Source organism: Carassius auratus, chromosome 16, assembly GCF_003368295.1.
Source record: "Carassius auratus strain Wakin chromosome 16, ASM336829v1, whole genome shotgun sequence".
Taxonomy (NCBI): Eukaryota; Metazoa; Chordata; class Actinopteri; order Cypriniformes; family Cyprinidae; genus Carassius; species Carassius auratus.
The window spans coordinates 18,796,844-19,044,259 of record NC_039258.1 but is presented as its reverse complement, the minus strand read 5'-3'; the positions used below and the strand labels follow the sequence as shown (position 1 = coordinate 19,044,259).

At 37.9% G+C, this 247,416-nt stretch overlaps 12 protein-coding genes and 2 long non-coding RNA genes across 20 annotated transcripts; 10 read left to right on the top strand and 4 right to left on the bottom strand.

Moving 5' to 3' along the window:
* Nucleotides 1-567: 567 nt before the first annotated feature.
* On the bottom strand, nucleotides 568-1,100 carry LOC113116848 (serine/threonine-protein kinase pim-3-like). The gene has a single exon (XM_026285172.1). It carries the CDS (start codon nucleotides 1,022-1,024, stop codon nucleotides 644-646), a length of 381 nt encoding a protein of 126 aa, XP_026140957.1. The 5' UTR covers nucleotides 1,025-1,100; the 3' UTR covers nucleotides 568-643.
* Nucleotides 1,101-20,716: 19,616 nt separating this feature from the next.
* Nucleotides 20,717-55,455, bottom strand: chrnb2 (cholinergic receptor, nicotinic, beta 2). Its single transcript, XM_026284647.1, has 6 exons — nucleotides 55,113-55,455; nucleotides 37,100-37,245; nucleotides 36,018-36,062; nucleotides 34,707-34,816; nucleotides 28,419-29,541; nucleotides 20,717-22,265 (listed from the first exon to the last, which is right to left on the bottom strand). The coding sequence occupies exons 1-6, from the start codon at nucleotides 55,156-55,158 to the stop codon at nucleotides 22,113-22,115; spliced, it is 1,623 nt and encodes a 540-aa protein (XP_026140432.1). The 5' UTR covers nucleotides 55,159-55,455; the 3' UTR covers nucleotides 20,717-22,112.
* A 10,130-nt stretch (nucleotides 55,456-65,585) lies between these two features.
* Nucleotides 65,586-74,744, bottom strand: LOC113116464 (SH2 domain-containing adapter protein E-like). Its single transcript, XM_026284646.1, has 6 exons — nucleotides 73,741-74,744; nucleotides 71,281-71,404; nucleotides 68,876-69,094; nucleotides 68,443-68,644; nucleotides 66,936-67,055; nucleotides 65,586-66,835 (listed from the first exon to the last, which is right to left on the bottom strand). The coding sequence occupies exons 1-6, from the start codon at nucleotides 74,200-74,202 to the stop codon at nucleotides 66,652-66,654; spliced, it is 1,311 nt and encodes a 436-aa protein (XP_026140431.1). The 5' UTR covers nucleotides 74,203-74,744; the 3' UTR covers nucleotides 65,586-66,651.
* A 1,738-nt stretch (nucleotides 74,745-76,482) lies between these two features.
* LOC113116460 (cingulin-like) lies at nucleotides 76,483-100,787 on the top strand. Of its 2 annotated transcripts, XM_026284642.1 has the most exons (22): nucleotides 76,483-76,652; nucleotides 76,733-76,793; nucleotides 85,057-85,335; nucleotides 85,725-86,382; nucleotides 87,783-87,883; nucleotides 87,963-88,032; nucleotides 90,276-90,391; nucleotides 90,511-90,643; nucleotides 91,219-91,431; nucleotides 91,571-91,719; nucleotides 93,561-93,681; nucleotides 93,762-93,974; nucleotides 94,052-94,273; nucleotides 95,138-95,386; nucleotides 95,488-95,658; nucleotides 95,741-95,902; nucleotides 95,984-96,073; nucleotides 97,014-97,097; nucleotides 97,266-97,384; nucleotides 97,894-98,002; nucleotides 98,084-98,247; nucleotides 99,607-100,787. In XM_026284642.1, exons 3-22 carry the CDS (start codon nucleotides 85,058-85,060, stop codon nucleotides 99,743-99,745), a joined length of 3,561 nt encoding a protein of 1,186 aa, XP_026140427.1. In that variant the 5' UTR covers nucleotides 76,483-76,652; nucleotides 76,733-76,793; nucleotide 85,057; the 3' UTR covers nucleotides 99,746-100,787. The 2 variants fall into 2 exon arrangements, with proteins under 2 accessions (XP_026140427.1, XP_026140426.1); XM_026284641.1 differs by lacking the exon at nucleotides 76,733-76,793.
* Nucleotides 100,788-109,163: 8,376 nt separating this feature from the next.
* Nucleotides 109,164-112,076, top strand: LOC113116462 (serine/threonine-protein kinase pim-2-like). 2 transcript variants are annotated; one of them, XM_026284643.1, is made up of 8 exons: nucleotides 109,164-109,514; nucleotides 109,876-109,935; nucleotides 110,217-110,311; nucleotides 110,422-110,472; nucleotides 110,614-110,992; nucleotides 111,097-111,273; nucleotides 111,400-111,488; nucleotides 111,631-112,076. In XM_026284643.1, exons 1-8 carry the CDS (start codon nucleotides 109,211-109,213, stop codon nucleotides 111,640-111,642), a joined length of 1,167 nt encoding a protein of 388 aa, XP_026140428.1. In that variant the 5' UTR covers nucleotides 109,164-109,210; the 3' UTR covers nucleotides 111,643-112,076. The 2 variants fall into 2 exon arrangements, with proteins under 2 accessions (XP_026140428.1, XP_026140429.1); XM_026284644.1 differs by lacking the exon at nucleotides 111,631-112,076 and having other exon boundaries at nucleotides 110,614-111,014; nucleotides 111,400-111,478.
* Nucleotides 112,077-117,724: 5,648 nt separating this feature from the next.
* LOC113116463 (uncharacterized) lies at nucleotides 117,725-120,386 on the top strand. Its single transcript, XR_003294022.1, has 3 exons — nucleotides 117,725-118,056; nucleotides 118,436-118,497; nucleotides 118,696-120,386. It is a non-coding gene; the product is annotated as an uncharacterized LOC113116463 (long non-coding RNA).
* Nucleotides 120,387-120,640: 254 nt separating this feature from the next.
* On the top strand, nucleotides 120,641-130,211 carry LOC113116779 (uncharacterized). Its single transcript, XM_026285107.1, has 8 exons — nucleotides 120,641-120,647; nucleotides 120,780-120,926; nucleotides 125,525-125,854; nucleotides 125,942-126,262; nucleotides 128,508-128,693; nucleotides 128,797-128,847; nucleotides 128,934-128,988; nucleotides 129,463-130,211. Exons 1-8 carry the CDS (start codon nucleotides 120,641-120,643, stop codon nucleotides 129,533-129,535), a joined length of 1,170 nt encoding a protein of 389 aa, XP_026140892.1. The 3' UTR covers nucleotides 129,536-130,211.
* A 14,121-nt stretch (nucleotides 130,212-144,332) lies between these two features.
* LOC113116459 (uncharacterized) lies at nucleotides 144,333-147,565 on the top strand. Its single transcript, XR_003294021.1, has 4 exons — nucleotides 144,333-144,486; nucleotides 145,193-145,261; nucleotides 145,615-145,698; nucleotides 146,713-147,565. It is a non-coding gene; the product is annotated as an uncharacterized LOC113116459 (long non-coding RNA).
* Nucleotides 147,566-155,457: 7,892 nt separating this feature from the next.
* Nucleotides 155,458-168,305, top strand: LOC113116458 (tuftelin-like). Of its 3 annotated transcripts, none has more exons than XM_026284640.1 (12): nucleotides 155,458-155,669; nucleotides 161,372-161,452; nucleotides 162,620-162,721; nucleotides 162,827-162,913; nucleotides 163,006-163,071; nucleotides 163,161-163,238; nucleotides 164,696-164,806; nucleotides 165,358-165,581; nucleotides 165,694-165,799; nucleotides 165,896-165,979; nucleotides 166,665-166,759; nucleotides 166,866-168,305. In XM_026284640.1, the coding sequence occupies exons 1-12, from the start codon at nucleotides 155,613-155,615 to the stop codon at nucleotides 166,936-166,938; spliced, it is 1,164 nt and encodes a 387-aa protein (XP_026140425.1). In that variant the 5' UTR covers nucleotides 155,458-155,612; the 3' UTR covers nucleotides 166,939-168,305. The 3 variants fall into 3 exon arrangements, with proteins under 3 accessions (XP_026140425.1, XP_026140424.1, XP_026140423.1); XM_026284639.1 differs by lacking the exon at nucleotides 155,458-155,669 and adding an exon at nucleotides 158,929-159,009; XM_026284638.1 differs by lacking the exon at nucleotides 155,458-155,669 and having other exon boundaries at nucleotides 161,189-161,452.
* A 772-nt stretch (nucleotides 168,306-169,077) lies between these two features.
* Nucleotides 169,078-172,752, bottom strand: LOC113116457 (uncharacterized protein C1orf43 homolog). Its single transcript, XM_026284637.1, has 7 exons — nucleotides 172,539-172,752; nucleotides 172,165-172,266; nucleotides 171,662-171,755; nucleotides 171,526-171,579; nucleotides 170,522-170,688; nucleotides 170,371-170,429; nucleotides 169,078-170,289 (listed from the first exon to the last, which is right to left on the bottom strand). The coding sequence occupies exons 1-7, from the start codon at nucleotides 172,599-172,601 to the stop codon at nucleotides 170,082-170,084; spliced, it is 747 nt and encodes a 248-aa protein (XP_026140422.1). The 5' UTR covers nucleotides 172,602-172,752; the 3' UTR covers nucleotides 169,078-170,081.
* Nucleotides 172,753-175,441: 2,689 nt separating this feature from the next.
* On the top strand, nucleotides 175,442-184,640 carry LOC113116454 (general transcriptional corepressor trfA-like). Of its 2 annotated transcripts, none has more exons than XM_026284634.1 (7): nucleotides 175,442-175,525; nucleotides 178,488-181,518; nucleotides 181,690-181,879; nucleotides 182,052-182,150; nucleotides 182,382-182,595; nucleotides 182,924-183,040; nucleotides 183,181-184,640. In XM_026284634.1, exons 2-7 carry the CDS (start codon nucleotides 178,766-178,768, stop codon nucleotides 183,336-183,338), a joined length of 3,531 nt encoding a protein of 1,176 aa, XP_026140419.1. In that variant the 5' UTR covers nucleotides 175,442-175,525; nucleotides 178,488-178,765; the 3' UTR covers nucleotides 183,339-184,640. The 2 variants fall into 2 exon arrangements, with proteins under 2 accessions (XP_026140419.1, XP_026140420.1); XM_026284635.1 differs by lacking the exon at nucleotides 175,442-175,525 and adding an exon at nucleotides 176,437-177,161.
* A 28-nt stretch (nucleotides 184,641-184,668) lies between these two features.
* Nucleotides 184,669-187,922, top strand: LOC113116456 (aquaporin-10-like). The gene is made up of 6 exons (XM_026284636.1): nucleotides 184,669-184,764; nucleotides 185,854-185,980; nucleotides 186,125-186,262; nucleotides 186,375-186,493; nucleotides 186,998-187,215; nucleotides 187,482-187,922. Exons 1-6 carry the CDS (start codon nucleotides 184,669-184,671, stop codon nucleotides 187,684-187,686), a joined length of 903 nt encoding a protein of 300 aa, XP_026140421.1. The 3' UTR covers nucleotides 187,687-187,922.
* A 3,344-nt stretch (nucleotides 187,923-191,266) lies between these two features.
* On the top strand, nucleotides 191,267-237,181 carry atp8b2 (ATPase phospholipid transporting 8B2). 2 transcript variants are annotated; one of them, XM_026284633.1, is made up of 29 exons: nucleotides 191,267-191,466; nucleotides 199,954-200,021; nucleotides 216,824-216,882; nucleotides 216,995-217,108; nucleotides 217,373-217,471; nucleotides 217,625-217,686; nucleotides 217,981-218,053; nucleotides 218,720-218,790; nucleotides 218,888-218,967; nucleotides 219,832-219,990; nucleotides 220,076-220,164; nucleotides 220,278-220,474; nucleotides 222,077-222,285; nucleotides 223,435-223,469; nucleotides 223,566-223,734; nucleotides 223,948-224,136; nucleotides 224,943-225,058; nucleotides 226,610-226,774; nucleotides 226,857-226,968; nucleotides 227,053-227,158; nucleotides 227,257-227,485; nucleotides 228,376-228,559; nucleotides 231,151-231,374; nucleotides 231,459-231,542; nucleotides 231,628-231,873; nucleotides 232,027-232,165; nucleotides 233,014-233,144; nucleotides 233,624-234,112; nucleotides 235,449-237,181. In XM_026284633.1, the coding sequence occupies exons 2-29, from the start codon at nucleotides 199,997-199,999 to the stop codon at nucleotides 235,545-235,547; spliced, it is 3,954 nt and encodes a 1,317-aa protein (XP_026140418.1). In that variant the 5' UTR covers nucleotides 191,267-191,466; nucleotides 199,954-199,996; the 3' UTR covers nucleotides 235,548-237,181. The 2 variants fall into 2 exon arrangements, with proteins under 2 accessions (XP_026140418.1, XP_026140417.1); XM_026284632.1 differs by lacking the exons at nucleotides 191,267-191,466; nucleotides 199,954-200,021 and adding an exon at nucleotides 206,578-207,765.
* A 695-nt stretch (nucleotides 237,182-237,876) lies between these two features.
* il6r (interleukin 6 receptor) lies at nucleotides 237,877-246,714 on the top strand. The gene is made up of 10 exons (XM_026284631.1): nucleotides 237,877-238,421; nucleotides 239,971-240,588; nucleotides 240,668-240,788; nucleotides 241,629-241,798; nucleotides 241,897-242,048; nucleotides 242,131-242,293; nucleotides 243,645-243,682; nucleotides 243,818-243,875; nucleotides 244,126-244,246; nucleotides 244,415-246,714. The coding sequence occupies exons 1-10, from the start codon at nucleotides 238,331-238,333 to the stop codon at nucleotides 244,659-244,661; spliced, it is 1,779 nt and encodes a 592-aa protein (XP_026140416.1). The 5' UTR covers nucleotides 237,877-238,330; the 3' UTR covers nucleotides 244,662-246,714.
* The last annotated feature ends 702 nt before the right edge of the window (nucleotides 246,715-247,416 follow it).

Here is a 247,416-nt window from a genome sequence, read left to right as displayed (position 1 = left end):
ATTTTAAAGAAAATAAAGAAAAATTTAAATAAGCAGTTAACTCAAACAAAAACAATCCATGTGTCAGTGTTGCCAGTTAAGATCTTCTAAAAAAGGCTATTTCAAAATATTACATTAACTTCATGGGCTTAACTTGCGATTTTTACCTCTATATTGGTTTTTTTTTTTTTTTCTCCTCTTCTTTGTGGTGATTATCCTATCTAAATGAAAGGGCAGAGAGTCAGAACTGCACTTTTACTGGTCACCGGGACATACAAACTGCATGTATAGAGACATCAGTAAAATATGATAAAAATCGCGCAAACTTTTTTATGGGCTCGCCCCAAAATAAGGTTTAAACCGCCTTTTTAGAAATTGTCAGATTGTTCTTCTTTGATGAAGATCTTACCTTGTGACAGGCCAGGTCTTGTCCAGCTCCTCTTACTGATCAGATCCAGGTCGTATTCTGTGGGATAATGTCCACACACCATCATGAACAGAAGGATCCCCAGCGACCACACTGTTGTCGGCTTTGCATGGTATTTGCCGTTCACTATGACCTCTGGTGGACAATACGCTTTTGTGCCTGGAGAAAAGACAGTTTGTCAGTTCAACACATTTCCACATCATGTTGACTATTATAGGATGCAGTTCTGTGAGATAATTAACAGAGCAGTTCATAACACATACCACTGAAGACTTCATAGCCAAATCTCTTTATTTGCACACCGCACCCGAAGTCAATGAGTTTCACCTCCATGGTGTCCTGGTTTAACAGCAGGTTCTCCATTTTTATGTCCCGATGAAAGACACCACGCTTGATGCAAACATTAGCGGCTTCGGTGACCTGCTGCATGACCTTTCGTGCTGTCTCCTCATCGAGACGCTCTCCGTGGAGCTTTAAGAAATTTCTTAAATCCATGCAGGGCATGGGACGCTCCATGACCATAATGAAGTGGTCTTCGTTGTCCTCCCAGTCCAGAATTCTTATGATCTCAGGAGCTCTGGGGCTTTTATTGGCCATTAGCGTCAGTCCAATTTCCATTGGGATGCATTGGGGATGACCAGGCTAGAGAAAAGTAAATATAATGTTTTGATGAAGATGGTTTCCCAAATAATGACTTGGCTCACAAACAGTTTGCATACTGAGAAATCATTTTAATCTGGGATTAATATTAATAAAATATCTTATAAATTGAAAACAGTGACTGAGAAACAGTAATGTAGAGAGTGCAACCTACTCACCACTCTGATATATGGCATGTTCGTGACTTCACTGAAAATTTCACAGCCACCTGATCAACAAAACAGAAAATAACAATTAGCATGTGCACAGAGGTCATATCAGTCTAGCCATTAATTCTGAAGAGATATACAAAGTTTTGTAAGTAAAACAAATTGAAACCTCAAGTTTATCCTTGCAGCGAGTCCCTTCGTAGACAAAACCAAATCCTCCTTGACCCAGTTTTGAGCCGATTTTATAAAGGCTGCGGATGTGACCTAATAAAAGATAAACAATTGCAGTTAATATGAAATACAACTTCATATATAAATTTTATTTATTGTAAAAAAAAAAAAAAAAAAAAAAAAAGTACAATGAACTTTAGGTGTTTGTCACTTAAACATTAAATTACATTAAAATGAGTTGAATCTTGTATTACATAAGAAGCTGAAAGTTGCTTATTTTCATGAGTTAATGTAAAAACAGTTTACAGTTGTTTACATTGTTTACAGTGTTTAGAATTCATAATAATAACATTTTATGATTCTTATGTGTTTATTATTCTCACCTTTGCCTGGGGCATTCTGCTCCAGCTGTTCCTCAACAGGGTGGACTTTAGGAGCTGGAGCTATAATATGAATCAAATCAAATAATTCAGTAAAATATCATACTCAAATTAGTGTTGTTCTTCATTTAGGGGCACATTCGACTTGATATATTAAAATTAAACTTCTCTCAACAATGATTTAATCAATGTTTAAGCTCTAAAGCTCTAACCTAATACAGCTATTCTCAGATCATAGGATACTTTAAACAAAAAACATTAATTTAATTTTTTTACTGTCACTGTAAATTTTGGTGTGATAATGACAGTAGTGCTTTGGGAAAGTGATTCTTAATTTAAAAAGTAAGAAGAACAGAAGAATGGTAATTGAATAATCAGCCAAAAATCAAACGATGACATGTTGATGTGATTGTACCATCGCTAAATGTCCGATATGATCCGGCATCAGCCTGGTGCTTATTCTCAGCTTTAGCCAGATCATATTTAGTGGCTCTCCTGTGAGGAAAGCGGAGCGCTGGCCACCTCCAGAAGCTCTTCTTTTTCTTTTTGTCCTCTCTTTCTACATCCTCTCCTCCATCAAAACCACCAGCAACAACAAGAGCCTCATCAGGCCAATGAGGAGGATGGTTCTCTGGGTTAGAGGTGTGTTTAAGAAGAACACATGGTTCTTGTACACACTCCTTCTCAATCATTTTTTTCAGTCTTGAAAATAATTTCATGATAACAATATCTGTCACTCGATAAAAGTCAGATAGCAATCAGTCGATCAATCTATACTTCGAAACTTCAACCCACAAAATGAGCAAGTTCTAAACCTAGGCGAGACGTTCTAAATGTGACGTCATAATAGCTTGCGTAGAGGAACTGAGATTATATGTTATTATATTATATATAGACGAGAAAAAAAATATATTATTTAAAAAATGCATCAAGTGGTCTGGTCTTTTGGGTGTAGCCCTACTAATCGGCCAGAATTCAAGTCCAAGTTCACACAGCAGCAGAATAAATATAGGTTGACAGTCCGAGTCCTTCATATGCTTACGTTCACACAGGACGGTTATTTACCGGTGTTTTTTCGGTGATTTTCGGTGAGATTTTCGGTGACGCTGGGCGGAGCATACGTGAATGAATATTCATGAGTTTCCTGTCTCGCGTTAAAGCGACTCTGAAAATATTAGTATTTTGTCACCGGATCACATAAACTGGTCAACACGGTAGTTTAATTACGTTTCAGCTTTGAATGAAGATAAGCAAACGTAGAATATAATTGTTCGTTTGTGCACTAAATGTTATTAATTGTTTGCTTATTTGCCAGAGGCATCTGCCCATCGTTAGAATACGCTAAGCAAATGGACCAGTAGCTGTTAAACATTTAATCATATTCCTCTGTTTTGCTTTTAAAAACATCTCATTTGATAAGTATGTCGTTTGAGGTTGTGTATCATATGGTGGCACAAACTTTTTTTTTCTCCTTAAAAAAGGTGTCAAATGGAAGTAGGCTACATGAAAAAGCCTGCAGTTTATGTGAAGAAGCTGTTTGTTTGCAATTAATATATCTGTTACAAATCAGCAGAGTTTGATACACTTCTGCCTGTTATTTTTTTTCCTATGTGTGTACTCCTCGAGTACTCCATCTCTTCCAACATGATTTCAATGGGTCATCTTGTTAATGCTATAAATTAATTAAAGCAATAAAATAAAATTTAATCATGAGCAAGAACATGAACAACAGCACATTACCACAGAAATTCCAAAATGACATTTCTTTACATTCAACTTCCGAAAAGTGCATTCATCTTTGCCATGTTACATTCATTTAGTTGTCTAGTGCTATGTGCTGTATTAACATAACATGGCATTAATAAAAACACTAACTGACAAGCTACACAATATTTCAATTATGGACGCGATTCATCTAATGAACGCAATATAAAGTAGCTTGTCAGTGATCTACGGCTCTGTGTATTAAATGTTGCTCCATCTGAAAGCACGTGATGTAGATTTACTGGTACTGTTATTCACAGAACCGGCTTTACTGACGAGATGCGGAATGCGGATGACAATCACATGCGATTTATCGTACAGCCCTTGTTTGTTAATCACAAAGTACAAAGTAGAGGAGTAAAACTAAGATGCGGAGTGTATTTAAAGTTGCACCATTACCGTCTAGAGCAGTGGTTACATTTACATTTATTCATTTATCAGACGCTTTTATCCAAAGCGACCCAACCTCGTTCCTGGAGGCCCCCCGACACTGCACATTTTGCATCTTTCCTTTGTTTGACACAACCATTTCAGGTCTTGGAGTCTCTACTAATGAGCTGATGATCTGAATCAGGTGTGTTTGATTAAGGAGACATGGGAAACCTGCCGTGTTGGGGGATCTCTAGGAATTTGGTTGTGAACCACTGGTCTAGAGTGCATGGAATGGTGTGCTGTGTTTTGTTGTTACAGTTTACAAGTTCATGGAATGGTGCGCTGTGATTGGTTGAATGGGTATATCGCATTCTGCAAAAAAGGGAGGCTGGCGCTTTTCACGGTTTGGAAAAAAAGGGAGAAAACATGACCTAATAACTCTGCGAATATCCAATTTTGCATAAAATTAAAAATTTACTTTTCAATATCAACTAGAAGCAATACTGATTTTTGCAGAAACTCAAAAAAAAAAAAAAGGTGTTTATCGCATTTTGGAACCAAACTCTGTTCTTGTGCCTGGCTGTCCTGGTGTTTGCGGCTCTGAAGCACCGGCCAGATGGTTCAAAAAGTTCAAAAAGGGGATAACTTGGATGTGAAGGATCCAGAGTGATTTTCTGAGCCCTTTTCTTCACTATGGATGTATACAGTTCTTGAAGGTTGGGCAGGGGAGCACCAATAATCCTTTCAGCAGTCCGAACCATTCTCTGTAGTCTTCTCGTGTCTGATTTTGTAGCTGAACCAAACCAGACAGTTATTAAAGTGCACAGGACAGACTCAATAATGGCAGAGTAGAACTGTTTTAGCAGCTCCTTTTTCAGCTGGCGAAGGAAGGACCTTTGTTGGGCCTTTTTAACAGTGGAGTCATTGTGATTGTCCCACTTCAGGTACTGAGAGATTGTTGTTTTCAGGAATCTGAATGGCTCCACTGCTGTCACAGTTATGTCAGTGATGGTGAGTGTGGGGAGTGCGGGGAGTTTCCCCTGAAGTCCACTATAATCTCCACTGTTTTGAGCGTGTTCAGCTCCAGGTTGTTAAGACTGCACCAGACAGCCAGCTGCTCAACCTCTTGTCTGTAAGCAAACTTGTCACCATCCTGGATGAGACTGATGACTGTGGTGTTGTAATAGTGAGTACAGGCAGTTTGTGTTTGTACATTTTTTTTAGTGTGATGCTAATTTTCAAATTGTTTTAAATATGGTTTAAATGTTTTATTGTACTTTATGTTTAAAAAGAAATAGTGTTTATGCATTTATAAATTGATTATTTTCGCTTGGCATAGCCTACCAGTGTGATGACGTCATCGCACGCATCTCATAGCAGCCTGCGCGCCAGTGATGCTCATTCGTAGTAAATGCAAAGACGAGAAGCCATCACAAATGCGTTCTTCTCTTCATTGTCTTGTTACTTACAGGTAACTGCAAAGTATAATGCAAAACACATTTTCGATTTAAGCATAAACATTGTTAATAATACGAACGAGTTGTGTGTGTGTTTAACGCAGCTGTTTAGTTATTTGTATAGTGAGTCATGAGTTCGTCATGTTGAGCACATGGTTAGCATAAGTGCCCCGCGATTAGCGCGAAAGTCCCTTATAACTGTAAAGTATACATAATATTTGAATATATAAGAGATAATATTGTTCCATGTTATAAATTATCTCTTAATTTACATACGTGGTCATTTATTCGGCAGTGATGTCTGTAAACTGTGTTAAGCATTACAGTTGAGTGAATGTAAATGAGCTAATTTCATATGTCTCGTCATTCAATTTAATGCATCAGATAACAAACAGAGTTTATGTTCTTTACTGAGAATATGGATTAGATTCTGAATGTTTTACATTATCATTCTCATGTTATTATTTTAGATAAATTGTAAAGTTTAGTGGAAGTGTAATATATATAAATGATCAATTAGAGTGTCACGTTGGCAATTGTAAATGCTGAATATGCAAAATGTTAAAGTTGTAATGTTAATATTCAGGCATTACTATGGAAACGTCAGATGTGTATTGACAATGAAGTGTCTTGAGCAGTTGTAATATGCATTGCTTTTATTGTCATTCGTAGTAAATGCAAAGACGAGAAGCCATCACAAATGCGTTCTTCTCTTCATTGTCTTGTTACTTACAGGAGTACTACAATTTTGGAGGCACCGCTGGGATGGTTGTTGGGTGGACTGACTCCTTCATCAGCGAGAACCACCCAGTCACATTCATCTCTTACCCAGACGTACAGCAGTGAGGCTGCAGAGTGAAGTGGAGAGACAAGGCTGATTTAGTGGTGCGTGCGCTTGAGACAGTGAGTTCAGAAGCGACGGCACCCAGGTCAGTGAGGTAACCACTACTTTCTAACAACATTAAATACTGTGGAGAAAACAAAACAAGAATGGATGCGCTTCAGACTCTTCAGGAGGAGATAGGAGAAAAGTTATGCACACTGTCAAGAGAGAAATTAATAGAACTCTGTTCCTTTTTACACATCACGTCAGTGAAAGATGTGACCCGCCTCTCACTCATAAAGTATATCAGCAGTCATTTATTGAGGAGTGAGCTGGAAGAACTAGAGGATAGTGGTATGGCGGAGTTATTGTGTATTCAAGAGAAAATAAGTGAACTCACAGCGGCCACTGCTGACAATACAGAAAAATGGGGGGAGCCAGGACAAGTGGGGAGAGACATAAACACGGCAAAGAGACCAGTGAAGGGAACTAGTACTGTAACTGAGTCATTTCAGGCCATGCACATTAATACTGCTGTGGCAAACAGCACATCAGGGGCGCAGGCAACATCAGATGGGAGGCATACAGACCGTTCACAACTGCTCCAGAGACACAGCGCGCCAGTCATTTGGCATAAAGAGTTTAAAATCTCAGGCTTGATCGGTGAACCAGGCCAAAAGGACCGATTATCATTCTCTAGTCTTGCTCGTCAAATTGAGAGTGGGCTGGACAAGGGGTATCCTGAACAGGAAATCATAGATGCAGTAATCAGATCCATTACACCTGGGCTTCAGCTGCGTAGCTATCTTGAAGGTAAAACTGGCTTAACTCTTCCCACTCTGAGACGCATTCTCCGTTCTCATTATCAAGAAAAAAATGCAACTGAATTATACAAACAATTGACCACCGAGGGCCAGCGCAGCAAAGAGACCCCCCAAAACTTCCTGATACGTGCTCTTGACCTGAGACAAAAAATTCTGTTTGCCTCACAAGAAGATGAATCTGGGCTGAAGTATGACCCTGTTTTAGTGCAGAACATGTTTCTGCACTCAGTTTTAACAGGCTTGCAAAACGACCGTGTTCAGAGCGACTTACAGCCGTATCTTTCTGATGCTGCGATTTCTGACGAAGTATTGCTGGAAAAATTAAATGTTGCATGCTCTCATGAGTCAGAGAGGCAGAACAAGCGGAAAACAGAACGTCAGGCTGTTTTTCATGCCACCCAGCTGGAGGAGCCTGTCCCTGAACAGAAATGCCAGCCTAAACAGTCAAAACTTGATTTAATGTCTCAGCTAAAAAAACTAAGCGATGACATCATGCTGATCAAAGAGCAAATTCAACAACCGCTAGTTGCATCACAGCAGTGTTTTGCAGTTAACAATGAAGAATTTGCAGTGACAGCGGCACGCCACCATCCGCAGAACATGACACAGATCAGCCAGTTGCCACCAGAGTGGAGCCCAGGGCCAGGTCATCAAGCCCAGAGGCCGGATTCAGAGCAACAACATTATCAATTTCAAGCACAACAGCCGCGGTTTGGTGCTATTTCACAGCAACAGTATACAACACCACAGCCCCCCAATGCTTTGACACGCTTCGCTCAACAACAGCAGCCCCAGCGCCATCACTTTCAAATACCCCCCCCAGCCAGTCAGTCACTATACCCAGTCTCACGACAATACCCAACTGAACGGATGTCGCAATCCCAACGCCAGTTTCAACAGCCCAAACGTCAGCAAGCTAGACAATGTTTTCACTGCCAACAGAGGGGAAGCACGGAGCTGTGCACCCATTGCTATTATTGCAGCAGCAGCGAACATTATGCAGCCGGGTGCAGAGTACGGGGTACGAGAAACTCAAGGGAGATCCAGTTAAACGGGGAAGGGTTGCTCCAAAGGGACAGGGAGTGACCCAAGAGACAAGCACGTCCCGACGACACACGACACGACAATTCATAACCAAACCGCAATACCCTGTGCCTCATGAGGTAGACAGCATAATAACAGCCAAATGCAGAGTTAATCAGCACTCCCCAGTAACCTCCCTAGTTGGCAGGCAATGCCTGGTGGCCTGCTATTTGCAAGGACATGAGACAGAAGCTTTATGGGACACAGGTTCCCAGGTGTGTATTATTGATGAGCAGTGGAAAGATAGCTACATACCGGAAATTAGACTTAGGGATATTTCTGAAGCCACAGAAACACCCGAACGCCTACATCTTGTGGCGGCCAATGGTACTGACATGCCGTACGGAGGATGGGTTGAAGTGACGTTCAGGTTGGCCTCCCCTGCTGAAAGAGTGAAAGAATTAGTCATTCCTATGCTTGTTCTAAAAGGTCAGCAACTCCCTAAACCTATAATTGGATTTAATGTAATCGAGCAAGTGATGAAACAAAAAGATACGGACAATTCGGACAAAGAGACTAACAGGCAGTTGTATCAAACTGTTGTAAGCGCCTTTCCCAACCTGAAAAGAGGCAAAGTGCATACCTTCATCAATCTGGTGACAGCTGATGATCTTGGCGAGTATACAGTGAGTACGGGCAAGGGATCTGTAAACATACCAAGGCACACAATCATGCAGATACAGTGCAAGATAAAAATGCCACATGTGAGACAAGACAGTGTGTTGCTGTTTGAGCCATGCGTCAACCCTCAACACCCTGAGGGCCTAGAACTGTTTGACACCTTGCTGGAGGTGAAAAAAGGTGGCCGCCCTTCAGTCACTCTGAGCGTGCAGAACGAGACCGATCACGATATTATCCTAGGAGGTAGAGTGGAGCTGGGCGTAGTGCAACCAGTTAGATCAGTTTTACCGGCGATGATGATATCTCCAAGGGGAACAGGATCTGTGACTCAGATTATGGTCGAGGAGACACCAAGGGAAACAGAGGAAGACAGCCTGTGGGACCCACCAGTTGACTTGAGCCATCTAACTGCACGGCAACAACAACAAGTAAAGCAGATGTTAAGGGAGGAGTGCCAGGTTTTCTCAAAATCCGACGACGACATTGGTTGTGCAAAGGGACTTCAAATGAGTCTCTCCTTGAGTGACAGTACACCAGTAGCTCGGACATACAATTCAGTGCCAAGGCCCTTGTACCAGGAGATGAAAGACTACCTACAGGACTTAATAGCTCAAGGGTGGGTAGAGAAGTCCAACTCCTCTTATTCTTCGCCAATTGTGTGTGTCCGGAAAAAGGATGGCAGCCTCAGACTGTGTATAGATTACAGGGACCTGAATCGGAAGACAGTACCAGACCGCCAGCCGATTCCTCGAGTGCAAGATGTCTTAGATGGCCTGGGAGGCAATTCTTGGTTCTCTCTGCTTGACCAAGGGAAAGCATATCACCAAGGCTTCATGACCCCAGAGAGCAGGCCACTAACAGCATTCACAACTCCCTGGGGTTTATATGAATGGATTCGCATTCCTTTTGGCCTTATGAATGCTCCAGCAGCGTTCCAGCGTTTCATGGAGAAATGTTTGGAGGGAATGAGAGACGAGATCTGTGTGCCATATCTGGACGATGTCTTGGTCTTCACAAAATCATTCGATGACCAAGTGGAGGCAGTGAGGAGAGTTCTGAGGCAATTATGTACCCATGGGATTAAATTAAAGCCACGGAAATGCGAAATGTTCAAGAACGAAGTGAGATACTTGGGCAGAATTGTGTCTGCAGAGGGTAGTCGCATGGACCCAGCCGACACCGCTGCTGTAACAGCTTTGAAGGATAAGCGACCAAGCAATGTAGGTGAGCTACGTAAGATCTTGGGCTTGCTCAGCTACTACCGTCGGTACATAAAGGATTTTTCAAGAACTGCCAGTCCGCTGTATAACCTTTTGAAGGGCAAAGTCAATGATGGGGAAAGTCCAGCAAAGGCAAAGAAAAGGCCAGAAAGGAGCAAGAAAGGTTCTGTGGTGCCATCACAGGGCTCCAGACTGCGACCAAATGGTCGCATTTTGCGACCAAATTTTGAGAGTGTGCGACTGAATTTTACATCCAGTCGCACATGTGCGACCAGTAGATTTGCACACGCACGCACGCACGCACGCACACACACTTGCACACATACTAATGAGACGCGAGCACACACTCGCGTCTCATTGAGTGATGCCTGTCTGTGAGGCGGCAAATGCGTGTGAGAAGAATAGGGAATGGCCACTGCAAGTGGCTAAAATCTGTGGAGGGGGAGGGGCCTAGAGATAATTGAGCGCGCGTAAACATCTGTGGGAAGGAAACAGAGACAAATATCATCACAACCTGATATGTGCGTGCGTCTGAGCTATGAGCAAGCGAACTATTGATTTGTTCTTCCGACCTGCGGCTAGTGTACCAGTGCCAGAGGCTACAGTGTCACCGTCAGATGATGATTCAGAGTCAGAGGTTGGTGTGGCGAAAAAAAGTCCGCACCAGGGCCGGCCCGCGGCATAGGCAAATGCTAAGGGCGCCAGAATGAGTGAACTTTTTTTTTTTTTTTTTACCTATATTTTTTTATAATAGGATACTATTTAAAAACCAATAATTCGAAACACTTCCAAATAAAGCAAAAAAAAAAAAAAGTCTGGCTCTTCAATCTTCCCCCACCCATCGAGTGCTTGAAGTGCGTCAGAAACAGAGCGCGCGCACGATTAGTTGTTGGTAATTTGTTGTGTAGCGTGCCCGACGCCACATCCAATGTAGACAGCACTGTTTTTGTTAACACACAGCTCGTAGAAACGGGCCTGGCGGCTCGCGCCCGTTCTAGACACGGTGAAAGTTTCCTGATTGTGACGCAAGGCCGAATTTACATGACACATTATAAATGATCATAGTCTGCGATAGATACACTGCCAAAAAGAAGAGAAGAGGATAAAGACAGAGGTAAAGAGATGTAGTGAAAGAACAATTTATTGAATAGGAGTAAGATACTATAATTTCATGGCAGTTATTTTTACCTTAAACTTAATGTTAGCAGTTGTTCTGAGTTCTGAGTCCCCAGACTGTGATTTTGTACAATCTTGTCAGTTTTAAGACGCATTTTTTATTATCACTTTTTTTTAAATAATGTTTTACTCTACAGTTGTGCAGTTTTGGGGGGATACAGTACAGGCCAAAAGTTTTGAAACATTACTATTTTTTTAAGTTTTTGAAAGAAGTTTCTTCTGCTCATCAAGCCTGCATTTATTTGATCAAAAATACAGAAAAAAATGTAATATTGTGATATATTATTACAATTTAAAATCATTTGTTTTCAATTTATTATACTTTAAATTATCATTTATTTCTGTGATGCAAAGCTGAATTTTCAGCATCATTACTCCATTCTTCAGTGTCACATGTGACATCCAGTCTATCACATGATCCTTTAGAAATCATTCTAATATGATGATTTATTATGAGTGTTGGAAACAGTTCTGCTGTAGTGTGTGTATGTGTGTGTGTATATATATATATATATATATATATATATATACATGTACATACATACATACACATGGGGCGCCAGGTAAAATCATGCCTAGGGCAGCAAATTGGTCAGGGCCGGCCCTGATCCACACTCACCATTTTCGAGAAGACTGGCTGTAAGAATTCAGATACTGAGGTACTATAAGCATTAGAACTACCTTTCACCAAATACAAAAGCCAGCTCGACCTTCAAAGGAAGAATGGCTTAAAACTTAACGAAACATACAACAACGATACAGCATGCACACAAACTTTTTTTACTATGCACATTTTTTATTCTGAGTGTATGGAATTTTGTTTACTATTTGTACTGTCTTGACAGCGATGGTGCTGTCAGTTTACCTTGTTGTTGCATCTTCAAAAGTGCAGAATAAAATGTGACACTGAATTTGAAACAGCACATTGTAATTTCTGCATCTATTATTAAAGTATTTATTAGTAATACAGTGGAAATTAGTAGATTTGGTTAGCATGTTGATTTACGGTGTGCGCCCCTAAATTTTCTGGTTGTGCCCCTAAAATTTTCAGTTGGGGGCCACTGTGCTCCTAGTGAAAAAAGTTAGTCTGGAGCCCTGCATCAAACCAGCAAATTGAATGGACAACGGACCACCAAGAAGTCTTGGAGAAATTGATTGAGTGTTTGGTTAAACCGCCTGTGTTAGGGTTTCCAGAGTTCTCTGAACCATTCATCCTGCATACGGATGCATCAAATCAAGGCCTGGGAGCTGTTCTATACCAACGCCAAGGTGGAAAGTTGAGGGTGATTGCTTACGGGTCCAGGACATTGACAGCAGCCGAGAAGAACTACCATCTTCACAGTGGGAAGTTGGAATTTCTCGCCCTAAAGTGGGCTGTAACTGAAAAATTCAGGGACTATTTGTATTACGCCCCAACTTTCACTGTGTACAGCGATAATAATCCCTTGACCTATGTACTCTCATCTGCAAAACTCAATGCAACTGGGTGCCGGTGGGTCGGTGAATTAGCGGATTTCCACTTCACAATTCGCTACCGGCCAGGAAGAGAGAATGTGGATGCAGACACGTTGTCTAGGATACCGTTGGATGTAGAGACTGTGATGGAAGAGTACACAGAGGAGCTTCCATCAAGTTGCATCGGAGCAATGATACAAGCTGTTGAAATCCAGGATGAGCTGGGCCCCAACATGACTGTCAAATGCGAGGACGTAATGGCAGGGAGAGACACAGATGAAGTATCACCAACTTTATTGTCAAAAGAGGAGATTCGACAGGCACAGAGTGACGACAAGGACATCAAGGTGATCGTCGAGCTCTTACAGTCTGGGTCGCGGCCAGGTTCAAAACAGTGGCGGGCAGTCGAACCAAAGCTTAGAGGTTTAATCCGAGAATGGGACAAGTTACAGTTAGATGAACATGGCATACTGTACCGTAAAACGTCACAGCGAACTCAGCTTGTGTTACCGGCCAAGTTCAAGCACATCGTCTTGCGGGAACTCCACGATAAGATGGGCCACCAAGGGTTGGATAGGACAACAAGTCTTATTAGAGACCGTTTTTTCTGGCCACAGATGCAAAAGGAAGTTGAGCATTATGTCCTAAGGGCGTGTCCGTGCATTAAGCAAAAAAAACCATCTAGGGAGATACGAGCACCGCTAAAGAGCATCAAGACAACTTACCCGTTTGAGCTGGTCTCAATTGATTTTCTCCATCTGGAAAAGTGCAAAGGAGGATATGAGTACATTCTCGTCGTCATCGATCACTTTACTCGATTTGTTCAAGCCTATGCTACCACATCAAAATCCGGCAAAACGGTGGCAGACCGATTGTTCAATGATTTTGCCCTCAAGTTCGGATTCCCTTCGAGGATACACCACGACCAAGGTGGAGAACTTGAGAACCAGTTGTTTGACCAACTAAGGAAGTACAGTGGTATAACAGCATCAAGAACAACCCCTTACCATCCTCAAGGAAATGGCCAGGTGGAAAGGTTTAATCGAACGATACTACAGATGCTCAAGACTCTGACGGAGAAAGGTAAATCCAATTGGAAGGAGGCACTTAACAAACTAGTCTTCGCATACAACTGCACTAAATGTGAGGTTACTGGTTTCTCGCCATTTTACCTGTTGTTTGGTCGGTCCCCAAGACTCCCCGTTGATGCTTTGTTCGGACTTGAACAGGGCCGCGGCACCACTAATCAGCGAGAGTATGTAGAACGATGGACGAAGGGAATGCAAGAGGCTTATGAGATCGCACGGGACCATGCAGAAAAGTCTGCTGAAAGGAACAAGCGGAACTATGACCACAAAGTAAGATGTGCTGACCTGTACCCTGGAAGCCGTGTCCTGGTGAAAAATCTTACCCCACGAGGAGGTCCTGGAAAGCTAAGGAACTACTGGGAGGACGAAGTACACGTTGTAATCCGTCAAGCCATGGAGGATGTCCCTATTTATGAGGTGAAACCTGAGCAGGGGAAAGGGAGGTCAAGAGTCTTACATAGAAATCTACTTCTACCATGTGATTATTTACAGCCAGCCATTGCAGAGGAAAAGCAAGCCGCACCTAACCAACAGAGGAAAAAGAGGGGTCAGTTTGGAAGAAACAGAGAGTATGTGCCAGAGGCCAACAGTGAAAGTGAGGAAGATGAGTACAGCTTCAGAGTGGAATGCCAACAAAGAGACAAAAGGACTGATGGACAACATGGGACAAATAGAGATGTGTTATCAAGGGAGTCAGACTTCCCTGAATCATCAGTAGGTAACCATGATATAGCTCGTGAACAACATCCACAGTTAACCCAAGATGAATTGGAAACTGAGCCTAGAGAACAGAGACAAGTCAGTGACACGAGAGACAGACAGGAGGCTCAAGAGGTCAGATCAACTATTGAGTCTGAAGAAATAGAGTTAGTTGAGAGAGGAGCACCTGCAATACAAGAACAGAGAAACATGGACTCAGGAGAACAAAACAGTTCCAAGTTAACAACGAGAATGCGACGGCCCCCAAAAACGTTCACTTACGACACCTTTGGGACACCAGTATGTCGCAATGTGCAGAGCATGAGTGGCGACTACTATCAGGATTTCAGAGTCCCAAACACTTGGTCAACAATACCCTTTTATTATCACCAAGCCCCACCTTTTTGCTACTAACTTTAATCTACCATATCTTTAAGTGATCTACTGTTTTGGTTACTACCAATTACCTTTGGGGTGAAACAATATGGACTGTTGATATGTGGTCACACATACTGGAACATTTGATCAGCTATGAACTGCCTCTCTAATATGCACACTGATGAGCTGGGAAACATAATATGAACAATGGACAATCAATAGTGAACTCTAGTGAACAGCAAAGCAGATATGAATATTTAGGGAACATGGACTGTTTTAGGACTCTGAACACAGCCACGTTAAGCTCTTCTAAGCTTTAGATTGGTGACCCCTGTTTAAATGGACTGTTTTTGTTTAGCGTAAGTGAGATATTCTTTTTTTTGTCAATTCCTAACAACAATCCCCCCCAAATGGACTATTGTTGCTGAACTTTGAGATTCTTGTCAATATATGACATTCACCAATTGATTTATATGGACTAAAAGAAAAAAAAGGAACTTTGTTTAACAGAAAGCATTATTGATTGAGCTCGATTGAGAAGGGCATTGGTAGATGTCGGGACGACATCTTATCCTGTAGGGGAGAGTGTAATAGTGAGTACAGGCAGTTTGTGTTTGTACATTTTTTTAGTGTGATGCTAATTTTCAAATTGTTTTAAATATGGTTTAAATGTTTTATTGTACTTTATGTTTAAAAAGAAAGAGTGTTTATGCATTTATAAATTGATTATTTTCGCTTGGCATAGCCTACCAGTGTGATGACGTCATCGCACGCATCTCATAGCAGCCTGCGCGCCAGTGATGCTCATTCGTAGTAAATGCAAAGACGAGAAGCCATCACAAATGCGTTCTTCTCTTCATTGTCTTGTTACTTACAGGTAACTGCAAAGTATAATGCAAAACACATTTTCGATTTAAGCATAAACATTGTTAATAATACGAACGAGTTGTGTGTGTGTTTAACGCAGCTGTTTAGTTATTTGTATAGTGAGTCATGAGTTCGTCATGTTGAGCACATGGTTAGCATAAGTGCCCCGCGATTAGCGCGAAAGTCCCTTATAACTGTAAAGTATACATAATATTTGAATATATAAGAGATAATATTGTTCCATGTTATAAATTATCTCTTAATTTACATACGTGGTCATTTATTCGGCAGTGATGTCTGTAAACTGTGTTAAGCATTACAGTTGAGTGAATGTAAATGAGCTAATTTCATATGTCTCGTCATTCAATTTAATGCATCAGATAACAAACAGAGTTTATGTTCTTTACTGAGAATATGGATTAGATTCTGAATGTTTTACATTATCATTCTCATGTTATTATTTTAGATAAATTGTAAAGTTTAGTGGAAGTGTAATATATATAAATGATCAATTAGAGTGTCACGTTGGCAATTGTAAATGCTGAATATGCAAAATGTTAAAGTTGTAATGTTAATATTCAGGCATTACTATGGAAACGTCAGATGTGTATTGACAATGAAGTGTCTTGAGCAGTTGTAATATGCATTGCTTTTATTGTCATTCGTAGTAAATGCAAAGACGAGAAGCCATCACAAATGCGTTCTTCTCTTCATTGTCTTGTTACTTACAGGAGTACTACAGTGTCATCTGCAAACTTTGGGAGCTTGACAGAGGGGAATTTAGAGGTGCAGTCATTGGTGTACAGGGAGAAGAGAAGTGGGGATAGAACACATCCTTGAGGGGCACCAGTGTTGGTGGAGCGGCTGTTTGACATGAATTTCCCCAGTCTCAGTAGCTGTTGCCTATCTGTCAGAAAGCTGGTGATTCATCGACAGATAAAGCTAGGAACAGAGAGCTGGGTCGGTTTGTTCTGGAGTGCTGTTGGGATGATGGTGTTGAAAGCCAAACTTAAATCCACAAACAGGATCCTCACATAAGTCCCTGTTTTGTCCAGATGTTGTGGGATGAAGTGTAGTCCTATGTTTACTGCATCATCCATGGACCTGTTTTAACGGTAAGCCAACTGCAGGGGGTCCAGTAAGGGTCCAGTGATGTCCTTCAGATAAGCCAGAACCAGTTTTTCAAATGACTTCATGATGACAGATGTTAGAGCCACAGGTCTGTAGTCGTTAATTCCTGTTATTTTGGGTTTATTTTGCCGCGTTTCCACCGATATTACCCGGAACATTTTCCCCCCATACCTGTTGCTTTCTGCGTTTCCACAGCGGTGTAAAGTACCGAGAAGATTAGACAAAAAGACTGGTGACGTAGATCTGCGCGCGTTTCTCAATACAAAGTACGCTGATTTTGGAAATCTCCGGATCTGACGGTAGCACTTTTAGCTTAGTTTAGCATAGATCATTGAATCTGAATAGACCAAAAATGACCAAAGTGTTTTTATATTTTTCCTATTTAAAATTGGTCTGTTCTGTAGCTACATTGTGTAGTAATGCTGTGTTCACACCAAACGCGAATAGAGCGTCTGGCGCGAATGATTTCAATGTTAAGTCAATGCAAAGGCGCGTTTACGCACGTCTGGAGGTCTCGCGGCGCGAATGGGGCGTTAAGCGCGGCGCGGAAGACGCGAATTCGCCTCATTCGCGCGTCTAGTTCGCGCGAATGACGCGAATTGACGCTTGAATAGAGTGCTTCGCGCGAAACGCGCGTTAAGTTGAAAAATTTGAACTTTGGCGTCAATTCGCGCCGCGTTAACCAAGCAGGAGCCTGCTAGGAGTCACTCATTCAACAGTATGTTCCTGCAGCCTCCGGTTGTGCAGGAATACCCTTCTCCACTCATTCAACAAGGAGGAACGACAGATGTTGCCAGTGAGCAGTCAACCGGAGCTATATGACAAAAGTTCATATTTCTATAGAGACAGGAATAAAAATGACCTATATATATATATATATATATATATATATATAACATATTAATAGATAAATTGAATATAGGCCAAGGATAAGAAACGTTTCATTTTACCCCAAACGAATTATATTTTATCTTGAACCACTAAAGACACATCAGAGCCAGCGGCAAATGTCAGAAGATCTAGCCGAGGTAAGGCTACTCTCGGCGGATACATGATGACGGAGCTCCCGCTGATCGCATGGAGCTCATCTCCGAGATCGGCGAAACACATTTTTTAAATAGACGCTGTTATTATAAATAAACCGCATATTTGAGTTTAAAACAACTACATTCTCGCCTGAAATACTTTTAAAACAACATTTCATGACACAATAACAGTAATATTTTGAAAATTATCCAAATAAAAATGGCGGTTGAAAATGCTGCGTGAACTCAGCTGGCAGAAGCCCCCCATGACGCGAATTCGCGTCTGTTGTGAAGTTAATTTCACGCGCGAATGAAGCAAATGAAGAAAATGAAAAGTCGCGATTTTCTAGGGCGATATGGCTAGGAACTATAGTCTCATTCCAGCGTAATAATCAAGGAACTTTGCTTCCGTATCATGGGTGCAGCCTGGAAATAGTCCCCAGCAACTCTGCTATTGCTGCAACTACACAAACTGGGGACTATGTTCAGGTGGTGAATAATATGATTAAACGGCAGATTAAAAGGCGAGTATAATTTAAGACTAAAATCTCTTCTTCTGACAGTAAGTTGTCGTTTAATGCCAAAAGCACGCTTTCTTTTGCCCATATAAATTACATTTTTTATTATGCTAATGTTCTTATAAATGATTGAATGTTTCACAATCCTCTGGGTTGTTGCTGTTGCTTAGTGATTTTTGCGCTCTTTGGCAATGGCAGTTAACAGTTTACGTCAGATCGCCGTTGTCTTTCCATCAGCTGGTATTGCTTTAAAGGGTTAATTAAGCCAAAAATGAAAATTAGGCCATGAATTACTCTATTTGAGTAATTACTCTATTCGCCACTCAGCGAATGTTGCATGCATCAGTCCAAAAGAAGTTAAATAAAAAGCACCCATCCATAAAAAAAAAAGTGTCTCACATGACTCTGGGGGGTGAAAGGCCTCCTGTATAGAATCGATGCGTTTTTGTAAGAAAAATATCCATATTCAAAACATAATAATCACTTTAATGTAGCTTGCGATGTAGGCCCCCCTCACCCCATTGCTACCTGATCAAATTACTACTGATCCTAACCCCACCCCTAATCCTAATCCCTCCCCCAAACCGACTCCTAAACCTACCAATACTATGGGGGTAATCATTTGGCAGGAGGTCAGAGGTTAGAATTGGGCAAAACACCAGAATTAAATGCCCCTTTTTGCTAAAGAACAAACCATGCAGTCATTAGGGGCAAGTTCAACCTCAAACCAGTGCGCAACTTTTACCACGGTTTATGGTTTGAACGACATGTTTCACGGAAATCTTTGTTTCTCTGTTTACAAGTCGAACGTTCAAAGTCAAACGCAGTTTACAAAAAATTTGAATATGTGTCATTGAACATAAAACAATTTTTTAATGGTCCAAAATACTGTGTAAAAATGAACACTGACAAGACTCTAGACCATTAGAGGGCAGTATTGAAACATAGCTGAGCTTAGACAGGAAAGGTCTCGGGTATTTGTCTAGAAGGGCAACTCGATTCTTTGTGTTTGCAGAAAGTCAATTGCTCATTTTAGGAAAGACTGCATGATAATGCTCGTTTATTATTCAATAAAATTATATCTTCTTGCATTCTACATGAAGCATTCACTATTTTTGTCAGCAGGGATGTAGGAACAAAAGCAAGGTCATGTTTTATGCAGAATAAACTGAAGGTCACGTTAATATAATATGTGGAAGTGCATTTCCTTTCTCTAAGATGCTTTCATGAAAAGTTGGTTTGAAGAGCTTTCATAAAGGAGGATGCGCAGCCAACTTGAAATAAGTCATGAATTGTTATGTTGTCAGGAGGTGGCAATGCCAATGAATATGAGACTGGTAAACAAGTCCATCTTGTTTGAGGATTTTAACAAAAATGAAAAAGACAATGTATTCAGTGCAAAACATTGAGTTTGACTTTCCCTAACAGAGCAATAACAAGTGTTATTTGTGCAAATAGGCCAAGAATTGTCAAACACAAAGAGATGATGAATTTCTAATCTTTATTTGACAGGATAAATGTGATCAGTCAGCCAAAGGAGGGAGGTGAGGATAGGAGACGGGCATTTAAGTGCCATAATTGTGAATAAGACGATGCACTCTTATTGGCCGACAGACATGTATTTTGACACAGAATCTTTGTGACGTCACACTCTGGATTATTGCAGTATTGAATAGGTTGAATTGATCGTGACATGGCATAACATATGTATATAGAGAGCTACACTCCTCCCTTTGTCTCTTCTCTTCATTCCATTTTTCCTTAGATGAATTAGAGAGACAAGCACTTATGGTTATGGAAGCTGATTTGCTTGCTCGCATGAACAGAATGCTTTAATTAATGAACAGGGGCACAACCCTGTGTGGCGAATACTGACTTGTGTCTCATCGTTGATGTCATGCAGTCACTTGGAGCCCAAACTAAGACAAAAGTAATGCATTCATAGTTTGGCTTTCACCCTAATACTGTTATATTTTTAAAAGCTAACGGTCAAGATATATTAATGTAATAGAGCAGCTGTACTATGCAGCTTTGTGGTTTGTAATAGGACTTTTTTTGCAGAGCACTGCTGGTGAAGGAAATATGAGAAGAGAAGAAAGACTGAAAAGGCAAAGCAAAGAGTGTGAGGTCATATGAAGCACTCAGGAAATATAGTTGAGAAACAAAAAAACAAAAAAAAAATGATCCATGGGTGAACGTTTGCATAATCTGTTTTCTTATAGATGAGTTTTGAAGATTCCCTGCTTAATAAAGAGTTTTCTTTTAAACTTTACATTTATCAGAGAATCTTAAAAACGTGTATTACGAATTCCACAAAAAAATAAAACTAAGAATCCATTTATAAGCAGAAAAATAAATATTTTTTGAGTACTGAATCAGCATATTAGAAAGATTTCTGAAAGATCATGTGACACTGAAGACTGGAGGAAAGCTGCGAAAAATTCAGCTTTGCCATTACAGCAATGAATAACATTTCAAAATTCAACAAATAATTATATTTAATAAATCTGTAATTCTACAAATAAATCTTAACCATATTTGTCAAAATTCTTAATGAACAAACAAGAAGCATAGACTTTGGAATGACAAGTGTTCAAATTATCCTGAGATCTGCTGATTTGCAAACACTGGTTCACTGACATTTATATCCAGTAAATAATGACTTAAAATCAACAAAGTCCATGAGTCACTGACTAAAGGTGCTTTTGAATATGAAAATGGTCATAACCAATGGTTTATATTTTCATGAGAAGCTATTATGTGTTTCTGAGGAGGCAGTAATGTGGTGTGTGAAGGACTGATGAGAACAGGGGAGATAGACGAGAAGCACAGAAAGACAGACAGAAAGGAGATGAAATGCAAGTCAAGGCTTAATAATAGTGCAGTACTGCTCAGAATTTCATCATGACAACTTTTCATATCAGTTTGGCCTCTCAGTGTCTTAATTTTGAATTCTCAGGTTTTTTAAGATTTGTCTATCAATGCCAGTCTGCCTGACCACTGCAGACCTCTGAGAAGTATTTAGGGGCTAAATGGACTCATTCAGCTCAAAGCTCATCTGTTCAGGGAAAAATCGCAAGGTTTGAGACAAGATTTATGGGTGGGAACCCTGTGCTACATCACAGTGGGCCCGCTTTTTGGCAAATTCAACTGACTTTACCATCACACCTTCGGTCTTTATAAACAGTCACTGTTTCATATCTCACCAGGCACCCTCCCTCTTCAAGTTGTGTGTTGTAGTAATACAATTCACACTTTTACTACACCAATAATAATACGATACTGCATCAAAGCTCATTCTGAAGGACCAGACACTCGTTTGTTCACACAGAAAAGAAAATGTTTTTGCAATACAATAGATTATGACAGGCTTCTAGTCCTTGAGAAATAAACAAGAATCTGAAAGAAACAATGTTATAACCGATATTTAAATTCATCCCTGTCTGACTAGCTTGCACGTACAGGTAACAAACAGAAGTCATGTGACTCTTGAGGAAGCAGACTGCTCGTTTCGGAGCTTGTTGGCGGTGGATGGCTTTCTATTTGCAGAGATGAGTGCTGATTGGCTGCTGAGCAAAGTAAACAGGTGTCTCCTTTCTCTCCGATTGGCTTATGTGGTTTTTCACCTAAAAGGAGGGGAAGGTGGACTGGACGAGAGGCCTGAACGAGAATCCTGGACTAAATCCCCACTCTGTGTGATTTTCCAAAAAAGGTTCGTGTAAACCTAATGTTAGTCCAGAGTGACATTTGCCCTCTCCTTCGGCAGACCCCACCTCCTCCCTTTGCCCTCCTGTCGCAACTGATGGTGGGTAGCGTCCATTGGTGTGGTGGTGGATGGTGGTTAGTCAGCCGGGTGTGTTGGTGATAGTTTTGACTGTGTAGTTTTGGAACAGAGGTTGAAGGAACATTCCGATTGTGCCAAAGACACACACAAACACAAAGATCCAGAGAAACAGACGATCGATGACCATGGCCACATACTTCCAGTCCTCACTCACCTGTAAGACAAAAAGAACAACCAATGAGTGATGGTTGGATTGAGACAGGGATGTTATAGACAGCTAGTGGTTAAAATGGGTTCTTCAGTCCATCAATACTGACAAGCCTCGTACACAGTTTAACCGTGTTTTAATCCCTCTGGTCATAAAGCTTTTTAGATAGATGCCGAGGCTTTTTACTGTAGGTCGTGTAGAAATGAACGGTCTCTGACCCAATTCATTTGCTGGATTGTATGGCTGCAAAATGTTCTGTTTTCTGCGAAGTGGCAACCCTTGTAGTCAAAATACTATTGGTTAAACTGGCTGTGGGCGGAATCACACAGACCAAAATGAAACAGACATTCCGACATGGAACACACATTTCAAAGTAGAATAACTGGCTGTAAAAGAGTAAACTTTACATGATTCCTAAATATCTGCAAACATATTATGGTACTTTTATGCTTAAGTACAGTCAGAAAATGACATGCATCACCTTTAAATAAAACTATTACAAATTGTTTTCATTAATTTAAATAAAACGGAAATAAAATATAAATGTTAGGTGATTTAAATGACAACTAGTTTCACGTAGACCAACCTTCAGACTGACAGCTGTCAGTCTGTCAGGTCTGGAATTCAAAGCAGCTTTCATTGGCCAAGTCCCACCCATGAGGCCGCTTGACCGACATGTCAAACAACCATTTCGATTTGTTCATCATCACGTTTTGGGGCGTGGGAATGTTGCCACAATAACAGACTGGTGTGTAAAACTCTTGGACGTATTTTAAAGATTCATTGCCACAAACTTTAAATATTTCACAGACTTTTGAAAATCCAGCGTTTAGTGGATCCTGATAAGTGCTCATCGTCACAGTTGTAAATATGGTAGCTTTCTTCTTTAGTGAGGGGATTTGGTGTCATGGCATTTTTGTTTCCAGGCGGAATGTTTAAATAACGCGACACACACGTCTCCTGTATAATTCAATCAATCTGACGACTTCGAAACTCATGAAGAGTTTTTAGACTTTTGTGTGCCATATGCATCAGACGTTTACCCAGCGGTGTGTGGGAAAGATGGCAACTAACAGAAAATTGTTTACACTGAAGTACCTAAAATTATTAAAAAATACATAAAAATGACAAACACAACAAAATTTATAAAATCTAAATTGAAATTAGAACTTAAAATATAAAAGTTAAAGATAAGTCAAAATTTTAATAAATTCTATAATAGTATATATATAAATAATTTAAAATAACAATGGTGTGCCATTATGTGTTTAAGTAGAACAGAGGACAAAGAGAAAGAGAACAAGGAACGGGGTGAAATACATTTTCCCCAAAATTCTGTAATTATTTTTATCTGTGATTATTCCAAACCTGTGTACTGATATTTCCATAACTATGGGAATGGGAAAGCAATTTAACCTAATTAACAGTGGGAAAAAAAAGTAGAATTGTCAAGACAAACTTAATGTTGGCTTGAAAGTTTTAGAGTCTAAAGTTCAAAGATTTTATAGGTGTTCAAAAAAAAAATTCTCAGTTTGCCAGAATTCCTGTTATAATGTTTGTCACATAACTTCATCCATAAATGGCAGTACAAATTGTGACTGACTCTTGTTCATGTCCAGTCCAGCTCTTCCTGTCTAAGTGCGCAGTTCTTGACTAAAATATACTGTAGTTTGGGCAGACCTTATGACGCTTAGTCTCTAATGACTATAAATGACCATATGTTGTAATGTTAGACCTGGGCCACAGATGCCATATTTGATTTGAGAACCTCAGTAGAGAGGAATGAATAACAATAAACGAATCAGCAAAGAAAAGTGTCCTTTTTTGTAACTTGACAGATGTGCTCACTATGAAGCCATTACAGCTGCATGACTCTTCAAAATTTTCCTTTTGTGTGAAAAGATAGCAACAAATGGGTTAAGAACCACTGAGAACGAGTATTTTCATTTTTGGGTGAACCATCCCTTTAAAAATTCGTAATGTCAAAAAGAGATGAAGATGTCAGATGTAAAAGGGAGACAGGACATAGATGAGTCACACATAAAATGTGGGGGTGGGGTAAAAAAGAAAGAATGAGAGGTAAACATAAAATGGGAAATTGGATGTGAATGTGTGGGAGTGAGTGAGAGAAGGGAAAAGGGTGAAGGAAAAGGTTAATGTGAACCGAGACTTCATTCCACCACAGTGCTCTGATGAGGTGAGACACAGGGGACCTGAACCGTAAGCACGGCAAAGGCTGCAAGGGAGTTGGCATGGAGATGCCTTGTTACCATGGGAATGAAACTGTGTGCAGGTCGAGATGATTGACAGAATTACTGAGTGCTGTTAATTTTACCCCATGTTGACTGTGTTCCTGCTCTTAAGAAGAAACCAACTGCTCAAGTTCACTTTAAAATATTGCCAAGCTTTAAAATATATTGCTGACTGTTCTAACTAAACAATATCATCCAAATAATGTGAAAAGATAAAGAAAATCTCACTATAAATCTATTATAGCACTTAAAACGGACCCCTTTTAAAGATAAAATAGCAATTTAAAGGATTGTATGATTCATAAAAAAATCTTTTTTATTTCTAAAATAAAATAATATATATATTAAAAAAAAATCATTAAGAATATATTACTGATTTAGAAATTTATTTGGTATTATTACAAATATTATGTGTGCCGTAATATTTTAATTTAATTGAACCTACGCAAAAACCCTTCGATTTAATTGAACCTACGCAAAAACCCTTCGTTACTGTAGCTATGTCGACTCTATGTCTACTGAAGTCATGCCACTCTTACGCCACACGTTCTCACGCAGTGAAAAATACATTGCGGAGCTAGAAAGTAATAATAACGAAAAATGGTATGAAACAAAGTCTCCGCTTTCAAATTTTGTTATTTTTGAGAAATTCAAACAAATACCATTTTGTGGTGACAGGTTGCTGTAGCGCCTCAGTTCAAGCAGCATGTGAACCAATCATCTTATCAATTTTACTTAAAGCACAAAATAAACACGAATGAACATCAACAGTATCTTGTTTCAACTGCAGAGAGACATCAATACACCCCATTTTTCAAGTTCAAGTCCACCAGCCTTAATCTCTGGGCTGGTTTGTTTGTCAAAAATGGCAGATTCTGCGATATGATTGGTCAGATCGGCTATCAATCAAACTCCCTGCAAGTGGTCAGTTGAATATATCTATATTAATATATCTGTTCATTACTTAATCACCTCAACTCTCTAGAAATAGATCAGTTGGCATCTATCACTTGGCTTGTAAAATCTCTGTGAATCACCTCCAGTATCTTTCAGCACGACTGCTACTCTCATACTGAGTAATGCTGAGACGCACACAGTGTTTGACAGAATGGGACTGTAAGCCATTCAAATGCCAACAGTGAGTGTAGTGCTGATGTGTAGCTGTGCTTTGGCTAAAGACCACATCTCTTTTTTAATGCTTCAGGGCTTGCCTGTCAAAGCCTCCACATCACATATTATTTAACCACGTGTGGAGCTGCATATTGATCTGTGTGTGTGTGGGTGTAAGCTTTCACTGAGCTCATAATGGATGTCAGGTATTGAGTCAGTCCTAGATGATCTAATAAACACTCTTAACAGTTTTAGTGTTATTTCTGACTTTTAGATGTAGCTGCCAAAAAAAAAAAAAAAAAAAATTAACATTATAATATAATTTAGCAATTAGTGAATAGAACTCTTTGGATTGCTTCAGTTCTGCTCATCTTATATCAGTGTAACACTAGTAAACCAACCCTTCTTTTCCAGTTACCGAGTAAGCATAAAAGAAGTTGAATTTGGACACTGGTGTTACAGCTACAGTATATGTCCAATTTAAAAGGGCTGTAGGTGATAGGCCTACATGTTGTCTGGGTAGAGTTGCCCCCTTCAGCAAGGCAAAATAAGGAATGCACACTCATGACAACCCCCCCCCCCAAAAAAAACCCAAGGAAACAAATAATCAGTGAGGAACTCATAGCTCAACAGTAAACCATGAAAAAACATGCACAAGTAGGCTATTTAAACTTGTAACAGAACACATTAATATTGTTATTTTACATTTGATTGTTTATAATTATTAAGTATTAGTCTTTTTTGACTGGTCTACAGCTGTTACCAGGATGGGGATTATTATTATTAATTTTTTTATTAATTTGCTTAAATTCGGACTAAATTATTATGTAATTATTTGTCCCATTTTTATCTAAATAATTTGATAAATTAATAAATAGGGTATAACATATCATAGGCCTATAATCTATTAATTAATCTGGCTAATAATACCTAAAAATATAAGTATGTCTACTAAGCTCTGATAATGTATGAAATATTATTACAGGTTTGTAACATCTTGTGGGTGTGTAAACGATGGCAAAATTTCATTTTTGGGTGAACTATTTCTTTAAGTCAGACAGTCCATCGTGAGCAAGCTTCTCTGTAAACTGCGCGTTCATCATTAGTTACTGAACAGATCCACTGATAACTTTCCCATACAGCACTATCTGGAGAGCCTTGAGTTCAAAGGGCGGATGTGAGCTCTAGATCTTTTAAACCGTGCAGGTTTACCACATGCTTTGGTCACATGAAAGGACTTTAACGGCATGTGTTTCCGGAGATACATTCGCTACGGAAACAAAGACAACAAAATGCAGTCATGTAAAAATTTACTTCTCTAATAATTCTTAAGAAATTAATTTCATTATAATTGCTATTAGGATTATAAACAGTGCACACATTTGTTGATTCAACTATGTGTTGGCCTTTCTAAAATATGGAACAAATTGCATCCCGTATTGATTTGATCCAGGATGCATCATTTTACCTTTAAAGGCCCCCTGAAGTGCCTTGAAACACACAGTGTTATGGTGACGTAATTTCAACTGAAAAAGGAAGACAGGGTGGGACATATCGAGCAGCCTGGACCCCTTTTTTAAAATAGCAATAGTGTTATGTTTATATCTTTTCGGGCCAGATCCCTTGAGATCAGTGAAGCCCATTCGACAGCCAGGCTAGATCAGGCTGGATCAGACTGTGTGCACTGCCGCGGTTCGCATGACACAACGTGAAACCAGACCTCAGTTGCCCCAGTCGAAAGCATATTCACACTGTATGAATCATTCAATATCGCCTGCATTGTGCACTACGTTCCATTTACCATACAGAAAATACTAACACTGAACAAGTGACGACCTTAGCCGCAGCTTGAGTATTAACTATTTATAGTGTAGGGGGCGGGTGCTTCAGAAAAGTATTCTCATTGCTTCATAATGTTATGGTTGAACCAGTGATGGCAGATGGACTATTCTGATGATGTCTTTCATACATTTCCAGACCTTGACAGAGTAACTTACTTGGAAGTCTATGTGACTCAAGTCTCCTGGTTATCATCCAAAATATCTTAAATTGTGCTCCGAAGACAAATGCAGCTTAAAGTACATACATTACAATGAAAAAAATATATAATTTCATACAGTATTGTCTCTTTTAATTTTCATTTTACCATATTAATAGATTAATAGAACAATAGAATTAATACCATAGATTACCAGTTAGATTTAACCAAAATTAATTATATCTTATGTTTAACCACCACAGAGACATCAGAGCCAGTGGCAAATGTCAGATGGACTAGCTGATTTGAGGCTGCTTTAGTCAGGATACATTAACACTGAGCGCCCGCTGATCATGTGGAGCTCACGTGCCCAAAATTGGTGAAGCACATTTTCAAAAAGGCGCTGTCCTTATAAATAAACCCCAAATTGGAGTTTTAAACAACTACATTCTCGCCTGAAATCATTTAAAAACTACATTTCATGACACAGTAACAGTACTATAAAAAATTTATGGTGGTTGAAACACATTGCTGCTTGAACTCAAGTCCCACCCCAAAAGTTCCGGACCTTTGGAAAAGTACTACCTCACGAAAAGGGACTTTTGGAGGGGTACATTTTTACCTGGAACTCTATTTAGATCCTGGTTTCTGCATTGGAAACAGACAGAGTACTGGCCCAAAGTCCCTAGTTCCCGGGGAAAGTTCCCGTGGTGTGAACGGGGCTTATGACTGCTATGAATGATAGCATGCTATTGTTCTTAATGTGAAAATAATTCATCTGCACATTCAGATATGTGATTATGAAACATAATGACTCACACTACGGTCGTCATCCTCACTCTTCATGTGGTTTGCAATGAAGCGGACTCCGCCTACAGCCTCCTCGAACCCTGGGCAGGCCTGGGCCAGCAGAGCCTGGGTGAGGATTGTAGGGGGCTGCTGCTTCCCCTGAGGTAGAGCAGAGCTTTGTAATGGATTTGAACCTCCTTCCCTGGACTCTCTCCCACCTTCCCTTATCCCGTTTAGTCCATCTGTTGCCCCCCCTCCGCCACCCAACTCTGCCCCAAACTGTTTAACTGAGGCCCGGTTCACATAGCACGTGCATGCCTCATTGTTCTCTTTGCTCCCTGATGAAGAGCTGCCCAGGCCCAAACCCGCCATGAGCCCATCAGCCAGACCTGCTCGCCCGCCTTCCTGCTGTTCGTTGGCACGCCGGCGTTGGCGCAAACGTTGACGCTCGCTGCTGTTGCGTGGCTGACGCATGAAAAGCAAAGCAGGTAACTTGTTGAGGAACACTAGCTTCACCCATGGAGGCATGGTGTGTGTGGTGGGTGACCGGTGATGCACGTTCAGCACGCACACACTTGTCACAATGGAGAACGTGACCAGCACCATGGTGAACATCAGATACTTCCCGACCAGAGGGACGTCGAGAGACGTGGGCGGCACAATTTTGGAGATCAGCAGCAGGAACACAGTGAGGGCCAGTAGCACTGAGATACAGAGTGTCATCTTCTCCCCGCAGTCTGATGGAAGGTAGAAGACCAAGATGGCCAGAGAGGTGATGAGGATGCAAGGAATGATGAGGTTGATGGTGTAGAAGAGGGGTTTGCGCCGGATGATGAAGTCATAGGTGATGTCTACGTAGGTTGGGTCAGAGGGGTTCTCATTGCGCCGGCCAGGCAGAGCAATGATGTCCCATTCGCCGCTGGGCGTAAAATCGTCCATGCTAGCCACGTCTGCACGCAGAACCAGGTCCACTTCTGTGCGGTCATAGGTCCACGAGCGGAAGCTCAACGTGCAGTTCTGCTGGTCGAAGGGAAAGTGCTTCACCTCAATTTTACAGGCACTCTTATAGATCGCTGGTGGAAGCCAGAAGACACTTCCATCGTGGGAGATGACAGCATTGGAGTAGAAAGACACCTCATACATGCCGTCAGCACTGATGGGGAAGGAGACAGAGAGGTTATGAGATAGTTTATACTTCAAAGTAAACTTTATCAATAGCATTTGTGGCTTAATGTCAACTATTTTATAAAATAATTTAGGATTTATTATCTGGACCAGAGTTGATTAATCCTCCACCCCCCTGCTGGACTAGGTTCGAACTGTGTTTTTGATTCAGAGCCACAGTACATCAGGGTTTTCTGCAGGTCCTTAAAATGGTAAAGTTTTAATCAGGCCATACATTGTCTTAAATGGTACAAGAAAGTCTTAATTATGATTTCAAGAGTTCTTAAATTTGTGTACGGAGAGACAAGAATTGTGATTTAGCTGAACGTGACAAACTTCAAAAGTCTATAATTTGATTAAAGTGGTCATATGATGCTTTTATAACTATAATTATTTTGTGTGTTTGGTGTAACAGAATATGTTGACATGTTGACATTTTTCAAATACTATACATTATTGTATGTCCTCTATGCCCCGCCTCTCTCAAACATGTCATTTTCTACAAAGTCCCTCCTTCTGACAAGGCGCAGTCTGCTCTGATTGGCCAACTCACTCTGTGCCTTTTGATTGGATGAACACCACAAGCACTCATCAGAAATGTAACGCCCTTTCCATAATTGCGAAAGGGGAACCATTGGCGTGACAAACACAGTGATTGAGGATTGTATGTTTTTGCAGTGCACAAGCCATGGACGGTTAAGACAGCTGACTACACTGTGATTTGAGTGCACATATATGCGATGTCTGAACAGTCGATAGCAAATTCTTAGTAGCTGATTCAGAAGAGCCAAATTGTTGTGGCAAAGTCAGAATTACCTCCTCTCCTAGGTTCATGGTTGTCCATAAAATGCATTGCTGTTCTGTTGTAAGTAATCTTAAAGATTACTAAATACATCTACTTTCGGAAGGCCAAAAAAGTATTTCTGCTTTCGCCTATAAGCACACAGCATCTCCCTGACATGGCTGAAACCACGCCTTTCTTTGCGTGAACATTTGGGCAGCATTACTCAAATATTTCCACATAGTGACGTAGACATGTGGGGGTGTGTTTGAATGAGTCATTTTAGGAGGGTGTGGGAGAGTCTTAACGTTGATAAAGAATATCTATTTGGTTTTAAGACTTTAGTCTTTGCAACTTTACAGATCTTCTTCATGCACCAAGAGCTTGTAACACTCCAAAGAGAAAGGAAAAATTGAAATCGCATCATATGACCCCTTTAAATAAAAATGAACACTTTTGTTTCAAAGTCAGGTGCTGCGCCGCTTTTTGAATTGGGAAAACTGCTACATTTCTGCCATTCAGAAAGCGCCACCTGCTGGCAGAGAATGAATGTGCATTTTCAATAAGTCCATCTGCTGAAAATCTATGGTATATAGATAGGTCAATAATAATAATGAACGAAACTTTATAAAACTGGACGTAACTTTTTCCAATATGCGCGCCACAGAGTGGCGACTGTACTTCCGGGTCAGAAAGCACCTGCCCATCAAAAGCTCACTATCCAATCAGAGTAGATCACTGTTAAGCCCGCCCCCAAAAGAAGTTTGTGTCAAAACACCAAACGAAAAACTGTGAAGCAAAAGCGAAATCTGTGGCAATGCATTCAGAATCCACAATTAGCGAAAACAAATCTTTGAAAAACATTAACAAAGAATTGAGCATATTTGAAGAGCCTGTTAAATTTGTGCGACTGAGTTCGTTTTTTTTTTTTTCGTTTTCATTGTGTTTTTCTTCTTTTTTAATGGCATATTTTTGATAGTTTCTGAAAAAGTTACGTTCAGTTTTATAGTTTCGTTCATTATTATTGAACCAAATGTAATTCCATAAAAATCAACCCAGTGCTGCAGTTATACATTTGAACTGGTGGATAGATAAATAGATATTGCATCATAAAAATCTAAACAATAAAGACAGTAAAATATAGGATAAGAATTCAATGGATTGATAACAATTGTTTAAATTAATTTAATAAATGGATCTTTTTTGCCCATCCATTTTCTTAATGGCTTAAAGGCTTGAATGTGAAGTTTATCATTATATAAAATAGTGCTGTCAATCGATTAAAAAAAAATAACTAATTAATCGCACAATTTTTTAAAATTAATCGCGATTAATCGCGATTAATCGCAATTAAAAGACTGAAACTTTTTGGATATGTAAATGTAAAATGTAAATAATTAATGTAAACTCAAGACAAAGAAACTATTTAAATTCAAAATATGATTGTTTATTGGAATTTTTGTTTAACTTGTAACACAGATTTTCTCATGTAAACAACATACCTGCAATAAACCATCAATATCCTCCAAATTAACTGTTGGCTTGAAAGCCATATTTATTACAGAAATAAAAACACAGGCATGTAAGTACCATTTGAATTTCAAAACAATCAATGCCAATAAAAAACAAAAATGATTTCCATGTTGAATTCTAAGTGGACTGCAAAAAAATTCCAAAGTATAGTCATTGCCAGTGCTTTAAGTGGGCCAGTATGCACCGGTACTCAGTACCGCCACTTCCAAATATAGCAGCGTACCGCCACCTCTCCGTGCGCCCAGAACGTGCCGGTACGCTCATTTGGACATCTGTTTTAATAGAGGTTTTAATCTTTTACCTGCACTGCCGATTTTCAGAGCGCCCTTCACAATGCAAGCTTCCTAATTCATCCCACCCAGAGCAGTAACTACATTACCCATTCACCCTTAAGTTATACAAGTGAATAGCGCATGTGTCGCTTTTCCCACTGTTAAGTGTCAACAACTCAACGTGGCCGGAGAAGGTGTGTGAAACTCGTTGTGAGTTATACTAAAGCAAAATCTTGAGTATTTATTGTCTGATAAACATTAAAAACTGTCTGCGGAGGTTGAGTCGTCCTGCAGCCCCCGCTGGCTGTTCATTGGCTGCAGCATCTTTTTTCTAAGTTCTAAAAAAATACCGTAGACGGCAAGGCACAAATTTAGATATTCATTTATCTAATTAATCTATAGCCTATGCACAAAGACAATATGATCTTTTCGTCCCCTTTTTGTTTTAAAGCTTGATGAAGAGAGAGAGCGCAAGTTGCTGCAGCTGAGGAGGACAGTGATGCACGCGCACAGGAGTGATTGACAGTTCGCGGCACTGTGTACAAAAAATACTCCGCTACACAATTATTTCGTTATTTTCATTTAAGCTTATTAACGTTAGCGTTACAGAAAGGTCTGATTTACGCACTGTTACAGTCATTGTTTTTTTTTTTTTTTTTTTTTTTTTTAAATGACATTTGAGTTCATGATTTTAATGTTGCTGTTTCTTGTGGCAGACTAAATGAAGAGTAATGTTTCTTGTGGCAGACTGAAGAGTAATCCGGCAGAGTTTTGTACTGAAACTTTCCGTCTAAAAGTCCTTCCTTGGTCTTATCCATATTTCTTTGCACGTTGAACACACATAGGCCACAACTGGAAAAAAAAAAAAAAAACTGCAACCGCGTTAATTGCGTTATTTTTTTTTAACGCGTTAAATATTTCAAATTAATCGAATGCGTTAACGCGCTAATTTTGACAGCACTAATATAAAACTTTTTGTTTTTATTAAAAACCTGTATCTGAACTGTAAATAATGCTTTTTATAGTCATTTTACAGTTTAACAGGTTACAATAGACATTGCCCTACCCTGCTCGCATTGGATTAATTTTATTTGTGCAGGTCTTAAAAGTAAATTTTAGTTTAAAAATCCTGGAGATACCCTGCCGTGTTTGTGTCACCATAGTAGCAGCTATTTACAGCTTCTGCTAAGAAATGACTAAGCAGAAGAAGATGGCAAAATTAATGGACAGCCTACAGTTGATTGCTCACTTCACTTTTGTGCTTTGGATTTTTAAAAATTGGTTTTGTTTCTAAAGCACAACACATAATGGCTCATCGCAAATGTAATGCAAAGGTTAAAAAAATGCGGAAGTCAATTTCTGCTGAAGGTGAGTGGTAATGAGATATAAATTCACTGTGCTTGGAACACTTCAGTTAAGTTTGTCAGGAAAGTGAGACAACACATAATACACAGTTTGACCAATTCAAACAGGTATTTCATCAATAGTGGTTCACTTCTGTTATTTAAAACAATTCACATCAGAAATTAACTGCACCAAAGTTTGCATGTACTGCACCCCAGACTGTCCCTTGGACAGACACGTGTATGGTTCAAAAGATCAAAAAACAGCAATCACATTATCCAAATGAACTGAACTCTGATGTCAAATGAAACCAGGTGCACACCAAAAGTGCTAGTGTGAAAGCCTGCTTAGACTCATCAGTCATTATTTTTTAATTGCACAAATTAATACATTAACATAAAAAGCAAGCACATTTATTTACTTATTTATTTTTCTTTATAATTTGTAGATGGAGATTGCTTCATGCAAGCAGTGCTTTACAACCCTACAGTTTTGTAACTTCAGTTTGTGGTATAATTGCACATGCAGTATTGTGTGAATGTTTGCAAGTTTACATAATCATGACGACAGACATTTAATCTTGTACATTTTGCAGATGGCAACTTTATCAGCTTGTTCATTTGCTACAGCATGAATCAAACCCATTACCTTGAAAGACTGGATATTGTAACTTTTAAGCAACGTTACCCAGACAAACGAAAGCACACAAGTCACATTCATTACTTCTTTTGGCTATAGTTTTAATACAGTGTATTTTAATATTGACTGCCTGGCCCTGTTTATTTCAAATGTAAGTGCCTTATGTAACTGTTTAGTTCAGGCATTTGGTGCAGACACATCACATTTGCTAGGTACATAATCCAAAAAATATCATAACAGTAGAAAATGGAACTTGAATACTGAAAGCATTTGGGGTTTGTTTGTGAGTTTATCAATGATACATAAAGACAAACAAAGGAGGGAAGCTGGTGTTAATTAGATTGAATCTAAAACCTCCTCCACTGACAGTGAGTGAGGAGGAACATGCTTTTTTTTATATAGTGAGGTCATGTAATGTGACACGAGAACACAGCTAATGAGACAAAGATTGAAAAGCAGGGGTGTTATCTACTCTCTAATGACAGACGAAAGTTAAGGGTAATGGAAAGAAAGGATCAGATATGATAAAGATAGTGATAAACTAACTAGATAAGTACTGTAAATACACAGTATCTTGAGACTTACTTGTTATAAAGAACAACATCAGGTAACCAAATATGTTTGGAGGGAAGACGGACCTTCTTCATGCCATCAAACTCATCTGGGTTCCATGTTAGCCGGTAGTCCTGCCACTCCTGAGGATAGAGTGAAAATAAATAACCATGCTGGACTCGAGGCTGTGATCCCTGGAGAAAGCAATCCATTAGGCTTTCCTTTCATCTCAATGGCGGAATAAACAGATTCTTTTGAATGGCTGTCAATGGAGAAAGATGTGTTTTGCAGCCAGATAATGTAGTTACAACACCTACTAGCACAAGTTTATGGCAAAACCATGACCCTTTGGATAAAAGTAAAATACGTTATTAATTTATGTTCTTTCCCCCCACATTTTCCTCCTCATGTTATGAAATTGTAACTTCTCTTTATCCTGTGAACAGGAGGTGTAACCAATTTCATATGCTGCTAAGATCATGTTCATCTGTCACACACACCACTGCTCTCAGTGTCAATTAGCAATATATTTGGTATACGTATAAATGATCTGTCGCTTTTCATTACTAAGAGAAATGTCCTAATAAACTAGATTAGAAGATTAGAAATAATTACTTGAGGCCATAAATGCTGACAGATTAAACAGACTGCAAATGAGAGTTGTCATAGCCTAGCTAATGGTAGTCATATTAATACACATAAAAGAGTGATAGATGTCTAATGATGGTCATTTAATACACTTCCTGTTGGGTTTGACCAGATAGTGACCACTAATGCAATTATACTACATTTTTTTACTCTGACACACCAATCATATACACATACACTCTGGCTAGGAAAGACACACACAGTGGTAAAGTTTTATGGGTAACCTGTAGTGACAGCGGCAATAACTCCTGCCAACTGACATCTATGGTCATAGTGACCATGAGCAGATGATTCAGAGAGGGAGTGACAGAAAGATGAAGAACGAGAGAGAAAAAGAGAGATGTGTAAGAGAGTACTGTATCTGTACAAACAGATTTTCATGGGTTGTTTTGTATGAGATAACAGTTTGTGAGATACTGATGATGTATTTCATTTCAAACTTGCATATTCACACTCTTATCCACATGTTTGTTTTTTAATTATGGCTGGAGATTTTGAATTATTGGTACCTGTTGATGTTAGGTATTTAATTGTGAATGCACACTTAAAGTTAATCTTAAAAATATATATACATTTAATAATAGTTGTGTAAGTTTTAATAGAAATCAGTGGAACAAAAACAGCAATGACAGAAAAACAAACATGTGTCTGTGAAAACAATAAAATGTGGCATAAATAATGCAAGTATTGACTGACCTGTGTAAGCCAGACATTGGTGGTCATGATCTGTTCTCTCTCATGCTGTGAAAAGAAAAAAACAGATAGAGAAATGTTAAAAAGTTGATACAATTTAATAACAATATTTTTTATTTATTTCAGCATTAATTAACATTTATTAATTATATGATTATTATTATAGTAAACATGATATAATATAATAATAATAATACCAAGCTGAAAGAGAAAAATAAAAATAAAGGTGAACTGCAAACTTTAACATAAATAATAAAAATAAATCTGTTTTTGAACGACACATTTAAGTGTTACAGAGTGTTATTAATTCATGCATTTATTAAAATGTATTAAATATATAATATAATATAATACCAAGTACAGTATTCCTCATGGTTCATCATTTCATGGTTTAATATCTCTTTTTATTAACTTTAAGGCTACATTCTTGAGCATATTGTTTTTTTTTTTATGGATCAAGGACGTTGAGAAGCCCTGCCTGCTCTCCAGTGATTAATAACACAAGAATGACAGTGCTTTCCTCCAGCTTTCAGCCCAGGTAAGTGAGCTGTTGATTTACAGTGCATTACAAGCATGAAGGAAGCATGTAATCGGCTGACAGCTGAGCGGTTAGCATAGAGCGATGAGTGGTCAGTAAGCATGGCTAATTTGCTGCACCTGCGGGAACAGAGATGGCCATTTCCTGTTGTCCATACTAGCTTCTTACAGCACACTGACATCATTTTACTTCAAAAATCATGCTAATACAGAAGCCTCTAAGCCTAACTGCATTATGTCACAGCTCCATTTTAGGCCTAAGTAGGCTTACTGAGCTAAGATACATAATACCACACTGAAAACCGACCAAATTTTAAAACAGAAGAGATGTTAAATAGACAAGAGGGTTTCATTTAATGCTCTGGCTCTGTCACGGATGACATATTTGGTCGAAACCTTCTGAAAGGAACTAGTTTTATGATTAAGTGAAGTACAATTCATGAGCAGGCACAGCATGCCCAAAAAACTAGATCAGTTTAGTGAAACATTTATTCATATGCACATTGTATGTAAATATGAGAGCACAATATGTAAACATGTTCACTGACCACACTGATGAGCTGAGCCAGCGAGACCATCAGCTGCACTGTCACCAGCTCTGAGCCATTAGTCGCTGGTCGGATCAGTTTGTTGTAGTGGGCTGGATTTAGAAGATGCTCCACCAGTCTCTCTTCTGTATCTGCCCCATCACTGCCTGTAAGAGATATACAGCACCATAGATCAATACACATCCCAAATTTAAAAAAGATTCCCATTTTTGGAAGTGGCATCTGCTGTTTAGATTTGTTTAAACCTGAGGCACAGCTGCAAAACAGAAAACCTCTTGAGAACAGATTGGATTTATGAAACAGAAATCTGTTATATTAAAAATTCATGCAACTTTTCATGGAAACCACATATTAAAGGGAAGAAAGTTATAAAAAAAATTATATGTATGTATGTATATATATATATATATATATATATATATATATATATATATATATATATATATAAAATTTCAATTAATGTTTATTTCAAGTAACAAAAATGTGTTTTTATGCCTTTAGTTTTAGTTAACTATGATAAAAGGTGCTGCACTTAAGTGAACAGAAGCTTTCAGCCTTTGGCAGGATAGCAGAAAAACATTGCTTCAAATCTCTTTTAATTTTGCGATTGACAGGCAAACACCCATCATTGCGTGCTTATAAAACCTTTGACGCATGCTTGCTTCATGCAATTGACTAATAGCACCTACAGCTCAATCCACTGGCTTTATTCATCAAATCAAGTAAAAGCTGTTTTCCCCTCTTGAGTCAATTAGTTACATAGGGCACATTCCTTTGTATGCTAATCTTCACTACCACCACAACACAGAATGTACAATTTGTAATCTTTACTAGGTACAATATAAAATGCCTTTGTATATTATCTTTCATATTTCACTGAGAGATGGTGTTTGGTCTCTACCCATCTTCCTGTTTTCTCCTTCCTCAGGGTCAGCATAATAAATGTCTGTCTCTGTCTCTCTCACTAACTACTCATCCATCCTGTCGTCCGTCTCTGTCTCCCTCTCTTATTGGCTTGTTGTTGCCGCTCTTGTTGTGTTCAGTGGACAGGAAAGATGTTTCTATGGCACAGATCAATGAAGACTCCAATCGCACACCATAAACTCTCTCTTTCACCTCCGTGATCTCCACCTGCACATACAGTCCTCTAAATCTCTCTGCCTGTTTAAATGCAGTATACCTTTTCTGCTCCGTTTCCCTTCTTTTATTGTTCCTGTCTTAAAGAGGTCATGATTTGAGCAATCAAATTTACCTTAATTTTTTTTTATAGGTGTAAGATCTTCTTTGTACTATTAAAGTATAAAAGTAAAAACTTCTGCCCTTAATTACTCACCCTCGTGTCGTTTCAAACACATAAGGCCTTTGTTTATTTTCGGAACACAAATCAACATGTTTTTGATGAAATCCAAGGACTTTCTGTCCCTGCATAGACAGAAATGGGCCTTGAACCAGTTAGTTCTGTTGCAGTTTATCGAGGGTCAGAAAGCTCTCTCTTGTGTTCCTTGTGTTCTGAGTAATGACAAAACTTTAATTTTTGTTAAAATAAGTTTAATAAAATCTCCTCATTATAACGGCATTTATTTAACCAAGCTCCAAAAATGGCTATTGTGGGATCTGTGACATCACATGCATTAATATATTTGCATATTAAAAATTTAAATCACTGATGCTTTCTTCACTAGATACAGTATACCGATGCAAGTTCACATTTTGACAGATTTCTCCTTGTTAAGTCTTGTCAACAACAGGATAAATGGAAGAGTAAAAGAATATTGAAAAAAATTGGGGGACCTTTAGTTTATCAAAGAATCCTGAAAACAAAATGCATTACAGTTTCCACAAAAATAAGAACCAAATCAGAATTATTTCTGATTCAATTCTGAAGGATCATGTGTCACTGAAGACTGGAGTAATGATGATGAAAATTCTGCGTTGCCATCGCATGAATAAATTTCATCAGATATATATATATATATATGTAGTGAATGTTACAGACATAATTCACCATTGTTAAGTGTAGTTCTGTACACTGTGTTCTGCATAACTGTTCAGGGATCGTGGTCCCTTTAAATGATCGGAATGCGTGATGACGACACACGCCGGTCAGCGCCATTATTCTTTTATTCTGTTTTTGCTCAGAAATAAACGAGACACGCATTCGTGTGCTCAAAGTGAGAAGTTGTCTCTTGCAAATTACTGCAATTTCCACATATATATATATATATATATATATATATATATATATATATATATATATATATATATATATATATATATATATATATATATACATACATACATACATACATATTTATATACATAAAAGCACTGAAAAATCCTACCTACCCCAAAATTAATTCAGCAGTAGTGTGCAAAAGAGTCAAATCTTACACAGATTCCCAAAAGTATGTGGACACCACCTTTCTGATTTTTTTTTTTCAGCTTCTCCTACTACTGAAGGGTACATAAAATCAATCCTACAGCCATTCAGTCTCCTAAAACAAACATTTTAGTAGAACTGGGCATATTTGTCCTGCTCCATAATCATAATACACAAAGCAAGACTCACACAGAAAAGGTTGACTGAGTCTGGTGTGGAAGATCTCGATTTGCCTTCACAAAGCCTGAACAGATCACAACTGCATTTAAATAGGAACATCAATGTTCCTTCATCAAATATGAAGCCTTCCCTTAGGACTAAGCCATATTAAAACAGCAAAAATAACACCAACCCCTTATTTATGTCCATGAAATGACTTAACATTCAGCAATTGCTGCAGTGACTATACTCTTTTCTTTCTCTCTCTCTCTTTCCTCTTGTCATCCTCCGTCCTCTTTCTCTCAGTCCATCCATCCTTTCCTCTTTCTCTCTCCTCTTTAAGACAATGTTGTGTGGGGATGTGTTGAGGCAGAAGGTATTTTAATAAATCAGCATGTTTTCTCTTCTTCTTTGATCCTCTCTCTGTGTGTTTGCTGTGCTATATAAAGCCAAGCAGTGGGATGCTGTCTTCTCCAGCTCTCTCTATAAGAGCTTATGTTTCCTTGCGCTTCGGCTTGCGTAGAGAAAAATATTGCAGGGGGAGACCAGGGGCAATTCTGACATGTTTTATATTTTCTTCATTAACTCACAGAATACAAATTTACATGTCATCTCTTGGTATGCGAAACGTGCCCAAAGCGACAATACCATATATATATTAGTGGTGGGCATTGATTAATTTTTTTTAAATCTAGAATAATCTCACTGTGATTTTGAAATTATCTAGATTAATCTAGATTAAAATGGCTCAATCGAATTCTGCCGAAGGCATTCAGAATATGTGTGTTAACCAAATAAAATTAACAAACAGTAAGTCTTTGAAAAGGGGTTTATCAAGCTAAGTGGTGCATTAGAAAAGGGGTTCATCTCCTGTTTCCAAAATGCATCAAAAAGTGCTTGAAAAAGTGGGCCCTGTTTGAAATTGTTTAATTTGTATGTTCGATTATTTTTATTTATTTGTGCAATTTACACAATGTTTAAGTTTTTTCAAGTTTGTAGGTGTCAAGGTACAGAAACCAAATAATTAAATGTAAAATAGCACTGGATAGTCTTCAATGTAAAAATGAAATATACAATCAAACCTACATTTATTCAGTCACCTTCAACATTTCACACATTATTACAGTTTTGCTATATATATAAAAAATTATATCTGGTGTCTGAATAATTTTTGGTTTGACAGTTAAAACTACAAAGTAATTCATTCAAGAGCAGTGAGTGATTTTCTTTCATTTTCTTGGATTAACATTACAGCAGCCAGTAGCTAAATTAGGCGCTGTCACTTTAAGAGACGATGAACACATCCAATATAATACACATCCCATTTATTTCCTCAACTGTTTACTTTCATTTAAGAAATAACTGACAGTTTTTTCGAACATAATTTCCAAGGTGGATATTTTGACACATTTTGTATGTATTTGTCGGCACAAGAGCAAAAATAAGTAAATTCGGTGTTCAAGTGTTTTGAGACGCCTTTCTCTGCGTGCACCCTGAACACCAGAACACCGCGCGAGTACTGAATTGGGCTCTTTCACATCTTTTTGTTTGTTCAAACTGCGATTTGTATTTGTTTGTTCAGGTGCAGGAGGGACTTCGAGTAGAACTTCGCAGAAGAGAGCTCAGTTCAGTGTCGCTGTCCGTGATACGCGGCTCTCTCTCTCTCTCTCTCCGCACCAAACATAGCACGCGAGTAACCAGCTGCTCTGTTCAGCTTTTCCATATAAAAAATATTACAGGTCTCAAACAGGACCTTTCTTTTAAATTCTTCACAAAATAAAAAGATAACTTTTCAGTTATGTTTTCTTTCAAGAAATAAGTCACAATGACACTAAATGGGAGCCAAAATGGTTTGGTTAACAGCTTTCTACCAGTTTATTTATTTTTTATTTTTTTTTTTTTGACAGGAAAAAAAAACATATCTAGGTTACGTATGTAACCCTAGTTCCTCGAGGGAACGAGACGCTGAGTCAGCTTTAGGGAACGCGCCCAGCGTGCGCGACTCTGAATATCGTGTGAAATCAGACCAATGGAAGAGCGTGACGTCACCGGCGGAGTGACGTAAGCGACCAGGAAGCTATAAAAGCAAGTGCCACGCAGCTGGCGTCAGCTTCGAGTACCAGCAAGCACCGGCAGGGGTGCCGGAGGTATGGCTCCGAGATGCAGCGTCTCGTTCCCTCGAGGAACTAGGGTTACATACGTAACCTAGAGACGTTCCTCTTCAGGAACTCGAGCTGCGTCAATGCGCTTTGGGGAACGAGTACCAACGCCGCCAGACTACCAAACCCCTGCCTAGTGTGTATTAGAAGAGCACAGCTTAGGTCAGGAGGACTGAAGCGCCTGGAGTGACTGGCATGTCTAGGCCATAGAATTTAACAAACGTGGAGGGCGTGGACCATCCCGCAGCATTGCAGATGTCCAGCATGGATACACCTGCTAAGAAGGCCTTGGAGGCCGCCATACCCCGAGTAGAGTGAGCCCTGGCTCCCGACAGCAGGGGACGACCAGAGGACTCATAGGAAGCGTTGATAGCCTCCACTATTCAGCGACTAATAGTCTGCTTAGAAGCAGGAGAACCCCTCTTGGGGGGACCGTAGCATACAAGCAATTGATCGGTCTTTCTCCACAGGGCAGCTCTGTGGACGTATGCGTCCAGCGCTCGAACTGGACACATACAATTTAGCTTCGCCTGGTCGGGCTCCCGAAAGGGAGGAGGACAGAAGGCCTGCAGCACTACAGGTTGTGGTGTAACAGAGGGAACCTTAGGAACATGTCCCGCTCGAGGGTATTTGAGCGCTTTAGTCATGCCTGGTGCAAACTCAAGATAAGTAGGGGCCACAGAGAGGGCCTGAAGGTCTCCTACTCTCCGCAGAGAGGTGATAGCCAACAGGAGGAGGTTTTAAGTGTGAGATGTCTGTCTGAGATATCTTGAATAGGTTCAAATGGGGGTTTGCACATTGCCTCTAACACCACAACCAAGTCCCACGGGGGAATATGGGACCGTACTGGAGGTTTCAGCCTCAGCGCACCGCGGAGGAAACGTGTAACTAGGGGGTGTCTTCCCAAAGACTGGCCATCGAGAAGGGCGTGGTAGGCCGCAATAGCCGCCACGTAGACCTTCAACGTTGAGTGGGTCAACCCTGCAGAGAGCCTAGCCTGTAGAAACTCCAGTCTAACTGGCAGTCTCTGCACCATGAGGTGAAGAGTTTCCACCTCAGGGCGTACAGTTTCCTCGTTGAGGGAGCTCTGGATTGGAGAAGGGTCTCAACAACCTTGGTTGAGAGACCGGCTGCTAACAGTTGTGCCCCCTCAGGGGCCACACCCACAGCTTCCACAACTCCGGGCGAGGGTGAATTATCGTACCCTGCGCCTGCGAGAGTAGGTCTGTCCTGATCGGTATCTCCCACGGAGAGCCGTCGAGGAGCGAGACTAGATCTGAGAACCACACTTGGCCCGGCCAGAACGGGGCTACTAACAACAGACGGACCCCGTGCCGGTGCACTCTCGCCAGAACTCCCGGGAGCAGATTAATAGGGGGAAATGCGTACAGATGAAGCCTCGGCCAGGTCTGTACCATAGCGTCCAGTCCCAGAGGAGCTGGATGAACTAGAGAGAACCAAAGGGGGCATTGTGACGTCTCTTGAGATGCAAATAGGTCTACTTGAGCCCTGCCAAATACTCTCCATATCTGCTTCACTACTTCTGGGTGAAGTCTCCATTCCCCGGGCCTCGGCCCCTGCCTCGACAGTATGTCTGCTCCCATATTTTGTTTCCCAGGAATATATACTGCTCTTAATGAGAGGAGTTTGCTCTGGGACTACACAAGGATCTGGTGCGCCAGCTTGTACAAAGGGCGCGAACGCAGACCTCCCTGGTGGTTGATATAAGAGACCACCGATGTGTTGTCAGTGCGCACCAACACATGGTGACCCCTTAGGTCTGGGAGGAAGTGCTTCAGTGCATGAAAAACTGCTAGCATTTCTAGACAATTGATATGCCATGTTAGATGGTGATCGCTCCACAGACCACAGGCAGGGTGGCCACTCATGACTGCACCCCAGCCGGTGAGGGATGCGTCCGTCGCTAGTGTTACACGGTGACAAGGAGCTCCCAGCACCGGGCCCTGTTTCTAGAACCAAGGTTTCTTCCACATGTCTAAGGAACGGAGGCAGCGCCACGTGACCTTGATAGTGCGACGCAGCTGCCATCAGACCTAACAATCTCTGAAATTGTTTGACAGTGAGTGACTGGCCTTCTTTGACTCTCTCGACTGAGATGCGGATTGACTAGATACGAGCAGGGGACAATTGTTCCTGCATCGCGTCGAATCCCATACTACGCCTAGATAGGTGGTTCTCTGAACCGGAGAAAGCACACTCTTCTTGGCATTCAGTCTCAAACCCAGCTCCCCCATATGTGCGAGGACGACATCTCGATGCCAAACCGCAACCTGCTCTGACTGAGCTAAGATCAACCAATCGTCGATATAGTTGAGAACGCGGATGCCCTGCATGCGCAGGGGGACCAGAGCCACGTCTACACATTTTGTGAACGTGCGGGGTGAGAGTGCAAGGCCAAAGGGAAGTACTCGATATTGGTAAGCTTCGCCCCCGAAAGCGAACCTCAGAAACTTCCTGTGTTGTGGAAGGATGGATATGTGAAAATATGCGTCTTTGAGATCTATTGTGACAAACCAGTCCTCGGACCTGATCTGCGCTACAACATGCTTGATTGTGAGCATTCTGAATTTTAGTCTCATAACTGAACAATTTAAGACCCTCAAGTCTATAATCGGACACAGCCCCCCATCTTTCTTTGGAACTATGAAATACCGGCTGTAAAATCCGGACTCCCTGTCCTGAGGAGGGACCACCTCGATGGCCTCCTTCTCTAATAGGGTTTTCACTTCCTGTTCCATAACCAGACCCTGCCTGAGGCCGACTATTGTCTGAACGACCCCGTTGAATACTGGCGGCAAGGAGCCAAACTGAATGCGGTAGCCTTTTTCTACTGTGTGCAGGACCCATCGAGATACATTTGGCAGTAGTTTCCACGCTGCTAAATAATCTACTAAGGAAATCAGTCTCTCGAGACTGATCTCTGGTGTAAGAGGCCCCCGCAGGGGCGGCGAGCGTCTCAGCCCCGCTACGCGCACGGGCGGAAGATACTGAGAGCGATGCTCGCTGGGACCTGCTGCGCCCTGGAACACTGGCAGGGTTGGCATACCGGCCCCCAGAGGGCGCTGAGGTGAGACGGGCACCGTGTACTGCGGTGTGTACCGCTCTGCCCCAGCAGAGGCTGCCCTCTGAAACCCTGGGCTCTTGGCATCAGGGTTTCTTGGCCGAGGACTTCTTAGCTTTGATAACTGCCCTAAGATCTTGTTTGGGCTGGCAAGTCCTCGGCCGAGAGCGTCGTCGAGACTCTCGTTCCCGACGCGGAGGAGCACGAGAGGCGAAGCTCTGCTTTTGGGCCTCGCGGTACGAGGAGCTAGGGTGCGGCTGGGGCATCTCCCGCCCAGATGCCCCAAGGGAGCGATGAGGGAGGAACTTATGGAACGCCGCCACTTGTTTGCGGGCCTCCTGAAACCTGTCGACGACAGAATTGACTGTGTCGCCGAACAGGCCAGTCGGCTGGATCGGGGCGTCCATGAGGCAGACCCTGTCCCGCTCTTTCATATCAGACAGGGTAAACCATAAGTGCCTCTCCGCGGCCACCATAGCTGCCATGGACCGCCCAATCACTCGAGCGGTCTCCTTGGTGGCGCGGAGGGAGAGATCAGCGGTCCTTCTTAGCTCTGATATATCGTGGGACTTGATCTAACACCGCCATGGTGTGCAGACACGCACCTGCCTGACCTGCAGCCGCATACCCTTTGCCCACCAAAGCCGATGTTGCTCTGAGTGCCTTTGAGGGCAATGCCGGGGCCTTTAGAGACGATGCCGCGCCAGGGGACAGATAGCTCGCGAGCGTCTGTTCCACCCGGGGCATCGCTCTATAACCGTGCTCTCCCATCCCCACTACATTCCCATAGTAGTCTGACGAGGGGATGTAGAGACGGGCCGAGAATGGACGCTTCCACGACCTGGCGATCTCTTCATGCAGGTCAGGAAATAATGGCAGGCCCCGGCTGGGAGGTGGCTGACTCGCGCGCAGGAAGCGTTCATCGAGCTTGCTTCTCTGCGGTTCAGCTGTTTTCTCAGCGGGCCAATCGATGTTTAATTTGGCCACCGCATGAGTAACCACCTCCAAGAGCTCCTCATACTGCGGCGAGTGGGGTGGCGAATCCCTGTCGATCGAATCCACGTCAGCCTCCTCGGAGGAAGACAGGCGGAGCGTCGACCCCTCTCCCTGAGTGGAAGGAACCGCTGAGCGTGCTTCCGACTCTAGGGATTGGGTGCCGGATCTGGCAGAAGTGGAAGGAGATAGGGACTGGCCCGTCTCCATTCCCTCCACCAGATCCACTTGCAAACCCCACAAATGCAGCCGCCGTTCTACCTCAGCAGAATCGGGACCAGCACCGTGGGGAACGCTGGCGAAGGCCCCCTCCTCGAAGAGGGCCCTCCGGGAAAGAAGCAGCCACACCGACATACGATCACAGTGCGAGCAGTGTGGGCCCCCTCGAGAGCCGACTCAGCGTGCTTCGAACCCAGGCAAACCACGCAAAGGCTGTGTGTATCCCCACCCGTTATATATCTCGGGCAGGGAGGAACACACAACCTATAGCACGATTTGGAATCGCCATCAGTGTGTTTGACTTTCGCCCTGCTCTTTGGCATGTCTAGGAGCTCTTAAACTGGACAGACAACAGTAAATAAGACTCACAGACAAACAGTTTGACATTCTCACACAGAGCGCTTGCTGAAAGACGCGAAGCCGACGCCAGCTGCGTGGCACGTGCTTTTATAGCTTCCTGGTCGCTTACGTCACTCCGCCGGTGACGTCACGCTCTTCCATTGGTCTGATTTCACACGATATTCAGAGTTGGGCACGCTGGGCGCGTTCCCTAAAGCGCATTGACGCAGCTCGAGTTCCTGAAGACGAACAAGAAATTCATGTCATGTGGATAAATAAATAATGATAAAATGTTAATTTTTGGGTGGACTATCACTCTACCCCTTTCTCCAGTCTTATCAAAACACATTTATGTAGGTTAGTTCACATACTGTACACACATATGTTCACTCATGCACATACTAGATAGTATTTTAATGAATGAATGACATAATACTGGTCAAAGATTTCAAAGAGGTAATATCCCAATGCCAACATACAAAAAATCTCAAATGCCTGTGGCACATTCATACAATACATTCAGCTGTGAACAGTTGATAGGCCTAAATATCCCCTGCACAAAATAAGTCTCTCCATTCTGACTATTATATACATATTGTGCTATATTTATTTGCTGCATTTATGCAGTAAATGCATTCAGAGAAGAAGAAATAGAGAAGTGGATTCAGGGGGAATAGGACGATGTGTTTTAGACAGATGCTTAGAGCTGATGGTATTGATCTGAGCATCTAAAGCACACTCATAACGGTGAAAGCTTCCAAAGACAAGCCAAACAAATTGCTGGCCACAGAAAGCTATTGTGTTACCGCACATCGCATTGCATCACACATACCGCATCCATTCCACAAGGACACGAGGGGAGTCGGCTGACATTGTCTCCTTTACAGGATAATCCTGCCTGACAATATGTCCCCAAATTCTAACTCTCAAAATATGGTTTTGATGCCACTTTTTCTGTTTACCAGCAGAATTAGAAATTGCTAAAATCATATTGTTATTTCAGAATTTCATTTTATGTCATAAGAATCGTTACACACGTTAACTTTTTATTTTTTCATTCTGTGCAATAAAACCACATCTGCATTGCTGTATGATGCATGAAACATTGTAATCACAGCATTTGTGCTCATCACTATATTCTAAAGGCTGAAGCATTTTAAGCCTTTAAGCAATTCAACAACACTCTTATTCAGCTTTGAATACAAAGTGTCCTCTTTAAATGTGATGTAAAAGGATCGATATGCACTCTGAAATAGTTTTTATTGTTATGCTTCCCTTTATACATTGTGTGCTGTTTCTGGATCTGACTTTGTTCTTTACCATCACTATATGCTCCATAGACACAAAAAATTCTGAAAATTGAGTGTTTACAATTGTTCCAGCTTGTGTTGGCAGGTTTATGTCTGGGTGATTTGTAATGGCTTGTCTGAGCTTGTTTGCTATCATCTGATATGAACATTGGCTTGGCAACACATGTGCACATGTGGATTAAACAAATCAGTAGCTCATCAGAAATGAATACACATGACCATTGAGTCCCTGTTGTCCTTGAGTGTTGTTGAAATATTTCAAGTAATGAATGCATTCATTATTAAAACGTGTTGATCACATAAAAAAAAATATATATTTATGTTTATTTGATTCTATTAACTTCTTTCAAAAATGTATTAATCTATAGCTGTTTTTAAGTTGTCCTTGTAAAATAAATGATAAAGCACCACTGTTAGTAAAAGCCTCCAAAGGTTATAAAACCTCTTTTTCTCTCCACATTACTTGCTTGTTTTGTCTTTCTGTTCCCCAGGAAAACTCATGACATCTCAAGAACATCATAGTCCATCTTTCTCTACAAATTATCTGGCCATGTGTTTCGCCTGATGACAGAATATAATGAACAAAAGGTCAACCCAGAATAAATAAGGTAACGAGTTATTAATATTCATAAGGTTTTTGCTGAATCATAGTTCTGTGCTTTTTACCTCACATAACACATATGGCAATTCATGTTTTCTTTCTTAATCATATAAAAGTGTTAAACAAAAATACTATATTGCATTAATGTCAACCGAAAACTAAAGAAGCTAAATGTAACATATAGTACTGTATAATATACAAGTATGATATATTTGCATGTCAATGGTTATTTTCATGGCTTTGCAATGAAAGTGTGTAATACTGTTTGTATGTAAATACATTAATATGTTACCATATTCATTGTCATGCAGCCATCTTAAAAATGCATCTCTCTGTCTTTCTCTGTGTTTAAGGGGACCTTGGCATGAAAAGGCATGAAAAGCTTTTTTGACAGATATTCCAACCACTGTAGAAGATTAGCATGTGAAACATGCTGGTCGGATATCTGTGTGAACTTGGAAAAGCTCAGTATCATTTGTTGGCTGTTGACATGGTCTGTGGATCAGAGATATGAGAGCAGACCAGAGTGTCACATCTGCCTTATCTAGATGGGTTAAAGTGTTGAGCCAGCACACATGACCTACAGATCAGATGACAAGAGTGCAATGTAAGCATGTTATATGCACATATAAGCCACAATCTACATGAAACAGCAAAGAGAGAGAGAGAGAGAGAGAAAGGAGAACATCAGGGGGGAAAAAAATAGGGTCTGTGTGTTGAATGTACACTACTGTTCTAATGTTTGAGGCCAGTAAGATTTTTGTATTGTTTCTGCAATCATTAGCTCAAAAATACAGTAGAAACAGTCAAATTGTGTAATATTTTTATAATAATAATAATAATAATAAAATGAACATAATTTTGATTGTATATTTTTGATTGTATATCATTTATTGCTGTGATGGCAAAAGCTGGATTTTCACCAGTCATTACTCCATTCTGTAGTGTTACATAGATAGATATTGATATTCAAGAAACATTTTATATTATTAATATATTATTTTATATTAGAAGACAGTTGTGCTAACCATGATGTGGCAACTACAATGCTTTTCTGAGCATTCTTATCTGAACATAAAGTTCATTGTCACTGTTAATCAGTTTTACGCAACCTTGCTGCATTCTTATCTGAACATAAAGTATGCAGCAAGTATACAATTCTTTAAATCAAAAAAAAGAAATAAACTGACACCAAATTTTTGAATGGTATTGTAGATTTATAAAAGACAAGTTATCATTAAGATATGTGATATACTTGATATGTGATACTTTTACATGCAATTACAATGAATAGGATATGCACAGCTTCAAAAATTATGCAAATTTCACAACAAAAGTAGCATAAAAGTAGTCCATGTAGCTTACAATGCATATATTCCAAGTCTTCTTCCTAGCACTCCTACTGGTCTTCATGAAAGAAGTGATGTTTGGTGAACGAATTGTTCTTCTGAGTAATATATTTTCAACTAATCGGTTGATTCAATTCTCAAACCCTCTCTGATCTATCTCTAGATGACTCTGTCAATTCTTGGGTTAACAGCTCTCAGAATATTATCATGAAAAGATTTTAATTTGATCTATTTCTGAACCACAGGTATTGTATGGATTCAAACAGAGCACAAGTGTATGGATCATCTTCACAAACCTTTGTGCTCATTTTTGTAGCTTTAAAGCTACATATTCATTGTGTGGTAATTGGATGGAAGATAATCTCCTTATTGTGTTCCACATAAGAAAATAAGCCATACAGGTTTGGAACGACATGAGGGTGAGTAAATGATGACAGAACCTTCATTTTTGAGTGAACAGTTCATTTAAACTAGATGGAGAAGTTTCATTTGTGTAAACACTCTGAGAGGCAAGGTGGGGTTTGTGACTGGTTTATGTACTGAAAGAAGATGCCAGAACGTCCTTCAAAGTCCTTTGAGAGTCAGTATGTTTCACCGAAAGTAAGGGAGAGAGACAGACTCTGTGAAGAGGAGTGTGTGTGCTGAGGTGTGAATAATAAATGCTAAAAATAGACCAGGAGGTGAACCTCCCATCCGCACCTACACTCACTGCTATTTATTGACCCCTCAAAATGCACATCTCTTTATGCGTGTGTACAAATGGGAAAGATGGTGATACACGCATGGGCAAGTTTGCATACATGTAATTTGATTAGTATGTAAGCCTGCAGCTTTGAGATATGTCTCGTTCTTGAAGAAACACACCGAACGCTGTCCACTGATTCTTGCCTGACTATTCCATGTCAAAGTCTGCCTCCTGTTCCACTGTCCGCTGCCAGTCAGTGTGCTCTGTTTGAAAACATCCATCCATCCATCTCATCTTTGGCTTATGTAGCGGTATGTTGTAAAGTCTGTTTCCTGGGTGTGAGTTTGTAGCAGAGCTATAATGCAGGAGGTGGAGAGGGCTTGACCTTCTGTTTCTCCACCATCGATCAGCCGGTAGATAAAGGTGGGCCATAAGTCACTCCACAACAGGTTTTGTCTGTGTTTACAGCTCCCTCAAGGCCGAAGCTGTATTTAGTCCAAATCACTGCCAAATCTGCTCCTCTTTGATAAAGAGAGGCAGAGCAGAAAGACGTTCAGCAAAGCAGAGCCAGGACTGACTTGCTGACATTAATTACAGTTAATGTGTGGGCAGAATGGACGAGGTGAGAGGAATTGAATATTGATTCTCCATATATTTTGGCTGGGTGGGTGCCTATGAATACTGTGCCTTCCTATACTACTATACGCCTGTACAGCACTATCTGTATCTATCTATCTATCTATCTATCTATCTATCTATCTATCTATCTATCTATCTATCTATCTATCTATCTATCTATCTATCTATCTATCTATCTATCTATCTATCTATCTATCTATCTATCTATCTACCTACCTACCTACCTACCTACCTACCTACCTTTTATTTAATATTCCTGACTCGAACGGATTACATTATTATGTCAAATGTGTTGGAAGTAGTGCTATTAAGGGATAGTTCACCAAAAAATGAAAATTCTGATGATGAATGAACATCTACTCACCCTGCTGTTGTTCCTAACACATAAAACGTCTATTCTTTTTTCCATTCATCGACACAAATGAAGATATTTTTAATTAAACCTGAGCCACTGCACTACGGGCATTCTGAGTTCAAATGCTGACTGGAGGACCTTTACCAAACTCTGCCCAATTATCTCTCTCCCACTGGCTTCTTGCCAGGTCTGATCTTAAAAAAAAAAAAAAAAAGACAGAGACATTTTTGTCCCTCAATTTAAAATCCACTGCACCAAACTTTGATGCATCAAAACATTTCTATATGCATTTAGAAAAGAAATCCATATGAATTGAGCAGTTTAATCCAAGTTTTCTGAAGAGTCACGGTCGCTTTATTTGGTCAATAGATTTACTTTAGGTTTTTATTCAAATTTAAACATTGTTTCTCTTTAGAAGACAATCTTGTAAGTAGGAATAAATGAGCCCGTGATTTACTCACCCTCAAGCCATTCAAGGTGTATATGACTATATATATGACACCCTAGGTGTACAGTACAGTACACTGCATGGTACGCCACGGTACGGTTCACTTTTGGGGGGTTTTCCACTGGGTACAGTGTCTGGTACCTGGTACTTTTTTTAGTACCACCTCTGTTGAGGTTCCAAGTGAGCCATACCGTTACCAAAACATGACGTGTAAACTGTGCTGATAATGGATTGGCCAGATAGAATCGTCACTACCTGCGTCACACAACACAGAACACAAACACAAAAGAACCGCTAGATTTAAATCAGCACAGCCAGCAAAGGATCGAACGCAGTTGTTTTGAACAAGCACACCATTTTTTCATTTTCAACTAAAAAGCTCTGATGTCTGCTGGGGAAGTTCAGACTTTCCTCTCGTTGATAGCAGAAGAGCGGAACCAGCGAGAGCTTGATGGAGCAACGCAGAATGAAAATGTTTTTTTTTTAGGAGTTGCGGAAGTAGAGGGGGTGCAACTATAATGACATATGAATAATCCCATCCACTCTAAAGTGATACTAAACTGCAGTGGAAATGCAAACCATGCCAAGCCGAGCCATGCCATACCGTACTGAGCCGTGCCGAGTTGTACCACGCAGTGGAAAAGTGCCAGAAGTGTGGAGCACTTTTATGATCGAAGGATGTGCATTTATGGGCTTTGAAATTTTTACCCCATTCACTGCCGTTATAAAGACATTTATCATATAAACGCTGATTGTATTCATCTGATGTCATTCAAATTCAAAGACTTTGTTCATCTTTTTTATCATCATCATAATTTAAATTTTTTTGGTTGAACTTTCCCTTTTAAATTCCATCTGCAATGTTTGACTTCAGTTGAACTAACATAATCTAAAATATTATTTCTCAAAACATGAACTCAAAAGTAAAGAGTGTTGGGTTTTAGCTGAATTAAAGCTAAACATGTAATACAGGTCAGTGCTTCTGACTTGATGTCCCTTAATGAGAGAACAGGCCACTGCTATACTCCTTATGTGTGTATTACATAACCCTCACAACACTGGATGCATGTCTGTTCATCACCATAACAACATTTTTAGTCCTCTTCAGTTAATGGTTGTCTAACATGATTGGGTGGGTAACTACATTAACGGTATAGTGAATCTAATACACTAATACTATATATATCCTTATGAAGAGAATCTGAAAATGCTTATACTGTACCAAGAAGAAAAGAGGGCTATGGGCTTGAAGGATGTGGGATGGTGTGTGAGTGAGGTCCCTCCTCTTTTTTGACCCTAACAAACCCTTTCACCACACATCTGACGGTCATTTGTTCTTTTACTCATTTGCTTGAAGTCAGAGTTAATTAACTGAATTAGCCTTCTGGGGTCTGACACTTAGAAAGGAGGACCTAAGCCGATTTCCACCAGCCTGCAATGTGTGTGTATGTGTGCAAGCATATTTATTTATTTATTTCTCTCATGCTAAGCTTGTTCAATTATAATTCTTGTTCAATCAGTGTGTTTCCAACAGGAAAATTGCAACGGTTACATCATACAGAGGATTCCACCTCATAAAAGAGATAAGAAGCTGTTGCAAAGGAAGGCTTTCTGGATCTTTGAACTTAAATCTTTATTTCCTGAGGGTATGAATGAGGACTAGAACTCTCTTGTTTTTTGTAAAAAAATGTATTGTTGTTACTGATTTATCTTATTTCTCTTCTGCTGTGTTTGTCGTATTTGTAATGTTTGGTCATTCTTTGAAGTTGTATACTTATAACATTCTGCTATATACAGTATATGTGAATGATCAAACTTAACTGGAATTCTGTTTGTGATAACTGAGGTTTACCTGAGATAATTGAATTCAGCTGACTGTTTTTAATTGCTGACTTACTTAAAAAGTGTGAATGTTGTTTAAGTGAGCACTGAAGATAGCAATGTGCTGAAATGTTTGCTTGCTTGCTTGTGTCCATCTGTTTTTAATTCACATGCACTTTGCAACTTTTGGACTATGCAATTTATACAATAAAAAAATATGTTTTTGTAGGATCAGTGTGAAGTTAGCCACCCTCTTGTTCATTTTCAAGTATCCTGGCTCTACACACCTGCAGTACAAGGACCGATTTTTTTCCTGTTTAGAGCGCTACAATTTTCTCAAGTTCTACATAAGTAACCATAACATCAACGAAATGTTTTAAACTGTAGTAAGATCTAATGATCTTGTTTTAAATGAAACATTAGACTATATTAGATTACACCAACAGAAGATCCTCAGGTAACTTTTTACAGCAAATTACAATAATTATTCTTACAACATATTCTAATGTTCTTACACAAATACATGTTTTCACTTTGCAAGACCTTGACTGATGGACTGGATTATTGTGATGTTTTTATCAGCTGTTTCGACTCATTTTGATGGCACCCATTCACTGTAGAGGATCCACTGTTGAGCAATTGATGTAATGCCAAATTTCTCATCTACAAGTGATCAACAAATGGTAATTTTCATAAATCACTTTAGAATACAACCCTTAATTCATGATGACAGATGAGTCACATCTGGGTTGGAAACATTGCATTCTTGTTTTGACGTGAAGAGAAAACATTCAACTTTCTTTTTCCGTGGTCATTTAATAATGCATGCAACAGGGGGTTAAAGACCCATGCCTTCTGCTTTCCACACGCACACTTCAAGCCAGTTCTGCAACCTCGCCTTGTGAACATGACAATTTAACACAAGCTTTGCAACCATCCAAACCATTTCTGCGAGGCAATGCTGAGTGATAAACACAAATTAAATGTTATCTCCGTAAAGAGGCGACCCCAGAGAGACTCTAAAAATCACATCTTAGCAGTTGTGGCGGTTGCGGCTCATTGCAATAATGATGTGTATTATCATTCAGGCTTATAGTGCCATAACCGCTGCTCAGCATTTCTGCGCACAATGAGAAAAAGCCAACATGCCGCCGCCGTGATTCTATATTAATGCGCTACAGCACGCGCTGTGCGCAATTTAGAGGAACATATGGATAAAATATATCCTTTAACAATCAGGTCACACATTAAATATTATTATATAACCAGGGTGATTGTATAGATTCATAGTCCACCGCCAAGCATCGCTCCATCTTCAAAAGAGCTACGGTTTGCTTCCATACATCTATGACAATATCATATACATAGCCTACATGACAGTGCTCGCGCAGCAACTTGCATTACGTAGTCTATGACTTTTTCGCGAATAAAAGCCTCAGCCTAACGTTTCCCCTGCTTTGACCAGATAACTTACTTTTCACAATGGTGAGGATGCAGAAGAGCGTCCACAGAGCCATCATCTCAGCGAGGACGTGGAAGCATCTGCCGCGCGTGAACTGCTCTCTCCCGTGCGCGCGTTTGGTCGTGCGTATCGTAGCGTGACTTTGTCGAGGTGGACGCGCGCGAGGGTTAAATATATATATGTTCTTTCTTCTCGACGTTATTCGGTACCTGGCATCGTTACGTCAGCGATTGTAGGTCGCTGAACGCGTGGTTTTCCCCAGCGATGGAAATGGAACAGTTTTATTAGCAGCCAGGTAGACGAAGGACAACTCGCGGTGCGCGAGAAGAGATGAGAGGAGATGCGACGAGATGACAGAAACAGCGAAGGGGAGGGGGGCGGGGGAGGCAGGCATACCTCAGATTCCCCTTCTCTACATCCGGTTACATAGAATGTGTTTTTTCACAGGACACTTTCCATTTCCTTTACAAGGTCATTTGGTCCACCTGAAGACTCGAGTGCCTCTCAGAATTAAGAGGCTTTTCAGTGACTGCACATTCTGTAAAAAAAAATTGAAAACAGTTTATCTGTCTAGGAACTATGACTTCAAAAGTAATTAGAATATTTGAGATAACTATTACAGTTTTCAGAAAGAAAAAAAAAACCTTGAAAGGTGTAACTCATTCAGCTGTAGATCTACTTCCATCAATTGCAAGCAATCACAGAATTCTGTTTCACAGACAGTTCTTTTCATTGCACAAATCGTCCTTACTGTGTACTATATAAGCACAGAAACAAACTTTTTGTCTAGATATAACAGGAACTTAATAGAAATCTGGACCTGCACTCCCAAAATACACTGCAAGCACTGTAGCGGTGATTATTTTAACTGACCTTGAATATTCAAGAATGTGTGATGAATCTGTTCAGTATTTGAATGAGAGTTTTGTTTTTTGTTTAGTAAACAGTTCTTAAAAAATACTTTTTCTTAGTGCAAAATATTAATAATAATAATACAAATCTACTGATTTATAAAACAGCCCTAAAGTTGTATTGGATATGTAGCCTACATAAAGTCTGTTATTACAGTGATAATCAACATTTAGCATGTGATTTTTTTGTCCCTCATAATCATGTAGAACTGCTCTTTACCTTCACACATCACATACACATTTTGCTGTCAACCATTCAGCTGTTTCTAGACAGCATCACACTACTCCAACAGCTGGAAGTGAAGTTCGCTCTGTATGGAGACTAATGCTTCATTTGTTTTGCCCCAGGGGAGCGGGTGACTGGATGTGAGTTTTTCAAGGAGATGAGTATCGTCTCTCCATCAGTCAGCATCGGTAACATCACCGTATGACTGAGTCCTGTCCCCACATCACAACCGCTCTTGTCTGCGTGTCAGTAACTTCTGGCCTTTCAACCAGTGGTTCAGTAGTTGTCATGTGTCAAAACTCAGTGATCAGCGTTCCAGAAATAACCGTCGCTTCCAGGGAGATGATGGGGTCTCCCAAGCTCTCCCCATCTCCAAGTTCACTCTCTCTGCATCTCATGGCACTCACAATGTTTATGGCTCTCTCTGTCTTCCATTACACATTCACTTACACCCTTTGGCCAAAATGTCTATTTTTGCATTTTCTCCTGGGGGATCCCTACAGATGACCTGGGCTTTAGATCCCTGAAGACACTAGTGGGAGGAGGAGGATGGACAGAAGGATGTGGAAACTTTACAAGAAAGGGGAAGAGAAGAGAGAATGGATTAATGGAGAGAAAGAGATGAAAGAGAGAGCAGGGAGGTGGAATTAATGTGCAGGAAAGCAAAAGCTTGGTCACTGGTGACTCACTGGTTGACTATTACGTAGGTATTCATGTCCTATTCACACCATAGTGTACATAGTGTACTTTATGAGCAGTGAGTCACATAGAGCTGAGGATATCTCAAGCTTCTTGGCATATGTCTTCCATATTCTGATTTACTACAAAGTATTGGGAAAATGTTGTAAATGGAGAGATGATAGGAAGCAACTGTGAAAAAGATCTTTATATAATAATATATTTGTCAACATCAACATCAGGGCAAAAAGCATCCTCCACCGTGTTTGACCTTACCATATGATGTTTTTGCATATTTATGTAATGTATATTTAAATGGGCTGTATGTCAGCAACTTATTGCTCATGTCCTCGCCCATGCATAATGTACAGTACAGGAGACTGAACATGATTTGGTACCCCAAAATGCTCATGGTGAATTTCTTTTTCATTCTTTGCTTAGAAGTAAAAAGAAGTTGGAAATACCTTTGTAGTGAAATACATATCAACGTCCACACAGCTGAGAGGGACGTAATTATGAATATGTTAATATGTGTTGTGCACATTCCTCTCAATAATGAAAAAAACACACCACACAAATGACAGCAGTGAGAAAGCAGCCCTTAAGAAAGACCTTAAAGCTCTGATCATAGCAATGTGGATACGTCTGTACCAACTCTGCCGTTCAGTTGTAATTATGTAATAAAAATGATGCTGGTATGATAATATGAATATAAAATAGCCTATATTTGAGACTATACTGATCTGGCTAGGAGAAACTATAGTTTGAATTAATACATTTTCATTGTATTACACAATGACATTACAGGACAGAGATACACACACTAGTAGATGCAACAAAATTTATATATGATAGATTTAGATAATATATTTAATAACATATGTAATACTATATATATATATATATATATATATATATATATATATATATATATATATATATATATATATATATATATATATATATATATATATATATATATATATATATGATGTGACGAGCACTCCCAGAGGAATCAGCGTCGCCCTGGAAACCAAACCAAAACACCTGCACGTCCTCGTCACCGGCTGATCGGTCACAGCTGCTCCCCATCAGCCAGCACATTGAAAAGCAGCACATGTTGCACTGAGAAGAGGTTCTCAAACAGAACGCAAAGCTGGACTAACCCCTCTCTCCTATCCCCACAGAAAGCAGCGAGTGACCGACAGCCCACACCCTTTGGAGCACGTCTGGACACCCACTTTCCCCTTGATTGGCACAGAGGAGCACGGAGAGCACACGGGGAGCACCAACCAGCGGAAAGCAGAGCAGGACACTTCACCAGGCACCCTTCACTTTTCAATAAACCCACCCTCCGGGGTTTTTGATTTCACGTACCTCTTGTCGAGTGGTTCTTCACCCCGTGACAGTGGTGGAGAATGCGGGCAGAACAGTGAGGAATCACCGACAAGGTCACCGCCCCAACTCCTAATTTTTTTTTTGCTTTCTGTCAGCAGCACCACGGAAGGCGGCACGCGCGGCCCCGCGATGGAGGACGTCTTACAACGCCTCGCTGAGGTTAGCATCCGCCAGCAGCAAATAGCGGAACACCTCGCCACTCGCCTGGGCAGGACGGAGGATGAACTCGCCGCCGTCCGGGCGGCCGCGGCCCAGCGCGTTCCGCTACCTGAGCCTCGGGCACAAGCCACCCGTCTGTTGCCCAAGATGACGGCCGATGACGATGTGGAAGCCTTCCTTCAGGTCTTCGAAAACACTGCCCACCGAGAGGGATGGCCAGAGGACGAGTGGGCACGTGCGCTGGCACCCCTACTCACCGGTGAAGCACAGAGGGCTTACTTCTCGCTCCCCCTGACGAGTGCCGACAGTTATGTCGAAGTGAAGCGAGAGATCCTGGCGAGGCTGGGCCTCTCCCCTGTAAGTGCCGCCCAGCAGTTCCACGAGTGGGAATACAAGCCCCGGGTGCCAGCCCGTGCCCAGGCAGCCGAACTCAGCCGCCTTGCCCAGCACTGGCTGTTGGCAGGAAACCCCACACCAACACAGGTAGCGGAACGAGTGGTGGTCGATCGCCTCCTGCGCGCACTACCTCGCGCCCACCGACAGGCCGTCGGCATGAGGGACCCACGTGACGTCCGGGAACTAGTGGAGGCGATCGAGCTGGCGGATGCCGTTCATCCCAGCGGGGCAGGGGACCGGCTGCCGCCATTCCCCCGGAGGGTGGTCCAGGAGCGACGCCCGCTCGAAGGCACCGCGCGACCCGTCAGCAGGCCGACGGTTCCCCCTCCGCGAGATGAGCCCATGCCAAGTGCCGAACCACCGTCGCCTCCGCGAGCCTGGCTGGCAGGCTGCATCCTTCACCAACGGGTGCCGGCGGGAGCCCCCGAAGCAGATGTGAAGGTGGATGGAAGACGGTTCCGGGCCCTGTTGGACTCAGGCAGTGCGGTCACCCTCATCCAGGCGCGGCTGTGCGCCCCGCGAAGCGGCCGGAAAAACTTCCTACCGATTACCTGTGTGCACGGAGACACTCGTCAAGTACCGGCCCGTGAGATGGTCATTTCGTCCCCCCAAGGCACCTGGCCAGTGGAGGTAGGCCTGGTGAAGGACCTGCCGGTGGCCATACTGCTTGGAAGGGATTGGCCCGGCTTCGAGAAGCTGCTGTCCGCCGCTACCCAGCCTGCCAGCCCCAAGGGGAACCGTCGAAGACCGAGGCGGCCGCCTGGACCCCGCCGCCGACCGGCCCTGCTCGTCTCCGACAGTGGGAGAGAAGGTGAGGCCCCCTCCCAATCTACTAATCTGTTTTATAATGTCTACCAACAGGCCGCTGGAGGGGGCTCTTTCGCCAAGGAACAGCGGGAGGACGACCGACTCAAGCACTGTTGGAGCCAGGTGCGAGTCGTGGATGGAGAGGACGTCCTCCCCCGGCCCCACCCTCTCCCACATTTTGTCGTAGAGAATGGCCTGCTGTATTGTGTCGCCCAGCGTAGGGGGGAGGAGAAAAAGTTACTAGTTGTGCCTCGTGCCAAGACCGAGACCATTCTGGAGCTGGCCCATTCCCACCCCATGGCAGGACACCTCGCGGCAGCCAATACTGCCCAACGCATCCGCGACCGTTTCCATTGGCCGGGCCTGGACGCCGAGGTAAAGCGGTTCTGCCAGGCCTGCCCGACCTGTCAGGCCACGTCGCCCCGGACTCCTCCCCCCAGCCCGCTCATCCCGCTGCCTATCATCGAGGTGCCCTTCGAGCGGATTGGAATGGACATAGTGGGGCCGTTGCCGAAGTCTGCCCGAGGGCATGAGCACATCCTGGTCATCGTCGACTATGCCACCCGGTACCCAGAAGCAGTCCCCCTGCGGAAGGCCACCGCAAAGTCCATCGCCCAGGAGCTGTTTCTGCTGGCCAGCCGAGTCGGCCTCCCCTCAGAGATCCTGACTGACCAGGGAACCCCCTTTATGTCCCGGCTAATGGCTGACCTCTGCCGGCTGCTGCGGGTGAAGCAGTTGAGGACCACTGTTTATCACCCCCAGACTGATGGCCTCGTAGAGAGATTTAACCAGACCCTCAAGCAAATGCTCAGACGTGTGGCGGCGGAGGACAAGCGGGATTGGGACCTCATGATCCCCTACGTGCTCTTCGGGATCCGCGAAGTTCCCCAGGCCTCAACTGGCTTCACCCCCTTCGAGCTCCTGTTTGGCCGTCAACCCCGGGGCCTCTTGGACGTGGCCCGGGAAGCGTGGGAGCAGCAGCCGGCCCCGCATCGTACCGTCATCGAACATGTCCGGCAAATGAGGGAACGGATCGACCGAGTGATGCCGTTAGTCCGGGAACACCTCACCAGGGCCCAACAAGCGCAGCAACGTCATTATGACCGGACAGCCCAGCCACGGGAGTTCCAACCGGGAGACCGCATCATGGTCCTGGTCCCCAGCTCCGCCTGCAAATTTCTGGCCTCCTGGAAGGGGCCCTACTCGGTCGTCGAGAGGGTTGGACCGGTCACTTACCGCCTGAGACAGCCGGGACGACGGCAGGCGGAGCAACTCTACCACGTCAACCTCCTAAAGAAATGGGTGGGGACCCGGGACCAAGTAGCTGCCCTAAGCCTCACCGAGCCCGTGGTTGTGGATATCAACCCCCACCTTTCGGCTGCCCAGAAGACGGAGCTGCAGCACCTGGTCAGTCAGTTCCAGGATGTGTTCTCCTCTCAGCCCGGGCAGACCAACGTGCTTCAACACCATATCCGGACGCCCCCAGGAGTCGTCGTTAGGCAACGGCCCTACCGAGTCCCGGAGGCTCGTCGGCAGGCTATTGAGGAAGAGGTCCAACAGATGCTAAAGTTGGGGGTAATAGAACCATCCCGGAGTCCGTGGTCCAGCCCCATTGTGATGGTCCCAAAGCCGGATGGCACCCTCCGCTTTTGTAACGACTTCCGCCGCCTGAACGAAGTCTCCGAATTCGACGGGTACCCCATGCCTCGGGTGGACGAACTGCTGGACCGGCTAGGAAGGGCCCGGTATATCAGCACCCTAGACCTAACCAAGGGCTATTGGCAGGTACCGCTCTCCGAGGCCGCCAAGCCGAAAACCGCCTTCTCCACCCCCAGTGGCCACTGGCAGTACCGGACCCTTCCCTTCGGCCTACATGGGGCCCCCGCGACGTTCCAGCGGATGATGGACATCCTCCTGCGGCCCCACCAAGCTTACGCGGCCGCCTACCTGGATGACGTCGTGGTCCACTCCGAGGCGTGGGACGAACATCTGGATCGTCTGCGGAGGGTGCTCTCGGAGCTCCGGCGGGCTGGACTTACCGCCAACCCCCGAAAATGCCACCTAGCCCTCTCTGAGGCCAAGTACCTGGGCTATCAAGTCGGCCGAGGACTCATCCGGCCGCAAGACAAGAAAGTTGAGGCCATCCACGCCGCACCAAGACCGGAGACAAAGACCCAGGTACGAGCCTTCTTGGGGTTGGCGGGTTATTATTGTTGTTTTATCCCCAACTTCTCCTCTTTAGCCGCCCCCCTGACAGACCTGACCAGGAAGGGGCAGCCGGAGAAAGTATGCTGGACCCCGTCGGCGGAAGAAGCCTTCTCCCAGGTGAAAGCAGCACTCACGTCCTCGCCGGTACTCCACGCCCCGGACTTTAGCTGCCCCTTCCTGCTGCAGACGGATGCTTCCGACACAGGACTAGGAGCGGTCCTCTCCCAAATTCAGGAAGGTGAGGAGCATCCGATCATCTACATCAGCAGGAAGCTGTCCCCCGCCGAGAAGAAACACGCCGCTGTGGAGAAGGAAGCCCTGGCCATCAGGTGGGCAGTCCTGGAGCTCCGGTACTACCTCCTGGGCCGCAAGTTCACCCTGGTAACCGACCACGCGCCCCTACAGTGGATGGCCCGCGCCAAGGACACCAACGCCAGGGTGACTCGCTGGTTCCTAGCGCTCCAGGACTTCCACTTTGAAGTCCGCCATCGAGCTGGGGCCGCCAAAGCGAACGCCGATGGCCTCTCCCGGATCTGGACAGCTTATGCAGGTCTGTCAGGGGTCATTCCCCACCCTCCCCTAATCTCACCCCTACTTTCTACATGTCTTCGCAGGACCAGAACGACGCTTAGGGGGGGGGGGGGGGGGGGATGTGACGAGCACTCCCAGAGGAATCAGCGTCGCCCTGGAAACCAAACCAAAACACCTGCACGTCCTCGTCACCGGCTGATCGGTCACAGCTGCTCCCCATCAGCCAGCACATTGAAAAGCAGCACATGTTGCACTGAGAAGAGGTTCTCAAACAGAACGCAAAGCTGGACTAACCCCTCTCTTCTATCCCCACAGAAAGCAGCGAGTGACCGACAGCCCACACCCTTTGGAGCACGTCTGGACACCCACTTTCCCCTTGATTGGCACAGAGGAGCACGGAGAGCACACGGGGAGCACCAACCAGCAGAAAGCAGAGCAGGACACTTCACCAGGCACCCTTCACTTTTCAATAAACCCACCCTCCGGGGTTTTTGATTTCACGTACCTCTTGTCGAGTGGTTCTTCACCCCGTGACAATATATATATATATATATATATATATATATATATATATATATATATATATATATATATATATATATATATATATATATATATATATAGCTATAGATAGATAGATAGATAGATAGATAGATATTTTGAGAGAACAAAAACATATTTTCATCTTTATTGAACCACATACATTTTTACCTGCTTACCATTCTCTTTTTTCACCATCATTCACCACCTCTAAATAGTCTTTCCTGCTGATATTTTTGTCATTCTCTTAAACTTCCGCACTCTCCTCCATATCTCCCTCTACTGTTTCCCTTACAGCCTTCCACTCTTTCCCTTTCCTTCTGATTTCATAATCTGTGTGCATCTTTGTACTCTCTCTCTCTCTCTCTCTCTCTCTCTCTCTCTCTCGTATACTACTTTCTGCCTCCCTCTCTCTATCTCTGCAGAGTTGAGCAGACAGGGAAACTTCAGTGCTCCAAGTGCTTGGAGTCTCTTGCTGAATTATTTACAGACTGGGACCCCTGAGTGCTTATGTCACCCCTCCCTCCCCTTTACCCCTCCCTCTCTCCTTCCCTCTCTGTCTCCTGCCATTTGCTGCTGGCAGCTTTCTCTAACTTACGTGATTTTGACACACTGACTGACTTCAGCTGTCACAAAGAACATTATTTAGCCCTGGATTTGACTGATTAGGTTTTTCCTGTTAGTTCTAAATGCAATGTGAAGGAATAGGGAATTCTATGGTCTCAGTCAACTATTAGGAAATACGAGAAACAGACATTTTCTTTGCGAAAAGATATTCATACATACACAAAGACAATATATTACCGTGCTCAATCTGATCAGATGAGTACATACATACATTTACAACTGTTCAAATGGGAGATGTTTTTCTCAGAGCTGACATACAGTGCATTCCAGGTTTATATTTTAGTATGGGGGATCGCTGGGAAATGGCATGGCTAGCACTATGCTCTGTCAGTTCAGCTCTTAAAACATATTCCATTTGCTATTTTACTTATGCATTAGTCCTATTATTTTATTTATTTAATATTATTATTTATTATTTATGTGTTTTTTTTCCCTTGAATTTGAGATGCCTTGGCAATGTTTAATAAATGTTTAGTGTGTAATATCATAAGATCCTTGCAACAATGATGCACACTACTGTTCAAAGTTTGAGGTTAGTAAGTCTCTTATGCTTACAAATATCACATTTATTTACCAAAAAAAAAAAAAAAGAAAGAAACAGTAAAACAGTAATTAAATCAATTTTAAATAACAGTTCTCTATTTTAATATTATAAAATGTAATTCAATCATATGATGTAATGCTGCCATTAATCCACTCTTCAGTGTCACATGATCTTTCAGAAATCATTCTAATATGTTGATTTGTTGAGTTGATTTCATCCATCCTGTTAAATATCATTATGAAACATTTGGAGGGACCAAAAACCCATATTAAACTTTTTTTTGTAGATTTTGTAGATCATCCCCAATGTTTTAATAAAGAAATTAATTTCAGAGTTTAAATTAGATTATAAGATAGTGGGGTGGTTATTAGATTTTCTAAGTGAAAGAAGGCAGAGGGTGTAAATAGCACATTTTCAGATGCCCTTATAACATCTACAGGTTCTCCACAGGGATGTGTTCTCTCACCCCTGCTTTACATTTCGTACACTAATGACTGTGTAAGTAAACTCACAGACAGGCTCATTTTAAAATTTGTGGATGACACTGTTATTGTCAGTCTCCTGAGGAAGGCTGAGAACTGTCATGGTCCAGTAGTGAATGATTTTATAACATGGTGTGATGAATGTCATTATAAAGAAGACAAGACATATGGCGACGTTAGATCTAGTCATTCATCATCAACTCAGGCAACTATAGTTAAAAGTCAAATGGTGGATTGGGCTAGTACTTATAAAGTATCTTGGGCTTATTATTGACAACAAACAGCGTTTTGATTTTCATGAAAAAAAAAAAAAAATGCAAAAAAGGCCAGCAACGGTTGTACTGTCTTCGGAGGCTTTCTACTTTTAATATTAGCAGGACTCTTATGACCATGTATTACAGATCTTATATTGAATCTGTACTTTGTTTTTCTATGTGTTGTTGGTATGCTAATCTAAATGTGAAGCATCAGAACTCATTGAATGGCATTGTTAACCAAGGAAGTAAGATTATTGGTTTTAAGCAGACTGGGTTATCAAATAAATTTTGAGCGGTTCGTCTTACAGAAAGCCAAAACTATTCTTGTAGATCATACTCATCCGCTGTTTCATGAGTTTAAAATGCTTCCTTCTGGGTCATGTTATAGTATGCCTAAACTTAAGAGTAACCGGTGGGGATTTTCTTTTATTCCTACTGCTGTTAGACTCTTAAACATGTGAAAGTGTTGTTAGTATTGTTTATGGATTGTTTTCAGTATGATGTTGTGTGTTGTTTACAGATTTTATGCTGCATCAAAAATTGCCCCTTGGGCTTACAATAAACTTGAACCTTGCTGATCGAGAGACATTTCTGCATAAAAATAAAGTGAGTAATATGTATATATATATATATATATATATATATATAGAGAGAGAGAGAGAGAGAGAGAGAGAGAGAGAGAGAGAAAGCATTATGTGTGAATGTGAAAGACACTGAGAAATGTAACAAATTTGCTTTATTTCAGGCTTTGCACAGTCTTACATTGTACAAAGGCAAAATCTTCAGTGAACATGCATTTTCCCCATCACATTTCTCTCATATAGATTAAACAAGAATCAAATTTAGCATCCTTTAAGATTAAAATGGAACATGTTACCTTTAAAAAAACAACAACATACATTTAAACATAACTTCCCATCACCAGTGATGCCACATTCGGTACGCCATGAATCCGAGTATGACTGCATGGTCAGTAAATCCATTCAACATCTAAACTCAAACCAATCAATAAAAAGTTTTATCACATACAGACAAGAACATTAGCCAATCAACGGCAATGACTCATTTATCTGATGAACGAGCTAGCTTCAATTTGCTGTATTGATCCAAACTAATGATCTAACTGAACTGTCAATGTGTGGCGAAGTGTTTTTTTTTTTTCTTTTCTCAGAAGTAAAAATAATATGAGAATTCAGCTACAATTCAAAACTAAAATCTACGCTAAGGATCCTAAAAATATCAACTGTGCAGATTCGGGCCACTTAAATGCAATGTTGAAGGGAGTAAACTGTTTCTCTTCAGGGAAAGTAACACAATGGAGTGATACTGCTGCAGTTTACCGCTGCTGCCAGCAGGAAGAGTCAAGATGTGAGTCACTCCTTCAGGCACAAAATTAGATCAGTAAAAAAATGATTGGGAATGAATTTATGAGGCCACAGTCCCAACCCACTCAAACAAGGGATGAGGAAATAACAAAACACAAGTGTGCAACAGATACGCATTGCGTAAACTGTTGCGCTTAAACTACAGTTTCTTTGAAATACATTTCCTCCTTTCTAGTGTCGTATTTGAGGAAAACCCTGTTTTCAAATGAGCTAAAACACAAGTTCCACTTGTTCACTTATTCCTTTCCATGCGCACATCTACATACATACAGTAAGACAAGGAGTTTTAAGCTGTGCTTTGCTGGCATTTGATTGGCAGGCTCCATGGTATTGTACATTCACATCTTTGCACCAGAGACCGCTGTGAATATGTATAAGTTCAGCATGTGTTTGTGTGTGTTTTTAGTGTGTGCGTGGCACGGGGTGCTGCAGGGTCATGTGTTCTGCCCCGGTGAAAGGAAGGCGCTGGGTGCAGTAGTGGTGCACCACTTCTGGGATGCTTGGGAACACACAGCTGCTCTTTTCCAGTGTGTAGCCACAGTCTTTAGTCTGCGCTACGATGATGTGCACACACCCTTGACTCGTCCTGTCGAGAGAGGGATCTTATATCATCTACGTCAGCTTTTCAGGACTGCTAACTCATTTCTTGTTCTCTTGATTTCAGAGATACACAAGCATGCACTTACTTGAGGGCGATGGAGTATTTGCTGGTAGCTGATTCGCTGTCTCGCACCAGGAAGCTGGCTTCCCTACAGTGCTGCAGCTGAGCCTCTGCCTCCTGACGACTCACACTGCCATGATACCAACTGAGGAGAGAGACAGAGAGGGCAGAAAGGGGCAGGAGATTCTTATATCTTCACAGTTTGATTATGTAATATGATAAGAGAAGGTACAGAATGTATAAAAAGAGAATTAAGAGGCACTGAGAAAGATGGGAAACTGTATAAATGGATACATTTGCCAAATAACACATTTTAACTGTTAAAGCAACATTTTTAAAATGAAACTCAAAATTCAAATGATAATGTATCACCTTCTTTCTTTCTTTTTTTTTTTTTGTGTGTTCCTGTAGCTCAACTGGTAGAGCACTGCGTTAGCAAGCAAGCAAGCGCAAGGTTGGGGGTTCGATTCCCCGGAAACACATGATGTGTAAAAATTGATAGCCTGAATGCACTGTAAGTCGCTTTGGATAAAAGCGTCTGCTAAATGCATAAATTTAATTTAATTTAATTTAAATTTAAATTTAATTCTTTCTTCTGTGGAACACAACAGAAGACATATGGGAAAAAAAATCTAAGTGTTTTTGTCAATAAAGTGTAGTCAGTGGGGTTCAGTGTTGTTGATGATCCCACTGACTTTCACTGAATGGACAAAAACATTTTTCAAAATATCTATATTTTATATTTTATCTGTGTTTCACAGAGAAGAAATAAAGTCATGTGTTTGAAATGACATGAGGATTAGAAAAGTATGATAAAATGTTCACTTTTTTGCAATATGCAGCCGTGCTATATTGTTAATATAGTGAAGTTACATTCACTTTTTGAGGCATGTAATAGCCTTACTAATAATAATAATTTATAATAAACTTAATAATACAATTTACAGCACCCATCATGTTTTTATTTTGTTTTATTTTGTGCACAAAAATTTGAATAATTGAAAAATGTTTTTGAAAGAAGTCTCTTATGATCACCAAGGCTGCTTTTATTTTATAAGAAATATAATAAAAAACTGTAATGTTGTAAATTATTATTACAAGTTGAATATATTTTGAAATTTATTTTTTTTCTGTAATGGACTGCAGTCTTCAGTGTCACATGTTTTTTCAGAAATATTTCAAAAACATAATTAATTATTTAAAATGTTATACATAAAGTAGCATTTTTAAATATACATTACAAAATAAATACATTAGGAGTGCAAACTTTCATTAGAACAATTAGAAGTGATGACATTAAGTGATAACATTCTTCTTGATATTGTCCCTGACATGTAAACTGTTAAGTTTGCCTCTATTGTAAGTGCTAATATAAACAGTAGCTAGGTGATCGTGTTTTTCATGTCATTGCAGTTAATATACTGTACATTTCTGTACACATATTCTCATTACAATTTTATTTTCATCATTTCATTCTTTGAGTTTCAGGTAATCCAGAAAAAATCACCACATTTTAATATACAAATACTCACCTCTGTTTCTCCAAAGGCAGGGTGGGATCAACAATTGGTGTCTCAGTGTCTGGGGTGGTGCTGGGAGATGAAGGGGAAGTCGGGGATGGGGGATTCGGTCGAAGGGTTTTAGGGGTCCAGCTCTTATGTCTCAGTGTCTGCTGTTTTACAGTAGGAGAACCTGATTCTTCCTTCGACATGCGGTCTATTCCATCAAACTGAGCTGTATAATGAAAGAAACATCAACCAACACAGTGTTTATTATGGCATCTGGTAATAATGACCCCCACCCTGCTATCCCAAATGTTTTGAGCAACTGCTACACTATAAGTACCTCAATAACATGAACTGACTTCTAAATGACTGTTTAATAATTTTCCTCATTAAACTGTGTCTATGCATCAGTAATGTTAAATAAAGAAGCTGCTTCTAATATGAATGTGAGGATTGTTACCTGACAGCGCTCTAATAATCTGCTCCTTCTTCCATTCCCAGGGCAGCTCATACTCTGCCGGTGGTCTGGGGTCAGACTCAGGTCGGGTCAAGGGGATTCCCTCCAGAACCTCCTCATATGGGACATCATAGATCTGAGGGGGTCCAGAGCCTTCGCTTTCTCCTCCATTCAACACCACACACACTTTCAGCAAGTCCTTCGAGCCTCGTCGGCGAATCTCTGTGTAAAGGCACAAATTAGCATGCAGGATCAGAACTCCTTCCAGAAGATTTCACTGGATAGGAACATTAATAAAAGGTTATTTGTGAAACATTGCCCAAGTAAACTATTTGTTCTTGGGCTGTAATTACAGTGTGGTCACATTAGCAAAATCAAATCTCAATTGCCAGTAGTGTAGAGACGTATGAAGGAAAAATCACATAGAAGTTATTTTCAAAATAAGCAGATTTCTTTTGGTCAGTACAAATTTGCATTTGCGTGGGGAGATATTTCAGCCTTGTGTAATTGCAAATCATGTAGATTCCTATTGCCTAGATTTTGTGAAAAATTGCAGAACAAAAGTAAATGTGACTGAACCTTTAGGCTCACATTTATCAAGCTTCCACATATTATCATACCTACAAACCATAATGATATAACACATTCTGTTATGGACCTTGCATGTGAGCAGCCAATCACTGCCCACTTTTCAAATTTTATCATTAAACATTATATTTACATTTATGCATTTGGCAGACGCTTTTATCTAAAGTGACTTACAGTGCATTCAGGGTATACATTTTTTTTTAAATCAGTATGTGTGTTCCCTGGGAACAGAACCCACAACCTTTTGCTCTGCCAACACAATGCTCTACCACTAAGGCACAGGAACACTGAGTAAAGTAAAACGGGACTGAATTAATTGCTCTGTTTCACTGAAAGTGGAAAAGGATGGCCTTATGTGTCCCTAGATATCACTACTTAATATGCATATCCATATGCTTCATTTAGTAAATAGCTTATGCGCTAAATATGCAGAACAAGGTGTCAACATTAGTGAGTTCCCCATCTTTCTCTCTCTGTATCTCACCTTTTCTATCCAATGTGTTACATATTGCAATAATTGTTAAAACTGAAATAGTAATGACACTGAACAGATTTTAAAGCGAATGACACTGTTGTCAGTCACATCACACACCAACTGATTTTTTCCCCTACATATACATCCCTAAAAAAACACTCTATAACTGTGAAAGAGCAGCTAGGTAGAAGTTTATTCTATGAAGCAACTTTTTTTGAGCTCATCTTACAAGTGTGAGAAACCACAGGAAATTATGATTAAGTCAAAGATAAATCTGTAGTATACTAACAAATACCAAGATAAATCATAAGTCTTTGTAAGCACACGCAACAAGCAGCAGAACAAAAAACAGGACTCATTTTCTACAACAAAACGAAATCAAGATGAAATCAAGGCTATTTTGAGGCACTTGCATTAGGGCTGTTTTTTTCTAGCAGCAATGTGAAGTTAACATTTTATCATTTAAACATTTACATCAACTTTTCGGTTAAAACTTAATCTCATGAGTTTCTGTAATCACTTGCCTTTGTGTGTTGGCTAACTATTTGGTTTAGTTTAGATTTTACATTTAGACTGAATATTTCAATGTCTTTAACCTATAAATAATTTAGGTACACATGAAAATATGAAAAAGGGATAAACTAAACCTTAATACATGATGCAAACCTATCTTATATATAGTACAGTATATAAAATACTTTTTCTGTAAGGAAAAGACACAAATATAGCATTTTATATTATTCTCAAACATTAGTGTATAACACTTTCAGATTAGCACATTTAACTTTCGTCTCAAACTACATGTACTCATGCACCTATTCATTCCTTAAGATTTAAAGTTCAGAGTCAACAAAGCATTGCCTGGAGCTCCATCGTTCTCCCTTCACTCACTGTTTCTTTGCTGTCACTTTGTGTCTGGCCCATTGTGTGAGAAAACAATGGTCATACCAGGGGAAAGTCAGGCCGAGTCTGTGATTGGCTGGCTTAGCTGGCCACTTCCTGAGTTCTGGGAAGTGATTGGGGGGAGTGAGGAGTGTTGGGGGGGTCTTTCTCACATAGCCAGGCATACTAGGGGGACGGCAGGGGTCAACTTCCTGTCCATAGAATGGGGCAAAGGAAACACAGACAGGAAACAGGAAGCAGAAAGAGGAAACTGCACCCATTGTCCCAGCACAACACTGTCACCGTGGAAACCACCAAAGAGGGGAGAGAGAGGGAGCCGTGATTTTTCATACCCTTCGAATCCCTGAAAATCTACTTGTTATACCTTCAAATACTGTGTCTAAGAAATATTTTAAACGAATAAACGATTATAAGAAAGAGTAGTAAAGAAGTGGTGATGTACCTGTAATAATGAGCTGGGCATCATATGGTTCCATGTAACCATCATTCTCTCCTTCTCTTTCAGCCTCTCTCTGTTCCCTCGTTTTCTCAGCATCAAATGGGTCAGCATAGTCCTCCAGGATGATCTATTACGAGTCCGAGGAAAAGAAGAATAGGAAGGGATATCTATGATTTTTGTTCATGTCTACAAAAAAAGATACACCTTCAAAAGTAAAGAAATATTCAGAGTTTAGATTAAGTTCAGCTCAGTCAAAAGCATTTGTGGCATAATGTTGATTGCAACAAAAAAATTATTTTGACTCATGCCTCATTTCTTAAAAAAAAAGCAAAACAGAAATCAAGATTACAGTGTGGCCCTTACAATTTAAGTAAGTTGTGCCCATTGCTGGAGAAATGTGAAGCTTAAAATATTTGTGAAAACACTTGTGTTAATTCTTCTGTTAAAACCTAGGTATTATTTGAGCTGTAAATTTGTTCTCTTCATTTGTATGGTTGTTTTAGGGTTTAAGCATTGCATTGTCATGGTAATGAACTTTAAAATGGGATATGACTACACAGAAAAGGTTAGTAAACGATGTTTCCCACTAAAATAATGTTAACTTGATTGAGACTATACTATTGAAACAGTGAGTATAAGTATTTATTAATATTTTAAAGTTTTGGATCTGCCCAATTCCATTTGTAAATGTCTCACAGTAACCCTGATTTTATTTATTTTATTTTTGTTTTAAAGAAAATAAGGAAAATGTGTAAATTAATTTGTTCTTTCTGTTCCTTATCTTTCTTTCAGTGTTGCCAAGTTTTTCTTGCGAAACTGGGTAAAGTTTATACAGTTGCCACGTTTGTTTGTTTGTTTTGTTTTTTCAGGTTAAAGTGATGTCCCTCAGGAAATTACTTTAATAGTCAATTTCTCCTGCAACCCAGTTGGTCTAGTTTTGAGTACCATTGGGTGGTTTTGTTATGCAGACCTGGCAACCCTACTTTCTTTACATATCAATGTAACATTTTGAATTACATAGCAAATGAATCAATATAATGCAAAAAGTGCTACTGATTGCACTTAAGTTTACAGGAACTTACAATATTCTGTAAATACTATGATACAACGTGTCACTAGTGGACGTGCTACAATCATCTACTTCAGAAATAATGCAAACCCAGCTAAAAAAAAAAAAAAAAGGCCATTTCGTCAAGACCTGGAGTTAAATTACATCTGATTGGGTGGAATTCTTTGTTACAACTCATAGATGAAGAATCAGTGCTTCTTTAGCTGAAGAGCTTATGCTTATTCTCCAGCCCATCTTTCCCCTTTCTTTCTCTGATTCTCCCTCTGGACCCTTATTTTTTGTGTGTGTGACCTCATGGGATTCTGATTTCTGTGCTATTATGTTCAAAGTGTAGCTGGAGGGGATGTCCGTAAATGGGAGAGGATACAGTCTATGTATCAAGTGACATAATTCTTCAAACACTGCCTTCACCAGGGACTGGAAGAATGGGATGGAGCTATTGTGCTATGTATGCATTGTATTCTTTGCGTATTTGTGAGCAAGGGTGTGTGTGTATACGAGCACAAAAGTGTGTTTCCCACAAAGACAGAGTGAAGAGTGTGTGCATGACTAGGAAAAGAGACAGGAAGAGAGGCAAGGAAAGGGTTTTCATTGTGTTTGTTGCTTTTCAGCTCCACTGTGTCTGCTTATAATACAGCAGTTCAATGAAAATAACATATAGGGAGAAAAAGAGAGAGCAAGGAGGGAGGAAAGAAAGATATGAATAAGAAAAGAGGGGGCTGAGGGAGGGGAGAAGATATTACTTAAACAAAGAACTGGAAGAGAGATACTGATCTCAATTTTCTAAACAAAGACATTTGTTTGGTTCTCACAGTCAACAGGGTGACTGGGAAAATTGGAGTATGTCATGGACTAAAAAGAACATCCTCTCTGAGGCCTGCTTTATCACTCAGATCAGGGCTATTCTTCCTTTATCCCTGCTAAAACACGTACTAAAACCAGCAAGGGATGCTGGTCCCAGTTGGTTTGAGCTGGTCTTATTTCAGTTCATCAGTAGCCTAGCATGAAAGTGCATAATACCCCCAAACTAGCTAAAGAACAGTGATGCCATACAATTTTTGGTTCCCCAAAGAACTTTTCAGTGAGCAGTTCTTAAAAGAGCCATTTTCAATCTAAAAGAGTGAAGAACATTTCAAAAAGTCTGTTTACCAGTATAAAGAATATTTTGTAAAACTGAAAGGTTCCATTAATGTTCAAGGTTCTTTGTGGAACCATAAATGGTTATAACACACATATAAACACTTATTTGTAAGAGTATATGAGGTTTGCTTTTTGTCCAGAGATGACTTTAAACGTGTTCTTAAAAATAAAAAAAAATAAAAAAATACATGATATAATTATGTTTATGATTATTCATTGCTTGTTTAGTGGTGTTGCCTCAGTCTTTAACTTACCGTTTCTGTTCTGATTGGTGACTTGGCCCTCTCGCTGTCTGGAGATGATCCTCCTGCACTGGATTTTGGATCATTAACCTTGATCATTCTGCTCATGTACGCGTCAGCGAGACTGGTGGTCCGCAGAGTGCGATGGTCTTCAAACCCCTCCATTTTGGTGTGTTTCTTACTTTTCCCAGGGATCAGAATTTCCCATATCTTCCCGTCTTTTATCGAGCCAGTGCTGGAGTGGTTCCGTCCCAGCTCGATGGCCGAATTTTTACGATTTCTCCCGTGAAGAAGCGAACCAACACCACCACCACCGTTTTCCGCTCCAGAATTTTTACGCAGACTCCCTTTCGAACCAGTACCGACAGTCAGAACCGGTTTGGGTCGGGACTGAGTTCCCGATTCCGAAGCAGAACGGATGCGGTCGGATCCAGTCTTCAAACTAGTTGGGAAATCTTTAAACCACTTCGCCATGGTGAATACGCACAGGTGTCCGCGCCTGTCTCCATACACAAGCGCAACCCCTTTTTAATAATAATCGGCTTCTACAATATCACTATGGCCCTATAATTATGTTTTGTCTAAATTAACAACACTTTAACGCACAGTTCAGGTTCGGCTGTTCAGTGCAAGGTTGTTTGTTTAGCTTTAAAAAAAAATATTTTGAATTTATTTAAGCTAATTTGGAAAATCTGTAAAATTGATTTAGGGAAAGGTTCCGAATATTAAAATTCCTTTTATGCTATGCAATCTTGTTTACAGAATTTATCCCATTCGTATTTCTTTTCAGGAAACTTCTTACACTCACACCTATAGCCTACTACGATTCTTCACATTGGAATACAATGTCTTGTTTTTGTTTGCTCCCAATTATTCCCGCAAGATAAAGAGGAGTCTCTGAAGGGCATAAACGCGGAAAAATTGAAAGTTTTTCTTAGCTCTCGGTGAAGATCCCATTCCCGGTATATCCACTCTAAGCGACAGTCTAAATGAAGTGAAGGGGGTGTACGTGTACGCGCGTTTGTGCTGCAGCTGTGGGTGGGGGTGGTTTCTGTGCCTCTGCTGGCAGCTACTCTTCCCCTAAATGGGAACTTTTCATTTGCTAGGCGCTACCCACCTGTAGATGCAAACCTACTTACTCTGGTGCTCAGTAACTACATTTTCAGTTTTTATCATGTGTTTCCATTTACATGACACAATCTTTACTCCAGTATAGGCTATTTTACTCAATTGAAGGTCAATTTCTGGTAAAGGCAAATAAATAAATAAATAAATAAATACATTCACATTTATATCGTTGTCTTCAATGCTAATCCAGAGGTCCATTTATAGTTAAGCAAGTAAATCTATAACTACTAAAATAAACAACTATTTAACATTTTCACCGTCGTTGGCCACGAAATAAAGATAATCGATCACATGTTGCCCTAATAGCAGGGCATCACATCTGTAAATAATAGGCCTCGAATTTATAGCTTAATTTAAACAGTAACTAAACGTGAAATAAAATTAGTAAAAAATATATATACAAAATATATATATACAAAAACAAAACAAAAACAAGTAAAATATAACAAATATTTAAATATGATCTGAGTAATAAATATTTTTTTATAAACATCTAAATGCTGCAAAATTAGGTCTATTGTGCAAGACACTACCACAGAGGGGCAGCAGTTTCCACCGGGTAACTGAAAAGGGCAATTTAAAGTTATACTGCCTCCATCTAGTGGCTGATATAAAAAAAAAACATCCATAATTCATTGATAAGACGTAAACAATAATTATTTAATTAATTATTTAATTTAATTCATTAGACTTAACACACCTGTCGGCTTGAAAACTATATATTTTTTGCAAAGTTTAAAAATTGATCTAATTGGGACCGACTTAACTTATTTTGGCTACCTGTATATGGTTATACACACATTTCTATTTTTTGCATTGTTTTGATAAGATAAGTGACTCCAAATACTGGAAGCTGAATAGGCCTTGATACTCTGCGCATGCGTGGTGGTTACCACGGTGAAGGGTAACAAGTATTTACAAGAGTTTGTGAACATTCAGTCATCTTAGTTCATCGAACGTCTCGTAACATATATTGAAAAGCATCTGAACCTGTTTTTCTAGTTATTGAAAAAAGATCAAAGGAAACTGAAATCCAGATGCTACATGATTACAAGACAGTACGTTACACACGGGACATTTACACTCATCGACGAACAACTACCTAGTAGAACCGGTTCCACTCAGAATCTGCACTATTTTTGATTGTAGGCTTCTTTGTATGATGCACATTTCTCCATTCTTATTATAAAGCATTTTATTTACAGAACCAGATTTTCTCATAATACATCCAAACCCTGTTTTGCAACGGAATTTCTCGATATATCAGATTTGATCCTATCTATAGTCTATCTTCAAGACCACGTCAGTATAAACAACATTCACTTTCCACTCTAAATGGATACACAGGGCCTATCGAATTGCGCAACAAGCAGTTACATGAACGTGCACGTAGAAGTTTAAGCCCACTGTATCAACTTAGCGACAAAAACGAAACTTTCCTGTCTTTAAATCATATCATTATATTTACGTTTCACTGATCCACAAACAAACTAGTTCCAGAGTTAATTGTGATTTGACACACAAGCTCACGAAACAGAAATGGTTTGACGCGTTCCACCCACGACGCCACTATCAGCCAATGAGATTATCCTCACGCGCAAAGTGGGCGGGGCATATGGTATCGGTCTGAAAGTGAACAGGTTGTCTTTAGCAAATGTTTTCCCTTGGGTGTTAGAGTTGTCAGATTTAAAAGTTACCTTCTTAACTTTACGCTATTAGTTCTCATGCAGGAGAAACACAGGAGGAAACAGAGGAACATTCAGCAGAGAGAAATATAAACTTTGCCTTAACATCAGGTATGTTAAATGTTATTTTTTGTCTTGCTAAACCTGTTAGCCTGTGACTAGAAATTGATTTTAATATGTTTGTCGAGCAGATGCTCCAGCTCATTCTCGAGCTCAGCTTTCTTCCTCTGGGAGTGACACTTGTTTCGTGAGGTATGCTATAGCCTAGTTGTATTTTGTGTTTTTCTTAAGTGGTCTTCTCTGAAGATGGATTAAAGTCTGCCCAGAGGATTATTGTGTAGCCCGCGTAATGACAGTATTTTTCATTAGTTTCCGCTGAAAATGAGCGCTTCGTCCCTAGAGACTTCAGAACCCATTGAGTTTCGCAAATAGCGCAGGTGCATCGCCAGGTGTACTCCTGCGCTTCTCGCTTTGGGAACAAACTCATGAGAGAAAAGCTTGGCGTGGCAAACAATCCCGCTTTAACAGTGTTGCGATTGTTTACCTCTTCACCACAGCCCCGAAAGTCCGCTAAACCTTTAAAGTCTTGTCTGAATAGCTCAATTTTCATTCAAATGGAGAACTAGTTTGTGTCAAACATGCCGTGAGCGATCAGGTTACTGTGTCAGGTAGGCTGTCAAACGTGTGTTTATGTTTAAAGGGGCTATTAAATTAAACAACAGTCAACTTTTAAGTAAATTAAAGTGTTATATTTGATACATAGCTCGTTTGGTAACTCCGTGGTCGTGTTATCCAGACGCCAGGATCTGTTGAGAATTGAAACCGGTGACTCAGTGCAGAAGAATTTTATAGGCCTGGGTTGAACAGTGGTACTTAAACTTTACAATATTACTCATTCTCAAACATTTAAGTAATTGCATCACGACCTGTTTTTGTTTTATGTACCCCAAGAACTCCATTGATAAGGCTCAATATGAAATGTGTTATTTTTATCTAATGTTGGATATAATTCAGTATAATGATAATTTATATTATTAAAGTGATCATAACCTTATAATGATTTAAGGTTAAGATGAAGTGAATATTCACCCTATTTTCTAAATGTATGTTATTGGACCCTTTACACAGACTTTGACAAGCTTCCACTATTATTAACTTCGGAAAAATCTAGCAAAGTTTATATATAAACTTTACAACTAGTTGACGCTGCTCCATGAGTGTTTCTAATACAGTAGCTGAGGGCAAATTTGACATCTTTCTAACATTTGATCAACGTTATACATTTCTGAAATTTTCCCCCTCTTTTTGAAAGTAATAGAAATGCTAAAATTTAAATGCTACAATAAAAATGTTTTTTGCTTTTTCTTCTTGGGAATGCAATGGGAATGCAAAATAAATAAATAAAAATAAATACAATAAAAATAATTGTTATAGTGTCTGTCCACCACTGTAGAAATGTTCCCGACTATGACTGCTTCCGCTTCTGAGAACCCTTGATAATGTAAGCAGTGTCTATTTAGAAGAGTACATTTGTGTTTTCGTCATCTTTTCTTTCTTTCTTTTTTTTGATGTCATATATAATTTTTTTTATTTTTATTTTTTTATTTGATCTCTAAACTTTGTGAAATTACAGATTTCTCTATAGTAACGTATACTGGACAGCTCCAATCATTGTAATGATTGACAAATACAAAGTTTGTTATAGTTTCTTTTCACCACTGTTAAAGTTTACCCAACTTTGACAAATTCCACTTCTGAGAACCTTGAAAATATTGAAGTGTCTATTAAAGGGATAGTTCACCCAAAAAGGAAAATTCTGTTATTAATTATTCACCCTCATTTAATTCCAAAACCGTAAGACCTCCGTTCATCTTCGGAGTACAAATTATGATATTTTTGATGCATCCCGTGAGCTCTCTGACCCTCTCAGACAGCAAGTGTCCTCACACAATCAGTGCCAAGAAACCTTTTCGTTTTTCTGTGAACTATCCCTTTAAGAGTACATTTGTTTTCATCATCTTTAAACCATATTTTTAGTGAATTTGATCTCTTAAACTTGAAATAGTTAAACTCACCTTTACTAACTAAAATTGACTGCCAGCTCGAATTCAGATCTGCCTCCCATCCAATCAGCTGCTGAACTGAACCAAGCCTGCCCTGCTTTTTTTTTTTTTCCTTTTCAATATTTCGTTTCACTCAGATGCACATCACATAGAGGTGAACACATCTGTCACTACTTTCACTGCCATTTCATTGCAACCATGAAAAACAGTTCTGTGTGCGAAAAATTTGCTAAGTAGCTTTTCCCTAATGATACACATGAGCTTTTGATTTGAACAATTCTGGTTAGAATTATGGAGATATTTTTATTTATTTATTTTTATTTTAATATTATAATGAAAAAATATACTCCTATTTTTCATACAATCTTGGTGAATTGGTAGATATCTCTTTCTAGGAATATATGCCGGACTCCAGTCATTTAATTAGCTTAAACCCTGGACTGGTACTGTAACTGGAAAAACAATCAGTACAGTGGGTGAAAAACCTACTTACCATAAGTAGCTTCCCTTAATGATACACATGAGCTTTTGAATTTCGTATGTTTTAATGATTCTGGCTGCAAATATGGAGTAATTTCCCAGAGAAATACCTAATAGACAATTTATTAATTTGAAATCCAATAAAGTAGTAATTTATGTTTTATAGGGTTTAAGCAAAATCTTTCCATCTACCCCCTTGAACCCACTAACGTATACTCCGTGGTGCACATATCCTGGTTTGGGAATCTTTGGAATTAATTAAAAGCTTACTTTTCATTTAAATCATTGTTTGCACATTTTAGATTATAAAACCAAAATGTATTGTTCTTGAATCTCCCGTATCACGCTGGCATCTTGGTTATTGACCTATGACTACTTTGTGCTGAGACACAGACAAACATAACTTATTACCTTTTTATGAGACGCTAATCCTCTAGTGTGATTAAAAGTTAAGAGTCATATCATGCTTCAGTTTTTCCAAGCTGAAAAACTTGGAGTCATGAACACATCACATGCAGGTTTTAGATAAGATTACTTTGTATATTATTGTGTGGGTTTCTGAAAGTACGATTTGTGTTTGGCAACAATGAAGCGTGTTTTAGTCATGCGGGTGAGATCCATTAGACACACAGAAGAAGAAATTCTTGTTTGTCTACGATTGAAACAAGAAGAGCGACTGAAGCTCAGAAAGGGAGGGGAGCAAGAAAGGAAAGAGAAGACTGAGAGGAAGTTTGGCAGGAGACAAAGAATGTAAAGGGGAGTCAAACACTATTGGATGGATACCAAGAAAGCTTACGATAGGCTACATTTTCTCAGATGCTTTCTCACAGCAACTTGAGTGCTTAATTTGTAGAGTAATCTAGATGAACTCTATATCTCGCCTCTGTCAGGTAAATCACCCCAGAGCGAATTTCAGTGATTGGTTTATCCTTCTCAAATTAATGGAAACTCTCAGAGATTCAGGTTGTGTTTCCCACCAGACTGTTTGTCATACTTGTAATATACACCGCCGATGATTTCAAAAGTGTTTCTGAAGTACGCTGAAAGATTGTGAAGGAATATGGGAATGCTAAGCATGCTTGTTTTTCTACTTCCTGTGTTAAGTGAATTTTGACCTGAAAAAAAGGTGTCAGAATTCATATTTTATATTGATATGAAGTCTGATTCAATGCATGTCTGAGCAAAATGAAACATCCTCTGATGCACTGATTGGAGTCGCATTGATTTGGTTTGTAATAGTCAGCAGACACAATACAAACTATACTGACCTCATAGACTTCTGCTGAATCCTACTGCCTCAGTTTCCTGCTAATTTATTTAGATGTTCCACATCTGAGAGCACAGCAGTCCTGATTCAATTTAAGATCAGAGAATTCAGTTTGATGGGAGAACAGGAGGTTGCAGACTCTGAGCTGTGGACAGGTGTACCTGGAGGGTCCGGTGTGAGGAGGTTTCATTTTTTTAAGAAACGTGGTTCATTAGGACTAGATAATTGGACTGTTTGTGGTTGCATCATCTCCCTGAGCTGGTGAAAAGAGACATGGAAAGTACAGTATGTGTCTGTCCTAATGTGTAAGTGGATAATATTCTGTTATTTAGAAACACTTCTAGATTTGAGTTAGATTTGATTTATATCTAGTTATATTTATTTATTTATTTTTGGATCGAGACAAATACTTGCTAATTATTTGAAGACAGACACTTTTGAGTTGGTAAGTGATCACATTATTCAAGGCTCCAGACTGCATCAAAATGCTCTCATTTTGTGACCTGTTTTTCTGCCAGTGAAACTAATATTGTGAGAGGTCGCACTGGCGCAACCATTGCATGTGCAATTTCTGTTACATACAGTATGAGAAACATCAAACCTCAAATTAAACAAAAGCTTAATAAAATCTCGCTACACATTTGAGATGCTAAGTGCAGACTGTTTATCAGTGTGCTGCTTGGTTCTGAGGTAAAGCTGTTCAGTGCTCGGACAAGTTTGTTTGCATCGCGGTCCGAGCACTGAACAGGAACCAAGCAGCACAGCGCTGAGAGCTCCAGTGAAAAGCATTTGAATTTGCAGAAGAGTGAATAAAGATTGTTGTGAGATCTGGGGATCATTTTATCCAACTGTTTCCAGCAATTGAAAGCTCCAAAATTATCCAATTTGCATGTAATTTTTAATGGGATGACCAAAATATTCTGTGGTGAACAAACACTTATGTAAAATGTGTTGTTAACGCTGTGGTTGTGTGTGGATTATTCTCAGAAATTATAACGATTACTAAAACTTTATATGTTATAATGTGTAGAGCACCTCTTTGATAGTACACAAAAAAAAGTTGTAGTGCGTATAAAATCTTTTATGTGGATATTGGAACACAAGTGAAGTGCAAATCTTAAATAATAGGCATGCAACCAAATGTAACTTTGCAAATATGAAACCATTTGTATTCACCCTTCACCTTTCTGTCTGTCTCTGCTTTTGTCCATCAGAGTGAAAGTAGTAAACCAGTACTGTACGGCTGCTTTTTTAAATACAGATTCTGCGGATCATCTGTTAATCTCCTGTTATTCAACACCGTTGGTAATTAAGTGGTGCAGATATACTGTAGATTAGCCTATGTATTTATTATTATAATAATTAATATTGTTTAGATCAGCTACAGCACATGAGAATGCAGTTGCTTGTCCATTTTTAAAAACAGAAGTAATATTATACTTTCAAATGTTTATACTTTCAAATGTTCAAATTGTTCAACATTTTCAGTGGATTTCCTAATGTGTGAAAGCTGAAAAGGACTGAAAAAAAGGTGAAAGTTTTTGCAACTTTACACAATCCATGAATGTTTAATGAGACAAGCATTGTTATGATTATCTCTCAGCTGCTACACAACTCGCTGTGACCTTTCACACCATTGTTTCACATTGTACCTTTTTGTCATTGCTTTTCACTGGCATTGCAGCAGGCGTAAAACATAGAATACGGCAAAATAATTAAATCAATTAAAATACAAAAATACAATAAGAGGAAAGACATGGGAAACATTCCTTCATTCATAGTTAAAAGTGGAATTAACTATGGTTAAATCTGGTGTTAAAATCATTTAAGATTGGCAGACATCATCATGAAATAATCATAAGAGCAAATGATATAGCAGATATAATTAACAGTGCTTTATTGTGAAGAGAGAAAAAGCAGTGGGTTGATTCATGTGGTTTTGCCCTTAAAGCCCAAATACTTGCTCCTAGAGGGGTTGAAATCAAGTGTTTGTTTGGGATAAGTAAACCCTTGCATACCGTAGGCTATTGCCTATGAAGGGAACAGTGACATCTCTGATTTGGATCTGTGTGTGAGCAGGAGTGAGCAAGTGTGATAGAGAAGCCAGTGTTCTCAGCATAGCTGCCCTTGTTTTCTGCCCCACTTCACTGTAATAATGGGAAGAGGGTCTTCATACACCCCCTCCATCCCACTCACGGCCTCCCTCCATTCAGCCTATCAGATGCCGTACTGAGCGGCTAAATGGTGCCTCTGTTAGTCTGCCTACTGACACACTGACACAGAGGAAATGGATCGCCATAGACCGTGACCGGATTTTGGCTGTTTGTTTGACCAGATCACTGTTAGAATAAATAATCTGACAGTCATCGTGTGGAAAATCATAAATGAGGAGAGTTAAAGGGATAGTTCACCCCAAAATGAGAATTCTGTCATTAATTACTCACCCCAATGTTGTTCCAAACCCATAAGAACTTTGCAAATTAAGATATAAAAAAAATAAAAAAAAATGCTGTTTGGTATTTGTGTGTGAATTTGAGCAACAAACAAACAAACAAACAAACAATAAAAGCACAATTGCTTTGTTGATTGCCAGATTTTATTCAGGAGATTTTGGTCTTTTCCTCTTTGAGCAGATTGGAGCATAACTGAAAGTAACTGCATAGACTTGGCTTGCCTCAAAGGAACTTTGATCAAAGTGCCAGCATTACTACAGTAGTTGGTTCAAAATGCAACATCTTTAAATTATGGAGAAAATTGAAAGATACTTTGAGATTTGTTGCCTTATTACAACTGGCTGCTGCACAAATTGTTGACAGCTTTGGTCTAGGCCCTCAGGATAAATGTTCATCATATTCAACATAACAATGTCCCCCTGCCATAAAGAAGCACGTCCAGATTTATAGTTCTTTTATGATGTCCAAAGTCTGTTGTCAGGACCAAAACTCCACCTATCTGGAATTTAATCATGGTCCAAGTGCATAAATACTGCTGCAGCTGCAATAAACCCAGATGAAGAATGATCAGTGAAGTGCTTCTTCTGCTTTCTCGCTACACCTGTATAGCCATCCACCTGTCTTTCCGTCTTTCTTCAGTCTCCTTTTAGTCATTGACAAGGACACGTCAGCCGCCTCAGACAGCTTTCTGGTGACAAAACACATAAAACGCCCTTTCATTGTGTTCACCTTGCAGTACTAGTCATGATGGCTCCTTTATATGTCACACAGTAATTCTGTTTCTCAACACGGTCTTGCTCATCTCAAGCTGAGTGTTTGTTTTAACCGGACATTTGGTCACTTTAACAAAATCTGCAGGTTTATTGTGAACAGGATTTGCTTCTTCATCAACTGTGCAATAGTAGCAAAACTGATTATACTGAATGTGTTTGTAGTTTCCAGTCTGTTTAGTGTATTGCAGAGCTGTTTTTTTACAGAAGACGACTAATGTGAGAGTGACTGACAGAAAGAGAAACGATAAAGATGTACCAATGTCTGAGAATGCACTTTGTTCCCCTGTCACACCCTTCATACTAATCTGTTCCTTATTGAGAGATTTCCATTCCATCTCACCAGACACACCTTCATTTTTTTTCTACTCCATTACATCACGAGTAATGAGCTTCCCTGGGTTTTGTTGAGAAATCTTCTCAGTGAAAAGGTTGTTTAGGATGGAAAGTCAATGGAATCTGTAAAAAAAAAAAAAAAAAAGTGTGAGTTTGTTCAGGTTAATGAATAATGAAGGTCTTCTGTGCCAGGAGTCAGAGGTGAAGGGCATCATGGAGTAGTGTGTGTAATTCAATCCTGCCTCGTTCGACTGTGTCTGTGTCTGTCTATATCTCAGTAGAGCACAACAGTAGGGTTCTGCTTGTAAAAATCCCATTCAAATTCTCCTACATTTCAACACAGACCAGCATTGTCTACAAGAATGTTGAAGTCAATAGGAAATCGAACCCAATGTGTGTTCCTTATCTTACGTATCTTGAAGGATTCATAAGTGTACATTTATAACAAAGAAAAAAATGTGTCTTTTATTAATATGTAATAACTTGCTCCACCTCTATTATGGCTGTTCCTTTTCATGGCTTCATTTTGGAGAGCAACACCAGGATTTTCATCGGATAGGTTATGACAAATTACATTTAAAAATGTTTTTTAAAAACGTATTCTAGTTTAGTAAAAAGTCATTTATATAAACATACAAAAAATACTTCTAGCATTTAAGTACAATTATTTAGGCCAGAAGGATTTAATATCATGAAGGTCATGGTAAATAAAAGCTTGTTTAATTGTCAAATAAGTCAAGTAGGACACTGCGCCCAAATCTGGCACAATATCCAACCATAAGAAAAAAGGAATTCACCATTGTGTCTTGTTGAAGTAAAGTGGTTTTTTTGGAGAAGAGAGCAGTGTCCGTAGAGGGAGAAGTGACAGATCAGGTTGTGCAGTGAAGTGTAATCTGAAAGGCATCGTATTGCTTCTGTCAGGGCCAGTTTGAAGGAAAGGACATTGAGGGCTGTGAAGAATAGAAAGAATAAAAAAACTGTTTCTCTGTGCTGTTGTGAACTTCTGAGCTGGTTGGTTTGGTTGAAGGGTTGGAACTTTTTATTGAAGATTTTTCTGAAACTGAAGAGATAAAATAGTTCTGGAACTATATATATATTAAATATATAAACTTTTTCTTTGTTTGTCTCTCTTTATCTACCCTCTAGGATGTCTGATCCTGTCTCAGGTAGGAAGACCCCCGTGGATTATGGCGTACAGATTCGCTTTATAAATGACCTGCAGGACACTGGAGGGGGAGTGAGTGGCCAGCCTCGGAAAGAGCCGTCAAAAAAGCCACCGAAAAAGCCACCTCCTCGCTATGGAGTGGCAGTGAGGGTGCAGGGCATCGGTGGACAGTCCTATGTTGTACTGAAAGAGGGAGAAAAAGGAGATTCATTTGGAGTACAGCTGAGAACCCAACCACCTGCTTACAGCAGCCTGCCTAGGTATGCTCCTATATATTTTTAAATACTGTAATATACTTTACTGTATATATATATAATCTGTATGTAATGGCATCTTTTTACCAAGTAATCAGTCATTAATGAAAGTCAGAATCATTGATACCAATATTGCTATCGATATCTTTGTCTTTATTAAATGCGTTTTCCTCAATTTTAGCAATAAATTATAGCCATTTGACATCTACAGTTTAACTGAAAGCCATTAATTTTAACATTTAAAAATAGTGAACTTAAAATCTTCATAAACCATAAATTGTATATGCAAAAACTATAAATTGAGTATAGGTTAGACTTAATTTAAGATGGAAAACAATACTTAATCTGTATCTTGAATTTTTTTAATTCTCTAATTGTATCTGTTTATTTGTTAGGAGGAGAGAGGATGGGGTAATCCAGGGGCCATATTTCTCGTCTGGAGAGAACACCCCCCTGCGTAGGGCTCAATCTCATGGCTCCCTGTTGGATAGAGAAAACGGCAACGAAGACTTCACAGATCAACTCCGACGTCCGCTTGGAGATGGACGCTCTGGTAGCTACGGAAACCTGGATGTAGGTATTGGTATGGGAGTAGACCGGGAACTGCCCAGAGAAAGGATGGAGAGAAATCAGTGGGGTGGATCCTACCAGACAGGGCTGAATGGCACTTTAGGAAGAGGGAGAGCTGGTGGCAGTCCCTACACCTCTTCAGAATCAGTCGAAGTATCTCCATACAACCAGCACACTCACAGCCAATCAGCTCCCAAGACCATCCATCAGACGCCTGCCCACAGACTCGCCGACAGGTTTGAAGGGAGCTCTGCAGCACAGGCGGGTAACACTGGGACCAACAAAAAGGGGCGCTTTCCCATCCCAAATTCAGACGACAGACCCACCTCAACCTCACCATTACCCACTCCATCTCTCATCCTAAACACATCCTCTTCACCGCGGTCTTCCTCACCTGCTTCTGCCTACAGCAGCCTGGGCCGTGGCTCAAGTTCTGTCGCCAAGGTCACGGCTATCTCTACATCTGCTTCAGTTGATGGACATGTGAGTGATGGTTAAATAAAGAGGTTTGCAGTATTACAAGTATGCACTACTCTTAGTGTTTAACATTCACTTAGAAATTAATAACAAGTACTGAACCTGGTGGGGAATAAATCATTTCTCTTCTTTTAGACCTCCATTCCATGTACAGTATTCTTTACAGTCTCTTAAATGCAGGTTTGTTTTCATAGAAATATTGTCTGGGGCAATTTTCTGTTTCTGGATAGTTCTGCATTCACATAAAATGTCCTTAGCTTTGCCTCATCTATCATGTGTTCACTGGCTTTGTTTACATGTAACCAGATAATCATTCGAAGAAAGACTGATTAATGGAACACCACAATCTTTCATCATCTAATCAATCCACTGTAGGTCTTACCAATGTTTATTTTTGTCTTTCATGGTCAGTGGAACAAAATGAATATTTACTAAATATTTACAAAAAAACTTTTCTGATAGACTTAGATTCTTTTGCGTTATGTTATTAGAGTAAAAACTACCATTGTGCTTGTGGTAGCATCAGTAACGTTATGTTTCTGGTCTCTTGACTGCAGCACTGGGCACTATGAGCTTAAATTTTGTACTGAATGCCTGTAGTGTACATGTAAATGAGTATGCCAATCCACAAAGTTGATAACTTTCAGAATCTGAAATCGGATTGGAATTATTCCAATTGATGTAAATTACTGCATTAGGGATACAAAGATCCCTTCTGAGGCATTGCTCTGAAATCTAGTGAACTGCTTTGCTGTCAGTAGGCTGCTGTCTTAAAAGACAGCATCCTAAATGATGAAGAACATCATTACGATATTATTTAGACTGCGTTCCTCTGATGAACAAGTTGAGGCTCAACTCCCAGTTGATTCCAATAGATTTTGGTGTTAGCAAATTAACATTATGTTTCTCTAAGGATAAAACAATATAATAAAGAAATGTTGTGTAAAATAGTATTTTTTTTAAAGTAAATAGAAAACCAATTTAATAAAATTTTTAAATTAAATCATTAAATTATGTTAATGTTATTCATGTAGCTCAAACAATAAACTGCATGTGTGCATGTATGTATTTATATTAGTGATGTCAAACGATTAATCGCGATTCATTTGAACATGGTAGTTGCATTGAAATCTAAATGCATTCCTTCAAAATGCTGTCAGAGTTTTGGAGGAGTTTAATTTGAGAAGGTTACAGTATTCATCAACCCGATACTCTATTCTCTCTGGCATTGAATGTCATTAAGCTTGATTTAGCTTGTTGGTGTCAGCTGACAGAGTACACACTTATATTACTACTCCGATGTATCAGTTGTAGCCCACTCTTCAGACTGAAATGTTACTTTGTTGTTTTGAACATACTCTATATGGGTTGTGTTTGATTCTTAATAAACTGTTATCTCCATTTAGGTAACTCCTGACCTTTTGATGGACCAAGGTCAAAGTTCAGGGTCAGAGTTCTCAACTGAAGATCAGTTACAGCAGATAATCTACGATGTTCTACGTCAGGGGTAAACCATTGATCTGATGCATAACAGCAATACATACAGAGTAACAGTTAGTAACCTTTTGTTTCTCCTAATTCTGCAGGAGTAAAGAGGGAGATGCTATCATTAAGCACAGAGTTCGAGTCATCTGTAATAAAGTTCAAGGACTGAAGGTACAGACTGTTACATTTCGAAGCATTGCTATTTCTTCATTTACATCTTTTAACATAAAACAAATGTCAACACCTGATCATGTAACAAAATCTTAAATAATTTCACCAGAAGGACAGAACCAGTTCCAAGCACAGTAGATGATTGTACAAGCAAAAAAGACATAGTGTTCTGTTCAGGCTTTGATATTAAATGATAAATAATTATGAAAGGTGTTTTAAGTGTACTAAATCAGAGACCGTTATTGTGTAATGTCTTGCCCTTCAGTAATAAATACAAGTGAGTGTTTTTGATAGAATTGCTTGTTTTTAGAATATTGCTTGTTTGTTTACTTTTAAAATGCCCTTTTAGTGTGCATTAAACTCAAAATATAACATAGAATTTCTGATTTCATAGGGGATTTGAGCTGTTATTGAGGCATAATCTTGACAGGTAGTTTAGAATATTGCCATCATTCCTTATTCAAGTACATAAAATATTTCCTTGTATTATCTGCTTAGAAAAGTACTGCCCGGGGTGTTACCAAGATAGCCACAGAGTGATCTGTCTTTGACTAAACCCAGCTGCAAATAAATCTGCCATTTTTAAAAAGCTGTTATAAACAAGTGTCCGCAGTGCGAGATGATTTACTCTAGTGATAAAATCACCCAGTCTAGCTCTGGAGGAAGCTCTGTTGGCACTATATTTAGTGCGCAGACAGGCCTTGCTAAAATGGGCATTATATTTGATGGCTTTTTAGGTGTTGGCATCTCTTGCTAAGCTATAATGAATTGGCAGTGGATCGCACCTCACTTACAACAGCTGAGCCCATTTTAGAGCGAAAGGAGGAAGGAGTGTTTACCTCCACCACTCAAAACCTCATTAATTATACAATATAAAAAAGATCCAGTATAGATCAATCTATAGTAATAAAATGATCTAAAATTATAAATGCTAATAAGTGACCATCAGAAAAATAAAATGTAAACAGGCAATGAAAAATTTAAATGTATACATTATCTGAAAGACGAATAAATAAGCTTTCTATTTATGTTTGGTTTGTTAGGATAGGACTATAGGAATAATTGACTGAGATACAACTATCTGAAAATCTGGTATCTAAATGAGGTGCAAAAAAAACTAAATACTGAGAAAATTGTCCTTTAAAATTGTCCAAATGAAGTTCTTAGCAATGCATATTATTAATCAAAAATTAGGTTTTTATATATTTATGGTAGGATATTTAATATCCTTTTTTTTTTTGGCATAAAAAATGATGCTTTTTACCCAAACAAAGGTTTTTATTTTTTTTTATTTTTTATTTATTTTTTACTATTGCTAGAAAATATACCCCAGCAACTTAAGACTGGTTTTGTGGTCCAGGGTCACAAATGTAAAGCTGAAGACTGGAGAAATGACTGATGAAAACAGCTTTGTCATCACAGGAATAACTTGCATTGTAATATATATATATATATATATATATATATATATATATATATATATATATATATATATAAACTTTATTTTAAAATCTGATTCACAATAATTTTTTTTTTTATTTTTTTTTTTATTATAACCATTCTTTGTCTTCAGGGCTGAGCTTTTGAGAATTATTTAAAACTCTCATAGGTGCTTTCTTGTTTGCTTTATAGGTAAGGACTGTATTGTCTCTTTCTGAGAACAATTACTTAGTAGACAGGATTAAATCCTCAAGCCTATTACAGTATGTCCCAGCATGGGCAGCAAACCACTAATTACTACTCTGTCTTCTAAATACTATCATAGAGGTGGACTTGGATTATAGTGTTTTGAGCTTATTGGAGCATGATCTGGTAATGCCTTGTTTACATGAAAACCTGTTTGATGTCATATACAGTGAAGCTCTTCTCATACGTTTACCGCAAGATGTTTCTATTTAGTACTGTCCTAATGAAGTAATAATTTGTATTGTATTTTAATTTTATATTTTATTCTAACTATTATAAAAAGCAACCATTTAGCAATTAAAGTAACAATTATAAAGTTATAATTTAGTACTGTCAATATAATTTACACAAACTTTCCTGTTAAAAAAATTACATCCATTTTTTTTAAATCCAGCGTGCCCTGCATATTTGAGTTCTTCCCCATAGTAACTTTCACAACTGACTGCAACAGTTGATGCTTGTGGGAACACATGATACAATGTGAAACACAAAAGCAACCACAATGGGTATGTATACTTAAGAGCATGGGTGAATAACCATTGTCCCTTGGATTTCAGGTGAACATAGCTGATGACTCCTTGAAGGAGGAACTTGAGAAGTGTTTGGATGAAAATGTACATCTGCAGGAACAGCTGGGACGGAAGAATACAGAGCTGCACCAAACCCACTCAGAGTAAGACAAACCCAAATACCAACATGGACATTAACACATCTGTGGTGAGAATTGTATAAAATCTACAAAGTAAAGTATAGTAAAACTAAGTTTTATCTGTTTGCTTATCTTTCTCCCAGGCTAACACAGTTACGAATGGACAGAGAGAATGCAGAATCTCATGTAAGAGAACTGGAGGATCAGCTGGTAGGACTACAGGAGGAACTGAGGAGAGAGACAGACAACAAAGCTCAGGCTGACACTATGCACATGGTGATCACACACAGACCCATATGCTTGAACACACACAAACACACACTTGTTTGTTTTTTTTTTAAATGTGGGGACATCCCATAGGCGTAATGGTTTTTATACTGTACAAACTGTGTATTCTATGGCCCTACACCAACCCTACACCTAACCCTAACCAACTTTGTGCAGTTTTACTTTCTCAAAAAAAAGAAAAATTAATTCTGTATGATATATAAGCGTTTTGAAAAATGGGGACATGGGTTATGTCCTCATAAGTCAACCTCTCCTTGTAATACCTGTGTCATACCCATGTCATTATACAAAGTTGTGTCCTGATATGTCCCAAAAACAAGAGCACACACACTAGACTGAGATGAAAAAGATCACAAATGCAACAAATGAATTTGTAATGAGAAATCAGCACCTTAGTTGAAAGTGGTTTTAAACCTGTGAAAACCCTTAAAATATTTCATTCATGCATACTGTACTGCACACATTAGACTGCAGGAAAAAAACTGCAAATTACTAGTGGTAGAAATATATTGCTGTTCTGGTATTGAGATTATTTAAAATAATTATGATTTGTTTGTGTACAGGAGTTGAGGGCAGTGAGAGGTGAGTTGGCCGAAGCTGCATCGCTGTGTCGGAAGCAGGAGGACATTCTAAGGCAGAGAGAGAGAGAGCTGACTGCTCTAAAGGGGGCACTGAAAGATGAGGTCTCAACACATGACAAGGAGGTAGAGGCTCTCAGAGAGCAATACAGCCAAGACATGGAGAGACTACGAGCAAGCATGGAGCAGGTTTCACAGGTACACACCCAATGTTGTACAGGAAATTAAATGGGACCCAAGACAGAACCCTGTTGAACACCTGTTATAATGCAGTTTAGAAAGAAGTAATTAAACTCACAGCACATATGCACAACATGATTATCTCTCTGTGCCTCAGTCTCAGTCAAGTATTGAAGCCGAGCGTCAGCGTATAAACTCTACGGTAAGGTCTCTTCAGCAGCAATTGGAGGAGAGCAGAGATGAGGGAAACCACTGGAGAGAGCAGTTTCAGTCCAGCAGAGAAGAGCTACGCAACACCAAACAAGAGTAAGTCACATTTGCACAAGTTAGTTTAGGTATATGGTTTAATTATTTTTGCATTGCACCTAGTATTGTGTTTTTGGTTATTGTGTATTTGTCTCTTCTTTTTTTGGTGTATGCATTTTATTGGGGCAGTGGACAACGGGTTCAACCAAAAGCAGAGTGAGAAATGCTCTCAGATTAGCTGAGAGAAAATAGATTTAAATATAGATGTGTGATTGAACCAATTGGTATTTGTAAGTCTGATTTGTCTATAATCCCACAACTATAACTTTAAAGAAATGATTTGATGATTTAATAATAAATTATTGAATGCTTTGTGTACTAAATCAAAATTTTTAAATACAATATCCTTACTGAATTTAAAGGAACTAGTTCTAACATTACTAAACATTACATAAAATCGTGATACTTTCTGTATGACAACTCTAATTACCACACAACTAGTTCATCATCACAAAATACAATTGTGCTGCTACATTTTTATTTATTTTTTCTAGAAAAAATTCTGCTAATTTACAAACTTAAAGGGGGGGTGAAATGCTATTTCATGCATACTGAGTTTTTTACACTGTTAAAGAGTTGGATTCCCTAGCTAAACATGGACAAAGTTTCAAAAATTAAGTTGTACGTTTGAAGGAGTATTTCTGTTCCAAAAATACTCCTTCCGGTTTGTCACAAGTTTCGGAAAGTTTTTTTCGAGTATGGTTCTGTGTGACGTTAGATGGAGCAGAATTTCCTTATATGGGTCCTGAGGGCACGTCTGCCGGAAGAGCGCGCGCTCCCGTATAGCAGAGCAATGAGAGGCTGAGCACAGGCATCAGAGCGAGAGCGTCGCGAAATGTCACAAAAGGAGTGTGTTTTTGGTTGCCAGGGCAAGACAACCCTGCACAGATTACCAAAGAAAAAACAGCATTAAGGGACCAGTGGATGGAGTTTATTTTTACAGAGCATCAACGGAGTTGTGCAAGTGTTTGTGTTTGTTCCCTGCATTTCGAAAATGCTTGTTTTACAAACAAGGCCCAGTTTGACAATGGATTTTCGTATCGTTTATTTCTTAAGGATGATGTAATCCCAACGAAAAAGTGTCAGGATTGTGTTTTGGAACCACAGGCGGTGAGTAAAACTGCTTAAAATATATCTGCCTCCTTGTTAGTGCGTCCGCCTCCCATCGGAGACCCGGGTTCGAGCCCCGCTCGGAGCGAGTCGTTGCTGTTGCTCTCGTTCAGTTTCATCCTCGGGATCTGATTCTGGATCATAAATAAACGGCTGAATCTGACTGTTAGCCATGGTTTGTTTTGGTTGGTTTTGTCCTCACGGTGCCACAGCTTCCAAAAGCTCTCAACGCAAAAGCTTACTGGCGCTCGTGATTCTTTAGCTCCGCGCACACGTCACGCCTCCAGTCGGTCGTGTTTTTCCGGGAAAAATCGGTACAGACTATCTTTCTCTTATGAATATAATAAAACTAAAGACTTTTTGGAGTTATGAAGGATGCAGTACTACTCTATAGGTACTCAAGATTAACAGGATATTGAGTGAAAACGAGCATTTCACCCCCCCCTTTAAATACACCAAACTAATTTTTCCATCTCTAAATGGCATCTTAATTGAGACAAAGTCCAATAAAAAAATACAGATAAGCAACATCATTTCACATTATGGATCTTGGATCTGGACTCTAAATCAATAGTTTGTCCTAACCCTAAATTAACATCATCAGGAAATATTAGGAGTTCAGTCTGATTACAATAAATACTCACATTTTAAAACACTTATGGTTTAGCTATTTTTTTGTTTTGCATATGGTGTTCTTCTTTGTATTATGTGTCTATATATGTGTGTGTTAGGTTACTCCAGGCTCGTATGGAGAAAGAGGAGTTTGAGGAGGAGCTGAAAGATCTGCAGGAGAAAATCAACACAATGAAACAGCAGATACCAGATCCCAAACAGACCCAGACAGTCGGCCAGGTATATACACACTCTTTTGCTTATGAATGTTAAATTAATAGAAGTTTTCAAGACTTAAAATACTCATTGTATTTTTATAGGAACTTGAGCGTTGTCGTGCTGACCTACAGAAGGCCCAGGCAGATATGGATAAATTAAGAACAGATCTTGACAAGAAGACAATGGAAATTGTGTTATTAAAGAAGAGCAAACAGGAGCTTGAAGCAGAGCAGAAATATGAGATTGACAGATTGAGGGACCAGTCACGCAGAGATAAAGAAGAGCTGACTAAAGTTCATGAGAGGGCCAAACAGGTACCATACAGTTTACAGCTTCAAAGCATGTAACATCCATTTGTGTTTTACTTACAATTTTTATTTGCCTCTGGCAGCTAGCAGAACCTTCGTTAGTGGAGGCATTGCGTAAGGAGTTGAGTGACATGCAAGAAGAGGTGGGACGACTGCGTAGTCAGCTGCTCTCAACTGAAGAAGAGCTGCAGGCGGAGAGAGACAAACTCAGCTCTGCTCAGACCCAAGTAAACAATCTGACACATGAGCACAAGGAATTCGAGGAAACCAATGCACGTATGAAGGAGAGAATCATACGCCTGGAGGTTAGGATGCAGATTTACATAGTTATATAATGATGCACCTTATTTTCCCTCTTATTAAACTACAATAAATGTGTGTGTAATTGCATTGGTTTGAGAGTGTGGGGTGGTTAAGTGCTTTTGGTCAGCTGCATTTTAAAAGATGTGATGGTCTGGAGTTTTGGGGGCTCAGGTGGAGATTGGCAGCACGTTACACAAGACGGGAACAGAGAGGGTGAAAGTTTTGGAAAGTGACTTATTGCCATCTTATGAAGGAAGAAAACGATGGCTCTCAGTGATCTTAAAAGATTATTTCACTTCCAGAAAAAAAAAACAATTCTGATAATTTACTCACACCCATGTCATCCAAGATTGTGTCTTTCTTTCTTCAGTTGAAAAGAAATCAAGGTTTTTGAGGAAAACATTGCAGAATATTTCTCCATATAATGGACTTCAATGGGACTATATATTTATAACCACAAATTCTTGTCTTGCACTAGCTCAATTCATGCAAAGTTGCCACTACCTTTTTGAACTGAAGTACACAGACAAGGAACTAATCATTAGAGACCTTTCCAACGTTATTTTGTAATGTGTGATGTCTAGCATCTGCATTGGAGAGCTAGTGTAAAACAAGCATTTGTGGTTAAACCGTATATAAATCTGTATTTTCTGACTGATAGTTTCACTAGATATGACCTTTATTCCTCGGGTGAGATCATGTAGAGCCCTTTGAAGCTGCATTGGAACTGCAATTTGGACCTTCAGCCCGGTGGCTCCCATTGAAGTCCACTATATGGAGAAAAATCCTGGAATGTTTTCTTCAAAAACAGACGGTTTTCTGTTTGTTCTCTCTTTTTCTCTGACGTGTTATCTGTGTGTCTGTAGTCTCAGCTGCAGGAGCGCATGTCTCAGAGTATTGAGGCTGAACAGGAGCAGCAGGAGGAGACCAGGAAACTGAGACAGCAGCTGGAGGAGTCCAGACGTGAGAACTCCAGACTGGGTGTAGAGCGGGACGAGCTGGCTCGTAATCTTGAAGAAAAGGAGAAGGACAGAGATGCTGTCCGCAAGGAGAACACCCAGCTCGAGGACCAGAAGAGGCAGCAGGAGAGAGCACTAGACAAACTCAATAAAGAGGTATGTGTTCATTGACACAAATTTGAATCATTTTACTTTCTGTCAGTCTTTTTCTCTCTCTTGCTTCCTCACACCCCTTTTTCTCTGTTTCTCCATGTCAGATGGAGCGCTTGTCTGCAGCATCCCGTGAGGAGGTGCGGCTCCTGCAGGCTCAGCTGGACGAACAGAAAGAGAAATGGAGGAAAGAGCAGCAGGATTCACATAAAAACACCAAAGAGAAGCTCAGTGAGCTGGAGAGAGCACAGAGCACCATCCAATCCCTACAGGAAGAGGTGCAACTCTGGCCTCATTAAAAATCCAAACCTTTTTAATCTTGTCTTCAATTTGTGGTCATACAGTTTTGCTTGTTTCTAGTTGGGCCGTCAAAAGAAGGAGCTGTTCTCAAGTTATGAGGATCGAGATAATGCTTTATTAGATAAAGAGATGCTCACCAACCGCCTCAAACATATGGAGAGTGAGATCGAGACACAGCGTACCGCACAAAACGACCGCTCGCGAGAGATCCGCAGCTTGGAGGTGTGTTTCACCTTCACATATGTTTTTTTTTAGTGAAATGGTGTGATGGAGCTAGTCTTCACTCTATGTCTCCACCTGCAGGACAAAATCAAGCACCTGGAGCTCGAGTTAGACGAGGAAAAGAACACTGCAGAGATGCTGACAGAAAGAATCACCAGGAGCCGAGATCAGGTGATTTTTTAAATTCTTAATTAAAATATGTCACTTATTCCTGTGATGGCAAAGCTGAATTTCAGCAGTCATTACTTTAGTCTTCAACATCACACGATCCTTCAATAATTATACTAATATGATGATTTAGTGCCCAAGAAACATTTCTTCTCATTATTATCATTATTATTATTATAAATGTTTTTATTTTTAATGTTTTACTATTTTCAAATTTTTGTTTTTTTTTGTCAATTAGTCAATATTATTTAAAATCAGTCAATATTAATCAATAAAGCTAGATTAGGGAACATTATTCACTTTTAACTATTAACATATTGGATGTTCATGAGTACTTATAAAGCACATATCAATGGCTTATTCTGAAAGACCACATTTTAGATCCCTTACCCCCAATACTTAAAGAAAACTGGTACAAGACTACCTTACTTACAGTCAATAAGCAGCAAATTAGGAGTTTATTGAGGAAAAACACTTAGTTAATAGTGAAAATGTGTTCCATGATGTAAAGTGTTACCAAAAAAAAAAATCTTACTTGCCTCAAACTTCTGAAAAGCAGTGTACACACAGCTGTAATGCTGCCTTTGTTTACTAAATGCAGTTAAATAAAATATTAATTAAAAAATAAGAATAAAGATACAGAAAGAAATATGAAAATATATGTACCATAATATGACTAGATAGTATGGTAGCAAAGAGCTTAAATTATACCTAATTCTATACATATTTATTAATAAATTATTGGCGAGATGTTAAATGTTGACAAGAATTATCATTTAGGAATTTACAAGTAATGTTATTAGAATTTTGTATTTTGTAGTGCCCATAATTAATAGTCGATTAAAGTTACTTCCATTTTCTTTGTGCCTCTACAAGACATTCAGGTCTGTGATCTGCTGAATGCTTTAATCAGAATGTGGTGGGAATTCTACTCTCTTTGTAGATTGAACAGCTGCGTGGAGAGCTCATGCAAGAACGATCCTCCAAACAAGACCTGGAGCTGGACAAAAACGCTCTGGAGAGACAGGTATGGCACATGACTATTGAACACTACGACAGATCTATAGTCATACTGTGCGCTGCATTGTCTGAGTTTCTGTGAAAACAAACTTGATAAAAGTCTTTCTTTTTTTAACCGTACAATGCTTTCATTCAAATTGGCCACAGGGTTTCATCTAATCTGCATCTCTTTCAGATAAAGGATTATAAATCTCGTGTAGCTGAGATGGAGGGCCAGTCACGTTCCTCTACTGGTGTGTCTCAGCTGGAGAGCAAAATTCAGGACCTCGAGGAACGACTGCGTGCCGAGGAGAGGTAAATAAAAAAAAGAGGTCCTAATGAATTGCGGTTCTAAAACTGCCACTACCATGAAGTGGCAGAAACAATTACATTACCCACAAAGCACTACAGAATGCTTGAGAAAAGCACTCTTCTTTAATTGAAAGCACTTTATGTTGCTAGAAAACACACAGACTGTAGAAAATGCAGGCCATAAAGCGCTTTGCAAAAACTACTGCTTTTACTTCAGAACTACTACTAATTTCTGATGCTGAGTATTTTATAAAATAACGCCTGGGGAAACATCAGTAGATTTATTTGCCTGATTAGAATTTAATTTGCTCTACCAATATTTTCACTGGCTTTCCAAAAAGTTTCACATTTTATTCCAGCTATGTATTTGTATATGTACCAGACTAAATAATTTCATTAAATGAAAAAAAATAAAATTAAAATCGCTGCATCACCTAAGCACTAAGAAAAATTTCAATACATGCCAAGTTTAGGAAGTCCTGAGGTTCAAGCATAGTTGTGTGCTTTTACAGAGAGAAGAACTCTGTGGTGTCCTCTCAGAGGCGTTTGGAGAGGAAACTAAAGGAGCTGAACATCACCCTGGATGAGGAGAGACATCAGCACACAGAGCAGAGAGACCAGGTGAATAATACACACGTCACAGAACATGTGTGTGAGAGACCTGCGAGTGTTCGTGTGTTTAATTCATGTGTGTTTCTTCAGCTGACTCTGCGTGTGAAGGCTCTGAAGAGGCAGGTGGATGAAGGAGAGGCCGAGGCGGAGCGGCTGGAGGGATTGAGGAGGAAAGCCATCAGAGACATGGAGGAGATGCAGGAACAGAAGGAGGCGCTGCAGTCCAAAGTCACGGCTCTAGAGAATGAACTCAAGTATGTGTTTTTGACTGAGAGTAGAAAATGATGGAGAATGTCCTGTTTCTTTCTTATAAATACGCTTTTTGTCAGTTATGGCTGTTTTGTTCAGTGTGAAGTGGCCAAAAAAACAAACCAAAACTGCGTTAAGAAAACTATTCCTAGTATTTTTATATTAATACTATTAATAATAATATATTTATTAAAAAATATTTTCATCTTGTGGCCCACTTGGAAGTTGGCTCGAGGCCCCCTAGTGTGCTACAGCCCACTGGTTGAGACCACTCTTCCAAATAATAGTATTAAAATAAAATAATGGAAAGGCTAATAAACTGCATGTATAATAGGGGCATAATGGTACACAAACATGACAGTTTTGATGTCATGGTGTGGTGTAGTTTCGGTACAGCATTAAAAAACTAAACTTAAATATAAATATATATTTTTAATTAAACAATGGTTTACTGAACAAATGACTATTTCTTTAAATTTAATTAAATTAAATTATAATTAAAATAAAAATCTACCTTATGGTCTCTAAACTATAGTGAATCATTTTACTTTACTATAAGGTTACAGTAACCAACAGAGCCCAAACTTAAATTCAATTACCATTTAGATTAAACTATAATAATCAACACTAAAAAAAAAAGTATGTAAACATGCAAATTGCTCATAATGCAGTTCTACATTATACAAAATTTTAGTTTGTTGTCAAAACATAATAATTTACAGTGGCTTCCATAACTTGTTTCATAAAAGATTTCTTTAAACACACATTAAACAAGACAACACTAACAGGTAAAGTGAAATCGAAGTCTAATGTTTAGCAAAATGCTCTTCACTAGACTTAATTTCTCTAGCAAATAATGAGCTATAAACACTGCTGACTTGCCTGAAGTAAATGAAATGCTACATGGCATTTTGTTTACAGACTTTTAATGACGTTACATGAGCGATTACATGAAGGGTGAGATTCATGTTTACTTCGCTTTACAACTAGTAATAAAGAGGAAGGGATAATCGCGCTCACTGGCGTCCTGTGCTGCCGTTAGAACTGAGGCGATTATACAGCTTTCACACAACTGTTGCGAACTTCACGGAGCACCAAAACAGCAATTATTGTCTGAGTTTCCTGAAAAAAAAATGATTTGTTCAATACACATGCGTACCGAACCAAACCTTGAAAAAAAAAGATTTGTTCAATACACATGCAGAGTTGAACCAAACCTGAAAAAAAATTATTTGTTCAATACACATGCGTACCGAACCAAAACCTGAAAAAAAATGATTTGTTCAATACACATGCGTACCGAATCGAAAGACCTGTATCGAAAATATTTGGTATGAATATGTGTTTTGTTTTTTTCCCCTCAGGAGAAAGATCCAGCAGGCCCGACAGTCAGCTCTGGAGTCAGTGCTCAGCTCTGATGATGATGATGATGATGGATTGTATGATCATTCCAATATAACCTCCATCCTCACTGAGAGCAACCTACAGACCAGTTCCTGCTGAAGACCAAGAGAGGAATCTGGAATTCCTCATCACTGAAGCTTCATTCCTGGACACATAACAAGTGCTGCTCTAAAATTCCCACTTATGCTATAACTGCTACACCACGGCACAATAATTATAAGTCAGACTATACAGCCTGAGGTTAAAGCATCTATAAAACAGGACGACAGCTTTTCACACACTTTAAGACAGACATCTGATATCTTCACTTTCAGTGAGTCAAATAGATTTCAGACATTGCTTTATTTATGTAGACATTAGTTCCAACTTAGAGACTTTTAATGGAAAAGCCTTAATGATCCCTTAAGTATATTTTAGAGTAGATCAGTTCAGATTTGAAGCCGTTTAGATGGCTCAAATTAGCAAAGACAATTTGAGTTTTTTTTTTTTTTTTTTTTTTTTTTTTTAAGTAATTATGGGTTAATAAAAGAAATCGAATTAACAGAGATGGAGGGAAAGAAACAGGATTTAATTTTGTCTTAAGGGTCCTGTGACCGATTGTGAGCACTGCTGATTTCATTAGAAGTGTGTTAAAAGAGGCTGATGGGAGTTGAAGGATATCAGGGCATTAGAAGAAATGAACACGGCAGAGAACATTTCTCCAGAAATCCAGTTATCAGAAAGAGAGAGAGAGAAATAGAGCAGTCATCAGAACGGGGGAAGAAAAGAATAAAAAGTATATGTCACTGTAATGTAGTATAATTTAAAGTATAGCAATACAAAGAAAAATAGAGTTAATAGTGCAAAACACAGATCCAGGTGAATAGAAAAGAAATTGGAAATTCAAGTTTTAGTGTTTGGAGAAAGATTATATTTCATTCTCCGTTTAGACTCCAGCTCTTATTTCCTTATGTTTACAGTAAGTTCCAGGTACGAGTGAATCAGCACAACACAGAAGCATCAGTGATGCTAAAATACAATTTATAACAACATAATCACAATCAAGACATTTACATTTCAGCCATATTTACATTACTTCTATTTCCACACAAATCCTGAACTTAAAGAGTGCTGATGAACCATGTAATATAGCATTGTAAAACAGCAGAGCGTTTCTAAATCAACTGCACTGTGAAAGTCTTTTCTGTTATGAAATTACTGTATATTTTTTAGGTAAAAGCACAACTAGTGTTCCTGTTTCCACAAAACTTGTTAACTATTAACCGACAGGCTTAAAGACAAATCAGTGTTTGTTCATTCCTGGTGGTAAAACTATGAAAATTATTAATTTTATTTTGTTAGTTTACCAGCACATGATCTACTGTTTTTACTTCAGTGTATAATATTGAAGCAAATCTTATATAAAAGAACTACAATAACAGATATTTTCCACAATAGTCGCCTCTTAATCTTCTAGCAGACACATTAACTCTTTTGTTTTTTTGATACCAAGCTGCCTGTTCTCTTCTATATCTATAGGATTTTATCTATACACACAACATCTGATTCATGTGAATGGTACACCATTACAATGCCTTGTAAATCTAATAATTATTTGTTTGTAATTGTTCTTGTTCCAAAGTAAATGAGAATGATTTATGTACATGTATTTTGTATTTATTTGTAATAGAATTTGCATTAAGCACTGATCAAATCAAAGGTTTGTATTTTTCTGTAAGCAAAACCTTTTCTATCAGAAATAAACTCAGTACTTTAGTAGCTCCTCTCCATTGTGTTTTTATAGTGTGCTTATGGTGTACTTGTATTTTGGACATATTGTAGCTGTCATGGACATATGGCACAGACAACTGGTGCAACAGCAACAGTAAATGGCAAACATTTTTTAAACTTTCCGGCCAAGTTTATATCTTTAATCATGTTGAGTATATTATATTGTTTTGTATAATAAAATCAAGTAGCTAGTTGATGTGGTGATTTGAAATGCGAGCAAAATTGTATGTCTGCATTTTACCCAGATCACAAATAGCTGTGTGAATGTAAAATGTAAAACAGCTGAATATGTAAAAAGTTCATATTCAGCTGTTTTGGAGTGAGTGATATTTTTAATGTCATGTGATGTATGTGCCTTCAGTCTTCATATGTCCATCTTCTAAATATTATAATAGCAGCTTTCTAATATAATTTAACAACTCTCTGAAAGTAATGTGTCCTGTGCTCAAATAGAGTTGAGCTGTGAACATCTGCATATGATGAGTTTTCAGTCTTCATATTTCTTACTACTTTCTCTTCTAATAGCAGCTTTATTTGAATGCAAAGGTAAGTGTCAATGTTATGAAATCAAATTAATATACCAACATACAAACTAATAAGGGTGTGTAAATGTGGCATGGACTTAGTTTCAAAGCAGTATTATAGAAACACTGCAGTAATTATTATTCAAATGGATTTTACAGTGGATGCAGACCCTAAAAACAAAAATAACTACTTGGTATTCAACAATGTCTTCTCTTCCGTGTCAGTCTTTTGATGTGTGTTCATGTGACATTTGTGTTGCCGTCTATGGGAGGGTCAGAAAGCTCTTGGATTTCATCAAAAATATCTTAATTAGTGTTTTTTGGCTGCATTAACCCTTTAAATTCCCTTCCTTAAACTATAATTTGCTTTAAAACTTTTATGAAAATGTCTCTTGTAAGTGACATGACCACTTTATATGATGAGCAGATTTACTTCAGGCTTTTAATTATATACAAACATTGATCAACCCATATCCATTAAATATACTGTAGTCAACTAAAGCTTAACCACATCTGGTTAATGCGTAAGAACAAACCTCATGGGTCAAATCTGCATCGACTTTTATGGAAGGACAGATATTTCAGGTTTCATTCAAAATATTTCATTTGTTTTGAAGATGAACAAAAGTATTATGGGTTTAGAACAATAATAGATTGATTTTTTTTCAGCATGCCTTTAAATTTAATGGTATAATTGGCACTTGTTTCGATTATCAAAGCATGCCATGATCAAACTCCAAAATGACTTATTCAATGAAATTTGCAGGACTTAAAACATTTTAGCTTCTTAGAAATGAAGTTATTTCATTTGAACAAATGGAAATTCATCTCATATTTCTAGTTTGAGTCATCAAGCTGGTTGTCAGTGGCACTACTCATTTAAGACACACCAATGAACAGGAAGTATTATTTACACAAAAGGCGCTTTTCCACCGCAATTATCTGGAACAATTTGTCCCTGGAACTTTTTTTCCCAGGAACTCTTTCCCCCCAGACCTATTGCTGACCGCGCAGTCTAAATTTTGGAGAATATTAGGCAAATAGTCTAATGATGAAGGTAGGTCTGTGCCAGTTTCTCAATACCAAGTATGCAAATGTCAGACTTGCATCCTTGGTAGTTCCCATGTTCGACTCTGTAGTGTGAACTCCTGGGGACGGCATGACGGAAATCCAGTAATTCTGCAAATCGAACAGCAGCGTACTTGATAACATCAGTCAGCTCGCCATGGCTACTGCAATATTCCTCACTGTACTTTCTTTTAAACATATTAATAGCCGCAGAAATGTAGGCATCTTCAGGGAACGTACATAGCCAACATTACAATAAAATAAATATTATATCATACAGTATTGCCTCTTTTCATTTTTGTTTTACCATATTAAATAATAATAGAATTAAGACCAAAGATAACCTGTTAGATTTACCCAAATTGAATTATATCTTATGTTTAACCACCACAGAGACATCAGAGCCAGCGGAACATGTCAGAAGGACTAGCTGATTCAAGGCTGCCTTAGTCGGGATACATTAGCACTGAGCGCCCGCTGATCGTGTGCACATTTTCAAAAAGGCACTGTCTTAATAAACCACAGATTTGAGTTTCAAACAACTACATTCTCACCTGAAATAATTTAGAAACTACATTTCATGACACAGTAACAGTAATATATATATATATATATATGATGATTGAAACACAGTGCTGCTTGAACTCAACAAATCAGCATGTTCAGCGCCCAAGTGCCATCCAAAAAGTTCCGGACCTTTGAAAAAGTACTACCTCAGGAAAAGGGACTTTTGGAGGGGTACATTTTTACCTGGAACTCTATTTAGATCCTGGTTTCTGCATTGGAAACACACAGAGTACTGGCCCAGAGTCCCTAGTTCCTGGGGAAAGTTCCTGTGGTGTGAGCGGGGCTTATGACTGCTATGAAGGATAGCATGCTATTGTTGCTAATGTGAAAACACTCATCTGCACATTCAGATATGTGATTATGAAACATAATGACTCAAGCTACATTGTCATCCTCACTCTTCATCTGGTTTTGGATGAAGCGGACTCTGCCTACAGCCTCGTCGAACCCTGGGCAGGCCTGGGATAGCAGAGCCTGGGTGAGGATTGTAGGGGGCTATATGAATGAACAGCGTTCTCTTCCATGGCTGAAGTGCCTTTGAGCAAGGCACTGAACCCCTAGTTGCTCCCCGGGCGCTGGATCCATAGTTGCCCACTGCTCCGGGTGTGTGTTCACGATGTGTTCACTTCTCACTGCTGTGTGTGTGTGCACTTGGATGGGTTAAATGCAGAGCACCAATTCTGAGTACGGGCTACCATGCCAAGCAAATGTCATGTCATTCACTTCACTTTCACAACATGAAGAGGAAGGATGCCTGGTGAGATATGAAACAGTGACAGTGACTGTTTATAAATGTGTCTATGGTTCCCACCCATAAAAATCTCATCCCGAGCCTTGTGATTTTTCACTGAACAGATGAGCTTTGATCTTAATGAGTCATTATTTACTGGATATAAATGTCAGTGAACCAGTGTTTGCAAATCAGCAGATCTCAGGATAATTTGAACACTTGTCATTCCCAGAGTCTGTGCTTCTTGTTTGTTTATTAGGTATTTTGGCAGATATTGTTATGATTTAATTGTAGAATTACAGATTTATTAAATATGATTATTTGTTGAATTTTGAAATGTTATTTATTCCTGTAATGGCAAAGCTGAATTTTCAGCAGAATTCCTCCAGTCTTCAGTGTGACATGATCTTTCAGAAATCTTTCTAATATGCTGATTCAGTACTCAAATAATATTATTATTTTTTTGCTTATAACAGCAGTTAACAGAAAATGGTAAAACTCAACTGTTTAACTCTAGGGGAGTTGGAAAATGAGCTTATTTTCAGTAGAGTGTTTCTTCAAGTAGAGTGTTTCTTTATATGTGTGGGAAGTGGAAGTGCTGGCAACGGTTTAACTTTTGGGAATAATTAGTATTTGAGTCCTTGTAGGCAGAGGCTATTTAAACAAATTTCACCCACCAACGTGGGATGCTTGTCATGTCAACAATACAAAAAATGCTCATCACTCCTCAGATTCAGTGGTGCAAAATCTTCAAATGGTTAACCGTGTGTCATATTCCTTTTGATGCGATCGCCCCGGGTTTGAATCTGTCTTTTGGCAAACTTTTTTCTCCATTTTCAAATTTCAAAACACATGAGAAAAGCATTGTTGAAAATAAAGTATTGGGTAGGGTTAGAGAGGGCTTTTGTCCCAATAAGGTGGCATCCATTTAATAATTTAAATTAAATTTAAAATTTACACTCAATTAGTTATTGCATACTGTTTTGTAATGTATTAATGATGAGGTGCAGATAATTGCCACTATTTGCAATAAGTAAATAGTAGAATATCCTATCTTAATTTAGTATAGCTTAATCTATAGCTAAGTGCAAATAGCATATTTTCTTAGCCATATGCTATTTACACTAAATGCAAATAGCTAGGATATAGATTATATTTATACTATGTTAAAAAAGCAGGATATTCTAGCTTCTAATAACGGCTAACTGATCACTTGTCCCTTAATAACCACTATATGTTCTATACATTTTTAAAATATATATTTTCAAAATATGCTTCAATATATTTAACAGTGTTTCACATTTAGCTTATGTGAATATATTAAGAGCCAGTAAGATGAAAATTCTAAGCTTCCTATCAGGGCCGTGCACAGGGGGGTGGCCCGGTGGCCAGAGCCACTGCCCCTCTGCCCTCATCGACTGAGGTACCCCTTTTCCCCACCGCTCCGCTCAAAGCATTCCGTTGATTCCGCGAATCTGCTCCAGGTTTTCCCGCTCGCTCCGCACTCCGCAGCATCACTCACAGTATTTGTCTGCGGCGCTTGTGAACACGACAGTTCACGAAAGCTGTTGCATTAACAGGTAGGCTATGCAAGACAGTGGTTGAATCTGCGAAATTAATCTTTTTTTTTTTTTTTGCATTTATATCGGTAATGTTTTGTGCTCTTGGTCTTCTACTAGTGCTAACAACTTGTACAACATATCCACGTTCTAAGAAGCTGCTTGTCTAATCAAATTATAATTGTACTCTCAATCAGATCAGATCTAATACAAATAACTACATTTTCTGTTGTTGGCACACTTTGTAGACAAGACAACCATAAAAAAACAACAAAAAAACAATGCCTTCACAAAAAAGAAGACAGAGAGAGAAAGAGAGAAGGGAGGCTGCTAAAGGCAGTTCAACATTGCAAACATGGATTCAAAGCTCCAGCAAGCCAGCAGGTAAATCATCATATAGAACAGTTAGCAGACAGTTTGTCTGTTTAATTATTGTAAGTATATCTCCCATTATAATCACTTGTCTTAGTTGACACTAACACATCATAGGCTCTAAATGAGTTGTATATATAGATTTAGGCTGTATGCTAATATGAAATTAAATGTCTATTACTTATTACTCCATTGAAGATGAGGCAGAGGCAGGCTCAGAGAGTGAGGGAGAGCCCATTCAGCATCAGCCAAATCAGACACTTACAGGTAAGTGTTGTTAAACTGGCTGACAATAAAGGATTCTGAATATGCTAGAGTTTTATAACAAGAAAGATAGACATTAAATTATTTGAATGGAAGAGTAATTATATTACAAGAACATACATTTAATTAGCACTAAAGCCTAACAATTGTATTTAAAATATGATTGTAACAGGTTTGTTATTCATTCTCTATATTAAGATGAAAATGCCTCAGAATCAATTCAACGGAGTAAAAGTGAAGGTCTTGGAACTGAGCCGGAGACAGAAAAAGTTCAGAATGAGAAAGAAAGGCAATACAATGAGACAGAGAGGGAAGAGACAGATGCAGAACAGGAAGAAATGGAGAGTGAGGCAGCCACAGCCATGTATACAAGGGAGAAAAAGCCAGAAGACTTTGAGTTTTTGCTTCAGTTACAAAATCCATCAGATCCTGCTCATGTAAAGAAATACAATGTAACATACAGTGTTGCTGTAAATGGAACAAGTAAATATAAAAAGTATCAGTAATGTGTAATTGTGATGTTCTATCAAAACTTCTACAATAAAGTCTGAAATGTATTTGAGCGTGTTCTGTCTTCTTTTTTAATTGTACATTTTGTAATAACTGGATAATTTGTGTTAACAAGCAACCACCCCCTTAGTGCCCCTTTTTTTGGTTTAGGCCACTGCCCTTTAAAATGTCTGTGCACGGCCTTGCTTCCTATCACTGTTTATAAGTAATGTAACATAGGTTTAAATCCATCCAAGGTTAAAAAACATTGTCATTTTGTCAAAATATCATTTTAAAATTACCTCAATTCTCAGAGATCCCCAAACAGTTCGCGCAAAGCTGTTCAAAAGATTCAGTTTCCTTAAACCCCACCTTTCGGTAGCATACTGTGTTCTGATTGGTCAACTGACATAGTTTTGATTGGTTGTCCCACACACAACTTCACGGTAAACAATGCGTTAGCATCTGTTTGGGGTGAATTATGTCTTATTCCTCTCATCGCGAAGCAAACATTAAACTAAAAAACTTGAACAGTCTCGCTGCTTTTTCTTCTGTGTGGGCGTATTCAAGCCGTGCGCTTCAGTTTGAATCTGGATAGCACGTTCAACGCAGGGGCGTGGTCACATTAGATACGACAAAGGGAGACATGAAAAACAGACATCGCGTTGTTTTCATATGGATTACTTTATCACAGAATATCTGTTTTCGGCAGCACTTGTTTAGTTTTAAAGACATGTCAAGCTTTATAGATATCTCTCTCATGTCTCTTCGTTGAGTATTCACGGAGTTATACTTCATTTTAATCACGTGTTTGTACATGAAGATCAGCGCAGACAGGCTGAAGACAGCACACATACTGATAAGATGCTCGGGAGAAAACAAACACATAACTTCATAATCATACTTCGCGTTGTGATTCGGAGATGCTCGTTGGTCTAAATAAAGTTGGAAATGAACCCTCTTTTATGGCCAAACGCTTTGAAAATCCCGCTGTACTCACCGAGATTAGAAAAGCAGTCATCAGTGAAATGTTGTGAACACAACAAGGATTTGTTGTACTGCTCTGGTATTGTGGTAAAAATGAATTTTAGCCATTGGTTTTTCTGATCTTCATTCTTTGGCAGTGAAAATAAAACAAACTTGCCTTTACAAATAAAAACACACTGTCTCCTCGACATGATGCTATCACACCAACCAGAGCATCTGTGTGGGGGGTGGGGCAGGTCAGAGCTTTGTTTCTCCCAAGACGGTAGGTGGAGATTATTATGCAAAGTGTTCCTAGTGACGTACATAGAGATGGGCAAAAGATTTTAAATCCAGAACGACTCGTTTCAGCGATTCAGAGCTGACTCCTTACTTTAGAAGCCAATAACTTTATAAATCGTTTACTTTTTGGTTTAATTACTTTGCACATTGTTTACACTGATGGACAGCTACATCATACACTGTAATACACAGGTAATTTGTGATTTCCCATCTGTGTGGCTCTTTAATTTTCTTTACGAGCAACGGGTGTCAAGCCCGTGTTCCTACAGTATAACCAAAGCCTTCAGTCAGAGATGGCGACGTCAAAAACTGAAGTCTTATTACTTTCTGATACGACTCCAATCGAGACTCGAGTTCTGCGTCCAATTTTAATTAACCAACAAGCAGTAATATTATGGAGGAGAGCATTTGAGTCACATGTAGAACACAATACCTGAGTTTAGGAGCTGGAGAAAAACTGGATCCAACACAGGGCTCATTTCTCCATCACTGTCTGTATACGCGCGTTTGTGAAGCAGAGCGACTTTCTCTCGCACTGTATCATGTGGCCGAGCTGTCCAGCCCTGTTCTTTTCTGTTTACACAGCGCCTATTTTCTGACAATGTGGTGTGTGTGAATGCTGTCATCACGCCGGTGTCGTGTGTGTGAACGTAACCATATTAAGGACTCAACTGGACTGTCAACCTATATTTATTCTGCTGCTGTGTGAACTTGAACTTGAATTCTGACCGATTAGTAGGGTTAACCCCAAAAGACCAAATCACTTGATGCATTTTTTAAATATGATTTTTTTTTATCGTCTAATCTCAGTTCCTCTGCGCAAGCTGTTATGACGTCACATTTAGAACGTCTCGCCTAGGTTTAGAACTTGCTCATTTTGTGGGTTGAAGTTTAGGAGTATAGATTGATCGACTGATTGCTATCTGACTTTTATCGAGTGACAAATATTGTTATCATGAAATTATTTTCACGACTGAAAAAAATGATTGAGAAGGAGTGTGTACAAGAACCATGTGTTCTTCTTAAACACACCTCTAACCCAGAGAACCATCCTCCTCATTGGCCTGATGAGGCTCTTGTTGTTGCTGGTGGTTTTGATGGAGGAGAGGATGTAGAAAGAGAGGACAAAAAGAAAAAGAAGAGCTTCTGGAGGTGGCCAGCGCTCCGCTTTCCTCACAGGAGAGCCACTAAATATGATCTGGCTAAAGCTGAGAATAAGCACCAGGCTGATGCCGGATCATATCGGACATTTAGCGATGGTACAATCACATCAACATGTCATGGTTTGATTTTAGGCTGATTATTCAATAACAATTCTTCTGTTCTTACTTTTTAAATTAAGAATCACTTTCTCAAAGCACTACTGTCATTATCACACCAAAATGTTACAGTGACAGTTCAGAAATGAAATTAAAGGTTTTGGATCAGAGTATGATCTGATAATAGCTTTATTAGGTGTCATTACCAACCAGTCAGTATGTTAGAGGTTAAACATTGATTAAATCATTGTTGAGAGAAGTTTAATTTTAATATATCAAGTCACATGTGCCCAAAAAATGAAGAACAACTCTACTTCTGAGTATGATATTTTACTTAATTTTTTTATTTGATTCATATTAGCTCCAGCTTCTAAAGTCCACCCTGTTGAGGAACCGCTGGAGCAGAATGCCCCAGGCAAAGGTGAGAATAATAAACACATAAGAATCATAAAATGTTATTATGAATTCTAAACACTGTAAACAATCATCAATGAGTCATGATGTGTTTTTACATTAACTCATGAAAATAAGCAACTTTCAGCTTCTTATGTAATACAAGATTCAACTCATTTTAATGTAATTTAATTTGTGACAAACACATAAAGTTTATTGTACTCATTTATTATTTATTTTTTACAATGAAATAAAATGTATATATAAAGTTGTATTTCATACTAACTGCAATTGTTTATCTTTTATTAGGCCACATCTGCAGCCATTATAAAATCGGCTCAAAACTGGGTCAAGGAGGATTTGGTTTTGTCTACGAAGGGACTCGCTGCAAGGATAAACTTGAGGTTTCAATTTGTTTTACTTACAAAACTTTGTATATCTCTTCAGAATTAATGGCTAGACTGATATGACCTCTGTGCACATGCTAATTGTTATTTTCTGTTTTGTTGATCAGGTGGCTGTGAAATTTTCAGTGAAGTCACCAAACATGCCATATATCAGAGTGGTGAGTAGGCTGCACTCTCTATATTTAATATTAATCTCAGACTAAAAATGATTTCTCAGTAGGCAAACTGTTCTGATTTGTGAACCAAGTCATTATTTGGGAAACCATCTTCATCAAAACATTATATTTACTTTTCTCTAGCCTGGTCATCCCCAATGCATCCCAATGGAGATAGGCCTGACACTAATGGCTAATAAAAGCCCCAGAGCTCCTGAGATCATAAGAATTCTGGACTGGGAGGACAACGAAGACCACTTCATTATGGTCATGGAGCGTCCCATGCCCTGCATGGATTTTAGAAATTTCGTAAAGCTCCACGGAGAGCGTCTCGATGAGGAGACAGCACGAAAGGTCATGCAGCAGGTCACCGAAGCCGCTAATGTTTGCATCAAGCGTGGCGTCTTTCATCGGGACATAAAAATGGAGAACCTGCTGTTAAACCAGGACACCATGGAGGTGAAACTCATTGACTTCGGGTGCGGTGTGCAAATGAAGAGATTTGGCTATGAAGTCTTCAGTGGTATGTGTTATGAACTGCTCTGGTAATTATCTCACAGAACTGCATCCTATAATAGTCAACATGATGTGGAAATGTGTTGAACTGACAAACTGTCTTTTCTCCAGGCACAAAAGCGTATTGTCCACCAGAGGTCATCGTGAACGGCAAATACCATGCAAAGCCAACAACAGTGTGGTCGCTGGGGATCCTTCTGTTCATGATGGTGTGTGGACATTATCCCACAGAATACGACCTGGATCTGATCAGTAAGAGGAGCTGGACCAGACCTGGCCTGTCACAAGGTAAGATCTTCATCAAAGAAGAACAATCTGTTTTCTAAAACACACAAAAAAAGACCCATAGCTTGAAAGAGAGCAGGTGTAAAGAATGAGCTAATAAAATCAAACATCTCTCATCTTTTTGGACAGAATGCTGCCAGATGATTTCTTCATGTCTGCAGTCTGATCCACAGCAGAGGATCGATCTGGAGAAGATGCAGATCCATGACTGGTTTAAGGTACTAAGTCTAAGATGAGCTAAATGTTTTATTTTTATTTATTATTATTATTATTTACATTTTTGGTTTAATTTGCTAAATCAAATTTATAATGTATTTAGACTATTAATGCTGATTTTTTTTTTTTTTTTTTTTTTATCAGGTCATGGAGTGAGACATGAAGAATCTAAGAAGATATCTCCTGTCATGGCCAACCTGTAGTTTTCGATCTTGGGTCAGCTTTGCATCTAGCGGGATGATATGAGTGGCCTCTCCATCTCTCCACTTAGCGTCTTGTGAAAGCCGGCATCTTCCGACATTGTCTGCCTCCTCGAAATGAAGCAGCAATGCTTGTAATAGTTATTTGGATAGTCTTTAAATTTATATGTACTTCTTAAAAAAATGTATAAGACATAAGTGTGTAAGATAAGTGTATAAGACAGACAAGTGATTAAGTGTATAAGATAAGAGTATAAGATTACTGTATAAGTGTATCAGGTAGACTGGTGTAGACGTTAAAGATAAGTATAATTTACAGATAATTAATATTTGAAATATAATTTAATTTATTAGAAATTGTTGTTGTGTTTTCATTCCCCATGTGCTTAGTGTGACCTTAACTGCTCTTTGTGTCTGATTTTGTCTTTCTGTTTACCTGAGTTTGAATAATTATCCTCATGTCTCTCTGTACTTAGTGGATTATTAAAGTGATTATAGTAATTCTCCGTTGTCTTCGTTGTCCTGCCTGTTCCCCCACTAAAACACTTAAAGAGCCAGTAAGATGAAAATTCTAAGCTTCCTATCACTGTTTATAAGTAATGTAACATAGGTTTAAATCCATCCAAGGTTAAAAAACATTGTCATTTTGTCAAAATATCATTTTAAAATTACCTCAATTCTCAAAGATCCCCAAAAGGTTGGCGCGAAGCTGTTCAAAAGATTCAGTTTCCTTAAACCCCACCTTTCGGTAGCATACTGTGTTCTGATTGGTCAACTGACATAGTCAGTTTTGATTGGTTGTTCCGCACACAACTTCACAGTAAACAATGCGTTAGCATCTTTTTGGGGTGAATTATGTCTTATTCCTCTCACCGCAAAGCAAACAGTAAAATAAAAAACTTGAACAGTCTCGCTGCTTTTCTTCTGTGTGGATGTATTCAAGCCACCCGCTTCAGTTTGAATCTGGATAGCACGTTCAACGCGGGGGCGTGGTCACATTAGATATAATGAAGGGAGACGTGAAAAACGGACATCGCGTTGTTTTCATATGGATTACTTTATCACAGAATATCTGTTTTCGGCAGCACTTATTTAGTTTTAAAGTAGACATGTCAAGCTTTCTATAGATATCTCTCTCATGTCTCTTCGTTGAGTATTCACGGAGTTACACTTCATTTTAATGACGTGTTTGTAAATGAAGATCAGCGCAGAGAAAGGCTACAGACAGCACACATACTGATAAGATGCTCGGGAGAAAACAAACACATAACTTCATAATCATAATTCGCGTTGTGATTCGGAGATGCCTGTTGGTCCAAATAAAGTTAGTAATGAACCCTCTTTTATGGCCAAACGCTTTGAAAATCCCGCCTTGTACTCACCGAAATTAGAAAAGCAGTCATTAGTGAAATGTTGTGAACACAACAAAAGGGATTTGTTGTACTGCTCTGGTATTGTGGTAAAAATGAATTTTAGCCATTGGTTCTTCTGATCTTCATTCTTTGGCAGTGAAAATAAAACAAACTTGCCTTTACAATTAAAAACACACTGTCTCCTCGACATGATGCTCTCACACCAACCAGAGGTGGTTTGGGGTTACAGGTCAGAGTTCCGTTTCTCCCAAGACGGTAGGTGGAGATTATTATGCAAAGTGTTCCTAGTGACGTACATAGAGATGGGCAAAAGATTTGAAATCTACAACGACTCATTTCAGCGATTCAGAATCGACTCCTTACTTTAGAAGCCAATAACTTTATAAATCGTTTACTTTTTGGTTTAATTACTTTGCACATTGTTTACACTGATGGACAGCTACATCACACTGTAATACAGGTAATTTTTGATTTCCCATCTGTGTGGCTCTTTAAATTATTATCTGGGCTAGTTTATACTGTGTTTCTAAATATGTTGAATTTATTATTCACACTATTATGTTTTTTTTTATAATACCAAATTATGTAGCAAATTGATTCATTGTTTTAAAACCTGTTCTAAATTGCACGTTTCAGACAATTTACACAGATCACATTTCCAATACTTCAGCACTTCAAAAATAACTGTGTTCATGTAAAAGTTATTGTGGCCTGTGCTCATATTCAGTTGTACTGCAGTGAGCTACTCTGAACTGTCAGAGTGTTTTAGTCTACATATTCCCATCTTCTAAATACACTAATAGCATCTGTCTAATAAAGGCCTTTATATGAGCATAGGCTTAGACCATATTTTCTACTTCCGCATTACATTTACAGTAACTGAAAACAACTGAAGTGATGTGGCCGGCACCCATAGTTTGGCTGTCCTGCATGAGCTTCTGGATATGATGAAGTGTTTTCAGATTTCATGTTTCAAACTCCTGTATCTTCTGTATCAGCTTTATTAAAATGTAAAGGTCAGTCTTTTATATGAGGTCAAATTCATTTAACCACCACCTCAAAAAACAAAAAACAAAATAAAAATGAAATTTGCAATTATCAATGAACTGTGGGTGTGTAAATGTGACACAAGTTCAAGTGAGTTGGTTGGTTGTCCTACTGTCCCTAATTTTTTAGCTCTCATTTAACAAAATTAATTAACGCATGTAGAGGTAAAATGAGATGCTAAAAGTAAATATTGTTTGTTACTGTAAGCGATGTTGTGGTTTTCACGTCTCTGTTCTCTCAGTGCTTTTATGTCTCATTTTACTCTTGATTTCCTTTCAGTGGTGTCATAAGCAGTTTCATCAGTTAAACATAAACTGTGTACAGGGTGACAGCGTGACTATTTCTTGCCTGACCACAACCCACCCGCTGGAGTCTCTGACAGTCAAACTACACAAGAAAACCCAAGATAAAAACATCCTGATATAACCAGACTTCTCTCCAGCATCAGAGAGCCAGAGATGGTCTGTGAGGAAAGATGCTGGAAATGTTACACTTGATCTGAAAGACATGAGATTATCTGATGATGGCTTTTATGACTGTCAGGTCTACAAGGATCAGGACTGCCTTCAAGCAACTCGATTTAACCTAGTGTCAAAGGTAAGAATGTAAATTTCTGAAACAAGCAAATAATCCCAGGTACATTGTAATGTACATGTTTCTTTGATTTCAGAGTGTAAAACTTTGGACTTGTAAAGTCATTACCGGTCATCAATTAACAGACATATCAGTATCAGCCACCAAACAAGCCCTCAAACAACACTGAGAAACCCCCAAAGCCTCTTTATGAGAGAGCGAGACAACTAGTGAATGGATCCCTGCTTATTAGAGAAGCAGTCCACACTGATGAATTGTGGTATCAGTGCAGAGTGAATGAAAAAACCTGCTATCAAGTGAAGCTGCTGCTGAAAGGTGTGTTGGAATGCAATATTTCTAACCCTAAAGTCTCAATGCAGATTCTCTGACAGACAATGTGAGTTGAGATGATGGGTCAGTCAAGTATTTTTGAAATATTATGTCAATAAATATAGTAAAATATATCAGTAAAACATGTTTAGGTAAGGCTTAGAATAAAATTATGTTGTGGTGGCTGTAGCTTGTGGTTAAATTGTCTTTCTGGTCATATAGTAGATGTGAATGTGTGACTGAAACTTTGTGTGATTTAAAAAAAATAAAATAAGAAAATCTAACCATTCTGACTAATGTTTATATAAGTTTATCTTTTCACTTGTGATCACAGATGTTCCAGCCCCAGCTGACATTTGTAAAAAAATTTGTAAAAAAAATTTAGGTAAGGATTACATTAAAATTATGAGGTGGTGATTATAGCATGTGGTTAAAATGTCTGTCTGGTAATACAGTAGATGTGATGAATGTGTGAATATTTAAATAAACTTTTTTATTTAAAAAAATAAAACATTAAAAAAATCGTTTGGGCTTTTTGTTGTAGGGCAGGCCTTTTAACATTTGCATATAAATACAGTATCTGGCCCCATGGTATAAATTTATACGAGTGCTTAATGGCAAAGTTCACCCCCATTATCTGGGAGATACTAAGCAGATCAATTCTCAGGTCTCCCCATCCAATTTCGAACACATTCCGAGATAACTAGATAGCCCTTCGATGCCAGACAACAGATGGCCCTGGCTGAGCATCCAACTCACATCCACACACTCACATTTTATTTATTTAGACTATAATTAATCAGTAACAAATGTATCTAGTACATGCATGTATTGTTTGTATGTTTCACTATTGTAGTAGTCTAGTTACAATACTTTATTTGTATTAGTTAGACTCTCAATACTTATATTCAGGTATATTAGTGTATCCTTGCTTTAAGATCTTCAACATGTTTTATCCTTGGTATCAAAATGATCTGCTTTTTATTCCTCAAACAATTATTTATATTTTTTGATCCTCAAATGTGTCATACTATTTGTACCATAGTTTGGGTTACCAGATAAGCAGTTCATCACGCCATGCATAAAATATGCAAATCAGGTGTCATTGAGACAAAGAAACACTATCCCGCTGAAACTATATGCCTTGTTATTGGTCAGTCCTGTTACCGGGAAACCAGATAAAACCTCTTCCACACCCAAAAAGTGAGCTTCTCTTAACTTGCGGTTTCCTGGAGACACCCATCACCTTGGACACCTCGCGACTCCCCGTCCAATCTTCTGGCAGTTTTCAGCAACTTTGTTGATTCACTTCGGACCAGTCAACCCATGGATGAAATTAAGGTTTTACTCCTAACAGGATTCAAAAGGAATCTACGCTCTCTCTCTTTCTCTCTCTCTCTCTCTCTCTCCATGCCTTCCTTGCATTGGCAACTATGTTTAATGTGTGTTTGTTTGTGTTTAGTCAGATGTTGCATGTTCCCCTGTAATGTAGTTTAATAAACATCCATATGGATTCACACTCTGTTGTCTGTGTTTGCTGCTCACAGGACGAGGTCACTTTAATGTTCCAGTTTTGTTACATGCTCTGGGAGCAATATATTAGTAGTTAAATTATTTTTCGTGGCCAGAGAAATAATTTTAAGGAGTCAATAAAAGATTAACACAGTCCGCCCTGCGGACGAACAAATCATTTTATTGTACTATTAATGCTATAATGCTACAAGTAATTCCTGAAGATGAATGTGGTTAATAATAACACGTCACTTTGAGCTAATTTGTTACTATATATATGTGCTTCGTAAACATAAAACCATGTCTGCATTTGTGATCGGAAAATCTACAAATAACAAGTGCTACTCTACATTGCTCAAAACTCTGGTTTGAATTATCAGTGGCAAATCCTTTAACATACTTTCAGGCTGTGAATCAGAAGCACCTCATAGTCCTTGCAAAGTTGGAATTGCCACACTTTATAGAAACAGCTTTTGTGCACAGACACGTAGACTACTCACCAAGGAAACAGTCCTCTGTAAGATAAGCTGCAAACATGTGAATATTTGGGTTGAACTGTTCTGGAAGAGAGTTGTAGATACAGTTTAACCACTGATTTCTATTTGTGTCCTATTTTGTAAGGCCAAAAAAGTAGTTTCACTTATACAATGAAACACAGTGTCTCCACAACATGGCAGCAGCGGAAAAACAAAACTATAGCGAGAATCAAAGTTATGCCTTCTTTATTTGCATGAACATTTGGGCAGTGTGATGCAAATCTTCCCACATAGTGATGTAGACATGGAGGTGTGTTTAAACGAGTCGTTTCAGGAGGGCGTGGACGAGTCTTAACTTTTATAAAGAATATCTCTTTAGGTTTGAGACTTTAGTCTTTATTGAGTCTTTAGAACTTTAGGAATCTTATCTATGCACAAACAGCTTGTTACAGTCCAAAGGGGAAGAAAAATGTGAAATTGATTTTAAATAATTAATTTCATATATGTCCTAAATGACATTTTCATAGAGTTTCATAGAATTTATCAATGCATTGATACAAAATGTTTAATTGTTTTATAATATCTACATTGTAGGTATGTGGCTTAGCTAAGGGCAAAAAATCTCCAGAAATAGTTTTACATTTCGATTTGCAATCCTAGGATTTGTACCTAGAATGAAATGGTTTGTTTTTACCGTATTTGGAAGGGTCATGAATACATATGTGGCAAGTGTAATGTTGTTACACTAGATTATTGAAATTATTATTAACTAATAGTACTAATACAAGAGGCTTTAATTTTGAAACTGGTATCAGGAATAATTTCACAGTGAAGTCATGTGATCACAAGCACAAAACTATTGTTATTTTTATTTCTTTTTACATATATAATTTGTATTTCTTTTTTTTATTAGTTTGATTTTCTTTTTGGAATTGTTAATCTATATAAAATGTTTAGGAACAACCGTTTACGTGAGTTACGTCGTGTGTTAGCGCTAGGGAAGGGCTGATGTAATTTCCTGTGCTCTCTCTCTTTCGCGGGATGTCGTTGCGATGAGAGGTATATTTTATCAGCTCCTCAGAAAAGTGTTTGAATCTATTAAATTACTTACTGATTATTGATTTTTTTTTTTTTGCACGAAATCAGTTTGTTTGTTAACTTTTCCTTATTATGGGATTACTAGTCCAAGTTAGTAACATTGTAAAAAGTATGTTTAATCGAAGTGTGAATTCATGTAATGGTCGCCATTACACGTGCAGTATGCTGCTGAATTAATTACATAACGATGCATACTTCGGTAAAACAGAGTTATTCAGTTATGAATTATACATTAGTGATTGCGTGAAGTTTGTCTGTTTAACTTTAATGATCCATGAGAGGTTTGAATGTATTTGCTGTTATATAAGTGTACAGTGTAACACTATGCAATGATTGACAGGCACTGCTAGACCTGATATTCTTCTGTTACTACCTGCTGATGTCTGTTATACTTTGATACAGGTATGTAAATGGATCATTATAGTATTGGTTTCTTTTCCTGTATGTTTTTCTCTTGTATATTATTATTGTATTTGTTTTTATGAATGTTACTGTATGTTTTAATGCTCTCTTTCGCGGGATGTCGTTGCGATGAGAGGCACTGCTAGACCTGATATTCTTCTGTTACTACCTGCTGATGTCTGTTATACTTTGATACAGAAACGTCGCTGAGAGTAAACCACGTGACAACTGCATCATGGTGTGAAGTCTCTTTTATTATCAAAACACACAACGCAGAAGGAAATCCACTACACATATGTTATGCTCTGCTCTGATTGGCTGTTTCACAGTGTGGCTCTTTTTAGTAACTCAAATAGCAGGAAGGAAACACAGGGAAGATTTATATTTCAATACTGTCTCTCGCATTTATATCATTGGGTAATCAGAATGAGCTTTATTGCCAGGTATGTTTACATATACAAGGAATTGGTTTTCATGACAGAAGCTTGCGCAGTGCAACAGAATGACAGTGACAAAACAAAAGCATGGATTAAAAAATATTAATAAATAAAACAGAACAATTAAATGTGTATATGTTTTTACTTATTTACAACTGTATGTGGATGTATATTCCAAAAGACAGTTTTGTATGTACAGGTACATCTTGTGTAATTTTGAAGTGTAGACTAAGTGTGTGTGTGTTAGATAAACAAGTGTATGAGTGTATAAATAGTGTTGTGTGTTCCACAGTTTTTGTCAAGTGTTCATGAGATGGATTGCCTGAGGGAAGAAACTGTTCCTGTGTCTGGCCATTCTGGTGCTCAGAGCGCTGTAGCGTCGACCAGACGGCAACAGTTCAAGGAGAGAGTGTGTTGGATGTGAAGGGTCCAGAGTGATTTTACCAGCCCTTTTGCTCACTCTGGATGAATACAGTTCTTGGAGAGTGCTGGATTTGGGTTTTCACAGCCTCACTAGCTGCTGCCTGTCTGTCTGGAAGCTGGTTATCCACTAACATCCGGAGGTGGACACGGAGAGCTGAGTTAGTTTGTACTGTATATATAATGCGGGCATCATGGAGCTGCTATTAATATGCAAGGCATTGAAACTGCTTTCAAATGTACGATCGCTTTTTACTTTCACATCTTTGAGATTTGTGATCGCACATGCTTTGTGTAAACTACAGCAGCATTACTTACCACACATTTTACAAGATCAGATGCTTGTAAGTGGTTCTCATGATCTGTAAATTATTCGCCATCATCCTCAGTCATCTCTCCTTACTCTTTTTATGTGGTAAGTGAAATCTTATGTACTGTAATGTGACAGGCTACCGCTAGCAAGCAGTTAACCATGTCCTTTTAGTGGCTCACGTTATTCTATTAGAATGTACATTCTTTTTTTCCCCATGCCTTTCTGAATACAGACACCAACCCATCCCTGCACATCATGTCCCCTGCACAGCCTGGAACAAAACATTTATTTCCATAATCTGCATAATTTTGCTATCATCCTCACTTGTTTCTTCACATTACCTGCAGAACTTCTGATGATTCAGCTGTGCAGGATTAGGCTGGTTGCTGGCATGGAACACGGGCAGGTATATGCAAATGTTGGGGGTATAACTAATAGTGATCCTAACTATGTCACAGTCTGTGTTATGTTCTGATTTGCCTATTTTTCAGTCTTTGAAAAGCCTTATTTAATAATTTAGCCATCTGTCACAAATTACATTTTAAATTAAGAATTTAAAGCATCTAAAATTATCTTTCTCTACACTAAAAAAAGGGTATCACTGGTCCTTCCCAATCTATGGAAAATTTTTCCTTAATATCAACTGTCACACTGCTTCTGTTACATAACATTTCTTTTTGTATGTCACATTTTAAGAAATAAATCAATTCAAATTTTAATTCGACTTCAATCAATCAATCAATCACCTTTATTTATATAGTGCTTTAAACAAAATACATTGCGTCAAAGCACTGAACATTTTTTTGGAAAACAGTGTATCAATAATGCTAAATGATAGTTAAAGGCAGTTCATCATAGAATTTAGTTATATCATCTCTGTTCAGTTTAAATAGTGTCTGTGCATTTATTTGCAATCAAGTCAATGATATCGCTGTAGATGAAGTGACCCCAATCATCAGTGAATTTTGTATTCATGGACAGCTAGAAGACCTGATACATTTAAACCCAATTTAGACACTTTTTGACACTAATTTAAAAAATTTGTGTATATGCCCGATGTTGCACATGGAAACAGAAGTCCTGGAGTGCTAGGAACCAGCCGGGTATTTGAGTCTTTTGCCTGGGACATCCACTGGAGGGGGGCGTGGTCCATAACGAGGGTGAACCGGCAGACCCAGAGGTAGTACTTCAATTCCAGGACTGCCCACTTCATGGCCAGGGCCTCCTTCTCCAGCACCGCGTACCTGGTTTCTGCGAGGGTGAGTTTTCTACTGATATAGACCATGAGGTGCTCTTCTACATCCCGGAGCTGGGAGAGAACTGCTCCTAAGCCGGTGCCGGAGGCGTTGGTGTACAGGGTGAAGGGGTAACCAAAGTCTGGCGCATGTAGGATGGGGGACGACGTCAAGGCTGTTTTCAGGGTCTGGAAGGCGGCTTCGGTTTCCAGACTATTGCCCAGTCTGCCCTTTCCTGGTTAGGTCTGACAGGGGAGAGTTAGGAGAAGTTAGGAATGAAACACTGGTAGTAGCCCACCAACCCCAGGAAAGCTCGTACCTGGGTCTTGTTTGTGGGATGTGGGAACTTCTTCACCGCCTTAACCTTCTTCTCCTGGGGCATGATGAGCCTTCTCCCAATCTTGTAGCCCAGGTATTTGGCTTCGGTGAGGCTTCGGTGACACTTTTTGGGATTGGCCATCAGGCCAGCCCAACGAAGCTCCATCAACACCCTCCGTAGACGCTCCAGGTGCATCTCCCAGCTCTCAGAGTGGATGATTATGTCGTCCAGGTAAGCCACGATGTAGGCTTGATGGGGCCTGAGTAGCAAATGCATCATCCACTGGAACATGACCAGTGCCCTGTGAAGGCCTAAGGGAAGTCTTTTCCAGAGAGCTTTGGGAGAGCTGTACCTGCCAGTACCCTTTGGTCAGGTCCAAGGTGCTGATGTACCAGGCCAGTCCAGGAGCTCATCCACCCACGGTATAGGATACCCATCGAAAGCGGAGAGTTGGTTGAGCTTCCGGAAGTCATTACAGAACCGGATGGTATTGTCCAGCTTTGGTACCATCATGATTGGGCTGACCCAGGGGCTATGGGAGGGCTCGATGATTCTTAGATGGAGCATCTTCTTTACCTCTTCCTCTATAGCCAGCCAGCGAGTTTCTGGTATCCAGTAGGGATGCTGCCGGATTACGACTCCTGGTGGTGTGCGGATTTCTTGCTCAATGATGGTGGTTCTGCCCGGGTTCACTGAACACATCCTTAAACTGCCAGACCAGGGCTTGGAGCTCCATCTTCTGGGTCGCCGACAGCTGCGGGTCCATGTCCATGACTGGAGGGGCAGCGTGGGCAAACGCTGCAAGTTGTTCCGGCTGGGGAACCCATTTGTCCTGGTTGGAACTTGCGGGCTTTGACTGGGTGGTCATATAGCCATTGCTGGGTTGCTGGGCCATCAGGAGGTGTTCCTTCAATAGGGGAATGACTCGGTTGACTCTTTCCTTCATTTCCTGCATGTGCTCAACCAGACTGCACAGTGGGGCTGGCTGGTTCTCCTACTCTTTCCATGCAACATTGGTTGGAACTTGCGGGCTTTGACTGTGTGGTCATATAGCCATTGCTGGGTTGCTGGGCCATCAGGAGGTGTTCCTTCAATAGGGGAATGACTCGGTTGATTCTTTCCCTCATTTCCTGCATGTGCTCGACCAGGCTGCACAGTGGGGCTGGCTGGTTCTCCCACGCTTTCCATGCAACATTGAGAAGGCCTTTGGGTTGCCTTCCAAACACCAGTTCGAAGGGGGCTAAGCCAGTGGAAGAGCACGTAAGGTATCAGGAGGTCCCAGTCACACCCATCTTCTGCCACCATCATCTCAGCATCCACTTTAGGGTTTGATTAAACCACTCCACGAGCCCATCTGTTTGCGGGTGATCGACCAATGTCCTTAATATACCTCACACTGTCCACTCTGGTTCTCCCTCACTCATCCAGCTCCGTTTGGGTTGGATGTCATAGTGCAGATGTGGCTGAGGCATCGTCTGTAGGCCTTTTCCCCAATTGCTTTGCTCCAGGGAGTTCTGGAGAAAGTGCGCCAGGATGGGGTTTGTCTTCTTTTACTAACCCCATTCTGGCCGAGTCAAGTGTGATTCTTGGACCTAATTTTCCTTCTCGACAGCACTCCTTGGGAGATACCCATAAAGAGGGATCTCCTCTCTCAGGCAGGGCTTTCTCCCCACCTGAAGTTTTGAAAATGTGGACACCAGCTTGACCCAGTTAACAGCTCATAGGTTCTGGTCTCTCAACTCAACTTCCAGACAAGTCCAGAGCTCCCTCCATGAGGAAACTGTACACCTTGACGTGAACCTTCACTTCTTAATGCAGCAACCGCCCGCTTGACCCAGTTAACTGCCCAGTTGTTTTAGTGTTGGAGTTCTTGAAGGTACAGTTCACCGCAGGGTTATCCCACTCCACCTTGAAGGTTTCCGTGGTGACTCTAGCTGCTTACCACACTCCTCTTGGTGGTCGGTCTTTCAGGATTTGAAAACATCATCCAGTCTTGTATTCTGGACCTTCAAAATGCATTGGTTCTTATACAAGTGGCAATACTGACAGCAGCAGTGACAGCAGCAGTACTAAACAACAAACATTTTAATACTTTCTGGCCAAGTTTATATCTTTAAGTATGTTGAATATATTATCATGTTTTTAAAATCTCAAAATCATGCAGCTGATTGATTTGGTGATTTAAAATGTGCAGAATTGTATGTCTTTCACATTTTACATAGATCACGTTTCTTATTTTGGCACTTCAAAAACAACTGTGTGATAGTAAAAGGTATTGGGGCCTGTTCCCATATTCAAATGTTTTGCACTACTCGAAATGTCTCTGTAATTGGGGGAGTTTTTGGTCTTTATATTTCCATCTTTTAAAAATTGTAATTGCAGCTTTCTGAAATAAGGCCTCTAAATGAGCACAGGAGTAGACCATAATTTCCTACTTCCGCATTAAATTCAGAGTAGCTGAAAAGAACTCTGTGAAAGTGAAGTGATGTGACCTGTGCTCATATAGAGTTCAGCTGTCCTGCAGTGAGCGTCTGTATACGATGAGGAGTTTTAAACTTTCACATTTCCAACTGCTTTATCTTCTAATAGCAGGTTTATGCAAAGGTAAGTGCATTTTATATGAAGTCAAATTTATTTCACCACCACAGAAAATAATGTACTACAGGTTTGTAAATATGATGTGTCAAATGTTGTCATTCATATGTTATGTAGTGGACTTGCAATTTGGAAGTCGCTGTTAACCTCTTTTTAATAAACATTGGTGAGCAAATTTTAAACTTCATTACTCAACCAATTAAATATTATTACATTGACAACATCACTGGTTTCTTTGGTTCACACAAAGTATAGGCGATACTTCTATAAAAAATGTTTTATATATGTTAGAGCTAGACAAAATGATGTGAACACCTGGGAAATAGGCAGCATTTCTTTACTAAGTTGTTTACCAAACCTTAATTCAGCCTCCAACCTTCTTCAAACAAATGTATAAAACTTTGGACTAGTCTCCACTGTCAAACGTCGTCTAACAAAATATCAGTAGCTTCAGTGAATTATATTTTCACACTTCTCTTCAAAACTATCCACAGTGGTTTGATTTTTCTAGTCAGGTATTTTGTCTGGTGGTTTATCTTGGTTCTCCAACTGTCCAGGTCTTATGATTATGACACCATCTTATGATTATGACACCCATTTTAGAATCAATGTCTGTGATTAAAGTTTTAGCAGTTTCTACTCTTTTATGGATGTGTGCTTTATGAAGTTCTCTGTGGTTAGATTTTAGATTTTAGGGTTAGAGTTGCCCTCACTTTGAATCCTGAGGTTTTCTGTCCCTTTGCTGCAGTAGTTCTGTGTTGTTTAGTCATACAGTAGTCCTTCTTAGTGTTCGACGCTCTCTATCATTCACTTTCACTTCTCAACCAATTTTTTTCTTTTTAATGTTACAGACACTCCTGCATAATGTGCCCTTTTTGGAAGTCTGACAAGTTACCCACTTTACCAACTGCTTTTCTAAACATTTCCTGAACACAACTTACCACACTAATTTAAAAACTAGTGAATATAGACAAAAAAAGAGAGATAATTGCAACATTTATTTTTATCTAAAACTTTCACTAAAATGTATTGATGCATGTAGAAGTAGAACCAGTTTAAAAAAGTAGAATTACAAGTTACTGGTAATAAAACTTCAATTATGTTTGTTACTGTAAGCGATGAAGTTGTTTTGTCTAATTTTGTTCTTCATTTCCTTTCAGTGTTGACAGTTGATGTGCAAGCAGGTTCATCAGTTGAATATAAACTGTGTTCAGGCAGGGTGACAGCTTGACTATTTCTTGCCTAACTTCATAAGAGCTGTAATTGCTAAAATTTTTGTCACAATTTTAAGCAGTACACCAATGCCAAAATCCGAAAAGGTTGGTGACATAATCATAAATCCTGGACAGATGGCATACCAATAAGAACCATCATCTGCCCTGGCCAGACAAATCAACTGATTTGAATATTATTAGATAGATAGTTTAGGATAGAAGAATGAGAAGCTGATTCAGCATATCTAAACCTACTGGCAGATTATCTGAATCGGTATATTAATATATTAATATATTAATTTTATATTTAAAAACTTGAGTTGTCTATCTGGTTGTGAATTTTTTTGTTCTCGTTTCATAAAATTAATTAACGCATGTAGAGGTAAAAACAGTTGCTAAAGGAAATTCTGTTTACTGTAAGCGATGCGGTGGTTTTCTCACGTCTCTGTTCTCTCAGTGCTTTAGGTCTCATTTTACTCTTCATTTCCTTTCAGTGGCGACACAGAAACACTGCAAGCAGTTTCATCAGTTAAACATAAACTGTGTTCAGGGTGACAGCGTGACTATTTCTTGCCTGACCACAACCCACCCGCTGGAGTCTCTGACAGTCAAACTACACAAGAAAACCCAAGATAAAGACATCCTGATATATCCAGACTTCTCTCCAGCATCAGAGAGCCAGAGATGGTCTGTGAGGAAAGATGCTGGAAATGTTACATTTGATCTGAAAGACATCAGATTATCTGATGTTGGCTTTTATGACTGTCAGGTTTACAAGGATCAGGACTGCCTTCATGTAACTCGATTTTACCTGAGGGTCAAAGGTAAGAGTGCAATTTTTTTAAAACAACCAAATAATCCCAGGTAATCCATTGTAATGTAGTATGTTTTTTTGTGTGTTTTTTTTTCAGAGTGTAAGGCTTTGGACTCTGTCTATTCAGCACAAGGGTCATCAGTGTTGTTGCCATGCTCTGAACATCCTCTACGAAACAGAACTGAACGAGTCACTTGGAACGTCATTACCGGTCATCAATTAACAGATGTATTTCAGTATCAGCCACCAAACAAGCCCTCAAACAACACAGAGAAACCCCCAAAGCCTCTGTATGAGAGAGCGAGACAACTAGTGAATGGATCTCTGCTTATAAGAGAAGCAGTCCACACTGATGAATTGTGGTATCAGTGCAGAGTGAATGAAAAAACCTGCTATGAAATGAAGCTGCTTCTGAAAGGTGTGTTGGAATGCAATATTTCTAACCCTAAAGTCTCAATGAAGATTCTCTGACAGACAATGATTAATTTAAGAGATTAAGTTTTGCTATTAAAATGTGATCTGTGGTGATGGGTTAATCACAATTATGTTTTGGGTATGGTAATCCAGTAAATATGTTGAAACATGTAAGTAATGATGCTTAGGTTAAGGTCTAGATTAAAATAAAATAAAAATAAAATAGCCTGTGGTTAAAGAAGTTATATTAGAAAGTGCAATGCACGTCAATGCACGACCAAAAACTTCTTTGAGAACCACTGTGTTTTAATATCTGTTTAATTATACAACAATAGCAATGTGAGAATGCTCAAAGAAGCTTTGAGGTAACATTTGTATTACGGTCAAAATTTATTTTAGATACAGTACTGTAAAAAAAAAAAATCATTTTGACTAAACAGTGGATGCAGACCCTATTCAGAAGTAAGCATTAAGACCTATTTAGACATCAGTCTACATTCCATAAACTATAATGTCAAAGCAAAACAAACCGACTTGTTATAACTTTTAAACAAAAAGAGAGAGATAGATAGATTAATGCCATTTCTCTGTATCTTCTTTAAGATAATTCTGCATCTATGATCAATTCAATTATATGGATATGATTTAGAAAAACATATAAGGTCAAACAGCTAAACATACATATCAGAGCAGAAACATAGTTCTGCTGTTCAAAGATCTGCTGCATTTAAAGCTTCCAAAAATGCAGCCTCCATACATTTTTTAATTGAAGAAATTTGTAACAACCAGGACTCTTTCTACAGCTGGTAGCCCAGCCAAACTGAGCAAAAGAGCTTTGATAAGAAGGCCAAGATGACATGACAGTGTTCAAAGATCATGTGAAAATCACTGCAACACTTCACTGATCTGAGCTCTCTGGCAAAGTGCCCAGAAAGAAGCTTCTCCTCAGTGTATGATACATGAAAAACAGCTAAAGAACTCTTAAGAAACAAGTTTCTTGATTTCAAGATGGGTGTTTTTGTAGTGTAATGTAAACCTGTCACATAATACCAGGGCTGCCACCTTTTCTTTTTTAATCCCCACAAATCATAAGCAGTGTCTAACAAGCCATTCACAGAATCCATAAAATGTGACATCACATTTTACAAACCCCGCCCATGACTGTTAACCTACACTGCCATATTAGCAGAGACCCCTCCCTGAGCGAGCTGTAAAGGCACAGCTCTATTCTGGAAAATTTCTGCATTTAATGAGACATGCACAAAAACAACATGTTTCTGATTCCCCTCAAAACAGGAATTTCAAAATGCTATTATAATTGGGGTATTTTGAGCTCAAACTTCACAGACACATTCTGGGGACACCTGAGACTTATATATTGTAAAAAGGGGCAAATAAGTTCCCTTTAAGGCTGTAATTGCTGCAGAAGATGCTTCAACTAAGTACTGAGTTACAGGAATAGTTCACCCAGAAATATTAAACTGTAGAAAATTAACTTAGCCTAAGGCCATCCAAGATATAGCCTACAGTATGTGAGTTTGTTTCTTCACCTAAACAGATTTGGAGAAATTTATTCAAAATGTTCAGCTGTTTGGTCTCTCATTCTGACAGCAACTGATGAGCAAGTCATGTAATGCAAAATTTCTTCAAATCTATTGCAATGAAGAAATACACTCTGAGAGTTTACAACTTTACAATAAAACACTTTCAACTATATCACTATTCACAAGACAAATACCAGAATTCATGTGTGTGATATATAAACATAATTTAAAGGGAAACTCCACCCCAAAATTACAATTTTGTCATTAATCACTTACCCCCATGTCGTTCCACACCCATAAAAGCTTTGTTCATCTTCGGAACACAGTTTAACATATTTTGGATGGAAACCGGGACGCTTGTGACTGTCCCATAGACTGCCAAGTAAGTTACACTGTCAAGGTCCAAAAAAGTATGAAAGACGTCGTTGGAATATTCCATCTGCCATCAGTGGTTCAACCGTAACGTTATGAAGCTGCAAGAATACTTTTTTTTATGCAAATAAAACAAAAATAACATCTTTATTCAACAATTAATCTCCTCTTTGTCTGTCCACATTACCATACTGCCATTTTGGAAAATATGAAGTTTTGGAACGACATGGGGGTTCAAAATGAATGACAAAAGTGGAGTAAAGGTGGATTATCCCTTATCAGACTGACTCAGACTCAGATGATGTTCATTTAACTTTACTCTAATGATTACAGATAATCCAACCCCAGAGGACAGTACGGTTGGTCAGACTGAAGACAACAATTACGAGAGTGAAACAGTGATAACTAATTCAACGGCAGTAGTGATGACCACAGTAGTGTCTCTGTGTGTCCTCATATCACTGACCAGCTGTGTCATTCTGTATTTCAAAAAACGAAGATGCAAAATCGACAACCAAAGTAAGTCCACAACTTCTGAGTGTGTTGCAATGGAGAAACTGTAATACTGTAACTTCATGATGTAAATTGATCAGATGGTAAAGTACTTAATTTTTATGTCTAGTAGATGATTTGAACTGTCAGTCTGCCGTGTGTTATTCTGAAATTTCAGAAGGTAAGTGATATTCATGTTAAATCATTTTACAAAATATGTGTAATATGCTTGATCAAGTGCATTTAATAAAAGTTGTTTTCTTGCAGTGTTGGATGCACCTTTGTATTCTTTAGTTCAACGTAACACAAACCATGGCCACATGTAAGTTACTGCAATGCAGTAATTAAATCATTTATTTTATATCTGTCCTCAACTACAAACAAATATGTTAACAATTAAGCTAGGATGAAGTCACATCATATTGGTTTGGACTAATTTAGATGTACAGTATAACTAAAAACATCAAAGTTCATATAAACACACTCACAACGAAAGTGAAACATGTCAAAAGTAATACTGCACTTCCTCTCCAGTATGCATTTCTTGACTGGCATAAATTTATAAACTATAACAATGCACTGTATGATTTATGTATGTACAGGTAGCTTCCATTTTTTTTATATATATATATATATATATATATAAAACGTACACTTTTGCAGATGCATACATACTGTACACACAGTGTGTGTGTGTGTGTGTGTGTGTACAGTATGTATGCATCTGCAAAAGTGCACGTTTCACACTATTTACTTTTTTTCACCAAATTAATTTTTAAACTTTATCTCCCAACAGCTGGTATGAACAAACAGAAGCTCCTGCATGTAATCCAGACAACATTTATGACAATAGAGTGCTTACTTACTAATTTACTACACTCATTTCATTTCACAAATCATATAAATGTTTTTATTATTATTATTATTTCTTAGTTTTGGTGGTATGAACATTCAGTAGAGGGACAGTAATTTTAATATTAAGGGGTATATTAAGGGGTCATCGGATGCCCATTTTCCACAAGTTGATATGATTCTTTAGTGTCTTAATGAAAAGTCTGTAACATAGTTTGGTTAAAATTTCTCAATGGTAGTGTAAAAACACATTTTTTACCTCGTCAGAGACAGCTCTTTTCAGACCACGTCTAACTGTATGCTTCTGTGGTCTGTGTTGTGTTGAAAATCACCGAAGAACGACAGGAGACAGTCAGATTGGGTCTGCATAGAGAATGTATTTTTATATAGACAGGTCGTCATGACAGTTTCAGTTCACACATCAGAAACACTTTTCCGTTTGGTAGAGAGAAGGAAAAGGAAAAACAAGGTCAAGGTAAAACAAGGAGAAAAAGCAGTAACTCTGTACACAAACTTATACAGATGAGCATATAAAACGTGAAAATATTGATTTTATAACAACTTAAACACAAAAATATGGTTGGTCAATGCATACCTGCATAGAGAATGTATTTTTATATAGACAGGTCATCACGACAGTTTCAGCTCACACATCAGTAACACTGTCAACAAAAATAACATCGCAAAGTGCAACAATTCACATCAATGAAACATGTCTGTTAAGTATATCTTTCATCTGTAAATAAAAAAATTAATAAAAAACAATTTAAACATTGTGTATTTCTCTGTGTGAATTATTTTCAACCAATGCTAACTATTAATCTGTAGCATGGAACCCAGCATACCTCTTCAGTTCGGGGGAGAGAAGGAAAAGAGTGCTAAGAGAACAACACAGCTGGTATCGCTGTCTGGACTGAACCACTTTGTTTGGGGTGGGTGAAACCAAGTCCTTACAGACCCTTTTTTAATGTATTTTTAATAAAAATTATTTAACCTTGTTACACTCAGCCTGACTAATTTCTCTAGATTTTGCATAACATCATGTATAGCATACAGAAGAGTAATTTATAATCAAAGAAGGAAATAAAATACTAATAATAAATATAATAATAAATTATACACAAAATATTCAACTCTACAGTTAAATTACTTGGCAACCAAGTGTTACCCCCAAACATACAGACTGAAGAAAGTCTAACAACATTATTGCTGTGAAGTGAAGGACTAGGAAAGGCAAAGGTTAGCTACTCCTTTACCCAACCACAGGAAGATGTGACATCTACACATCTTATCAATAGATCACATCCAAGATTGCATAATTGTCTATCTTAATAGACCTCACACAATTGTGTATTATTCCTTTTAAAGGAAATTAAATGCAACAAATTAATAAAGGGATAAATAATAATAATAATAATAATAATACACACAAAAACTGTGTATTCACAACAAATAGGTTAGACACAGTATGAATGAGCTTATTTAACAGCTTTGCCAGTCTTAACAGACTATACTGTACGCAATTACATATTATTCCTCTATTAGGAAAAAAAATTAACAACAGAACAACAACAAAAAAAGTAATACAAAAGTAATCATTTACCGGTAACTCGTAGTATAATTTTGTTCTTCCCAAAAAGATTCTTAAAATATTGATTAGACAGTCTGAATGAGCCTTTTTAATGGCTTTACCAGTCTGCCATGTCTAGTACGAAAACCCTCACACTGATCAGGTCTTTTCACTGACAACTCAGTCTTCCCAAAGGTAGATGGTTGTACAGTAGGGGAAGGCTCATTAACAGGGCTATCTTCATGAACTGCCTCAACCTCCATGTCATACTCTGTATTTAAAAGGTCACCTGATGCATAAACATCCTGATTCCCACTCCTGCATTCAGAAGAGTCACAACCATGTTTATCACAGTCCACATGGGAATCAGCACCAGCAAAAGTAACATCACACTCAGTGATAGCAGATGTTACAAAGTCCCCTTCAACATCATTTGCCTGGGCAGTTTCTTCACACATCACATTCTGCTCATCCAGCTCATCTCTGTTTACTACACGACCACCAAGACTCCTATCGAGTAGTCATTTCTTCTGCAAGATGCTCAAAACTACAGCTCTCAAGTTCATCATCACTCAAATTGGATAATTGTTACTTGATAGCGTCTGTATCACGCAGTGGCAGAAAGTCAACTGGCATAATCAGATTCAGATTCAGTTTTAACAACACCAGAAGGGCTTCTGAGTTTGTACATGTTCATCAAGGAATTTTGTCGATCACTATGAAAACTGTACTCTCCCAATGATATGCCAGTTTCTTTTTTCCTCTTTCACCTTTGTTGGCCAATAGAACTCTTTGACCAATATCAACAGGTTGACCCTTACTTCTTTAGTTATACACCTCTGCCTGTCTTTGTTGTTGTTTTCCTGAATGTGACTGTGCAAGTTTCATAGCCTCACAGAGGACACGGCTGAGTGACTGCACATATTTGTCAATTTCAACTGTTTCATGTTACCAAGAGTGCGGTTCGTTCTTTCCACCTGACCATTGCTCATTGGGTGGTATGGTGTGATATGAGTTTTGTCAATACCAGCCAACTGACACAGCTCTGTAGTCAACAAGCTCTCATAATTGGCACCCTGATCAGATTGAATGCTAACAGGAAACCATACACACAAAAGAAATTGTTAAAAAAAACCTGTGCCACTGTCTTTGTGGATTGATTAGAGCAAGGATATGCACACGCCAACTGCGTGAAATGCTCAGTGAAAACTAAAACGTCAGTAGACATATTATTTTGGTCTTAAGATGACCAAAAGTCTATACAGACTAATTAGAGTGGAGACAAATTGGTAATGGAAACTAATGGGGCCCTAGCCTCTGGCTAAGGAGCCTTGCTCACAATGCATCTATTACAGTTGTGGACGTAGTCCTTCACATCTTTCTCCATTGTATTCCAATAAAACCTCTGTCTGGCCAACCCAAATGAGCGCTGCTGACCCTTATGGCCTGCATCATCAATAATGTTTTTTTTAAAACTCCCATTTAAAGCTATTCATGTACAATATTGGTAATTTTTCAGTTTTTTGTCACTGGGTGATTGGACACACATACACTATCCCCAGCCGCATGTTCAGTTTACCCCATTGTATATATCAATATCCTTAACATCCCACGTGATTCATAAACTTTTTCACGCCTTGAGGGGTGACGACCACGGTCGATAAAAAAATTTACCTGGCCAACATCTGCATCACTGACTTTTCAGTAAGGAGTTCATTATGGTTAAAAACAGGCACAGGGTTCTGTCCCGCTGCAACAAGAGTCTCTAGGTACTGCACATGTGAAATAGCTCTTACAGAACCTGCATCCTTCCAATGCTGATGGGTTTGCATGACAGCAGAAATCACATCACTCAGCTCGGGTAGCTCCGCGGAGAGCCGAAACATATTCTGAACATCATCCTTTTTTTAAATTGGCTGCCTGCTTAAGAAGGGTGGAATATGGAGTCCTAATCAATCTGTGCAAATTTTTAGACTGCACAAAAGGCTCTCTACTGAGGTCATCAGCCAACACATTTCTAGTGGCCGGAACATACGTCAAAGTCAAATGGCACCAGCTGCGCCACCCAGCAATGCTCACAGGCATCCAGCCTGGGCTTGGTCAGTTTGTACTTCAAGGGATTGTTGTTGGTCCACACAGTGAACCTGTCACCATGTAACCAATGGCTAAATTCATTACAAATTACCCATTTTATTGCAAAATATTAAAGGCGATGTGCAAGGTTTTTTGCTTGAGCATGATTTAGAGATTCACTGTCAAAAGCTATTGGTTGTGCTTTGTCACTGTTGTGATGAACTTGCAACAACACTGCTCCAGGTCTGGCTGTAGATGCATCAACAGATAAAATGAACGGCTTGATGAATGTAGGGTGAGCCAAAAGCACTTCTTCAATGAGTGCCGCATTAAGATCCCCAAAAGCGTGTTTATACTCCTGGGTCCAATCATCTGGGCCAAGTTTGCGGCACAACAAAGTGCTTTTTTACTGCTTTTTGATTTGCAGGGCCTTTTCTGACCACCAGGGAAGCAACCAAAGGTTTAGCCAATACAGACCAGTTTTCAATAAAATGCTGATAGTAGATTACCATCTCTAAAAATGAACGTATTTTGGAAGGCGATGGAGTGACACCATCCAACTCCATCAAATCAGCCTCTGTCACCTTGACTAAGGCTTCCACCTCATCTGGATCCCTCGAAATTCCATTCTGGGAAATCACATGACACATTAACCGAACGTCTCAAAAACTGACACTTTGAGGGTGAATGTTTCAAGTTATGCTCTTTCAGGCATCAAAACACCATTTCCATTTGGGCCAAGCTCTCTTCTTCCATCTTGGCAAACACCAACAAATCATCAAGATAACACAAAAGACTTAAAAAGTTCTGGTCACCAAATATTTATATTATTCATTTAGCTGATGTTTTTATCCAAAGCAACTAACAATTCCTATACTGTATATGTCAGAGGTTGCATGGGTCTGGCTCATTGACACATTGGTGGATGTCTCAGTTCTCTCAGGATGTAATTTCACTTTTTAATTCCTTCTTAGCTCAAACAGAGAGACACTGCAAGCAGTTTCATCAGTTAAACATAAACTGTGTACAGGGTGACAGTGTGACTATTTCTTGCCTGACCACAACCCACCCGCTGGAGTCTCTGACAGTCAAACTACACAAGAAAACCCAAGATAAAGACATCCTGATATAACCAGACTTCTCTCCAGCATCAGAGAGCCAGAGATGGTCTGTGAGGAAAGATGCTGGAAATGTTACACTTGATCTGAAAGACATGAGATTATCTGATGATGGCTTTTATGACTATCAGGTCTACAAGGATCAGGACTGCCTTCATGCAACTCAATTTAACCTGAGAATTATAAGTGAGAATGCAAAGTTTTTAAATAAGTAGCTAATCAGTTGTATTGCAGTGAGCTACTCTGAACTGTCAAAGTGATGAGGTGTTTTTAGTCTTCATATTTCCATCTTCTAAATACACTAATAGCATCTGGTTAATAAAGGCCTTTATATTTATATGGCTTAGACCATATTTTCTACTTCCGCATTACATGTACAGTAACTGAAAACTCCTGAAGTGATGTGGCCGGCGCCCATAGAGTTCGGCTGTCCTGCAGTGAGTGTCTGGATATGATGAAGTGTTTTCAGCTTTCACGTTTCCAACTCCTGTATCTTCTAATAGCAGCTTTATTGGAACGTAATGGTAAGAGTCTTTTATATGAAAATATATGTGAAATTCATTTAACCACCACAAAAAAAAAGAAGAAGAAAAAAGATATTTGCAATTATCAATGAACTATGGGTGTGTAAATGTTGCACAAGTGTTACATGAATATGATCAATGTCAAGTAAGGTTTTTATTTATATAGCACTTTAATTGTTTCAAAACAAATTTATAGATACCTTACTTTTAATCGTTACCTTACAGTAACAATGACTTAAATGTTGTAATTCACTGGTGACTCAGTAGATGTGCAATTTGGAATTTGTCTTTTGTGAAAAAATTAGTATTGTCAGTTGATTAAAGTAAGTCAATAATTAATTATACATTTTTCTGCAATTTTAGTTTTATTTATATTGTAATAATTTCACATTGAATCTCCAGATAAAACAACAAAGACAGTATATTTAACCCTTGTGGATTGTTCAAATTCACTACCCTTTCGAGTTGTTCGTGGATGAAAACATCCACTCAATTAAACTGCTGTAAAAATGTATCAGATTGATATTATTTTCAATTTTTTTTTGCATAAATCTGTTAATCAACTTCAGTCCTGATCAAAACTACCAAATGTTTAAAAAAAATCCAAGAATTTAACTAATGAGGTGTATTTGCTATTATACTCCATATAACTCCATATACAAGCCAGAAACTAAGCCTTTTTTTTTTGCACAGGCCTATCTAAAGGGTTAATGGTCCCACCTAGTGATCAACTGTAAAAATATATTTTTTTTACCTCTTCCCAAAAGGGAAAACCACAAACAATCAAGAATGCATGATTATATGGTGTCATGGCTTTGCAATAAAAATATGTCGTTATAATGGAAGTCAATGGGGCAAAAACAGCCACCAACAACTAATTAGGGAGAAAAAAAAATTAAATCTAATGCTGCACAAAAACTAAAAATGCATCAAAGCCAATGTTGCTACTAATCTTTGACATGCCCAAGACTGTTATAAAAAGTTTTTTTTTAAATCCAGACTCAGTGACATCATTTATGAACTTGGTAATTAAAAAGTTAAAATCTTGAATTTTTTTTTAAACATTTGGTAGTTTTGATCAGGACTGAGGTTCATTAATAGAGTTATGCAAAAAAATTTGAAAAAAATATTGATTTGGTACATTTTTACAGCAGTTTAATTGAGTGGATGTTTTCATCCACGAACAACACGAAAGGGTAGTGAATTTGCCCACAGTGTACCGTTGAGTTTTTGAAAAAAATCAAAGCATTTCCCCAAAATATGGGTCAAAATAAAATTTGTCACCAAAAATCATTCCATTAGCTCAAACACAGAGAAAGTTGTGGCCAAAATAAGACTCAACTTTACCCCCTAGTGGACGAAAACGTCCCCAACAACCCACAAGGGTTAAAAAATGTGTTTAATGCCATCTCTTTAGTAAGTACACTGAAGGACAGTTTACCCGATAACAATACTGCTACTGATGCTTCTGTTAAATTAATTTTCCTCCATTTCTAGGGATGAAATGATTAAAGGTCGACCAATGTATCAGTTTGCCGATTGTTGATTGCTGGAACAATTGGTTATCAGCAAAAAAACATGCCGATAGTTTTGCAGGTTGCGTCCATTGCTGGATCGGCTAAAAAGGGTGTGTTAACATTATACAGTGCGAGAGCGGCCTCTAGCGGTTGAAATCACTGATAGGACGTGCTATTTGTTTTAGACATATAATGTTGCATGCTGAACAAGGTGAGAAACATCTCAGGTTATGAATGTAACAATGCTTCCATGAGTAGGGAACGAGACACTGCGTCCTCTTGGGGTCGCTACGGGGAACACCTCAACGTGACCTGTGTCTGAAGCATACATTGAAAAAACTGAATCTGATAGAGCAGCTCATTGATTGATTGGTGCATCCCAAAACATTATGTTTGAGAGTCATCAACTCGATTTGTGGAAATAATGCTGGGGTGCTCTGTGGAAAGAACAGAGAACTCAATCTCACATGAAAGGAGAACTACAAATTCAGAAAGAGAGTAGTGCACTCATAGGCAAGCCTTCTTGGTAAAGGGGAGCGCTGCGAAACTACCATGAGAACCGCCCAAATAGCCCCTCATGTTGAGGAAAGCGATGCTTGAAGTGTATAAATAAATACACACTGGCTGAGTGGAGCCCAAGGAACCAAGGTCTAACCATCTCAAGAAAGGGAATGAAGCTGAGTGCGTAACCCTTACCGTATAGGATTTTAGAAAGTGTGCAGAGTCTTGCGTGCACACTTACCACTTGCGTGGATTTTAGAAAGTGCGCAAAGTGTTCAATGTGCACACTCACCACCATGTGGTTTTCAGAAAGTACACAGAGCTTACCTTGTGTACTTTAAGGTTCCTGAGCATCACAGATGTGCTGAACCGCACGGGAGAGGCAAACTCAAATTTACAATCTCTGGTGAGGGGAGCATCACCTGAGGCATTATATACAAGAAGACAGCATGACATGCGTCAGCAACAACCAAGCGGCCAGGAAGCCCCTCAGGGTGACCTGGCCAGATATCCATGCGATATCCATGATATTGGCCCCGCCCCACTCGTCACAGTAATAAAAATTATACATTTTGTAAAATATGTTTAGGTAAGGATTACATTAAAATGATGAGGTGGTGATTATAGCATGTGGTTAAAATGCCTGTTTGGTAATACAGTAATGTGATGAATGTGTGAATATTTAACAAACTTGTGGAAGGTTAATGTTATTATACCCGTTGAAAAATGTAGATTTAACATTTTCATTACTGTCTAAATATGTTTGAAATTATAGATATATTTTGTACTGTAAAAGCTGTTTTGTATTTTGATTCACGCAGTTTATCCAATGACACTGAAAACACTTTCCACAGCATCATTATCTGCAGGTAAGTGTCTGAAGTCATGTGTGTGCGATTAAAAGGACCTAACCAAACTTACTGATGTTCATATAAGTTTGTCTTTTCTATAGTGATCACAGATTCTCCAACCCCAGCTGCTGACAGTACGGCTGGCCAGACTCAAGGCAACAACAGTGACAAGAGTGAAACAGTGATAGCTAATCTGAGAGTAATATTGATGACAATAATAGTGTCTCTGTGTTCTGCACTCATATCTCTGACCGTCTGTGGCATTCTGTATTTTTTATTCAAACAAAGGAGCAAAATCAACAGCCAAAGTAAGTCCACAACTGTAGGCCTGAAATGTTTAACACTATTGAAATGATCTTAAACAGGATATTTTAAATAATAGAAATGGCTTACTAAGGAAAAAGAGGAGCCAAACATACAAATTTGTATGTGTGTGTTGTTATTTTTCAACTGATCAGTTATGACGAAATCAGGATCTGCTACACTGATCTTACATTTGCTCATTTTCCAGTTGTTTTCTTTCAAATGAGTGAATTTAATTGATGATCTTTGATGTTCTCTCCGTTCTTTTCTTTAGATGAACATAAGACGACCAGCTGTGAGTTACTGCAACAGACTCATTCATTTCAGTCTTGAACTACATATTTGGTAACAATGAAGCTGGGATTCAGGATCCTGGAAGTCACATCAAATTGGTTTAAGCCAATTTACATGATTCTTTCCAATAAGATATAGTATATTATATCTTAAATTCATATACAGTTATATCAGTTAATAACATGGATACACGTGTAATGTATATGCAGCACACAACTGCAACGATGATTCAAAAAAACATTTTTTTATCAAATACAATTTTTTTTTACATTTTTTGCATGTGCTTTTTTGGTGGTGTTTGATTTTTGGAAATAAGGTATCACTGATCCATCTCAATCTGGGGAAATTAGCTTAGTATTAGCTTTCACTCTAAAATATTTGAGTGACTTAATATTACTAAAGGGGAAAAAAGCTTTTAGTACATTTCACTCACAGACTTGCTGCATTTGGACACAATTTTAACAGAAATGTGACCGATATATGCAGGCATAAATGACTTTTTCTTTTACTGATGACAGTAATGACATTTTAAAATCATCCACTAAAAAAGTGATAGAAGACTTTACCGTAGCTTGTCATTGAAAATCTTACTTGAAATTAAGAATTATAGAATAACCTATAGTTCCTATAGTATATGAGAGACACAAATGGCAGATTTTTTTTTGTAGAATTAATGATTTTCTAATTTTTATTTTGCACTTATTCTTTCATGTAATGTTTGTATTGCAATAAACAATTCTGAACAGACTTACACTTGTGTTCTTGTCTGTGACTTCATTATTAGTTATTCCCTCCATTATACTTTTTTTCTGTAACCTGGGCTGACAGAAATGTAAATAATATATTAGCAAATACCATTTCAGCAGCGCTAGAGAATGAATAAACTCAAGTAAGTGTTTGACTGAGACAGGATACAATAACGTATACATGCTTTTAAATATATTTTTATTTTTAAATAGAGAGCAATTATGGCTGTTTTAATGTGCTTGGTGCAAGAGTTGTAAAATACTTGAGTAATTTTTCTTGATTACTTAAGTATTATTTTGGGCGATTTGTACTTTATTCAAGAACAATTTAAACCAGTTACTTGTACTTTTACTTGATTGCATTTCTGGAGAAAAAAACAGTACTTTTACTCCTTGCAATTTTATTTCATCTTAAAAAGTATGTTTTTGATACTTTTAATTGAGTAAAATGTTTCACTACCTTTTACACCTCTGGTGCAGTATTCAGAATATGCTCCACAGTAGTATGGGCATGCATTGTTTATTTTTTAATGTAATGCTCACTGAATCCTGCAGAGGGCAGTATGTGTCTCAAAATACTGCAGTGTCCAGACTGCTCACATCTCTAATCTCTTAAGGGTTTAAGCTTTCCAAGCCTCACTTACAAATGATCTTCCTTCAGATCAGCTGCATACACACTCATGCTCATTCCTGCTCATGCTGTGAGAAATCACTGTCGCATCCTGTTCATCACATCATACACATCCTGGAAATCACAGTATAGACGGTTTCATCGAGCGCACGCGCCTGGACCTAAGTTAACTTCCGGTCTGTTGGCTGCAGTGCCTTGCCTTCTACAAACACAGTTAAAGTCAAGGTGATGAGTAGACTGAAGTTGGGCTCAAGTGTATGAGGTGTATCTTGTGCAAGTTCTGCTACTCACTAAGCAAACTGAGAGGAGAACTAACGTGTATACGCTCGCCAGCCGTCTGGCCAAAATCCCATAGTATTCAGGCGTCAGACGTAAGATATGAGACGTCAGACGTCACGGTCACGTGTTGGAGCTGCGCTCAAACTGCGCGGCGGCGTGGCGGCGGCGTAGCAAAGAAAGGATTTTTTTTACTTTGCGTCTGGATAACGTACGCGTTGATAAGCGTCTGGATAAGCGTCTGGATAACGTACGTGTGCATAAGCGTCTGGATAACGTACGCGTGCATAAGCGTCTGGATAACGTACGCGTGGATAAGCGTCTGGATAACGTACGCATGGATGACGTACGTGTGAATAAGTACATTAATAATAATTTGGCTTTGTCCTATTTTGCCCTAAGGAAGGCTTTAAGGTAATGATAACAGCACCTAAAGTACACATCTGTCTCCTCAGTGGAATAGTCTGGGTCCAGGATATGCAGGTGCATATGAGCCCTGGCAGTTTTGGGACATAGCTGGGGGAGAACTTCTAATTAAAACAAGGGAACGAATAGAGAGCCCTTCATGGGCCCGGCCTTTGTCCAACAGCTTGTGTGAATTCTTTGCCCAAGTCGACTGGATACAGTGACTTTTTTTCTCTCTCTCTTCCCTATTACACATCTATTAAAATAGTTCACTTTTGATTTTTAATAGAAAAGTTGTCATTTCTATTTGTTTCTTTAAGTTAATTTTGAAATATGTTTGGAAAATTTTGGGTTTGGTAAATTCAAGTTTTTGATTTTTAAAGGAACGAGCAAGCTGCAGCTCGTTCAGACAGTAAGTTGAGCATGTTTGATCAATTTAGCCTTCTCAAGCCAACAAGACTTACCTAAAATAAACAGACATAATAGGCCTACACTTCATGCATTTCACAGTATTACTTTAAACATTTAACTTAGGTAAATGAGCACTGTTAGGCGCATATTTGTGCGGAGAGTGAGCGCTTTGCAGGACATGGAGGAGCCAGCTTGCATTTTTTTTTTTTTATGACAGTAAAAATTTAAAAATGCGCCGTCATTTTTGCTCATAAAGGTAAGAGTATGCATCATTCGGAACTCCAAAAGGTCTACTTGTACATGTGTGCACTCACAATATCAACAAAACCTTATGCTTTTGTAAAATAAGGAAAACAAACAGGATGCGATTTCTGTCTTCTTGGTCTTTATAGCAGGAACGCTTCTCCAACATGATAAATATATCTATAGAATGCTTTTTATGTTTTAAATTATTATTTTAAAACGAAATAATTCAAATCGAAAACAAAAACTGTTATATTGTGAAGTAAAAAAAAAGTCTATGGCATCCATCTTTCTTTTAACTTTTTTTTAACTAACTCTGATCGATTCATGAGACATTCGTTTGCATTAAACTGTTCTGGGCCGGGTTTCCCGTTAACGATTGATCTTAGCGCTTAAGAGCGTTTTCTACGAGTAATTTTACGATCGTTCGTTATTGTTTCACGTGAATTTCCCAACTATGCACGTAAAGCAATCGCAAGTAGCCGTGCTTTAAGTGCTACTTAGGAGTCGCTGTCCGTTTGTCAAGTGCTGAAATCTCACTTTAGAATGGCTCGTAACAGTAGTACACGATTGCTTATTGATGTTAAACTAATGCTGCGTTCCAGACAGACAACTTGGATATAATAATTTTAATTAATTCTAATATCTACAGTACAATATTATATTATATATATAATGTTCTTTATATACAGTATAGAGAGAGAGAGACGTTATTGGTTTTCTGAACTTCAGCAAGTCGTTGACATACCCCCCCACCCAGTCTTTGAAGCATTTCCCACATTATTTATTTTATTCGTTTCTTTTAATTATTATTTTCAGTCATTTAATTTAGATGTGTATTTCAATTTTTTAGATGTGTATTTCTTTTAATTAAATCATTTATAAATGTATAAAAAAAAAATAAAGAAAACGAGTCATAATGTGTACAATAAAGCACAATCAAATCCTTATAATGATCATTTTTAATGAGCCGAAAAGAACACACGTCACACCGCTGTTTATCAATTTGCACTGGGTACCAATAGCTGCTGGCATGAAATTCAAGGCATTGATGTTTGCTTACAAAACTACCACTGGCTCTGCACCCATTTACCTAAGTTTGTTACTTCAGATTTATATGCCCTCTAGAAGCTTGTGTTCTGCAAGTGAACGTTGCTTGATTGTTCATCCCAAAGAAGCACAAAGTCACTTTTACGGACTTTTAAATTAAATGTTCCCTTCTGGTGGGATGAACTCCCCAACTCAATCCGAGCAGCTGAGTCCTTAGCCATCTTCAAGAATCGGCTTAAAATCCATCTCTTTCATCTTATATCTTTTCATGTATTATGCAATTATATCTGTATGTATGTATAAAGATATAAAGACCTCTAACACTACCTCTAACACTTCTTTTTATTTATTATATTAGTTAAAATCCCATGCTACGTGTACTGTGTTAACCTAACTGAGACTTATTATAGCACTTATATATCATTGCTCTTTTGTTGTTTTTGATTGCTTCCACTGTCCTCGTTTGTAAGTCGCTTTGGATGAAAGCGTCTGCTAAATGAATAAATGTAAAGGTAAATATAATCACATTTCGCTTGAATCAAGTTAAAGGTGTAAACTGCCGACTGTCCTGCATGTGACCGCATAAATCTGTCTTCTTACGATGCACTTAGGGCTTAACGATTAGGCTACTCCAGAGCACCCGTAGATCTACAATGATTTTCAAGTGCTACTTAAATTACGATGCTTTTGGGAAACAGACTGTGATATTAAGATCAGTATGATCGTTTTTACGAACTTCTTAGGCAAATGTATGATGCTACCTTAAATGTTCTTTAGGCTTTTGGGAAACTCAGCCCTGATTTTTTCAACATTCATTAAAATATTAATATTTATTTCGTGCTGAAAATATTGAAGAGGAAAATATAATTGATTCATGTGCAGTTACTGAACGAATTATCTCACTAAATGAATCATAAAAAGCGTAAAAAAAAAGACGTTTATTGTTTGTACATAGAAGTTTTTTGCATATATGTCCGGAACTGACTTGCTATGACAGACTCCCTGTGATGTGTGATCATAAGGCTTCAGTAGACATCAACACAAAAGAAGGCTACTATATAGTACCGACTTATTTTAATAGATATAATAATTGAAAATGAAAATGTGTCAAAACAGTTTCAAAAATGTTCAAATAGGCATATATAAACGTATTAATTAATTATCAATATATAGGCTATTAATTTGAACATGTAGAGTAGACTACAAGAAACTTCTGTTGTAATAAGCAGCTTTAAGACATAAAAAAAAACCTTAACTGTAAAATAATAATCATCTGCTGATCATACAATTATTTCGTTTTCAGAAATGAGGTCTAATGTATAGTGATCGTTTTTTCTTTAGAGACGTGTTGTATGAACTATTACCAGTAAGTTCATATGTGCTCAGATTAAAATTAGCCTATATTACTATTGTATTATTTTATTTAAGCTGTAACTGTGAATACATTTGGACACTCCATGTTAGTCACTGATTAGACTTACATGATTTAAAATGGATTTTTAGGTGATATTGCTTGAAAAGTGATTTATAATGAGCGCTAAAAAAAAAAACTATGTAATGCAGTTTATTTTATTATCACGTGCTGACATAACCTGAGACTAAAAGCTGTGATATACATTTTGTCCACTAGAGAGAGCCAAATTATATGGACAAGGCCTATTTGAAAGTGAAAGTCCTGACATTTACCAAGTAACCCATCCTTGGAGCTGGTGCTCTGCATTTAACCCATCCAAGTGCACACACACAGCAGTGAGAAGTGAACACACACCCGGAGCAGTGGGCAGCTACAGATCCAGCGCTGGGGAGCAACTGGGGGTTCAGTGCCAGGGTATTGAGTTCAGTCCATGGGTATTGAGGGTGGAAGAGAGCGCTGTTCATTCACTCACTCCCACCTACAACTCCTGCCAGCACCGAGACTTGAACCGGATACCTTCTTGTAAGTAGTCCAAGTCTCTAACAATTAGGCCACAAACTTGTGCGAACTTCTATGTCAAAATCAAATTCTCCAGTCAAAAACCCTTACATGATCTATCAATATCAAACTTTGGCCTCAGATGACAAAACCTACAGTACAAATACACACACTACAATAGTTTAGCTTCCTTAAATATAATAAGTTATCTTTACTTAGTTGTTATACTTACTAGGTTTTATTAAGTTACAAAATTTGCTAATTTTAAGGCAAATAAAACAACATGCTGCAATGAGTAATTCTTTCTTAAAATATTCAAGTAGCTACAACAAAACGATTACATTAATTCACCAGTGAGAGGCAGCAGTGCGCTAATGTGCAACAGGAACAAAACAACAGAAGAAGAAATAAGGACGGTGCGCATGCGCAGCAAGCAAAGTTTTGAAGCTGCGTCGAATTTGCTGAAACTGAGAAGTAAAAAGACTGTTTACATTTCACCTCTGGACAAAGAATGATTGATTACTTCTACACAATAATAATAAGGTAAGTAAAAAAAAAAATAGTGTGTGGTTGTATCTTTCTGTGTGCTGCTAATTTGAACTGACTAACATTAGCTCCTTGTCAGCACCAGTGTCAGCTAACGTAACAGGTAACGATCTTTGCTATTCTGCTATTAGAACAAAAACTATAGAAATACACAACTTGTGGCACATTTGGGTAAATGTAAAAACTTTTAAAGACTTTTTTTATTTCATTTCTCAAATTGAAAAATGTTTTACTAGTTAAAAATTAAAGCATGTAAATTCTGAGGAACAATTCAAGAACATGCAAGAATATGTGCCATTTATTAATTGTTAACAGTAATCTTTTGCAAAATTTCCTCTATAATTTTATAACACTGTGAGGCTTTGGCCACTTTGTAGGTTAAAGTCATTTTTCAGTTTACAAATGTATTTTCATCATTTTAATGCAATCATAGTCATTACGTGATCAGACATAAGGTTTAAACTGAATGAGCTAGTTGTTTTGCAGTAATTATTTATTTGCTGTTTTAAAAACACCGAGTACTGTAACAGAAGAAATGCTGCTTTTGAATTGGTTTTATTACTGATGCCTCAAATAGAGATGTATAGAAAATTTATTTCTATTGTAAAAAATGCAAATATCAAGAAATGAATGTGTTCTTGTTCTACAATTCACAACATTAGTGGAACTTGATTTTATATGAAGAATTATTTTTCATATTTAGGAAAAAAGCTTGTGTCAGCTGTCTTCTCTGAGCAGCGGTCTTGTGATCACCGGTCTCAGTATAATAAAGGTGAGATATTTCAACAGCAGTAGAGCAGTTTTTGACTCAATCATGTGCTATGCTTTATTTGCAATTTCAAATAATTTATTGCAGTTCAAGAATACCTGTAACCGTATTTCCGTATTTGTAACTGTGTTTCTTTTCACATATCTAAGAGTACACTTCACATCCTAGAACCCATAAAATGTATGATGCTACCTTAAATGTTTAATAGTTTTATTATATTTATTAATAATATTTAAAATAAACAGCGCTTATTGACTTCAATGACTTCTTTATTGACACTTTGAAAAACATGTTTCTATTGTAATTTTTACATTTCTTAAACTTAGTTTTTCTTTTTAAACTAATTAAAAATGCAGATTTGACAGAACTACACACCCATCTGATGCCTACCTGTTTTAATTCATGATCCCCCCGGATACTTCTACAACTAACCCGCCTTGGTAAGTTCCCATAGTTAGTGACACCATTTTAGAAAACATGCCTGTGTATTTGCTGGTATATTACTGAGATACATTTATAAATATTAATGTTGATTACATACCTAGTTCAATCAAAAATGAAAAATGTGCCATTTAATCTCCCTCCTGTCAATCTATTCCATAAAAAACTGTGCATCTTCATGACACGAATGAAGATATTTATCCCAAATCTCTGACACCCAAGAAACCATCAAATCAATCCATATGAATGGAGCCAATTAATCTACTTTTTGGGCCAAACTGTTCAATGAATTGTAAGGAGCAATTTCAGTTATATTTCCACTTGAACTCTGTTAGGCATGGTCTGATGAACTGTTCTTGATCCAGAACTCTTATCTGAACACACTGAACGTGCTGTAGAAAGCCTAGATGGTAGTCACTGCTCAGGGTTGGTCGTTTGTTTTTGCCTAGCCACCAGTTTCTCTGCAGCTGGGCAACATGCTATTTGAGTTAAGTAAACTAGGTACTATTAAAATCAAAAGTAATATTTAATCTTTCGTAACGTGGGTGCTATTTACATCAGGTTCGATATCTTAACTATTGCATTACTAAGGCAACGACTGACACATTTATGTTGCATTCAAAAGAGCTCTGTTGACAGCCCAACAGTGAAAAATTAAACCATATCCATATTAGCACAGAATGGAATGGTTAAGCATTGAGAATTAAGAATGGTTTGGCCTGACATTGGAAAAGAGGCTCAAATCTTCGAAAGAGACATAATTGCTATATGATCACGTGTCTAAAATTTTGGGTAAATAGACATTCAGTTAAAGGACAGAAATTTATTTAACTGAAAATGTCTTTATTTGTGTTCTGAAAATAACTAAAAGTCATGGGTGAGTAAATGATGATGTGAATATAAATTTTGGGTGAACTAACCCAATGTTATGGCAGTGTAGGCAAGACAGAAAACACTGAAAACTGATCATCCACATTTCCATGCTAATATTGTTTTTATTTGGTTTTATACAGGTGTCTGATGCTGATGCAGTCTGGGCACTAGTATCTGTTGGCTTGCTGACTATCACTGACGATGAAGTACTTCTCCAAATCTTGACCCAGTGTCTTCTGCCATCATTGTTCAGGGTAGTACTGCAAAGAATAGTCTCCAGGGTCTGCCTCCAACATTTGCTTCCCGACCACCATGTGCTACGTTTGCATCACTGCTACATGTGGGTTACCCTGATACTGTGAAGAGCGCCTACAATATGATGCTTGACTTGGGACAGAAAAAAAAACATTGGCAACTTGTGTGGCCAACTCATTGCCGTATTTAAAATCATTGTACTGCTACCTCCATTGTTTAACATAACTAAAAGCAGATTGTTTTTGCTTTGTTTCAAAATTTTTGTAATACGAGTTAAAACTACATTGAAAAAAATATATCATCTTTAACTTTGAACTGTCACTACATTTGATTTAGGGTAATGTGTGTGAAGAATAGAACATTAAAGGCAATTGGTCAACTAGATTTCTGTTCAAGTAAATACAACTTAGAAATTCCAAGTTGCAGGAAATGTTTCTTGATTTAGCTAAATTTAAATTAGTTGTTTGAAATACGTACATAGTATAATGTACTTAATTTAGTTGTTGAAAATAGTAATTCTGAGTTACACGTTTACAACACTTATAAATAAACCTTTGTTAGTACAAATTACTATTCTTATTTCACTTGTTTTTTTCAAGGCAATCGGTTTGCATGCTTTTTTTTAAATAAGGTTTACTCATTATAATTTACAGTGCAGACAACCTCCCTGCTCAGTGCACACTAGTGAGATAAAATCAAAACACTGTAATTGTAATAAAGTACTGTTACTATACTGTACTACACTGTGTGATTCTTTCAGCTCTCTCTCCAGTGCTAGGATGCATTTTTAAAGCAGTCACCTGTGCTCCTGTTCATAATTTCCTGAGATGCTACTGAATGCTTGCTTATGGATAATTGTGTGTTATTTGAGTTCACACTGTGACAATAGAGTTAACTATTTGATGTGTTTGTGTTTTATGAATGAGACTTTGGAGAATGTATATATGAATTTTATAATTTATATTTTATAATTTTATAATTTCTAAACTACAAAATTATTAAAACATTACATGATTGAAGTGTTTACTCCTGGCCCATGGTCCATTGTTAATTTCAAATTTGGCCTTTGGATTTAACTATTAATGCATTAAGCCATTTTTCAATTTATGTTTTCTGGTGGACAAAACACTTAAACCTATACAAATGTTGTTTTTTTGGTTTATACTGTCCTTATCTTGGTGCCATTAGTTATATATGATGCTTACAAGAAAGCTGTGAATTGGTTGTTCCTGGTTGTTGTTTTACATGTGCACTTCTAAATAACATTGTAAGTTCATTGATTAGATATACTGCAGTGTAAATTAAATTTTACTCATATTTTCGTCAGCATTATGAAGATTATGAAATATTTGGGGATTTGGAGGAGCTAATTGTTATAACATGCAAGTTTTTCTTTCTTTTTGCTCCGAACAAAAAAACAAACAAACACTTAACTACAGCACTTAAGACATTTGACAAAATCACACACACAAATGGAAAAAAAAAAGATATTAAAAATGACAAGGCGCTTGACGTCACGTAGCTTCTCACGCGAGAAGGGGGGCGACGAAAGTGTCGCGCTTCTTATCACACGTCTTTGGTCACGGCAAGGTACGCGACGATTGACACGATGATTGCTTAGTTTGCAAATCAAATGCATAAACCACACCCCATACAAGTGGTTGTGCTGCGGGATGTGTTTCCCATACGTTTATTTATTTTTTGGAGACTCGCCACAATTTTAAAACTGATCGATTTTCAAAAAGGCTTCTTTGAATAAACATGAGTAACGTTACATACTGCACTTTTATTAATAATAATTCCTTACATTTAGATGTTTAAATATCAAAGCGAGGCACAGGTGTTTTTATATCGCTGTATTTCTGAAGGAAGACTTGAATGTTATATGCCTGATAACGCAGCGTTTGTGAGCGTAACGTTAGCTCTGCTTTGTTTACAGCTGTTACTGGGGAAACCTCTATTTCTCGCACTTTATGTCTATGCTTTAAAACATCTCCTGCTGGCAAATAATGAATTTGCATATTCATTAAGTCCGCCTGATCCACGCAGCAAACATATTTTGTTTGTTATCAAAAAATATCTACTCTAGAGGGACTTGGCTGTTGTTATTTATTCTATTTGGAAGTCTACCGGAAGTTAAGTTAGGTCCACAATACGGGCACGCGCAGTAACGTTTGTTTATGTTGTTGCCGTTGAAACCGTATATATATATATATATATATATATATATATATATATATATATATATAATGTTTTATAAATAACTACGTTTAACTACAGAGCAACTACAGAGTTCTCAGCTCTGTGAATGATGATGATGATGATGATGACGATGATGGATGATATTCCAGCATAACCTCTAAAACCTGCAGACCAGTTCCTGCTAAAAACAGAGAGAGGAATCTGTGGAATGGGGCGTGAATGAGAGCTGCCTGCTGATTAAGTACATACAAGGAAAATAACTGATGCTTTATTTTTGGACTAAATAACTTTAGTCCTGCTGTAAAATTAATAATAGATAGTGAAACTCCAGTCTTTTGTTTTCCACTTTTGATCTTTAACTGCTACACCACATCACCATAATTATTGTATAAACCAGATGTCCAATCTCAGATTAAATTCTTTTCTGTTCATAAAACAAGGAAATGGCTTTTCACACACTGAGACACATGACTTTTTAACTGTCATTGAGTCAAATACATTCAGACATGGCTTAATTGTCATTAATCTAGACCTTAGGTTCACCTTAGAAGTCCTTTTGTGAAAGAGCTTTAATGATCCCTTTAGTTTGAGTGTAATTTTCTCTCTCTCTCTCTCTCTCTCTCTCAGAGTTAAAGCCAATTGAATTGAGAATATAACTGACCTCCGCAAAAATTAGCAATTTAGACAATTTGACTTAGAGATACTTAGGGATAAAGTGAAGAAATAAGAAACTTCTGTTTGCATTGAATGAATACAGAAGGAAAAAACATGATTGAATTTATTTTGAAGTTTTCACTGGCTGATTATGAGCATTGATGATTGTTTGTTAAAAGAGGGAAATGAACAAGGCAGGTTTGTACATCTTTCTAAAAATGTCAGTTGGCAGAGAGTATTCATCATTTTTTAACAGTGTAACACAAAGGGAAATGCCATTAATAATCCAAAACATTGTGTTCCTGTTTTACAGCTCTTAGAGATGACAAATCAAGGTTTAGAAATGACTGATTTCATTCTCTGCTTAGAGTTTATTCTCTTTTTTAATAGGTGTTTACAGAGAAAGTATAATTCTTGAAATATGTTGAATGTTATCTTTAAAATAACTACCTCATGTAGATGATTGATTTAATGATTAAGATGTGTGCAAAACTGCATGTCTCTGCCATTTTACACTGATCACATTACCTACTTTGGTTCTTAAGAAACAACTGTGTTCAGGTGAAAGGTCTTGTGGGCTGTGCTCATATTCCATTGTATTGGCGTGAGCTACTCCAAACTATCTATTTACTCTTCAAACTGGATTTCTAATCCATATCTAATGGCAGCTTTGTAATACATCTGCATTTATAAGATTTAAAAGTTGCAAATATGACAACTGAAAAATCCCCATTGAATACAGAAGCTCATTGAAGGCCTCTATATTCACACATAATTAGACCATATTTCCTATTTCCACATTAAATTCAGAGTAACTCTGTGAAAGTGAAGTGATGTGACCTGTGCTCATATAGAGTTCAGCTGTCCTGCAGTGAGCATCTGTACATCATGAGGAGTTTTCAGTCTTCATATTTCCAACTACTGTATCTTCTAATAGCAGAATATAAAGGTAAGTGTCTTTTACTTGAAGTCAAATTCCTTTAACCACCATACAAACGAGAAGTATGAATATTATCAATGTACTGTGGGTGTGTATATGAGGCACGGTGTGACATGAATATGATCAATGTCATTCATACATTACATAATTCTTACTTATTTGGAAATTTCTGTTGACCTCAATTCTTAGTTGTTGTGCTAACAAATGAGTTGTGTTGTAGCTACATTTTAAAGCAAGAAAGAATGTCATTAAGAACCATATTTGTTTTATCATTTTTGTGCAAAGATTTACACAGAATGTATATTTATATAAAATTTGATCTGAAAGACATCAGATTATCTGATGATGGCTTTTATGACTGTCAAGGATCAGGACTGCCTTCATGCAACTCGATTTGACCTGAGTATTATAAGTGAGAATGCAATTTTTAAAACAAGCAACTAATCACCATTGTAGAGCTGTATACATATATAATAAGATTTCTGTGTTACTCTGTTTTCAGAGTACAAAATGTTGAATGCTGTTCATGCAATGCTAAACTCTTCAGTGTTACTGCCATGCTCTGAACATCCTCTACAAAACAGAACTGATCGAGTTACTTCAAAAATCGTTAATGATCACAAATCAACAGAAATAACCCAATATAGCCTATTCAACTCCTTAAACAATAAGGAAAAACACTCAAAGCCTCTGTATGAGAGATCTCTGCTTAGAAGAGAAGCAGCACACACTGATGAATCCTGGCATGAGTGCAGAGTGAATGAAAAAACCTGCTATGAGATAAAGATGGTTGTGAAAGTTGTTTTCAATGCAATATTTTAAAATCTAATCTAATTAAGCAATATCACATGAGGAGAAAAAGTGGTGTTCTTCCAAATATAATGTTATTCAAGTGCTGATAATCAGCCACAATAATATTTAGACCTTAATAGTCCTATACTAACAAAAATCATTTTAAAAGTAGTCATTGAGTTTGAATGAATCAGTTGAGTAAATGATTCAATGAGTCAGGTTTTGCCACTTACTGTCATAATAATGCAGCCTGTGTAAATCCCCTTTACAAATGCACAGACAGTCTACCTATAATAGTGTAATAGTTTTACATTAAACATTTTTATTACACTCTAAATATCTTCTGAAGAGATTGATAACACGAAACACTTCAGCATACATTACATTATGCTTCAGATTAAGTCTTTGAAAGGCCAAATATAATTACTCTTAGGCTGCATTGTTTATAAAAAGATGCTGAGTTCAACCATACTTTTTAGATACATTTATAAATATAAGCTTTTTTGAACACTTTCCACAACATTATTAGCCACAGGGAAGACCAGCGCCTGGATATGTGTGTGTATGTGCATGTTTGTTTATGTGCATATGTGTGATGTAAATAATCTATTCAAATGAAGTTTTGTTATTGCCTTTTCTTTTATTGATCACATATGTTTCCAGCTTCTGCGGACAGTCCTTTTGGCCAGACTGAAAGCAACACTCAAGAGTGCAACAGTGATAAATAATCTTACAGTAGTAGTGATGACAGTAATAATAATATCTCTGTGTTTCCTCATATCACTGACCATCTGGGTCATTCTGTATTTAAAAAAATGAAGATGCAAAACCAACAGCCAAATTAAGTCCACTTGAATCCCTGAAATGTATAACACTATTGTGTTGTCACTGTCAGAGCAATGGCTTATTAAAAACGAGAGATGTGATGATTGTTATTGTCATCAGAACAATAGTTTGTAGGTGTATATTATACTTCCTGTTATGTATATCCTTGACTCTAACTGAATATTTATTCAGAAAGAAACCAGAACCAGCTAAACGCTAAACAGCAGGCCCTCTATCATTTAAGAATTAAAGAGTAAATGTTTCTTGTGCAACAGTAAGATGTGCTATTAGTATGTCAGAAAGTGAAAGTTAAATGTTAAGTGTAATAAGGATTAATGTCAGAAAGAAACATGTTTAACCATAATGTATGTTTTAGGCATGATTGTAAAGACTCTTATAGCACAGTTAAATGGCTGGTTTTCAGTATATTACTCCCATGTTGCAGAAGGTAAGTGGCATTCATTTGAAATGTTTAAATGCATAAATAAAAATATAAATTTATATGACAATCTCTCTTTTTTTTTTGTATTTGTTTTTTGGACATGGTTTGAATTACCATTGTATTCTTTAACTGAACAAAACACAGCAACAATGACCACCTGTAAGTTAATTCAAATTATTATTTCTATACAAATGCTACACTGAAAATGTAACATATCTGAATGGATTAAATTCATCTTCAGTTTGTGTAAACATGATTCAAACAATATATTAACTGATTTTTCTTTAATAATGGCAGGTAGTGTCAAAATGAATTTTTGAACTTTATCTTCCAACAGTTGGTGCTGGACAATCAGAAGCTCCTGCATTTAAACCAGATGACATTTATGACAAGTTAACACTGTGAAACGAATATTGGCTTTTTTTTTACTTTTCATGATGTCCAAGTCTTCTTTTTTTTTTTTTTTTTTTTTTTTTTTTTTTTGAAATCAGCAGTTAGTAATTACATGGTTTCTCTCACAAAATGTTATAAAGGGGAACATCTTTTATACTCAAATAATTCTGGGTGACACTCCTTGAGGCTCGTTGTAATGCTATTATGTTTTTATTGTTTTGTTTTTTTTTAATCCCGTAATATGAAACTATTATGTTGTCACTCAACTTTAAAACCTTCAGTTCTTTCAAACTTTTTACAAATATTAAAAATATTTCAAAATATTCAACTATAAGCCTTTATATCATAGCAGATGATATCATATTGTTTTTGTGAAGCACAGTCACAGGCTGATGATCTGAAATCTAATCTGATGCAAGACTTAAAAAACTAATGATAAAAATAAACATGATAACATGATAGATTCCAGTGTCATCATAGCAGCAAGTTTATCAAGAACTCTCTGAATTATGTAGAATGAAGAATGTAGAATTAACAATACACAGGGGTAGGGCTCATTTCTTGTGAAAAGCTTCTTGTGGTTTTCCATGTTATCTATCACTGTCACATGATCATGGTTTTTTATTATTTTTCTTAAAATATCAAGGAAAGATCTAATCATCATAGTCAAATAACAGCGTCTTTTGGTGCACTACCAGAAAAAAACAGATAGCTTACAGTATATACAGCAAACACTCCACTAAATGCTGAATATTTTTGTGCTTTACAAAGAGGAGTCAAAATCCACACCTTGAACACACATAGTATCACTGATTCGTGCCATTCTGTGGAAAATTATTGCCTAATATCAACTGTTGCACTATTGCATGTACACTTCGCTGAAACCATTTTTAAAAGGAAGGGTCGGGTTTGTCAGTGTAATGCCTCTGGCAACTTTTCATGAATACTTTTTTTCTGTTTATCACCTAACAAATTAAACAATCTAAATTTAAATACAATTCAAATACAGTTAAATACAGTTTTGGAAGAACTTGCTGCATTTAGACATATTATTAACACAACTGGGATTGCTGTAAACCGATCTTTTACTTTTATATTATTTGAGAGACTTAAGGGCCAGATATAATTTCGACTTCAGTTTTAATAGTTCAGTTTGACATTATAACAAGTCACGAGCACGAAGGTTTTGAAACTGCAAAGTGCTTCTTATAAATGAATGTTAACATGTCAATACATATCTACCTTAAATAGTTATAGTTATTATAGTTATAGTTATTAGTTTACCACAAAATCAAGGTAACAGTGATGACATTTTACAATCATCCTCTAAAAACAATGTCCTTCAAAACTTTACCCCTTTGAAAAGAATGACAAAGTGACAACGTTTTATTGATTTATAGAACAGTTCGTTGTTGTTAAAAGAGAAAACTGATAACAGGGGTGTGTTGCATTGTTCTACACACACTCATATGAGAGACACAAATGGTTTTGTATTAAACAACTCTTGGATTTATTTGATTTACTATTATGCTATTTATTAAACAGATTTGATGCAATTTAACAGCTAAACAGCCTTGATATAGACATCTGAAGATAGGAATATATTTTGTTGCTCTGGACCACAGTGATGCAAACTTGTTTAATGTACTTTCAGTGTTCATCCAACTAATTACAGTGTGAAATATCAAATTATAGGACTTAGAGATGGAATGGAGGTGAATGGTTATTACTCACATAAAGGCGATTATACCTCACTTGAGTCTGATTTTCTTTTTCTCTATTATTCATAACTTAATTAAGTGATTGATTATTGTTATATACTTATTAATTTTTTTTTCATTATTTTTTTTTCTATAATTCAGGTCTAAATTGAGACACTAACGTTACATATAGGCTTATTTCCTTTACATTTTTTGTTTTATTCTATTATATTTCTATAATCATCATCATCATCATCTGTTGTCGATGTTGTTATTATTACTAGTTATCCAACACATATCCAGCTTATTAATGTTTAGCTGTGAAATTATGAACTTTTATACAGTTACACTTCATGTCCTTCGACTTTTCTTTGCTTTTAAAGCGTGTCTGCAGACAGGCCTAGATCTCTCTGAAGAAACAACTTGACAAACTTTTCAGGTATTTTCCATCAAATGGCATTGCTTAATTTTCCGTAACCTCGGGATAGTGGAATGAGATCGCGTCGCTCAGGTGTACACGCCACATGACGCTGTTCCCGCGGGCTGAGGCGAAACAAACGGAGAGAGCTGCCGAGGCAATGAGGTCACACGACAGATTTCATTCTGACGCTTTGTAACGACTCGTGAAACCTGCGAGAAGGAGGGGAGGGGAGGGGAGGGGAGGAGTGTCTGACAGTACCGTTCAGCTCGCGGCGAGACCTGCACCGTGGATATTTATTATTCAGCGTGACTGACGATTTCAGAACACAACAACACACGACAGCGACGAGTTCGCGCGCGCTTATCTGACGTTTTTCAGCTACTGTTGTCTTTTGAGTTTTGATACATTCAGCCGAAATGAATCGAATGGGGAGTATGTGCACATTTGATGAAATCAACCGGGAAGACAGAATGGTATGTATCAATTATTCATTACTTAATGTCTGCTACTTCTTGAAAAAACAAACAAATGTGATTGCTTTTAAATTTGTCTGCATAGTTTTGCACCAGTCTGGTTGTTATCTGTAATAAAGTTACCCATGCAATTATTGTCAATATATAATAGACGATATGAATATGGTTGAATAAGCACAAGTGAAATTGATTCAAATATGACTAAAATAGTTAGTTTTGAGGGGAAATGTTAACACGTGTTGCCAAAGGTTTCTGGGTCCTCTTCTCATCATAAAAGAGAACTTTGATCCTCTGTAATGCATCTTCCTGGTCAAATATTAAATGCGCTACGTGTTCCCTCAAGCCTGTTTACAAGGACCAGTGCTTCATTCATTTTTATAGTCAAAATGAAGTTTGTAAAGCCAAGTTAACTCAGTTTAAATGTGACCCTTTATTAATTAACAGTATTTATAGTGGCAAGCTGCACGAACCCTCCTTTCCCCCCTTTGCCCTTCTCTGTATACACAACAGATGCTTAATCTGGTTTAATGTCACTTACTTGATATTTGGCTTCCCTAATAACCTGTAAGAGGCATTTGTGCCAGCACAGGGGACAGTTAAGCCAAATACCAGCTGCGTCCATGTCTGTTCAACCAGTAGGCAACTGTATTTAAAAATTGTAATGGCAGGTTAGATGATTATTAACCTGAGCTTTCCATCAGGTTGCTGGGCAGCCGTGTGCCCTAACTGGTTTTATAGCTTCACATAATATATTTTTCATGCTCTCTACATGCAAAGTGGGCAAGAAAATATAGGAAGTGAGACAGGGCTCAAGTATTTGCTTGATTGTGGAAGGTTTCCTTCCTTTTAAACAATATGGTCATTCAGACTGATTCAAAAGTTTGGTTTGATAATGCACCATATTGTAGCATAATAAAAAACTATGCTTTTCAGCAGCTACTGTTTTTTTTTATAATTTTGCTATTATGAGAGGACATCATTCAACAGGAAGCTCTTTAATGGACTTGTCATGCATCACAAGGTCAAAGACCATTTGAGATGCATTTTTTTGGAGAGTCATGCACTTACAAATTACTTTTAACGAATCCATGTAGTTCTCTAGTAGATCAGGTTAATGAAAACTTGGTAACACTTTAGTATATTGACACGTTCTCACTATTAATTAGTTACTTAATAGCATGTCTATTATTAACTTATTGGCTGTTTATTATTAGTGTACTTATAAACACATATTCTGCATGACCATATTCTACATCCTTAATCCTACCCAATACCTAAACTATACCTATTAAGTATTAATAAGCAGCAAATTGTGAGTAGTTAATGATTTGTTAATCGCAAGAACTGAACCTTAAAATAAAGTGTGGTTACACTTTTTCACTTTAATACTTAGAAACTGATTTGGAGATGATGAAAAACTCCCCCTAACAACAACAACCAAAAAACTCCCTGTTTTTTTATATGATGTAAAAGCCAACAAAATGTTTTTTTTTTTCAAGATTAACAAGATGATCTGTGGTTATGTAAGGCATTCCTGCTTAAAAAAAAAGAAAAGAAAACATTGCTCAACGTGCTGTGTCAGTATATTTACTCTTTCTCTACTCCATCTACTCTATATATATTTTATTTATTTACCGCTCCCTTGATCAATGCTTTTTTCGCTTTTGGCGTAGGCTTGGGAGTCAAACAACAAATATTTACCTTCAAACTTGTATTTACTCACTTTTTATGTGGCTTGTGTGAAAGTACAAATTTTGCCTCTCTCATCAAGTTTATATTATGAAGCAGATTGCACTGATAGTCATTAGCCCTCTGTGTGTCTCTGTTATTTATGCTGGGGTTATAAAGAGTACATACAATACAGTAGTTACAAATATGCAGACTATGCGAAAGCTTGGCTTGGCTGTGTGGCCTTGGGGTGACAGAGTTCCACAGGACACTGCGGTGAAACTGACTTGTGTTTGTCTTGTCTTATCGCGACAATGCTGGAAGCCCTTCTAGTACACTAATGAAAATTAAGAAGAATGTAAACTCCCAATTGAATTGGTATTTATTTACTAATCTAATCTATTTATTTATTCATTCATTTATTCATTCATTCATTAGATTTAATAATTCAAATTTTTTTCTGATCTCAAAATATAAGAAAGTTGTAAAAAATCACAACCATATGCAAATACTTTTAAATAAAGCAAAACTTTTATAAATAAAATTCAACTACATGCTGTATGTCAATTACAAAAGAAAAAAAGAACGTAATTAATATATTGATAGAATTAATTGATATTAATATTTATAGAACAGCATAAAGCCTCCACCCCCAAGTGTGGGATGAGAAATTTTCGATTTGACGATAGTGACTTTTGGCGTTACTTATTAACTTAATATTTTCTTTAAAAAAAAATCCCAATTCTCTTCATTCTATCATGATTAATGGTGCTATCATTAATGTTCCAGTTTACTCAGATTCAGTTTTTGTGTAAAGTCACAATTGTCTATATACAGTCTCAGGTTTCCAGCAGCTATTCAGATTTCTCGCGTGAGCTATACTTCTCACCGAGGAAAAAACGCTTGTGTGATTAGCCGAGTCTTTTGTCTGTCTCTTTGAGAGGGCCAGAGGCCTGTATCCAATGACACATTCCACTCACGACTCTCATACAATCCCCCTATGTTCCCTCTCTTTTTCATCCATCCTTTCTCTATGTCCTGTCTCTCCTGAAGCTCTTCTCGTTCTCTCTCTGCTTTGTACCTCACACCTGCGTTCAGGTTTCACTCTGACCTGGTTTGATTTCCAGTGAACAAAAACACCTTGCGCGCCATCTCTCTCCATCTCTTATTAATCATCTATTTGTTTTCTTAATACCCTGGTGGCAATGCTTTTTATATTTCTTTGGTACACAAAATATGCAAATCTCACATAGCTCTTATATAATCTTTAAATAATGACCACTCCTGTCAGTCAGAGACTTTGCATGCATATTTGTATGCATGTTTAAATGTCCATTTGAAAGAGAGATGTCGTGTTATCAGAGTTTTGGTATTTGATGCTCTGTTGTAATGAATAGCCTGTTCTGATGCCCCGAGCATAATCCTTACAAACTTCTTTCCAAACAGATTTTTTTTAATCCTCTCCCATTACAGACAAGAAAACTGTTTTGTGCTTGGTGCGTGTCATTTTGCAGGTGTGTGTTGTGTGTCTTTGTTTTTCTCTTGGGTTGAGGTGTGGTGTTGAACTTGACTGATCTCGAACTCTCTAAATGCTGCTTTGCCTTCTATGGATACACCCGATTCGCACACAGGCACAGGACTTCCCTGCAGTAGTGCCTCTAGATTTGTTCAGGTAAATGTATTAAGGCATAATTCATTGACTTTGAATTAGTTTAGAAATCCTAAAGCACCTTTTGTTGATTTTGTTGTGGTTTTGTTGATACCGCCTATTCAGTTGCCTTAAGTCGAGTCTGTTCGTCTTCCTGCTGTGGTGTCGTTGTTTTGTCTCATTTGTGGGATTACGATAAGTGTGTTATTTTGGCCAGGTGGGTTGAGGTGTGGCTGTGTTTTGTCTAGTCATTTAGTAAGTGGTACAATAGTAATGTTACTCAGACAGATTGCGTTTACAAACCTGCATCACAGACTAATGATGTAATCCGTTTTTGTGACGTAATACAGTGTGTAACTTCCAGCTTTACATGGAATGTTTTTGACAAAACATGTTGATTACAGAGTGTGCTGTGGTCATTTGGTGAACTGTATAGAATCATGCTTATCTTGTTTTGTCATGATCATGACTTAATATCTGCCTGATCTCGAAAATTACAACAGATGCTGTCTCATGCTCTTGATTTTAGACAAAAGACTGGTCAGCTGCAAAGAATTCAATCGACATCTGTCAAACATCATTCTGTAAACATGCAAACGTCCTGTTCCCTTGAGATGGCTGGCTGAACTCTGAACCACATGCTCAGAGACATTATAGAGAGTCTAAAATGTTGTAGCTTCCTCCTTTAGTGTTAGACACTGATTTGCAAGTGCTTTATCTCTGACGGAGTCAGTTCATGATCAAAGCAAATCTCACAAGTCTGACTTTTTTCATAGAATTGCAAGAAAAATGTGAGAATGTTTTTTTTTTTGTATGCATTATGCAAATACATGTTTAGAGATTTAAACTCAGAACAGTGAGACATCAACTTGCAAATCTGATAGGTAAACTCAAAATTGTGAGATATAAATTCAGAATTGTTTATTCAGTTAAAGCTTCAATACTTTTGTTAACTCCAGACCAATAAAACAACTTTTAAATCCAATTATTAAGAATATTCTTCAAAATTATAACATACAATGTAGCTAAAATGCTAAACTCTTCCATATATCCCTAATATAGTGCTATAGATTAGTGAATCATATTTTTGCACATACCACAGCTTATTCAATGTTTATCATAGGAATAGAAGTATACTTGATTGCTTAATCACATAATATAATACAATGTCATTTACTATAGTAATTTGCCTTTTATTGTATCTCATATTCTGTCTCATTATTACCTATTACTAGATGATCACGAAGGGATGATATAGTAATAGGTAATAATAATAATTTGCAGTATTGTTATGAATCAATTTAACTAAAACAGTCATCTGCCATTATACCCCATAATCACTGTTCACCTCCTATTTTATTTTCCTTTTTATTTGTACCAAACTGGTCTATTGGCTTCTATACCCACATTATTTATACCCTAATATTGTAAAAAAAAAATACCTGCCCTAATAACAGTAAATATGAATCCCATCTAATCTAATACCGTGTGATGTGTAATGTCCTCTGTCACCTTTGCTCTGACTTTTTAGACTCTTGATCTTCGCCCCAGTGATGACCATTTTCACAGTCGGACTGGGCCTGTCTCACACATATTTAATAAACATGTCACAGTTTGTGCACGCTGTCTACCACACGCTCACTTTCAGGAACTCCTGTCCCGCTGTGACTCACACAGACTACTTTTAGAGTCAGTAGAATGTTCTGGATTTCTGCATGGACACACACAGCCAGCTGCCCAATCTTTACTGTTTTACATATTTTAATCAGATTATGTGCTTGAATACCATATACGGTTGTTCAGTTCAACTTCTCTTCATTTGGTTATGTGGATGTTATCTTATGTATGAGTGTTTTCTTATGAGTGTTTCCTCTCATCTGTTTGTGTGGTTGCCAAAGCTGTATAGTCTCTGCTCTGTCTCTTCCTGTGTCCAACAGACATAGTTTATGTTGTTGATGGGTGTCCCGGTTGTCATGGTGATATTCCGTTCTGCGCTGGAACGCATTGTTCCGTTTGGATTTGTGGCGTCCCGCCTCCATCTTTGTGACGATTTAAATTTACATTCAAACGCAAAGTTTTGGCGAAGCCTGCAAGGCTGAAGAATTTTCCAGAAGCTGAGGAACCAATCAAATCAGACTTTGTATATATCATAGAGACTGGACTGTAAATGCCTTTCGCTTTCACATTAAGTAACCACAGACCTCCCTGCCAAACTTTAATGGGCAACTGGCCTCCAGTCAGTCTCTCTCTCTCAGAGGGCATTACTCAGTTTCTCCTCCCCACATGTTCCACTCATCCACACAGCTCCCACCCTTTTGCTTTCTATAACGGTCTCTTTGTTGCATCCCTCTCTCACATTTGTGCTTCTCTTCATGTCATTATTCAGAACGGTCACAGAAAGCTCAGACTGACTCTCCACGAGCAGAACCAGCACCAGCACCAGCAACAACCGTCTACCGCAGATAAGGTACATGTCTTTCTTTCTAGATTATTTCTATTTTACACAGTCAGATAGAGATGGTCTAGTCTTGACATGTTCAGATATCACATTCAACTTCAGATTCAGTGTTTTTAAGCATTTATCTATGATTAAAAAATTTTGTTTTCGTGTTTTAGACCATGGGAAGGTTTTAGAAGAATGAAAAAGTGCCTGTTTGAAACCACTCCTGCATTAAATCCCTGATGTTTACGCTTTAGCTGAAGTTATACCAGAATGTTCTACTATAATACCGGGACAATGTTAGTATTATTGAGCATGACGTAAATATATATTGAATATGTATTTATATTTAGATCTGTTTATTCATATCAGTGACTATCTGCTTAGTCATCTATTTTTTTTTAAAGACATTACATTAAATGTAAATTAGTCTAATCTGAATATGAAAAGTAAGACTTATTACCTATTTTCTAACTGCTAGTTGGTCAGACTGGTCAGCTGGCCACTGATACAGTATTGCATGTTTTAAAACTGTGTATTGTATGCTTATCTCCACTGTTGTTTATGAGCTGATTATTTCTGGTTAAGTTGTGAGTGATTCTTTAGAATCAGATCGGATTAACTTCAGTGGAATTACCCCCACCCCACACACACTCCCCTTGGTCCATTTCCCTCTGTCTGTCTGTCTGTCTGTCTGCCAAAGCTCTATAAACACAAGGAACATGTGGCTGTGTTCCAGGGGACATTCTTGTAGAACCAAAGGCTCATTGTTTCAGACTCCAGAAATTGCATAACTTTCCATGTCCCTTTTGCCACATTCTGCACCCATTCCTCCTCTTCAGGGGTTTCCTGCTACTCTTTGTGTTTTAGAGTTATTTATACTTATTGTTTAGAGGAAGCTTTAGTTTTCTGCATACCGAGATGCAAGAGATGCCGATGTAATTGCTGATTCTGAGAAAAAGTTTAGATTGGAGTTCAGTTCTTAATTGGAAATATAGATGAATCATATAAAATATTTTTTTCTGTATTTTGTGTCAAAATAATTCTGTAAATTGTAGAGAACTAAGACATCATACTACTTTAATGGGTAGAGGTCCTCCTGATCAAGCCTCTAGCTGTTGCATGACATGAAGGTGAAGTTAATAACACATGAATGCAGTAGGGATCTTATATGGATTGCTCATGTCATTCCAGCCAGTTGGCAGAGCGTTTGCTTTGGTGCAACCAACCTTTGAGAGACAGCCATTGAAGTCTGATTTGATCAAGCAGTCTGAGGACCAGGGCGAGGTCATCAAGGTGGGTCTCTCTTTATTACATTATTATTTATATTTCATTCAGGCCCTTGTTGAAATAAGCGATGTCAATGCCCTCGTTTTTAAAACATTTGTGTTTACTTGTCAGGTATATTTGGAAGACCGCAAAGAGGCACAAGTCAGACACCAACAGAGTCTAAAGATGCTTTCAGAGGAAGTTTCACAAATACAGGAGGTCAGAGCAAAAAATCCTCAGTAACATTTCCCACTTTTCTATGTTAACATGGTTTCAGAACAGGTGTATTAATAATGTTATACTGTGTGCAGGTGAGATACTGTCTGAAAAACCTCAGAGAGCAGATGGCAGCTAAAAGTCACAGGACAGAACATAAGGTGAGACAAAAAACACATCAGTCAGAATATACTTCTTTTAAGCTATTAATCATAAAATGGTGACTAACTCTTTTTTTTCTCACTCTCAGCTGGTGTTATCTGGTCCCAGAAAAGTTAATGGCACTCATTCATCACTAACAAAGGCCCTAAACGGTTTAGAGAGACAGGTGAGATATTTACAGTATGTGCAATATTGCTTTGCACACACACTTGCAGGTTATCAGTCGATACTGGATATTTAATAGTGCATGCTCATTCTCCCTATTTTTACATTTAGATGACCTTTATTGCCATCAAATTCTAAACAGTATATAATTTAATTTTTTCTTCATCAAGCACTAATAAAACTAATAAGAACTATTGAATGTAAGCTTTGGCAAATATCGAAATAAAAAAAATTCATACTTACGTTTATAATAAACTACATAGCATTTAAAACAGATTATTTTAGCATTTAGTGTATTTATTTTATTATTTAGTTTTTTTAATAAATAAATACATTTATGCCATTTATTTGTTATCAGACACAACATGGCAATAATTATCAACTTATTAAAGCAAAATGTCAATATTGGTCAGCCTTCATTTTCATAGATATTTCATAACAAAGATATTTTCTGTTCTCCTAAACCCAAACCTATACTCCTCATACAAACGTGGAGAAATGATTAGATTTAAAGTAAGACATGATTTATGAGCAATAGTAAAGAACATTTCAGTTGTTCTACAAACATCTATGTGAAATGACCAGCATGCTTCAGTTCAGCTAAGTTATATAATATACATTTAAAAAATTTCTGTATCCCTTGGGTGTTAATCAGGTAATTGCTTATTCACACCTACGATACACATCTCAACAATCTGTTAGCACACAACACATAAACAAAACCGCAGTGGTAAACACCCATTAGTATTTATGTCATCCAGGAGACAGGAATTAATTCACCCATGAAACCAAACGAAAATGCACAGCTCAGGGAACACGTTAAGCCACCTGCAATAATTATCCGTGGTTCTTTATAATCTACAGTATTTGTTTAACAGGTTTATCACATTCTTCAAATTCTTAGCTTTTGTTGCTTGGTGAAAGTAAATGTGGCGGCAGCACATTCTTTTTCCGATTGAATAGCGTGGATTAGCCTCCCACCGGGATGTGTGCTTCTGGTTAGAGCAGGAGAGCGGGTGGAAGAGCTGAGCTACAGTATGACAGCGTACATCAGTATTTTACTGTTAGAACACAGAGAGGGAGGGGCCTTCTCTGTGTGTGCGTCAACAGGGTGTTGACGCACACACAGAGAAGGCCCCTCCCTCTTTCTGTCTAACTTACATTATCCTCTTGCTTTCACACACGTCTATAAATAAGTGCTGGGAGAGATGTGGGCGTGTATCACATAGACATCATTTGTAATTTGTTATAATTGTAATTTGGAACTGTGGGATAGTGAATTGGTTCAAAATTGAGTACGGTTTGCTCCTATTTTTTATTTTATTGCCTAAACCACTGCGTTGCATAACTAATTCGAAACACATGTGAGAACTACATGAACACACATACACATTTGACTGTAACCAAACAAATTCCGGATTCTTTGCATTAAAGTTTTGTCACTGTATTCTCTCTCAGGATAGTATGGATGAACAGGAAAAAGAGAAGATGAGGGAGGCCAGTAAACGTCTGTATGCTCAGCTCCAAGAGGCCGAGAAGAAACACCAGGAGGAGAGAGAAAAACTGCTGGTTAGTCACTTAGCATGCACCTTCCACCATCTGTTTCTTTCTTAACACATAATGATCCTAATGAGAGCACTCAAAGGAACCTTTGTTAGATCGTCTTCAGAGAAGGTGAGAGGTGAGTTTTACTATGCAGTGCCAGACATTCCTGCTGGGCATCTGGGTCAGATCCAGGTTGGGAAAGAACAGTGTGTGCAGGGGTGAGAGCACACATTCTTTCATGATGATGTGCCGTTTCCTAATCGGCTACTGCTTGTGTCTTATACGTCAAGGATTTCAGTGTTAAGCAAACAGTGGATGTCAAAATGAGGCAGTGAAAAATTAAACCGCTTGAAACGTTTAATCATTTTCAACATCTGAAACTTTCTCTGTTTACAAAATGTAGGTGTCACAAAAGCTGTTATAGATTAAATCTTTTTTTACTGATAAGCTGGTCAGGACTGTTGCTTATAGTGACATATAAATAAATATCAGTTGACCAGTCAGAATTGAGTATTGCAGAAAGATAACAGCTAAACATAAATGTCTTATGATGGAGTTTTTCTTTGTTGCTGTAGGCGGAGGCACAGCAGTATAAGCAGCAGTTATCTGAGCAGAGCGAGTATCTGAAGAGGGTTCAGCAGAGCAAAGAGCAGCAGGATCAGCAGATCGAGGATCTACAGCGTCTCATGGGCGGCATGGAGCAGGAGAGCTCCACCCTCAGAGACCAGCTCATGACCAAAGAAGCCGAACTCCTGCAGCTGCGTGAACTGAGGGAGGAGGGCCATGTAGGGAGAGAGAGGTAGGGGACACGATGCATGTATATTTGACAGATTTTGTCATGTTATGTTGCCTTTTTTAACTTTAAGCATCATTTGGGTTTTGCTATAAACAGTCGCTTAATCGTTTGACAGGTCAGAAGAGCTGGAAAAGGAAAATGCTATTCTGAAAGAGAAGATTCATCACTTGGATGACATGCTCAAGAGTCAACAGAGAAAGCTGCGGCAAATGATTGAACAGGTATGTGTTTATGCACACAAAGGCAGACTCTCATGCAAAGTTTGGTCTTGTTTGGTTCGCTTGCTAACTCAGGCTTTCCATCCGTGTGTCGTCTAGCTTCAGAACTCACGCATGGTGATTCAGGAGAGAGACAGAGCGATCAGAGAGCTGGAGGAAAAGGTGGCCATGCTGGAGGCAGAGGTCAGTCCGCAGGATATAAACAAACATGATTCCCGGCAATTCAGTTCAGATTCCTTTGAATGATTCAGGTTCCTCAACGATTCATTTACTGCAGAGTTCAGTCAGATCATTGCCCTTAACTACACTGGAAAAAACAAATTGGTGTAGGAGAAACCATTTTTAAAAATTTGCTTGTACATTTTACAAATAATTATAAAGAATGGCTAGCAACATATTGAATTTAACAAAAAATTTAAGCAGAAAGACTAAAACTGTAATTTCTTGCACCCAAATAATATATATATATATATATATATATATATATATATATATATTTTTTACAACTTTAGTGATTACAGTGTATGTATTAATATATTAAACAAAGTGTTAAAATGTGATTCATTAATAAACATAATGCATACTGTAGGCTGTATTTGTTTGATTCACTAAAAAGAGTCATTCGTTCGGGAATCTGCACTGGTTGTGCTGTGTGTCTTTTATTCACTTAAAGTGGAGGCCAAAATTATTAGAACACTAGTTTCTTCTTAATTATTTTCCCTAATCATAATTTTCATGAAAATGCACACAAATGTTTCTTTTAAATATTATTAATTTTACGACGTAAAAGTGATTAGTAAACTCACCCTTTAATCATCTCATGAATGTTTCCTGACGTCTGACCTTTCTGAATGTGCTCTGCTTACAGAACAAACAAATGCGGGATCAGATGGATTACTACCTGGGGAGTCAAAGGTCAAACTCATACCTGCCATCAGACAGCAATGCGCAGATTGTCTACAGGTACATGCAAATGATCCTGATAGCTACAGGCAAAAAATGTTATGCAAATAGCCACAAATTACATAAAAGCCCACACATTCAAATTCAATTAATGTCTTCTCCACAGCAAACCACTGAGACCATCCACCCAGACCAACAAGAGCCTCCCCTTCATCAAGGTCATTGAAATTAAATCCTGAACATTACCACAACAACATCACAGCTCTGTTATGACAACCGCACGATCCACAGTGCAGAGGAATACTAGCAACCTAACCATCACAGACCTTCACTAAATGATATGTTATTGCTTTAGTGTCTAAATGCCTTTCCTGCAAGATTACTTCTAACAGTCCAGAGTTACTGTAATTGCCATTATTACATACTCTAACTATGAATTATCCATGTAGATTTGACAGGCCAGGGACTGTTAAAGAGCATATCCATTAATATGAAGACAAATGAAGAAAACAAATGAAGAACTCATCTTTGCATTATTCTGAGAATTGTAAAGGGCTTCTAGATGGACTCTGGGGGTATTTAGGTATTTATTTGAGGCTGGCCCTCTGAAGACGATGTCTTTCACTCAACATTAACAGACAGACAGATTGTGTTGCTAAACACCCTCATTGAGCTCTCATTATCTCTCGTAATCTCCTTCGGTATTAGCTCGGCTAAACTTTAGTGGGTTTCTGAGTTCGTAGAAATCACAGATGAAAATCTGTTAAAATTATAGAGACAATGGATGGGGACCTTTTTTTTTTTTTTAAGAAGGACAAAGGTATGTGAATTAAAGGAGGATGAAGGATTTTTGTATCGTAATTGTATCTATTTTTAAAGGCAGGAAATGTTTTTTCTGTGGTAGTGTTGCTATTGCTATTTTTTTACAATAATTCAGCTGATGAAAGAACTGAAGGGGAGACAGTGAGTCAAGTTCATCATCGACACAAAAAATTCTACAAATATTTATATTTGCTCTACATGCTTTTCTCAACCAAAGAGACACAGAGCAGGGAGAATCCAGTGACTCAGCTCCAATGAAAAACAAAGACGCCTTGTGAGTCTTTCATAAGTTTGAAAGAATGTAACGCTTGTCCTCCAGTGAGCCTGACCAGTTCAGACCAGTAGGGCACGGTGTGACCTCTGTTATCCAGTCCAGCCAGCCTCTCCAGCACAATCTACAGTTGCTCAGATATTTCCAACATTCAGTTAACTGGTTTTATAACACCTAGTTAAAAAAGTGATGCGATTGCACCTGCCCACCGCAAAGTAATATCATGTGAACCATTAATAATACCACAGCAGAGATTATTTATGCTTTTTATTTTATTTCTGGGAGGGCTGTGCTGAAAAATGCACTTCATAACCATGTTTATCCACCTTCACATTTGTAGATAGTGTGTATATTTTCTCTTTGTGTGAACTTTTAACCATATGTGAATTTCTTAGATAGGCTTCATATTAGCATGTAACATGTTTTGTTATAATATTTTTGTAGTAAAAATGAGTAGTTTGCAATGCTTGAATGAATGGCATCTTGTATATTTAAATAAATGAGTTTCATGAATGTTGTTGTTTTTGTCTTGCCTTTTCTGAGTCTGCAATGGAATGTGGTTTATGGCATTATGGCATCTTTAAAACAATGAAATGTATACCCTATCAAATATACCATTATTTTATTCCCCTCACGTTGCTTGTCCCCATATTTTATCTTCAAGTTGTTTGAGGGTGTTTGCCTATGTTTACATTACTGTGGGATATTATTGTTTAGCAATTCTGCATTAAATTGGTAAGTCATAAGTCATAGTAAATACATAAAATGTAACAGTTTTTCTTATGGACTTTGTATTTATCAAATAATTCTGGAGGAAAAAATGTATCATATATATAAATCAGCTCAACCGTTTTAAACTTTGATAAGAAATGTTTCTTCTGCACCAAATCGGCATTTTAGAAACATTTCTGAAGAATCATGTGACATTGAAGACTTGAGTAATGATGCTAAGAATCAAAGAAAAAAATGACATTTTACAATATATTACAATAGCTAACAGTTACTTTAAAATGGAACAATATTTCACAATATTACAGTTTAAATCTATTTTTAACTAAATAAATGCAGCTTTGGTGAGCATAAGATGAAAGAAAAAAAACCTTTTGAAAATTTTGTATTGTATGCATTAACTTAGAATCTCTATGATATTGAAGAATATTGCTGGAGCAGGGTTAGAGCTGCACCGAACTGAAAAGGTAAGTAGATCTCAAGGAACAGCCCTGGATTACATACTGAACCAGTGATGTCTAACTAGAGGAGAACACTACTGGCAGAACAGCGCAGGTACAGACGACGCAGACAATTTATTAGATCTGATAAGATTTTAAAATACAGTGAAAGTCAATATAGACAGTCTCTTATACAACAACCATATCCATTCATGACTCAAACCACACTTTTTCTTCCTATAGACACATTAACATCAACTCATTTAAAAATTACAATTGCACTTGAAAAGAAATAATCAGTAGCACTCAAGTTAATATTGTTCTCTCCTACATTTTTCTGCACAGCTCTTCTCATTGATGTGGGACAGGCTCTTATTTAAAAACCTCAAACTGAAGTAGTCTTAGTATAAAATTGGATAGTTAAAGGCTAGTTTACCCATGAATGCAGATTCTATAATCTATTTTGAAGAATGTTGACGGTAACCACTGATTTACATGGCATGAAAAAAAAAATACATTGGAAGTAGAGCATTGCGTTAGCAAGCAAGCTAGCGCAAGGTTGGGGGTTCGATTCCCCGGGAACACATGATAGGTAAAATTGATGGCCTGAATGCACTGTAAGTCACTTTGGATAAAAGCGTCTGCTAAATGCATAAATTAAATTTTTACATTTTTAGTTTAAGTCAACCGTTCCAACTATTTTGAATTCATGTGTTTGTTCTAGTAAAGTCAATCCAGTTAAAATCTTATCATCTCAGCTAAAGGGTGCTTTGCTGGTGCTCTTAACTTTACACTCCCTGTTCACATTAAAAGGACATCCTAGCCTAGCAAATAAAAGCTGGTAAAACATTAGACAAAAAAGCTCTTCCTGTTAGCTCCATCAGAAAAACATTAAAACTACCAACATAATATTCTTACATTGCTCTCAAAGCAGTTGCACTGACATTTATCTGTCAGATTTGGTCATATATTAAGTCATTCTCAGTGTGATTTGAGGCCATTTGACTGCATCTCCCACTGTTTTCATTTCTACATGAAGGCTTTTCCAGTGAGATCTGAACACTTCTGATTCACAGTTTCTGAGTTGCACTCACACAGTTCCTCAAAAGGATTCCAATCTCTAAAGTGTGCTCTCCAGTGTATTATAGTTGTCTTTGAAGTTTTTGAGCTCCAGGAAGTGTTTGGGCCTCTTGCTGCGCTGTCCGGTGGACGGCAGGTACGTGACCTGAATGGTAGAGGCAGACGACGGGCCGGAGGAGCAGGTCAGATCTTTAGCTGCGGACTGGTGCTGCTGGTTTAGACTGCTGGTGCTGGAGTGGGTCTTCACACTGTGGAGATATCAGGAAGAACAGAGTGAAAAGAGAGATAATTTGAGAGATAAACAGCAATAATTGGCCAATGGTACTTACACAGCAGCCAGTTCTGCCAGATCTTCCTTATACTTCACAAACTCTGTCTCACCAAACACCTACAGGAAAGAAATCACAAGCCTCTTATTTGTGTCCTGCAGCGCCCCCTGCTGTACGTAACCATTTAACACACATTTGCACTCGGACTGACCCCTGTCCCATGGCGAGCGTTGTCATAGCCCTCCAGTAAGCGATCTATTAATGCACTGTGACTTGATTTGAACAGAGAGTGAGAGTTTCGTAGGTTCTGCAGCCACTTTTTGTAGCGGCGGCCGGTCAGAGCGCTCGCACTGCGACAAAACTCCTGAAATGGGATATCTACAGGTGGGACAGAACCAGATCCCATCAGATCAAGCTAGACCGGTATGCATGCAGTTTTCTATTTCACAAGCTCATTACAAAATTAAAGTTTAATCAATTTAAAGTTAACACTGCATATTTAATTCAGAAGTTAAAAATGAAATATTTATAAATTTAGTGTATAATGTAACTAAATTATAAAAAAATTTAAGGTTCACCACTGTTCAAAAGTTTTGGGTACATTTTTTTTATTAATTATTTTATTCAAAAAGGATGCATTCAATTTCACTTAAGAAAGGTAAAGATATTTTAAATGTTACCAAATAATCTATTTTCAATAGATTATGCTCTTTAAAGAAATACATAATAAAAAGATTAAGCATCACACCTATTTTCAGAAATGATAATGATAAATGTTTCCTGCGTATCAAATCAGCATATTAGAATTATTTTTGAAGAATCATGTGACACTGAAGACTGGAGTAATGGCTACTAAAAAATTAAGCTTTGCATCATCAGAATAATATAAATAAAATAAAACAGAAATCAGTTATCTTACATTTGAATAATTTCACAATACTAGTGTTTTACTGTATTTTTTATCAAATAAATGCAACCTTGTTGAGCAATGCATGTAAGACGTCTTTAACGAACATTAATAAAAAATAAATATCTCACACAAATATCTCTCAATATCACACAAATATCAAATCATTAAAATAAATTAAAATAAGAACATCTAGGCCTTTATATTAATGAGAATTTACTGTAAATTAATATAAAACGTCTTTCCAGTAACCACTGCGCTTGACACGACACAATCTTTGGCTGCACGCGGTCAGGAGAGGGTCTTACCGGAGTCTCTGATGGCATCTAACGCTTGCATTCTGAAGAGGTAATTATAACATCCTGCACAAACACAGACAGACACAAGAGTTCACATCTGCACCAGTATTTACAGAGAACTGCCAGGGCCTTCTGTTCCTCTCACCATTCAGTCGATCGTCATCTTTAGAGAGTAAAGGTGGCTCATAACGAATATCGTTCACTTTTGACAAACGGTTATCGATCTCCTCTCTCAGCTCCTGTGAAAGATGCAGCTTTTTTTCAGTGCATTGCAAACTTACTAGTACTTGCAGCAAAAAGCATCATAAAGGTATAAACAGAAGAACAATATCATATTTAATGAAAGAGTGGCCAGTCATATTGTTAATACAATGAAAGTTAAATGGATAAATATGGGACCCTCCACAAGAGGACTGAAAATTACTTCATGCCTAAACAATAATTCAGTAGGAAGTAGAAAAAATAATAATAATAAAAATACAAAACATAAGAAATGGAAACATTTTACGGCTTATAATTTTATACCAACGGTTTCCTCCAAAATATTTTAGTTACTACATTAATCCAAGAATGTGGGAAGTAAGGTCTTGAAGGAATTAATAAAATGAAACGTCCTCTACAAAGACAGATGATATTTTGTATTGATACCTTCGGTGCGTTGTGGCCGAGCGGCACGTGCGGTCCTCTGCGAGACTTCATAGCGAAGCGCATGATCTGTCTCTTCACGAAGATGAACAGCAGCACAAACACCTGCAGAATGACAGACGGCTCATTCAACAAATACGGTTCTGACACGGTCTGCTTTATTTTAGCTGGAACTCCCAGAAGACAGAGGCTCAAACGTTAGTAAGCTGCTCATATAGACAGTATTTTTTAGACATCATGGATGAAATTATAGGATGGGCAACTCCTGCTGCTGCAAGTCAGTTGTTATCACTATTAGTCAACTAAGCATAAGTATTCAGACTACGTTCAATAATTAAATTAATAAAAATATTATGGAATTGGGTAGCGTTACTTACCAAGCTGCCGTAGGCCATAACAAGCACAACATTTACACCGGAAAGAGTGTTTCCTTCCGCCATTCTGAGATCCTTGTTAAAAGCTCATGAAAGGAAGACGTCGGTCGATTTTAGTGGTCAATTCAAAAATGTAGCTCTTTATTATTCGAGTTAACAGCAGTTTTGTTGACATCTCTTGGGGTCTCTTCGTCGTATGTTTTGCTCGAAAACTTCCGTCTAGTCGTCTGTGACGCCGCCTTGTGGCTTGGCATAAATAACGCAACAACCACCGCCCCCCACACACACACACTAAATTCAACACAATTCAATTCAATACAAATCAATTCAATTCAGAATTGCTTTATTGGCATGACTGTAAATGATACAATATTGGCAAAACTTAGTATACATATACAAAAAGATACAAATAATAATAATAATATAATAACAATAATAAAAATTAAATTAACATCTCAATAATAGAATGAAATATTATTATTATTATTATTATTATTATTATTATCTATCTCTCTCTCTCTCTCTCTGGTTTTAATGGTGGGTCGCCACCAACTTGTTCAGGTGCATACCACCACCTGTACCGGGGTGTGCAACTTCAGGGCTTCATGTATTGCACATAGTTGTAATTCTAAAAATTAAAATAAATAAATAAAACACACTCACACACACACACACACACACACACACACACGCACGCACACACACTAAACACACCTTTAATACTGTGCTCTTACCCTGTATCTTTAAGAAAATTAAAGAGAGCCTTACTACATTCCCACATTTTCTCAGCTCCCAAAATCAGCAACAAAACCTTGTCGTCTTCTTTTTTTTTAAAGTTGTATGGCAGTTTAACGCTACATCAGTTCAAGCCCAGGGTTTGTCAATAATGTCCAATGGGTATCATATTGTAGATTGCCTCTATTTTTGTATGTATTTATTTATTTATTTCATATTTTATTTGTAAAAAAGTTTTTAATTTTGGAGTATCTATTATTTATATTGCATTTTATTTTATTTATTTTATTTATTTTCTCTTCTTTAAATTTTGTAGGCAAATTGTTTTTGATTGCATATTTTTTTTTTTTTTTTGTTAAGGTGGCCTGGACTTGGGGACCGCTGGGGGGCTGGGTGGGGTGGGTGATTGGAGGGGTTTAGAGGGTCATTTTTGTATGGTAAATTTTGTAGAAGAAATTGTATACAATTGTATATGACCCTTTCTTTGAAAAAGAAATAAAAAATTGATCCCAAAAAAAATAATGTCCAATGGGCTTTCAGTGAGGCACAGGTCATATTCAGTTTAGCGAAACAAATATCTCTGTAAATTGATAAAAACAACACCATTTCATAAATTATTGTATGCATGTCAAATATGCCACCATTGCTAGTATAGCCTATGTAACAGCAAACAAAATATAAATACATTTGTAATGTTTATTTATTTTTTAAGTTTGCTCCTTATCAGATAAATTATTCTCTTTTTTTCTTCCTATTTTTAAAGAAAATATTTTTTCCCTCTTTTGACCACATGACGATGCCTTTCACATTCCAGCATCCTATTTTAAGGGAGTTACTCATAAGTGGTATATAGGGTATATCAATTTTCACCAGTACCACTGTGTCTGTCCTTATTCCAAACCATAATGCTTTCTTGTCATCTTTTCCTCTGTGTAAGATTATAGCTCTCTAGGAGCTCACAAGCCAAATGCACATACTGTCAATGTATCCAAACACTATGCACATGGTTTTTCGACATTCTAGGCTTGTTTTCAGTGAAAATGAAGTGAGCTGTCTGAGAACATTTGAACTGGGGGACAGATGATCTTTATCAGATCAACACATTAAACAATGCACTGATTCTTTCAGAAGGAACAGAAGTGGGTGGCAGATGCTTGAAATGACAACAGGGAATGAAATAGTTTCCCAGTAACATCCCGTAACAATCATGACTTTTTCTCAGGCCTTGGTAAAGAACTATGGCATAAACTAGAAATTAAAGCTCTATATATAATACAGACTGTGGTAGAAAAGAAAAAAAGAAAAAGAAAGTGACAGACACTCTGTCCTGTTAAAAATGAACCACACTAACCATTTGTATCCTGCATTTGTCAGATTAGTATGACAATCAGTGCAGAGATAAGCATTCGATTTTTAAAGCTGCAGGGAGGATGCAAAACTATTCAGCAGCTAAGTAGTTAAATTCCTCCACTGTGACGGATTTCTCAAGCTGTTTTGGCTAAACAGGTCATCAAACGACAGAAGATGCTAAAACATCTAATTATACCGTGTGTCCACAAGCAGCTCATCAATGTGGCTTATTTTGTTTACTTCATCATTCCATCCCATCTTTCATGTCATGTGTGTGTTGCTTGAGTTTACTTGCAATCAAAACTGGTCGAAAGAAACAGTTGTCGTTACATTTTTGTCTCTCTGAAACCACAAACCAGCTTCCTCTGCCGTTGCCATCAGCAGTGTGCATGTGTCTGTGATGCAAGACAGACCGTTGAGTTATGATGGTTACTGCACACACACACACAAACACACACACACACATTTATTCACAGAATGCTCTGAATGCTTGGGATTTGTGCTGTTTGCTTTGGTTCGCAATATATATGTGAATAATGTATTGATATGTAATGCTTAATGGTTAATTCATCTCTGTTTTAGTTATTTTGGTTAATTGTGGTTTACATTTATATCACAGTGTGAAATCAATATATGTTTATTGATCCTTAATAATAAAAATAATAATAATACATTGTATTATATAATGTACATGCAAAAGCAATATAAAACAGCACAATAACACATATTTTTGAGCTTGTAAAAGGTCTGGCTGTCAAGCTTCACACACATTTCAAACATAACTCCCGCCCATCTGCTCTCTCTCAGTCTCTAAGCAGCTCCTTTTCCTGCACTCTTCATTTGCTCTTGCAGCTGCAGGAAGTCGAGCAACTCAGCCCACAAGTGTGCCACAGAAATTCACCCAGGTAATCAATTGTCAAAATGTTTTGTTACCTTTTACAATGCATACTTCATTGTATTATTATAATGTTTAATCCAAGTGATGCAGTGTTAAAGTCAATTACACCTTTTACTACATCCTTTAAGGTTGTGCATGATCAGTTTTGCTGTTTATTGGGGCCTACATCTACAGGCTTTTGCATTTTGAATTTATGTACATGATGCCTGATGACAACTAACATGTTTTAAAAAAATCATGTGGTAGCCGTTTGCAAACAGGTCCTTGGCATTTCTGGTTCATGGTTTTCATGATCCTAAAATTATGCAGTATACTATGCCGTTGGTGTTTCTGGTTTCACTTTGGTCATAGCCAGCCTATTCAAAGTTTTTAATCTTCTTTTTCAAACACTTGCATTATTTTGCATTCTCGTTATTTAAAAAAAAAAAATGCTGCTTTGTCATCTGTCATTGCTGTTCACTGTTTGGTGCTTGATACAAAGTAAGTCTTTAGTATTTGCCAACATCTGGCATACCTCTTTATATTGGATGTTTATAAACTCACATTAGTCATATAGTGTTTCATGTAGTGCTGCATCTATTTAATTGGGTCTATTATTAAAGCAGGTCTTAAAAATAGGATACTTGCTCCTCACTACAACCACAGTATAGAAGGTCACTGAGAACTGTAAAGAACTGTGAGCAAGTAAATATGTACAGAGGAAATGCATGAGCGAAAACGAAAAATGGAGCAGATAAAATTACAGTGAACTGATTGGATAAACAGATTTCTTAGCATTAGCATAACGAAACCCAAGTGCATCACTGATGTCAAGACTAAAGGGTGTTGTCTAATAGTACTGTAAATGAGTTTCAGTGCATGTGTCTACTATTTTTAAACGCAACTGGAGAGTTAATTATGCAGCTGAAGACTTCAGATAGGGCTACTCAATCAGTATGTTTATTTAAACATGATGACACAATGTATAATCAAAGATTAAGTACATACTACATGTCACTTTTGTCTTTTGTAGGCCAACTGCTGTCCATTTAACAGGTATACTGTACATAGGCTCCAAATGTATTATCTAGGCCTGATAGTCCATCTTAACAAAATCCACATTTTACATGTGTTTGCATTTTAATTTTTAAGTGTGCTTAAATGCTGTTTCAAACAAACGTCAGTTCATCTTTAATTCACTTTGGGTTCTGAATTCATCATATATGTGAACCATGTCAAGAGGTCTTATAACTCCAGTACCAGATGTCTGTCACGAGATTTTACCACTTTTACACTTACTGAGTCACCAAGAAACCGCGGACCAGGAATGTTCTCATTAGACATGAAGGGTGTGCATGTTGACAGGTGTGTATGTGTGTATGACACAAAGAAACTGAGACACAAATAGATGGAAGGAAAAAAGAAAGAGACACAGACAGAAAGAGACGGGGGAGGAGAGAACGAGGTAGGGAAATGAGAGAGGAAGGCATAACAATCAAAGGGGGTGGAAAAGGGTAAGCATGTCAAACCAGTCAGGCAAGTTCTTATTACAGTAAAAATGTATCATAGAAAAATGACAGGAGTGAGAGAGTTTAGAGGCAAAAGGCAGGATGGGGAACACCTGTTCTCTCAAAAAGCTATAGGAGACACAGCAGTCCTCTAAGGTACGTTACTTCTATTTGAAGAGCTAAAACTCATGTATGGTTAGACTATGTGGCAGGTAAAGTGTATGGCCATTGTTGTTCAAGTGCGTGTGGCATGGGACAACAGGTGTTTCTGTAAACTGACACTGACCTGTTTTCCTTGGAAAATATGAAATGTTGCAGTCATGTGGGACTGGTAATCTTATTTTGCATCCATATCTGTGAAATACAAGGCAGCAGTACAAGGCCATTTGTGGTTATGAGCAACCATGTAACAACCTATATTTACTGTGTCAACTGCTTTCAATCAGTTCAGGTTTATTTTCATCAGGTCTGTATTTGCGCTCCTGGAAGGTGTACGTCACACCTCCTCCTACTTCCACTCTATCTCGGCTCGCTGTTTGCTCATGTCTTTTATTTTAAACATAACTCCTGGCATATATAAATGTTCAGTTTAAGGTAACAAAAGCAATCTTCACAACAGAACAAGGTGGGGCAAACAAATCTGGACAAGACCATTACAAAAATCCTGATTTAAAGTGCTAGCATTTCAGCTGTTGATTCAATGTTGCCCAAAGAGGGTTTAAACTGATTTGTATGGAGATTTGCTTGCACGATTGCATGTGACTATTATCAGATGTTACTGAAGTGTCTGAATGAATTTCAATGTGCTGCTTTGAATAATGGTAGGTGTGTAAGTGAGACAATGTGCAGAGTTCTTGCTAGACTATTTGACATTATTCACAGGTTTAAGATACATTAATCCTCTATTTTTTATATTCCATGTTGTTTATTCACGCTTAAAAAAATCAAGTAGCTTTAGCAATGTGTGGACTCTTACTCTGTAACACATGTGGTGTTTGATAGGATTGTAGCCTGGTGTGTTTGACCTGTTATCTGACTGTGTATCAGGTTTTGTAAAAGAGTTCAAGAGTGTGACAAGTAGCATCAAGAATGCTGTTAGAGTAAACATACAACAAAATGCCCTGGCTCACTGATTTTTAAACATTGTCAAAATGTTTCAGATTCATTTGCCCATAGTTTCTAAATGTTTACATATGAAGGTATGGATGCCATATACCCAGAAGAGGTTTATGGACTCTCATTGTAATAAATACCGAGTTTCAGTATGTTGAAATCCTGAAGTACTAGAATGAAGTATTTACATTTTAAGTTGGAGATGGTGTAGATTATTGATTAGTCTGGACCAGGTTGTACATTCAGGCCAGAGTGGCAGGGTAATGATTCAATTCAATTTAAGTAAAATTAATGTATTAAAACTTTAATTTAAAAAAAATAAAAATAAAAATCTAACCTCTACATGTTGTTATTGCCTTTACATGACAGAACAAGACAAGGACCAGAGAGTACTGAGATCAATTACTAGCTCTTTTTTGGATCCAGACACCGTGAAAGATCTGTCAGAGGAGCAACATAGTAAAGCTGAAGTTAGCTGGTCCCCTTCACCTCCCTGGATTACAAACAGATTTATTCTAGCTTTTACAATGATGGTAGGAAAATATAGCCAGCCATTACAAGCAAAAAGAAAAAAACGTTTTTTCAGAAGATGTTAGCAACCAGCTTTCAATTCCTACTGTAACGAATACACTTTTGCGACATTCAGCATGAGTTTGCATACTGGAACTTCTGTACATCCGTTTCCTGAATCAGACACGGCTAGCAGCACAACTGAAGGTGCAGAATCATCCAATGGAACGGCTGCACAAAGTCATAGTCAGTTATCTGTAAAGCCGTTTGGCTCCACAACTGCTAGATTCAAAATCCGCTCTGCTAAAACGCTTACTACCAAGGACCTCAGGACAAAAAGCTTTTTTTTCGAGGGTGGAAAAGTTGAAGACTCAAGACAGAAAAGTTATCCTAGTAAGGACCTCAATAAAGCCTGTACTTCAACTAGTTTTACCCACACTAACACTGATGACAAAGAGTCATGTAAAACGTCAAGTGAGGATACACGCAAGGACTCAACTCTTTCCAGCAGTTCTGAGAAGGGTGATGTGAGCACCAAGAAGTTAAACACTCAAGAAGACAAGAGTCAAGCAGCGAGTGACAGGAGCAGAGGAGATGAGTTGAGGAGATTTTATCATACAAACAAAAGCAAAAGCTTAGACTGGAGAGCAGGACATAGCAACAGAACTGGGACGCCAAGTGGGACAAGAGAATTTGACAATTTAATGAGGCGATCTGATTTAGAGAGTTTAGAGAGTACAGGGACAAACGACAAGATAACTTCATACACGCAAGAGAATCAACCCAGTGGTGTTTCACGGAGGATTCAAGCTTTCAGTGTAGCCAATCAAGGGAATCAGAACAGTGACAGAAAGATAAACCCAATCTCTGGAACTACATCTGTGAGAATGAACCGGGTAAATTTAGTTCTGGAGCAGGCAAACAGTGGCCAGTCACTCCCATCCAGACTGAAGCCAAGACTAAGCCAAGGTTCTATTGGAGAAGATAGCAGTCTGTGGCAAGGTCAATCAAGTCTTGATCAGACTGACAATAGGAAAGGATCCTGGGCCAGAGAGCAAGGATCTTCCAATCCTGAGGAAATAACTGGAAATCAAACGATAATGGAAAGAATTGCAAAACTGTATGGGGCGGATCCCAACTCTGACCCACACTCAAAGGATTCAACCAGATTAAAACGCAGCAATACTGCAAATTCTGATAAATCATTTCCCAAATCTATGGACATGGTGGACTCTACTCCAAGTCACAGAAAATACACTACTGACCATGTGTTTGGAACGTCTTTAGATCATACTGACAGCCAACAGGGGAAACCTTCTTATGATACAGAAAAAGCCAGAACATTCCCTAGAGGGTTTTCAAAAACATATTTTGATCGGAAGCAAGAACCCTCTACAAACAGGGAGAACAGAAACGATCAAAGAGACAGTTCTTCTGGGTTAAGTTTTTCAGGGTCATCAAAGCCTAAAAGGAGTACAGAAACATCTACTGTCAAAAAACCTCAGTCACTTCTGCCTGATGACAATGAAGAGCCAAGCAGAACGTTGTTTACCGGGTCTTCAAAGTATTGTAGTCAGTCCTTAGAAAGGACCAGGAGTAGAATGTCAGCAAGTGCTCAATACAGTGCTCACAGGAACCAGCCTGACAGTTCAAGCATCTCCAGCCAGGGTGTCAAACACCTGTTAACCACATCTGGGGCAATCAAGGAGGAAACTGACAATGACAAACAACCAGATAAAGAGATTACAAAAAGGCTGGACATAAATGAAAACAAGTATCTTGGTGGTTTGCAAGATGGAATCCCCCAACCTAAACACCTGCTAGCCTCAGAAGGAGCAGCACACAATAAAATCCACAAAGAGGAAGAGAAAGATGATGTATTCACAGGTAAAACTAAAGGAAAGATAGGAGAAAGTGTGTTAGAGAAGTCACGTGCACCATCCTCGGAATCTGTGAAGAATACAATCAGCATGTTTGAGTCTTTGGCTCAACAAAGCAAAAGCACACCAGCGATTCTTCGCACCAGGAGGGCCTTTTCTGTACCAGAGCATCCCAAGCATGTGGCTCTAGTGAAGAAGAGTGATTCAGACAAAAATCTACATTTTGGAAATGTTGTAAGGGACACAGAAAGCATAAGAACACATTTCTTTAGCAAAAGCGATTCTAATGAGGAGGTTGATTGCACTCTAGACCCAAGTAGAACTCCTCATTCAAATTCCACAGTCAAAGTAAAACAAACATTACAACAACAACAAGAGACGCACAAAAAGAGTGTTGAGCTTGCTCCAGCATTAAAACAAATGAATGAATCAAGAACTGAACAAGGTATCAACATGAGAGATGAAGATGAAAGGAGGAATGTGAATAAAAAACACACAGATGAACCAGATTCTACTATCACTGGCTTCTCAGGTTTCAGAGACATAGGGACAATAGAAGAAAAAGCAAGAATCCCACCAATCTCTCAACAGTCAAATGTGAAAAGTTTATTAAAGCAGAAGTCAATTAATGTAAAAATAGTTGACAATAATGACAATGAAAACACACCAACTAACTCACCCGACAGAGCCCCTCTCACAATTAACATGCAAAAGCAGAGTAGCCCTGGAGCTGTGACAGTCAATGGTACCCATCCCAAAGTGCTGCCCAATCATTTTCTAACTTCTCCTCCTGTCCAGACAATATATTCCTCCCTCAATAATTCTAATAACAACAACACTGAAACAAGGAAGGATTTCACCACAATCACTACTAGCATGGCTAGGTGGAGCTCTGACGAAGAAGACGATGATGAGGAAACAGACACTGAAGAAGACTCTGACTCAGGAGAGTCATCTGTGACTATCACAAGCAACATGAGCCAATCAGAACGCAGAAGTTTCTCATTAAGGTAAATGATAAAAATAGAAAAGTTATTTATTAGACTTAAATGGATTGTCAGCTTAGTTTACAAGCACACACCAGCAGGTTACCGGTTTAAACACCCTATGTTTCTTTTTATTCAATGTATATCTCCACTGTATATAACCCCCTACTTTCTTTCTACATATTTACCTATCAGTTTTGTGGAACTATGTACTTATGGTGGAGTGGACTATAAATCATCAACGGATGATGAAGATTTGCCATCCACACGCTCTGCATCCTTGAGCTCAGATATCTCTGCCTTCTCTTCTGTGACACTGCTGAGCACTGATGAACTTGATCGTTTACTAGATGATGTCAGGGGCTTGGGAGATGACACCCTACAGGTAAAACAAGTTATACACATGTACTTTTTTAATGTATAAAAGCTACAATTTTACAATGAAGCTACACTTACACTGCCATGACGTAAATTTTGTTACAAAAATATACAAAGACAATTATAGACAACAGCTATATCCTTTTGCTATTATAACTTGTACCTCTGACTTATGACAGAAATATGAAGATGTGCAAGTGGTTGTATTACACAAGGAGGTGGGGAGTGGCTTAGGATTTACCTTGGCAGGTGGAGTGGATCAGAATAAACCAGTCACAGTGAGTATCAATGAATGCTATAACATTGACTAATAGAAACAAATCCATGTGATAAAAAAAAAAAAAAAAAAAAAAAAAAACGTCCATACAAAAAGTAACAAACGCATGAAAATTTCCCTGATTGTGTAGCTTTAAGTACACCACAATGCCTGTATGTTTTTGACTTTTTGGAAGTCATTGCTATTTGGCTTTAACCTAAATGGCGAGTTTCACTTAAATCTCATCCCTTAGGTCCACAGAGTGATCCCAGGTGGTGTAGCCGCACATGAAGGCTCTATATTTGAGGGTGCTCAGGTGCTGTCGATCAATGGCACTGCCCTGCAGAACTCCACCCACTGGGAGGCTCTGCGTACACTGAGGAAAGCGAAGGGGCAGGGCATGGCCGTGATTGTTCTTCAGAGTTGTCACAACAGAAAGGAGGACACTGAAAGACCAGGAATCACAGGTGAGTGATGGACAGATATGAAAGAGTAGGTGGTCTGAAGGAAAACATTTTTTATGCATATGCATGTAGTGGTCATTATGAATGTGAAAGCATCTGAAAATCAGTCAACACTGAGGAAAGGTCTTAGGCTATTTGATAATAACTCTGATTGTCTTGTCTTGTAGACAGATGAGATAAAAACCTGTAAAAAAGCAGAGTATCTTGTAAAAATCTGATGCTGATATTGTGTGTGTGTGTGTGTGTGTGTGTGTGTGTGTGTGTGTGTGTGTGTGTGTGTGTGTGTGTGTGTGTGTGTGTGTGTGTGTGTGTGTGTGCGCGCCCCCTACAGGCAGCAGAGTCAGTGTTATTCTGAACAAGTCCAGCTCTGATCTTGGCTTCAGTTTGGAAGGAGGGGTGGGATCCAGCTCAGGAGACAAACCTCTCACTGTACAAAAAATATTCCGTGGTAAAACCATTTTTTCCCAAAATTTTAAGCAATCCCATTCAATACAATTATTCAAACAGATTTGAATAATTTTAGTTTAGATTGTGCTGAGTCTCATCCCAAGTCCCTCAGTAACAATAAATTACATTACTTGTTTCCAGGTGGCCCAGTCAATGATGTGTTTCCTGGGGATGAGTTGTTGGAGGTGCAAGATCAGAGTTTGGTGGGTATGATGCGTCTTGAGGCTTGGAACCTCATCAAGAAACTGCCCCTTGGTCCAGTGAAGCTCTTACTACACCGTCCTCAGCAGCCACGTTGAAGACCTCCACTTTCCTTCATGCACCTCAATTCTCAAAGAAATTCAGTCATAATTTAAACACTGTTTTATTTTAAGGATTTTTGCTGTTACAGGTTCTATGAAGTAATATGCTTGCAAATGTTCAGTTCTGCAATTAGGAAGTATCATTCATCATAGTATTTTGGAGTGTTTTTTCTTTTCTTTACTGATATTAGAAATTAAGAGCATAAAAGCACTGGAGGCCAGTTCATTTATTTTAAATAATGTTTAAGCTCCCAAATTGTGTTACTATTAATGTAATATTGCACTATCATTCTTTTTCAGAAACCATTACATATGTTTTTATTTTCTTTAATGCTACTATGTACAGTATATGTGTATATGTTGGCTGTACAGCACAAATCCGCCCTAATTTAACTTTTTTTTTTTTTCAAATTAAAGACAAAGGAAGCAGCTACATTTCTTTCATATGGGACATTTATAGCATTTACATTCTTTTTGTCTGTTTTTCTTTTTTTCAATAACAGAAAATATATTAAGAAATTTTAACTGTCAATCAGAAGATGCTTTTTTTTACAGAAAACAAATTTTAATGAAAATGAATTGCGTTGCTTACAGAGATCTTTCAATACTGTTCCAGCTCGCAGGTTCCATCCCTACTGCACTTTCCTGCCTCCTTTTAAATAAATAAAGAAAAGAAAATAAAAAAAGTAAAAAGAATAAGAAACAAATTGTTATGATAAATCGTTGTATTTTGCAAAATCAGAGCCTCAACCAATAGCCTAAAACTATATATTTTCTAAACCAATCTTTCATTCAAACCAAGCAGAGAACAGTTAAGATCATTTTACTCATCCTGTAAGAATATACTGTTTCAACTATTGCTTGGTTAAAACAGCAATATTCATCCTAATGGTAACATTAAACATAATGTTAAACATGGACGGTGGCTTTGGGAAAGAAATTTGGGTGAATAAGTATCTGAGCTACATAATTGCACAGTTACCTAATTTATGTATGTCTGCTAATACCAGTCCTATCTGATTGTACGGAAAAAGCATGATAAGTGTTTTACAGCAGCGGATCATAGATCACCAATTCTTTCTCTTGCCCTCCTCCCTTTCTCTTAGTCCTACATGATTATTAATGATTTATTAAGGGGTCGTAGTCTGCGTAGACAAGCTATGATGTGGGTGGTGACTGCTTAATGTGGCATGTTTTTACCCTGCAAGTGTATTTAAAAAAGGGTTTAAAGGTTAGCTGAGCTAATAGACACAGACTAAGGTCAGAAGATCATCTCTGAAGAGCGGTACAGTAAGTTTTGGACAAAACCTAAAAGACAATCCTAAAAATGAGTCAGGTAAAAAAGATAATTAAGAGGATGAAGGTGAAAAACGAACTGATGCGGCAGATTATGGGTGAGCTCTTAGGCACCTTTGTACTTCTGGTAAGTTTTTGCATATTCACTATTAAACAAACTTTGAGTATAGTTATTGATTTATAGAGGTTTTTTTTCACATACAATTTTTCTATTTTTCAATGCTAATTCATGCTTGTGCAAATTATGTAAACTAATGTTATTTTATAACTAAAATATATTATATGTAAACAATTAGCATGAACCTATATACGCAGTATAAGCATTGCTCATTGTAAGTTAACGATAACGAACGCATTAACTAATAAAGCATCCCTTAAAAACACATTAAAGTTACACAAAACCAAGTTATTTATATATTTTGATGGTTGTCTACATGCTGCTTTTGCAACATTTATTGGATTCTCTGAACATGGGTTATTATTAATATATTGTTTAATCTCTGAATTTATTATTCAGAGATTTCATTTATTAATTACATTTATTGTATAATACTCTTAAAAAAGGACAGGATGCTGGTAAATATAACAGCAATATCAGTGATATGTCCATGCATAAGATGCAAAACATGCAATTTAGAGTGGCTTATGTCAGTGTTATCATAAATGTTACACCATAAGATAAGCTTTTACAATGGACAAATCGAATGTTCTGTTACCCTAGAGTTCTGTGTGCATGTGCTTTTGGTTATAAATGCTGACAATGTGACTTGGTGCAGAAGGTTTTACCTGATATATCACCATCCATAATATAACAAATAATCCAGTGCAGGGTAAATATTTAAAGTACTATCAGGGCCAGTTCCAATAGAAAAATCACATAATAATTTTTACCACATTTCTAAATATTACCACAGCTGCAATACAGCTGCAGGTAACTGCACTCATTGCAGACCAAGAGCATGACTGTTATGGGGATATTTCTAATTCAAATAGTAAAAAAATATATAATTGATTATTAAAAAACTTGAATTTACTTAAATAATGTTTCTAACTAAATCTGTCCAGTCAATTTGCGTATTTGTCCTCCACCAATAATTTTTTTTTTTAAGTCTAAGCATCAAGCTTTGCATGCCACCAAGCATTAGTGTAAAATGCATTTATACACAAATAGATATATTTAAAAAAAATTATTATTTTATTTTTTTTTCTCCTGTAGCTGTTTGGTTGTGCTGCAGCTGCTCAGGTGAAAACCAGCAGGGAAACTAAGGGACAGTTTCTGTCTGTAAACATGGCTTTCTCTGTAGGGGTCATGTCTGCCATGTACCTCAGCAGGGCAGTATCAGGTAAACTGCTAACAGCTTGAGCTCTTTTAGGAGCATTTATGCCAAAATGTTTTGTAATATTTATCTTTAATTTTATTTATTTTTTTTTGGACTGAGAACACTGGCCTCTCTATTAATATTTGTACTCCTTTATTTCCCCCTTAGGAGCTCATCTAAACCCAGCTGTGTCTCTTAGTTTCTGTGTCTTGGGAGACCTAGCCTGGATAAAGCTGCTACCTTATTCTCTGGCTCAAATACTGGGGGCTTACCTCGCCTCTGGACTTGTGTATCTCATCTACCATGGTAAAAGAAAAAAGGAAAATAAAAATACTTTTTAAAAGATGGTGTTAATTTCAAATTCTATACTTGGCAGTTTTATGTGTTTTAAAAAACTGACTTCTCAACTTTCCACCAGATGCGATTATGGAGTTCAGTGGTGGAGTTCTGACTGTATTCGGTCCTAATGAAACAGCCAGTATCTTTGCCACCTACCCAACTGATGTGGTGTCAATGCAGACCAACTTCCTTGATCAGGTCAGCAAAAGGCAATGGCAGATTAGACAAGTTCTCTTTAGTTCATGCAAGCACAGTAGATATAATACTGATATAATAAAATTGTGTAATCTAATCTGAAAGCAATGTGACATGGGGCCAAGGATGGTAACCCATTCTCAGAATTAGTGCTCTGCATTTATACCATCCTGTGTGCACACACACACACACACACACACACACACCATGAACACACACCCACAGCAGTGTGCAGCCATTTCTGCTGTGGTGCCCCGGGAGCAGTTTAGGGTTTGGTGCCTTGCTCAAGGGCACTGAGACTCAAACCTGCAACCTTTGGGTTACGAGTCCAACTCTCTAATCACTAGGACACAACTTAATCTGATCTAATACAAATTGCTCTAAAGCAATAAAATATTATACAATATTAAAACGATTTTCAAACATTAATCAATGATCTAACATAGAGAACAGATCGTGTTAGAAATAAAAAAGGCACTCATCTGTCTCCTGTATGTCTGTGTGCAGGTGGTCGGCACAGCCATGCTAATGTTGTGCATTCTACCTCTGAACGATAAGAGAAATGCTCCTGCTCCTGAAGCGCTGCTCCCTCCAATTGTAGCAACTGTTGTCCTAGGGATTTCCATGTCAATGTCGGCTAACTGTGGAGCTGCCATAAACCCTGCCCGTGACCTTGGTCCACGACTCTTCACCTTCACAGCAGGCTGGGGCATCGAAGTCTTCACGTACGTAATCAAATCTGTCTATTACATCTATTCATGTCAGATTAACAAAGCCTCATTATCTCTGCACATTTGCCTCCCACCTTTCAACTTGTATCTCCACCGATAAAATTAATTACTGGTTATATCACTTTGCTTAGCTCCGGTGTTCTATTAATGATCTCAGCACTAGTTGCCACATTGGTATTTTCACTGAAGTGTGTAACCAGGGCTTGACTTCTCTCAACAGTCAGTTTTAATTTGTTTCTTTTTTCTTTTGACCCACACAGGTGCTATGATTACTTCTTCTGGATTCCATTAGTGGCTCCTATGGTGGGGGGCGTGCTGGGGTCCATGATTTATCTGGTCTTCATTCAGTGGCATCTGCCTGAGCCTGAGGATGAATCTGAGTCTGAGGAGTTTAATGAACAAACAAAGGTCACTGAGCACAACAACGAAAAGGACGAGTTTTTCCATAAAATGTCTTCACTTTAAAGACCTGAGGACTGCTGAATCTCTCTTCTCCATATTATTTCCAGATACATTATTTGTTTTATACTGTAAATAAAAAAATGGTAAAAGGCTAAAAAAAATGAAAGAAAACATACTCAAGGTGGCCTCTTAAATCTTTCACAGAAGAGCAAAAGCCTTGATATTCCAAATGTTATTTATTATTTCAACTCACTCTCATCCCTTCTGAAGTATTAAACTGTGACTTACATTCAACCACACAAAGAAAATTCACATTGTCTTCACATTGTCTGTTGTTTCATAGAAGTGAAGTATAGTAGGCCTATGTATATTATATTAGCTTATTTTATTCTAGACCAGTGGCAGCTACACACACACACACTACAGTTTCAATCAAAATTACTCAACCCCCTAGAGACTCCAGTACTTTACAAATACAAGCTTTTCTGAAGATCCAGGATAAAATAAAAAAATTATCTATAACAGTTCACTGGCATATTAAAAGTGATATTGTCAATACTTGTAATACTTTTGAGTTATAAGATTTTTTAATAATAATGCTATGTCAAAATTATTCAACCCCTATTCAACATTGCTGTTTTTAAATCACTTATTTGCATGGTGGGAAATAAAACACAATTAAGCTTTTAGAAACTCTATTAAAAACAGAATTAGCTTGAGCCGTTACACATACAGTTAGCCCATGCATGTGTTGAAGTTGAGTAGCAAAAATGTCAACAGAGATCTCACAAAAGCTAAAGAGAATAAATATCGTAGTACTTTAAAAAAGGCTAAGGCTATATGAAGATTTCCAAGACATTGAAAGTTCCTAGAGACACAGCTCTCAGCCTTATTCCTTAGCTTAAAGTGTGTTTTACCAGAAATTCTTTGAGGTTGTGGAAGAAAAAGCACAATATCATAAAATGTTTAATCAGAGCAACTGAGAAAAATCTGCAATGTTAAGTCAAAGACTTGCAAGATGACCCGATGAAAGGAGGGAAACCATTTCAAAGCAGTGTGTAAGAAGAACACTAGACAAGTATTGCCTTAATGTTGAGACATCTTGATAAATACCACTCTTGATCAAGAAGAACAAAGGACAACTTGAACTTGATAAAATACATTTGTGTAGACTTGTGGAGCTCTGGAGGAATGTTATATGGAGTGATGTGACCAAACTGGAACTCTATGGACCCATGGATCAGCGGTATGTCTGCTGCAAAAAAGGCAAAGCTCATAAGCAGAAGAACACCATCTCCATCCCCAAACTTGGAGGTGGATCAGTCCTGTTATGGGATTTCTTTGCTGTAGAAGGAAGTGGAAATCATGACTGTATGAAGGACATCATGGATTCTTTAAAGTGTCAGGCCATTTTATACAAGAATTGTGATGCCTTTGGTGCAAAAACTGAAGCTGATGATCAATGGACTTTCCTGCAGGCCAGTCATACCAAAGTACACATCCAAATCTACTTCTGCTTGGTTCAGGGATCAGTCGTAGAATGTACTTGAGTGCCCTGTTCAGTGTCCAGGCTTAATTCTCATTTCAAATATCTGGTTGAATTTGAAGAAAGCAGTGGCAATGTGAAAACCAAAGATTATCAGTGATCTGGAAGCTTTTTCAGGTGTGGAATGGGCCAAAACTGTAGTAGAGAGGTGACAGAAGCTTCTAAACACTTAAAGACAGCGTTTATTGGAGATTTTAAAGAATAAAAGATTCTGCACAAAGGGACATGAATGTTTAGAGCCAATTCGAATTTTCTCAGAATCACTCAAAAGTGTATTAACAAACTTTCTCTAATACTTTACTGATGCCTTTGTTAAATTGATTTCATAAAATGTTATCCTCCACAGCAAATTGTCTTGCAAGTCAAGGGGGTTGAATAATTTTGATTGCAACTGTATATGCTAAAATTTATGTCAGCTCAATTTATTAATTGTAATCTTGGAGAAATGTAATACAACCACATCAAACTCTCATATTTGTTTGTTGCCTAGTGCTCTTTCTAGTGTATTTGCAGCACTTTTACAGTGTGCACTTTTGTGGTGTACATTAACAGGTTCACAAACAAAGAGTTTTAAAACCTGTTTGAAGCCACTATTGAGCAAACATTTATCTAATCTTTGGGGAAAAGGTATATTGATTATATGTACTGAGAAGGCCACCTTCTTTTTCAAGGAATATCCTCTGTTGTGAGCCATCATTTCACTACACGTTAAATGAAAGATCTTGCTATATAATGTCAATAATAGTTCTGCAACCATACTGCAAGAATACAGTTAAGTTCTATCTTCTGTCATCAAGAGGTTTCAGTAATATTACTGATCAGGGAGTTGGGTTCTGTTTGATTTCATTTAAGCAGAAAACATTATGAGAATGTTTCCTTAGTGTTTGGGCTCAATGGCTAATTCCGGACAAACTATTCACTCAGGCATTAGCTTACAAGATTTGCAGGTTACATGTGACCATACTGAAAGATTTAAAAACTAGCCTACTAACTCACAACATCTATTTCTTTAGAGTATTTGCTAATCTGCAATAGGTCTATTGGACGTTTCCTATCAGACGTCAAATACAGACATATGTTAGATGTCTTTAAGTTGTATATGATTTAGAATGTATGTAAAACGGACATCTGAAAGTCTATCAGACGTTTGTACACATGCTGTTGCAGACATGTGCTATCATCCCAGATGTGTGGGTCAATATCCACAACAGCCATTAAAAAAAGATGTCCTGGTCTTATGTTCAGGTCATTATTCCCAAACTTTAGATTAACAACAACTTTTAAATATAGCCTAACTTACTTGCAAAATTTACCTTCCACATCGACGAAGGTGTCTGAATTGCTTTCTAATCGGCTAATCTTCCTAAAAGGCGACAAATGTATGGCGCATGCGCATATATTGTGATCACTTTTTCAGAAAAACGGCAGTAGAAACGGGAAACACAGAAAAGGATACTGTTGTCTAATTCTTAAAATAATAAATACACAATTATTTTAGTCCGGCAATACCAGGACTGGGGTGCCCTTGAGCAAGGCACCGAACCCCCAACTGCTCCCTGGGCGCCGCAACAATAAAGATGCCCACAGCTCCGAGTGTGTGTGTGAGTGTGTGTGTGTGTGTGTGTGTGTGTGTGTGTACTTTGGATGGGTTAAATGCTGAGCACGAATTCTGAGTATGGGTCATCATACTTGGCTGTATGTTTTTTTTTATGTCTTACTGTTCAGCCACCCTGTACTAAAATGAATAGATTAATCTGTGTGTCCAGCAGAGGGCGCACTCAACAAACCAAAACAACGAGCACATGGTGAATGTCAGTACTGCCCCCATGCCACTCTGCAAACCAAGTTGCAGCAGGTATCTGCTGCATTCATTTAAAATTGTATGTTAAACATTCTTTAAAACAAACAGTAAATTAAATTAATATGGATACATAAGCGTTCTTTTAACATACTGCAACAAGCAGATCGAATTCTGATTTATTTTTTCGCCTTTTATCTAACATTTAAAACATTTCTCTTGAGCAGTGCAAGGCTGAAAGTGGAAAACAGCAGATGCAGATACAAACACCGCCCCTCCACCGCCTCCCTCATCCTATTACTATGAGCAGCTGCTGGCCTATCGAGTCCGATACACTTTCACCTTTCAAGGATGTTTTGAGCGTCAAGAATCGCGTGCATCCGATACATAATCTATGTTGCATTAAGCCCGACGGAATACATGTAGAAAAGGAAAAGGATAACAGAAATGCCTGGAATCAACATTGCTTAACCTACAGGAGCAGCTGCTGATAATAAAGGTAACGGTGGTCTTATATCCGCTCACAATAAAAGCTTTACATTTAGTTCAAGGCTCTACGTGCTAACAGATTGACAGTTACAAAATAGGCTTATTTAAATATCACTTTTTTTTAACTTCTTTTCAAAACTGTTGAAATAGATTAGTGAAACTCCACCACAGCGGCGTCCTGCGCATTACCAACCTGCTTTAACTGTTTTGTTGTTCTATTTATTTCGAATCTGCACCAATAAGCACGCAGCAGTAGGCTATATGAACAATATGGCCACCGAATGCAAAATACTATTTATTGTCACAGGCCTATTAAAGAACTTACACCAAGTTAAAATCATTTCTAAGTAATTTGTGAATGTCGAAGATCTGTCTTGTAGAGTCGCATTTTTTTACGCAAGAGTAAAAAATGCCAACGAAAATGTTAATTCTATGTTCTATATCGTGTCCAGAGGCTTCACTGGTGTACCTTCAGAGACCCCTGGTTAAAAACCCTTAATTAAAACCCTAATTATTACTGTTAGTTATGTTAAAAAGAATATCAGACTATAGCAATGTTTTGTGGTTAGAGATATGGGTTCAGAATTTGGGTTAGGTATTTTCGTGTCATTTGTAATCTTAACTGATCCAGGGATTTAAGCTAGTTCTTGAAATTCCTTTGAGAGTAAAATTCTGACTGACAACCAAGAAATGTGCTTTGTTGTGCTTAAAGAGCCAACAATTTAATAATTCCCTAGAGAAAGAAAGCATGATAACACCATGCAGAGGCATGACCAACTTATTTGTAATCTGTAAGAATTTTACTATTATTATGCATTTTAAAGGCCATATCTGTGTGTATGTGTGTGTGTACAAGAGTGAGTAATTTTCTGAATAGTCAGTCAGTACTCATTATTGTGGTTCTGGTTTGATGCTGATTTCCTACTCAACCTTTTAAGACTGCGAGTGTAAAAGATGGATAAAGAAATTAGGGATGCAACGATACCATTTTTCAGAACCGATCCAAGCCGATACCGAAAATTCGGAGTATCCGCCGATACCAGTGCAGTTTTCTTTTTGAATCAATATAGAATTTCTATACTTCTCTATGTTGACCTGATCATCACTCTTTTGTGTTAAACAAAGACAACTTCATTTTAATTTAAAATAAAAAATGAAAAAATATATAATCATAATCTATGACAAATATACTATTATAAACTAGGTTAGTGGATAATTCAGCCGCAAAAGATACTCTAGATTCTAGAAAAATCACGAGTGTACAATAATTTGATCAAATCTATTGAAATATTTTATTTACAAATAGAAGTGAATAAGTCTAAATCTGATAAAATGTACACATTGCTCTTACACTCACCTAAAGGATTATTAGCAACACCTGTTTCTCATTAATGCAATTATCTTATCAACCAATCACATGGCAGTTGCTTCAATGCATTTAGGGGTGTGGTCCTGGTCAAGACAATCTCCTGAACTCCAAACTGAATGTCAGAATGGGAAAGAAAGGTGATTTAAGCAATTTTGAGCGTGGCATGGTTGTTCATGCCAGACGGGCCGGTCTGAGTATTTCACAATCTGCTCAGTTAGGGGATTCGTCAGGGATTTTCACGCACAACCATTTCTAGGGTTTACAAAGAATAGTGTGAAAAGGGAAAAACATCCAGTATGCGTCAGTCCTGTGTGTGAAAATGCCTTGTTGATGCTAGAGGTCAGAGGAGAATGGGCCGACTGATTTAAGCTGATAGAAGAGCAACTTTGACTGAAATAACCACTCGTTACAACCGAGGTATGCAGCAAAGCATTTGTGAAGCCACAACACGCACAACCTTGAGACGGATGGGCTACAACAGCAGAAGACCCCACCGGGTACCACTCATCTCCACTACAAATAGGAAAAAGAGGCTACAATTTGCATGAGCTCACCAAAATTGGACAGTTGAAGACTGGAAAAATGTTGCCTGGTCTGATGAGTCTGGATTTCTGTTGAGACATTCAGATGGTAGAGTCAGAATTTGGCATAAACAGAATGAGAACATGGATCCATCATGCCTTGTTACCACTGTGCAGACTGGTGAAGGTGGTGTAATGGTGTGGGGGATGTTTTCTTGGCACACTTTAGGCCCCTTAGTGCCAATTGGGCATCGTTTAAATGCCACGGCATACCTGAGCATTGTCTCTGACTAGGGATGCACTGGTTAAAAGGCCATAATTCGGAACTGGCCGGTTTTTGCTTAAAATACGCGATCGGCAATCGGATGGTTTTTGGTCTTTTTGCGGCCGATTTTTCCAGAAGTGCACCCGCGTGCACAGACTGCATTGTAATCATTAGCTATCATGTCATTTGTGTGGAAGTATTTCGAAATCTGTGCGCAGGACACGGACAGCCAATCAGCACTGGAAGTGCAGAGCTACACATCTGTGGCACAGATAGCAGGAAAAGGACTGCACAAAATAAGAGTCCCTTTCTAGTGCTCACTGAAGCTGTGCGAGCGCACTGTACCTGTCCGCGCCATACATACACGGAGACAGTGAAGGGATGGTCAGCTCAACTTCTCACATGTTGGATGTGAAACGAGACGGACTAAACCATGACAGCTGAATTTATTTTTTTTATTTTTTTTGTAAAGTAGAACTTGCATACATGTTTGAAAAGCCAGAAGTAAACGTCAGTTCTGTATAGGATGATTATTTTATTTTACCTTAAAATTATATCAACTGAATTTGATTTTAAAATCACCTGCTGTAGCACACTGAAAAATTGTTTCATTCATCCAATTAAAACAAATAAGGGTAATTTAGGTCTATATTTTTTTACTTGAGACAGTAGTTATTTATTTTTCATTGGCTCAAGTAAAAAAATACAGATGTGAATTATTACCTTAATTATGTTTTTTTTTTAATTGGATGAATTAAACACTTTGCATCTTTGTTTTATTCGTACCAACAATATTTGTAATATGTTTAATATTAAAATTTTTTTATATGATTTTAACATTTTGAATTAATATTTATATAGCATACTTTTATTTAGTCTCACTGGTAAAGACCTTGTTTTAAATTTAAAGCCAAATTTAAAAACTAAAATACTGAATGCTGATGCTGAATGTGTGTTGATTGTGGTGTTTGGACTATAGAACTATGCAGTTATTGCCTTTAAAGGGGGGGTGAAATTCTATTTCATGCATACTGAGTTTTTTACACTGTTAAAGAGTTGGATTCCCATGCTAAACATGGACAAAGTTTCAAAAATTAAGTTGTACGTTTGAAGGAGTATTTTTGTTCCAAAAAAACCTCTTCCGGTTTGTCACAAGTTTCGGAAAGTTTTTTTTGAGTATGGCTCTGTGTGACGTTAGGTGGAGCGGAATTTCCTTATATGGGTCCCAAGGCACTTCTGCCGGAAGAGCGCGCGCTCCCGTATAGCAGAGCACTGAGAGGCTGAGCACAGCCTGATCAGAGCGAGAGCGTCGCGAAAAGTCACAAAAGAAGTGTGTTTTTGGTTGCCAGGGCAAGACAACCCTGCACAGATTACCAAAAGAGAAACAGCATTAAGGGACCTGTGGATGGAGTTTATTTTTACAGAGCATCAATGGAGTTGTGCAAGTGTTTTTGTTTGTACCCTGCATTTCGGATTGCACATTGTTTATTTCTTAAGGATAATGCAGTCCCGACGAAAAAGGGTCACGATTGTGAGTTGAGTAAAACTGCTTCAATTATCTATGTGTTGTTAACTTAGCTATTAGCGCGTAAGCACATCAAGTAAACAACATGCGATGTTGTCATCAAACTGCACTTTCCACATGTACAGCTTAAAAAAAAAAAAAAAAAAAAGACGACATAAAGTGGGAACTTAGTCATTTTCCAAAACCGCTAAGCAAATATATACAGTTTCAGTACATACCACATAGCATACTGCCTTTGCTGATGCTGCTCTTGTTAAATTTCAGCCTCTGGATCTGTGTCACAGCTTCCAAACGCTCTCAACAAAAAAGCCTACTGGCGCTCGTGATTCTTTAGCTCCGCCCACACGTCACGCCTCTAGGCGCTCGTGTTTTTCCGGGAAAAATCGGTACAGACTATCTTTCTCTTATAAATATAATAAAAATAAAGACTTTTTGGAGTTATGAAGGATGCAGTACTACTCTATAGGCACTCAAGATTAACAGGATATTGAGTGAAAACGAGCATTTCACCCCCCCTTTAATTTAACATGGTCATAGTTAATCTTTTAATTTAAGGCCAGTTCTATGTAGTTGCAACCCAATTCAAAATCAAAAGCTAAATGCTGATGTTTTTACCATCTATGTTTGTATTGAATGTAGGCTAATTACTGTGCAGTTACTACCGTTAATATCAGATGGTTACGGTTATTGTTTTTAATAGCCAAGCCAGTTTGGCCTATTAAATACCAAATAAACATCTTGTTTATGCACACTTTCCTTCCTTCTTGTTTGTTGCTTAAAGATTAAAAAAAAAAAATGGAAATCGTTATCGGAATCGGCCAGTTTGCTTGTTAAAAAAAAAAACGGTATCGGAATCGGCCGTGAAAAATCATGATCGTGCATCCCTAATCCTGACCATGTCCATCCCTTTATGACCACCATGTACCCATCCTTTGATGGCTACTTCCAGCAGGATAAAGCACCGTAACAAAGCTCTAATCATTTCAAATTGGTTTCTTAAACATGAAAATGAGTTCACTGTACTAAAATGGCCCCCACAGTCACCAGATCTCAACCCAACAGAGCATCTTTGGGATGTGGTGGAACGGGAGCTCCGTGCCCTGGATGTGCATCCCACAAATCTCCATCAACTACAAGATGCCATCCTATCAATATGGGCCAACATTTCTAAAGAATGCTTTCAGCACCTTGTTGAATCAATGCCACGTAGAATTAAAGCAGTTCTAAAGGCAGAGGGGGTCAAACACAGTATTAGTATGGTGTTCCTAATAATAAAAAGTATATACATTTATATAGAAATATAAAAGACATTTCTTTTAAATGTCAGCAATAAAGGCAGCAACATATCATACATAGGACAAAACAAGAAAGATTATTAATAATCTTTAATTGTGTGGAAAAGTATTATAATACTAAAGGCGACAATATAGAGTGGCAAAGAGTGCTTATGCGCATGCTGTGTGCAGAATAAAGAGCTTGAAACAACACAGAGTCACAGTGTGCAGGCTGCACAGACCTACAAGTCCACTTAGAAAAGTTAGTACAACACACAAGCTGCTGTACTAATGTACATCTTCAGTTCTCTCTTCACAGCAGTTCAGTCAGTGTACTGTTTGAGTAAATTAATTACTCCGGGATATTGGTTAATAAAAAAAAAAAAAAAAAAAAAGAATAACTTAAGTATTTGTGGATTAATGCTTACAGGAGATGCGAACCGCTTCAAACGATTCAGTCCTGTTTGGTGATCCTATTTTCAGTCCACTTATGCTGATCATAAATTATAGATCATAAATCTCAAAAGCTTACTTGTTCAGTCTTACGTGCCGTTATCTCTTGATTCAAATGCAAAAGCCACTTTCTGGTTTGCATTGTGTGAAGGCTGTGTGTGCATGCGTGCTTGTAAAATGCATGTGAGAGAATGTGTGCTGAATGACATTTGTCAGAGATGCTGAGTCAAATGATGTGCTTTACACCACTGCAGTCTGTTGTCAGCATGAAGATGTGTACTTGTCTGACTGTGTTTATATTCAACATGGTTTACAAATCTGGGTTATTTAGTGTCAAAACCAGACTGTTTACGGAGTCTGTCCTTAAGTAGGTTTGTGTGTGTGTGTGTGTGTGTGTGTCTGTTGTGGGTCATTGGTTTTGACATGCTGGTGTAGAAGCCTCCAGTCAGATACATGGTAATAGACTCTAATCACATGTGTGTTTGTGTGTGTGTGTGTGTGTGTGTGTGTGTGTCACTATCTATGCTTGACTATCTATGTGAGTGTGTGTGAATAGTCAGAATTATTCCATCTCACCTAAGCTAACCTTTAGTGTTGAACTAATGTACTGTGCTTTCTTTGCATCCCTGGATTCTATCATCTCTGGATTTGTTAATTTTTGTGAGAATATTTTTACCTGGAGCAGCAAATTTATTTATTTTTCTTCTGTTCTCAAGCATCCTCCAGCCGAACTCTTCCCAAACTCTTGAACAGTCTGCTTTGATTGTCTACTTAAAATTAAATCTTATTTATTGTGGGTATTAAATCTTATTTATTGTGGGTATTAAATCTTATTTATTGTGGGTATTCAAAGCAACAGGTGATTGTCAATAATCTTCTGAGGGCAGCTCAGAGACCAAGAAAATATATCTCTGATGACTGTGCATGATGAGCCTTGCTGGTTAAGGAAATATTAAAGTCAGCATTAGAAAGATATTAGTAATTCACAGAGGAGATGCAATGGAGCAGGCAGGGCAGTTGCAAGCCAGTTATGATGACTGAAATTTCCATCAGGCAAAGTCAGAATGCCATAATGTGAGATTATATTTGGTTAGAGAGTCGGACTCGCATTTGAAGGGTTGTGAGTTCGAGTCTCGGCCGGCAGGAATTGTGTGTGTGTGTGGGGGGGGGGTGCATGTACAGTGCTCTCTCCATCCTCAATACCATGACTTAGGTGCCCTTGAGCAAGGCACCGAATCCCCAACTGCTCCCTGGGCGCCGCAGCATAAATGGCTGCCCACTGCTCTGGGTGTGTGTTCACAGTGTGTGTGTGTTCACTGCTCTGTGTTTGCACTTCGGATAAGTTAAATGCAGAGCACGAATTCTGAGTATGGGTCACCATACTTGGCTGAATGTCACGTCACTTTCATGATTATGGACAAAAGCACTGAAATCAAAGCATTGTGATGTTTTTTGAGAAAAGGTATGTTACTAAACTATTAGTAAGTGATACTGAAACTGGGTATGATGTTATACTGATACTGATACAAATACTGATGTTACATGTTATGAATGATATTATATGGCTTTGAAAAAAGATTGGAAATTAAAACTTTTAAAACACATAGGTCCGGTTTCACAGACAGGGCTAAACCAGGATTAGGCCATAGTTCAGTTAGGACATTTAAGTGATTTTTATTAACATTCCATAGAAAATAAACATTACTTGTGTGCATCTTAAGACAAAACAAAGGCACTGATATATTTCAATATCAGTCAGTGCAATTTCTTTCAGTTAAAACAGCTCAGATTTACACTTTAGTCTGGGACTAGGCTTAAGCCTGGTCTGTGAAACTGGGGGATAAAGTAATTTAGACAGCACAATATTTTAATACAATACTAAACATACAAATTCCTTTTGAATCTTTCTATAGAAAATAGTATATACTTTTTTGGTAACACTTTAGTATAGGGTCCAATTCACACTAATAACTAGTTGCTTATTAGCATGTCTTTTATTAACATATTGGCTGTTTATTAGTGCTTATAAAGTACATATAATGCATGACACCCATAATCATACCCAATACCCTAAACTTAACAACTACCTTATATACTATTAATAAGCAGCAAATAAGGAGTTAATTGAGGCAAAAGTCAAAGTTAATGGTTAGTTAATAGTGAGAATTGGACCCTAAAATAAAGTGTGACCACTTTTTTATATACTAGTATATACTGGTACTAGTATATAAACATAAGCATTCAAAATAATAAAGGAAGGAACCCTCCACTGGTCAGATATAGAGCTCTTAAAGTTAACGATAGTTTGCTCACTAACTAAAAGATTTTCCAACCAAAAAAAAAAGAACACGAAAAAAAACAATTGTCTATTCATGTGAATCTGCAGTATAACTTTACTTTCAGTTGAGGATATAGGCAAATATTTTGTACCTTTATGAACTATGTTGCCTGATTTATGGAATCTGTATTTTCGTCTTTTGTTTCATTAATAGTACTCCATAGATTCACAATAATATAGAAAAGAGCAATTTAGCCTCATATTCTATGAAACGTCTTAACAATTGAATGGTCTTCTTTCTGCCTTCATATTTCCTGTCTATCAGGCATAAGAGACAGAAAGCAGACAGCATGTGGCATCTTCAGAGATAAATTTATTGGAAACCAGACCTGCAGACATCCATGTGCTTCTGGAGCAGACCTAACCAGACTACTTTCTATCACTTAGCACTAGCATTTAGTCCTAATAACAATGATGTTTCCAGTTTGTTTCATAACTAATGTGTATGTGCAACCACTTTAAACAGTCTTATTAATTATCTTAATATTGGCATGTTTAAGAAAAAGAGATGGACAAATATTTGTCTAGGATTCACAACAGTCAGGCATCAAGATTATGGCTGCTGGTTCATTAGCAGTGGCTTAGTTTTAGCTGACTGATCTGCATACTGTCGTAGTCAAGGCTTAAATGTCATTGAATTTCCTGAGTGAGCGTAAACTTGGTATGTCCCTTGTTTTACCCTTGAGATCCTGTTGACAATGTGGTTCTCTCTCTTTCTCGCTGTGTGTGTGTGTGTCTGCATGTCAATGTAGATTTTCCCATGGGACGGAGCGGCAAAATTTCAGAGGTGTGGAAATGTTCAGAAAGAGACCTCCCCCAGGTAAACAATAAGCTACCCTCCCTAAACACACACATACACACACTTTTAAATGTAATTGCCATATTGTGCTCTGAATTTAAAATACACACTTTAATGTGTAGAGGAAGTCATGGCTGGTGTGTGTTCACTGCTGTGTTTGTGCACTTTGGATGGGTTAATTCTGATTATGGATCACCATACTTTGGTGTATGTCATGTCACTTTTTAATTTTATTTTAAACATTATGTATCAGCAAAATAATGTTTGTTAATATTCATTTTAGACGTCCCCTCAAGACTCAGCTTTACCTTCACTCTCATGGCAACAGTGTTCATTTTGACAGCAAATTTTGATTTAGCTTTAGTAATGGTCTTTGGACTAAAAATTCAATTAAATTAAATTTATGCATTTAGCAGACGTTTTTGTCCAAAGCGACTTACAGTGCATTCAGGCTATACAACCCCCAACCTTGGCGCTTGATAGCGCAATGCTCTACCAATAGAGCTACAGGAACACAAAAGTAAAGTACTAAAGTACCATTTAGTTATTGTGTACAACACATGAGTTTAAAGGTTTAAAAAAACACACACACTATTTCCCAGAACAAACCCAAGGTAGCTAAAAAAAAGCACCTTCCTACATTCCATAATAGGTCTGCACAATAAATCGCATTTCTTATCGCGATAGCAATTACGGATGGCACAATTACATAATCGTTCAAATCGGCAATTAATCGTTCAAAGTCCACTTATGTGATTCTGCATGCTTAAGATGTGTTTTTTTCTTTCTACATGTTATCTTAAATGGTTTTCCCATTATTTAAATTTTTGTTTCAGTATACAGTATTCAGTACATTATAATACCATTCAATACAGTATTTTTACTTTTTTATAATTTAAAGAAGAAACCAATCTGATGTATATAAGTTTTTCAGTTAGTGTTTTCAGCTTTTTTCTTTTCATATAAAAATATGTCTTGCAGTTGTATCAAAGTTGTATGTAAGGGAAGTCGTGGCCTAATGGTTAGAGGGTTGGACTCCCAATCGAAGGGTTGTGGGTTCTAGTCTCGGGCCGGACGGAATTGTGGGTGGGGATAGTGCACGAACAGCTCTCTTTCCACCTTCAATGTGTGTGTGTTCACTGCTCTGTGTGTGTGCATTTCGGATGGGTTAAATGCAGAGCACAAATTCTGAGTATGGGTCACCATACTTGGCTGAATGTCACTTCACAATATTAATATTAAACAATGGTATAAACATTATTCAATGTAAATGGTCATAATCGTAATTAATAATCGCGATTAGATTAGATTGGATTAGATTCAACTTTATTGTCACTGCACATGTAGGTACAAGGCAACCAAATCCAGTTAGCATCTAACCAGAAGTGCAATAAGCAGTAAGTACAGAATATCCAAGGTCTACAATAACTATACAGATAAGTATTATGGACATAATTTACAGATATTAAATACTATTAGCATGATATACAGATAGGTGTACTATGAACATACTATACAGATGGATTATGTAAAAGTGTATGTACACTATAGGCAGAACTATGAACATAATTTACAGTATTGCAATGGACAGTAAAGTGCATCGAAAATATTTCAGTGTGCAAATGGATTAAACAGTGTTCCTGGATGAACAGACAGTAGTGCAAGTATAACAAGTTACTTTTTTTGCTTGTTGTGATTAAATAAATAAATCAGTCAGAGTGTTGAAGAGGGGGAGGAGTCTATGTGTGGTGTGGGGGGTGTTGAGGGGTGTCAGAGGGCAGAGTTCAGCAAGGAGACAGCTTTTGGGAAAGTCCTTGTCCTTGAGAATGCTGCGAGCTCGACGTAGACAGCGTTTCCTCTGGATGTCCTCAAGAGCAGGAAGTGGTGTCCCTGTGATGCGCTGGGCAGTTTTCACCACCCTCTGCAGTGGCTTGCGGTCAGCCACTGAGCAGTTCCCATACCAGACTGTGATGCAACTGGTCAGGATGCTCTCGATCGCACACCGGTAAAAGTTCACCAGGATGGATGAAGACAGCTGGTTCTTCTTCAGTGTCTTCTTCAGTGTCCTATATATATATATATATATACAGTACAGACCAAAAGTTTGGACACACCTTCTCATTCAAAGAGTTTTCTTTATATTTTTATTAAATATTTATTAAATTTATAAATTTATTAAATTTATAAAATATTATTTTTATTATCACACTGAAGGCATCAAGGGCTATTTGGCCAAAAAGGAGAGTGATGGGGTGCTGCGCCAGATGACCTGGCCTCCACAGTCACCGGACCTGAACCCAATCCAGATGGTTTAGGGGTGAGCTGGACAGCAGAGTGTAGGCAAAAGGGCCAACAAGGAGGTTTGGAATTATCTTGTTAAAGGCCGAGTTGAAGTCCACACACAGGATCCTCACATAAGTACCTGGTCTGTCTAGGTGTTGCAGAACATAATGCAGCCCCATGTTTACTGCATCGTCCACAGACCTGTTTGCTCTGTAGGCAAACTGAAGAGGATCCAGTAATGTCCTTCAGATAGGCCAGCACCAATTTTTTCAAAAGACTTTATGACCTCAGATGTTAGAGCCACAGGTCTGTAGTCATTTAGACCTGCAATTTTGGATTTCTTTGGAAGAGGATGATGGTTGAGCATTTGAAGCGGGAAGGGATTTTGCACAGCTCCAGTGGTCTGTTGAAGATCTGTGTGAAGATAGGGGCCAGCTGGTCAGCACAGGATTTCAGACAGGCTGGTGTAACACAATCTGGGCCTGATGCTTTTTTCCTTTTCTGCCTCCGGAAGAACTGGCTCACTTCATCTTTGCTGATGTGAATTGAAGTTGTGGGGGAGAGGGGGTTTGCAGAAGGTGTGAATGGTCATGTGGAGAGGTGTTCAGGCTGGGTGTGGGGTGTTTCTTCAACGTCCAGATTGGTAGCAGCAGCTTCAAAAACACTCCAGTCAGTGAGGTCAAAACAAGCTTGTAAATCCTGCTTTGCTTCATTAGTCCATCTATTTACAGTCCTTAATATAGGTATAACTGATTTCAATTTCTGCTTGTAGGTCTTTATAAGATGTACCAAACAGTGATCGGACTTCCCCAAAGCTGCTTGTGGAAACGGGTGATATGCATTCTTAATTGCAGTGTAATAGTGATCCAATATATTACTGTCTCTGGTGGGACATGTAACATGCTGTCTGTATTTTGGCAGTTCACTGGAGAGATTTGCTTTATTAAAGTCCCGAAGAATAATTAAAACAGAGTCTGGGAGTTGTTGTTCTGTCTCTGTGATCTCATCAGCGAGTTTCTGTAAAGCTGAGGTCACATGTGCTTGCGGAGGAATTTAAACACTCACGAGAATGAACAGACAAAAGTCCCGCAGTTAATAGAATGGCTTGTATTTAATGAAGAGTGCTTCTAGATCAGGACTGCAACTGCAACTTCTTTAACACAGTTACATCTGTACACCACCTTTCATTGATGTAAAAGCATGTCCCGCCGCCCCGCATTTTCCCCGTTGATTCCGCGTCGAAATCCGCTCTGAACAGCTGGAAACTCTGTAGATTTGTAGATTTCCTACTTCCGCTCAATTTCATTTCGCTTCTGTACTCAGTCTGATACAGCGTCAGAGCTTTCTGTTTGCCACCGGTCTGGAAACAGCCGGGCCAATCAACGAACAGAGGGCGGGCTGAGAGCCGTGACGTAGATGCTAAGCGCCGAGTTTTACATTGTAGGTTAGAGAAATCGAAAACCGAAACGACCGCGGAGATGGCAAACGAGACACGGGATGCAATTCGCTCTGTTATGGAGAACATTCAACTCTTTTTCAAACTGCAAAAGTCGTTTACAGCCATGTTCACTCCGGTATTTCGCTCGCATCATCATGTGTTTACAACAGGTTTACAGTGGAAGTTCAATCATAGATTTGAGTTCGATGCATGATGTCTGTGCTTCGATGCGGCTGTACAGGGGCATAACATACGTCATAACTAAACGTATCTGATTGGATTCAGTCAGATTTAATGCTAGAGAATTCTTATAACGTTGAATAAAGTCCCGAACTAATGTAGAACTAAGGACAAGTTTTCTTGAGTGCAACTCTTTTTAATGCATCTTGACTGCTGTACAGTCTGACAATAATGACAACTGAGTGTGACATGATCATCATCTTTGTACAGTCTGACAATCCTAAAGGAATTAAAAAAATAATAATAATAATCGCACAATGTGAGCCTGGTTTAAGGCCTATAAAATGCAACCTCGTTGTCCTCTCCTTGAACTTGTCTATCTGATTTAATTTACCTGTATTGTGTTATGTGGTGCAGTCAGATATGAACAAAAATGTGTGGCGTATGCTTGACGTTGCTAAAAAGACATTATTTGGTGTAATGCAATGTGTTTATGCGGTTTCAAGTAAAAAAAAACACATTGTTTTCCATATAATGTACATTATTGTTGCTCCTCTTTTCCCCGCCTTTCTGAAACATGTTGATTTTTAAAAAAGCACATTGTTATATAAAAGCAAGGTATACGCTGATAGGCCAGCTATCCAGTGCATTGTGATTGGCTAAATGCCTCAAGCGTGTGACGGACATATTAAGCCCCTTACCAAACTGTGGTGCCGTCTCCCAGCACAATGAGACTAGACCAATAAAACCCATTACACATGAGGCATTTGTTACATCCAGTGGGGACATAATTACTGATTATAATGACTTGTAATGACTTTTTACACCTTGCATTATGTATCATGCTGGGTAAACAAAACCATGTTTGCATTTGTGATCAGATAAACTACAAATAATAAGCACTACTCTACAGTACTGTGCTCAAAATTTGCATTTGATTATCAGTGGCAAATTCACTGAAATAGGCCTCATTCTCCATAAAATGTGCTGCACACATCTGTATATTTGGGTTGAACTGTTCTGGAACCAGTGTTGTAGTCAAAACCAGCTCATTCAAGTCCGAGTCCAGAGAGAGTTGAGTCCGAGTCAATACCGAGATTGGGTCTGAGACGAGACCTAAAGAAATCTTTAAGAGTATGTAAAATGTTTTGTGGAAACAATACAATTGGTACCATACTCAAACAGTATATAAAATGTAACATGGCATGTACACTGTATTTTATTTATTTGATTAAAGTGACGTGAAATTCAGCCAAGTATGGTGAGCCATGCTCAGAATTTGTGCTCTGCATTTAACCCATCCAAAGTGCACACAAACAGCAGTGAACACACACACACACACACACACACACACACACACACACACCGTGGACACTCAGCCGGAGCAGTGGGTTCACATTTATGCTGCTGCACCCAGGGAGCAGTTGGGGGTTCGGTGGCTTGCGAACCCACAACCCTAGGATTAGAAGTCAAACTCTCTTACCACTAGGCCACGACTTCCCCACCATATATTATAGGTATAAAAAATATTATCAGTTAAGGATAAAAAGGCTACATATCACAGAATGTTACTTTTTTAGAGTCTTAACTGCCTCTGAACTAATGTTACACTCATCTCACATCACAAGAAAATCACCAATCATTCAACATGTCAATCATAGGGCCCTATGAAATCCGTTTTATTTTTTCCAAAATTTAGTTTTTTCAATAAAGATTTTTCTAGATACAATTTTTTTATGTTTTAATTTTTCTAAGCTCCTTTTTAAAGGTTAATTTTAATTAATTGTCTAATTAATTTAATTGTCTAATTAATTAAAATCATAACACATACATTTTCACAACAATTTATTTAAAGTTTAACAAAAATTATGTGTTTAGGGCCCTATGAAATGTTTTATTTTTTCTTCACCATATGTTTTATTGTTACCTAATTCTGTGTTTTAGCTTGTCTAATTATTTAACTGCATAAAACAACTTAATATTATTTTTATACATTTTTTATACAATTTATTGAGACGTGATTTGATGTAAATGCAATGACCTACTTTTGATTAATTCATTCAAAATTTGATTCCGCGTTAAACTGTGAATTTCGTTTTTATGACTGGATTCCGCGATTCCATCCACGTTTTCTGCATCGCGGAAATCATAGGGCCCTACAATCATATATCAATTTAAAGAAATATTAACATACAGTAATAGCATAATCATGAAATATTTTGATTGAGACTCGAGTGGACTCGTTAATAAGTCCAATTCTTAATATGTTCGAGTCCGAGTCAATACCGAGTCAAAATGCACACGAGTCCATGACAAGACCAAGACCATTAAAATACGGTCTCAAGATTGTAAATACGACTTAACCACTGATTTCTAGTTGTGTCCTCTTTTGGAAAGACAAACGAAGTAGTTTTGCTTTCAAAATGAAACACAGTGTCTCCACGACATGGCGGCAACGGCGTCAACAGCAACAATAAAAGTTACGCCTTCTTTCTTTGCGTGAACATTTGGGCGGCATTATGCAAATCTTCCCACATCGTGACATAGACATGTGGGGGCATCTTACAATGAGACATTTTAGGTAGGAGTGGTTGAATCTTTACAGATCTTCTTTATGCACCAAAAGACTTTGTAACATTCCAAAAAGAAAGGAACCATTTTAATCGCATCATATGACCCCTTTAAGAAGCTATTTCAAATATTAGCATCCACACTTATATATATAAAATTGTGTGATTGGATAGCCATTGGTGCGATATTGTCCCAAAGCTTGGCTCTTGTGTGTTTTCACTGTGGTGCAGTGCAACATCAAAAGTTAAAGATGGACACGTGAGTATATGCTGGAGCATTGTGTTTAACAGTCGGGAGTTTTCCTTCCTTGGCACCAGACTCCCTCTCTCTCCACACACTCCTGAGTGAGAGACACAACAGACATAGCACGTGCAGAGACACCTGACTAGTCCAGATGTCTTCCGCAGTGCCACCATTTCTCACTCTCTTCTTGCCCTAGTGTATGAAACTGTCTGTTTATCAGCCATTTTGGCTCTGAAGGTTATTATTACTATATGGATATTTCATTGCCAATGAGTCTAAAGTTGCTGGCTCCTTAACCATACATGTTTTACAGCTCTGCAGTATAAAGTTGCCCTGGCAACCTCCTCAGCCAGTTCCTATTGGCCACATTCTCGACCAATAAAACGGCTTTCAGATTATGTCATATAAAAACAACGTCGTAGTTCTAGTGGCGCTGCTCAGTGTTTTGACAGTGTTAATGTAGCTAACATGTCGTCTTTAGCCTGGTCAAAATAGTTATTTTAGTTGAATGTCAATTAATGTTTGCTTATTTATAAGTTTAAAGCCATATTTCTTTATTGGACTTAAATACTTAGTCAAGAACAAACATTTTGCATGAATATCTGGAAGGCAGAATGTTTCTTCAGTTGACATGGATGTGCAAAGACAGTGCAGTTGTATAGTGTAAAATACTCGCGCTGCGTAAAAACATTTGAGAACTAGTTTAGTGAAAGTGTAATCGAATCACACTGAATGACCTCAACGACTCTGCGGCAAATCAAAACTGAGAGGGAGTGAAGTGTATTTTACCGCCGCGTGTGTGTAATCTGATGTCTTCCACGCAGCGCTCCGTCATCCGGCGCCAGTCTGCCGCTGCAGCGCGCGTGTCTCTCCGTCGCTCCGCCGCTGTCATGTCCGACTGCTGTGTGCGCAGAGCTGTGTAAATGAAACGACGGTGGGACAACATGACTATCCCGAAAGAAATCCCAGAGAAGTGGTTTCCAATCATCCTCCCTCTAAAAAGGAAGAAAGAGGGAATAAGCAACGCAACAAAAATAAGAAAAGGAGCAGGTACCTTTACGTTAGCCTATGTGTCATTTGTTTACCACACCACAGGTGAAATATAGTTGGTAATTACTATCATGCTAATATATGTAACATTTATATTAGAATAGAGATCATTCAGATAATAATGTCATTTTAAAAAATAATAATAATTTAATAACACTTTCCTGTCATGTAAATAAACCATTTTGTCTTATTCCATAAGTGTGCTTATTCATTCATTATTTCACCCTCATGACAATCACATCAATGCCCAGTGACCTCTGTGTGTGTCTGTGTTTGTCCCATGACCTTGTGATTTTATCCATCATGCTTTTCCCTGTAAACATTCACAAATCACTCAGTCAGTTACTTGAATCTCAATTGAATATGTTTAAATGTAAGACATTGTGTACAATCAAGCTTTAGAAGGTCTTGTTGGTGTTATGGAGATGATTGCATAAACTAATTTCTACATTGAAATGTAATGTGTTTTACAATCTGCCACACAGTATATCTCACATTTATCTACACAACTTCAAATCACTTCTTATTTGCATTTTTCCCATGGCCTCATAGCAGCATACGTTTTAAATGTCATTTATGTAATGACTTTGCCTGCAACATTTTCACCGTCATGTTTTGTTGCTGCAAAACAGTGTATTTTTCACTGAAGGGAGCGAGTGTTGGTGAAATTAAGTAACTGGATACTGTTCTGGTTTGTATAGGAATTGAGCTGTACCTCTCAGATTCTGTAAAGCCAGACTGCACATGATCAAGAATTGCTGTTTGGGGAACTTTATGTGCCTCCTTTTGTTTTTTGTTTTGTCTGGGGGATTTTTATACTCTGTGGCCTCAATATATGTGTAGCCATTTCAGTTTATAATGTGGAGTCATTTGTGCCACATTTTAGAGATTTTTTTACCTGTGCAAAAGGCTGGAAATGATTGTTTGAGTACTGTTTATTAATCTCTTCATCTTACATATTTATGTCTCACTTTCCTTATGACAAGATAATTTAAGATGTATGTCACATATCACAGTGTCTGTCACAGCATAGGTTCAATTCAATTCAATTCAAGTTTATTTGTATAGCGCTTTTTACAAAATAAATCGTTACAAAGCAACTTTACAGAAAATTATGTTTCTACAATATTTAGTAGTAGCTAGTAGTTTGTGCACATTTGACAGGATTTTAGAAAAAATAATAATAATAATACAAGACGTAGTCAGCTAGACGATGAACTATCAATATTATTAAGTTATTATATGATTCAGTCACACATTTAGCAATAATTGTTAGTTCTGTTTGTTGATTCAAGGTTAGCATCATCTGGGGTCCTCTGAGGGTCAGCATCATCTCTTCTCAGGTGTTCTGGATCCAGACTGGAGCTTGTTTAAATCCTAGTTACCACGGGATGTAAATCCCGTGGCGAAACATAGAAACAAAATACAGACATCATTAGCATAGCTGCTGATCCAACAAAGTAAAATTAGTTTAACCCAAGCTAATGAATAAAAATGCAACTTTGAACAGATGCAACTACACTCACAATTAAAAAGATACATTATTCGAATGCTTGGTGAAAGAGATGTGTTTTTAATCTAGATTTAAACAGAGAGAGTGTGTCTGAACCCCGAACATTATCAGGAAGGCTATTCCAGAGTTTGGGAGCCAAATGTGAGAAAGCTCTACCTCCTTTAGTGGACTTTGCTATCCTAGGAACGACCAAAAGTCCAGCGTTTTGTGACCTTAGGGTGCGTGATGGGTTGTAGCGTGGTAGAAGGCTAGTTAGGTACGCTGGAGCTAAACCATTTAGGGCCTTATAGGTAAGTAATGATAATTTGTAACTGATACGGAACTTAATAGGTAGCCAGTGCAGAGACTGTAAAATTGGGGTAATATGATCATATTTTCTTGACCTGGTAAGGACTCTAGCTGCTGCATTTTGGACGACCTGTAGCTTGTTTATTGAAGAAGCAGGACAACCACCTAGAAGTGCATTACAATAGTCCAGTCTAGAGGTCATGAATGCATGAACTAGCTTTTCTGCATCAGAAACAGATAACATGTTTCGTAGCTTGGCAATGTTTCTAAGATGGAAGAATGCAGTTTTTGTAACATTGGAAATATGATTTTCAAAAGACAAATTGCTGTCTAATATAACACCCAGATTTCTGACTGTAGAGGAAGTAACAGTACATCCGTCTAGTTGCAGATTGTAATCTACAAGATTCTGTGTAGTGTTTTTTGGTCCAATAATTAATATCTCTGTCTTATCCGAATTTAATTGGAGAAAATTGTGTGTCATCCAATCTTTTACATTTTTAACACACTCTGTTAGCTTAGATAATTGGGAAGTTTCATCTGGTCTCGTTGAGATATATAGCTGAGTATCATCAGCATAACAGTGGAAGCTAATTCCGTATTTTCTAATAATATTACCAAGGGGCAACATATATATTGAAAATAGAAGGGGACCTAGGACGGATCCTTGTGGCACTCCATATTTTACTGTTGATAAATGAGATGACTCCCCATTTAAGTAAACAAAATGGTAGCGATCGGACAGGTAGGATCTAAACCATCTTAGAGCCTGCCCTTGAATACCTGTATAGTTTTGTAATCGATCTATGAGTATGTCATGATCTATGGTGTCGAACGCAGCACTAAGATCAAGTAAGACTAGAAATGAGATGCAGCCTTGGTCTGACGCAAGGAGCAGGTCATTTGTAATTTTAACAAGTGCAGTTTCTGTGCTATGGTGGGGCCTAAAACCTGACTGAAATTCTTCATACATATCATTTTTATGCAGGAAGGTGCTCAATTGAGCAGACACAACTTTCTCTAAAATTTTAGACATAAATGGAAGATTTGAAATAGGCCTATAATTTGCCAGTACACTAGGATCTAGTTTTGGTTTCTTAATAAGAGGCTTGATAACCGCCAGCTTGAATGGTTTTGGGACGTGTCCTAAAGTTAACGACGAGTTTATGATATTGAGAAGTGTTTCTTCTGCTACAGGTAACAGCTCTTTCAGTAATTTAGTGGGTACAGGATCTAATAAACATGTTGTTGGTTCAGATACAGTGATAAGTTTATTTAGCTCTTCCTGTCCTATGGTTGTAAAGCGCTGCAGTTTATCTTTGGGTGCGATGGATGAAACTGAAGTGTTAGACGCTGTAGAATCTACATTCGCTATTGTATTTCTAATGTTATCTATTTTATCAGTGAAGAAATTCATGAAGTCATTACTATTTAACGTTGGTGGAATATTTGAATCAGGTGGCATCTGGTAATTTGTTAATTTAGCCACTGTGCTAAATAAAAACCTAGGATTGTTTTGGTTATTTTCAATGAGTTTGTGTATATGCTCTGCCCTAGCAGTTTTTAGAGCCTGTCTATAGCTGGACATACTGTTTTTCCATGCAATTCTAAAAACTTCTAAGTTAGTTTTTCTCCATTTGCGTTCAAGACTACGAGTTAATTTCTTGAGAGAGTGAGTATTACTGTTATACCATGGTACAGTACGTTTTTCTCTAACTTTTTTCAATTTGATTGGGGCAACAGCTTCTAATGTATTAGAGAAAATAGTGCCCATGTTGTCAGTAATTTCGTCTAATTCGTGTGTATTTTTGGGTACAATTAGCAGTTGAGATAGATCAGGCAGGTTATTTGCGAATCTTTCTTTGGTGGCTGGAACAATAGTTCTGCCCAGACGGTAACGCTGAGACATATAGTTAATATCAGTTATACGCAGCATGCACGATACAAGGAAATGGTCTGTAATATCATCACTTTGAGGTACAATATCTATAGCAGTAAGATCGATTCCATGCGATATAATTAAATCTAGTGTATGATTAAAACGATGGTGTGCTCATAGGTGCTCTCATTATCAGTCACTATACAGATAGGACCATCTAAAAATGCTCAGAATGACTCAGGCTATACAGACGTGGCTGGCTGCCATGTATAAAGGTGTAAGTTTCATTTCAAATCAAGAAGAGTCCAACAAAATCACCTTTGCTGTCTTATTTGTACTTGTTGTCAACCTTTAAACATTTCAAATGTGATTAGACATGGAGTATGGTTCCTGTCCTTCAGTTGACCTTTAAAGGCCAAGAAATATCTGTGGATAAGCCGCAGAAAGAAATTCAGTTTTGTAGTGTCCTTTTAAACTAGGAACAGTTATTGTGTTAGTAACCCCAGTAACACTGTGTTCCTGGTCTTTTCAGGGGTTGATTTTTTAACACTGGCTTTGAGAAGCAGTCTGTTCTGACACAGTTGTGATATTCTCCTGCCTGACTTGACTATCAGATCTATATAGTGCATTTAACATTGCCATTATTATCATTACTTCCAGTTAGAGTTCCTTAGAATTTAAAAGTGCATGGGAGATGAGTTATCATTTCTGTAGACCATTTATGCTATTAAAAATTGATCTACATGTTTACGGCAGATTTAGTGATTTCTGAATGTACTGGTTATTTATTATAACGAACAATATCCTGTATAATTGAGGGTTTAAATATTCAAGTTTTATTTATTTATTTTATACCTGCAGTTTTCAGAGTGCTTTTTGTGGTTACACACACACACACACACACACACATCTACTAAAATAGCCTTTTTGGAACATGTTTGTTCTCATTTTTGTCGCACTGAATGCATGTTTTCTGTTAGAGTGAAATGTTCTGAGATGAGTGATAGTGAGTGTTAAGTCTGTCCCCATGTGAATCCCAGTAATACCTTTATTCAGAGAGTCCAGCTAAAGAAGGAATAGTGATGGTGAGAGATGGAGAGTGTATTCTGGTACGAATAGATGAGTCAGCCAGATGGCCATATGAAGGCACTTGGCAAAGAGAGGAAGGGATGGGGAAATGCGAGCATGACTGCTAGAGGAGGGAGAGCAAAAACAAGTAAATGATGCATAGAGACTGAAATGGAGTGAAAGGTCACGTGGGGGTCATGTGCTTCTTTATCAAATAAACAAATTCTTCATGATGCTCAGCATATGTTTTGCCGATACAGCACCGTGCACATTCTCTCTACATGCATCTTTTTCAGGAGAATGTGAAAGAGGTAAAATTTTAAAGCAGTAAATTAAGAGAATATCTCTTTAGGCAAATGCAAGCGTTTACATGAATACATTAGTGAGTATTTGGGCTTTGTTAAGGATGGAGTCATGCATTTGGCTCATGTTGCTGATGCTCTGCTGTGTGTGCAAAAAGGTTGGAGTACAGTAGCAATTAGCTCACCCACTAAGAGGCTAATTTGAGCCTATGGCTTGTCTCTTTTAGAAATTAAATGAGACAAATGCTTTTAAATAGTGGAGACAACAGAAACCTCAGTGGAGCTTTAGTGTTGTTTGACACTTTGTTTAAATTGTGCTGTTTTCTAGACCAGACTGAAAGATTCCCTTTGATAGCAATCGATTGTTTTTTTTTTTTTTTTTTTTTTTTTTTATAACAAAAGGCAAAGTTGGTGTTAACTTGAGAAGAATCTATATTATATGAAGTTATTTGAACTTTCATTATTCTCATGTCATGGTTTGCTGCACTCAGACTTCAAAGTCAATAAAAAAGTGTTTTATAACATGCTCTTTGTTTTCCTTTTAGATTAATATGGTTTGAAAAACATTCATAAATATGCGAGTATCTCATTTTATTTCATAAAAAAAACTTAAATTTTATTATTATTATTTTAAAAACTATAAAAATATATATCTAGGTAAAAAGTTAGCATCATGTCAATCATAACAAAGCTTCGCATGACTTTCAGATAAGCCTATGCACCACTAGCTTACACAGACATGTATTGCAACACTGCACATCCACTTGCTGGTCTGTTCGAATTTGCACAGATTTGTGAGCTAGCATAGCGGATGTCCTCGGCAGTAGTGCTGAATCACAACAATAACCACTCCTTCTCTGTCAATGGCTGTTTTTTGAGATACGTCACACAAACAACGTTTCACTGCAGCTCTTGCTTATCCTTGGCTGTATTAGTAAGGGCGCTGTGTTAAAAGTGCTTAATGGCCCAGTTTGCTGAGGTGCTCTCCGGATGGAACCAGACCCCTCCACGGCCAGTGCAATTACATCATTGGCAGCCAATAGGCAGGTAATGCGTTCTCAGACTCTGACAGCAGCAGTGTGGTTTTCCATCAGGACTGATAACAGAGAGGCAGAGAGTACAACATAGCCACGAGCAGAGGTAAGGAAAGACGTGACCTTAAGGAAAAGAGGAGAAGATGGAAGAGTTTAGGATGAGTGATGATGGGACAGGAAGGAGATAGCATAAGGATAGCTGAGAGGACTGATACAGATTTTAGCTTTTCAAAATACAATAAAAGGAAGTTAGCTAAATAAGAGAGTTAAATAAAGACCAAGTCAATCTTCATCTACCATTGATAACTTTCTGATGTACAGTATATGAAGAAATATTAATATTAATGCTAAATATTTAGAATTATGATCTTGAAAAAGATGTTTTAATTGTTTATTTCATGGAGTATAAAGCGTGTACTTGTCAACAATGACAAAAGTTGCTTCAGTCAATTGAGGGAAAGAGAGTTTACTGAAGACCAACCCAGCAGACTGAACCTCCAAATCGTATAAAATATGAGTAACTAGTATACAAAATCACTTGGTATCAGGGTAAACTCCCTGATAAATCTGGAAATATTCCAAACATTGTATCCCGTTTCATAAAAAAATACAGGTTTCTTTTATTAGGCCTATAATTGGAACACAATGTCTATTCCCACCAAGAATGCTGAATAAAAAAGATAACTGTATTGATAAATATATTAGCTTCACACCAACGCACAATAAATGTTCTGTTTAGCTTACATCTGCAGCTTTAAATGCTTGGACTATACAAAGTTGGATTTTGGTTGCATCTCAATGTTTTTATCATTCAGCAGCTGAAGAAATAGTTTGAAAGTGATTCCCATCCCTCTCTCAGGATCATTTTAGTTGTGGTATTCATTTCCTATTCTCATAGAATAAGAATGATTATTAAAACGGCATTGTTCTAATACACTTTGTGTACAAGGCTGGTGCATTGTTGACCCAAGTGACCTTAGGAATGGTACCTAACAATAGTTAACCCCAAAAATCAGGACTCACCCATGTCATTCCAAACTTGCGTGATTTGATTTTCATTCAGTTTCATAGGTATGGACGTTTACATTGAGGTCCAAACAACATTTTTATTGTATGGACCCCAAAAAAAAAAAAACATTTTCTGCAGAAGAAATAAAGTCAAACCAATTTGAAATGACGTGAGAGTGAGAAAATGCTGACAGATTTTTCTCTGTCTTTAAGAGCACATATTAGTACCCTGACCTACTTAGCTTCATACAGTTAAGAATACAAAGGTGTAGTTTTAAAAGTACTGCCCCAGTAACAGGATAAATGTGCAATTTTTACTGATGGTGTATACATAATGTTTTTTTTTTTTTTTTTTTTTTTTTGTCAACTTAAAGTGCTTGCTTCAGTGTGTTGCTGTGTGTTGACTATGTGGGCAGTGCATATAAATCGGCCATTATAGCGGCAAAATATGAGAGAGCTGAGCTGCCTTTACACAGGAAACCACAGGCAGAGATAGTCTCGATGACTGAGCAGAGGACCAGAGCAGATGTGAAGGGCTCATGCATGAGGAAACAGACTACAGACTGGTTATATATATTCGCGTGCATGGGTTTATGGGTTTGACCTTTTGATGCATATGCAAGTGGTGCAGATGCAGCTCTTGCCCATCCATCAGACGTCATTCTCTCACTCCTGACCAGGAGGTAATGAGGTCAGTCTTTTTATTTTCGTACAAGATTCTCATCAAGATGAGGCCAGCCAAATGCTTCCACTTCTCTTTATCTGTATCATAAGCCTCTTGCAAACTACCACAGTGAAAGGTTATGTTGAGGGTGAGGATGAGTCGCTTTTGTCTTCACAGGGAGAGATCTGATTGGGATGTTTTGCTCAACAGTTCCTTGGTTCATCAGTACAAGCCAACAGAATCTTGAGTGTTTGGAAAATCATTCTGGTCTAAGATCTATTCAGCAGGGTAAAGCAGAGGAACGTGTCTCATCCAAAAAGTTGCAGCGAGTCACCCATGGATAATATGATGTGATAAACACACACACACACACTCAGGCTGTCACATGGAGTGGCCATTACCCAGCATAAAAAAAGCTGTGCAGCTGTGAGCACAGGATGTGAGAGATGCATACCAAAGTGAATCAGAGAGCCATGTTTGTCAGCTTCTGTCAAAAGATGAGAGAACCAAAAGAAAAAGCTTTTCTTAGATACCAACTGGTGTGTTTATTTATTACTTTGTGTGTTTTTGTATTTTATTTATCTGGCCGGAAACACTGTGGTGTTTTAAGAGCTTTGTGTGAGCATTTGAAACCGCGAGTCACATTTTCAACAGAAGTAAAACCTGCAGGTTTATGACTATATGCTAACCACAGCTATTCTGTCACAGTCCAGTTTTCAGTCTCATAATGCAGAAATTAATCTGTCACACTACAATTAGCCATGACTTCCTCCTTCTTTGTTGTGTTGAGCTTGCCTTAGCAACCACAGATCTATCTCGCTTGATGAAAGCTGGTGTCTAGCACTGACACGACCCTCTGACTGTGTCGTTTTGTCTCATGGGGAACTGAAAGTTGCTGTATATGCTACTGTAACTGCATGTTATACGAGTGTGTGTGAACATATAAAAACCCCACGTTGAGCGTTTTCTATTTCCCTTTCAGTAGTGTTTAAGCATTTCAGAAGCTTAGGTGAGAGACAAATCAAGTTATTTTGACCTAGCTAACAAATCTATGTGCTAAGAATGTTTTCCATATATTATTTTTTGTTTGTGGGAACAGTGATTTTGAGAGGTTCTAAAAATATACAACCTTCCAGGTTTCTTAATGTTAGTAGAACACTTTTTTTTATAGGTTAGTATAATGTTCATGAAATGTTCTTTAAACCAAATTTATTAATAAACTCAACTTTCTAGGATTGTTGAAATGAATTGTTTTTTATATTTCAGGCAATTTTTACAACTCAGTGTTTGTTTTCTTCACAGAGGAGGAAAGGAGAGTCCGAGCCAACGATAGAGAGTACAATGAGAAGTTCCAGTATGCTGTAAGTTGCACAAACAACCTATACATCATAAAAATACTACAGATTATTTAAGTGTACAGTTTTCTTCTGCATCTCCTTCACCTGTCCCCATCATCTCTTTCACTGTCCACAGAGCAACTGCATCATGACCTCGAAGTACAACATCATTACCTTTCTTGCAGTCAACCTGTTTGAGCAGTTCCAGGAAGTTGCCAATACCTACTTCCTGTTTCTCCTCATACTGCAGGTATATACTGCAAATGAATTCTGACTTTGAATGCTTATTACAAGTGTAGAGGAAAAAATTATTTATTTCATAAAAGTAATTTCATGACTGTGACCATGGAAACATTGCTCCATTTATGAAGGCTACGGTTAGCAAGCACATGGATGCTAATAAACAGATTGTTTGAACATGTTTGCACTAATAACACTAGTAACACAATTGGGTGAATTAGTGAGTGCTAAAGAAATGCTTTAAAAAGTAATTGTGTGTGTGTTTTTGTCTCAGTTAATTCCACAGATTTCCTCATTATCCTGGTTCACCACCATTGTGCCTTTAGTGCTGGTGCTGAGCATCACTGCAGTCAAAGATGCCACCGATGACTATGTGAGTCTCACACACACACACATATAACTTACTGTAACTGCCAAGCCCCCCTCCACACTGAAATATGGTAACACGCATGCCAACACACCACAGCTACCACACGAAAATCCTTCAGAAACACACATTTCACACACATCTCTGCTTCTCTCACAGTTTCGTCACAAGAGTGACAACCAGGTGAATAACCGTCAGTCTCAGGTCCTCATCGGTGGCATGTGAGTCTCAAATTAATACACACACTTCATTTTACATTGTTTTTACAGAAAAATGTAAATGTTGTTTACAAAAAATATAAATGTGGCGAGTGGATAGTGACTCACAAGATAGTGACTGTTCATGGCATAAAAGCACTGTTGGCTTATATATATATATACATATGTGTATGTGTAATATACATTTTAATTGTAATGTATAAATCTGTCTGTTTATACTTATAATTGTTGAATAGCAATCTTCCAACCGTCACAAAGCATTAATAAGTATCCTATACTTTTTTTTCGCTTTCTCAGTCTTCAGAAGGAGAAATGGATGAATGTCAGAGTGGGTGACATCATCAAACTGGAGAACAATCAGTTTGTGGCAGTGAGTTTTCCTCTGTAGTCCTTAATGACAGAAATGAATTAATTAAACTCAGTTTAATAAAACAAAAAGACACTTTACTAGCTCAGCAGTCTCAGACACATTACTTGCAGTAATTCAGGGTTATGTACGCATCAATGTCTGATGCATTTGCTCTTGAATACCGCACTGTGATATTGATCCAGTAGCCAAGGTCTAATTCGCTGATTATGTAACCCTGTCTCTCAAGGATGCAGTTTAGGTGTCTTGGTAATATACTAAATGCAGTATTTGGTCTCTCTGTATATCAGTGTTATTTTAATATTATATAGATACTATTATAGTTTGTAATGATATTTTGAATAGCTTTCCTTTATGTACTACTCATTTATCATTATTATTATTTTTTAATTTTGTCGTGCTTTCATAATTTTGTATTATTATTATTATTATTATTATTATTATTATATTACTATTTAGATTTATTTTTATTTTTATTTCAATTTCAATTTTAGTTTTCATTTATTTTATTTCAAATTAGTAATCTTAGTGTGTCAACTTTAGAAATGCTGCATTTGAAATAAGTTTTCACCATATATTTTATATTATTTCAGCTTATTTTACTTAACACAAACATTTGAATAGTTTCAGCTAATAATAGCACTGCTGTAAACTGTATGTGTGTTACAGGCTGACCTGCTCCTGTTGTCCAGCAGTGAACCACACAGCCTCTGCTACATTGAAACTGCAGAACTGGATGGGTATGACTTTCGTGATTTCTCGAATTTGCTGTGTAACATGATTTCATGGTTCCAGTGCAGCTCGATAAAAAAAGTCAATACTTTTTTTCTGCCGCAGCGAGACGAACATGAAGGTGCGTCAGTCTCTGTCTGTTACCTCAGAGCTGGGATATCCTAATAACCTGGCCCAGTTTGATGGTATGTGATCTGATATTGAACACACTCCAAATAGATGCCAATGTTAGCCAGAGTGGAAATGAGAAAGAGAACTAGTAAGAAAAAGAAACCGCTGAGCGATCTTGTGAACTGATAAATGAGGGAACATGTTTGCATGCGGTATGTTTCCGATTTGCAGAAGTTTATGGAACAAAAATAGAAAGGCAATAAAAGGAATTGCATATTTTCACTGGGCACATATTCCTGTGTGAGTTGCACTCGCTGAAAACCACTGTTTATTTACATAATTGAGCACAGATTCACTAAAGTAATTGTGCAAAGTAGGCAACAGCACAAACTCATCCAAAAGAAATCTGTGCAGAATAAAATCATTAATACAATAAAACGTATAATTGAATAAAAAATATATCAAATTAAAGTTAAATTGACATTATGGAAAATAATGACTTGATTTAAGTATGCATGATGAAGTGCTATACCAATGAGAATAACGTCAGGATCAGTTTGATTGTGGGCTAGTGTATATATGAGCTAAAAATGCAAAGTGCAACAAATGTTTGACCCCACTATGAGTTAGTTTACTGGAGGAAGCGAGAACAGAAGATACAGTGAGTCAAAGTGTGCGGAAAGTAAATTATGTGGTGGATAGTTTCTCAGCAGCATTTTTTTAACACCCAACACAATATACTTCCACACACACACACACACACCATCAAACCTGTGTCGGCACAGACCACCCACGCTTCCTGTTTTTAAAGAAGAACAACAAATTCCTAAGCTCACAGGTTGTACCGAGACCCAAGATGCTGAACAGTTGCTCATAACACACATTACTTAAAATAATACTGTTTCGATATATCACATGTGCTGTATGTGTATGTTCAGGAGAAGTGGTGTGTGAGCCTCCCAACAACAAGCTTGACCGTTTCTGCGGGACTCTGTATTGGAAAGACTGCAAATACCCCCTCAGCAACCAGAACATGCTGCTTCGCGGCTGCGTACTGCGCAACACAGAGAGCTGCTATGGCCTTGTTATTTTCGCAGGTTGGTGTATGTGTTTATGTGAATATCTCTGTGTGTGTGTGTGTGATTAGTCATTTTCATCTGAACCTGTCATGGTGCACCTCAGGTCCTGACACCAAACTGATGCAGAACAGCGGCCGGACTAAGTTCAAGCGCACCAGTATAGACAGACTGATGAATACGCTGGTGCTGTGGGTGAGAAACACATTCATTTACAAGCCTCTGCTGAATTTCTGATGATGTCAGTACCGAAATATGTAAACAGCATACACTCTGCAAATGAATGTTTGTAATTTTCCCTTCCTCAGATTTTTGGGTTCCTGGTGTGTATGGGAGTGATCTTGGCCATAGGAAATGCAGTTTGGGAAAAAGAAGTGGGTGCTTTGTTTCAGAGCTTTCTTCCTTGGGACCATCCAGTAGACAACTTCCTGTTTTCTGCCTTCCTGTCTTTCTGGTCCTATGTCATCATCCTCAACACAGTCGTGCCCATCTCCCTCTATGTCAGGTGAGAGAGAGCAAGATGTGGAGGGAGAAATGTTGTGATGGAGGGAAAAGGTCAATTATCCAGTGGGAACTGTTCAGGTGGCACTGAAGTATTGTCAAATAACAAAATATGGAATATGGTCTGAAGCAATACTTGTCTTTTTTACATAAATTTACAATTCATATGAGCTGTTTAATTGTTTTATTTATTTTATATGAGTATTGTCAACTATTCCAATTATCCAATTAAGGACTTTTTTTGGATTTTTTATTTTAGTTTTTAGGGATAAGCAATGCTAAGCATTACATTTTAAGTTTACATTTACATTTTACATTTACAACTGACATTTTACCTACAATTATTTAAATATATATTTAATTGATTTAATTAAATTGATTTAATCTTAAAATAGTTGTGTTGTTATATTAGGGTTATTATCAAAAAAAACCTACACCTAAACTATTAAAAACATTTTTGTTAACTGAAATATAAATCTTTGAAGTATTACAATTAATAACTGTAAAACAACTAAAACTGATCTGAAATAAACGTGGTAAATTAAATCTGAAAAAAAAAATACAAAATGAAAAAAAAAGTTACTCAAAAGTTATTAAATTACAAGTAATATATAAAATAAGCGAATAAAATAAAAGAAAATTTAAAACAAAGTATATAAAATAAGTGAATAAAATCAAAGCTTATTTAAAGCATTAATAAAAACTATAATAGTTTATGAATAACAATAAAATATAAAAACATTGCATGATTTTAGTTGCTGGATACTGTTTTTATTTGCTGTATACTAGAAGGTCAAGATCTCTGTCAGGTTAAAATCAGAATTTTAAGTTGGTTGCAAACATTTGATATGTTTAGGACTAGCTACTTTTCATGTTTGGTTATTTTTATGTCAGATAATAGTTTATCTTTTGCTCCATTCCTTTGTAAAGACAACCAGAGTGTGTCATAGAAATGAAAATTCCAGTTAAAATCTACTTCTCTTCTTTGATTTAGATGCCTTTTTTTTCCCTTTTTTTTTTTTTTGAAGCACTGGCTTAAGTTAATTTTATGCTTAATGCATCCTTTATGCATTGTGCTGTTTATTTAATTTTGATTTATTTTGTTGTTTTCATGTTTCCTCAGACTTTCCCCAACAGGTAAGAGATAGACCCCATAGACTCCCCTTTTTTCTCTCTCTGACATAACAGCCACCCATATAACAGCACTAAAATCCTGACCGAACCTCTCTGAACCAGCTCTCTGAATGAGCTCTAACTCTGCCGTGTGGTCCAGTGAATGTAACTCACCTCTGACTGGTAGAGACTCGTACAGGAAGACCTGCAGCATGGCATTGAGCAGCACCATGGCACAGCAAGCACATACCCCAAATCAGTTTTTGCAGTTTTATGACAGATTTCTGAAGTCTCTATAAATAAAATCTTGCTTTTAATGGAGTGGTAGACTGTTGTGCTATTGTCTGTCTCAGCTGCATACTAAATAACCTTTGTCTTTAGAACAGGAAAACTGTGTTTATTTTTGTGTGTGTTGTCAGAGATCTGCTGTCATCACATTTTCATTGTGATAACCCTCCGTCTGTTTCTCTTTCCATCTGTCTGAATCTCTTAGTGTTGAGGTGATTCGTCTGGGTCACAGTTATTTCATTAATTGGGACCGGCGGATGTTCTGCAGCCGTAGTAACACAGCAGCGGAGGCCCGGACCACCACACTCAATGAAGAGCTGGGACAGGTGGAGTACATCTTCAGTGACAAGACAGGAACCCTCACGCAGAACATCATGACCTTCAACAAGTGCTCCATCAATGGTCACACATATGGTGAGGAACAACGGATGGCAGTTATATCCATGGTATAATGTGCAATCAGCTGGCCATTATCATATATATCAGTTTTGCATCATGATGATGTGGTTTATGTGGTAATGATGACCAGCTGACTGTACATTACTTTATTTATTGCACAGCTGCTTACCAATCAAGTAAATATATATATATATATATATATATATATATATATATATATATATATATATAATATGTATATATATATATAGAGAGAGAGAGAGAGAGAGAGAGAGAGAGAGAGAGAATAAACCGATACAACACATTTTTGATTTATAATATAAAAATTAATAAACTGTGCACTTGAATAAGGCATAAAATATAGCCAGGAACATTTAAAATCTTTTTTTATTATTACATTTTTATTGTTATTATTAATATTTATTCATTTTTGAACAAATGGCAATTGAAAGCTTATCCTTAATTTGATCAAATGTTAATCATTATATATATATATATATATATATATATATATATATATATATATATATATATATATATATATATATATATATATATATATATTTAACATTTGAGATAGATAGATAGATAGATAGATAGATAGATAGATAGATAGATAGATAGATAGATAGATAGAAAATATTTTATTTGTACTCTCTACATACATTAAAAAGTAGTTAGAAAACAATAATGTTAATATTAATATTTATAATAATACATTTTCCTATCGGGAAAATATATATATATATAAGTAATTTGTTTTTTTTTTAACAAGTAGTCATTGAAAACCTAATCTTCAAATATGTCCAAACAAAAAATAAATATTTAATTTCTACTTCATTCATTCATTCATTCATTCATTTTAATGATTAAATTACATTGAAATAAAAAAAGGTAAATACACAATAATAATAGTATTTATAATAAAAACATTTCATTATTGAAAAAAAAAGAATAATGGATGAAATAATCATATAAAAATGATTGATTGCAGATGGTTGCAGATTTGTACAATTTGGTGTCTATTTTAAAATATAATTTTTGTGATTATTGTATATTTTATAGTTATAAACATTTGAAATAAACATTGAATAGAGACACACACACTTATAAATATGTTGTATTAGGTTTGTGCTGCAGATCTCAAGTCATTCTGTTTCACAGGTGAGGTGATGAACATTCTGGAAGCTCAGCAGAAGGTCAGTGCATCCAAGATTCACTTTCTGTAATTAAAGAATTAGTTATTTTGAAAGTATTGTTGCTCAGGAAGATCTTAGATAATCTGTTCTTCTCAGAGGGTCCAGCCCCTGGACTTCAGTGCGTGGAACCCATTAGCAGACCGGGACTTCTGTTTCTACGACCAGTCTCTGTTAGAGGCGGTGATGGTGGGAGAACCAGCAGTGCATGAGTTCTTCCGGGTCCTATCTCTCTGCCACACGGTCATGAGCGATGAGAAGAGCGAGGGTAAGGATCTGGAGCAGTCTTTGAGGATCGATTGTCTGCCATTTCATCCGATGGAAGGGTTTAAATAAGGTTTACTTAAGGAAGCTGTTGACTTTAATATTGTTAGCAGGAAATGATATAGTAATTCTAGATTGTAATGCGATTATTTTATCTCATTATCTGTCCTTCTTCTTATTGTCCTTGCTTGTTGTCTCTGTCTTTCACTTCCTAAAGGAGAGCTGCTGTATAAGGCTCAGTCTCCAGATGAGGGGGCGTTAGTGACAGCTGCACGCAACTTTGGCTTTGTGTTTCGCTCTCGCACACCTGGCACAGTCACCACACAAGAGCTCGGCAAAGCTGTCACATACACGCTCCTCGCCATCCTGGACTTCAATAACATCCGCAAGAGAATGTCTGTCATAGGTAACACAAGCACACACCCTCAGTCCTGCAACTTTGAAACTAAATATGCAATATGTCACAAAAATGAAAATGCCACCACATGAAATCATTTAAAAGAGAACCTGTAAATGGTTACATACACACACACACACACACACTTTGTTGTGCAGTTAAGTGTGACAGTTTTTAAACATTGTTTTGGCTGCAGTGCAGATGGTTTAGCTCTGTGAAAGTGAAAGGGCCAGTAAAATTCCCCTAGGACTGAAGAACCTAGATACAGCATAAATGCATCCCTGCCAAGCGTCATAAATAAGTGGAACATTAGCGCTAAATTCAGTACAGAAAGTGTTGTGTGTCATATGCACTCTCATAATGCTGAATTATGGCCCTTATGTTTGGGTAAGTGGTGCTTGCATTGCAGCAGCCATTTCATTTTTGTTTGCATATTGTCATTTATGTCCATTTGATCTGTTTTTACATGGACAAGTGAGAGATTTATTGAGTGCACTGCAGATTTTTATCTTAAGTTTTAAGCATTTTCTCTGCATAACTATCTAAAATATCTTAAAATAAGATAATTTGTTTAGTGATTTATACAACTAATCATATACCTAATTCATATACATATACTTTGCCAACCGGGTAAGAAATATGCTTAAGTCAAGATGCATTATCTGAAAAGAAATCTGATCATGTTAGGACTATGAGATAATGGGAGCTATAATAAGAAAATAGCTTCTCCCATCACTGCAGAGGCACAAGAACAATCTGTAATTTAATGTGTGTGTGTGTGTGTGTGTGTGTGTGTGTGTGTGTGTGTGTCTCAGTGAGGAATCCAGAGGGCCGTATTCGTCTGTATTGTAAGGGCGCAGACACTGTGCTTTTCGAGAGGCTTCACTCTTGCAACCATGAACTAATGAATATCACTTCAGACCATCTCAACGTGAGTATCTGCTTTTTGGGGTTTGTTTATTGGGTCTACTGTTAGCTTAGCACTGTTTGTATGACGTTCTATATTACCCCCTGGTCTGCTGCTGTCTTTATAAAACAAACAACAGAGCCCTCTAGTGGATGTTTTAGTAAGTTTTTTATAGCGTTTTTAGTGTTTTGTTTTTTACAAAACACTAATTCATTTTTTAGACACTTAAATTATCATTTAAAATAGTAAAATATGAATAAATGTTTATGTAAATGAAATGCAGTAGCAGGGTTGCAAAATTAGTCGAATTTAAGATATCACTACATAGGGGAAAATATCACTGCTTAGGGAAAAGGTTTGTAATCAAAACATTTGTAGTATTTCATAAAAATTCATACTTACACATTCATACATAAGTATTTATTTAATCTTTATTAAAAAATTTTGGGTTAACAAGTGAATGGTTTGAATGGTTTCTGTTTTTGTAATATAGAAAGCAAAGCTTGTATAATATTATTTTAATTATACATATATTATAGTTTCCAATAATTATTAATGGTATATTATTATCTTTAATAGTTATGCTACAGTGAATTTGGGTTCAGTACAATATTTTTTGCAAGAAATTAATAATTTGTAACACTTTATGTTAAGGTGTCATTGTTACACTTTACATGTACTTACTATTATAATAATACTTAATGATGCATAATTACTTGCAAGTAGTCCTAGGTCAAACCCTAACCATATAGTTAATGCATATTAATTAAATGTATAATTTCACTGAAACAAGGACACTTTAAAATAAAGTGTAACCGATTACTTTTATTAAGCAAGGATGCATGAAGAAATGTGACAAGAAAAACTTTTACATTGTTACAAAAATGCATTTGAATTAAATGCCCTTCTCTGTTCATCAAAGAACCCTGAAAGAAGTGTATCACAGATTCCACAAAAATATTAGGTAACACTTTCTAACAACTTTCATTGATAAATCATTAGCAAACATAACACAGTGCTTAAAAGATTATTAGTTAATATATATTCAAAGAGCAAGAAACATGAGATAATATGCTTGTCAACTTTACTAATAAACTTACTAATCATTACCTAGTGATTAATTATTAAACATTAACAAGCAAAGTATCTCATATTTCTAGATATGTAAATATGTATTATCTAATGATCTGTTAAGCATTATAATGTTTGTTAATGATTAATTCATAATATGAAATCATTCCTGTGTTCCTGTGGCTCAATTGGTAGAGCGTTGTGCTATTAAGCGCGAGGTTGTTGGATTGATTCCCCGTGAACACATGGTAGGTAAAAATTGATAGCCTGAAAGCACTGTAAGCGTCTGCTAAATGCATAAATTAAATTTAATTTATACAATTTAAATAATTATCATAAGTTGTATTAATATTTCACAGTATTATGATTTTACTTACATTTTTTTCTTAATAGATAGATAAATAAATAAATAAATGCAGCCTTGAGAAACCATCATAGGCTTTAAAAAGCGATATCATCTGGTGATGCTGACGTATGTGTGTGTGTGTGTGTGTGTGTCTGCAGGAGTATGCAGGTGATGGCTTACGGACGCTCGCAGTGGCCTATCGGGATCTGTCCGAGGAGCAGTGGGAGGAGTGGTCGGAGCATTTCCGTGGCGCTGATAAAGCCACAGACTGCAGAGACGACCGGCTGGCTGCAGCCTATGAGGAGATCGAGCAGGACATGATGGTGTGTTTGTGTGTCCAGTTCCTTTTGTTCTGTTTGCTTAGTCTTTTTGTTAATAATATGAACTATTGAATCTTTGTCGTAGTTGTTGGGGGCCACGGCTATAGAAGATAAACTGCAAGAGGGGGTTCCTGAGACTATTGCTATTCTCTCACTAGCTAACATCAAGATCTGGGTGCTCACTGGAGACAAACAGGGTAAGAACTGCATAAGAACCGGCCACAACTCTTATCATTTACAGTTAAAACCATAATAATGTCCTTTTCTCCCTTTTGTGACAGAGACTGCGGTGAATATTGGTTATTCGTGTAAAATGCTGACAGATGACATGACGGAGATCTTCTTTGTTAACGGACACACTGTCCAAAGCGTACGGGAAGAGCTGAGGTACAGTGCTGATGTTTGTCCAACCACTTTCGAAATAATAAGAGATGTAATCTTTCAGGAAAGGCCTTTTCATTTCCTCATCCTCTTATGTGTTTTAGGAAAGCAAGAGAGCGAATGCTGGAGTCCACGCGCACCAGAGATGGAGGGAAGGAAGCTGAAGCTCAGGGATGGGGTGGTGCTTGTGCCTTTGGAAACGGATGTGGAGGTGGCGGAGCTGCTAACTGGATGCCTGATGAGAGGAAATGCCCCCCTTCCCAGGTTCCGCGCCCCTCTTTATTGGAGTCGATCAGCGGAGAGTTCGCCCTCATCATCAGCGGACACAGCTTGGTGGGTGGAAGAGCATTAAGGAACGTCATCGACAGGAATTAGATATGAGTGTTAATGCTATTCATTCTTTTCGGTTTAGCGGAAGGCTGAGTTTGATTTAAGTTTATTCAGTGTTATTTTAGAATTATTTACATGCTACAGTAATATTTATAATTATTTTGAATTAGTATTTATTATTATTTATTGAATTATTGTTTAATCAAGATGCTTTCAAAGGAGATGATCATAAGCGATGTTCAATGTTCAATATGCGGATTGCTATCTAATTCTTCTTTTTTCATTAACATTCAAAAATAAAAAGGGGAATAAAATGGAAACAATAAAAACAAGTAGCTAGGTTAGATGATTACTTTAAGATTTTGTTGCTGTTAACACTTTTTCTGGATGCGATGAGACTTGTTTTTCGGTTTGGTCAGGTGACATGGTCATTTACAAAATTCTATTTAGCTGTATTTTTATTTCAGTTTTGATTTTAGTCATTTTAGTATTTCATCTTTTTAATTTCATTTCTTTTTCAAGGCAAAATGTTCATTTTTTATATATGCTATTATTATTGTTGTTGTTAATTATCTAATTTTATAATTAAGTTTTTATCATAACACAGATAAAAGGAAGATAAAAAAAAACAATCAAGAACAGCAACAGTGAAAAAAACACATAGCTCATAACTGCATAATAATAGCAAACAGGAAAGTAGCAAATAATAAACTTAAGAAATATATTTAAAAAAAAAACTCCTTTAAATCCAGCTCACTGACCAGTCAAGACCAGCAAACCAGCTTAGGCTGCTTTAACCAGGGTTTTTTATTTCAGCAGGGATATTGAGGAATATTCCATTTGAATCCAGCTCACTGACCAGCACAGAATATTTCCCTCTCTCTCTCGACCAGGCTCATGCTCTGGAAGCGGATATGGAGCGTGAGTTTTTGGAGACGGCGTGTGCTTGTCGAGCGGTGATCTGCTGCAGAGTGACTCCTCTTCAGAAAGCTCTGGTGGTGGAGCTGGTGAAACGGCATAAGAAGGCTGTCACACTCGCCATCGGAGATGGAGCCAATGACGTCAGCATGATAAAGAGTAAGAGAAAAAACACTTGAAGTCTTTGCCAAGAGAAAAAAACTTTCTGACAGCCGATTTGTTTTGATGTGCAAACATTGGGGTTCTCAGAGTCAAATTACTAGGATCGGTTACAGCTATAAATAATGCACCATCAGAATCGGAATAACATAACAAAATATAACATACTATAATTATTATTGTGCAGTTGTGATACACTCCCGTTCAGTTGTTTGGGGTATATAAGATTCTTTAATGCTTTAATGTTTTTGAAAGATGTCTTTTAGAATATTTTGATAACAAAGCTGAATTACTCCAGCCTTCAGTGTCCCATGATCCTTCAGAAATAATGTTAATATGCTGTTAATATAAAAATATCATATTATTATCACTATTAAAAACTGTCTAATTGGACTTAATATTTTTGTGGAAACTGATACTTTTTTTCAGGGTTCTTTGATAAATATAAAGAACATTATTTATTTGAAATACAACATTGTTTTGTGACAATGATTAAGTATTTTTAATACATCCTAGCTGAAATACATCCTTGCTGATTATTATTATTATTATTTTTTATTATTATCATTTGCGACCCCAAACTTCTGATCTGTAGTGTATTATTGTAATTATTATTACTATTATTGGGAAAATATTTTTTATCTTATTTTGTAGGTAATTTACAAAGTCTCCCCCCTTTATAATGCCATTCAGTTTTGCTCAAAATTGATGCATATTACAAGTAAAGTGTGATCTATGTACAATATTCAGCCATACTCTCCTCTTGTAGTAACCATGGGAAGTTGAAATGTAAGGCTTTTTTTAAGCAAACAGCTCAAGAAAAACAATTCTAGTTCCTTTTTAGCATGTGAAAAGTTGCCCCAGAGAAACCAAATTATTGATATTCGGTCAGTTCGTTCAGTTGCTTCATTTCCCTTAACTGAGCAGAAACATCTCAGAACTGTGCCAGTGGGCTCTCACTGTGTCACAACTGTATTTCAAAAGGCTCCTGTGAACATGGATAAGAACGAGATGTGGAGGATGTGGTTTATGTCCAAATCTCTTTACACCATCCTGTGCTGTCCCTGCTCAACATATTTACACGCACACAGACACACATGTTCTTGCCCGTGTCATATGCAATGTCCCATCTTCTGCTTGTTGGCTATGGGCGTGTGCAGGTCATTTTGCTGGTGTTTAGGATTCAAGTGTCAATCTCAGAAACGTTAAAAATACAGGAAACACTCATCAAAAGACTGATTGACAGTGGTACTAGTGTGAAGAACAAATCTCTTTCACTGATTTAAATCACTTTGGACTGCCCCGAATCTGTTGTTTTAGTATGTGGGATATTTCTGTATTCGTTTAACTGCCTTAACCTTCCATTGAACCTGACCAGCACTAAGACAGATAATAACCAAGAGCGGGGGCTTTCAGACTAGGCTCCAGGGACTGCCAGGCGACCTCAAGTGGGTGGAAACATGAGGAAAACAATCTTTGTGATCTATTTTTAGGGGTGTCAAATTGAATGTGTTAACTTGAGATATGCCGTATGTTTAATGCTATCATTTTTCACATTTAATGAGTTCAGTGGCCTATTACTGATTCAAAAGGCTGGTTAGAATCTTTCAAAGTGTGATTAACTGGGATTAAAAAATGGTTCAGAATCCAGAAGAACTGTGACAACGTCTCCAAGATGCTTTAAGAAACATTCCTGCAAAGCTACCTGAAAAACTATGTGCAAGTGCACCGAGGGCAAACGCTGCTTTAAACTCAAAGGATGCTCACAACAAATGTTGATTCAATTTAGTTAATAGAAGTTAACTGATAAGGAAAATCTATTTATGACCTTTTTTTTGACAGTTTTACAGCATTTTTACAAAAGTGTCTAACACTTTTAACAGTACTGTAGCTTTGCAGTTAGGTTTCGTGAAGCATTTTGCAGACATTGCCACACTTCTTCTGGATTGAGTCAGTCTCAGCCTGTTTCTTCATGTCATTCCAGACAGACTGATGATGATCAGATCAGATCAGATCTCTGTGTGAAACACTGGCTGTTGTCAGAGAAATCTCACTGGATTATTACAATGGCAAAATGAATGTTTGGATGTTTTGTAAACTGATATTTCCTACAGACACACTACAGCAAAACAGAGAAATAACTGACATAAAACCCTTTTTAGCTGGTGACAGTACTAGTGTTCTAATAATTTTGGATTTCTCTTCAGGTACCCACACCATAATAGTGGGTAGATTTTTTTTTAATCTACCTATATTTAGAGATTAATAATTGTAATAATTTGTTTATATATTGATCATTGATATTGATTATATATAGCTGCCTTTCTACTTTAGGAATAGTGGGTACTGGAATAAAAAATGTAATTTTTATCTAGATTTAAAGTGTAAATTTAAAATATAGATTAACAATTCATTTACATTTGTTTTGGATAAAATAAAATAAAATAATTTAATTTCCAATTTTGTAAAAGTTGAATCATTTTCTCATAGTGTGTTTTATCTATATTATCTGCATCAACTGCAAACCCCTCAGATGTGTTCAAATATCTGAACTGCATTGTCTGAAATGGTTTGTTTCTGTCTTTCTGCAGCGGCTCACATTGGCGTGGGCATCAGCGGTCAGGAGGGGATCCAGGCTGTGCTGGCATCAGATTACTCTTTTTCCCAGTTTCGCTTCCTGCAGCGTCTTTTGCTGGTGCACGGACGCTGGTCCTATCTGCGCATGTGCCGTTTTCTCTGTTACTTCTTCTACAAAAACTTTGCCTTCACTATGGTGCACTTCTGGTTCGGGTTCTTCTGTGGATTCTCAGCCCAGGTAGGATTTATTCTGAGTCTCAAAAAAAGTGTCTCAAGCATGAGGAGATGTCCTAACCTTGGATGTGTTTACTCTTTTGTTCAGACTGTCTATGACCAGTACTTCATCACCCTTTACAATATCGTATACACATCCCTGCCTGTGTTGGCCATGGGCATCTTCGATCAGGTGAGAAAAAGAAAACATACACCAAACACTGAATCATGTTAGTTTGAATCAAACTTACTCTCCCCTCAATCTTCTTCTGTCTCAGGATGTTCCTGAACAGAGGAGTCTGGAGTATCCGAAGCTGTATGAGCCGGGTCAGCTGAACTTGCTGTTTAACAAGCGAGAGTTCTTCATCTGCATCGCGCAGGGAATCTACACGTCTGTGGTTCTCTTCTTCATTCCCTACGGCGTTCTCTCTCACGCCACGCAGAGCAACGGAGTCCCGCTGGCAGACTATCAAACCTTTGCAGTAACAACAGCAACGGCCCTTGTCATCGTTGTCAGCGTACAAGTGAGTCAAGCATTAGCACTTAAGAAGTGCTTTTTGATTTATATGCAAGGTTTGCAGTTTATTTTTTAGTTTTAGTTGAAGGTTTTATATAATAGTAGCACGTAATTTTAGAACGGTTTTGAATAGCCCAAGCTTTTTGCTATTTGTTTTCAGATTGCTCTGGACACGGGTTATTGGACGGCTATAAATCACTTCTTTATATGGGGCTCTTTGGGTACCTACTTCACTATCCTCTTCACTATGCACTCCAGCATTCTGTTCAATATCTTCCCCAAGCAGTTCCATTTCCTTGGTGAGTCAGCACTTTGGCCTAAATGGGTGGCTGCCATCTTAAACAGAAACCCACATCTGATAAGGTCTTTACAGTATGTGTCACAAGCACAGCTTATCAGCTGTAACATCTGCAAATCCAAACGCTATATTCAGCTTTTAAATTACAAAATATTAAATAATGTTTATGTATAGACTACCACTGAAAATTTGGGGTTAGGAAGATTTTTTGTTGTTGTTGGAAGAAATCCTGTTCTTTTGATCAGCATTACATTTTTCTAAATTAAGAGTAATGACGTAAGATACATACATTTTTATCAGCACAATATTGTTAATAATAATTAAAAGCAGTTTCTTGAGCACTAAATCAGCATATTAGAATGATTTCTGAACAATAATGTGACACTCAAGACTGGAGTACTGGCTGCTGAAAATTAAAGTAGAAAACTTTTTTTTTGTTTAGAATTACAATAATATTTTACCATATTATTGATTTTTATTTGTATTTTTGACTGAGCACAAAACTATTTCTTACAAAAAAATAAAAAAATCTTACTGACTTCAATCTTTAAATGGTATTGTACATGTAACATTCCTTTGACAGTCATGAAGAACGCACTGAATAGGTCATTTAAAAATAAAATACATTCTTTTTTTTAACAATTATTTAACCTGAATCAGATAATGAAAATATAATGAATTGTAAATATACTGTATCACTCAAAAAAAGTCTTTAAAATAAGTGTGGATTTTAAATTAGAACTTGTTTGTATTTTATCTTGATCTAAATGTATGTTACTTTAAATAGTGTATGAATATGTGTGGCTTATCTTTTGTTTTGTGTGCATGCCATGTGTTAATTTACCACAGGAAGTGCTCATAACACACTCGGGCAGCCAGTGGTGTGGTTAACTATTGCTCTGGCTACCGTCATCTGCATTGCTCCAGTCCTTGCTTTCCGCTTTCTCAAACTGGACCTTAAACCTCAGCTCTCAGACACTGTGAGTATGAGTGTGTCCCTTTTTCCTGTCCTAAATCACACGCCATTTTTGAATTTGTTAATATCCATGTTCAACCAAACAAACATTCAGTATAACACAGTGAAGACATTCACAGTCAAGACAAGACTTTAAAAAAAACTTATGATTAAATGTTATCCTTTTTTTTTGTGAGCATTAAATAAATGAATAATGAAGTTTAATGTGTGCTCCATGTTTTTAACTAAATAATTTATAAACACACACACACACACACACACAATTTATAATTAATAAAATTTATTCAAATTCAATTTACATGGTCTCAAGCACTGCTCATTGAAATTGTGTTTCTGATTGTTGGATAGTAATGGTTGGTTGATTATTGCACACTCTGATTCATAGCACAGATCATATTTGTTTCGCATCAGTAGGTTTAACACATTGGTTATCCCCTCACAGTCATCCCCGCCCTTTATTATTTTCTCACTGTCTTTCTGCAGGTGCGCTACACTCAACTTGTGCTGCAGAAAAAGCGGAAGCCTGGTGGGCGTGCTGGGCGTGGAGTGGGCGGTGCTGGTGTAGCCAGTGGCAGTGCTCTTGGCCGCTTGGGACGAGGTGGATCTCGGCGCTCCGGTTATGCATTTGCGCATCAGGAGGGCTTTGGGGAGCTCATCACATCGGGAAAAAACATGCGCCTGAGCTCGCTTGGTCTCGCCTCATTCGCTTCTCGCCACAGCAGCAGTTGGATCGATACCCTTCGCAGGAAAAAACACGCAAACAGCCCTGGTGCGCAAAACACCCCGCCCACTGGAGAAGACAGCACCGCCTCCTCTCAAGCTCCACCCCTTTCCACATCTTCCTTAGCAGCAGGCGAGGCAGAGCAAAAGAGTAATGAACCCGTCCCCGCTCACAGCCCTGATGATATCGCTCTCAGTGTTATTAGGTGTCCAGAAAGAGAGGTTGGAGAATGTAGTGCAGCAACTGTGCAGGTAAATATACATCTGAAAACAAGTTCAAACTCAAATTACAATCAGATACACCACATGCAAGTCAACATGCACAAGGATAGTTTGTCATACAACACTGGTCTGAGCGCTGATTCTGTAGGAGCACAAAAAAACTAATTTTGTGGATTGACAAAAAAATAAAATTCCCCCAAGGAGAAAACGGCAGGAAGCAGAACTATTAAAAACACTTTCATTTCTCACTTTTGCACATAGTAGTGGTCTCAGCTCAAAACCGTTCTAATTAGGAAAACCCTTTTTTTTGTGATATATACATTACTGTTCGAAAGTTCACAATCAGTAAGTCTTTTTGTTTTTTTACTTAATGTAATACTTATATTCACCAAAAGCATTACATTGATAAGAAGTGACATAAAAGACATTTATAAGACATTTGTGTCAACTTTTTTTTTTTTTACTTTTTAATTTTTCAAAGAATACTGAAAGAAATCTATTTGCTATAGAAAGCATTAAGTAGCAAAAATCTGTATAATAATAAAAATTATTTCTTGTCCAGCAAATCAGCCTATTAGAAAGATTTCTGAAGGATTGACTACTGAAAATTAAGCTTTGCCATCACAGGAATAAATTACATTTTAAAATATATTAAAATATAAAACAGTTAATTTAAATGAAAGGTAAAAATTGATAACCTGTATGTCGCTTTGGATAAAAGCATCTGCTAAATGCATCATTTTAATTTTAAATAGTTGTAATATTTCACAGTATTCTGTCTTTACTGTTTGTTTGTGTAAACATCTTTTTTTAATGAATTGAATGAATACATTTTTTCATTATAGTTACACAATATACAATATTAATACACAATATACAAACCAGTAACTGTATTAATGCAGTGGTTGCATTTCAATGGTTATGTAAATGTTTAAAATCTGAAAGCTTAGCTATTTTGGATTTCCCACTTCTTTTTCCCTCTTGACTGATTTGCATATTTTTCAGTGCCTGTTCTTTGGACATAGATTTCACACAGATCTAAAATCTAAAAATGTAAAGCATTACAGTTGGTTGGGACGGCAGCTGTTGTTGACACACTGTTGAATAGAAAAGGTATCGCTGTGATTGCAAGCGGGGATTTAGGGCATAAATCTGAATATACTGATTGATTTCTGAAATAGTACACAAAGCTATTCAACGCTATGCTAAGTGGCTTAATTCCTGAAGTCCATGTTCTCCCCCAAAACTTGACTTTTAAATAACATTTTGGAATTATATGTTAGGTAGAGTGAATGATGACAGAATTTTCATTTTTGTAATTTACTCAAGTGCAGATAATTCTAAGACCTTTCATTCTTTCTTCTAGGAAGCACCGTTTGTGTGGAAGGGAACCGGAGCTCGTATCAGTGGTGCCAACAGTCCTGGTCCACCTCCCATTGCAGAAGAAACTTCCAGTGGCGAGTGATGAATAGATGGGCCAACTGGAATCCTTCATGTGAACACTCAAACCTTCTGACATGTGCTCATGTTTCTGTCTGAGGACATGGGCAGTGAAGACAGCGCCCCAGACAGTTTGGGAGTAAACACATGCTTGAATTAAAACACATGGAAATGGATGCAGATTCAACCTGTGCATACAAACAGCAAAATACCGTACATTTCCTGTCTTGTGCTCATTTCTCAGATTTCCTGTCAGCGAGAAGGACAAATCTGCTGTTATTTGAGCTGCTTATGACTGTGTTTTCCATTCTAGCTAAGTTATCAGACAACAGACCACTAAAAAAACATTGCCAAGGCTGATGTTACAACACACCTGACTATCCAAATAGCTGATGTTAATTGTTCTCATATGCTAAATTAAATTTTATGTTAAATTAGATTCATTCGTTTTCAATCTGGAGACTAAAAAACCCAAAATGGATACATTAAAGCACTTCTCATATCTCATATTTAACTAGAAATAAGTTCAGTGCATAACACGATATATTAATACACTGCACATGTAACAGTTCTACAGGTATCACCAATAACTAAATGACCTGAAGTATCAGCCTCAGCAATATCAGGTTTTATGTTTTTGTATTCAAATTGGCTAGTTCTGAATCTTTTCTTGTTCATTTGAAATCTCAGTCAGATCAAGGATTGTCTCTATCTCTATATATTAAGAGCAGCTTATCTTTTCTTTTGTTTATTCTGACTTTCTTGTGGTTTCATACTGTTTTGACCATTTTGTCAGCATATTTTTTTGCTGAGTCATAACTTCAGCTTTTTTGTCCGTTTGTGGCTCTGAGGTTAATAATGCTACTAGGGTTCAAGCAAGTGTACTTACTTATGTACTTTTAGAGAAGGCTAGAGATTTTCTGTTTTTCCCCACTGCTGAAAATAGCACTAAGATGTATGTGGTTCTGTGATAAAACACTAGTTCTCAGCGAGAACGTGACCCTGCTGGATGAACCCGTTGTTCCTCATCCATTTCTTTGCACCATATTGGTGCTCTAACCCTGACTGCTTGGACATGAATTGGACATTAAGTCCAATTCAGCCTCAAACTCTTGAGGGTTTAGGTATTTGCATTAATCCAGTGAACTGTAATAAATGTGTTGGAATTTTTTTTTTTTTTTTTAAGTTGGATTAAAATCATTAACATCAGAGTTACCAAATGGATTCCACCTTGACCATCATGGTCTAAATGTGGCCTTCACCAGTGTTTTAGGTAAATGGGCTTATAAGAATGTAAACATGGTGATCTGTGTCTTGTTGTGAATGGGGGAGACAGACCAAGAAAGTTGATAAAGATGTGTGAGAAGTTACTGCGCACCATACTTGTCCTGTTTCCTGTGTAAGTAAGGCCAAGCTCTCATAATGTTAAATAGGTAACAGTTATATGCCTTAAAAGCTAACTTTGTGAATGTTTTTTTTTTTATGTGTATCTCTTTCCATCCACACATAAAGTATTTACATATATTGCAGTAAGAGGATAAAGGTCATTTTATGGATAGTCTGTTTCAGTGTCTGTTAGCCAAATCTACATGATCTGTGAAGTAAACATTGTGACCCTACTGTTGTGAATGGGCCTGGTGAAAATTAAAAAAATATATATGATTAAATGATTTTAATTAAGCTATAAAAAAACTGAGCATTTCTGTGTCTAACTACTTTTGAATCCTAAATCATTTATGAAGGAATAGTTCACACCTCAAAATTAGCTATATTTGTCATAATTTGCTCACCATCATGTCATGATTTATTAGAAACAAAACGGAAACATTGTGAATGTCATTTTAACCTACGAATTAACCATATGATACTTTTCTCACAAGTGCTGCCCGATTTTTGAACGATTCGTTCTTTCGAGTCGAATCTTTTGAATGCATCAGTTCATACGGTTTAATTTAACGTTTAAATGATTCATTCACGAATTGAACTGTTTCGGTTCTAGAATTCAACTCACCGATGCAGTGATCCAGTCGAAGCCATAAACAGTGTATTTAAAAAGTACAGATAAGTATGGCCTTTAATCCACTTTACAGTGTTTTTATGAAGCTTTTGAACCTTGAATTTTACTTGTGTTCCAGCAGGATGACAGACAGTCAACACTAGGGTGGGTAATTTATTTTTGGAACTATTTCTCATTATTAATCAAATGTATTTATAAAAGCAATTCCTATTCCTAATCCTATTGCTAGCAGCAGACCTGATCGGTTCTGGGGATCCTCGGTGACATAGCAGGTCTTGGGTCACGTAGTAGCCTAATGTTTTATAAAACTGACCGCAAACAGAATTATTCTCGGTCTTTGCCTTGTCAAATAGGAACTTGTTTGTCTTTGTGGTTCATCAGTGTCGCAAGAGCGGATTTGTTAAAGTAACAGATAGTAGGCTATAATGCGCGCGGAGGAGAGGAAGGGGCTGCAGTCTTCTGTGTCTCTCACAAACAAACGAGCTCTGGATTCAAATCGAGTCGCAACTGACAATATTATCATTTTATCAAACGAATAGCGAACGCTCTGTGCTAAATCTATACCAGTATTCAAATAATAGGACTAATGTAACCGTTACATTTAAGATTTTACGTTTTTTTTATTTTTTTTTATTTTTTTTTTATTAATCTTTCTGAAATGTTGATGCGAGGAAAATTTAAATTTTAATCTGGTTAAACTTGCTGAAAGGTTTCATATTATGACCCTTTTTACTCATATTGTGTATTTTGGTGGTTGATTTATTTTTTTTGGAAGTTAAATCTCATTTATAATGTGGACGCGATCTACACTCAAGTTTCTCCTCGGTGTTTTAGCTGCGATTAAAGTTCAGCCTGCCCCAGAAGAGCTGTGTCCTCGACAAGGTAATTAATTAACCATTTCATTTCAAAACACAACCGAGAATTATTTATTTGGATGAATTTGTGTGATTAACCTAAATCGGTCATTCTTGACCTGTATCGTGTATTTTGACTTTAAAACCATACATAAATCTCTTTTATGGTATTTTTAGGATGTAGTTAGAGTGATTCATCTCTGACTCAGTGGTTAATTGATAAGCGCTTGTGGTTAAGAGTAGCCCACTAGCCACTATTAATACAATTTCCTTTAGCAGCCTATTTTAACACCTTTTAAAAGGGGACATTTCTTCGGTTCAAGAAAAAGGTCACATTTAAACCATCTTGGAAAAGTTTTACCTCACATTAATTAATTAGCCTATTTTTTGTTCTGCTTTAATCTTAAAATATGAAGAAAATTATATATATATATATATATATATATATATATATATATATATATATATGTATGTATGTATGTATATATAGCCTATATATATATATAATATATATATATATATATATATATATATATATATATATATATATATATATAGTATGAATGATTTCGTTTTAAATATGTTGAATCCAAAAAGAGTAAAAAAAATAATATAAATGATTCCTTAGTTATTAACTGAAAATGATTATAAATCTTTTCAAATCACTTTTTCTAAAAAGTACCATTGTGGCAAAAAAGTATGAGCATATAAAGATGTGATGTGTGGAGGGAAAAGATGAATGTAAATTTCAGTTATGATGAGAATAGTTTTATTTTTCATCATTTGCAATCAAGTTATAATTGCAAAAAAAAAAAAAAGAGGATTTATCATGGTATATTTCAGATAGATTAAATGCAAAACAAAGGAGATTTCTTTAAGAACAATAATGTTAACATTTAATCCCCACAAAAAAAGGTCTTAAACACAATATTTCATTAAAGATGTGGAAATGATTGTAACATTCATAGAGAAAACAATGACATGTATGTTTGTTGGGTGTATGTTAGTGGATAAATTAAATAAACTAGTTTATTTCCTGCAGTATTTCCTTACTGAGATCCAAAAGTGTGCATAAATGAAGTAACAGTCACATAAAAAGTCATTTATGAATATGATGAGGATTTCCCTGGTATTGTTGTAGCAGATGTTTGCGTATGACACACAAAAATGAGGCATAGTGTGGATTTTGTAGGCTTTCAATAATACGTTAGTGTTTCACAGTGCCATGAACTTGGAGAAAAAAAAGTTTACCATTTTCTTTTACGTACAGAGATTCCCTTTGGTCCTTTTCTAATCATTATGTTGTTGTATTCCTTTTAAATCATGTCCACTGGTTCAGCACACTTACAATGACAGAAAAGAAGAGTGATTGTGGGGAAGAATCTGGGGGATTTGAATTAAAGGAAGTGAAAGTAAAAGTACCACTTTATTGCATAATTTTGTTCCATATTTAACCGACGCAATGAACTGTGGGTATAATGTACATAGAGACCAGTATATACGAGACATAAACAAAAACAAATAAAAACTCAGATTTTTGTGATGAATTGCCTAAAACTGTTTTGAATCTTCTTCAGAGCCCCTTCCTGGAGTTTTGGTCTTGAAGTTGGGAAGCAATGTTGTGTTTGGCTGCAGGGGCAGTATCACTGTGGACGGTGTGCCATTGGCTTCAGCCAGTGTCATGAATAAAAAATACAGCAAGCAGAGAGACATCACAGTCAGCTGGACATCCCAAAAGCGTTATGCTAGTGCTACACAGCTAACCAGTATGAAGGGAAATGCTACAAATGGGACATACCAAAACACTGATTCTGCAATGCACACCAATGCTAAAGGGGACACAACGGTCACTGTTAAACCTCCTGTAACCATAAGAAAGGAGCAACACACTTCTAGACGTGTTTTGCGTGCTGTCACTCAAACTACTGGACAGGAGGAAGAGGTCTTCGGTATCACCATGGGGACAGATTTTGAGCAAGATGATTACGAGGACTATGATTATGAAGAGGAACGGTCCAGGGTGACAAGAGGCATCAAAAAGAAAACACGCTGGACTCTCAATGGACGACAAGTGCATGCTGGAGTGGAAAGGGGAATGATTTTAAGACGGCCTCATCTCAGCTTGGCAGATGCTGGGAATTACAGCTGCTACAGAGGAGAGAGACTCATTTCCACAGTCAGAATCAGCGTAGGGGGTGAGGACCTTCTTTCACACTCATATCGATAAGTGGTTCACAGATACAAATAGAAGAAATTCACATCCTATTTTCACAGTGCCCCCAGAGAGACCCACTCTCTACTGCTACAGGAAGTTTCACACAAGTAAAGTCCGCTGTGATTGGACTTCCAAAAATCCAGTAACCCCACGGCCACTGTGTTACCTTATTATAAGACGGTGAGTGTGTGTGTGTGTATGTGTAAGACAGAATTCATTAATTTAGCAGCAATCAGCACTTTATGAATGGCTCACTGACTAGAATTGACCTGTATATTTATATTAAATGTGAATTGAATGTAAAAAAAAAAAAAAAAAAAAACTATCAATCAAATACAATAATAAACTCATTATTTTATTTATTTTTCAGATATTAAGTAATATATATTTTAAATTAAATATGTTTTTTGGTAATTATAAATTTTGTATATTGAAAATATGTGTATATTTGAAAATATATAATTCAAACTCTAAAATAAAATATTTTTATATTATTATATTATTTATATTTTATAAACAGATTAAATTATTATTATAATTTTTCTATATTTAATGCATTTTGAAGGAATTTATCGCTTTAGGCCTTTTCTATGCCTAAACTTTAAAATGTTACAATGACACCTAAAACATAAAACAACTAAAATAAAAGTCTTTAGAAGACATATTGAACTTTATGTGAGGAGAATGCATCAATTTAACAATTTATGTATTAATAATCATCTCACATCCCTAACTATATAAATATATTTTTTTATTATAAGGTAAAAGGACAATATCCCCTTATTGTAGTAAAATGTCATTATTTAAATACGTTTTATTTATTTGTTACAGTTAACATCTGTGCACTGCAGTAAATAAAAATGTTTAAAAATACCAAAAAACAAATCTACCTTTTTTTGTTTTTTGTGAAAAACATACAGAATAACATTTGGAACCAAATGAAACTGAATTGTGACTGAACTGACTGAATTATTTTGGGTTTACTTTAAATAATTGATCTTTTCATCTCTCTCTGCAAAGATTTTTTGGCAACGCCACTCGTATCCCTTGTTCATTCTCCCGCTCCCGCTGTTGGTGTGCTTTTCATATGGAAGAGGGTGACAGAGATCTCCATAAAGCAAAACTGTGCGTGTCTAACACAGCAGGCAGTGCCATGAGCACTTACCTCAACTTCAAGCTGCACGACATCCGTGAGTGCTTCTGTATTACTGTCCTGTGGGATGCTGATTAGTCACACTTTTAGCACACCATCAATGTGCTTGTGAAACAAAAATCTTTTTCTGTGTAGTTAAGCCAGACCCTCCGGCTCAAGTGGTGGTGAAAGCAGTTGAGGGTCAGAAGCATAGGCTTGAAGTATACTGGTCTTATCCCAGTTCCTGGAAGCATGGCTTCTATGTCTTGCATTTCCAGCTGAGATACAGACCACAATTCCATGAGCAGGTAAAGTAGGAAGGCTGATATGCATAATTCTTGATGTGTGAAGTCTGTGGCTGTATTTATGACTGTTTGTATGTGTATTTAGTACCAGACAGTGCTTATAGATGACAGGATGGACAGACAGTTGTCCTGGACGATTTATGATGCTCTGCCACACATTCAGTATGAAGTGCAGCTCAAGGCCAAGGATGAGTTCGACGGCGTCTGGAGTGACTGGACTGACACGGTCTATGCAGTCACTTGGACAGGTAACAAAATAGGCTACATGCTATTTTATTATCTAAATATCACACTACTATATGGACATAGACTAGTCTGGGTGTATTTCGCAGTATTTTGTGAATTTGGCACATGCATGTATTATTGGTTTTTAAGAGAGCAAAGATCAGTGCTCATCAGATTAGAGGCTCTAAACAGATCATGTCCAGATTCTGTGCTTTTATTATCTAAATATCACACTACTATATGGACATAGACTAGTCTGGGTGTATTTCGCAGTATTTTGTGAATTTGGCACATGCATGTATTATTGGTTTTTAAGAGAGCAAAGATCAGTGCTCATCAGATTAGAGGCTCTAAACAGATCATGTCCAGATTCTGTGCTTTACTGGGAGTCTATGAGAACAACATTTACACTGTTTGCATTGGGAAAAGCATCTGATTGTCTGTTGGACATTGAGCTTTCAGTCAGTTTATGCAAGCTGTGGAAAAAGAACAGGGCTTTGCAACAAACATCCAAAATTGCTAGTTGACTAACAGTTGTTGAAATTAAAAACCACACAGATTGCTCAGAAATAGAGACCCATTTAGTTGAAGCCTTTCACATCACATTAAATATAGTGTTTCAAATTACAGTACCTATTAATATTTGTAAATATCAAAGAACACAGTTATTCCCAATAAGCTATTTCGCTGTTTAGTAGTATTTTTTCCGTTTTGATTTTGTACAACAATCAACAACATACACAATCGCATACATACCAACATAACCGCAAACACTACATGTGTACATATATTTAACAAAATAATAATCAGTTATAAAAACAGACTTCTGCAGCAATTCAACCAAATCAAACATGAAAATAATTTATGAATGGTCATAAACTCAAAGTCGGACCAATGTCAATATTGTCTCCCTTTTTTCCAGACTCAAGAACTGTAACACATCTATTGTCCCCGCACTGTTTTATTAGTAGCTTTTAGGACCAAACAAACAGACAAAACATCTATTTAATTAATATACGACTACATATAGAATTAGTGTTGTTTTGTTTTCTAGTATAAAATTTTCAAGAACAAGAAAAAATACACTTTTACATCTTTACACAGCTGCTCAAAACTCTTTTAAAGCCAGATTCAGTTATGCCTGCTCTGACCAACTTCAGCTCCTATTATTAAAGACATTGATTATTATGGTGCAAATGCAATTCAGACAGTCTGTGTAAAGACAGAATTAGAATTTTCTGAAAACGCCTTTTAATCTTACATAGCTTTGCTGTAGAGGAGCAAAACAACAGCTTTATGTTTGTGACAGCCGTTTATATTCACCCTAAAAAAATGTTTTGAACAATCGGAATATTTGTGTGTATTACTTTGTAGCTCCTGAGACGACTACTACCTCTGAGAGTATTACTTTGGTGAGTTCATTCAACAACACATAATACACACACTGACATGTCTCTACATGCTTTTTATTGTACCCGTTTAGACAGATGCACACTGATTAAATTATTTAATGCTTCATGTTTCTTCTTTCTTCCATTGTCATTCAGGAGCCCCTTGAGACGTTTCCTGAAGGTTCAGGAGGATCTGGAGAAGACCCTGGTGTAGGTAAGTCTGAACAAGAAAACACGGGTAATTTCCCGGGTCTCATTGTTCTCTTTCAGGCACTATTACTCACACATCTGCTAATTCTATAATGAAAGCAGACAGGAAATTAATGTGGCACCTTACTGGAAAGTCAAAACAGGAAATGGTCACCATAACACGTTTGGAGTTTAACAATGTGCTGTAATTTCCACACATTTCAGCATTCAGTGACATTTGACCTCTGTCCTCATTTACTCTTTCTTTCTGTCAGAATCAGAGGCAATAGATGAGGCTGATTATACTGCATATGCTAGAGTGTGGCTGTATGTGCCGTGTGTTTTTGGGATGTGTTTTCTTGTAGTCTTCACCCTGCTTACAGTCCATTTACTCAGGTAAAACTCGATCTTTTCCATCTTTTTATATATTTAGTGATTTCTCAGCTCTGAAAATGCCTTTTGTCTTTCAAAAATGCGAGGTTGTTCAAAGTCTGTTTATTTTCTTTTTTTTCTTTTTTGTTCATTCACTCCTCATATTTACCCGTTTACTTTGTGTTCTTACAGGAATAGGCTGCATTTCATGTCTAAAATAGGAAAACAGACTTTGCCCTTTGCATTCTTCCTTCATTCCCCTCGACCTGTTCCTGCTCCTGTTCTCTCTGAGCAGCTTCCAGAGGAGGGAAAGTCACTGATGTCTCCTCCCAAATACAGCCAGGAAGACTTCCTTCCTGTTCAGCAAGAGCTGCAGGAGTGCATTCATCTGCATAACATGGATTACTTCCTGTCTCCAGGCAAAGACAGACATGAGTAAACAGAAGAAATATACTGTGATAGACTAAGAATCACACAATGGGATTTGTGTTCAATAACAGTATTGTGAGTGCAAACTCAAGTATGAGTGTTACTGTATAGACAAAGCAATTCATCTTGTTCTGCATTATTTTTGAATACTATCAGAACCATTTGTAAATAATAATTTTTAAAGCAATTACTATAAAATGCCTGCCATCTGTTGACAATGTGAAGCTAAAGCACTTTTATTAATAGCTCTGGATGTGAGTGTCTGCTAAAAGCCTTAAGTGAATGTTAAGATAATCTCATTCAACATAAAAAAAAAATGATTTAGACGCATACCTTGTTTAAAAAATATATATAGGAATTGAGATTATGGTGAGTAACTTACAGTGAAAGTGAGTGGGACCAATTTTTGGCGGATGTGAAGCGTTTTATCATTTAAGGGTTTTATGAATTATTACATTATTCAAATATGTCCATTGTAAAACCATTGTAAAATGGTACACAACTTGACAGAGAAAATGCTAGAAAGACCACATTCACACAAGTGCAGAATACTGTTGTCATTACTGTATTTGAGTTCTTAAAGAGACAGTTCACCAAAAAATGGAAATTGATTTACTCACTTTCAAACCATCCTATGTTTATTCTTCTATTCCTTCTTCTTTCAGATGAATACAGTTTGAGTTATATAAAACAAAATCCTGGCTCTTACAAGCTTTACAATGGCAAATTGAATTGTGGTCCAAATTTTGAAGCAAAATTAAGTGCATCCATCCATCATATAAAATGTGTTCCACTTGATTCAATAAAGGCTTTCTGAAGCGAAGTGAAGCATTTGTGTTAGAAATATATATATATATACTTATTGAACCAAATTTCTAGCTTCCACTAAGTGTCATACACATATTCACGAGAGAGCGGAGAGAGGATAGGTGTAGCCAGTTTTATTTGCAGCACAAGAAAACCAGTCACCTTTTGACCATTCTTCTTTACAAATCCTCGTTTTGTGCTTTTAATTCATTACTGCTGTTTTGTTTTATTTTGATCTCTCCTCTTACCAGAGCTTATGGTATGTCTGCGTCCTACACGTCATCCACAGGCCACTCTCTCGTGAACACACATATGACAGTTAGCAGAAGCATGAGATTACAGTTCATAAAGTTTAAAATATGGGTATTTTTCTTTCACAAATGATTCATTAAGGTCTTTATTAACCTCTCAGAGCCGTGTGGAGTACTTTTTATGATGGATGGATGCACTTTTTGCTTCAAAATCTTGACTGCCATTCACTGCCATTATAAAGTTTGGAAGAGACAGGACGTTTTTAAAATACAACTCCGACTCCATTCACCTGAAGGATGAAAGTCATATACACCTCTCCACTCAGATAAAAGAAGATTTACGGATGAACTGGTGGCTCAGTTGGACTCTTGTCATTTCAAAAAGTGAAAAGACATCAGTTTTTTGTATGTCGCCATCACTGATATTACTTTAGTCACTGTCACTGTGGTTACTGATAAGGAACAAAGGTTTGATTTGTTTGGTTCGCTGCGCATTGATAGACAGTATTTGAGACGCTACTGTAAGTCGCTGTGTGACTGGGACATTTTTAGAAGTACATGCGGTTGTCAATCCCAAAAACTGATAGTGTGAAGGTATCTTAAATTATTCTTTCACATTGATGCTAAACATACTGTTTTCATCTTTTTCCGTATTATTGAAGCTAGATTTTAATGTGTACAGATTGGCCCCATACACCTTCCACTGTAAAACTAATTTTAATTTGACATTTTAAAGAAAGGTTTAACTTGCATTGAACCTGGATGTAAATTTTGTGTTTGCAAATATGCCTGCTGATTAAAGATAATGTACTTACAGAAGACCAGAAATCACCTGTTGGGAGAAGTGCTAGTGAGCTATTTTTTAATTCACAGTTACACCAGTTTACTCCAGGGAGAGTAATTTTATTTGAATATGGCATAGAATAAGGAATATTGTGAAGTGTTTGTACAGAGTTTTAAACATGGTTCATATTGAATATATGCTGGATTATATTTTAATTTCAATTTGTTTTTTCATTGCTCTTTTTTTTTTATTATTGCTCTATTACCACTTTATAAGAATAGGGACTTAAAAAAAACCCAGAGAGATCAAAGGTGACACGCTTCAGAGGCCCCTTCAACCACCAAATGACTCATTCTCTGTTTGGTGAAGGCGGCTCCATTGTTTTTACCACTAAAACATACAAACAATTGGTCAGATCTAAGCCACTGGACTGCATGGTCAACACAGATCTTCAACACCCTTACCGGGCAGAGACACTTCAATTCCCTGCATCAGAAAGGGGGGAAAGCTTCCAAGACCACCTGCTGGAAGTGAAATGGGGATGATGCAACCTTAGGAATATACTCAAGCCTATAGTTGCAGCAAAACTTTAACCAGCCCAGGGGAAAGTCCATACAAGAAGAGCTTATTTAAAGAGGAGTCACTGAGATCAATGGATTAAGTCTTGTATACTGGGCCACTCCTGACCCAGATTGTCCCTTCCCAGAGATGATGGAGGAGACAGTGGGAACCACAGCAGGCAATGTGTAGTATGCTAAAAGCAAACAAGTCCACTTCCACTTAGCCAAACCTCTGCCATATGCAGAAACATGTATATTAAAAGCATGTATTATGTCAAACGTATCATGCAAATGAAATGTTAAAATTATCTGCTTAAGATAATTCTCAAATAACTGTGATAGGCCTGCGATTTCTTTAAAAAG

Bases quoted from the DNA above. Each gene is read 5' to 3' on its own strand.
- LOC113116460 (XM_026284641.1), top strand. From the start codon at position 85,058: ATGTCTGATCCTGTCTCAGGTAGGAAGACCCCCGTGGATTATGGCGTA. The intron at 86,383-87,782 runs GTGAGTGATGGT...ATCTCCATTTAG, and splicing joins CTGCTTCAGTTGATGGACAT to GTAACTCCTGACCTTTTGAT. The intron at 95,659-95,740 runs GTGCAACTCTGG...GCTTGTTTCTAG, and splicing joins TCCAATCCCTACAGGAAGAG to TTGGGCCGTCAAAAGAAGGA.
- LOC113116848 (XM_026285172.1), bottom strand. From the start codon at position 1,024: ATGGAAATTGGACTGACGCTAATGGCCAATAAAAGCCCCAGAGCTCCT.
- LOC113116454 (XM_026284634.1), top strand. From the start codon at position 178,766: ATGAGTTTGCATACTGGAACTTCTGTACATCCGTTTCCTGAATCAGAC. The intron at 182,151-182,381 runs GTGAGTATCAAT...CTCATCCCTTAG, and splicing joins ATCAGAATAAACCAGTCACA to GTCCACAGAGTGATCCCAGG. The intron at 182,596-182,923 runs GTGAGTGATGGA...CGCCCCCTACAG, and splicing joins TGAAAGACCAGGAATCACAG to GCAGCAGAGTCAGTGTTATT.
- LOC113116457 (XM_026284637.1), bottom strand. From the start codon at position 172,601: ATGGCGGAAGGAAACACTCTTTCCGGTGTAAATGTTGTGCTTGTTATG. The intron at 170,689-171,525 runs GTAAGACCCTCT...TCCCACCTGTAG, and splicing joins AGATGCCATCAGAGACTCCG to ATATCCCATTTCAGGAGTTT. The intron at 170,430-170,521 runs GTCAGTCCGAGT...TCTTTCCTGTAG, and splicing joins ACGCTCGCCATGGGACAGGG to GTGTTTGGTGAGACAGAGTT.
- LOC113116464 (XM_026284646.1), bottom strand. From the start codon at position 74,202: ATGGCGAAGTGGTTTAAAGATTTCCCAACTAGTTTGAAGACTGGATCC. The intron at 69,095-71,280 runs GTACATCACCAC...GCCTTTACACAG, and splicing joins TGCCCAGCTCATTATTACAG to AGATTCGCCGACGAGGCTCG. The intron at 68,645-68,875 runs GTAACAATCCTC...TTCATTATACAG, and splicing joins GATTATTAGAGCGCTGTCAG to CTCAGTTTGATGGAATAGAC.
- LOC113116779 (XM_026285107.1), top strand. The intron at 125,855-125,941 runs GTAAGAGTGCAA...TTTTTTTTTCAG, and splicing joins ATTTTACCTGAGGGTCAAAG to AGTGTAAGGCTTTGGACTCT. The intron at 128,989-129,462 runs GTAAGTTACTGC...ATCTCCCAACAG, and splicing joins AACACAAACCATGGCCACAT to CTGGTATGAACAAACAGAAG.
- chrnb2 (XM_026284647.1), bottom strand. From the start codon at position 55,158: ATGATGGCTCTGTGGACGCTCTTCTGCATCCTCACCATTGTGAAAA. The intron at 37,246-55,112 runs GTAAGTTATCTG...TATCTCTTACAG, and splicing joins CATCCTCACCATTGTGAAAA to GCAGTGATGGGGCAGATACA. The intron at 36,063-37,099 runs GTCAGTGAACAT...TTCTTTTCACAG, and splicing joins TGGCTCAGCTCATCAGTGTG to CATGAGAGAGAACAGATCAT.
- LOC113116462 (XM_026284643.1), top strand. From the start codon at position 109,211: ATGAAATTATTTTCACGACTGAAAAAAATGATTGAGAAGGAGTGTGTA. The intron at 110,312-110,421 runs GTTTCAATTTGT...TTTGTTGATCAG, and splicing joins GCTGCAAGGATAAACTTGAG to GTGGCTGTGAAATTTTCAGT. The intron at 110,993-111,096 runs GTATGTGTTATG...TCTTTTCTCCAG, and splicing joins TGGCTATGAAGTCTTCAGTG to GCACAAAAGCGTATTGTCCA.
- LOC113116458 (XM_026284638.1), top strand. From the start codon at position 161,204: ATGGGCAACTGGCCTCCAGTCAGTCTCTCTCTCTCAGAGGGCATTACT. The intron at 163,239-164,695 runs GTGAGATATTTA...ATTCTCTCTCAG, and splicing joins TAAACGGTTTAGAGAGACAG to GATAGTATGGATGAACAGGA. The intron at 165,980-166,664 runs GTCAGTCCGCAG...CTCTGCTTACAG, and splicing joins TGGCCATGCTGGAGGCAGAG to AACAAACAAATGCGGGATCA.
- LOC113116456 (XM_026284636.1), top strand. From the start codon at position 184,669: ATGAGTCAGGTAAAAAAGATAATTAAGAGGATGAAGGTGAAAAACGAA. The intron at 184,765-185,853 runs GTAAGTTTTTGC...TTTCTCCTGTAG, and splicing joins TAGGCACCTTTGTACTTCTG to CTGTTTGGTTGTGCTGCAGC. The intron at 186,494-186,997 runs GTCAGCAAAAGG...GTCTGTGTGCAG, and splicing joins AGACCAACTTCCTTGATCAG to GTGGTCGGCACAGCCATGCT.
- atp8b2 (XM_026284632.1), top strand. From the start codon at position 207,639: ATGAAACGACGGTGGGACAACATGACTATCCCGAAAGAAATCCCAGAG. The intron at 220,475-222,076 runs GTGAGAGAGAGC...TGAATCTCTTAG, and splicing joins CCCATCTCCCTCTATGTCAG to TGTTGAGGTGATTCGTCTGG. The intron at 231,874-232,026 runs GTGAGTCAAGCA...ATTTGTTTTCAG, and splicing joins TCATCGTTGTCAGCGTACAA to ATTGCTCTGGACACGGGTTA.
- il6r (XM_026284631.1), top strand. From the start codon at position 238,331: ATGTGGACGCGATCTACACTCAAGTTTCTCCTCGGTGTTTTAGCTGCG. The intron at 238,422-239,970 runs GTAATTAATTAA...AATCTTCTTCAG, and splicing joins AGAGCTGTGTCCTCGACAAG to AGCCCCTTCCTGGAGTTTTG. The intron at 241,799-241,896 runs GTGAGTGCTTCT...TTTTCTGTGTAG, and splicing joins CTTCAAGCTGCACGACATCC to TTAAGCCAGACCCTCCGGCT.